Source organism: Danio rerio, chromosome 8 (assembly GCF_052040795.2).
Source record: "Danio rerio strain M-AB ecotype USA chromosome 8, GRCz13ab, whole genome shotgun sequence".
NCBI lineage: Eukaryota > Metazoa > Chordata > Actinopteri > Cypriniformes > Danionidae > Danio > Danio rerio.
This window is the reverse complement of record NC_141028.1, coordinates 45,417,752-45,664,189: the sequence shown is the minus strand read 5'-3', so window position 1 is coordinate 45,664,189 and position 246,438 is coordinate 45,417,752. Positions and strand designations below refer to the sequence as shown.

The 246,438-nt window shown below is 35.6% G+C and overlaps 13 protein-coding genes and 4 long non-coding RNA genes across 41 annotated transcripts; 8 read left to right on the top strand and 9 right to left on the bottom strand.

Annotated features, from left to right (window-relative positions):
- The first annotated feature begins 10,311 nt into the window (after window positions 1-10,311).
- On the top strand, window positions 10,312-66,283 carry cabp1a (calcium binding protein 1a). 4 transcript variants are annotated; one of them, XM_087263217.1, is made up of 8 exons: window positions 49,688-49,908; window positions 57,150-57,260; window positions 57,353-57,383; window positions 58,894-59,037; window positions 59,119-59,228; window positions 59,733-59,807; window positions 61,758-61,830; window positions 61,955-66,283. In XM_087263217.1, the coding sequence occupies exons 2-8, from the start codon at window positions 57,159-57,161 to the stop codon at window positions 61,978-61,980; spliced, it is 561 nt and encodes a 186-aa protein (XP_087119343.1). In that variant the 5' UTR covers window positions 49,688-49,908; window positions 57,150-57,158; the 3' UTR covers window positions 61,981-66,283.
- LOC141375898 (uncharacterized) lies at window positions 50,529-74,785 on the bottom strand. The gene is made up of 2 exons (XR_015498366.1): window positions 74,694-74,785; window positions 50,529-53,815 (listed from the first exon to the last, which is right to left on the bottom strand). It is a non-coding gene; the product is annotated as an uncharacterized LOC141375898 (long non-coding RNA).
- Window positions 68,033-82,660, top strand: mlec (malectin). Its single transcript, NM_001113618.1, is given in 6 exon segments — window positions 68,033-68,414; window positions 71,180-71,384; window positions 74,726-74,904; window positions 76,942-77,118; window positions 80,635-80,692; window positions 82,035-82,660. Coding segments are annotated over 5 exon segments (858 nt in total). The 5' UTR covers window positions 68,033-68,414; window positions 71,180-71,182; the 3' UTR covers window positions 82,277-82,660.
- A 3,622-nt stretch (window positions 82,661-86,282) lies between these two features.
- LOC147835764 (uncharacterized) lies at window positions 86,283-92,042 on the bottom strand. Its single transcript, XR_015498345.1, has 2 exons — window positions 88,120-92,042; window positions 86,283-86,989 (listed from the first exon to the last, which is right to left on the bottom strand). It is a non-coding gene; the product is annotated as an uncharacterized LOC147835764 (long non-coding RNA).
- On the top strand, window positions 91,375-104,888 carry unc119b (unc-119 lipid binding chaperone B). Of its 13 annotated transcripts, none has more exons than XR_015496877.1 (6): window positions 91,375-93,979; window positions 95,110-95,223; window positions 97,208-97,316; window positions 97,697-97,869; window positions 100,306-101,586; window positions 104,370-104,888. XR_015496877.1 is itself a non-coding variant. In NM_212787.1 (5 exon segments), coding segments are annotated over 5 exon segments (732 nt in total). In that variant the 5' UTR covers window positions 93,697-93,756; the 3' UTR covers window positions 100,419-101,288.
- A 660-nt stretch (window positions 104,889-105,548) lies between these two features.
- zgc:174931 lies at window positions 105,549-114,392 on the top strand. Of its 4 annotated transcripts, NM_001328104.1 has the most exon segments (9): window positions 105,549-105,637; window positions 105,795-105,852; window positions 105,941-106,001; window positions 106,003-106,004; window positions 107,963-108,079; window positions 108,163-108,252; window positions 109,083-109,151; window positions 110,417-110,945; window positions 112,418-113,857. In NM_001328104.1, coding segments are annotated over 8 exon segments (1,398 nt in total). In that variant the 5' UTR covers window positions 105,549-105,637; window positions 105,795-105,820; the 3' UTR covers window positions 112,916-113,857.
- Window positions 114,393-114,679: 287 nt separating this feature from the next.
- Window positions 114,680-129,176, top strand: LOC100000633 (uncharacterized). The gene is given in 9 exon segments (NM_001442687.1): window positions 114,680-114,776; window positions 114,945-114,992; window positions 115,118-115,216; window positions 115,313-115,429; window positions 118,005-118,112; window positions 118,269-118,340; window positions 121,690-121,809; window positions 122,494-123,010; window positions 128,189-129,176. Coding segments are annotated over 8 exon segments (1,521 nt in total). The 5' UTR covers window positions 114,680-114,776; window positions 114,945-114,966; the 3' UTR covers window positions 128,651-129,176.
- Window positions 129,177-132,617: 3,441 nt separating this feature from the next.
- On the top strand, window positions 132,618-139,332 carry zgc:162025. The gene is given in 6 exon segments (NM_001089426.2): window positions 132,618-132,958; window positions 133,600-133,624; window positions 133,728-133,826; window positions 133,952-134,019; window positions 136,032-136,122; window positions 138,742-139,332. Coding segments are annotated over 6 exon segments (711 nt in total). The 5' UTR covers window positions 132,618-132,864; the 3' UTR covers window positions 139,076-139,332.
- On the bottom strand, window positions 138,657-153,370 carry hnf1a (HNF1 homeobox a). 2 transcript variants are annotated; one of them, NM_170764.1, is given in 10 exon segments: window positions 138,657-139,792; window positions 141,881-141,965; window positions 142,395-142,510; window positions 143,652-143,840; window positions 143,928-144,060; window positions 144,560-144,708; window positions 145,255-145,457; window positions 146,900-147,080; window positions 149,815-150,014; window positions 152,802-153,370. In NM_170764.1, coding segments are annotated over 10 exon segments (1,683 nt in total). In that variant the 5' UTR covers window positions 153,095-153,370; the 3' UTR covers window positions 138,657-139,658.
- A 4,277-nt stretch (window positions 153,371-157,647) lies between these two features.
- Window positions 157,648-159,875, bottom strand: si:ch211-170d8.2. Its single transcript, NM_001113624.1, is given in 3 exon segments — window positions 157,648-158,328; window positions 158,408-158,549; window positions 159,309-159,875. Coding segments are annotated over 3 exon segments (894 nt in total). The 5' UTR covers window positions 159,718-159,875; the 3' UTR covers window positions 157,648-157,985.
- A 3,558-nt stretch (window positions 159,876-163,433) lies between these two features.
- On the bottom strand, window positions 163,434-185,609 carry hps4 (HPS4 biogenesis of lysosomal organelles complex 3 subunit 2). 2 transcript variants are annotated; one of them, NM_200326.1, is given in 13 exon segments: window positions 163,436-163,793; window positions 168,718-168,829; window positions 169,321-169,447; window positions 171,673-172,411; window positions 176,356-176,489; window positions 176,576-176,648; window positions 176,741-176,835; window positions 179,696-179,812; window positions 180,715-180,822; window positions 181,706-181,849; window positions 182,756-182,843; window positions 183,158-183,199; window positions 185,349-185,567. In NM_200326.1, coding segments are annotated over 12 exon segments (1,944 nt in total). In that variant the 5' UTR covers window positions 183,193-183,199; window positions 185,349-185,567; the 3' UTR covers window positions 163,436-163,621.
- A 49-nt stretch (window positions 185,610-185,658) lies between these two features.
- Window positions 185,659-214,911, top strand: si:ch211-170d8.8. 4 transcript variants are annotated; one of them, XM_087265282.1, is made up of 8 exons: window positions 185,659-185,704; window positions 199,843-199,984; window positions 200,125-200,253; window positions 203,118-203,195; window positions 203,590-203,676; window positions 207,686-207,825; window positions 208,125-208,237; window positions 214,382-214,911. In XM_087265282.1, the coding sequence occupies exons 3-8, from the start codon at window positions 200,184-200,186 to the stop codon at window positions 214,521-214,523; spliced, it is 630 nt and encodes a 209-aa protein (XP_087121408.1). In that variant the 5' UTR covers window positions 185,659-185,704; window positions 199,843-199,984; window positions 200,125-200,183; the 3' UTR covers window positions 214,524-214,911. The 4 variants fall into 4 exon arrangements, with proteins under 4 accessions (XP_087121408.1, XP_087121406.1, XP_087121407.1 ...); XM_087265280.1 differs by lacking the exon at window positions 185,659-185,704 and adding an exon at window positions 193,770-194,369; XM_087265281.1 differs by lacking the exon at window positions 185,659-185,704 and adding an exon at window positions 196,853-197,725.
- On the bottom strand, window positions 188,487-194,274 carry cox6a1 (cytochrome c oxidase subunit 6A1). Its single transcript, NM_001005592.2, is given in 3 exon segments — window positions 188,487-188,817; window positions 193,667-193,806; window positions 194,165-194,274. Coding segments are annotated over 3 exon segments (327 nt in total). The 5' UTR covers window positions 194,262-194,274; the 3' UTR covers window positions 188,487-188,727.
- Window positions 214,912-216,959: 2,048 nt separating the features above from the next.
- On the top strand, window positions 216,960-229,941 carry asgrl1 (asialoglycoprotein receptor-like 1). 2 transcript variants are annotated; one of them, XM_087262512.1, is made up of 8 exons: window positions 216,960-218,104; window positions 218,722-218,805; window positions 219,033-219,116; window positions 219,207-219,287; window positions 226,298-226,348; window positions 227,769-227,908; window positions 227,991-228,103; window positions 229,239-229,941. In XM_087262512.1, exons 1-8 carry the CDS (start codon window positions 218,035-218,037, stop codon window positions 229,402-229,404), a joined length of 789 nt encoding a protein of 262 aa, XP_087118638.1. In that variant the 5' UTR covers window positions 216,960-218,034; the 3' UTR covers window positions 229,405-229,941.
- Window positions 220,283-222,508, bottom strand: LOC147842811 (uncharacterized). The gene is made up of 4 exons (XR_015498327.1): window positions 222,196-222,508; window positions 221,785-221,899; window positions 221,409-221,520; window positions 220,283-220,521 (listed from the first exon to the last, which is right to left on the bottom strand). It is a non-coding gene; the product is annotated as an uncharacterized LOC147842811 (long non-coding RNA).
- Window positions 222,889-223,686, bottom strand: LOC147842810 (uncharacterized). The gene is made up of 3 exons (XR_015498332.1): window positions 223,595-223,686; window positions 223,233-223,288; window positions 222,889-222,966 (listed from the first exon to the last, which is right to left on the bottom strand). It is a non-coding gene; the product is annotated as an uncharacterized LOC147842810 (long non-coding RNA).
- A 1,317-nt stretch (window positions 229,942-231,258) lies between the features above and the next one.
- pla2g1b (phospholipase A2, group IB (pancreas)) lies at window positions 231,259-240,265 on the bottom strand. Its single transcript, NM_001113623.1, is given in 4 exon segments — window positions 231,259-231,504; window positions 231,629-231,762; window positions 236,543-236,693; window positions 240,203-240,265. Coding segments are annotated over 4 exon segments (456 nt in total). The 5' UTR covers window positions 240,252-240,265; the 3' UTR covers window positions 231,259-231,382.
- Window positions 240,266-246,438: the final 6,173 nt, after the last annotated feature.

The window sequence follows — 246,438 nt, the reverse complement described above, 5'->3', positions numbered from 1 at the left end:
AAAACTGCCTTAATTCTTCGTGGCATAGATTACTGGAAATATTCCTCAGAGATTTTAGTCCATATTGACATGATAGCATCACACATTTGCGGCAGATAAATGGATGGACTTGGTCAGCAACAATATTTAGGTTATCTCTGGTGATGACACCATGCTCAATTGATATTAATGGGCACTAAGTGTGCTAAAAAAATATCCCCCACACCAGTACACCACCACCACCAGCCAGAACTGTTGACACAAGACAGGACGGATCCATGCTTTCAAGTTGTTGACTCCAAATTCTGACCCTACCATCCGAATGTTGCGGCAGAAATGGAGACTCATCAGACCAGGCAACATTTTTCTAATCGTTTATAGTCCCATTTTGGTGAGTCTGTGCAAATTGTAGCCTCAGTTTCCTGTTCTTAGCTGACAGGAGTGGCACCCAGTGTGGTGATCTGCTGCTGTAGCCCATTCGCCTCAAGGTTAGATGTGTTTTACGTTTAGAGATGCTCTTCTGCCTACTTTGGTTGTAACGAGTGATTAATTGAGTTACTGTTGCCTTTCTATCAGCTCAAACCAGTCTGGCCATTCTCCTTTGACCTCTGGCATCAATAAAGGCATTTTTACCCACAGAACTGCCGCTCACTGGATATTTTCTCTTTTTCAGACCATTCTCTGTAAACTCTAGAGATGGTTGTGCATAAAAATCCCAGTAGATCAGCAGTTTCTGAAATACTCAGACCACCCTGTCTGGTACCAACAACCATGCCACTTTTAAAATCACTTAAATCACCTTTCTTCCCCATTCTGATACTCTGTTTGAACTGCAGCAGATTGTCTTAACCATGTCTACATGCCTAAATGCATTGAGTTGCTGCCATGTGATTGGCTAATAACAAATCTGCATTAATGAGCAGTTGGACAGGTGTGCCTAATAAAGTGGCCAGTGTGTGTACATAGGCAATTCATATAGAACAGGTTTTACAATGTAAATAGCCATTGAGCTCACATTTTTGCAGCATTAAATCTAAAAATGAAGAATTCGTATGCAAAAACCTCTAAAAGTGCCGTCTAAAATGTCTAAAATTGTCAGGCTCCTATGTTTATGTTCAGTTCTTTCACTTTAATAGCAATGAAAAGAACACATTAATCACAATAAAGGTAAAATCATTGAACCTACACACAAGAACAAGAGAAAATGTACAAGAACATTGCTAAACTTTTGAAATGCAGAGCACAATTTTAAACAGATTCAGTGTGAAGTGCCCATTACAAGTTTTAATTGCACATGGAACATAACAGTACATGGAACAGTGTGCACTGTGATTCTTTCCAATCAGAGGATATTAAACATCCTTAATCATTTAAGCCAGTTTGATAAAAATAAAGATCCTTGGTGGTGATTGGTCAATAGAAAGCTGCAGTAATGATGTCAAAAACACAGAAGAACAATTTGCTTATGGTCACTTGTTTATGAGTGTGTCTAATTTACATTGTAGAGCACATATAATCAAGTAATGTTCACCAAAGACCTTAATTTATTCATAAAAGAAGAAAACCAATAAGAATATTGAGGAAACAATGTCTAAATTTGCTGACTTCATATGAAATTTCCTACATACCACTTATTAAGTTCTGATTAGCTTGTCACATTGCTTGTTTTCATTTTTTTGTCTGAAAAGAATCAAATGTAGCTGCAGGTTGCTTGCAGGTGACTTTGAATTTTCAAAGAACATGCTAAGCAATATTATAGTAATATGGCCAGTCTAACTCAGAAACTCACGTATCAAAATTATCTTAAGGTTCCCAAGTAGTTAAAAAAAGACTTCAGTGGCTGTTTATGTCTAATTAGAAAACTGTTTAACATGTTTAAACTAGAAAACTTGTACAATATCTAATTGATATCTCAATGACATATCAAAATAGAAATGTTAACAGTAAAACTTGTGGGAAAACAGTAGTCTAATTAATAAGTAGTGTCTACGTAATTGGTACTATCTAGTTAGCGGGTGAGTAGACCCTCATGGAACCTGTGTGCGCAGATTTTTAGCCCAGCGTGGGTCTCAATAAACTGTTTAAATATGTGCATTTTTATTTATTTAGTTTTAAAATTAATTTCAGATCTATTTTTGACTAATATTAAAAAGGTTATTTTAGATGATATATTATATAAGAGACTTGCTTTGTTTGCCAAATAAGTGGATCTAATTGGATTTGCATTGTAAATATTAACTAGGTTTTTAATATTTTTAAATTTTTTTATGTATCCCATCTGTCCTAGTGGACCCAACCCGCTCTGAGCTGAGATCGAACCGGCAATTCTTTATATAGGAGTCCATTGTTTGTCTGTCGCTAGAGCACCTTTTGAGGTCAGAGGAGTGAGGTTTACCTGCACAGCACTTTGCTTGCTGAACTCTGTTACACTCACCTCCATCCCGGATGAGCCCCCTCGAATAACCCACTGGTCCTACAGCATCCAACCCGCACTGAGCTGGGTTCAAACAGGCCCGCTCAAAGTGCATGTGCAGGATTAATTTTTTGGAATAGCGGGGTGGGGGTGCGGGGAGGGGGGGGGGGGGTGGGGTGGATGGGGGGTTGTTGTCGTGCGCGTACTGAAGAGTGGTGTTCTCGTGCGCCTACTGAAGGGCAGGATGGAGGGTGTGTCGCGTCGCGGGGGCACTTTTGATCATTTTGGAAGGGCACTTTCTTTCTAAGACTAAAAAGGGCATGTACACTGCACAGGTTGAGCCCTATGTGTGCACGTGCCTGGGAGTCAGTTGCTCTAACAAGGAGGCTAAAGACTCTAACAAGGAGGCTAAAGACCAAGGCTTCAGCATCTATCGTTAGAGCACCTTTTGAGGTCAGAGGAGTGAGGTTTCCTGCACAGCACTTCGCTAGCTGCTCTCCGTTACATGTAATACGTCTTTAGTTACAATACTCCCAAAATCAATCCACATAAATCCATGGATTTTTCACATAAATTAGCAGAAATACTAAACAATTTTCACAGATTCTGTCTGGCCTTAGAGATGAGCCTACGAATATCTGATAGCCTAAGAATTAAATGAATATTTAATGGAAAAAATGCTAATATTACCAATTAATAAACACTATTAAATATTGAAACAGCTTGCCATATTACTACCAATGTCTCTTTAGGTATAAGTACTATAGAAAAGTATTAGCATCTAGAGAATTGTAGGCCTACTTAAGATGACATTTTTTAGTAGGATAGAAATCACTAAGTAAATAAGTAGCTAGTTGCATACAAATCATATTGCTGATTTCACATTAATCGTTATTCCAGCTCAATACTTTATAAAAAATACACTTTGAATGAGAACAGTTTGTTCAATTTTAGTTCTTTCAGATGAAGCATGTTTTCCTTTGCCACCATTACAAACTTGACACACAAATAGGCCTACATGGGAAACAGGTCGGTTCACCCAAAAATGAATACTCACTATTTACTCGGCCTCAAGTGGTTCCAAACCTCTATGGGTTTGTTTTTTTCTGTTAGAAGATTTTATTTAATTGAGCCGGTAACCAGGAAAAACAAAAACTGTGGAAGTTTGTCTTTGTGTTTGTGTTCAACTGAAAGATCGTCAAGTTTGGAACAAGTAAACGTGAGTAAATTATGAGAGAATTTTCAGTTGTCTGCGTGAACTATTGGTTTAAATCTATTCAGCTTGCTATGTATTCCAGCATTTTAAGCACATATACAGTACGTCGCAACCTATTGCGATGTAACATCATGGACGCAAGAGGGCGCTGCACAGTCATTTGTCGCTGGATGTGACGGGCTGTCTGTTCATGCGTTTAATGAATGTTTCTACTCATCTTCTAAAGGTGAAGGTTACGATTTTTAATTGGACGAGTAAAAGCATATATCAGCACAAAAGGCCACATTTTAGTAATAGCCGAGAGTCTGAGAGAGAAAACTGTGACAGCTGTTGGAGGTTTGCAATACAGTGGAGCGACATTCTGAAGCAGACAGACACTGCAGGGCACATTCACTCAACAATACAGCACTCACACACTCTCTCTCTGTCTCTCTTTCTCTCACACTCACATACACAAACGTTAGGTTTTCATGCTTTATTCCCCTAAATTAAACCCTTGTAGAAAACATTCTGAAGTTTAACATTTTAAAAATACTTTAGTCTATTTATCAGCCAACTTCTTTATAGGAGCCAAAAAAATAAGCCCAAAAGGCCACCATTTAGGCTACTGTTTTTATTATTCTTATGGGGACATTGAGTTTTTTAAGTTTTTGGAAGACTTCCCATTAATATAAGAATGCGAATACTGTACAGAGTGTGTATTTTGACATATTATACCTACATTCAACCTAAATTTTATTTTTTCAAAATACTTTGTTCTGTATGATTTATGATTCAATTTTCTTATGGAAGCTAAAACATACCCCCATAAGGCCAACAATTAGGCTACTGTTCTTATGGGGACGTTGAGTTTTTATGTTTTATGAAGGCTTCCCATTAATATAATTATTTTTATACTGTACAGTGTATATTTTGTCATCTTATACCTAAATTCAACTCAGAAAACTGCAGTTTTACACTTTCAAAATACTTTATTCTGTATGATTTATACTTCAATTTCCTTATGGGAGCCAAAACATAGCCCCATAAGCCTATTAGGCTGCTGTTGTTACTGTTCTTTTGGGGACATTGAGTTTTATGTTTTAGGAAGATTTCCTATTAATATAAGGATTCATTTTGTCATCTTATACCCAAAATCGGCTCAGAAAACTGCAGTTTTACACCTTCAAAATACTTTATTCTGTATGATTTATACTTAAATTTTCCTCATGTAAGCCAAAACATAGCCCCATAAGCCCAACAATTAGGCTGCCGTTGTTACTGTTCTTATGGGGACGTTGAGTTTTTATGTTTTGGGAAGATTTCTTATTAATATAAGGATTTTTAACTGTACAGAATGTGTACTTTGTCATACCCAATTTTAACTCAGAAAGCTGCAGATTTATTTTATGTAACACAACAGTTATGTTTATGTTACAAAATACTTTATTCTGGATGGATTATGCCATTTTCCTCATGGGGACTAAAATTACTAGTGTAACTATACTTAAAAACATTTGGTCCCCATAAAGTTACTTATAAATGATACACACACACACTTGTATAGCTATCTTTATGAGGACTTCCCATAGACATAATCATTTTTTATACTGTACAGACTGTATATTCGTTCCCCCACCCCAACCCCACCCCTCAAACCAACCCAAAAACATCATTCTATTTGATTTATGAGCAGTTTTTCATATGGGGACAAAAAAAGGTCCCAAAAATAATTGAATTAACTGATATTGCCACACTTGTGTGGCCATTTGGTCTTCACAACTTGAGGAATATAATGTTCACACAGATACACTTTTCTACCATTTTCATCCCAACAATCCTGAATCTAACAGACATTGTAAAGACAATGAGGAATAATGCTAAGTAATCTCAAATGAAGCATTTACATAAGAATGCATGCAGTTTGTCAAAACTCATTCATCATTCATTCATGCAAAACCTCTCCATCTGATTATATATTTACAGACTTAAAGGGCAGATATTACCACATCGCAGGCCTGTAATTTGCATCAGCGCCTGTTATTTAAAAACAAAATGCCTTCAGCTGAATAAACCTCAAACACTTTGTCCATATGATCAGATGTTTATTTAAATAAGGAAATCAATGGAGATTTTCAGAAGTGTTGAGATATACTGTAGTCTCATCTGAACAGAGCTAAATACAACTGGACAACATTTAGAGATGACTTTAGGGTTGTTACAGTATTTCTCTGGATTTCTCATTAATTGGTAAAGGTTTTGAGTTAAATTGCTCATTTGTGGTTAATTTTATGATCCTGATAACATGATGTCATCAGGTCATTGTTTTCAAAAATTTTCCTCCACATCTAAGAAAAATATGGTAATTTAAAGCATTTTTTTTTTCAAATTATCATTATTCAGAAAATGACGACCACTCAGAATAAAAGATGTTTGCTTTTGTTGTGATTAAAAATCTGGGGTAGTATTCCATCAATATGGATTTCTTAATTTAAACTTCAATAAAGGATTGTGTTGTTTAAAGTCTATTGCAATGTGGTCATGTCATTGGCCCATGATCATTTCCTGCTTGTTGTCAGACTATTTCATAACTATAACAAGAGGCGATTCAATCATAACATTATGTTAATACTTAGCAATACGTGGCTTTTTTTTTTTGGATTCTCGGTAGCTATACAACTGGAAAATGTAACAGGAAGTACATTACTTTTGTTTTTGTTTACATTACTTGTAATAACCCACACTTTAAGTCCTAAAAACAATTCAAAGTTAATTCACTAAAATAAAATTCACTGTTCAAGTTAACTTACTGTAATTCATTGTTTTTGTAACCTTCAATAAAATCTGATCATTTATAATGGCTCTAATGATGGCATGGGAAAAATATGCTTAGCCACACCTCTCCAGCCATTAGTTTGCTGACAGGTAAAGATGAGAGGAGGAGCACAAAAATTACTCCCCCTACTCAATATTCTGTTTCAGCTGGAAATGTCATCATACTGTCATATAAAATTGTAGTAACTTTAAAACTAATATGAACGTCTGTAAACCTGCTACTAAATAAAAAAATATATATATTACAATAAAAAAGATATAATTATATAAATTACTCAAATTATAAATCATAAACACAGAGCATTTTAGGTGGATTTTTAATTTTTTTTCCCCAATACTGTGCTACACAAAATAAAAAAAAATTTGGCTCAGAACTTCTCCCTATTAATGGCAAATCCAGAGAAACAAATATATGAATGAAATGGTTCCTTTTTTCAGAGTCATATAGGCACATTTTTGGCACCCTGGCTAAATTCCCCCCATTGGCCCTTTCTGATCATGGCCTCCCATACATCACCATCCACTGAATCGGCTGTATCACTGTCTCTCCACTCCACCAATAGCTGCAGTGTGGTGAGCGCACTGGCGGCTTTGTCCTGTGGCTGCTGTTGCATCATCCAAGTGTGGTGTGGAGAGACCCCTCTCATGATTGTAAAGCCATTTGGGTGTATGCCATACACGATAAATGCACTATATAAATACACATTTCAAACTGCACATTACATTACACATTTTGCTTTAGGATAATTATGATATTTTCTATTGTAGTCAGTACTTCATGCTATTAATGAACAACTGACAAAATAAAAATACATGTTTTAATACACTAAAACAGAGCAGTTCTTCTACTGTAACAAATAAAATGACAAAAAGTCAAGACAACAAATATTTTATGCTGCGTTAAGTTATTTTATCAAGTTGATCAGGTTTCGACTATTTTTCAAGTTATACAAACTTTAGTTGACTGTTTTTAGTTACTTAGATTGATCTGAGTTGAGATGACAAAATTTTAATTGGATTAAACAAAAAAATTAGGGCAGCAAGATTTTTTTTACATTATATATACACATTATAAGTCTTCCTGTGGAATTTTAATTGAGTTCTGTTTATTTTTCAAGACCGTTGCATTCACAGGTGTTTGTGTGTGTGTGTGTGTGTGTGTGTGTGTGTGTGTGTGTGTGTGTGTGTGTGTGTGTGTGTGTGTGTGTGTGTGTGTGTGTGTGTGTGTGTGTGTGTGTGTGTGTGTGTGTGTGTGTGTGTGTGTGTGTGTGTGTGTGTGTGTGTTTGTGTGTGTGTGTCTTTCTTTCTTTTCCGTTCCACAGGCCCCAATTATGAAGACGACATGCCCTGGGATTGGCTGGAGTGACCCAGTTCTCCAGGTTTGTGTGTTGTTTGGCATTTGATGTTATAGAAAAATATAGTTGCAAGTGATATTTTTGATTGTGTATTCCCGGCATTTGTATAAATTTAGACTTTTGTTTGTTCTTTAACCAACCGGAGTTTATTATTTTTCTGTGGGTCCACCCTGAGGTATTTGTCTCCACATTTTTGGGTGTTTAAAAAAAAGAAAACGAAAAATAAAGACAAATACATGAACCAGATTTCACTGGTTTTTATGTTACAATCTTGATGCCCTAGACCAGGGTTGTAACAAAGACACTAGTATTTAACCTAATGTGCTACTTGAAGGCCTAACTAGGTTAATTAAGTGGCAAGCTAGGTGCTCTAGACCACTGAGGAAAAAAGGATAGCCAGACTGCTATAGCTAAACCTTAAGGTCACTCATGTCTATGACAAATGTCAATTTCAATGGTGCCAGCAGCAAAAAGCTTGGGCTGAGAACAATGTGAAACATGTATCGTTCACTGATGAGTCCACCTTCACTGTCTTTCCCATATCCAGGAGAGTTAAAGTGTGGAGAAGCCCCAAGCACACCACCCAGACCTCCAACCGAAATAAAGGGGGCTAATAATATTGACCTCAAAAAATTGTGTTGACTCCAGCCAAACTAAAAGAAATTACTTTCTCCATAAGAAACACATGATACTGTAAAGATTTCTAGTTCTGTTAAACATTACTTGGAAAATCATCAAACAAGACTCAATCCTATAGTCTTAATATTAATTTTAAACTAATTCTCGTCTCGACACTTTTGTTGGTTTGATTTTGTTTTAAAACCATCTACTGAATGATTAAATACAAATTGTGTGTTTTTGTATCCGCCTTTTGCAAATAAGGCTTGTAGTGAGCAAGGCCAAGGTGGACTTTGGAGTCAGAATGTCATGTCTTATGCAGGTTCTCTCAGTTGTGGTTCATGAGGAATAAATGGACCGTGCAGTGGCCTAAGGCTGGGATGTCCTGCACACGCGGCGCAAAGGGACGCTGTGTTTAATCAAGTGTAAACCTGTGGGCGAGAGAAGAGAGAAGACTCCTCAACATGATGTGTTCTGAAAACTTCATTACTCCGGGACAGAGGACGCATTCAAGAGACTGAACCACGGGTTTTAGTTTTAGTGCAGCTCATGTAAATATAGTGCTTTCTTTATGCCAGTGATGTGAACAGACACTAATGACTATGGGAAGATGAATTTAAAAATCAGTTGAAATTTGAATTAATAATGAGTTAATCACTCGCTTTTATGAATCTCATATTGCATTGCTATGTTTTGTATTTTTGCTTGTCATTGTGAGTTGTGAATTTTATTCTGGATAATGTAGGCTGAATATAAACTCTTGTTAAATTGTTTAATTTATATTCACCTGTTACATTACATTACACATTATATATATATATATATATATATATATATATATATATATATATATATATATATATATATATATATATATATATATATATATATATATATATATTTTTTTTTTTTATTAATTAAGCGTGTATTGTAAACAAATGTATTTAATATGTTTGCATTTATATTATCTAATAAACATTGTCCTTATAATTTTACATAAACAAGGCATTAATGAATATTATAAACATGTATTTATGTGATAAACCAGGTTTTTTTTTATTGTAAGTTGTCAGACATTAGTTAAGTAAACATTATATATAATTACAGTTTAGATTTGTTTTCTCATTTAACATTTATCTGAATTTCTATATTTATCTAATTTCTCATTTTATCTAAAAAAAGAAAAGAAAAAAACAATGTTGGCTCAGACTTTTACATAACCTACAGGTCATTGAAATTTAAATACATGTTTTTTTTTTCCATTAAACATGTATTATAAAAGTATTTGATTGTTGTTTTTTATTAATAGGCTAAGCTGTCAGATCAGAGCTTTACCATATTAAATATTCATCACAGGTTTTGCATTAAACATACATCTTAATAAAAAGGCATCATTCCGTTTTAATTAAATTAAAAGTCTTACATTAGACATTTTATTATTTGTGTCATCTCAGAGGTTTATGACAGTATGTAATTAAATATTAAACACAGGTATTGAATTAAACATACATTATAAACTAATTTATTTATGTTTTATCAGATCAACCTGTTACCTCAGAAGTTTACACTGACAGGAAAAAAATAAATATTAAAGGGATAGTTCATTTACCCAAAACTGAAAATTCTGTCATCATCATTACTGAAATTTCACTTGTCACAAACCTCTTCGAGTTTCCTGGGGGGATGTGCCAATGGTTCTAACATTTTTCAAAGTAAATAAAACATTTTTATATTTAAATATTTTTTTCCCATTAAACATATGCCTATTATATTTCCCAGAGATGGGTTGCGGTTGGAAGGGCATCCACTGCGTAAAAACGTGCTGCATAAGTTGGTGGTTCATTCCGCTGTGGCAACCCAGGTTAATAAAGGGACTAAGCTAAAAAGAAAATGAATGAACGAATGACGTCCATTATAAAAACATTATTTTATTGACCTTTTTATAATATGATTTTGCATAATAAAAATGCACTTTGCTTTTATGTAGGCTGTAAAAAAAACTCATTTGATATGTGTAATGTCCAAATAACCATAAAACCATAAGGGATAAGGATTTTGCTCAACATAATAATTATAAAACTTTAAGTTTATTTAGCAGGATCACATTTTATAATTAGCCCACTTTGTTTATGAACGGAGTGAAAAATCCTTTCCATATGTTTCTGGTCCATACACTGTATGTTGTCTTGTCACCCACAGGCATCTGATGATGCACAACATACGTTCTCCTCGTGTCCTCTCTCTCTCTCCCTCTCTCTCTCTCTCTCTCTCTCTCTCTCTCTCTCTCTCTCTCTCTCTCTCTCTGAATCTTTTTTTGGTTTATTTCCTTGCCCATCTCCCCTTATACCTACGCGTCCTACCAGAATAGCGCTTACACCGCCTTACGGAGCAATCAGGTGGCACCAACTCCAACATCTCGACAGCATCATTTCAAGCCCAACATGCCATCGAGGAGGTACCGATGTACCCTCAGCTCTCTACATCGGGCTATTCTATTCAAGCCATAATAATGTGACACATCGGAGGTCAGCCTTTACCTTCAAGGGCATTTGAAAAGGCAGAGGATGAGTTTCACGCTCCCCAAAAGCGAATCGACGACCTCCTTGCTGAGATCCTCTGCACCGGCCAGGAGCGCGGTCCAGCCGCCCGATCATCGGCGACCGCAGCATCAGCGCTCCGCGGCGGCATCTGGAGCGGAGCCGGCGGACTGCGATGCGAGCTCGCGGAGACCCCTGTGTCACCCCTCACTGGTCGGTACCCGGAATAGCGCAGAGAAGAGCCACCCACAACCCTCCCACGGACACGCTCTCTCCGCGGCTCGCAGTCAGGAGGACCTGTCGGAGCTTCCAGGTGGAGAAGAGCGCAAGACAACCAGGCGACATCACCATCATCACCATCACCATCATCACCACCACAATCGTCATCATCACCATCACCGCCACCGCTCCACCCGGGACGACCTGCCCCAGGAGCCCCGACCCAAGCACTCTCACGCCGCTCGCATGCCCAGCAGAACTCAGTCTTTCTCCGAGTCTAGAGACGAGACGTCGCTCTTTTTTGAGTCTCCTCCGCCGGCTCGACCGGGCTCCTCCACGAGCAGAGAGGTGGGTCCAGCCTCCACCGCCTCATCTTCGCCGGTGCCCGCGTCCTCCAGCCGCTCCTCCCGGAGGTCAGCGAGGTCCAGCGCAGCATCTTCCGAAGCAGACTTCAACCTGCGACCCTTTCTCAGCTCAGTGTTTGGACAGGTAAGGCCCGAGCACACGCTTGGAAAATGACTTTCTTGATGGTTGTTAAATGAGTATAAACCATAAGCAGAACAAAAAGACAACTAAATAAACTTTTTGCTAATAGACATGATTTTAATAAATGTCGTCCTTATGCACATCAAGTTTCTGTCATCAAGTTATGTAGTCTGAACATGTGCTAATAACAGTTTTTGTCCTTTAATAGTTCCCATTTCATAGATTTACTATAATAAGCTGTGTTGTTTTTATGTTAATTAGCCTACCATAAGTTTAATCTCAGTTTTCTACAAGCTTACCATTGGTAGCAGATTGTTTTTTTTTTTTCTAATAAATATTTGATTAAAATATTACAAGATTGCTGTTACTAAAATGTTACTAAAAGTTTACTCTATGTTATATTTTTAAGGGTTTTTATGAATAAATAAAACATTATTAACATTATCTGTAATAAGTGGGTTAAAAAGTCCAAATACTGATAAATTCATCTTATGAATTGTTCAGCAGTGCATATTACTAATTTAAAAAAGTATTTATATATTAACAGTAGTAAATTTACAAAAAATCTGAATGCAAGATGGTATTTTACGTAAAAAAAAATGAAATCAAAAGTTATGACATACAAGAAAAATCAATTAATTAATTTAATTTATTAAAATTAATTTTGAACCATAACCATATTGTAAAAATTCAAACTATTAATGTGCAACAGTCAAGAGTTTTCATGTTGACTATGTTTTGGGTCTTCAATGATGTTTTTCAGTGTGTCAAGAAGAGTTTGATATAATGTACTGCATGAATAATTGAATAATTATCACACCCAAATGTGCTGAATCCTCAATGAAAGGTTTGGGGTGATTTAAAGGTTTTACATTCCAAGTGAGAAAACATACAGCTTCATTCTGTGTGTAGAAAAAATGATGTTATAAATATAGGTGTGTGTGTGTATATAGATGCCGCATTAAATTGCTTCAGACACATTGATGCATATGCCATTGAAAAAGTCATTTAGTTGTCATTCACAAGCAAAAAAAAAAAGATTTTAATGATGCCACAAGATGCATTGCACAGCCTGTTTTAAATTCCTTCCTGTTTTTTGAAAAATGGTAAAGCGAGTTGTGTCAGCTTGAGCCTATTAGATGGATGGATGGATGGATGGATGGATGGATGGATGGATGGATGGATGGATGGATGGATGGATGGATGGATGGATGGATAGATAGATAGATAGATAGATAGATAGATAGATAGATAGATAGATAGATAGATAGATAGATAGATAGATAGATAGATAGATAGATAGATAGATAGATAGATAGATAGATTTTAACGGGACTTAACTATTGTTGGAGATACAAAGTCAGCTTGCAAGTGTTTTCAGATCAGGCTTTGCAGTTTCAATCTGGCAGACAACTTACAGCCCAAAGAAATAGCAGAGGCATCTATGTATATTTATGGTTTTATCAATCCAATTAGAGGCGAGGCAGTGGCGCAGTAGGTAGTGCTGTCGTCGCACAGCAAGAAGGTCGCTGGGTCGCTGGTTCGAACCTCGTCTCAGTTTGCATGTTCTCCCTGTCTTTGCGTGGGTTTCCTCCGGGTGCTCCGGTTTCCCCCACAGTCCAAAGACATGCGGTAAAGGTGAATTGGGTAGGCTAAATTGTCTGTAGTGTATGAGTGTGTGTGTGAATGTGTGTGTGGATGTTTCCCAGAGATGGGTTGTGGCTGGAAGGGCATCCGCTGCGTAAAAAAAAACTTGCTAAATAAGTTGGCGGTTCATTCCGCTGTGGCGACTAAGCCGACAAGAAAATGAATGAATGAATCCAATTAGGGCGGCACGGAGGCACAGTGGGTAGTGCTATCGCCTCACAGCAAGAAGGTTGCTGGTTTGAGCCTCAGCTGGGTCAGTTGGCATTTCTGGGTGGAGTTTGCACGTTCTCCCTGTGTTGGCATGGGTTACCTCCGGGTGCTCCGGTTTCCCCCAAAATGAATAAGTGTGTGTGGATGTTTCCCAGTGATATGTTGCAGCTGGAAGGGCATCCTTTTCGTAAAACATGTACTGGATAAGTTAGCGGTTGATTCCGCCCTGGCGACTCCTGATTAATAAAGGGACTAAGATGAGAAGAAAATAAATGAATGAATTTATGAATCCAAATGGGACAGATTATGTTACAAAGCTTTTTAAAATTATATATATATATATATATAATCAAAATCATAATTTAAACTAAACTGTAAAAATATCTGTTAATGAACAGTTTCTGTATTTTGAGATTCACAAGTGTTTGTCATTTATTTAGTGTTGTGAATTTCATTATGGGACCTGATCTCTGCTTTGTCAACTTTTTAAAAACAACAGATGCTGACCTGCATACATAATCTATACTTAGATAAATCTATATATATATATATATATATATATATATATATATATATATATATATATATATATATATATATATATATATATATATAAATAAGCAAAACATATAAAACAGTTTAAAATTAATTATTTGCAATCAAAAAGCAAGAGACAGAAGGTGATATTTTAAATGAGACTTAAAAGCACCAAGGGAAGAACATCACCGAATATGTAAAGGCAGACCATTCCACAGACGGGAGGCTGTGACAGAATAAGCCCTGTCACCCCTTAATTTCAACCGTGTGTTGGGAACAACTAGCTAAAACTTGTTTTCCGACATGGCCTCAATGGTGCTAGTGAAGAAGCTCACCGATGTAAATAGGTGCCAGACCATTCAAACCTTTAAAAACAAGTAGACTGGGAGCCAGTGAAGAGATGATAAAACTGGTAAGAAACTAGAATTTTTTTCCCTCAGTTAATAGCCTAGCAGCTGCATTTTGAACCAGCTTGAAGTTGAAAATTAAACTCTACAGTTTAACAAAGGGACCCTTATTGACAATCTAGTAGTTTTAAATGATATAACATATAATAAATTATATAGAGAGAGACACAAGTCTGTAAAATAACATAAAAAGTGCTGGCAGTTCAAAAGTCCCATAATGCAATTTAAAAGCATGCATAAATGGGGGAAAGTAAAAACATGAATCACAAAATACGGAAAACTGCTCATTTACAGACATTATTTTACAATTTATGTTGTCTCTAGAGTTCCTCCATTTTTTTTTAAACTACTCTGAAATTCTTTGGGGCAAAACTATCCTTTGTCTATTGTCAATAAAGCAATGACTTAAAGATCGATTCTCGCAATGTCTTCTACAATAGAAACGTGAAGCCAAAAAGTCCCTGGTATGGCTGCTGTCATCTTTTGATGACACTGATGACACTGATGAAATAATTTGGAGCCAAGTTTGCACAGTAGTAATTGAGCCAGATATCAAAGTCCTTTCAAATTTCCCACTCACCCTTTCGTAAACACAATTCCATTTTAGATTAGATTTATAATTAGATTTTTAGTTTGGATGAATGTTCTATTTGTTTAAGCCCAATCCATACTTCTGCATGAAGTGATCGCCGTACATCCCCTGCACATAGTTTTAAGCAATTCTCTGTTGTTGTTGTTGTTGTTTTTTTTTTTTTTTTTTTTTTTTGCTGCTATAACACTGTTATTGACACATGTTCCAATGTGGTGTTTTATTTTTTGCTAGTGTTTTGAGTTTATGCTGGAAATTTGTGGGATGCTACAATTAAATTTACTCATTTAATAGACTCTTATATCCAAAGCAACTAACAAATGAGGATAAAAAAAAACACTTCAAATCACCAGAAAGTGGCAATAAATATATGGTTAAAAAATTATCTGTTAATTAACAGTTTCCATATTTTGTGATTCACAAGTGTTTTTCGTTTATTTGTGGTTGTGAATTGCATTATGGGACCTGATCTCTGCTCTGTCGATATTTGATGTTGAAAATTCAACTCTGCACTTAAACAAGTAAATTAGTCTGAAATAAAATAATGTATAATAAATAATGTATAGAGAAATAAGTCTGTAAAATAACAGAAAAAAATGTACTGGCAGTATATTACAAGGTTTTTGTTCTGTACAATACAACACCGACCCAGACAATATATCTTTTAAACTATTCAAAATGTTAATAAAAGTCACGTTTTGGAATTTTTTTAGGGTTAAACGTTGTTGGAAGAAAGATCAAGGTCCCATAATGCAAATAAATGGGAGAAATTACCCTTTTTAACAATTAAATACATACAAACACAAACACATCCACACACATATATACATGTAAACAGATAGGAAAGAGTGCATCTCCTACAGACAGTTTGTCAAGCCTACTCACCTGCATGAAGTACACTCAGAATTGCACCGTTTCCCAGAGATATACAGCGGTTATAAGAAAGTGTCTGGTACATATGGAATGGAAAATAATGTTTTTCCTACAGATGGTTTGACTGTAACTATTGTAATAGTAGTTCAAACTAGAGGTCTGCATGGGACTGTTTTTTTAGTCTTGCTCCTGCGAGGTTTTATTCCACACCCGAACACTCCTGCTTTACATTCAGCCTTTGTTCACCCACTGCCTGCTTAGTATAATTTTCTATATAAAACAACCATTTTTGCTGAATTTAAATTTGGTTTCCAAAATCTTACGTTTAAATTAAGTACAACCAAAAGAGAGAGAACTGTAGGTTGTGCTTGCATTGCAGGTTTAATGTCTGTTTTTTTCCCCTTTGTAAAGAGACATAAGTGCCATCTTAAACCTGAGGTTCCAGTCTTGTGACTGCTAAAGGGTAAAACTTTAAGGCATTATCACATCGCGCAAAAGGTGTTTTTTTTTCCATATGCATCTATGGCGCATGAAAAAGACTTGCATGATGTGGCTTTCCTAACAGTAAACTGACCATTTTCTAATGCAAGCTGACAGTGTGGGCCCTATCATACACCCGGCGCAATGCAGCGCAAGGCGTGACGCAAATGTTGTTTGCTAGCTTCAGCTTGGCACAAGGGTCATTTTGACGTTTAGCACCATGCTGTTTAAATAGCAAATGCATTTTTGCTCATATGTGCGCCCATAGGCATTCTGTTCTTAAATAAGAGGTGTGTTAAGGCACATTGCTGGCGCGTTACAATTTTAAGGATCTAAAATAGACTGGTCAATAGACCAGCTGAGAGGAGGTCTAAAACCCAGCGCAGAGTGCGTTAGTTGTGCACCTCGCTTACACATTGCTTAATACACACAGGATGTACAGCAAAACACAAATGTCTTTACCAATGAAAAAGAATGAAAGGATTTAAATATTACAAAAATGATTATTTCTACAGAAATATAAAAACCACTGCCTTCATGCCTTCTTCATCTCGGGGGTCTTTTTCAATTTATTCATGACAACTTGCTTTTGTATAATGTTATTATTAGTAGTAGTATTTATTATATGCATATTTATATTTGTTTTATTAAAAACAAGTTTGGATTTGCCCACCTGTCAGGTTTCAGACTAATGAGGCACAGCATGTGTATTAGGATATAACTCAGTTTTTTAAACACACTTTGTTATTATTGTAAATTAAAACTGAATTTAGAAATAGTTTTGAAACAAATCTTTGTGCTTAATAAACAAATTTAATTATGTATAGGCTAATGTATGTCTGTGCGTACAACACGTTTTCCTATCTATGAGAGTGAAAGTGAAAGTAAAGAATGAGGAGGTTCATCTATCATTCTTGCGCTGTTTAACTGTCTTCTCTCTAGTTAAGTGCTCAGTTTTTCCACTTACAAAGTCCGTCATGTAAATAGCAAATGCGCTATGGCGCGACACAACTGACTCTTAAAAGAAATGGGAGATGAGACTCTGATTGGTTTATTTTATTAAAACACACCTATAACTCATTAAGAGAATAAGCACAACACTGTTAAACCATGAGTCACGGAGCAAAGCGGATTTTTCCGTCTTTAAAATCGCAAAAGTGGATTCTGACACGCCCTTTATGCTTTTGTGCCCTGCGAGTGCTGGTAAACCTCACTCCTCTGACCTCTAAAGGTGCTCTAGCGACAGACACTAGAGGTCATGGTCTTTAGCCTCCTTGTTGGAGCAACCTACTCCCATGCGGAAGGTCGCCGGTTCGATCCCAGCTCGGAGCGGGTTGGGTGGTGTAGGACCGGCAGGGTTACATTGGTGCCGTGACCCGGATGGGTGTGAGGTTTAGGGGGGTGAGTGTAACGGAGGCCAGCTAGTGAGTGCTGTGCTGGTAAACCTCACTCCTCTGACCTCTAAAGGTGCTCTAGCGACAGACGCTGGAGGTCATGGTCTTTAGTCTCCTTGTTGGAGCAACCTACTCCCATGTGGAAGGTCGCCGGTTCGATCCCAGCTCGAAGCGGGTTGGGTGGTGTAGGACCGGCAGGGTTACATTTGCGCCAAGATCGTTAAAATAGAGCGCTGTATCTTCACTGTCCCATGCTGGTAAAGCCCGCTCTGAGGAAAGTTATGCTGATGATGCATACACAGACTGTGCAAAAACAGTTGTATGAGCACTGGCTGTAGTGGTGCTCAATAAGAATGAGGAAATCACAAAAATGCTGTTTCAAAATAACGTTTATACTCAGGAATGCTATATTGTTAAGCCACCCTCTCCCATTCAAATTATACCAGAGTTACTAACCGCTATACCACATTTTACTCAGAGATGTATTCGAGCACCACAAGAAATCTGATCACGTCCCGGTGTACAGCTTGGAAAGGCAGACCATTAGTTCAAACTCACACTTAATCAGAGAAGAAAGAGGTGGGAACTGGCAAAAATTCAACACATTTAATAAAAAAATAATGGGATGGGTGATCAGTGGAGGGTTGGGGTGATGTGGTATCTTGTGTTGTGTGCATATTAGGCGTATCAGTACTGTCTACGGGACTCTGGACTTGTTCAATTTAAAATATCCTAACTTGGGAAATTTCAGTTGAAATTACCATATTTCAACCATTAAACTTTACAGAAAAGTGAACATTTACAGCTATTTGTTTGTTCAAGAATCTATATACGCACTGCAGTCCTAGAAAATGCCATATTGCTGCATGATTTGTTTTAATGCTATTCTTGTTGAATTTTATTACTGATTTGAAATATGACATTGAAACAGTTCATTCTTTCCTTATTTTCTCATTCAAGTCTAAAAAAAAAAACATACATGTGGGTGTTTTAAATGTTGGCTGCTATGATTTAGCATTAAACTCAATATGACAACCACACAGGAAATGTTATGTACTGCCAGCGAAGTGCCCGTAACTCCACCACTCATTTAAGGACGAGCAAACAATACTAAAATGTACAAATGAGATTGTAAAAATTAGTATCAAAAATCAAACGTTTTTGAATTGCCATATGATTGCGTCGTTTGCCATCTCACACACCAAACAGTTTGGCTGCTACCATTTTATCTTTTAATATTTGCACCTGACTTTGAACATTTATTTGACTGAGGGCTCTTTTTAATCAAGGAATATGCGATAAGCAATATTACCAGAATGAACATTCATCTATTTTCATTAAGTGCCCCAGTGTTTTATTCCTGATCGAATGCTTCCCGACAGTAAACATCTGTTATCTGCCACTGATTAATTGTGCTGCTCAGGGAGAACTGGATGTCTCGAACGCTTGCCTTCAGTACACGTATCGCACAACTTTGAAAATCAATTGCATTAATAATAAAAGAGTCTTGGCTGGAAGTATGAGCTCAGGGCGAGAGGAAGCTCCTTTGTTGCTTCAGACGTTGAAAGGCTGAATGGATGAAATACACAACGCCCGTTTGTGAAATGCAAATACTTTTCAGGCATATCTAAAGGAGACTGTGTGTATAAATGATTAAAAGCTGTTGTGATGTCTAATGGCACCGCCACAATGACTTTGATGCTGCATTGCAGTTATAAAACAACACACACACATTTGTTTGCACCTTCACTAACGTGGGTCCAATTATTACGGGTATCCAGAAAGCTTTTAAAACTGACATATAGCCATATTTCAGAATCATGTTAATAAGATAAACCCCTGTTTTGCGGGTGGTAATGGATTGGAGGGTTAGTCATAAAACATACACCAGATCAGACCCCATTAATTATATATGGCTTCGAGGTCAGAGCTGTTTTTAATGTACAAATGGTAAAAAGAAACACTTGTTAGATTAAAGGGTAAAATTAACCGGCGGCTAGTTGGAATTCATGGGCAAACAGGACTAATTATGAATTTGCCTTCAAGGTCAGAGCATTTCTCAGTGTAAACCTCCATCTGTCGTTGTTTATATAGTCATGGTTCATCTGCTTTTCTCCTTGAAGCCCTTCTATGCAGTTATTGCACATTGGATTTTGTTGATTTCATAACCAGTCGATAGATAGAAATCGATAATGTTAAGGATTTAAAAAAATGTTGACCTTTAGTTCCACAAATTAAATTCAGGATTAAATGAATGTATTCAAACACTTACATTGTGCCATAGATTCAGAGTCTTCATTAGCATTCTTATGCCTAGAGATATTATTATAGAGATATTTTTACGCCTGTTGCTGAAGCAAAAATATATCCTCCATCTGTCATTGTTTATATTGTGATGGACCATTTACATTTGCCTCAGTGTTTGTCATCCTGCATGCAGTTATTACAGGGGTTTCTTTAAATAATTTGCTAGCCAAAGTGACACCTATTGACGTTATACTCAGGGCTTAACATTCACTTTTTGATCACCAGCCAGTACGGCTAGTAGTTTTCCAACAAGCCACTCGCCATTTTTACTAGCCACAATTTTATTGTTGGAAAAATATATTTTATATGAAATAAATTGACTTTGACATGCTAAAATGTTTTGATTTAAATGTTGGGTTATGTCCACATGCCTCATTGTTCATTTAACTTGCATTTGAGTGTTGTGGATGACCTTGCTCAATGAGCATGAGCAAATGAGTTGTGGTTTTACAGTGTCACAATGCAATTAGTTTTATTTGACATGACTTTTCTGGGCTCAACACTAAGCATTTACTTTTTTTTCTCTCTCTGGCCAGCACCAAACTAATTAATTCCTTGCCACAAAATTTAAATAATGTGTCAAAACAAGCAAGATATAGTTGTATACTAAAACTAAACATATGTTTTATACATAAAACTATACATTAACTAAAGTTCAATTGTTTAGTGATGAGCCAGCATTGGCAATTTAAAAATGATTTTTAAGCAGCCAAAGTGGCTAATCGGGGTGGCTGTCTAACCAGCCTCAGCTAAAATCTACCCGCATTTGGCAGGTTGCCAGGTGTTCATGTTAGGGTACCACTTTCAAAACAATATTTCAATACCACATCCCCAATAGCATGCCAGAGAGGAGAACATACTAATGAACCTAATTTTAAAGGGTGGTATTGATAACAGATTTTGGCTAAAATATTTGTCATTATTTGCAGTAACACCTATCCAAACATGGAAACAGCACATGCATAAACTAGCTACAAACATTTAAAAATATGGAAAGTTGCAATTTACTAGATTATTTTCTTTAAAAGGGCATCATGTTGTTTATTAATGTAATAAATGTAATGTTTCATGTAATAAATCAATGGTTATGTGCCTGACTTAACCTTAACAAACAAATCACAATATCACACTGGAATGTAAACCACTTACACTGTATTTACAGAATTTTTACTAAATTATAATTTGTGACCCAGTGTGTGAAAACCAGACCACATCTAATTCTGAGATAAAGTTTGACTGTAGCCATTTATTTCCCTGTGATTTCAGTTGTTGACATTGTTTTACTAAGTTATTATTAAATACATATTTATTTTTTATTATTTTCACAGACTGTTCTTCATGTAGAAAACAGTAAATTACAAACAAACAAAAATATAATCCAGCTTGATATTTACACTTACAGACATTTTTGCTGTGCTTTGATTTTTGTGAGCTCTTTCATTTTGGGAATGCTGCTCTCCGCAGGCATGTTGTCGCACATTTGACAGAACCACCGAACGCTCTCAGACACATCGTGCAGTTGGCAGTTGACAATTTCTAACACTCTGCAGCCAGATATTTGTTTCCTCCCACTCTCTGTGGTACTTTTGCAGTCGTCTGCATTTAAACTCTGAAACTTTAAGACACGGGGTTACCTGGAGAAGCATCTGCCATTACTCTCTGTTAAGACTTGGCAGACTCCACTTAAAAGACCCACCCTCACTGGACAGAGACCAATCAAACTAACGATGACATCAAGTATACAATCAAAAGTAGGAAATGAGGCATCTTCATAAAATGCGTGTGGGATGATTTGCAAGAAAAGCTACTTTAAAAAAAAACCCGTCCAGTATTTCTTTCTCAAATACGGGATGATTCCGTATTTTAGGGGCCGGGTGGCAACCCTAGTTAATGTTAAGCCCTGGTTACTATATAATCAAAAAAAAAAGTGATTTTGCTGCTTGTTCAAACTACTCATTTAAAATAAGCTGAAACAACAATATCCTTTTTTTTGGGACTACTTCGTCCAATCCACTTAAAGTTGTAAAAACTAATAAGTTGACTTAATTCCTTAATGTAGTCCCAACACAAATCAATTGTGTGGAACCCAGCATTATAATGTCATAAGTTAAAAAAGTAAGAAATCTGCCTTTTAATACCATAAATTCAGTATTTTATGAACATATGTTAAAACATTTAAATGGCAAAAGATTATTAAACTTTTATTGATTCTAAGTCTCTTTTTGAACTTTATTTTGTAAACTTCCTATTGTGTGTCATAAAAGATAGATTTGACTATTCACATTATTAAATGTTCATCTGTTTCGGTTGGACCTTTTGGAATAGGTGAAAACTTTTGAAATATAAAGGAAAATTAAAATAATTTAATAATTAAGCAACAAAATCAGATGTTCACAGTTCTCTGATAAAGGTTGATAGCTGTATTGATATGCAAGTAAACATGATATACAAAATAAATATTCCATTTTTATTGTTTCAGGTGTTTCATTTATTTGACATTTTATTAAATTACTTATTAGCTTTGTGTCAACTTTGTATCCCCATTATATAGTCAGTGTTTCCCAACCCTGTTCCTGGAGGCACACCACAAATACATATTTTGTATGTCTCCCTTATCTGCCCCATTAAGTTCAGGTTTTGGAGTCTCTTCTAATTTTCTGATGAGTTGATTCAGGTTTGTTTGATTGTGTTGAGGTTGAAAATGTGTACCATTGGTGTGCCTTCAGAAACAGGGTTGGGAAATACAGATATAGGTAATGTCAGGAGTGATGCATTTTAATGTTATATCAAACAATTATTTTGTGCATTAATCAGTTATTATGTATAAAATGAAACAATGAATCTAAAATGAATTTTAACGTCTTAATAAAGTTGGACATATTAACTAAAATTGGTAACTTAGAATATATTATTTTACTATCTACAGTTTTCTAATCAAATCTATTTATTTAATTTTATTTATTTATGTTTAATCAATTATATTTTTAATCAGTAATATAGTGCCATTCCAAGGGATAAACACAGCCTATAAAATTTACTAATTATTTAATCTAAGAAGACCCTTACTTCTACCTCCTTCACAATAGTTTTCATTTAGCACTAAAAAGCTCTCAATTCTATGAACTCAATATATTATGAATATTCTTTGCATATTGATGTTGTCAGTGTTATTTACAGTATGGCAATAGCAACACTTATGCAAGAAAACAAATGATTACAGTTAGGATCATGTTGCTAAGCAAAAAACTCTCCTCCATCTGTCATTGTTTGTACTGTAATGATCCATGTACAGTGTGAAAAGGGATTTGGTTTCTGTACTTAAAAAGTTGTTAAACCCCTTGCGTTAAAAGTCACAAGATGACTTTACTTTTTAAAAAGCCAGTAAACCCGTTGTAAATGTAAACGGTGAAGTTGATTGAGCTTTATTCAACTTAATTGAAGTTGTCAACTAACTTAAAGGGCACCTATGATGAAAATCAAGCTGTTTGGACAGAACTGTATGTAGGTGCACAGTGTCCACTGTCACACTAAAGTGAAATAAACCCAACAAGTCTCTTTTTTTTTAAATTTCCTGACATTAAAATATAACCCAATTCCCAGAGATTTTGAGGCCCATGCACCGCAAAGTGATGTAGGACTGTAACTGTAGTTTTCTTCGCCCACCGAATTGATTGACAATTTGTTTCTATAACAGCATTATTGTTTCTATAACAGCATTATTTTTTGAAAATAAACTGGGATTAAAACATATTACAACTCTCAGATTGTTATAAGTTTAAAACATTTTTTAAACAGAGCATGACAGTAAAGTCACTATGTAATTCTTAACCTCTATAATCACCAGGGTCACAGGGTGTCAGTAAATGCTAATATATTTATATGTGTACTGCAAACAGCATTTGTGTGTGACTCATCATTTCAGAAAGGCTTGAAAAATAAACTTACTTGGTATTTTTGACTAGTGAGCTCCGAGTCTGAGTCCGAATCTGTCACTGTGCTGTTTAGCTGACGTAACGCATGATGAGAAGCAAACACGCAGGTGGGAGCGGTGGGCAGGCAAAAGCAGTTCATTTTGATTTAAAGCCACAGACAACTAAAACACATACCTGTCAACCCTCCCGTCTTTCCCGAGATTCTCCCATATTTTACAGTTGTATCCCGCTATCATCCTGTAAAGGTATTTTACCGTATTTCTCCCAGATTTTCAGTCTTTTACTGAAGGGTGGCAAATAAACATTAAAGAGCCGAGCCTCCCTTTATTCAACCCATTCTGCCGAACCATCAGGGGTCGCTCCTTTCTCTTAAATGTGAGTCTGTTCTGTGCTTTCACTTTGTTTAGGCATAAAAACACTTTGAAATAAACATAAAAATGGTGTGATTCCCTTCCTTTTCATTACAAGTGCTGTATCCCTTTCATATGCAGTCCTCAAAACAGACATAAAGCGGTGCATGACTGTCAGCTGACGCGCTCCATAGTGATAAATAGACGCTGTTTCCTAAACGGATTCTGTACACCTGATTTGAAGCGGAGCAAAAGTCTGGGTTTTGAGTGTGTGTTTAAACAGATTTATACATAACTAATGATAATAATATCTAAAGATGTCGATTTTGGTGTTTTTTTTTCTTCAAACACAAGTAATTTCGGCCTAAATGAGCATAAAAAGTTAGGAAAGCAGTCGAATGCTTTCATTGTAACGTTATATGTGTGCATTTTTAAAGTGACGCCTCTTATTTAATGCAATCAAACGAAAAAAATCTAAATAAATCATTCGTTGCTCTTTGATCAGAATGTGTTATACAGTTATACAGTGAAGAAACGGCTAATGTGATTTGATAACTTGATTCTATTACATTATAATAGTTATTAATTTTAATAAGCTGTTTGCTAATTTATTTGCTGCTGATGTATACTATTTATTTTTCCTTTTGTTAATAATAAAACATATAACTGACCATTTAATTGTTTATTTACAACGAAACAGCTCAAAATGGGCATATTTAGTAATTTAGGGATTTTTTAAAGGGGGGGGAGGGGGGGGGGGAATCCCTTGATATGGTGGGCATATCTCTTATTTTCACATCCCAATGTTGACACAGGTATGCTAATACAGCTACAGTATACTCAGATGTTAAAATAGGCAAATTCTGGAGAATAATAAATAATTTGATGGGCATTTGGAGCTGAAACTTTACAGACACATTCTGAAGACATTAAAGGCTTATCTTACATCTTGTAAAAGGGGTGAAATAGGTACATACTTAATTATGGACAAAGTTTATTCTACTACATTTTTAAAATGACATTAAAAAACACATCAAAAATGTAAATCGATTTGATCTCAAAACCTTGACGTCCATTTGACTTCCACACATTAATGCACTTTTGATCATTAAAATAATGTCACAAAATTTATTATAATTTAAGAAAATTTAATCTGAAATCTTCCATTCCATATTTACACTGGATTTGTGTCCAATGCATATAAACTACCTTGGTCAAAATCACATCAAATTGACATCTAAAATTGGCATAAAAAACTATTTTTCCCCTCCATAATGACACTGATTAAAAAAAAAAAATCAACATTTCAAATACACAAATTTAGTCTGAATATACGGAAAAAAGCACACGGTATTTAGAGTTTTTCATTGTTTGCATTGGGATGTCCATTTAAATTTCCTCAGTTTTTTTGGCTGCTCGTTTAAAGGGATTTCTCCTGTGTGCTTAAATTAAATTGAAATTTTTTTTTGCCTGTTCTGCATCATTCACATCTAAAATATTGGAGCATTTTATTGGCATTCATGGACAAAATCTCACATTACTGGGAGAAACCTTCTGTTTGCAAGTATGTTGTTTAGGCTGTCAGCCTGAGACACTGCATGAATCAGCTTACAGTCTCTCACTGCGTGCGTGCGTGTATGTGTGTGTGTGTGTAAACACTATTTACCAGAAATGCCATGTAACGGGCTTCAGTTCATGGGGTGGCACATTCCCTAACAGTCTGTCTGAATTCTTGCATTGATGGGGCGTTGAAGTAAGACTGACAAAAATGTCCTTGAATGACAATGCAACTCCTTCCCTCCATAAATCTCTGAGATGTTAAACCAGATATGGTCTTGCACTCTCTTTACAGCTATTTTTAATCTCACATCCCTTTGTCCGTGTGTGTCATTCCTTCGATAAGTTTTTTTTTGTGTGTGGACTGTCAAACAGGCCCTCCCCTTTTTCTCTTCCGGATGTGTTTGTGAGGTTACAGCGACCTTGCCATGATCTTCAGTGAGATCAACAACCACAAAGTACAGTTTCCTTTAGTTTTTATTCTAGCCAGGGAATGATTGTGTATGGTGAATTGTCTCTCTTTCTTGCACCATTTTTGCTAACATTCTCGTTAGATTTTCTAATGTTAGGTGCTGATGGACTGAGAATCTACTCAGAGTGTGACCATGAATATGCTTTGACACTGAGACTCCTACAAATTCTTTCTTTGTTGGCATTAATAGTTCTATTAAGACTCTTTAACATCCCTGCAAAAGTTCCTATTACACAAGAGATTCTTTTGAATGAAAAAAGGTTCTTCAGATTGTTCAAATATTCTTTACACTAAGAAGAAAAGCTTTTACTCTAAAATATTCTGGGTTATATATTAATCCAATGTTGGGCCAAATATGGACAAACCTGAGATAAATGGACTAGAAACAAGACAAAGCCTCCATAAAACAAAAAATGTGTCATTTGACACAGGGGCTTCCAAACCTTTCAACCCGAGACCGCCAAAATAACAATACCTGTGACTCGCGAGCCCCTCTATTTTCAGAAGTGTTTGTAATCATACAATCATTGTATGCAACGGCTCACACACCAATAGACCTTTATAAACACAATACTGACAACACAAAAAAAGCAACAATCTAACAACCATATATATACAGTTATTAGCCCCCTTTGATTTTTTTCTTTTTAAAATATTTACTAAATGATGTTAAACAGAGCAAGGAAAGTTTCACAGTATGTTTGATAATACTTTTTCTTCTGGAGAAAGTCTTATTTGATTTATTTTAGCTTGAATTAAAGCAGGTAAAAAACATTTTAAGGTCAAAATTATTAGCCCCTTTCTATTTTTTTGATAGTCTACAGAACAAACCATCATTATTAGGCATCAACTTGCCTAATTACCTTGTCCCGCCTTGTTAACATAATTAACCTAGTTAAGCCTTTAAATGTCACTTTAAGCCGTATAGAAGTGTCTAGAAAAATATTTAGTCAAATATTATTTACTGTCATCATGGCAAAAATCAAATAAATCAGTTATTAGAGAGAAGTTATTAAAACTATTATGATTTGAAATGTTTTAAAAATATCTGCTCTCTGTTAAACAGATATTGGGAGAAAAAATCAGAAAGGCTGATGTTTTTTTTTTTTGCATGTTGTATTTTTATATAGCTATTTTTATCTTCTGTAGGTTATTGATGAATGGTAATTCTAATAGTTTATTGAAATTTATTCGATTTTTGGAAATCACCCCTCTAATTGTCCCAATCCCCACTTTGGGAACCACTGACTTAACCCATCATTTTTGTGTGCAATTCAGTGTAAGAACTGCCCACTAAAAGGTTTTTCTGGAATCAAAAAGTAGTTCTATTGCATTAGAGCACTCATGTGTAGTATAAATTATGATTATCTAATCATCAGGATCTCAGTTTTCCCACACAGTTGAGCTTTTTTGAAAATGCAGCTGCAGGAAAATCTCTAAAAAATGCTGGGATTCTTTGTAACCCAATTTTGGGTAAAATATGGTAAACCCAATGTGGGGCTAATTTTTTTTATTACATTTTTATGACACTTTTTAACCCAAAAGATTGGATTTGTCATTATAAGACACAAAGTTGTGTTACAACAACCAAGCATTTTAGTAGCAGGATGTGTTGTTGGGGCTTCTTTTGTTTCTTTTTTGCAAATATAATATGAAAAACGAATAATTTTTAATAAACATTGATAACATTACACAAACAGCATGGTGGCGCAGTGGGTAGTGCTCTCGCCTCACAGCAAGAAGGTCGCTGGTTCGAGCCTCAGCTTGGTCAGTTGGCATTTTTGTGTGGAGTTTGCATGTTTTCTCGTGTTTGCGTGGGTTTCCTCCGGGTGCTCCAGTTTCCCCCACAAGTCCAAAGACATGCGGTACAGGTGAATTGGGTAGGCTAAATTGTCCATAGTGAATGGAAGTGTATGGGTGTTTACCAGTTATGGGTTGTGGCTGAAAGGGCATCCGCTGTGTAAAACATATGCTAGATAAGTTGGCGGTTCATTCTGCTGTGGCGACCCCTAATTAATAAAGGGACTAAGCTGAAAAAAAAAGAATGAATGAATGAACAGATTATATACCTGATAACCCAGGTAAGACAGATCCAAATGAACAAATGAAACTGTCTGATAGCACATAACATATTACATTAGTTAAACTAGTTATATCCACAGAGAAAGGTACTTTATCACATACAGTATATTATATCTATGGCTGTACCCAAAATCACCCTCGATACCAGTGGTCTCAAACTCAATTTTCTGGAGGGCCGCAGCTCTGCATAGTTTAGCTCCAACCAGCGTCAACTCACACCTGTCTTGTTGGACAATAGTCTTGAACCACCTGATTAATTGGATCGCCTGTATTTCATTAGGGTTGAGGCAAAACTGTTCAGAGATGCGGCCCTCCAGGAATTGTGTTTGACACCTATGTTCTATACCCTATAAACATCTATTTGATGGACCAAAAAGTAGTGGTTGTAGTGGTGTCCAAATCCATAGTAGATGTTCTGTGTCTGAACACAAAATGGCATCCGTGTCAGAATCATACCAGTGTACATTCCAAAATAAATGATTATTTAATTGTTAAAATGACGTTTTTATATGTGACAGAAACCAAAATATTTTGTTTAATTAACTATTAGTTTAATATTTACACAAATAAAATGGAATCCTTTCCAGTGTGCTCAAACTCAATCACTCCTTTTCATTCACTCCGTTAACTGGACTATATTAGTGGACTAACATAGGGAATAGTGAATAAGAGTAGAGGGGGACAATTTTGGATATGTATCACAAAATATCATAGAAGATATGGTAAACCTTTCCTTTTGTGGGAATCCAGCAAGTTACCACGATTGAACAAGGAGAGTAAAATTGGGCTACTTTCATTCTTTTGGAGAGTGTTGCGTTATCATTGGGCTGGGGAATTTCTTTGGACTTGGCAACTCTGATTATGACAGACCATCAATTTAAGTCTAAATTTGGGCAACAGAATGGTAAACTATGAAAAACTCTGTAAAAATAAAACAAACTGACTGTATATAAATAATGTTATTGTTAGTCAAAAAAGAAATGTATGTCAGTTTATTCTTTTAGGATTAGAAGGAAACTGATTTGAGTAAAAACTTTACAGTGAATCCTAAGCAAGGGGTCAGGTTTAAGTAAATGATGACAGAATTGTATTTTTAATGCTAAACTATCCCTTTAAGAACAGCTCTTGTGTAATGATCATTATTGGTTAACATGCAGTAACAGATGAATTAGTCATACAGTAGCTTCTCTCAGTCAAGAAGTCTTTATAGGTTAATTAAACACCTTCATCTCTTCACACATTCACAGGTCTGTCTCGCTGGTTTCTTTCTCCTTTTTTTGTCCTCTATTACAGGCATGCCTTCTTTTCCAATGTTTATTTCTTATGTACATTACCAACCCAGGGCTCAAAATGAACCTTTTTGCTTGGTAGCTCTGGTCGATTGGCAACAATTTTATGCTCTCCCACAAATTCTCCCAAATATATTTTGAGGTCACATAGATAAGATTTCAGGTGCAACCAATAAGGTTGAACCAAGACTCAACCTTTGTTGTAGAAATGTTTAAAATCCTTTAGCATCAATAACATTAATGAAAAAATAAAATAATAAAAAATAACAATCAATATTCTCAATTATTTTTATATTGTACACAAATGAATCTCACAGCACTAAGGACAATTGCCATATAGTCAAATATGCGGATGACAGTTTTTTTTTTAACTTTTGTATCCATGTTAACAAATACAGATTTGTAATGCTCTGAGTGGGGATCGAACCCAGGTCTTGGATGTGGTTAGCAGTAGTTCTTACTACATGAGCTTAGTCAGCAACTGGTGGCCCAAGTGCAGAGGACGAACCAAATTATTCCAAAAATACAGTCTTTACTGAAGAGAATTTGACAAAAAGGAGAGACAATATCTCTCTACAACCAGGGTTGAAAAAGTACAACAAACATAGGAAAGCCAAGCTTTCCAAAATACATACAAAATAAAATAGACATAAGGGTCTCAGAACAATCAAATAAGAACATAGCAAGCAAAAAATCTTGAGAATAACTTAACTGGACACTGGACGAGGCAGCACGAGGTAGAGTTCAGGACGAGACACAGAGCAGGATACAAAGCTGTGTTGTTTAAAGCAAAGAACCGGTGGTGGTGATTAGGCTGTTTACAGGGGAGTTTGAGGGAAAATAATCACTACCACCATCTAATATTGAGGAGTATAGTGCAACATCGCTGTGCCCCCTGGGGGGGATAGAGGACGTGATAAAGTGCAGAGATATAACAAGATTTTAATGACAGTGATAATCATAATAAGTTTTTTTAAATGGTGCTTAGAAGCTGAACTACAGATGAGCATCACAAAAACAAAAGAGATGCTAATTGATTTTTTTGAAAAAATAAAAATAATTTTTAAAAAAAGCCTCAGAAGCGGTTGAAAGGGTACAGGAATATAAGGGTGCTTTCACATCTGTAGTTCGCTTCATTTGGTCCGGACCAAGCGCAATAAATGATACATTGTTGCATCTTCTGCCATCTTTGGGTCATTTTCACACCACACTGCTGGCTTTGGTCCGAACCAGTTAAAACGAACCAAAATGCAGTCATCTGACAAAATCCAAAATCCACATCTCTCATTGGCCAGATGTTGTTGAACATATTTCCTAAACTGCTTATTGATTGGTCACAATTCACGTGCGGGAAAATGCCAGTGAACTCCCGCAGGTAAACAAAAATTGCTGATTGTATCCCTGCTTTAGACAAACCATAGATATAAACACTAGATATCGCATAGGGACCCTGAGCATGCCTCAATAGCGCCGCCACATTGGTACAGTGCTCCCAGGACAAATGTCATTCAACCGCACTAGTCAAGACAGTGTTAATACGTGAAGATGCGGGACTTTAGCGCTGTCTACGGGTGTAGTAACGAGCAAACAAAGAAAACAAAGTGCAAAGGCAGAACATTTCATAGGTAATATTAAGTTTTTTTTCTATTTTTGTATGTTCTGAACTGTGCTAATCAGATAACGTTATTGATGATAACCGTCACTTACTGCATTCACCATACGGCAAAGCAGCTCCAACTCGCACTTAACACTCGGCGTATGCTAGTTTTGTTGAATAAAATCAGCAAACAATGCAAAAGAAATATGACGAGATGCTGCGCTGCCAAAAACTTGCATTATTGCCGGCTAACGTTAGTGAAAGAGTCGTTCGGGGAACTCATTCACAAACGAATCGCTCCCTCCATCAGTTTGAGGAGTGAAAGCAGGAGAGGAGGTGTGTTTTAGGACATGATTAGATCAAATTTAACAGGGAGGGTGAATAGTACATTTCTGTACACACAAACACAAGCTTTTTGTCAGGAATGCCCGTGCGTTCACTGATCCATCAATGTAGAAAAGTGATGTAAAATATTATTTTCGTAATTAGAAAAAAAAATTACATACTAACATCCAGGAAAACTCCCGATCATAGATATATGTGTATATGTGTAGATCTCTGGCTTTGGATGGCCACAGTGCTCCACTGTACCTTGGTCCCGCATTCATTTCAAAGGAGCACTACCCTGTAGCAAGATGGCGGCGCTGTTGACGCATACCGTCCAACAGACAACAATAGGCCAGGCGACATCTAATGTATATATCTATGTAGACAAACTATACATTACAAAAATGAAGCGCCGCCGTGGCTGGAAAACAGTGTAATGCATCGCTCGTCACTTCAGTAGGAGGCGTGAATTAATTTAGCTAAACTGCAACATGGTCATCTTGCGGAAATATTACCAACGATCCATCAGGTAATGTTTTCCCCTCTCTCTCTCTCTGTTGGTAAAGCGCTGTCAACAAATATTTTTCCTCCATATCCCATAATACACAGCGCATCGGCCTACGGCAGCTGAATTAGTTCCCATTGTCTTGGCACAATCTTTGATACTACACTAACGTTCCAGCAGAACTCAAAGTCCTTCAGATGTCCAATAACAACATCAAATTATGTTGATATTGGGTCGATTTTAGGTTGCTAGAAAAAGACCAAAATCTGATGTGGAGTAAACATCTTAAACCAACGTCATATTGATGTCAAATACTGACATTTACTCATCAGGTATGGCAACCAAAATCCACCTTCTAATTGACTTCATAGTGGTAACGTAATTTAAGTATTTGTTCCTTTACACCACTGGTTGTATCAAGAAATGCTACAGCCCTAATTTAAGTTCCCGTGGTGGGATTATTAAAGTTGTTAAACTTAACTTAAACTTACATAAATTGCGTGACAATTTAAACATTTTTTCAGTTATGTGAATCTTTCTTTGTTTTACAAGTTCAAAAACGCAATATCATAGAATATTCAATAGTCCAAAACTGCTGAAGTGTCCCATCAAGGTTTTAGGGTCTTATCCTGATACAGTAATGCACCAGGATTATGACCTCAGGAACTGCTTTTGCTGTTAAAATGTTTTGCTTATGCACATTTTTGTGTGTACAGGTGGAAACAGATGCACGTTTGAGGATTATGAAAGACATTGTGTGATTCTCTGTGTTGAATCGCAATGGGTGTGTATTTGCGTGTATATGTCGGGCTTGTGACTGTGCTGACGGGATCAAAAGTGACAGTTTAAAGTAGGTTGCACATTGAAATTCGCAGAGAGCTTGAAAAGGGGATGGAGGGATAGATAAAAACTAACATATCAGAGGAAAAGCGGCAGAGAAGGGCTTCTGCCCCTGAAACCGTTTCTCGGGATGAATCACCTCGTGGAGAAAAACGAGGGGAGAGCAGAGATGGATAGAGGGTGACAGATAAAAAAAGATGTGTGTGTGTTTGTGTGAGTGTGTGTGTGTGTGTGAGAGAGAGAGGGTGGGGGGGAGATTGTTAAATAACAAAATGTGTGCCAGAATTGAACATTTATCTGTGTGTCGCAGATAACCGAGCAACATGAACAAAAGCATCATTAATTGTCCTCTGTATCCACTCAATAAGCTTTGATGTTATGCTCTTGGCTTATATATAAAAGCATGGCTATGACATTTATAAAGGATTTATGAATACTGAATGAAGCTCACATTAAAGGACAAGGACGGTAACTCTACAGCAACCTGCAAACTGCAATAATCCAGTTTGTGTGTTCAGATGATGGTACTTTGATGGTATGTGTAACCCTTTTTGTCATTGAACTTGGAGGTGAGATTTACTGACGCTGCATGTACTAGATGACCTCCATCCAGGTCATGGCACCAACATAACCTGTGCGTTTAGCCAAAACTATTAAGAAGTGTCACTCAGATAGCTTTGAATGGGGAAAAGTGTAACGGTCAATATGGTGAATAAAGGTATATGGTGCAGGAGCCAGTCTGCAATCGCTCTAGACTGATGATTCTCTGAGGGGCTCAGACCAGATTTAAGTTGCTGCAGATTTTGTGTGATTCAAATGTTTAGAAATGTAACTAAAGCGATGATAGTTGTTTAATTGTATTAGAGATTCCTAATTAGAAATTAAATTGTAAGGTTGGCAAGCAATCTTGGAGAATTTGATGTTTCCCCATTTAAACAGAATGCTTGAGTAAGTTGCCCGAGGGGCGTTTCAAAGATGGCTGCGGTGTGAAATGACTTACCTTAAAGGGACTTTGGTTTTGCATCGCAACAAATTTGGTTTCTCCAAGTCATTCAAGTCAAGTCGAGCTTTGTCATTCTGCTACTTTGACCACAACACTACATAAACAAACGTAGACATAAAAATTAACACAAAACTGGACGTAAGAGCTATTTTCAACCTTTTAATAACTAACAAATCAGGGGTGTGTTTTCCAAACAATGACATATATCGCAGCAGAACTATCATAGTATGAAGCATAATTTGGAAAAAGAACGATGTAGCGAGGAGTGTTTCCCAAAACCATAGTTTGTCTGTTGCAGATCCATCCTTTAAGCCACGTTAGTTATAATGTAAAATGTCCATAATGATGCTCTAAACCAGTGGTGTTGCAAGAAGGGGGCTTTAAGGGCTTAAGTCCCTGATGTATTGTCAAAAGCACTTGATCTTTTGGAATATGTTGCACTTAAATAAAAATAGGTTGTATAACATTTATTTTGTTATCTAAGTACTTAAAATTACCACATCCATTACGCGCATTCCAGTAAACTCATCGTTTGTGTCAGGTAATTAAATAGTCAGCTGTTCAGCAGTACCTGTTTCTACCGGCAAGTGGGAGTGACACTGTTGTCACATGGTGTTAAAAAAATCCCGCCACTGCACTGTCATCATTCATTCATTATTTTGAGGAGCTGAAGCTGATGAGGTAATAATACAACTGTTTCACCAAACTGAATAGTTCTAACTACTGATGAAGCTTAATTTTTGTTTTTGCAGTATAAAATGTGTGTAGTTTTGGTTAAAAAAAAAAATCAATAAAATGTGCATCATATAAATGTAAATACATGTGAATTAGTCAGAAAACAGTAAATTGTACTAGCTTCTACAAATAATATAGATATCTAGAAAATATTTATCTAGATATAATATAGCCAGTCACATCTGTTTCTGTAAATCACAGTGAGTTCATGCATCTAGCATATTATTTTATAGCTATATTCTACTGTAACATGCTGTCAGTTAACATCAAGTTATAAATTGACTTTCTTATGAAAATACCTAAGACGGCTGGATAAACCATATAAGCCATTTATTGTCACAGTCGTGTAAATGATCAGTTAAAGCCTTTTGATGTTTATTTAGATCTTATTTTCATTCAACTACAGCAATAGCATGATGCCTTCATCCATATTAGAGGGGACTCCTTTTGGGCTAAGCCCCTTATCCCTTCCAACCCTAGAAACGCCTCTGCTCTAAAGGAGGTAGAGTAACAACTTCTTCAGCACAAATCCCCATAATTGTTTTGAGCAAGTTATATTGTTTTACACACACACAAAAAAAAATACAATATTAGTAACATCAGTAAACGGTGGTACCAGCTAACGAATCTGCAGCTGACCCAAAAGTGCACTGGAGGAGGTGCGGCAGCCAAGAATATCTAGCAGGTAGTTATTACTTGTACATCATAATTTAGTAAAAACATGCACTCATTTTCCATATTAATTGACAAATAAGTAAATGGCACATATAGAGCTTATGTTTCCATTACAAATATTATTGAGAACACTCTATATTCTATTCTAAAACATAAAACCACTTAGCTAACACATACTATAATCTCATATATAAATTGTTATTTATTGTAATTTACAGTAAGCTACTTATTAAGAAATGGTTAAAAAACTACTTTTTAACTACTTTATAATATTATTATTATTATTAATATTATTTATTCATTTATTTTCTTTTCAGCATAGTCCATTTATTAATCTGTTGTTGCCACAGTGGAATTTAAACCGCCAACTTTTCAAGCATATGTTTTACACAGCGGATGCCCTTCCTGCTGCAACCTATCACTGGTAAAACATCCATACACACTCATTCACACACATACACTACAGTCAATTTAGCTTTTCCTAATTCACCTGTACCACATGGTTTTGGACTTGTGGGGAAAACCGGAGCACCCAAATGAAACCGAAGCGAACACAGGGAGAACATGCAAACTCCACACAGTAATGCCAACTGACCTAGCCGGGGCTCAAACCAGTGACCTTCTTGCTGTGAGGGGATTGTGCTATTTTTTTAAAGTCTTCTTTTACAATTTGACCCACTTAAACCACTGCAGAAATGTTCTAACCAATAGGCCCATGTCACAGTACAGAAACTTAATAAATAACCCACTACAAATTAAAAACATTAACATATGCTTTATTTTTTTTGTTTTTTTTTTACAAGCTTTTGTAGCGATAGTATATAGTTTTAACCCAAAGAATGATCAGTCTGTCAAATGAAGAAGAGCCGGAGTCAGAGATTGAAATAAATAAATCCAACCATGAAGCTGTTTGTTTGCAAACAATCTGAAAATCTCAAATGCAAACTTTATCTCGATTCATTTTCTTTAAATCATTTATTTTCTTTATCTCAGCACCATCTTGAAAATGTCCTTTGCCACGCATAAGGACCTGTATCAGTAAAATATCATCTCAACTTCACATTCAGAAATTCATCACTTTTAAAAATCAGGCCTTATACTGTATATCCTGTGCTTTTAAAGCAGCTAATCACATTGATATTGGTAAAATTTTAAGAAACTTTACTGTCTCCAATAGTTCTTGAAAGCCCATTTCCACTAACATATAAAACAGAGTTGACATGTATTTTCAAAGTCAATGCTTTCAAACTGGTTTTACGGTCAAATGACAAATAAGAAAGATTTTCAAATAATCAAATAATTATATTTAATAAAAGTAATGAAAAACAGTATGATGAGAAAAGGAAAATTGTTCATCCATGCTGAGAAGGATTGGGAAGTATAAATCCGAATTCTTCAAATTCTTAAAACCAAATTCTTAATTTTTTTAAATAATAGGTCACCTATAGCTTTCGTCATGAGCCACAGCTGCATTCAAAATGGCATAATTGTTTTCAAAGTGCACTGCGAAGGAAACACAATTGTCAATATGTAACTAGAGGTGTAGTTGCAAGCACGCCGTTGGCAAATGCTCATTGGAACGTTAATCTAACTATACTAACTACTATAAATACTTAAATACACACAACTAGACAAACTATGCAAATACGTTTACATAATACAGAAAAATATTGTGCAAAAAATTGTGTAAAGAGATACTCAGAGGTTGAAGAAAAGAAGAAGTGCAACGTGATTTGTGGTACATTCACAGGTAAACATTGTTTTCCTTATTGAGTCCTTGAAAGATGGAGTTTAAGTAAAGTGTCTGCTGCATATAGAAGAGTGTTTCTACAGGTGGTTTGTCAAGCCCACTCACCTGTGTGAAACACACTTCAGTGATGCCCAATGCTTTTATAGAGATATGGAGTGATTATGAGAGAGTGACAGGGGCAAATGTGAGAACTGGTGCAAGTGTTGAAAGATAAAAGAGTGTGTTTTCTACAGGTGGTTTGTCAAGCCCACTCACCGGTGTGAGGCACGTTCAGAATTGCATAATGTTTTGTGTTTTTTCTGTAGTGTGGTGGGGAAGAGAGGAGAGGTGGTCCTGGTTTTTGGAGCTGGGATTGTGGATGATATTTCAGAGGGGGTTACGATGACTGGAGTCTAGCATAGGCAATGCTATCTCAAGGCAATTTGTAACTTTTTGATTTAGTAGCTCTTTCGTATGAAATCTATTGTATGAAATGTAGTACAATTTGTTTATTCTCCAATGACAATTGGGTGTAGGGGTGGGGTTGGATTCCACGCCTCCTTTTAAAATTCTTAAAGTTTTGTATGACCTAACATTCTAAATTTGTATAAATTAGCCACTAAACTGAAAAACCGTACTGTAAACTGTAAATGTAACGTAAATTGCAGCTGTCGATTGCTAATGCACCTTTTCATTTGTGAAAAGTGATGAATTAGAAATAATTAAATTACTGTAATTTAGTATTTTGTTTTTCATTAAACTTTACTAGTTTAAAAATGTGTACATGTTCTTTTACTTGAATACCTTTTTTAGTGTTGAATAAGTACGTTTACTGTTTTCCTTCAACCTGCAGTGACTTCATTCAATCATTTCCCTTTGGTTTAGTCTCTTCCCTGGCTGCAGGCACAGGACTTCAACATGACTTTATATTGACATTTTACCCCAACGTACCCCAACATTGTGGGGACGTTGTTTTTTTTTGGAATTGAATATCGGACTGATGTCAATTTTCAATGTCCAATTTAAAATTAACCTAAAATCAACCACATATCGTCTAATCATGGTACACCTTGACATTGTGTGGACGATATCACTATGACATTTATCAGACGTTGAATTTTGGTCACTTTCCAACACAACCTAAAATCAACCAAATATTAATGTAATTTGATGTCATTTAACGTTGTCCTTAGACGCTGGCTAGACATTGAATTTTGGTCATCTGACGTCATGATCTAAATTTAACTTAATATTTACGTCTTATGATGTTATGTGCCTGCTGGGTTTATTTATCAGTGGTCGCCACAGCGGAACAAATCGCCAACAATTCCAGCATATTTTTATACAGCGGATGCATTTCTAGCTGTAACCTATTACTGGGAAACACCCATACACACTCACATTTACACACACACTCCTACACTATGGGAAATTTAGTTCATCCAATTCACCTATAGTGCATGTCTTTGGATTGTGGGGGAAACCGGAGAAATCCCAAGCGAACATGGGGAGGACATGCAATCTCCACCCAGAAATGCCAACTACTAGAACCAGGACTTCAACTGGTGACCTTCTCGCTGTGAGGTGACAGTGCTAACCACTGAGCCACCGTGCCACCCTCATTACTTCATTCATTCATTCATTCATTTTCGGCTTAGTCCCTTTATTAATCCAGGGTCGCCACAGCGGAATGAACCGCCAACTTATCCAGCAAGTTTTTACGCAGTTCTTACCTTCCTCACAAAAACGCCAACTGAGCCGAGGCTATATCCAGCGACCTTCTTGCTGTGAGGCGACAGCACTACCTACTGCGCCACTGCTTCGCCTCACTAATTCATATGTAATTTTTTATTCTTGTCTGCATTAATTGCCTACTGTAGGTTGATTAATCAGTTTGAATTCCATTCAATCAAATCACACATGAAAAATCACATCAGACAGACCAACCTCAAGACATGGATGTTTTATAAATGTAACTAACATGTACATTGTAGAAGCAATAAACATATTCAAGGACATGCAAAATTGTATAATAAAGACTACAGCACAGCCTCTACTCTCAGTTAATTATTGCACCTGAAAGGTCTGGAAAGTGAGATTTAAAGTGAGACACAGCAAGTCCCAGCTGACCTCCATTGCACTTACTCCTAACCAGGTCACGGCAGCAACCGAACTCCTCCGGGTCTACTAGCATCACAGCAAGTATAATTAGAGCTGGTGTCTCTATCATGGGAAGCTGTAGCACACAAACAAGCACAATAAAGTCAGCAGGCTCTTCTGTAGGTTGCTGGTGCACCTCTTGAGCTCAAATGAGTGACATTCACTCATACAGCTCTATTACATTCTACCCCATAAACTTTGCTTCCATCCGGGTCACAGCACGAACAGCACTACTAGTTGTACTCACTTAAGCGGGAATCAAACCAGCATCTAGGTATATGGTAGGGATGCTAACAAAGACACTAAAGAGTAGGGCTGGACTTTACCTCAGTTTTGAACTTTGAATGATTCTTTTATTTTTAATCTAATTATATATTTACATATTTGCAAATAAAATAATAAATGCTAATTGACTGTTCCTACCCAATACTAAATAAACTGGTGACAAAGAATATGGCCACCAATTATCTGACATGTGAGAGACTTTTAAATATACAAGTCCTTCATCCAATAGATCTTACAGACCATACCAGATCTTCATCCAATAGAGGATGTGTTGCAATTGAAGATTTGAATCACGGACGAGCAGGTGACCAATCTGCTGAAACCTTGTACATTCGTGCCAGCATAGACCAAAATCTCAGAGGAGTATTTACAGCATCTGAATTTATATATCATGAAGAATTAAGGGAGTTCTGAAGACAATTAGTAGTACAACACAGTACTAATAAGGTGTACTTAATGACGTGGCTATGAGCATAAATCCTATCATAATTGTTTAATATTACAGATACTCTTTTGAACAACCATTAACACAGACACTGCACCCATTACATCTAACATGTTTTCTTATGGAAATACTTCAATTTGGAATATGAGCTTCAAATTTAAGCAAGTTTAAAATCAGTACCGTATATAACAGTCAGCTACTATATGAGCTGTATAAGCAAACCCCACTCCCCTGGCTGCATGAGGGCAAACTAACAGTTGATGCTAGCAGCTGTGGTCTCGAGTGTCCTTGTTAACGCGCCTGCCTCCCATGCCACAGATGCTGATTTGAATCTTGATCAAAGCAATGTGAGTAAATCTGGTGGTGACACTGGTGCCATGACCCGGATGGGAGTGGATGCACTAGCAACTGACAACATGCCAGATATGGGGATTTTGATCAAGCTTGATGTATACACTGTAAAAAAAAAGGCTTGGTTCCACACAATTGATTTTTGTTGGGACAACATTAAGGAATTCATTCATTCATTCATTCATTCATCCATTTTCTTTTCGGCTTAGTCCCTTTATTAACCTGGGGTCACCACAGCAGAATGAACGAAAAAGGTCTGGATGCAGACCTGGTGCAGTGCAATCTACTATATAACCGTCCACCTATCCAGCATATGTTTTACGCTGTGGATGCCCTTCCAGTTGCAACCCATCACTGGGAAACACCCATCCACACTCATTTACACACATTCACAATGGCCAATTTACCCAATTCACCTATACCACATGTCTTTGGGCTTGTGGGGGAAACTTCAGCACCAGGAGGAAACCCACGTGAACACGGGGAAAACATGCAAACTCCACACAGAAATGCCAACGGACCCAGCCGAGACTTGAATCAGTGACCTTCTAGCTGCGAGGGGTCTGCGTTACCCGCTGTGCCACAGCGTCGCCTATACATTAAGGTGTAACAAATTATAATGTAGATTAAATTGCACGCATATCTACATTAATAATCTGTAACAAATTATAATGTAATTTAAAGTGCTTGCATAACTACATCAATATTACTGTAACAAAATTAGCTCAAGGTTATTCTTTCCGCCCCTTTTCCACCGTTATAATGTAGTGAGTTATGATCTAGATTACAGTGTTTGCGTATCTTCTGCACCATTATCAGGGCTCGAAATTAACTTTTTGCTTGGTAGCACCGGTGCTCCTAACTTAAAAAATTTAGGCGCATCAGCCAAAATTTAGTCGCACTTATAAGCACCGTTACTACAAGTTTTATACAAACATATTTATTGCATTTGAAATCAACACTAATCAAACCAACAAGCAAAAAAAATATACGCAAGCGTGAGGAAAATATGTCTCAACGAAATCCTGTTAGCACAAGAAAATAGATTTTTATAACATAACTGAGTGACCAAAAGGTACACGGAGCGCTCACCGGCCCTGCATGCACTGCCGGACATGAATGAATCTGTTAACAATATAACTGTGCTGTTCTCACGGGTCGTGTCTAATATTGCACTGATGTTTTGACACATACTGTACTTTATTATATGCATCCGTCATGTTAATAGCAATACTTTTCAAGAGTAGCAATATTAGTTTATTCAGTGCAAGCCCGTTTGCGATGGTGTACGTGGTGTTAAATTTGACATATAGCTGCCACTTGCATGGTGGACAGCATATGGCAATTATAAGAAGGATTAAACAGAAGCTCTCGTGCTAGATGTGGCAAACAGTTACCTGAAAAATTCTCCTACAGACTTTTCATAGGGGACTTGAAGCCAGTGGAAGTCTTTTATCCACTCTTCGAAAAGTGTAGATGGTGGATTACCATTTAGCACATGCTCACTAGTAAGATGTGTCCTTATTTGTAACTTAAGATGCCATGGTTTCTAAAACAAAATCTGTCAGTGTAATGTCATTCTCATCTTTTGCGCTTTACAGTTTTTCACGGTAGTAGTTTTCTCTGTCATCCCAAGACAGAAGGCATTGACCGAGTGATTGATAGCTGATATTTCAGTGCTAGAGCAGTAGTGGGCCAATAAGAAGAGCGTGAAGCCGGGGCAAGCATTATGAACTTGGCTTTGTCTACTGCAGCAAGTTGACATGACAACTGTTTTAAATCATTCCTGAACGCTGCGTTCGTGTTTCAAGTGCAGAGATGCATTCTGCGTGAATGTCTCCCGAATCCGCGCATGTGGTGAACATTTTGCAAAAAAAACTGGTCGCACACAACAATTTTTTGCACTTGCACACATGCTCCCCAACATATTTTGAAGTCGTATAGATAAAATTTCGGGTGCATATGCGACCAAAAGAGTCGCAATTTCGAGCCCTGATTACATATAAAGCGGATTAGCTTAACGGTAGCAAGATTCATTTAAATGGGGCTTCAAATGAATCGACTCTTTAGATCCGAACAAACGAATCGCCTAGCGATCGTTCGAGTGGACAGTCGAGTTTATTATGGCTATTGCTATCAAAATAAAAACCCATTTATGTTTGAGCAGGGTAACAAGATTGAAGTTTAAGACAATAGACTCATAAATATACACAGGCACCTTTCTTTATACAAAATTAAACTTTATTGACTAATCTAACAGAAACTAACACCTAACACAAACACACATTCATACAAGTGTAGAGAAGAGTAAAGGAGGTAAAGTAAGAGGTCGAGAGGATGTAATGATGGGAAAACCTCGGATTTTGTAAGAGCATACCAAGGGAACCAAACATAATCAAATTCACCTTTCTATTGTCTCTTTAGGTTTACATTTAGTTCACACCTGTTCAGATGTATAGGCGGAAAGTGGCTACTTGCGTCTGTGTGATGTGAAGAAGCTCCCTTGGTTGAGTACGTGGCTCTGCTGGTTGTTCCTTGTCCTTGCGAGGTTTGAAGTGGGGTGGAGTCGGTGTTTCAAGTAAAGGCAGCAAAAGGGGTCAGTTGTGCTGACCACTGGTTTGTGACGCACTAACTTAACTAGACTCACGATGGAAAAAAAAAAGAAAAGAAGGTACCGGAGATGTCAATGTGCGAGCTGTGCGATTAACCCTTTCCGTCTGGGTCTCCGCCTGCTTTCTTGGAGGTTTCTCAGGTCTCGTGCTTAGGTCATTGAATTTGAAGAGGTTTAAGTGAAGAGAGTTGAGAGAAGAAGAGCTCTTTCTGAAGAAGTTGCAGATAGTTGTTGAAGTTGAAGAGCGGTTTTTAAGAGAGAATGGGCGTTGCTTTGAACACAAGCTCTATAGGGAGGGTTCGTATCCACCCTCCATGGAAAGTTGATTAATTAGAAACTAACCTCCCTGAATCATGGTTTATAACCCTTCATCCAAAGTAGAGGAATTTGCTTAGGCAAACTGAGGCAGAAATGTTTAAGTCTCCTGAAGCGTTAACATGTTGCACTCGTATTAACATAAAATGTCAACAATTGTTCAGTAAAGCAAATTAGCTTCAAAACAACTCTAAACATGAACGGTTTATGAGCTTGTTTAGCTTCAGTAGAGTTAAACATTGTATGCAGAAGTATTAAAACCATAATATTAATACAGGAGTAAGGGAAACGTTGCAAAACACATGATTACTCCTATAATTGGTATATATATAGAATCCTACTACATAAGAATGACTAAGGGCCCTATTATACACCCGGCGCAACGTGGCGCAAGGCGCGGCACAGTAGTCTTTTGGTAGTTTCAGCTTGGCGCAAGAGTCATTTTGAGACGTTGCGCTACGCTGTTTAAATAGCAAATGCATTTGCGCTCAGATGTGCGCCCATAGGCGTTCTGGTCTAAAAAGGAAGGCGTTCTGAGGTGCACTGCTGGCGCGTTGCTATTTTGAGAAACTATAATAGATTTTTCATTAGACCAAAACAAACCCGGTCTAAACATTATTGTATGATGATGGTTTGTTCTGTAGACTATCGAACAAATATGCATAGCTTAAAGGGGCTAATAGTTTTGACCCTAAAATGTTTTTAAAAAAACAGTATCAAACATACTGAAAAAAAATCCTTGTTCTGTTAAACATCATTTCACAAAAAAATTCAAAGGGGGCTAATAATTCTGACTTCAACTGTATATATACACATATAATATTTTATTATTTTAATAATATATATTCTACTTTTTTCCTAATTTTCCCCATTGCAAAATTGACAGAAGTAATGTTTGCTTAAAAAATTCTAAAGATTAGCAGACAGGCATTGGATTCATTAAATGATGAGCTACTTCATCATTAAAGCATTATATTCTGCTCAGTGACGCATCTCCTTGGTTTCCTTTTTCCCACATCCTGTTGTATTAACATTAGTCAGTTCAACATTTTTTTACACACAACTGTCAATCCAGTCTGATGTTCTGTTTATAAGACCAGCAACTGCCACAGATATAAAAACAAGTGTAAATTAATGTGTGCTGTCAAGGTAAGACTGAAATAAAGCATGTGAGCAATCTGAAGTTGTGTTGTGCTGTCTGTGTGTGTGTGTGTGCGTGTGCGTGTGCGTGTGCGTGTGCGTGTGTGTGTGTGTGAGTGTGTGTGTGTGTGTGTGTGTGTGTGTGTGTGTGTGTGGCATTTTTAGCTGTCTGTATAAATGATTGTTTGTATTAGAAACCAGGCCTCCAGCTGTGAGAATGGTAATATGCATGTCTGAATGAGAACTACTTTCCTCCTGTCCTCCAAACACACACACACACACACACACACACACACACACACATACACACACACACACACACACACACACACACACCGACGGTTTCTCATTTACACCTTCCTGACGCATATCTGCAGAGCTTTTTAGTATTACGTTATCGTATTATAATTCAACTCATCTGCACTTAATGAAACACCTCACATCGCCCTGATTCCCAGTGTACTGAGAAAGCTTTAACCTTATTTAATGATGACTTCACATAAAGATGAAAACTCAAGAATAAAAAGGCAAAGAGTGACGCTTCATAATGTTATCTACCAATATTTTTGTGATCAGAGCACATCGTGTGTCCCATTTTCCTGTTGCTATTTCGCTGCCTGACCTACTTTTAGCTTCAATTATCAGTTAAAAACCTCCACATTTTTGTACTATCTGGTCTTCGGATGAATTTAGGCTTTCAGGGCAAATCTTTAAATCATTTCTAAGCCTTTATGAATGCTGACTAATATGGCATAATGATTCGGGAAGCCTAGAAACCTCATTTAGCAAGTGAAACAAAAGATGTGAGTGAATTTACATTTTGAAAGGTGTCCCAGTTATTTTTCATTTGCATATGTCTTGGTTTCAATCAGTTTCCAGATGAAATGCTTGTTAGTTGTGCTATAGCTATGCTCATCTTCTTTAAAATTGATATTAGTGATCATACTTAGCATTTTAACTTAACAAATTTTAACTCTTGTGCACTGTTCAAATGTATGGCCTTTTGTTATGTCTGGGATGAAAACATCCACTGAATTAAACTGCTGTAAAAAATTATTGACAGATAAATATTGTTTTCAAATTTTATTTGCATAAACGTATTAATCAACTTCAGTCCTGATCAAAACTGCTAAATTGTTTAGAAAATGACAGGATTTTAACTCTTTAATACACAAATGTATAAATGACATCACTGATTTGGTGAAAAAACACACAAAAGGACATATTTTTAAAATAAAAAGTAATTGTGGAATGGATTTCTTTTTACCTTTTATCACAATCTTGGACATGTGAACGATTAGTAACATTGGCTTTGATGCATTGTTAGATTAAATTTTTTTCTCCCTAATTTACGTTGGTGGCTGTTTTTGCCCCATTGACTTTCATTGTAAGAAATTTTAATGGTGCAGAAATACTTTGTTTTTGTTTACTCCATGTAGTTCTGAGAGCTGAGATGCATATTTGATTTTCTTTAACACATCAAGGTAAGTGCATAAAGGTCATGCTCACACACTCACAGACACACACTTTAGTTTGCTGTAATACTCCATATAATATCCAGGAACTTTGCATTTTTTGCACAGGCCTAAAAGGGTTAATGGTGCCAACTGCTGATCAACAATAAAAATGACAAATTTGACCTCTTCCCAACAGGGAAAACCACCAATAATCATGTTGTCATGGTTTTGTATCGAACATTTTTTAGTTATAATTAAAGTCAATAGGGCAAAAACCGCTACCAACAGTAAATTAGGGAGGGAAAAAATGAAAATTAATTTAAAAAAATGCATCAAAGGCAATGTTGTTCACATGTCCAAGACTTTGATAAAAGATCAAAAATCCAGTTCACAATTACTCATATCATATTATTTTGAGTGTTCTTTTGCACCAAATCAGTGACATCAGTTATGAATTTGGCAATTAAAGAGTTAAAATCATGTAATTTTCTGGGATTGATTAACAGGTTTATGCAAAGAAAATTGAAACCAATATTTATCTGATGCATTTTTTCCCGAACATAAGAAAATGGTAGTAAAATTGCCCAGAGTGTGTCCTTGAGTGTGTGTGTATATATATATATATATATATATATATATATATATATATATATATATATATATATATATATATATATATATATATATATATATATATATATATATATATATTTATTTATTTTTATTTTTTTTTTTTAATCAAAGCATTTTCTCTAAATATGTGTCAAAATAATATTTTTTACCAAAAATCATTCTGCTTGATGGAACACAGAAAAGGTTATGGCCAAATTAAGACACAAAGAGTGGATGAAAACATCCTAAACAGTGCATAGGGGTTAAATTAAAAAAAGAAAACTTGAGCCATAGGGAGCTAACTATATTAGAGATTTGGAAGAAACATTTTGATTGATATAAATATACATAAATAAATATACTAAGTTGCCTCATTTAAGTGGTTCTATTATGATCTTTTACAAGTCTTGATTTTGTTTTGGTTTTGGTTATTTTAGTTTTCTGCAACTGACACATGGTCACCCACTGAACCTAAGCAGGTAGTGTTAGTGAGGCCAGCAGGGGGTGCTTAACCTGCGGTCTGTGTGGGTCCTAACACCCCAGTATATTGATGGGGACCCTATACTACTCAACAAGTGTCATCTTTCAACAGACATTATACTGAGGTCATTAAAAAATTCCAGGATGCCCTTCGAAAAAGAGTTGGGGTTTCAGCCCGGCATCCTAGCCAAATTTGCATCCTAGCCACTGACCTCTGAGCATTATGGTCTCCAAACCATCCCCATAATATAATTGGTTTCCTCTCCACCAATCAGCTGGTGTGTGATGTGCTGTATATGGCTGCCATCGAGTCACCCACGTGGATGCTGGACACTGGTGGTGATGAGGAGATTACCCAAAAAATGTGTAAAGTGCTTTGAGTCCATTTTATTTAATAATATTAATAATAATAATAATAATAATAATAATAATAATAATAATTATTATTATTATTATTATTATTATTATTATTATATTGTTGTTGTTATTAAATCAAATGTTTTGTTCATTTTTAGTTAACAGATCAACTATTGTTTACTAATGTAAAACTGCAAACTGTATTGTCTAAAATAAATTACAATTTATGGCATATTAGAAATACTTACATTTTAATCACAATGTTAGTGCTAAAGGATATTATTACCAACATAGACCCTCTCTCTTTGACCTGCAGTATGTGTTTTTCAAATATTTTATTTCATTATTTTTTATTTACTGGGGGGAAAAACATTTTGGACATACAGTATATTTCCCAAATTCAAATAACCCTGTTAACACATTAGTTGAATGATCTTGTTTGAAAGCAGACTTTTATGTGCTTTCGATGTCTTTGGTGTTTTTATTGTCTCTCTCTCTGTCTCTGTATCTATCTCACTCCCGCTTCCCTTCCTCTGTGTTTATAGTCGCGGTGAGAGTGTATAGATCTGAAGAGCCAGTCTACACAATGTGTTCAGTAAACTGTTATGATGAATGAATGGAAAACGTTGGCTGGATTGCATTATTTTTTATTAATGGGAATGCTTGCTTTCTCTATCCTTCTTTCTCTCACCTACAGATTCACACATAGACGCCCAGCACATATGGCTGTGTGTATAAATAATATAAGCGATGTTCTGTGAGTTCATGTGTTTGTGTTATGTGTTGAAATGGATATGCAGACCCGACTTGCTGTTCTTAACGGATGGTCTTGTGTATGAGTATTGAGGTCAGCTTGAATGGACTGTTGTTTGTTTGTTTTTTTAAAGAAATATTGCAGTGAACAAATCCAAAGCAATTTATGAATTCAAATTTGAATTTGTTTTGCGTGTGTGCCCTCATAATCTTTAAAGAAATAATCAGATTGGACCCTCTGGTTAGACTAAAAACACCAATTTAAGGTCACAATCATCAAAACTCATTTGAATTTTTTGAGCGAGATGCTAATGGTCTAATCCGATTTAATGATCTATGCTAAGCTAAGCTACAAGTTCTCTTGCCAGACCTGGAGATCATCTGAATGGGTTAAAAAAACTCTTTAACTCTAGGAGACATGTAAAAATGTTTATTTAAAAAAAAAAGTGGACCTGTGCATAATTTGAGCCGGATCTTGCTGGATCCTGTTCTATAAAATGTCAGACATTCGCGTTAGCATTCTGGTATTTATTTTAATGGATCCTGCATTAACTTGTGTGGTGAATACCTATGCACCCGTGTGTGTGTAAGAGAAAGAGAATGTAAACGAGAACAAGCGAAGGCTTTGTTGATTGACTGTAGTCACCATGCGCAAGTTAAAGCTAAAATTCCATTAAACTATTGGCCATCAACAATATTTTCAGCTTTCTTATATTTACAAGTACTCTCATTAGTTGGTCATTATTGTTTCGTGCACAGTGGGCAGCAAAAATAAATAATGACATAGTGCCCAACCTAAATAATATTTGTATTTTCAAATAGACAAAGAGGCAGTTACACATATTTTCATATTTTAAAACCACGAGTAAATCTGATAATGAGCCTGATCAAAAGAGATCTCTAAAAGATGAAACTGTGAGAATGGATCAGGATAGCGGGAGACAGAAGCAAAGCGAGTCACGTCAGCCAGAAAACATGAAAGAAGAGGTAACTGTGGGCTCTTCTTGAAGATTAGTTTTTTTTTTTTTTCACTTGGCACATGATCAGGGGCAATTTTAGGATTTTCATTTTAGCCCCCCTCAGCTCCTTATAAGGTAAAATGGTAAGATATATATATATATATATATATATATATATATATATATATATATATATATATATATATATATATATATATATATATATATATATATATATATATATAAAGCCTAATACTACATTTATAAGTTGTAATTTAATAGTAATACACTTAAAAAAAGTTTGTTTAATATGGGTTGTACACAATAGTATTCCACTGTAGTACATTGAAAGGTACAGCCATTTGAGTTCCGAATAAGCCAAATAGGCTCAAGCCACCTGTTTACTGTAGTAAAAACCACTTTCTATATTGAAGTGCATTTTTTGTTTCCATGTATTAAATAAATAAACTGCCACTTTTCTAATTAAATGACTTACATATGAATATATTTTTTTAAACTTACAGGCTAATTCACATATTTCACCATCTGAATTATAATCATAAATAATAAGTATTTTTAATACTAGACAACACTTGATGTTTTTATCTCTGTCAGTGACTCAGTGACAGTTTAAACAAGTTCATTCTCTAAGTGCTTCTGTCACTGTGTTTAATCCTTTCTGTGCAAGACTGTATGGTATAGTTAATGCCACACAAACTGTCAAGTGTTTTATTTTGGTAGTTCATTTTGAAATAAAAATAGCAAAATGAGTTACATTTTTCGCTGGAGGAAACAGTTTTGCTGATGAGGTGAATGATGGGAAAACTTGACTGATCCTCTGTGACATTGGGATATAGGTAATACAAGGTCATCTATATCAAAGAACTGCAAATAAGCAGAAGTTATAACAATTTATCAATAAACACACACCTTGTTCTCTCGCTGTCCACGGCTGTGGTTTGCTGATCAAATGAAAACAAAAGACGGGGAGGAGTCGAATTCTGTCTCCGTTTTCTTATCAAATTTAAATGGAACTGAGGCGAGAATTTAGTGTACAGTTTACGAGCTAATCGCAAAAGTTTTAGGTGGGCTGAGTAGATTACAGCCCCCTTAAAATAGGCCTAGCAACGCCATGCACATATTAGTAAATTGATCTGAAAATGGTTTTAGATTAATTTATTCGTAGATTCATAAATCAAATAGTCTGGATTTACTTTGTTTGGGAGGGTCATGAATTGACTTTCTCCCAGTGGGAGAAACTGGTCAACAAGCCACCACACAAGCTCTACTAGCACATCTCAGCATTGCCTGTCAAATTCCTGGTCGAGAATGGTTTATAATCAGGTATATGCACAGCTAATCTTTCCTTCCATTCCAATAAACATCCGGTGAAGGATTAATGTGACTTTTTTCAATTTTATACTATTCCTTTTACAGCATTGATGTTGTAATGTAATTCAAATTAATCAGTTAAGTAGACTTTGGCATTCATTTAGTTGTTCAAGCGTAAAACGAGTCATTTACACGTACACACCTGTCAGGATTAGCAGGCTAGCACAGAAACTCTATTGAAATTACTGGGGTAAAATAAATGTTTATATTTTAAAGATATGGAGTGGAAAAAAATTATTTAATACAGTGTTTTTTGTACATTTTAAGACCCCGTTTATATCATATATCAATCAGGCAGTGAAGATTGTTGATTTTTAAAGAAAACAGGGCTTAAAATCATCGATTTTGTAACAGCAAACAGTTCACGGAAAGAGTTTGAGCCAGGTTACTGAAAAATTTAATGTCCTTCTGCATATACCCTATTGTCACATACTATTGTCCCATAGAAGGTGATCACATGTTAATACAAGAGGAACTCTGAAACTTAATTTGAAACATTCATTATTTTACAAGTAGTCAATTTTACAACTAAGCAATTAGTTAAAAATATTGCTGGTGACAACTGAAGTATGATAATTTTCACGTATTGTGTATGAGAGCACATCACAGCTCCTGCATTCATTACTGACATCAGATCTCCGTTTGTTATGTGAGCTGATGCAAACTAGCCAATCAGAGCAATGACCCTTCCAAATAAGGTAAAATCAGACCATTTTATTCTAGTATCAAATCCTAGGGTTATCATATGCCTAATACATATGCCTACAGATGGATGCAAGCACCCAGATCTTGCTGGCTGTTTTATTTTTATTTCTCTTCTTTTAAGAGGTGATCAGACATGCTTTGCTTAAAACAAATTGAACCTTGACAGGTATGAATGACATTTCTATAGATTTTATCATTTTTGCGGGTCTCATGTGAGAGGGTTTGCATAGATTTTATCTTAAATGAAGTTTTACAAACTAATTTCGAGAGGAGCATGTGATATGATTGACTGCAGCTGGCCACTCATCTACACGCATTAGTTACCCACTCAGATTGTTCCAAACTCACTATAAGTAGCCTAGCTAGAACTACTCCCTTATCTTCGTTTTTCCCAAGAAACTCCCCATCCACCCCTTCTCCTTCTTTCCTCCTTCACTACGAGGAGCTCTCAAGAACCACCTGATCTCGTACTCCCCTCATATGCTATATGGACCAGGTGGGAGCCCTTAGGTCAAATATCTCCGAGCTCAGGGTTCTCTTCCGGGACAGCATGCCAAACCTGCTATCATTTGTCATACAATATTTAAGTTTGAACTCTTGAAAAGCATATACTAAAAAGTTTTCAGATGTCTAAACAGAATTTGTGCCTGAACATCCAGCAAAAAAACATCTTTTTATGTTGACTTTTACTGTTAAATACTGAGAAAATCCACTATCCAATACCTCCTGATCGACAATAATGTTTGCTATTTTCTGGTGTCATTCAGCTTCTGAGAGTCTGTCTGCTTAACACTACACAGTGTATCTGTCATCTTTACAGGCTATGTTTAGGAGTCTGAGGAGAAAAGAGTACAGATAAAAAAAAGTTTTTACACAGAAAGATGGCATTGAGAGGGAGGAGGGATATTTTTGAAGCGACAACCTAATAATTTATTTTAGAACTATACAAAGACAAGGCTTTCTGGGACATGGAATCAAAGCAGAGACATGTTGTATCTGAAATTAAACAACTAAAAATGTTTTGTAGATTTCTAAATAAAACACATGCTCATATACACACACATACTGTTCTTATGTGGAGGTGGGAAAACCTGCTTAGTCAGTATTTTGGGTGACCACCATTTGCCTCACGCAGTGGAACACGTCTTCGCACAGAGTTGATCAGGTTTTTGACTGTGGCTTGTGGAATGTTGGTCTACTCCTTTTCAATGGCTGTATGAAGTTGCTGGATATTGGCTGAAACTGGAACATGCTGTCGTATGTGTCAATCTAGAGCACCCCAAGCATGCCCAATGGGCAATATGTGAAGTGAATATGCTGGCCATGCAAGATCTGGGATGTTTTCAGCTTTTGGGAATTGTGTACAGATTCTTGCAGCATAGGGTTGTGCATTATTATGCTGCAACATGACGTGATATTGACGGATGAACAGCATAACAATGGGCCCCAAGATTTTGTCATAGTATTCCTGTGCATTCAAAATGCCATCATTAACATGCAGCAATGTTCATTGTTCATAGCATACACCTACTCATATCACGACCCCATCACCACCATGGGCAATTCACAATGTTAACATTAGCACACATCGCCAAACATGCTGTCTGCCATCTGAATGGGATTCATCCATGAAGAGAACATTTCCCCACTTTAGTTGGTTGCGATGATGAACTTTATTCAGGTGGAAAGCTCCATAAGGACGACGAGTATGCAGATGAGCTTTCCTGTGATGGCTTCTGACAGTTTGTGCAGAAATGCTTTGGTTATGGAAACCCATTGTTGCATCAGCTGTCTGGGTGGCTGGTCTAAGATGATCTTGGAGGTAGAGGTGCTGGATGTTTAGGTCGCTAGTATGAATACATGTGGTCTGCGATTGGATGCAGTGCCAAATTTTTGGAGATTGATGGTAAAGAACTGAGTATTCAATGAATGAGCAAGAGCTCTGATGGACATTCCTGCAGTCAGCATCTCAATTGCACACTCCCTCTAAACTTACATACGTTGCAAGACATGTGGCATATTGTGCTGTGTCAAAAAAAAAACCCATTTTAGAGTGGCCTTTTATTGTGGCCAGCCTAAGGCACACCTGTGTAGTAATCATGATGATAAATGCCACACCAGCGAGGTGAATAGATCTTGACAATGGTGAAGTGATCATTAATCCCAATTTTACACTATTGGATTTTGAACCCAATTTGAAAGTTAACAAGCTCACAGACAGATGAATTCTATGAAGACCCCTGTAAACTTCAAACCAAATTGAAAAAATAACTGACATTATGTAATTCTGAACAAAATCCAGCCAAAATTAAGTTTGTTTTGAGTTAGCTTCTGCAGTTCGAAACCTAAAGCATTTTTGAAGGGAATTAATTTTGGCTCCTAACACCTTTGAGCTACCATTGGTCCATGATAATTATGCAATCAGTAGATTTGTTCCAGAACTCTGCCGACGACTTTTGTTCCTTTTAGCGCTACCAGCTGACCACTTACCTCCGTATGGATGGCTTTTTCATTCATATAGATGGCTTTTACCAGTTTGCATAGTAGTTCGTCACGTATGCTGATTGACTTGGGATGCGGAGATGAGTTGACCATGATGACAGGGTTCCAATCCAGAAACTAGGTAAAACATAAGCAAATAAATAAATAAATAAACAACAGACTGAAAATATGGTGAAATCATGCGGCCATGATTGCTTTTCTTTTTCTAGATTGCTTTTGAAAACATTATCAGTTGGGTTTTATAGATGGAGGAGGGTGGGTCAGTCGACAGCAAGCTGGCCTAGACGCTTGAAGTGTATATTGCGCTGTCTGGTGGATTTATGCGAGAAAGGAACGTGCAAGAGAAATTGGCCTCTGGTGGATTTGCAAAAACAAAAACTGTGAGCAGACAAACCTCCAGTTACGTATTTTGCCTGGGTACATATCCGTAATGAGCCTGGGTTGTTGAATTCAGCTCAAGAAAATGGTGGGGAAAAAAGTGATGTGTTTATATTTTAGTACAAACCTTGACCAGTGTTAGCTTAGTTACTTTAAAAAAGTAATAGGTTACGAATAACTGACTACCACTGGAAAATTGTAAACTGATTACATTAATAATTACTTAATTTAAAAAGTTATCAGATTACTGATTACATTAGTTTGAAGCTACTTTTAAAACATGTCAAATATACCTATAAAAATTCAAACTAAACTGCAGCTCTTTCAGTATTTTAGTATTCACTAAAAAGCATTACAATGGGTTGATCACAACTGCTTACTATACTGACATGACATGTATAAAGATTTAAAGAGTTCGCTCAAAACTTAAAATTCTTTCATCATTCACTTGTTCCAAACTTATTTGTCATTTTTTAAACACAAAAAAAAAAAAAAAAAAACATGAAGAAAACTGGATACCTGTATTCATTGACATCCATAGTATTCTAAAAAGCACTGCAGTGTTTTGGTGTTCTGTGTTTGTCTGAGGTAATTATTCTACCGAATTGTATATATTTCATACAAAACAAGAAGTTGATTGGTCAGTTCTTGTCGCTTGACTTCTGGTTTTCAACTAGTGCGCCTGGAAAATGCGAGCACACACAATATGCGCTCTGAATATGTGTGTGCAAGCCGCATACCTTCATTGTAAATAAAGAACTTGCACACACAAAAGACGTGATATGTGAACAGCCCCATAAGTAGCTATGCTTTTCTTCACAATCAGAAGATACCTTCATTCCCGATCTTTCATTCATTCATTCATTTTCTTGTTGGCTTAGTCCCTTTATTAATCCGGGGTCGCCACAGCGGAATGAACCGCCAACTTATCCAGCAAGTTTTTACGCAGCCGTGCCCTTCCAGCCGCAACCCATCTCTGGGAAATCCCAATCTTTCAAAAAATTAAATTTAGCCTGTTTAGGTTGAGTTGGACTGCTGTATTTTTGAACACCAGGGTCCTCCTTGGTGGCAAGAATTGTCGTAAACCCCTTTCACGATACCGGTAAATATCTGGAAAATGTCTGGAATGACTTTTCAGGTAAGTTCAAAAAAGCACTGTTCAAACAGACAAGGACGTTAAGGAATTTTTTCGGAAAAGACAGTTCACACATCCATTCAAAAAAAACTGTAAATTCTGACACCATTAACCAGAAATGAGCTCTAAACAGCTGCACTTGTATTTGTGAACATTCGACTACAATACAAACTCTGTGGATGGATAAGTATCGTGAACAACTTTAGTGAAAACATATATAGGAACACTTTCACATGTCGAAATGTACATGTGTGTGTGCTGACCCTCACCGGCTGCTTCATGTGCACACGCGTTAGAGCTTGAAGGTAAACAAACAACGGTTTATCATAAGCATTTTATCTATAATTTATTTCACAATTGGCATTAAGAAGGAACATAGAAACAGTCATCTGACTAACAGCTAGCAGCTCAATGTGTCTGGAGAAATATTCAAAGGCTTGTCATAAACAATGCAGATGTAAATGCGTCTGAGTGTTCTGATTGGCTAAAGTAGACGCCTCATGTCAGTGCATTCTATACGTGAACGTGCTCTTTCTGGCAACCTTTCTTCTGCATTCACATAGAGCAGCTTTACGGCAAATTACCGGTAATGTTACAACTTCTCTTTCCAGAAAATTTTTGGAACAAATTTATTGTTTTTTTTTTTCAAAAAGGGGCTGTTCACACATACAGAGCTTTCTGCAAAACTGCTGGTAATTTTCCAGAAAAGTCTGTTTGTGTGAAAGGGGCTAAATAATGCCTTCAAGTGTTTGAACAAGTTGCTGGTCAAGTTAAAAGCAATCGATAGTTCTTTAGAGACTGGACATACAGTATTCCAAATTTCACAGCAATATTTTTGTTTTTACGCTCAATAAAATCTAAGTATTGTCTGTATTTCCACTTGAAGAAGGAAACATTCTAGTCAGCAGCTCTTTCAGCTCGCATTCTTCAGCAGTTTAAAAGTGCATGCTTATTAACTGACATTGCAGCAGAAAACTGGATTTAAAAGAAGCATTTTTTCTTTTAAAACTTTATTTGTAACGTAAGTAATGCAATTACACTGACTTTAACTGTAAACAAATTACACAAATTTTAAAATGTAATTCGTTACATTACTGCTGTCCTTAAAAAATTAATAAGAATACAATAACACATTAATTATTTTAATTTTCTTTTAATTAGCTATTACTAACAGTACATTTTAATGGCTATTAGAAACATGAATTTTGTTTAGCCATTTTCTTTATCACACTCCTATTAATAACTATTTTTTTAAATGTTTAAGAATAAAGGCTCTGAGGTAAATGAAACTGAAGTGTGAGAAATGTGTCCTCAGATGGAAATAGGAATTTACAGGTTATGCTTCCACAATACGAATGAATGAAAACTGACCTTGGAATTTAGACCTTAACAAATACTCGATCGCACGCATAGACCTACTGCAGTGTCAATGATGACTGTCAACAATGATGTGTTGCTATAAATACAGTCCACAAAAGACTTGCTTATGTGTGGCTTTGCCCTGGAATGTTTGATGCCACTTATATAAGCAACTGAGTTTTCTTATTCCTCATGCTGCCTCGTAGGCGTATGTATTTACGTCGCATAAATTGCTGCTCCTTTGTTTTGGTCTACAATTTAGGTCGCATGTTTTTGCATGTGTGTGTGCGTGAATGTCATGATCCTACGTCAGTAAAGACTGCATGTTTATACTCCTTTCTTACCCTGTGGTGAACGCAACAGCTTCTGTTCTCCATCTTTCTCCCTCTCCATCGCCTTTAAAGGTTGTCACTGTTAGGTGAAGACGCATTTTTTTCTGTCTTGGTTGAAGAGATTTGTTCACTCAGCTGTGACGCTGGACAAATGCCGTTGCCACATGACTAAGACCACCTCACCTTTTTGTAACGCACTATCGCTCCTTTAAACTCTATAAAACTAATTCTAAACACCTTTGTACAGATAGAAGCAATGGCTGCTTTGACTGGTCTGGACGCACCACTGGTTGAAGGTTTTTTGGTGGTAAAACCAACTTCAGAGGAACTTAATTTCCTCGACAGCCTGGATTTTATTGTGAGGTTTTGATTTTTGGACGCTGTGGCTTTAATATTTGACCTTCCTGTTGTTATTTTGACATTTTTTTCTGTTTTCTTGTGTTTTTGCAGAATCGAGAGTTGAGACCTGAGGAGATTGATGGTAAGATTTTACACTCTTTTCTAGTTATTTTAGCTTCTTCAAAGCTGTATAAACTCGCCTATAATCGTACAAATATTCGAAAATTAGGCACAAACGTTGTCTAATATGGAAAAATAGGTGCTTTTACACTTACTAATATGTCTGCTAATAAAAGTACAGGAGTATAAACACTTTATGTACACTTTATGTAATATTTATAATCAGTTAAACTTTTCTAGACTTCTCAATTGACATCAGTAAATTACTAAAACATATTAAGTTAAATTTTGTTTAAAAATTGTTGAAGCCTGGTTATTATTTAAAATATGTAATAAGTAAAAAATGTAAAGATGTAAAATAATAATAAAAAAAAACCATTGGACCAGTATTTCTGAAAATGTACTTGTACAGTAAATGTACTATATATACAGTCAAGCTTGAAATAATTTCCTGTTTTGTCTCATCTTGTCTTGTCGCCTCTTCAAGGAACAACAAATAATAACTTGACTTAGTTGATCATTTAGTATCAGAATTGGCGTATTTGAAAGGCAAAGGCCTCTAGATTATGCTTATTTTACAAAATAAAATATGATCATGCCTTGATTTTAAGTATTTAATTATGACAGTAAGGTCTGACTTTGCTTAAACAAAAGTCTTGTCACTAAACAGAAATAATGGACAGTACAGAATATAAAGTCATGGTGCAGTGGAAAAATAATTAATATTGTGCATGACTCCAATGAGCTCGGACAACGAAAGTCATCTGGAATGACAAGGAAATCGATTTTGCAGGGCTTCCAAGGTTCCATCAAGATTTTTTATATTCATCTTCAATGCCTCCTCCTTCATCTTACCCCCAGACATGCTCAATAATGTTCATATCTGGTGACTGGGCTGGCCAATCCTGGAGCACTTTGACCCTCTTTGCCTTCAGGAACTTTGATGTTAAGGCTGAAGTATGAGAAGGAGTGCTATCCTGCTGAAGAATTTGCCCTCTCCTGTGGTTTTTAATGTAATGGGCAGCACAAATGTCTTGATATCTCAGGCTGTTGGTGTTGCCATCCACGCTGCAGATCTCTTGCACACCCCTATACTGAATGTAACCCCAAACCATGATTTTTCCTTCACCAAACTTGACTGATTTTTGTGAGAATCTTGGGTCCATGTGGATTCCAATAGGTCTTCTGCAGTATTTGTGATGATTGGGATGAAGTTTAAAGGATGATTCATCAGAAAAATCTACCTTCTGCCACTTTTCCAAATAAGTCTAATTAATACTAAGTCAAGTTATTATTTGTTGCACTTACAAGTATTATTGACGACAAGGTAGTGTGTGTATGTGATTATGCTTTTGTGTTACTTTAATGTATGTAATAAGATATAATTGATAAGGCTTTTTAGGTTATGCAAATTTTAACTTAATGTTTTAAGTTAGTTTTATTGATGTAAGTTGAAATGATTTGTAAAGTTAATTGAATTGAACTTAATGTAACATACTATTTATAAGTTCTGTTTGTTTTGTCGAGTGAAGAGCTGCGAGACGCGTTTAAGGAGTTTGACAAAGATAAAGATGGCTTCATCAGCTGTAAAGACCTGGGAAACTGCATGAGGACTATGGGATACATGCCAACTGAGATGGAGCTAATAGAGCTGAGCCAACAGATCAATATGAACTGTAAGTTTCAGTGTCTGCACCAGTCTTATCTTATATCAGTCTCCTTATTATGAAATATTGACATCAGTGTGGTTTTCTTAGTAGGTGGCCATGTGGACTTCGAGGATTTTGTGGAGTTGATGGGACCTAAACTTCTTGCCGAGACAGCAGACATGATCGGCATAAAGGAGCTGAGAAATGCCTTCAAAGAGGTGAGTGGAAAGTTATCATTTAAAGGAAAACTACACCTTCTTTGGAAATAGGCTCATTTAACAAATCATCTAGTTAAACAGTTGAGTTTTACCATTTTTTGAAACGATTCAGCAATAATATTTGCAGTGCTTGAAAGTAGTCCCAATCTAGCTAACTATAATATCATTTTGCCTGCTGAAGCACAACAACTTTTCATTTTCCATCAGTCTTAGTACAGACTGTAATTACAGTTTTAAATAGTAAAAAATTTAAGTTTTAAATAGTTTTTTTTTAATTTGAGTGATATGGTCTAACCCAATTCAATAATATATGTTAAGCTCAGCTAAAAGTGTTTTAGCCAGACTCGGAGATCTACTGAATGGGTTCAAAAATGGTAAAACTCAGCTTTTTGATTCTATTGTACTTGTAAAATAAACTAAGTTTCCAAAAAAAGTGGAGTGTCCTTTTAAAATATATATATCATATTTGAAATCATTTTATTTGATATTATGATTTGTTTTCAGTTTGACACAAATGGAGATGGTGAAATAAGCACAGGAGAGCTGAGGGAAGCAATGAGGAAACTGCTGGGACAACAGGTTAGAGATTCTGAAATACATTTGTCCCTTGAAATGTAAAAATGTGAAATGAAAATCTAAGATTACTGAATGTATATTATGGATCTTACAGTCAAGTATTTACACACACATATCTTTCCTTTGTAATATGTTTGAATTGTAAGATTATAATGTTTTAACAAAAATAGAGAATGGTCTTTAATGTTTTTAAAATTAATTTCTGAATTAATCATGTCTAGAAAAATATCAGAGACGGACAATTTTTCACCATCCAAAATGATTTTCATCAAAATCTGACAAGTTTGCATCTCTGGCTGTCCCTCCATCCAATTAAATACATTTGAATTTCTTTTCTTTTTTTATTTCACTCAAATGTTTTATTATTTTTTATCTGATTAATTATATGCCCCCATGCTTTCCCAAGCATGTCCTCAATATACTTTATATTGGAAATAAAAAAGTTGGCCTGTCCATTCTGTTTTTGACTTGATTCTCAGTATATTGCGCCTAGATAGCATACAAATGTGTGCCACTTTAGGCAGTTATGCAGCACTGGTGGTCTTCCTTCGGCCCAGACAAAATGAATGTGAGCCTGAAGTGGCCCACTTGTACAATGGCAAAGGGGGCCAAAGATTCAAATTCCTATATATGGGCCATTTAAGGCAAAGGTTTGACACTTATGGCAAAATGTAATGAATGTGAGCCTAATGTGGCTCATGTGGAAAATAGTAAATTTGGCCCAAATGATAGAGGACAAATGTGGTCTACAGTTGGCAAAGATGTGGCATAGACATTTAGGGGTCATCTGGGTCTAAACCTAAAGTGTCTCACACGTGTAGATGCAAATGTGGCCCAGCTTTCTTAAGACATATGTGGGCCACTTTTGGCAATTATTTGGCACAGTTAGCTCTGGCTAATGTGGCTGTGAGCCTAAAGCAGCCCATAGAAGATATGGCAAATGTGGCCCAGTTGTTTTAAAACATATGTGGGCCACATTTGCCAAATAGTCGGCACAATAAACTCTGGCTAATGCAGCCATTAGCCTATAGTGGCCCAGAGAAGATATTGCAAATGTGGCCCAGTTATCTTAAAACCTATGTGGACCACAGAAACTAAAGTCTCCATCATGGGGAAAAGTGTTTGCTTTAGTTGGGCTCATAGCCCTGAACCTCTTGATATAAATTTTCTTTTGGGCTGCTGTAACATTTAAGAACTTTGCTTGAAAGGTTTATTCATTACAGCAATACGTGTGACAGCAAAAACAGTGTACGTGTAAAAACTGAGCATTTCATTAGCAAGAAAAGTTAAACAGAGCATCTACCGCGCGAGAATTAGAGATAAATTATTAACTTTCACTTTTGCTCTCGTGGATAAGAAAACCTTTTACGCACAAACATCAATTAGCCTATAAATAATTAATTTTGTTTGTTAAGCACAAAGATTTGTTTCAAAACTATTTCTAAATTCAGCTCTAATTTCCAGCTCTTTTTTGTCAGACGGCACACCAGTTTGATTTTCATTCACCATCATTCGTTTTAAAAAGCACTCAGTCCATTTTATTTGTATATGTTTTACTCGAACGCATAAACTCTACAGGTGCCTGATAGTTAGATGTGGAGCTAACATTAATCACATTCACTCTGGTGAACTGCATCCATGTTAGCACGTCACGTTTGATATGGTAATTTCACAGTAGGAATACACACAAGTTCGAAGACTTGCTCTCACCCCCTCCAGTACAATTCGGCCAGGTATACATTCGCAATAATATATTAAGGTGAAAGTCATCATAGCTTGCGTAAAACAGACCCAGCTCCCAATAGATCAGATAGAATAACGGCGATATTTTGCGGTTGTATGTATTACTTGCACCTTAATAATAATAACATAAATTAAACACTTTATTCTGTGTTCAAAAAGACAAAATAAACTTTTTGGGGTGATATTAAAAGAAATTCCTGTTTTTGTTAGGTCGGTCATCGAGACCTGGAGGACATACTGAGAGACATTGACTTGAATGGAGATGGGAGAGTGGATTTTGAAGGTAAGAAGTAGCACTAAGTAATAATAAATGATGAAAAGCCGTAGACAGTAAACAGTAGAACTAGAAAGTACTTTTTCTGTTCAAGTCTCTCTATATAATCTCTCTCTCTTTCACTCCTTTATAGAGTTTGTGCGAATGGTGTCCCGCTGAGAGGGCAGCATTTCTATAGTGTCTCCAGCAAAAGAAACTGAGATGCTGTACTGCTTCCTGCTGGTCAAAGCAGACAGAGTTTTAGACTACTGCAAGAAAAGCCTTGCTGAGCCACTGTTATATGGTAGAAAAACAGAAAACTGGACTTTTTCTGAAGAAAGAAAAAAAAAAACAAGTACACACACATACTTGCACACAAAAAGTACACACCTATACTGTAGCCAAGTGTCTTTGCACTTTTAATCATGCAAGACCAAACAATATATGTTTTTACATGTACATTTGAAGGGGAAACCATGCTTGATTATGGCAATATTACATTAAGTGTTGTCCCTGTTGTTCAGTTTGTGTGTCTATGTGTGATAAGCTAGGTTAAAAAAGGCATCTGAAGATGTCACACTTAAATATGTGATTTCTAAAATGTTTTTTTGTGAACACAGGTGGACTGATGTGGAATAATTCATGCTGTTGAATGCTTGGTTTTACTTAGCTGGTGAACATTTTAAGGCTTGTGCACACCAGGGCGATTTTTGCTCACGCCAATCGTTTTTTTTCTGCATTAATACCCAAACAATTTTCACTGGTGATAAGCAAAGTGAATGTGGAAATCACTTTAGATGGCACTTAATGAAAAACAGAGATACTCTGGTACAAAAGATGGCGCAGCTTTACAATTCATGACACTTACTTGTTGCATAGAAGAAGAGAGACAGTGACTGCGTAGGTACTGCATTTGAATTTAAACGCACTTCTTGGCCATTAGAAAAGTAAGTTCTATACAGTGCGAATGTGAGCAGTATAAATGAAATTAGAAAGTACTACATGATCATGTGACCTACCTGTGTGAGGTTGCTTTACTCCCATACATGAATTGTCTCGCATAGTGTAGCGTCCATCCGATGCGCACTTCAGAATCTCACCAGAAGTAGTACTGAAGATTATCCGGGTGTTTTTCGAAATCTATGAATTCTGACATATTACTTGGCTCGCATACTATCTTTTGCGTACTATGCAGTAAGGAAGTATGCGATTTCAGATTCAGCCAGTGTTTACGCGCTTATTAAAACCATTCACACGATATTTACTAACTGGCAAATAAAACCTGGATAGTTCAATAATAAAAATCACCATCAAATCCTATTTGATCTACAATTGCTTTACATTACAACTTCCTATTGTCAACATATTTGTAGTCGCTGTTGTGTTTATCATGCAGGTCCTTGTGCTCCTTCAGACCAATGAACTTTGGTGCATCCTTGTTGTTAGGAATGTGTGTTGAGCAATTTGAAATGCCACCAAGCGCCATTGGTCGACCATATATTTTTAACTTGACACATTAAACGGCAAACAAAATGACACCAAGACAATTCCTTTACAATTTTGTGGATGCTTTTTACATAAGCACGCTCACATCATAGTCATTTGTTTAGTCACAAGGTGATAAATGTAGTCAAATGAAGTTAAAGTACTTCCAGCTAGTTTTTAACCTCTTTAGAGTTTCATATCACTATGCTGAATGATTTCAGTTATTTCATGAGCTCAAGACATTTTTATTTTAATTTAAAAGATGCTTTTACAGTTTTTTTTTTTTTTTTTTGCATTGGTGTAGGCACTCACATTGGCACCATTTGCTTAGTCACGAGGTGTTAAGCTTCGGTCAAAATTCAACACGGTATGCACAGGCCTTAAGGTGTCCAATTATTTTTAGAGAAACTACACAGCTAATGTATTTCCAGGCAGGTTTTGACCTCATTATAGTTCTGTATCACTACAACTTTATGATTTCATAGCCTGAAACTGTCAAAACAAAACTGAAGTTTTTGGATGAGATGCGTAAGAAACTATTTCTACACACAGGAGGTTACATGAAGACAAAACTAAACAAACGTTTTGACATACAACATCTGAACAGTGTCTTCAGGTGTAGTAAATGTAGTAGAAGCCGAATAATGGACAATAACAGGCTGTTTAATTATTACAAAATAATGAACACCTCAAGTATGCATTATTTACTAACAATTCAATGGCCTGTTTTCAATTATCCCATACTTATCTTAGTCATTGACAATCAGGAGTCAATGTGACTCTTAATGATATTAATGCTCATTGTAACAGAAGCTAAACAATCTGATCAATATAAAAACTGTCATATAATAATAAGTCATATAATAATTGCAAAATGTGAAAAAATCTATATTTTAAAGATCAGGCAGTAAAGACTGTTGGGAACCAGACAGTTGATGGTAGCCATTGACTTTCATATCTAGTAGGACAAAAACTACTAAAGAAAGTCAGTGTCCACTATCAACTGTCTTGGTTTCCAACATTTTCCAAAATACACTCACCAGTCACTTCATTAGGTACACCTTACTAGTACCGGGCTGCACATCCATGATGCAAATTTCCCATTCCACCACATCCCAAAAGAGCTCTATTGGATTGAGTCTGGTGCTCATCATCATGTTCAAGAAACCAGTCTGAGATGATTTGTGCTTTATGACATGGCGCGTTATCCAGCTGGAAGTAGCCATAAGAAGATGGGTACATTGTGGTCATAAAGGGATGACCATGGTCAGCAACAATTCTCAGGAAGGTTGTGGCATTGACATAATGCTCAATGGATAATAATGGGCTCAAAGTGTTTTAAAAAAATATCCCCCACACCATTACACCACCAGCAGCAGCCTGAACCATTAATACAAGGCAGGATGGATCCATGCTTTCATGTTGTTGACGCCAAATTCTAACCCTACCATCTTAATGTCGCAGCACAAATCAAGACTCATCAGACCAGGCACGTTTTTACAATCTTCTATTGTCCAATTTTGGTGAGCCTGTGCAAATTGTAGCCTCAGTTTCCTGTTTTTAGCTGACAGGAGCGGCACCCGTTATTGTCTTCTGTTGCTGTAGCACATCCACCTCAAGGTTGGATGTGTTGTGCATTCAGAGATGCTCTTCTGCATACCTCGGTTGTAACGAGTGGTTATTTGAGTTACTGTTGCCTTTCTATAAGCTCGAATCAGTCTGGCTATTTTTCGCTGACCTCTGTCATCAATAAGGCATTTGTGCCCACAGAACTGCCGCTCACTGGTTATTTTCTCTTTTTCAAATCATTCTCTGTAAACTCTAGCAATGGTTGTGCGTTAAAATCTAAGTAGATCAGCAGTTTCTGAAATACTCAGACCAGCCCTTCTGGCACCAACAACCATGTCACTTTCAAAGTCACTTAAATCCCCTTTCTGCCCCATTCTGATGCTCGATTTGAAATGCAACAGATCGTCTTGACCATGTCTACATGCCTAAATGCATTGAGTTGCTGCCATGTGATGGGCTGATTAGATATTTGCATTAATGAGCAGTTAGACAGGGGTACCTAAGTGGCTGGTGAGTGTAAATTCTTTTGCTCTAAAATAAGGATTTCTTCTGCTTGTACTTCTTTTAAAATGAGCTGAAACAACACAATTGCTGATATTTTTTGGTTGAACACTTAATTGTTTTATGTTCAATCAACTTTAATTTGAAAGAACAATTAAGTTGTAACTTAGTCTATTTTTATTGGGACAACATAAAGGTATTTTGTGGTACCCAGCATTGTTTACAGTGTGTGTTCAGCAGAAGAAAGAAATTAACAAGGTTTGAAATAAGTGAGGAGTGAGTAAATGATGACAGAGTTTTCATTTTTGGATGAACTATTGCTTTAAGCATGAATTACTGCATATATATTTTTATATTTTGGTTTTCAGTAATGTAACAGTGTAAATGCGTTGACTTACTGATAATATGTTGTATAAGTCATCTATCATTTGTCCTCGTCAAACTATTTAACTGTTTTGTTTCTAAAAACCCACAGTGTGAGCCTGAAACAGACACCAATGTACAAGATAGAATTACATTTGGTAAAATTTTGCCTGTAAAATTAAAGTGAAAACATAAGTTTCCAAGATTAGACATGTTCCATTCACTATTTTTAGTTATCATGACATACTTGTCAGGCAATTTATTTCAAGAGCACAGTTTCACTCTATACAAATCAATGCACAATATCTGGATATGAGATGAATATTAATTTCCTGATCGATATAACTTTAAAAAGACAGTCCGCAAAGATTTATTTATTAGCAGAATTGTTGAGCCTCTTTATGTCTGTTTGTATGACAGTGTCAGACATTTGTAGTCTTGTTATCTGATCCGATAATTGCATGCCAAAAAAGCCCTTCATATGTAATATAGTGGTTTGTTTGAATACATTGTAACAGAATAAGCAAATAAAAGTGTGTCTAGTAATAGCATATATTTTTCATCAGCACATTTGTGTGAGCTTCTTTACTCTGTGAGTTTCTTCATTAGTTTGGGTTTGCCTATACACCTCCTCTAAAGCAAGTCTATTTATATCTACGAGGAGCAACAGTTTTTGCTGGTGTCTGTTCAGTTGTTCTCCAAATCATTCAGCAGCGAGCATCGCTTTCCCAGCGGCTGGAACAGACTGTTCGTGTTGTCATGGCAACGGGCTCTTTCCTCCGGACCAAAACGGGACAGAATTGTACCGCTTTCTCTTTATGAATGCTGACGGCAAGGCTTACAAAATAACGCCACCATGTGGTCAAAGTAAGAAGCGATCTTTTTATTATTATTTTTTTATTATTATTAATTTTTTTATTAACCATAAGTTCAACCACGACATATTCAACAATCCAATACATATAATGTTAGTGTTGATATAAAAGTACATGATAAACAATATATATATATATATATATATATATAATAGTGATTAATATTATCAATAAAAAGTTTATAAGTTAATTTTGTATCTTTAAGTTTCCCATTAAATAAAACAGTTCCGCCCTCTAGCTGCCTATGAACCAACCAATGAACAGAAGCTAGCTAATTTATGCGAGAAAGAGAGTGAAAGTTGATACACTTGATTTTTAAAACAATAATAATTTGTTAGTATTATGTTTTTTTTATGTTTTAAAATATGATAAACATGATTGCACATTATTTATTGATAAATGTATAAATTTAATATAACATATTGTTATCTAATTGTCATTATTTTTTCAATTCAGTTCAAACTGTAATATTGTGGTTTTGTTTATCCATTTATCTTAAAATGTTTGTTAATTTATTGATTACACTTTTATGTTAATAACGAAATTATTTATTAAGTATTTTTTTATTGATTTAAAGATTTTATTCAATCATTCGTTTTCTTTTCGGCTTGGTCCATTTATTTATCAGGGGTCGCCACAGCGGAATGAACCGCCAACTCATCCAGCAAATGTTTTATGCAGCGGATGCCATTCCAGCTGCAACCCATCCGTGGGAAACATCCAAACACACTTATTTACACACATACAGACATTTTTTAGCCTACCCAATTCATCTGCACCGCATATCTTTGAACTGTGGGGGAAAGCGGAGCACTCGGAGGAAACCCACGCGAACACAGTGAGAAAATGCAAACTCCACACAGAAATGCCAACTGACCCAGCAGAGGCTCGAATCAGCGACCTTCTTGCTGTGAGGCGACAGCACTACCTACTGCGACACCGCGTATTATAAAATAAATTAATTAATTGATTTTTCATAAATTTGTTGTGATATTATTATTGTTAATTTTTTGTAGTTTGTAACATATTTTAATACAATACTCTTTATTTAATAAATAATAGTGATAATTCTAATCAATAAAAGGTTAAAAAAAACTTTATTTTGTGTCTTTATGTTGCCCATTAAATAAAACAGTTCCGCTCTCTAGCTGCCTATGAACCAACCAATAAACAGAAGCCAGCTAATTTATGCGAGGAAGTGAGTGAAAGTTGATACACTTGATTCGCTAGTTCTGGACACTTCCATCGACCGTGATTGGTCAGAGCCCGCCGGACTTGACGAAGCCATTCTTCCTACAAACAAATCAAACGCAACAACCTGTCATTTGGCTTCTCGTGATTGGCTAATGTCGGAAAAGTCCCGTCTCCCCCGGAACCTGTCTATCAAGTTAGTCTGTCTCTCCTTTCTGTTCCATCCCTTCAACCTGCGCTGCTGACTGCACATACCCACAGTACTGACGCGGCCCTCCCGGTCAGAAATAGCCGTGATTTCAGTCGCAAAAAAAGCCCAAAACGCACGTATTGTGTGGTTTACAAGCGCAGAACAGCCACGGCGTGATCTTGTGTTAAAGGAGAGCGAGCACGCACCGCACACACGGGCGCAGATGTGAGGGAATATACCTGCAGACTCCAGCTGCCAGCCACACAGATGACAGAGCAAGAGGGAAGTCATTTAGCCAGCTAACGTTAACCACCCGCAGCTAAACCCGACTAACAGGCAGGTAAATGAGCGGCGATCTGGACGGCAAAACAACAACCTGCAACTGGAGAATCTGAACGAAGCCGGTCGTGCACCACTGAGAGTGTTTCGCTGACTGCACAGTAAGAGTCACACACACACACACACACACTCTCATATGGGTTTTCCACACGTCAAATTTGATAACCCAGGGCCATTATGGAAACCAGGTTATCATTTTGAAGCTGTCACACAATGTTGACTTTTTCTCACCTTCGGTTAATAAAGAGTAATCGAGGGTTTTCAAATTTCAGCTGCATATCCTGGGTTAACCTTATTTGCATATGTATGATGTCGGCAACTGATTGGACGCGTACACCTCTAGACGTGTCCAGCGTTCATTTGAGGAAAATGTCGCCACATAAATAATGAAAACGAATTATAGAGACAATTCCTTCTGTTTGTCGGTCATTTTCTCGTGTTTTTATTCTGATGCTAAAACAAACAATGCGTGAAAGTTTGTGCAACAGTATATGGTGTATGAATAATTAATTGGGTGAGCCGCGAGGCAGTATTTGGTTGGTTGCTTGTTGCTTAACAACGTGCTGTCAAATTCTAGTGCAGTGTCATTTTACCCCATATGGCCTTGATACTGTTAATCAGTGTATAAAAGTTAACCCAGGGTTTTATGTGATGTTTACTGTATTAAAATATACTCACTTTACAATAATATTCCATTAGTTAATTTTAATGTATTTTTTTTACTAAAATGAGCTAAGAATAAACAATACTTGTACAGCAAGAATGTCCAAACTCGGTCCTGGAGGGTCAGTGTCCTGCATAGTTTTGCTCCAACTTAAATCAACACACCTACCTGGAAGTTTTTAGTATACCTAGTTAGAGCTTGATTAACGGGTTCAGGTGTGTTTAATTATGGTTGAGGCTAAAATCTGCAGGACACCAGCCCTCCAGGACCGAGTTTGGGCTCCCCTGCTGTACAGCATTATTAATCATGGTTTAACATTTGCTATTGTTAGCATTAAATGATGTACAACTTTATATACTTGCGTTTATGTGCTGTGGGAACCATAGTATTTCAGGCCTGTAGTTAGGGGGGTTTGGGTTTTGCAAAAGACCCACCCTCCACTGACAAAAGTCCAGAATTTGTCCCATGTATGAGCTCAATTGTCCTATTTTGACTGCTATGCCATTATTAATTGTAAAAATAACTAACTGAAGAAGGCTTTAAGACTCCTGACCAACTGTATAAAGTTTATAAGTAACTTAAATTCTAAATCGTGGACCTTATTCTTGAACGGAAAATCATCAATGAAAAGGCAATTCTGAATTATGTTAAAGTTAATTATAATACTAATTAGGCTATTGTTGTTATCTACAGGGTATCCGCGGGGTCTTAAAAAGTTAAATTTCAAAACGTAAATTTCAGATCTTAAGTCTTAAATTCACTGAAATATTGCCTTGTAGGTCTTAAATCATTTTAAACAGGTCTTAAGTTTCTTTTGTTTGTGTAAAGCTATCCAATCAATTCAACATATATTCAATCACCAACAACACATCTCAATAAAACTTTTAGCAAAACTGTATTTGATTAATACCATAACAGTTTGCTGTGCATACATTTAGTTTTATTAATCCTTTATTTTGAAAGATTTTTTTAGTATCTATACAACAAATGTCTACTTGTTTTGACACATTATGTTTAATATATGGCTAAGAAACCTTAGAATTAGTTTTTTGATGGGTCAAGTAAAAAAATTCTAAAAAAAACCTGTATCTATAATTTTTCAAATGTATTATTTTACTAGAGAGACTAGAAATATAATTTCATTTCTCAATACGGTTAATATTTATGTTTAAATTTGGTTTTTATCATTCAAATGGCCAAATTCCCACTGATGAGAGTTGAATGTGCTGGTCAGTTTGTTATTTGCCTAATAAATGACAGCAGGTTCATAGTATTTAGTTTTAAACTTTAACAGATACATTTTTTCTAATGATCTATGTGATAAATTTGTGTACTAAAAATAATTAGTATAAATAAGGTTATATTTTTTAAGTATATTTCTTTATTCAAAGTATTTAGGAAATGTTTTTGGTGCATTAACATTGTGGTTATGATGACCACTCAACAAGCTTATCCAGAAAATACTAATAGTGCTTAATGTCACTAAAATGCAGTGTTTAAACCTGAAATGAAAAGGAAATGAAGCCAATATCTGCAAAAAATACATTTTTCAGAAAAAAGAACTACCCCTTTCACCAGGCTGCTTACTGGCCTGTATTTGGTATTGTGGTACTTTGATATTCAATAGCTGCTAATCTGATTTCCATCTTTAGAAATTGCAAAGAATACATTTCTGAAATTATACTATTAAGGAGAATGTCTGAATATGCGAACAACATGATTCATTATGTACTTTGAAATAATGTTTGTATTTTAAAATAATATAATGTTTAAAACCCAAAATGAAAAAAGAAAATGCTCCTTTTTTATTGATACTCCCTTACAATTGACATGAATCTTATTTAATGATTAATGCAATGATTGCTCGGTGAACAAAGCAGTCCAGTGCTGTCAGTCACATGGTAAAATTGTTGGTTGTTTTATATTTCTGTCATAGCAGTTATATATTTATCTACTTGTAGCTTACTTCACACTCTTTCATGCTTCAAAACGGTAGGGCTGGGATTTATTTTTGGTATCTGTTGCTCTGCCTATAATTTGATTGGCCAATTTTAGCATTGATGAGCTCTTTAAGACCAGTTACAGCACATTCTATCAACAAACAGCAGCCATTTCAAAAATAAAATGTCAGTTCTTGTTCACAGATTTACACTCACTTCCTTTTTTCTTGACTCTTTCTCGTTTCCTCTTGGATTTTTGTAGGCCATGAGGAGGGTGACATTGCACTGTGCTGCCCGGCTCGTAATCGCAGCGTTATGGCTGTTGGTGGAAGTGTGTCGGGCTGAAAGCGGGGCCCAGAGCCTGGCTGAACGGGTCATCTGGGCTGTAAACGCTGGTGGGGACACGCACACAGACGTGCACGGCATTCAGTTTAAAAAAGATCCACTGGAGGGAAAAGTAGGCAAAGGTGAGTCCTTGAGAATGTTTGGCATTGAAGAGGAAGTGTTTTTCATTAGCCTTCTGCCCAAGAATTGGCTATTGTTGAAGTTGTGAAGGAATGAATAAGTGTCTGTCGTGTACGGATGATGAACAAAATTCTTAGAGTCTTGTCTCCAACCCTGATCAAACTTGCCTACCTTTGATATTCTATTGATTGGTGTAATAAAAAAATTGTTATATATATTTGATACTGAAATACTGTAAACGAAACAATCTTGATTTAGAGACCAGCTTTGATCTATTGCTTGTCAATATGACTGTTGTCCCTTTTTCGCCCCCATTAAATCACTAAATTTAATATATAGTAGGTACTGTAATCTCCCTCAAAGTTATTGGAGGTTTAGCTGACAAGAAAAAAGGCCAAAACGGTCAAAAACACATTGACTTAGATACTGTAGTACTAAACATTAGTGTAATGCAGTATTGAAAATTCAGTAATTTACCTTCAATGTGTTGTTAGAGAGTGCTATGGTAAACTTTAATGTGTAGTAATAATTTATAAGTATAAGGGTGTAACGATGTTCAAACCGAACTGAAAAAAAAAAAGTGATGCACCGCCTACGTTTTGCACTGCAATATGCTTTTAACAAACAAAAGAGGTTTTTACTTTCCCATACCTCCACCAAGCTCCTCACTGAGCCCCCCCGAATCAAGATGTCCTCTGCAGTCTGTGGCCCCGTTTACACTAGTGCGTTTTAGTTTTAAAACGGCGTTTTAGAATGAAAACGATCCGCGTCCACACTCGCGTTTTACCCAGCGTTTCTGAACTGCTCTCCGTCCACACCAAAACGCTGAAAACGCACATCACGTGACCACATAGACACTCTCTGGCAAGCGCTGCAGCTCATCTACCCAGATGAGAGCTCTGCTAGTCGGACTTCTCATCAAGCATCTACCGCTGGATCTAATATCTCACTATATTTATTAAACGGGATATTTCATTCATCTTGTTGTCTTTATCTAACGACATATTCCCTGACTTTGGTCATTAGAATCTTACTTTTTCTTAGGTGTTTTGGCTGAGCGCAAAGATAAGTTAATGATTGATGAAACCACGTAGCCTATTATGTATATTGACTGATCGCTTGCCTTTTTTTTCTATAATGTAAAAACTTATTGTATGTTATACTTTTATAATGGCCATTATCGATTATTGAAACTGATATTCAGCAAAAGAGAGGGTGCGTTTCGTATTTTCCGTATACATTTTATTGTTGAGAAAGTGAAACAACGTATCCAGGGTGATGTGAATGAAGTTATAAAGTACACTGTTTCCTTTGAAGATTTACCCGTATCCTCGGTATAGTCTGTTTTCCATATCAAACTGAGAAGAAGAGACTGCAGCCTTGATCAAACATGCGAAGTCTGAACTTACACGGAGAAAATGCAGGACTGAACTGTGCGTGTTAGGCTACTTAATATTCAGGAAAAGCCCCAATCAGAGAGGCGAATGTCAGCAGCCCCGCCTCCGTTTTCAGATGTCTCCGTTTTCCATCATCCACACTGAGACGGAGCAGCAGCGTTTCAGAATGAAAACGGCCTCTCCAGCGTTTTCGAAACGCTCCGTTTTCGGCGCTCGAGAACTCCGGCGTAGTGTGGACGGTTGGCGTAACCGTAGCAAAACTTATGCGTTTTCAAACTAAAACGCATTAGTGTAAACGGGGCCTGTTGCACAATGATGTACTGGATCAGGTCTAATATGTAGTGGACATTGTAATGCCTATGCTACTGTGGTGGTTGAGTTTAAGGTTGGGGTAGGTGTAGATGTTAATAATTGTGAAGGTTTGGGTAGGTGTAAACGTTAATGGAACACAATGTAATCGGTAATTTAATAATCAATATAACATATTACAATATAATATGTTTAAGCAACTAATAACACAGTGAATTAGTGTTCATGTGAATGGTCCATGATCAGTCAACAACTCTAGCAGAGGAATAAAAAAAAAGCGTGTTCAGTGTAATTTAAATGACATGCATTGGAGGATTTTTGTCTTCCCTGTTAAATATAATGGTGACTGAATGCATGTCGTTCTAGGTTATTTAATGTGTTTTCTGTCACTTCCTGTTTAGTCTGCATTTATTCAGTCAGTCAATAGCTGCACAATTAATAATTAAAAAATCTGGATCTCCTATAAAGCACCCACACAGCCCAAATTATAATCATGATTTGAATATGATTATTAATTCTTTGCAGTGCGTTCAAATCCGTGTTTGACTGAGAAAGATATTCAATTTTCAACTAGTATAATTTCTGAGTTACAAATGAGCAAATAGCACTGAAGTACTGGGATAACAGTTTGTAGTTTAGATATAAACATTGATGGGTTCCGATAGCGCAGTGGTTACTGCGCCGACATATGTTGCGGCATCGCTCTGGGTGTTCTGAGTTCGAATCCTGGCTCATATTCCTTGTTGTACCGTTCTTGTTATAAATATAGAGCAAATTACATTTGTATCTTCCCCTTTTTTCTGATCCGAAAAATGGTCCAATCCGAGACTCAAAACCCGTAATGTGATCCCAACAGTAAGAACTGTGATCTGTTGCACCACCACAAGAAAGAGTATCCTAGAGAGTAGTTCTTTTTCATAAAGGTTTACTCGCCTTTGGGTCTTTTCAAATCTGTGTTGTTGTCTTTCATATGTGGAACACCAGAAATGGATATTTAGAAACCATATTGACTTTCACTACATTGAAGATGATACTAAAAGTAAATGTCATTGTGTTTCTTGAATATCATGTGGTTTTGGAAACTTGAGAGTGAGTAAATGGTAACAAAGGTCATTTGAGTGAACTATGCCTTTATAAATGAAATATTACTGTTATTTTGCTTACACTGCATTTGCCTGTATTTCAGTATGATCATTTGATTTTCTGTTATGAAGTAAAAGACTGATGATCAGCTCATTTGGCTTATTAGTAATCACTTATTAGAGCTGCCGATCATATCAGGAAGTTCATGTCACTTAAAATGTGATGACTGTCACTTCCTGAGTCGTATGAGAAGTAGAGCACATGTCTGGGCCTGTAGAGCACATTTAAAACTGTGTGAAGGCATTGCGTGTTTGGTCAGATTTCATATTCTTGCATCATCGGCACCAGAAAAAGATCGGTATTGTGAATGTGGTATTTAATTTTCCACCCGGCTCTTCATTGGCTATAAATAGATATTGGAACGCAGCCTGATTAAAACCTTGCTCTCATTTGACATTTTCCCCAAAAAAAATGTTATAAAAAAAGAGGCAAAATGGCATGAGTATCTGTACCCAAACTCACTTTTTGTTTGTTTGTTTGTTTTTCTCCTTCAGCATCAGACTATGGTGTGCGTCTGCCTATCCTGCGCTCCAGCCCGGAGGATCAGATTCTCTATCAGACAGAAAGATACAATGAGGACACATTCGGTTATGAAGTGCCCATCAGAGAAGAAGGAGACTACATACTGGTCATGAAATATGCTGAGGTTTACTTCGCTCAGTCTCAACAAAAGGTGTGGGTTTGTGAGAATTCTGCTGTGCATTGGTCAGAAATGATGAGGGATTTTTAAGGGAGAGAAATGAATTGTTCATCTTCCAGTTTGTTACAAACATGTTTGATTTTGTTTCTTCTGTTAAAAACAAAGCTGTCCTGAAGGATGTTGGGGAAAATCAGCCTTTGACGTTCATGGTATGTTTTTCTCCCACATTCTTCTGTGTACCTTCCTTTTGTGTTCAACAGAAGAAAGAAATTAAGTTTTAAATCACTTAAGTGTGAGGAAAGAGTGAGAATTACATTTTTTGGGTGAACTATCTCTTTAAGCATCTACACAATAAACGTATATAACAATTTGAATATTGTCAATAGATTTAACATGTCTTTTTCAGATTTCTTGTTATTAAAAAGCAACAAAACAGACTGTTATATATTACTGTGTTTTTTATGGAAAACACTTACTAAAATGCCATTAAGTGTAAAAATTAGAGTTGTGGCATTAAATTGATCTGGGAAATGATTCTGAGTTTTTCCACAAATAGTAAAAAAAAGTATAGAAACAAATAATGTTTTGGAAATTTAGCGAAATCTCTCATATGTGTATGTGTGTATATTATTGTAAATATATATTAGCTACTTCAGTCCAACATCCACATTAGCAGGATGATGAAGCTGAAACCAGGGTGGACATTTCAGCTAGACAGAAGCTACATTTCCATCAACCTATTTTGATGTGCATTTTGGATATGTGTATAAAAAATGGGTCAGGAAAAAAAACACCAGGATGCGCATGCATTTTAAAAATGCGCATAAAAAAGATATGCACATAACTGAGTAGGACAAATTTTTTATTTGATAAGAAAAGATTAGCATGAACTGCGACGAAAACACTTACTGATCAAATTCCAGTATTCGCATTAAAAAAGGTCATGTGAAAAATGCATGCGAATCGATAAACCAGCAGGCTGAACACCTTTTAAAACATCGGAAATGTTGTTTTGGTCATTCTAAAATGCCTCAACCATATCAGTATTAGTGTTATTATAGTATCAATTACCTCCAGAATCAAGTGCACCTGTGTTCCACAACTCACGCTTTCAAATGCCACCGTGCGTTCACTGCATGTCAGGATTGTTTTCTAAGCTGCAAGTCATTTATTAGATGAAGAAAAGATTCATGCAGCTTCTACCGCAGCAAATTCGGTTTTTACTGTCGATATTTCGCGCTAGTTAATCAGGAAGTGATGATTTTGTTTGCTTTAACTCATTGGATGGAAACGCTGCTTTATTCGCTCGTCTTTTAGGCTGCAATCCAGTTTTGAGCATAAAGTTAATTCGGATTTTTGGATGCAAACATAGCTAATGATCAAAAATATAGCCAAGAAAACTCTCAAATGGTTTCAGAGAAAAAAAATCAAGCTATAGAACGGCCCAGACAATTACCTGATTTAAATACAAGAAAAACAAAAAAGATCAGATTTGATAGACGAATCCCATAAAACCATCTGTGAAAAACTCACATCTGAGCAATGCATGTGACTTCAGTCTTCATATAAAAGGTGTCTTTAAGCTGCCATCACCAAAAAAGCCTTTTAAATAAAGTATTAAATACATTTTAGTAGTTCACTACTTTATCCTTTCCGTTATTACACATAACAATTTTTTTTTCTGTTTATATATGTGTATGTATGTTTGTATTGTTTGGGTTTTTCAACAGCTCCTTGTATTTGTATTTCCTTGTAGCTCCTTGTACTTCATGTATTTTCCCAGGAAAATACATGGTGTTAAATAAAATTATTTTCCCTGCTGTATGTGTATATATAGAGTAGAAAATGTTTTGACCCAGATTTGTTTTATTTTCACAAAATATATTTGAAACATTAAATCAGACTCGCTCATTTAATACAGTATGCTTTCTTTTGAATGTTTAATGTGGACAATAAATGGTTATCTCCATAAACAGTCACTCTTGTTCATTTTTAACACTTACATTTCAACATTCCATGGTTTTCCCCTCATTATATCTTTTCTTTCTCTCTTCGTCTTTTCGTTCCCAGGTTTTTGATGTGCGTTTAAACGGGCATGTTGTGGTGAAAGATCTGGACATCTTTGACCGCGTGGGTCACAGCACAGCTCATGATGAAATAGTGCCATTTTCCATAAAAAGAGGAAAACTGAGTGTGCACGGCGAAGTATCCACTTTTAATGGAAAGCTCACTGTAGAGTTTGTTAAGGTAAGAGTTGACCTATCAGGTTTCTGATGCCTTGGGGTGGGTGATATTGCAAAAAGATCTCAGTATTTTTGGGGTCTTTTTTTCTTAATTAAACAATCTTTTGTTCAGTGTATGAGCTGGCATGCTTAAGCCTGTCAGAAATTAATAAATGACACTAAAATCCCTTGTAGGTGGTGTCACGTCCCCATATTAATGAAGGATTCGTTGATTACTCATTGAAATGATTCATTTAAAATGGCTGATTAATTTAGAAAAGTATAAAGTAACTGATGTGTGTTTGCTCCGGCTTAGTGAAAAATGAGTCTTCAGTAATGCATCATCATTCAGTAATCATTCTAATATACCAATTTTCTAATTTGCTGACATTACTAATCAACAGCAGTGGAGGAAAAAAAAGGTTGCGTTGCTTCATATTTTAGTGAAACTGGCAAACATTTTGCTCAGTTCATTCAGTTTTACTCGTTTTGCTAACTGATCAATTGAATGGATCATACTGTAGTACAGTCTATACAGTAGTATAGATTTTACCAATTCAACAAGATGTTTTTTTTAAATGAACAAAATTAAGGCAGTGGTTTCCGCTTCAACACAGTAAAATCCCTAATAGCAAACACGAGTCTTTTTGTGATAGCCATGCAGTCATCTTTTATTGAATAAAGCAGACATTGATCAATCTAATAAAGCGTGCTATTTATGTTCCTCCTTGCTGAAGGAACATTGATTGGAAATGGTGATGTTGTTATCCAGTTACACACACACTCAAGCTCAGCATTTCCAAGAAGATGGATTCTGTCAAAACTAATTGTGGTGGCTTGGAGCATTTTATTTGTTCCCATAGTGCAATTTAATTGATTATTTCAAAGCTGCTCTGTTTTTTATGTAAACAGCAGACTTTTTTTGCTAGTGGGGTTTGTGTCTGTGTACATTGAGCATGATGGCAATCCAGAGGGAAGACGTCATTAATGGATATGAGGATGCAGCACAAGTTATTAATGTCTCTGTCAGTCATCGGATGCCTCACTCAATTAAACTCCACATGAAATTAAAATTGCATTTGTTTGATTTTCAAGCCAAATCCTGACATTTCTTTGATTTGGGCCAAATATATTCTTGAAAATGTATTGCTCGCTCAGCACCTCGCTACACTGCAGGCGCTTAGAAAACATGCCATTACTATTGACAACAAGCATTCAGTTCAAAAACGAAAACTCCAGTAGACACCCTGATTAAGGCCCCATTTACGCTAGTATGTTTTAGTCTCAAAATGCAGAAGTTTTATTATGGTGACGCCTTCTGTCTACACTACACCAGGGTTTTCAAGCCCTGAAAACGGAATGTTTTGGAAACGATAAAATGGACATTTTTTATTTTAAAACGCTACTGTGTGGGATGGGGGAAGACGGAAAAATCTGAAAACAGAGGCATGGCTGCTGACATTCAGGCTGCCTGATTGGGGCTTTTTCTCATCTAAAGTAGCGTAAACAGAGTTCAGACTTTCATCATTTCTTTGTAAGTTTAGACTTCGCAAGGTTATAATATACTCCTAAGGACACATCGGGTAAACTTTTGAATGTAATGGCAGTGTACTTTTATAACGTCATTCACCCTGACTACGGTCTTAACAATAAAATGAAAACATGACACAAAACATGACAGAGACCAAAAATGTTAAGGCATCATGTACCGTCATCTTCACTGTATGCAAGTTTATAACAAAACGAAGCCTACTAACTGCCCTGTTCATTTTCATTGAAAAATATGAAACTTTAGGCTTACTGTGTGGTTTTGGCAATATGTGCTTAATGTCAGGCTATATGCACACAATGAAGATTATCAGAGGAAATCAGTGGTGAAATACGAAATAGCCGTCACATTTGCTGAATATAATAATCAGTAAGCTATCATTTTAATAATCAAAAATAATTATAAAACTATAAAGTACAATAAATTTATACAATATGGGAAATAAAGGCAAGCAATTGATCAAATGTTGGGGAATTGTTGTACGTGGTTACATAAGTTAGTATATTAATTTATCTTTCCACTCAGCCAAAAACACATTACCTGAAAATAAGTAGGCTGATAGATTCATAAGACTGACATGTTAGATAGGTCTACACAAGATAAATTGAAGATTGTGTTATGACTACATGGAGATAAGATTCACTGGCAGATTCGGGATGGACTGGCGAATGTTCGGCTGCTCTTAGCTCAGCAGGTGTGCGCAGAGCTCCCGCTGATTGCCTGGAGCTTAAACGCGAGAATACGCTGAAACAGCTTTCAGGACATGCATTATGCTAAGCTACATCCCTCCAGCTGTTTGTTTTTCTGCTTGTGAAAGATGAGACGTCTTTAAAAAATGTATCATCTTTCATTTTATCATATCTTATAAAGGAAATTTGAAAAATACAAATGCTGACAGAACTTTGTTTTTTATGTTTTAAATTGGTTCTGTATTTATTTTGATCTTAATTGCTATAAAAACAGTAAAGTAAAAAAAAAAAACTATTGTTTTGAACCGTATGATGCATTTAAAAATATCACATATATTCCTAAAATGAATCTTTTAGGCTGATTTATACTTCTGCGCCAAGTGCACTTGTATGGTATGGTGCAGACTTCTCATGGCTGACACTAACGTGCACCTTTCAACTACGTGTTGCGCAAACTCTGTGATTGGTTGGCTTGGTAGCAGACGAGTGTGGGTTGTGCTGAGAGCCGTGAGCCCGATAAAGTGATTGAAGTGTTGAATCATGGGAAGAAGCTCCGGATAGAAACCTTTGTTTTGTCTTTACCTTATGAATAAGGTTGTTGCACATCCACCAGTTCCCGCCTCTGAATGAGCAAGTTTTAGCTACTCGTACATTAGAGTAGCATTCAGAGAAAAAAAAACACGTGAAGAAACTCAACACAGAGGAACATAACCTACTGCCAGTTAGCGTTTCTGAAATGTTATTGCAGAGCAACACAAACAGCAGCAGTATAAATGCACAGCTATGTGTAAGGCAGGCCCCATGAGTCATACCAATCACTCGATGCAGAAGTAAAAACCAGCCTTACTCATTATACTATTTGTTTTGCTGGTCAAGAAACATTTTTTTATTATCATTTAAATAAAAATTTTTTAAAGTGCCGCTTCATGTTTCAGTGGAACTATTCAGCGATACATTCAACTATATTGTTTGATCTTTAAGAAAAATAAACACTTTTTAAATATTTGTTAAATTAAATTTTATGTAATTAATTACTTATACTTTTTCGTTAATGCTGCTATGTTCAACATTTAAAATGAGAAATTAATGTTTGTTTGTATTTATTTATGTTTATAAAGCCAAAACCAAATGCCGCAGAGAGCCACTGACCTTGCTTGTGTCTTTTATTCACTGTTAGAAGCCCTTCAGGCCAAACACCACATGGAATATATTGGAATGGATTTGCATATTTTCTCCATGAGTTTGCATGCATTCATCCACTATAAACGATGAACCATAATCTATCCATCTCTTGTGTCCACAGGGTTACTATGACAACCCCAAGATATGTGCTCTATATGTGATGAAGGGCAAACTAGAGGGTAAGACGGATCACTGAGATTGATTGAGTTGCACATCGTTCCTCTTTTAAGACCCTATGGTTTCTGTGAAATGGAAAATGTAGACTGAATCTCCAAAAACAGTTATGAAATGAATTTTGCAGCATAATTTTGGATGAATGAAAAGTAGGACTGTATATTCATTTTAAACTATACAGACTAGTGTCTATAAATATACTTAATGCAATGTCTGTTGTGGTCTTTATTATTAAAATTGTACAGTTATTATATTTTTGAGTTGCACATGTTTAAAATAAATGTAACAGTAATTAAAAGTGAAATCATAGAATTTCAACAAACATTTGTACAGATTTTACTGAATTTTTTTGGAATAATTTTTAGTCTTTAATTATTTTTGAGCAATTGCAAATAAACCAGGACAAGAATTTCAAGAACACTCAAATTATTTTAGCGGTTTTCATTTTTTTTTTTTAAATGAACCGAATCAACACAATTGTAAAGTATTTTTTGAGAAAACTAAATGTCTTATGTTCAGTCCACTTAAATTTGTAAAAACAATGAAGTTTACTTAATCGATTTTTGTTGGGACAACAAGAACATATCGTGTGGAACCCAGCATTTTTTACAGGGAAATTTAAAAACGCAAAACATAGAACTTGGAAAAAATATAAACAATGTAGGATGTAGCATTCATTTATTTTATTAATAACATTTAATTAACATTTAATTTAATTAATTAATAAATTTTTTTTGTAATGTTTTTCAATGTCTGCAATTTAATTGAATCATTAAAGCAAACAAAGTAAGAGGAAAAACAAAACTATTAGAATTAGTGCCCTCAAAGCATTATTTTAGCAAATCACTTAGACATGCTTATCAATTATTACAGTTTTATTTAATCATGAATGAAAACTTCAGGAAAAAGAAATGAATCGGAGAGAATTTGGAGGAGAAAAAAACATGTATATAAAATAGGCAATTTTTGCTGAACAATTTAAATATATATCATTTAATCATACATGTTTATTAATTATTACAATATCGTTTAACCAGAAAAATGAATCTAGAAGAAAATTAAATAACAAAACTTTTAGTATTAGAATAAATAAACCTTATTTAAGGAAATGTAAAACGGATTTGTAGGGCCTTGAAAATGTAACAAATAAATTGTTTCATAGTTTAATAAAATTTTACTTGTGTTAATATGTGCCATGTTTATTACTAAAATTAAAACTATTAAAGCAAAATATAGAAAAAATTTTTTTTTTCTAATTTTCTTTGTAGGTCCACTAAGTGTCATCCTACTATTTTAACTTTTTTGATATTATTTTGTTTTCCTAACAAGCGTCATTTTGTTTCTTAGATGTGCCAAAACTGCAGCCCCATCCTGGCCTGGAAAAACGAGAGGAAGAGGAAGAAGAAGAAGAGGAGGGCGAGGGGCCAGAAGGTGAAAAGAAGAGTGCCTCAACCTCTCCAAAAAACCCAGTTCGGTCCGGCCCGCGAACCCCCAATCCTTACGCCACTGACAACAGCAGCCTGATGTTCCCTATACTAGTGGCTTTTGGAGTCTTCATCCCAACCCTCTTCTGCCTCTGCCGCCTGTGAGGGGGAACAAGTGAACGTGAGGGTGGAAGGAAGGACATCAGGCTGTGGAGGGGTGGGGGGTTTGACGCACAGCCGCGGGACAGGCACAAAAAACAGACTGACGTTATAACAGATAGAAGACAGACAGACAGACAGAGAGAAAGAGCAAAAGACGAGTGAGAGACCTGCAGAAACAAGGAGGTTTCAGGTATTGCTAGTTATTGAAAGAAGAGACCCAGAAAATGTAAGGATTTGGAGGGAGAGTTCATTTCGTGTGTGTGTTTAGTGATTGTGTTTGTACACATTTATTTAGTTTGAGGAGATCTGAGAGGTACCGATTGAAATGCGCGCGCGTAAACGCACACACAGGAATAACCGCTTTTTAAACCTGGTTTGTCTGGTCTGGCAGGTGATTCTGAGGTTGAAAAACTCTTAGATCACGTGATAAAGTTATTGGTTTGGAGCTTTTTATTTTTGATCAGCTGTGGTGTTGATCTGCTGTTGCTGTTTTGTTTTTTGATTGTTTTATAATTATTTTTGGCCTCCTTGTTGGAGGAATTGGTACGAGAGTATTCAGGAGTTGTTTTGATTTGATTTAATTTGGTTAATGCACCTCAGCAGCAGGACATAAAGCATTATTAAATTGATAGTTCTCCCAAAATATGAAAATCTGCTGGAAATTGATGGAATCGTGGTGATCTTTTTTTTTTCTTCTTAATTTTATAGTTCACTCAAAAATTCAAATTGTCATCATTTACTTACCCTTTGCTTGTTCCAAACCAGTCTGAGGCTTTTTTTGTTCTATTGAACATAAAAGAAGATATTTTGAAGAATGTTGGAAACCTGTAACCATTGACTCTTGTTTTTGTTTTCTATTATGGAAGTTAACGGTTACAGGTTCTAAAATCCTTCAAAACATCTTATTTTGTGTCCAATAGGAACGAGTAAAGGTTGAGTAGATGACAGAATTTTTATTTTGGGGCAAACAGTCCTATTAAGTAAAACATTAAAGAAGATTTTAAGCTTTATTAAAAGTACAAGTCAATAGCTATCCGCATTTTGAGAGTAAAATAGAACATCTCTGTTCTAGATGAAGCAAAAGTGAATCTTGAAGGATCATTTTGTACCTAATCTTATGTTACTTACAAAGACTGACACTTCATAAGGCGTCACACATAGAATCATTTAAAACCACAGGGATTCATTTTGTTTTCTCTCTATTTTGTTTAGTTTTTTGACTCTCAAAGTGCCAGCAGCAGTTGACTTCTTTTTTTATGAATCATCAAGAACCACCATTTTAGTTAAGTCATCTTTAATGTTCTGCTGAAAAAAAATGTCACCCTACATCTTTTAAATTAACAGCAAATCTTTATTTTTTGATGGTGAATATCCTTTGTTTCACTTTCATCATTTTTTATTTCTCTTACACTCATACAAGCATCTATCACACATTTTCTGCAGCAACGTTTGTTGTTATTATGATTTAAAGTGTTAGTTCAGTTCAAAATGTTGTCATTTACTCGCCCTGATTTTGTTCCAAAAGTCATCTTTTTTTAATTACATTTAAGAGATTTTGGTCGCAACACTGAAGTCTGTTCAACTAAAATAGACAGCAAAAAAAAGTCTTCTGACGAGATAAAATAGCTTTATATAATTTACAGATTTTATTTCTGTACATATTCAAAAATCTAGCAATGCTTATTCCTGTGTGTCAAGGTTGAGCTTCTCTTTATGTTCACTGATCAATGTTTTGACATCAAGTACAGAAATCTCTTAGATTTCATTAAATCTTAATTTGTGTTCCGAATATGATCAAAATCTTGTGTGTTTGGAATGACATGAGCGAGAAATGATGATGTTCATTTTAAGTTGAACTAACTCTTTTATTCAAATTTGTCTGGTGACCTGCTTTCTCATTCTTCGATCTTACTTTTTCAATATTTTCTATCTTCAGCTGCACAAAGGAGACATGAATTCTCCTTTTATATATATATATATATATATATATATATATATATATATATATATATATATGGAGGGGAAATTTGGTCTCTCAATAACGGCGTGCTTTCAGTATTTCTTTCTTTTGAAGAGAGTGTAATTGCTGCCCTTTTTTAGGTGGGAACATGAGATTGTAACATGGTCTTTTGGGTCCTGTATTGGACTAAAGTGCTTTTTATGGTGTCAAATTCCCTCAATTCCCCCAGTGCCATGATGTCTAGAATGGAAATTCGAGTACTGAAATCGTGACATCAAGACTGGGAATTGCTACTGGTTCCCTCAAGTTTGAAATGATGGGTGAGGTATGGTCTGTGGTTAACAACTTGACGATACCTGCATAGTTTGTTCTACAACTGAACTGCGGGTATTTTGATCTAGTTACATAGTAGACGCATATACTGTTTAAATAAACTACTGTTGTTTGTATTTGAGTGCGTGTAATTCACACATTCAAAGCATCAAGTATCGTCAAGCTCTTAAATTACTCATGCTTGTCCTATGAATTTTAAAGGATCACCCCACTTTTTTGGAAATCGACTCATTTTACAATTTTATAGACCAGAACAAAACTTAGTTGACCATTTTTTTTATTTAGAAGCTTGGTTGTTCTGTAGTTTCATCATGTACAAAGACCAATGGAAAATGAAAGTTGCCATTTTATAGGTCAATATGGCTAGGAACTACACTTATTCCAGCACCATTTCGGCCTAGAAAATAACTTTTTTCATATTCTGTCAGGCTCTTTACACGATGTAACTATAGAAGAGTAAAGCTTTTGAATATTATTAAGAGAGAGGCTAATGTTCTATCCTAATTCAATGATTTATGCTAAGCAAAAAAAAAAAAAAAAAAGGGATTCCAAAAAAGGTGAAGCGTTCCATTAATTACTTGGGAGCCAGTGGTCAATTTCTGGGGTTTGAGATCACAGCTACAACACCCTGTTGGTTAATGTGAATAATGGCATCTTAATTAACATCGCAAAAGGGCTCGCTGATTTATTACACAGTGTAGAGAAGTATAGATGCTAAAAGTCATTACATTTTGTCATTTTGACTGTTTTTTTCTTTTAGCCATTGTTAGTTGTCTCTTGATTTTTACCAGTGCCACCAAAGAAACATGGATTTGCGTCATTCTGAAAACCACCATCGTGTTGGTGGTGGGAGAATGAAAATGGTTGAGAAATAGTTGAACAGACACATGCCCGCCATACACTGTGAAGTATGGATGCAGAAGCCTGAATTTTGTATTCAAGATGGCAAATTTAATTCGCATTCTGCCTCATCCGTCTTTTCTCAGCATGTTTTGGTTTACATTTGTTGTCTTGCTATTGTTTTGCAGTACTTTTCCTCTGCATCCTCATGTCTTTCCCTTTTTCTTTGTTTTCTCAAGCAAGCCTGCCTTAAAATATGACTTGGCATCAAGAGACAATACTAAAACATCAGCTCAGAATCTTATACTCGTGCCACTGCACTGTTTGAAGTGCGAGTGCTGCAGTTTCACAGAGTTTCTTTCATGAAAACTTATAAACAATGCCGTCACCTTCTCAAAAGTTGGATGAAAGCACAGGCTTTGCCTTTATTTGCTTTTTGTTTGTGTTTTGAATGGAAAACAATCATAAAACATGAGGCACCTTTTTTATTTGTCGGAGTCGTGGAGTTTCTGTCGCCAAAGTCGTTTTCTTTTCTTAAAAATTTTCACGCGGTGCATGTGTATATAAGGTACTTGGTTTGTTGTGCCATACGGTTATTTTTCTTGCCGGAATATTATTATTATTATTATTGCTCCTTTTTTGTCCATATTGGCTATTGGGGTGTCTGGGTTTTTATATATGTTGCCTAGATTGAATGGCGGCCTTGAGTTGTTTTGGTTTTAGATGATTACAGATTTGACTTGATTTGCAGCCACATCGACACACTGACTATTGTCAGAAAGAGGTTAATTTACCGTGGGTTTTTTTATGTTGTGTAATTTAAGCAAATGGGTTGAATATTAAAAATATTAAAAGACTTTATTTTCCAGAAAGTAGTTGTTTTCATTTCCTCAGGATCTTTTTGATTGATTTATTTTTTTTTATAATGCGTGTTTTACTATTGCACTTCCTGGTGTTGTTTTAAAAGCGTTTGTTCGTGTGAGTTTTTGTTTTCCTTTTATTATTTTGCTATGCATTGTGTACTTTTGATTCCTTGTTGCCTTAAATTTGAATACATCCTCATGTGCTTTACCATTTTGTGCTTTCTGTTCTTATTTCTGTTGGTTGATTTGTTGCACGCTTTTTTTCATTGTTTTGCCATCTGAAAAACAGTAATGTTGTGTTTGATTTGTCCTGTACAAATGCGCAACATCTTGGACAGTAGCCAAAGACCACACGGAGGCCTTTCATTGTGCCCTCCTTCATAAACTTGTATTGCTTCATGCCACACAATCTGCTGCGTTTGCGAGGGATGCAGTTTTTCTCTGTTAATGTTAGTCATGTTAAACTACCTGTCCCCTCTTGACCCTCCTCCCTCACAACTGAAGAGAACATGGGACCTGAAATAGTATTGGATCAGTTTCCTCCACACTGTCTTAACTGAAGGCTTTTGAAGTGGGAACTGCAGATTAATGCTGTTTCTTTTTAATAAATGTGCTATTTTATCTAACTGGCGTCAAGTTTTTTTGTTTTTGTTTTTAATAAGGTCATTTTCATGCACTCATTTATAAGAGGTCATTTAAAATCAGATTGAGAACATAATACTAATAATTAGGGATGTAACGGTATCAGAATTTCACGGTACGGTAATACCTTGGTATGAATGTCACGGTACGGTATTTATTGAATCATTTACATGAAAAAACAAAACTTATGAAAATACTCCAAAAAAGTGCCAAAAGTGTCAATGACATACAAATTAGTCATCTATCTGTAAGCTTTGAAACAGGAACTTCAATTTTAATAACAAAAAAATATTAAACCATGTAAAAAAATTAAGTTTCAATTTAGTAGTGTTGAAAACTCATCACATTCAACATTTAATCACTCACTCACTTAGATAGAGATGGGTTTAAAGGAAAATTATCATACAAAATATAATCTGGTAAAAGCTGGTATCTCTGGGTATTTACAATGTCCCCTGCAACAGAAAAAAACCCTCTCATTTGGGACTGAGGTTTCTGGGACAAGAGAGATATGACTTGGCCCAGGTTGACAGCAGTGGGTAACGTTGTGCATTGTCTTTCCCCCACTTGAGAAGACAAACCATGAGTGAGATAGAGAGCTCATGTCTGCATCAATCTGAACAGTGTGCTGTGTTTCTGCAGTCTCCATGACGAATTAGTCGTATTCCCCAACTTGTAGGCACGTGCACACACAGTGCTCAACCTGTGCAGTGCACATGCCCTTTTTAGTCTTGGATAGAAAGTTCCCTTCCAAAATGATCAAAAGTGCCCCCGCGACGCGACATACCCTCCGTCCCGCTTTACAGTACGCGCACGACAACACAGCTGATAAGAACTCGAGCGACAACACAGCTGATAAGAACTCGCGCGACAACACCGCTATTCAGTACGCGCGCGACAACACCACTATTCAGTACGCGCGCGGCGACAACACCCGCTTTAGGGTTTTCCAGCTCTTTTTGATCCCCGCTTCTAGCAGCACACTCCATTTCCGCATTACTGGATCTGTAGCGACAACAGACCGCAAGGGATCATGGCCAAGCCTGGGCTGATGGGAATTGTAGTTTCCGGTACCTCCCATTCGCTTCATTCGCCTGAGCAAATTTTCTAAGAAGACCTATAGTTTTACCGAGTCATGCGACTACGGTAATATCGAAAAAAATTAATATTGCGGTATGACGGTATTTACAATACCGTTACATCCCTACTGATAATTATATGTATGCATGCATGTATAGATTTGCCTCATGCAGTGAAATACATCTTTCATAGAGTCGATCAGGTTGTTGATTGTGTCCTGTGGATTGTTGGTCTACGTTGCTGGATATTGGCAGGAACTGGAACACACTTAGCATCTTATATGCTGATCCAGAGGATTCCAAACATGCTCAGTGGATATGTCCTGTTACTGATGACCATGCAAAACCTGGAATCTTCAGCTTCCAGGAATTGTTTACAGATTCTTGCAACATGGTGCCATGCATTATCAAGCTGAAACATGAGTTTATGTTTGCAGCTTAATATCATCCTGCAGCCCAAGACCGGTTACTGACTGACACTAAGCAGGGCTAAGCCTGGTCAGTAGCTGGATGGGAGACCAGATGGGAAAGCTTGATCGCTGTTGAAAGTGGTGTAAGTGAGGCCAGCAGTGGGCTCTCAACTTGTGTTCTGTTTGAGTCCCAAAGCCCCAGAAATGTGAAGGGGATACTATACTGTCAGTGAGCGACATCTTTTGGATGAGATGTTAAGCTGAGGTTCTGACTCACTGTGGTCATTAAAAATTCCATGGCATTTCCCGTAAAGTGTAGGGGTGTAACCCTGGTGTCCTGGCTAAATTCTCTCCATTGGCGCTAACCCATCCACTGAATTGGCTCTATCGATATCTCTCCACTCCATCAAATAACTGGAGTGTGGTAAGCGCACTGGCGCTGTTGCCCTGTGGCTGCCATCACTTCAACAAAGTGGATACTGCTCACTGGTAGAGGTAGTGGTTGTATGGAGAGACCCCCCTCATGATTGTGATGTGCTTTGGGTGTATGGCCATTCACAATAAATGTGCTATATAAATACACATAAAATTACATAATGGCACAACGATGGGCTTCATGATTTCATTGAGGAATATATGAGCATTCAACTTCCTACCCACATGACGCCATATACACTGTCTGCCATCTGCCAAGTACAGTAAAAAACTGAATTTATCCAAGAAGAGAACACCTCTCCAAAGTGCCAGATGCCATCAAATGTGAGCATTTGCCCACTCGAGTCAGTTGCACTTACAAACTGCAGTCAGGTCAAGACCCAGATGAGGACAACGAGCATGCCGGTGAACTTTCCTGTGTTTCTTACAACAAATTCTTGTTGTAGCAGCTGTCTGGGTGGCTGTTCTCAGATGTTCTTCAAGGTGAAGATGCTGGGCAGTTGTATGTACTGTTGTATGTACTGCCAAATTGTAGGAAACTCCTTTGTAGATTGCTTATGGTGAATAAATTGACATTCTAATCACACAAAAAACCTCTGAAGGATATGCCTGCAGTCAGAATGCCAACTGCATCTTCCCTCAAAACTTGAGACATCTGTGGCATTGTGCTGTGTGATAAAGCCGCACATTTAAGTGTGGTCTTTTATAGTGGGCAGCCTAAGGCATCATTGTGCAATACTCAAGCTGTCTAATCAGCATCTTGATATGCCATGGCCATGAATATGCCATATGCCATGCCATTGATTGGATGGATATTCTGGGCAAAGGAGATGTGCTCACTAAAGGCTGATTTATACTTCAACGTCAAGCGCACGCGAATGCTACGGCACAGCCTACGGTTGGATGCATAGCCCTCGCCTTGGTCATCAACGTTGCTGACACGCACCTCTCAAAATATGTAACTACACATTGCAACGATGCGTAGCGCAAGCTCTGTGATTGGTCGGCTTGGTATCGCTGACGAGTGTGGACAGGATTCAGAGCTGTGCGAGTCTGTTGGAGCGAGTGTTTACAAGTGTCAAGTCCCATGAAGGAGCTCCAAATGAAAAGTTTTGTTTTGTTTTGTTACCGTATGGTTAAAGTTGTTGCACGTCCACTGGTTCCTGCTACAAAATAAGCGAGTTTGAGCTACTTTTACATTATTAAGAAAAAGCAAAACACCAGCGAAGAATCTCGACACAGGAACAAGAACACCTCACTGCCCGCTAGTGTTACGGAAGTGTTATTACAGAGGAACACAAACAGCCTGCAGAAGTATAAATGCACAGCATGCCTTGTGGTTCACGCCGATCACTTCACGCAGAAGTATAAACCAAGCTTAACACCGATTTAGACAAATGTCTGAACAATTTGGGAATAATAGGCCTTTTATCTACATAGAAAAAAAGTTTGAGATCTTTTGAGTTTATCCCATGCGCTACAGTTTCAGATAAAGATCTTTTAACAAGAAAAGTCACATATTGAAGGACATGAAGCAGAGCCAAATAAAATTTCTAGCTTCAGGTTTTTGGGGGTGAACCATCACTTTAAGTGTAACTCTTTTGTTAAGACACAAGTTTTTTAAAACATATGCTGTGAATAAAATCCCCTCTTTGAAGATCTTTAACTCTAATATGAAATTTAAATGTGATTATTGTATATTAAAAATGTATATAGTATTGCAAGCACAAATTAGTAATTAAAGTTAGTTGATATCTAAGCTATTATCTATTATTTTTACCCTGTTGTCCTGGGTGTTTTGTTATAATTATTTAATACACAGAAATGACAATAAATAAATGAAAAATAAAGGAACTGGGCTAAAGTTGTTCAGATCTTACCTCGAAGGTAGATCTTTCAAGGTGTAAGGTACCTACATTGCAGCATGTAGCTACTGCAGTCCTCAGATCTTGGACCACTTCCATTGTATTGTAATCTAGCATCACTGGGAACAGTAATTCAGAAACATATCATTCATCGTATTACTCTTTTCAGCTGATAAAACTCTAATCTACCTCTCATTGTGATCTAACTTTGACTGTAGCTGCTCTAATGTCTGTCACTCTTCTTTTTATCTATTTACTTTGGCTTCTAAATCCAATTACAGCTCAAATTAAAGGCAATTAAAGGCAGTGCATTAAATTCAATTCACTACTTTAGGCTTAACTATTTCAGGCAGCTTATGCCAACCCAAAAGAGCACAAAATTATTTTTAAAGACTTTTACCATTATTGCTTTCTGTCACCAGAATGACTTCATCAGCTCAACCTGAGCTGCAAAATCATACAGGCATAGTTTACACAAAATGCATATCCTGTCATCATTTACTCTTCCTTGACTTGTTTTATTGATTATTTATTTATTTATTTTTTTGGTAATGTACCATGCAGATATTTTAAAAGGATGGTCCAGAGTGTATTTTAAATTCTTGGTTGTGTTTATAAAAAAGCAATGTGATCATGCATCAAAAAAAAAAAAACATGTATTTTTTTTTCATATATTGTACTTTAATTATATACAGCTACTCAGTTTACTCTGGTAAATTCTAGATAGGATACATGGCTGGCCGGAAGAGCGATATGCACATCAATATAGCAGCATTTTTTATGACACTGGATAACAATAATTCATATTTTTACAGTACTGATTGTTGGGTTTAGGGTTGAGTAGGGTAGGGGTCAGAACTGGGAGAGATTCAGGAAGCTGTCCTTTGTTAAATGCTAGCTATACCTTTTTTTTTTTATAAATCTCAGGAACATAATTAAAATTATACTGTAGGTACTTCTTTCTTTGTGTCCTTTGGCCGCAACTTGCAAACTTGCAAAACGCATACTTCCATACTATATAGTACGCTAAAATCAGTATGCAAGCCGAGTATTTCTGAATTCATAAAATTCGAAAATCAGTATGCGAGAAGTACCCGGATGACTTATTACTTCCGGCGAGATTCTGAAGTGCGCATCCCATGCATGCTGCGCTATCCCATGATGCCCCGCAAGAAAATTCATGAATGGGTGTGAAGCAATGCAACTGACACAGGTAGGTCACCTCACCATGACAAAATGGCAGATGTAGTACGTCCGAATTCAATTCATACTTTTCACATTCATACTGTATAGAAGTACTTTTCTAATGGCCGAGTAATACGTTTAAATTCAAATGCAGTACCTACTAAGTAATACGTGGTTTCGGACGCAGCTGCGGTGTTTGGACAGCATTTTAGCATACTCTGCTATAACATTACAGCGCCTCTGGCCATGTCCCTTTGTTGCGTGGAATATATGCGCATGAAGAATGTGTGTGGAGTGGTCCCTCACTTTAATGCATTCGCTTTTCGCAGTCTCGCAGTTTCGCTGATTTTTTGTGCAATTTTACTGCTTTTTTTTTACAGCCCATTGTGTTCTGGATCCTAATTAGCTATTGACCAGGGATAACCAAACTTGTTCTTGGAGGGCCGGTGTCCTGCAGATTTTAGCTTCAACCCTAATCAAACAGAATTGAACAAGCTAATCAAGGTCTTACTAGGTATACTTGAGCCCATGCAGGTGTGTTGAGGCAAGTTGGAGCTAAACCCTGCTGAGCACCGGACCTCCAGGAACTAGATTGGTGACCCCTGCTATAGTCTATTGTCAGTCAATCTTCTATATGTCTTATACAGTACAGAATGCATTCAGTTTCAACCATCACCATTCACCAATATCGTAAAGGGATGCGTCACAGAATGCAGTGCCTTGGGTACACACTCAGGGTACACACACAGCCGCTGCTAGTCAGCAGCTGTCTGCGGTGCCCAGCTACGAATCGACACACTGTTCATATTTCTGCCGCACCACAGAGCGCCATCTGAATTATTTCATTTTAAATAACATGCAAATGTGCGCTTCTGCTGAGTGTTACTTCCAACTGTCATGTGTGTGACCCCCTTAAGAAGGAAGTTTGCTTTAGTTTTGTGGATCAGTGACTGCAGGAAAAAAGAAACTTTATGAAGTTTGAAACAAGAGAGAAAAGTGTGAAAATGTTAATGCCTGTTGGATTTTGCCTATCCCAGGCTATTTTTAAAACGTAACTCTCACGATAAACAAGGAACTACTGTAATCCAAAGCGGTTGTGATCTCAATAACCTGGATGTATTTTTTTTTGTAGTCCCCAAACTTTGTTCGCTGTAGGCTTTCCTAAGCTAACTCTGTAAAAGCCAATGTCTACCTTTCATTAAACTTTGAGTGTCTTACATTTAGAGATGTTATGTTCACACAGCTACAATACACATCAGCTAAAGTTTAAAATATGATTTCGTAGTGGACCACCGCTTTAAAAATGTTGGAACCAAGTAAACATACCAGTAACGTTAGTATTTGTTTACTTGTTTCCAACTTCAAAATATTTACTTTTAGTGCTCAACAGGATGAAAAACTCAAACTGGACAAGGGTGGGCAAATGATACATTTTCATATTTCTTTGGTCAAAACTTGACCTTTTAATAACAGTAACGTTAGCACCATTCTATTTGTTTTTCATCTACTTTTATTATTCTTGACTTGTGTCTGTTGTCCTCCTTTGTAAATAACTGGTAAAAAGCTTCTGTTAAATGAATTAATGTAAAGGCATAAACATAAATACTATATAAATTAAAACATTCAAACACAAAACCTTTTGACTAATTAAGAAAACAACCCTGACTAAACTCGCGGTGTGAGATTTGAGAAAGTAAACAGAAATGATGGTCACTATAGCAACTTTCAAACGCGTTCAGCCAATCAGAGCGCAGTCTTGGTGGCGTAGGTTCTCCATAGTGACGCGCTACGCCATCTTGCCATCTTGCGTCGAGCACCTCAACAGAGACGCGTTTCGCGCTCCGCAGCAACACAAGGGAAATTTCCGAGAGATGAACAGTCAGAGCTCTCGCAACGAGACGGCAGCCACCGCTGTTAACGGCTCCGATTCAGCGGCGGCGTCCAGAGACCGCAAATCAGGGGGCGGCGTCCTGAAACGGCTAAAATCCCGACGAAATCAAGTGGACCGTCGGCCTGTAACGGAGGAAGAGCTGCGGGCGCTGGGCAGAGACATCACTCCGGATGAAGTTTTGGGACTCCGCGCAGTCGCTCGCGGTAAGAGGTCTATTAAACCCGCATCATCTCACAATTCTTCAGAGGCTCTCCGTTTACATTTTCAGATTACAGCATCCACAGAGTTCATTTGTTTACTTAAGTAACGTTTACAGGCCCGCCCCAATCCATGTAACTGTTAAGTTTCCACAGAGTACTTTGGCTTGGCGTGTTTTATTAGTGAAATCCTTGAAATTGCTTGAATTTTAATATAGAGATTTCAAGGTTTGAAAAGTGCTTAAATTTTGGAGAAAGTGGTTGAAACTGTTTAAAAATTGAACTGTTGTTTTTGTAATAATTAAATTTTATTTAGGTAACTTAACAATAATCCAATATTTAAATAACATAATTGTTACTAGACAGTTAATAAGAGATATACCTCAGATACTATACTATACTATACTACGGAATAATATAACAAACAGCATCTAATATAAAGTATGTGTATGTATGTAAACGTAATTTGCCAAACTTTTAATGTGCTGGGAAAGTTTGAAAATGCATCAGGGAAGTGCTTAAATTTGATTTGATTAAATTTGATTAAATTAGAAAAGATATAAGACCTGTGAGTTTCTTGTCTGACTCATGATGTTAATAAGTCTAACTAATTGTAACTACATTCTCAGTGCATCGATTGCATTTTTACCCCCTTTCTGAGAGTTTACACGTGTTTACTGTCAGAGTTTAAATGGTAATGGAAACCCTGGATGAGTCCAGGAATTTTGACATGGCTTTTTCAAGGCCTGGAACAGTTTTGGAAAAACGGAAATGGAAATTTTTTATAAGTATACAGATTGTAAAATCTGTATACTTGAATGTATGTTAGTTGTCTTCTTTTCTGTGCTTGGCCAAGCACATACATTTTTACATTATTAGTGCTGTGGATTGTGGAAGTGTTATTTAAATACAATTAACATTTAAAATTAAATAGATTGCTGCATATTTTGCAATATAATGTAATAAATTTGATAGTGCATTGTTTTTCTAATTAATTGCCACAGATATGTAGACATTAAAATTTACTTAAAAGTCTTGAAAAAAAATCATGGAATTATAGTAGGAAAATGTGTATGAACCCTGACTGTGTTCATCTCTTGTAATATTAAAGTACATGATGCATTTCCCCTCCACAGACTATTTGTGTAAACTAGAGGACAACATCTACAATATTGACTTTACACGATTTAAGATCCGAGACCTGGAGACTGGGACAGTGCTTTTTGAGATTGCCAAACCACCACACTGTGGTATGTTATCTTTCTTTGTTTTCCAAGTTTCAGTTAAACCAATTGATGTAATCACACAGAGATTCTATCATCAACTTGACTTAATTTACACAAGATAAATTCAGGAGCCTTGAACAAATGTAAACCAAAATCTAAATGATTTGAAATTTTGTTACTTAACGCATGATGAATTATTGTGAATTTTCCATCTATGTATGTTTAAAAAATAACTTTAGTCAAAATGGCTTAACTGTTTTGTCTTAATTGTCTAGTAAAATGTCAGTCTAATGATGTGTCATCAGTGTTTCCTTTGCATTTCTGAAAATATTGTCATCCCATTCACATACAGTACATCTGAAAAAAAAACAGCCCAGTGTACACAGTCACATAAAATAACATTTCTTTACATAGCCTTGGAGGCCACCATTGTTGGTTTGTAAAAAATAATACAAACAAAAAAAAAGATTTTGTGAAAACAATGACATCATGTACACACATATTAGGTTTTGTGTGTTCAGTCTCAATGCTAAATTCACACATGAATGTAGACTGCACGCATAAGTACTAATACATCTGCATGATGTCACTGTACTGATTTTTTTTTTGATTTTTTATTCATTTACACCGATTATATTGCTCGTTTTTAAAAATGTGTGTTTTCAGGCCCGAAATTACTCATTCATATTACTCAAATGTTTATCAAAATTCAGAAGAAAAAAATCAATGTACAATTTGAACTTAATCCAGTAATCCTCAACAGCTACAAGAGGAGAGATGATCTGTCTAAAAAAAAGAGTGTATTTTGTTTGTTTTGTATGTTCATGTCCACTTGAAGTTGGTGTTGTAAATCATTGATACTAATGGGTTTGTGCCCCTTCATTATTCAGCAATTCTACTTCTGGAAGTATTTTTACCTTTAATGTTCTGAAAGGGATTTAAAAATCCTTGGTAAAGTGTTACAAGCCTTGAACAAAACCAACCTAGTGGAAAATCAAACTACAAAACTGGATTTCGAGATGTAAATGAAAATAAGACAAAAGTGAAGACTTTTTAAATGTGCTTAAGGATTTTAATAAGAGGGAATAACTAAATACCATTAATCACTGCCAATGACACAATCACACTTAAATGATAGTATACCCATAAATGAAAATTTACTCCTTATTTACTGGCCCTCAAGTGGTTCCAAACCCTTTGAGTTTCTTTATTCTCTTGGACGCTAAAGAGGATGTTATTGAAGAAAGCTGAAAACCTGGAACCTTTGACTTTCATAGGAAAAACAAATACTATAAAAGTCGATGGTTATTGTAGGTTTTCAACTTTCTTCAAAATAACTTCCTTTCTCTTCAAGGTAAAACAGAGAAACTCACACAGGTTTGGAACAAGTCAAGAGTGAGTAAATGACAGAATTTTCATTTTTGTACGAACTTTCTCTTTAAAAGCAAACTGTTCATTAAAGATTTTGATTATGTAAATAGAGACAATATATTTTAAGTTTGTTTTTTGCAAAATAAGTGTACATTTAAGCTAAAGGTCTTTTTTGGTGCACTTTGTTAAGTTAACATGTAAGATCAAAGGATAATTTAGTCAAATTCCGTTTTTAAATATGATCGTTTTAAGTTGATATTATAAAAAAATAATGCGAACGTTAGACATTGTAAATGTATGTTTTAAAACAAATGGTTCATTTAACTTTCAACACATCTGTAATTAAAAAGGTTTATGATTTCATGTTAAAAACTATTTCCTTAAGAATAAACTGCATGGAACTTCTGTTTAGAACTTTAGGTCTTTAGTTTTGTCAATAATTTGAGTTATACTTTTTCATTTGTATTTTTTTCTTTATAACCTAAAGTTTATTTATTTTTTTTGTCAGTGTAGTTTTTTTGTTTTTGCTTTAGCATATAAAGTTTTCAGCTATTTAAGTACATCAACTTAAACTAAAAAAAGTTGAGAAATGTTGCTTTGACAACTAGCTAAAGTAATTGTTTGTTTGTTCTTTCAGACCTTGATGAAGAGGACGATGAAAACCGAGACGCTGACACCAGTGCGGGACGATTCGTTCGCTATCAGTTCACACCAGCATTCCTTAAGTTACGCACAGTCGGAGCCACGTAAGTCTCTCTAATAAACACAGCCATGTGGATTCTGCAGTGTAAGCAAACCTCCGCGAGTCTGAAATTCACTTGACCAGCTTTCATGTTTAGAAACAAAGGCCCTTGTGTGTCATATCCTGCAACACTTGAGCAACGTCTCTAGCCCAATCCCACAGAAACCATGAATAAATCATGTTTTGACCTCAGTGATTTCTTCAGTTCTGTTGTAAACATAAGCAGACTTGTGTTAGTGTAGATGATTGTCAGATTGTCTGGTTTACTTTGGTGTTATTAAACCATTAAAGGCCTAATTAGTTACAGAAAACAAAACTGAATGGTCTTTTGGGATTGAATGGGTGATCATGAGCTGTTTTTTCCTTTACCTCACACTTCCTCAGGGTGGAGTTCACAGTTGGCGATCAACCGGTCACTAATTTCCGAATGATTGAGAGGCATTATTTTCAAGACCGCCTCCTGAAGAGTTTTGACTTCGACTTCGGCTTTTGCATCCCCAACAGTCGGAACACGTGTGAACATATTTACGAGTTTCCTCAGCTCCCAGAAGACCTCAGTGAGTGTTCTGAATGCATGTTTTGACTAATTGAAAACCCCTTCGATGAAAAGTGAAGATCTTTTAGTTAATATTGTTTTGTTTTAGGCTGCTTTTTTTGTGGTTTGGTTTGTTTTAGTTTGGGTTTGTTTGGTTTGGTTTTTAGAAATGCACCGATTATCCAGCCAACGACTTCCAGCTAGTCCTAATTTTAAATAATTCTCAAATTCTTATTATTATATTTAATTGAGTAAACCTATATTCTTGCTTGTATATGCTGTTAAGTAAAGTTATTAGCAAGAAAATAGGAATCAGCAAAAATTAGTATCGGCTTGTAAAAAATGTTAAATCAGCCTAGAAGTTGGCAATCTCCGCATCTTTGTTTGGTTTGCTTTTGTGTTTGTTTTTTTATTTTTGTTTTACTATATGCTTTTGCTTCATTTATTTAAAAACTAATACACTGCAATTAATGATTTTTTTGTATGTTCGTCATGATTTTCATTAGGGCTGCACAATATATCGCAATATATTGTTTCAGCATCAATATCTCAATGTCCGCATCCGCAATCACATCGCTGGATTTCAATGTCATGTATGGATTATTGTTGACCAGGAGCCTGTAGATTAATAGCAAAGTTTAACCATTTAAAGTGTATTAATAGTATTTTTTATTTTTTTTGCTGCTTAACACATTTAGTTTAAAGCATTCAGGCACAAAAAACAATAACATTTGTAGCTTTATCAAACACATTTTTTATAGTGAAGATTACACAGGGTCATTTCATGTTATATTTTTAATTATGTGTCCAACTGCTTACCAGACAAATATAATAACACTAATTTTTTTTCTCGCACTTCTATGATTACCACTAAAAATCTAGTTTAAAGTTAATTTTGTTAATAAAGACTAAATATTGACTGTCTTTTAAGTGGCAGAGCTACTGTAAACTCTGCACTCTCTTTGTTTCATTTGAGATTACGTCAAATAAAAAATGTTCATTATAGTAATTGTAATAATTTATGCAGATGCACTCCTCTATACAATAACCCTAATGATTCTGAAAAAAATAATTCTTCAAAAATATTATATTTTTGTAGTATATTTTTTAAAGTATACTTCATACCTCTGAAAAACAAAATATTGCAATGTCAGTTTTGTCCAATATCATGCAGCCCTAGTTTTCATATGGGTAACTTCTATAAATTATGATCTATAAATTGATTATGAAGAACTTTTTCCAAAACTCCACCCAACACAATAAAAATAACTTTAATTCTTTAAAAATACACATTTCTTTAAAAAGTTTCATTAGTTGCACTCTTATGTTATATATTGCAATATTATAAATTTTGATATATAATTTTAAAAAAAAGTTAATTCTTTTTTTTGTCATTTATTTTTAGTAAGCTTAATTATTTAAGCTAATTGATATTGAGAAATATGTCCTAGCCAGATTGCAGAATTATTTTTTATATGTTTTATTTTTAAATAATGTTTTTTGCTTTCATTTATTTAAAAACTAATACACTGCAATTCACAATATTTGTATGTTCATTCCCCGTGATTTTTATACAAATATAAATTCTAGAAATTTAGATAGATTTATTTTAGAAACTTTTTAAAGATGAAATGCAACCCATCATGATAATAAAAATAACATAATTTTTTAAATATAAATTTCTTTTAAATATTTTAGTTATTCTGGTGAATCTAATTGCTATATTATTTATTTTTTCTTTTTTTTTTTTTGGCTTAATCCGTTTATTAATCTGGGGTTACCACAGTGGAATGAACCACCAACTTATCCAGCGTATGTTTTATGCAGCAGATGCACTTCCAGCTGCAACCCATCACTGGGAAACATCTACACACTCATTTACACACATACACTATGGGCAATTTAGCTTACCAATTTCACCTATGGCGCATGTCTTTGGACTCTTGGGGAAACCGGGGCACCCGGAGCAAATCCACGCGAACACGGGGAGAACATGCAAACTTCACACAGAACTGACCCAGCCGAGGCTCGAACCAGCGACCTTCTTGCTGTGAGGCGATTGTGCTACACACTGCGCCACCGTGACAGTATTTCAGTTTGTATAGTGTATTCATATTCTCTTTATTTTTTTAGTACTGACGTACAAGACAAATTTCCTGTCCAACTAGCAGAATTTATTTTTATTGTTCACATTTTATTTTTAAGTGATGTTTGTTTTATTTACTAACTCTTTTTGATTGTTTTCTGCTTTAAAAACGTCACCTTAATTGTTAATAGTCGAGGAATTTGGCACTAAACAGTAACCGATTACTTCACAAGTAACATATTGATCCAACTTTGTCTAACACCTCACACGTTCCACTCAGGCTTGTCTCAAATTTCAGACCTCTCCAATAGCAAAGAGCACCTGTGTTGTTCATTTGCCCTGCGTAACACTAGATTTCTCTACCTCCCACAGTTCGACTAATGATTGAACACCCATATGAAACCAGATCAGACAGCTTCTACTTTGTGGATAACAAACTCATCATGCACAACAAGGCGGACTACGCTTACAACGGAGGCCAGTAGTGCTGCTTCAGCAGGAAACCTGACCATTGTTTGTTGGAGTGACTGTGTGGGGTTCACTTGGTTTGTGTTTGCGTGGAATGCAAATTCAACACAGACTCTTACTACCAACAAAAACAAAACTATACACGTTGACACCAGCACACCATCATGGCACCATCGACCCACCCAACTGGAAATAATGACCATTCCTCTATGATGAAGTTCCTGCATTCCACTCTACTTGTGGGTCTGGCCAAAAAAATGGAGCATTTCTCCTTCGACTAGTCGGAAGCAAAGAATTCTGTCATCCTGCTTTTAGGGTGACTACTATAGAGGAGTTTGGTTTTGTAACTTGCGTTGTCTTCTTGCACCATTAACCTTTTGTCTTGAATTGTTTTTTTGAAGTCGTGTTACCAAACATAATCTTGAACATCTGGATATTTTGGAATATTATTCAGATGTGCTAAGATAAAGCATTCCTGCCGTAGGTTTGGTCACTAATGTGAAGTTGCACAGATTTTGCTGTTTTATTATCAGTCATTAGAGGGAGAGAACAGCTTGATTGGTGCACATCCTCTCTTTGTCAAAGTAAACTCTTAAGATATTTTCAGATCGGTCAGCATGTCCGGTTCATGACGTGTTATTTTTGTCACTCTGACCCTAAAACTGATCAAGTTCACGGTGTTTTGTTCAATTACTGTACTGTTTAAAGGTTGGGGTCAGTAAAATGTCTAATGTAGACTCTACTGTTCATCAAGGCTACATTTGATCAAAAACACTGTCAAATATCACTTTTGTGAAATAGTGTTAGAACCTTTTTAAAAATCACAGTTTTTAATCTTTTTTCTGCCATGGGATCAAAAATAAATTCATTTTGACTGCTAATCTCAATGATGGAAATTATTCTACAATAGCAAGATTTTATATCACAATTTTGAGGTAAGTATGCCAAGTATGCAGTCTAAAATTGTGACTTCTTAATTTTAAAGTTTATATCTTGCAGTTGTGTCTTATATCAGAGTTGTGATATAGTAATGCAAAATCGAGAGATGCAGAGCTGCGTTTTCTAAAGAGGAGATCCTGAGGCTTAACTGGAATTCTATAGTATTAAGTTTAATATCTTAAAATATATCAGATTAAATTTGTAATTCTTTAGAGCTGTATTTCAGCATTATTACTCCATTTCTTAGTGTATCATGATCCCTCAAAAATCATTTCAATATGAAAAAAATTAAACCATAGTCTGACCTCATCAAAAAAGGATTTTTATTCATTTCTTTTCTGTACGTTAAGTCTCCATCTTGCTGGGGCAAAAAAAAAAATGTCCTAGTTTGAAGTCCTGCGGGGGTCTGGAAGGGGCATATAGCTGTATTTCCTATAGATTCCATCTGGTTTTGTCGTGTACGAGGGCTTTGGATGTTACTCTCAGCTGTTCATACAGAAACACTCGTGTCACACACAGAGAGAGGGATGTGATTCCCAACATGGTGTCCCTGTGCACCTTTCAAGCTGTTTAGCCCCTTTCAGAGCTTTGATGTTTACCTTTGATCTAATTCAACAGGATGTTTAACAGCGGATATGAGTTAGGCTAAGAAAGTGTTTTTTTTTTATCTAAAAAGCTGCTGGAAGCCCATCAGAGACCCCTTAACTTTACATATTTGAATATTCTGAACTTGATTTGATGAGCTTGTTATCAAAGCGAATCGTGCGCCGGTAGGAAAACGGCTCTTGTTATTCATTCAAAAGTCAGTTCTCAACTCCCAATCCATCCGCTTGTAAAGTTTTGATGTGTAGGATACTGTTTCTGGGTTCAAGCTTCTACACATTACAGAGAAAAATTGGCTGCGTTTCATATGGCAATATTTCGTTCACTTATAATCACGCTCCATATTAGTACAGCACACTGAAAAATTATTACTTGGGTTTACTCAATTTTTTAGGGTGAGTGGTTGCAAACAATTTAGATGGGCTGAATTTAAGCAAATTATTATTATTATTATTATTATTATTTAATTCAGCCCATAAAAATTGTTTGCAACATTAGCTTAAAAAAACTTTGTAAATCGAATATTTTTTTCAGTGCGTATATATTGGTATATGATTTGTTGTTAGTTTTTAGAATTTAGACCCAGCATTTGGACCCAGAAACATGATGTCAGATTTAACAAGCTTCTATACATGTCTGTTTTAAGTGTCCTTAAAAAAGAGAGATAACGAGGCTGAAGGAAGATTGTTTGTGTAGTATTTGTGGATGATTGCGTGTCTGTCCGATGCCTTACTCGTGCTGTTTACAGGTCCAGGTACCATCTATGGGATTTACCACACTGACTTGTCTGTATATCATGACAGACCAAACACAAGAAAAAAGCTGCGTTCATGTCATATTGTGATTTCCAACAAGTAAAAAGTGATCATGTCCTCGTACAACTTGTAAAGAGGGATTCTTTTTGAAAGCTTAAATCCCATGACTGCCATTGATTCATTTTAGGTGCTGAGTTTGAGATTTTATAGTGTTGCCATAGACCAAGCAAACACAGAATGTTCTCCTGTCGTTCCCATGGTTCACATCAAATTATATATATTTTTTTTAATAAATGCAAAAACTAACAACCCAGAATGTTGCAGGGAGGTGGTTTTACAACTTAAGGAGAAATTGAGGGTTCTAACCTAGAGGGAACATTCTATTTACATTAAGCGTTCCTGACTGAATGTACTGAAAACCGTACACTAATATTTGTAGAATGGGTTCTGGGAATTAGAACATAACTATAGAACATAGAACATAATTCAGAGTCCGAGGCTCTTGAGTTAAAACAACATGAAAAGTCATTTCAGATTGAACAATGTTAATTACGAGATTACATGAACGCATATATTTAGGTTTGAAGCTTGATAATGCTCACTTTTCAGATAGGGGTGTGTGATATTGCAAACAAATGTGTCATCTCAATACTTTCAAGGATTTTTAATAATCATTTTTAATCTTTTGCTGTGTGTTTTGATTTCTGGCTTGTTTAGGTTTGACAAATGTAAACGTAAAACTGCCAGTAGGTGTTGACAACTTAAAGAGGGATACATTCAAATGATTCAATCAAAATGGCTGATTCATTCAGAAATGTCGAAAGCCACCCTTTTTCTTGTTTGTTATTAATGTAACATATCTAGTGCATGAGGAAATAATTATACAATTAGAAGATCCCCACTTTTTAGTAAATGGGGGCCATGGTAAAGGTATGCATTTCCTTGTAGATTTCTACCTAAATTCTGTTAAAAACTAACATTGATATTTCAAAGATTGCACTAAGGAGTAGTCATTGACTTCCATAATAGGAAAAAAACACTCTGGATGTCTACTGTTTTCTTCAGCATTCTTTATAATATGGTCTCAACAGAAAATAACTTTAAGTTAATTAGTGAAATAATCACAAAAACGACAATTACAGTAATCGTACAGACAACAAATATTGCACACCTCTATTTTTGCTCTCCTAAAATATTTTTAACCCAAGTTAAGGCCTGGTCAATGATAACTATTTTAACGTCCACACAAACAAAGGATTTTTTTTTAATATTATGCAGCAGTTCTTTGCTCTTAAGACTTTAAACTCCTCAGCTCATTAAAGCAGGATGAATTCTGATAGGCTGTAAATATTTTATCATTCATCAGCTGGAAAAAAAAAGAAATATTGTTCCTCTTTGTTGTTATTTTTTTGTGCTGAAGTACATTTCTTTTTTTTTTTTTTTAATGTCCTAACTGTTACTGTTAATGTTTTTGATGTGTATGGGTCCTTCCATATGTTTCACTGAGAGAGGTGTTAAGTGTCTATTAGTTTCTAAACCATGGGTCTCAAAGCTTAATTCCTGGAGGGCCACAGCTCTGCACAGTTTTGCTCCAACCCTAATCAAACACAGATGATCCAACTAATCAAGGTGTTCAAGACTACTCAGAGCAGCAGACCTGCGGCCCTCCAGGAATTAAGTTTGAGACATATGTTATTAAGCATTTCAGTTGACACAACAAGGATGTGATCTGTTCACTTTTGGTGTTTTTTCTTCTTCTTTTTTTTGTCTTGCACTCTAATGTGTGGATTTGGAAATATCCGTTGCTTTAGGAATGCTGCTTGTGCTTTACATTTGTTGTGTATTATGGTGTCAACTGGAATACATTTGTCCTTTTATGTAGACTTTTATTATGTCAGATTTAATTACGCCTGTATCAGGACTTTTATTTTGACATATTTCGTTATACTACATTCTTTTACACTGACTGGTTTATACATTAACTGGTAAAACCAAGACTAGTAAACCGGGTCCATTAAAATGAATAGGTACATTCGACTTTCATTTTTATTACTGGCAAGTTTGAGTGACACTGAAGGCTGAATGTTATATTCTCAAGACGAGATCAAGTTTCCCATTTTGTTATGTATAGTGTTGATAACTTTTGAAAAATGAACCATTGTTTTATTATAATAAAAGTCTAGTAACCAATGATGTGTGGTCCATTGATAGATTTATACAACCACATATTTGCTCCAAAAATTATGGTTAAGCTGTAGTTTGTGTAGCAAAACTTTAGCTACAGAAACTGTTTTAGATATTAATTTTAGTAAAGCCAGTGTTGATTTTCATAAGGGAAAATTGATTAAAGGTATGTTATATTAATTTAATTCAATGCATTTTTCTAATCTCAACCTGTAGTCTATAATTCACATCCTGTCAATAATTTCCAAGGTCCACTTTTTTGTCAGGATTATAGGGGCATTGTATTATATTGTGTAAAATAGGACTTCTGTTAAGATGTGTAAGGGGTGTTTTGTTTTGTTCAGAAAGGGAAATAAATTCGTTTTATATTTTTGTCTTTTTGTGCTTTATCCTTTGCTTCACAGTAAACATCAATATTGTACCACAAGGTGGCAGCAAATGCCACTACGATTTGATCAAATGATTTCAGATAGCATGAACTGGACGATAAATGTTTTAAATGCTAATCTCTGTCCAATTACACGTTTTGTGCGATTGTTAATGTTTTTTGTTAATGTTTGTTTTTTAGTAATTCATTATGAGAAGATACATTATTTTATATATCCGAGATGTGATTGTTTTCTTGATTTGTTTTGATGTAGGCGAGCCCAGCCCACATCCTTCTGAAAGAATCTGTTTGGATCACGTGTTTACATAAATTTGATAGGGAGTGATCGACGCATCGTGAAAGCAGATTAAGTCTTTTCTTATTAGTAGTAAGTGTTTTGGCTAACATAAATTCACATGTATACTTTGTTTACATTTTTAGTCTCACTACAGCAGGTTTGCATTTGTGAAAACCAACAGGTTCGACTTCTGTCCAGTATCTAAATGAAAGTGATATCTGTTCACGACTGTGTTTCACTTTCTCAGGTCTCGGAAGTTTCTCCCGCACAATAATGAGTCTGAAAGGACCGCGTGAATTTAAAGGGTAAGGTTACAAGTTGTTTTTCAAGTATCCTAATGACATTTTTACAAATTGCATTAATTACATATTATGCTGTAATATGGGTTTCAAGCCCGTCAAAAAGGAGGAGATCTGAGACTGAACGCGCTGCAGAACGACCGGCTGAATGCACAAAGGTGGATTAATGTTTTTCTACTTCATGTACAAAGAACGACTTAGTGCTGGTTGACTCTAAACATGCTATAAAGCATTTGTTTGGAGTTCATTTATTACGTTTAAAGCATTGTCTTCAAATTTGCAGTTTATAAATACAACTCTATTTTTCACTTATAAACGCATGTATATTTGATAATGGTATACTTTTAAAAACACCATTCATTGTTGGTCTCTCTGAAAATGCTAATAAATGGTTTGCCCACTACTCCTCTTTAGGGTGCTATTTTGGGACTGTACTTCACCCATATTTGTCACTATAAAAATGATTCCTCTGGTTCTGTTTTATTTACTTTTTTGTATATAAATAATTTGTGCAGTAGTACATTCCAAACACCAAGTACCATGCAGATGAAACTTGTTTACTTCCGTGCTTCATCAGCTTTACAAGCAATGCAGTATTTCTAGTTTGCATTTATTATTGTTCAGTACTTCATCATGTTTATGTCAAACCAAGCTGGATTTGAACTGTCAAAACTGTTTTGTTAATATTTAAGTTGAAGCAATCAATTTTCCTAATATTACATACGCAGAAAATGGTTAGGAAAGAAGTCAATGTTATTCTTGCCCTGTAATCCAAATCTTTTGACTGTGAGGAACTCTAAAGAAAATATTCAAAGATGAGTCCTTAGATCTCTTAGATTTTTTTATTTAAGTGGTTGTAAACAATTTATTTGGGCTGAATTTAAACAAACTAAGTTGAACATCACAAAATGTATTAGTTTGTTTAAATTCAACACATATAAATTGTTTACAATAATTTTGCAGACATGATTAGTTTCAGTGAACAGCACTCTTTATCTGCCCTCCTCAGCACTATAGTGTCCATAATAGGCATCAAGTCATCAACTTTCAAACCCCACGTTCGTTATTATCATTATTAAATTCAAACCATCCTGCGTCAAGAGGCTTTATGATAGGTTTTACGGCAAGGAAAATCAAATGCTCATTGGCTCATGATTGGCTCTCATCTGCTTCGTCACAGTCAGGTTATGACATGTCATGATTTGGGTTGATGTGCATTGGAACCTGAAATGGCACCTTTAAGGAGATGTTTGTTAAGAGAGAGTGATCTGAGTAATATTTTTAGCGATTATCAACAAATTGAATCAAAAACTCTGTTTGTTTCTCACTAATCATCAACTACAACACATCGTCATTTGGTTTACTTTTGGTACCTCTTGACTTTTTTTGCCATAAACAAATTAGTAGGATTGCAGTTGTCTGTCCATCATGCTTTTCGTTCGTGATTAGTAACAAAAAAGTCATTATTTTGGTTGAGCTCACAAAATTAATTAAGATACAACTTATGAATTGTTTATAGGTGCTTGACTTAATAATAAAAAATAGTAGGAATGCGCTAATAATTATGTTTTAATTTATCTTATACACCATTGAAAACTCTTATACGTTTATATGAAATTTAATACCTAATTTAGAAATTATAAATTGATTATTAATAAATTATTAAAAATACATATATTAAGCAAATGCTAAGGACTTATAAGTGAAGGATAGAGCATTTATAGTTGTATTTATTAACCTTTTTCTAATTTATTTATAGGGCTAATACTTAATAAATAAATTAGTAGTTAACTTTATACTTATTTGCTATATCTAATAAACTATGCCTTACATTTACAATATTTGCTTACTTTTTTAGAAATGAAATCATAACATTGAATATCTTTTCTTTGATACTATTGATATTTTTAAGTTAAAGATTTTCACAGGATTTAACAAATCAAATTTTATTATTCACTCCATTAATTAGAAAATTCTGTCCATTGCTTTCAGTTTTCCTGTGTAAGTAGAAAAGTATATTAACCCATATATATTTATATATTATCTGGCTTCTTTAAAAATAAATTAATAAATCAAATGTTGTACTGTTGAGTTTGACATGAGCTTATCATTCTAGACTCAAGTCAACGAGAGCTTCTTCTCCAACACTCAGTTATATGTCAATGAGGACAGACTGGTCAATGGATCCACCTGCCAACTTCAAAGATAGAGAGACATTTCCTCGACATTTAAGGTGAATTTTAATGAATAACTTGCTACAAAAAACACATATTTGACTGTAATAAAGAGGTCATAAAGACACTGTTTTTCTCACAGAGTAAAAGCAGCTTCTCCTTCATCCTCTTTGAGGACTGACTGGTCAATGGATCCACCAGCCAACTTTAAATGTGGAGAGTCGAACGCAAGGTGATTTTGCCTTGAATGAGTTACATGCAGAAAATTTCACTTCCTTATGTTTCCTTTAATCTAGTTTTAATCTGAGAAAGTGTTTCTGAGCCTCTGAGACCAGGAAGGCTATTCCAGAGTTTAGATGCTAGATATGAAAATGCTCAACCTCATTTAGTGGGCTTTACTATTCTGGGTACTACCAGAGTTTTGAGATCTCAAAGAGTGGGTGGGATTCTAGTGAGACTGAAGGTTGGTTAGATAAACAGAAGATAGACTATTTAGATCCTTATAGGTACAAAGCAAGATTTAACAATCAATATGGAACTAAACAGGCAGTTAGTGTAACTGTGTGTTCACACCGAAGGCGGCGAGAGCTTCTGACCGCCCTGAAGACGATGCTGTCTGCCTTAACTGTATCAGCAAATCACTTACATTCCCACATAAAATACATGCTTTCAAGTGTGGAAATGTTGCAAGCCTTTTATCAAATTCACTTAACTATGGAAGATCAAGTTGTTGTGTGTGGTGTGGCTTTGCTCCACTTATCCAATATGTCCAACACAGGCTCATTCTAGAAAATGTACATTTCTGGAGATGGCAAATTATGTAGCTGGAGGTACGTGTGGCTGCATTTCGCTACAGGGCAATATGACGTCGTTCCTTTTTGCGCTTCTTAGCTTAGAGATATATGAAATGAATGAAAAATGTAAAGTATAATTGACAAATCACCATTTTACTCTAACCCTCACCGAAAATCAAATATGTAATGTTATTCATATGTCTATATGAAATTTTATACATTTTAAGTCAACCCCCCATATCCCATATCAATTATTGTTTTCTCACAGAGAAAAAGTGTCTTCAAAGGGACGACCAGCTAACTTCAAAGCTTCAGAAGACTTCCCATTGCATTCAAGGTGAATGTTAGCTCTAGAATGCGTAGTTCTGGTGTTCGGTGCTAATTATCGTGATAAATCACAAATCTAGAGTGCATTACAAATCTTTATAAAGTATTTTTAAAAATTGTGTATAAGGTATTAAAATAAGCCAGTAAATTAGCCAGTTATAATCACAACATTACTAACTTTGAAAAAGCAAATACAGGATCATAGGATTTCTAAAATATGGAATTTGAAAAGGTTTGTTCCAGATATTGAAAGTCATTGTATTTTATCTTTTTTTTTTTCATGGAATAACAGGCATTTTTGTTTGTCGCCATTTATCTAAATGTATTTTTTCTATAGCATGTTTTTATCATGTTGTTTCACACATTATGCATATTGTTATGGTTAGGCTATTTTCACTGACATTTTATTCCATTTTTACTTGGCAAACAGTCCCTCTCGGATTTTGTGAGAAAACTTTCTGATTGTTTCCGTTTACCTATTCATTATAGGTCATAGAAATTCAGATTTTAGTCTGAAAATTTGACATTTGGTTTAGAGTTAGAACCTTGAGTACAGCGTGCTCGTGACGTAAGTCGATCCTATCCCCTTTAATTTGCTACAGTGTTTCAGGGAGGGGGCTTAATGTTTTCCCCAGTCTGCATGTTACTGGATCACTCAGATATCAACACAAAATGGCTTGAGATCAATTTGGAGAACAGCTTGTACTTGGAGTCAATGCTTTTTTTGAGAGACAATAACTGTAAACACAGTGCTCTTTCAGATTTAAAACTCAAGTACAATACAATAAAGAGCTATATGCTGCATAAAAGGGAATTCCCACAAATCCATAATCCACTTGTTAAGTAGTGACGTATGAAAAACTGTTTCTGGGTCCAAGCCGCTACTCATTTGAACTGAGAAAATATCCGTTTATCACCCTTTTTTGTCACATCACACATTAAAATGAATTTTATATATAACCATGGTATTAGTCTCTGGACTTGCCGCATCACTGATGCCAATATTGTACTAATTTTTAAAATATGAATCACTTTCTGGCCACCGGATATTAGGCATGGACATATATATTGCAATCATGATTTTCAAAAGTATTACATTGCTTTGTAAGCGTTTATTATTACCATTTGTTGAGTCTTCCTATACAGTTTGATAGATCGCTTGGACCTGTAAGCCGCTTCACATAACGTTACACTTAACAAGTGTATAGGGGCCATTAAAGTAAATGAACTTAGTTTGAAGTTGAATATAAGGACTTTAATTGCTGTTGTTTTCAGAATGTGGACAGAGCATCACTTACAGTGTGCACTGTGTAAATCGATGTTAAAGGATCCAGCCTCCATCACATGTGGACATAATTTCTGCAGAGACTGTATTAATGCATTCTGGGACAATTGTGCAGGAGATTTTGTTTGTCCTCAGTGTGGTCAGGCATCAGAAACACGTCCAGTCCTGAACACAAATGTTGCTCTGGCTGAGGTGGTCAAAAACATGCAGCAAACCTTCAGTCCAGCTCTTCCTCCACGGTGTTATGCCGGACCAGAAGACGTGGCCTGTGATTTCTGCACAGAGAACCGATTGAAAGCTGTGAAGTCTTGTTCAACATGTGGTGTGTTTCTCTGTGAGACTCACATCAGGCAACATTACACAATACCAGCACTACAGAAACACACACTGCGTGACGTGACCGGAGAAGATCAGATGAAGATGAAACTGTTACTGGAGCAACAGAAAACTGTCAATATTTTCAGTAGTGTTACCAGTGGACAACAGTATCAGACAGACAAGACTCAAGACCCTATAAAGGTATGGCATCCAAATAATATTATATAATACATTAATTAAAGCAGCAGATATGGCATTTATTAACACTACAGCTGTGACCTGCTTGTCATTTTCTTTCAAAAACTGCTAAAAGTATTAATTCTCACATATTTAAAATAGTTTAGCTCAAGGCCAAGCGAAAGAAGTTGAGTATTATGGCAAATTGCATGTAAATACAGGGGAGTCGATCTGGGGTGCGTTTCCCAAACACCAACGTAACTCGCGGCTGAACTATCATAGTACAATGCATCGTTTGGAAAAAGAAATGGTAAAAAAAATGGAAAGGTGTTTCCCAAAACCATAGTTTCTCTGTCGCAGATCAATTGTTTGAACCACGTTAGTTATAACGTAAAACGTCTATAATGACGCACTAAACGGGGTGGAGTATCTACTTTAGAGAAAAACCCCATCATTTTTTGAGCAAATTATATTGTTTTATACGCACACGCATTTAAAAAAAATTAATATTAGTTTTGGTAAAAAATGCACCAATTTTCCATATTAACTTAAATATATGTAAACAAAACATATACTGTGGGACAAATAGATGTTTCCTTTACAAATGCCAATACATATTCTCATATATAAATCATATAAATTGTTAATGGTTGTAGGCCTAATTTACAGTGGGCTATTTACTAAGAAATGAAAAAAAAACTACTTGATAATAATAATTAATATTATTATAATGTAGGATATTGCTTTTTTAAAATTTAATTTATGTCAATTCATTTAATTAATGTAAAAGTCTATTTTTACCATTTTACACATGTAAACCACTGCAGAAATGTTCTAACCAACAGGTCCATGTCATATACAGTACAGATACATTTCTTAATAAATAATCTACTATAAATGAAAACCATTAACGTATACTATAAATTTTAGTTTTCACAAACTTTCGCTTTTAAATAACCAGTCAACTATAGCTTACGTCATGAGCCATGGCTGTGTTCAAAATGGCATAAATGTTTTCAAAGTGCACTATGAAGGGAGTGCAATTGTCAATATGAAGATCGCTAAAACTGAACTGTAAAGATACTTTGAAAGCAAAATACACCTAAGAGGGATGACTTTAATGTTTTTTTTTTTTGTTATATAATTCAAAGTTTAACCTTTGAAAGGAACAGGGCATAGGGGGAATAACTTTGAATAGAACACAGCCAGGAACTCTACTTCTAACTACAGCTCTAGAGGTGTAGTTGCAAGCGCATAAGTTTGTGATACAGTTTGCAAATGTTCGTTGTAACGATGGATTTAGAAAACGCAAAAATCAACAAACCATGTAACGACGCAACCTTAGTTGGATAACGATGATTTTCGGAAACGCACCCCTGATCTGCAACTAAGATCAGGTTAATCCCTCAGTTTAGCTTTTCTATTTTATTTTCGCACAGCAGATTAGTTAAACAAATACTGAATCAATTGTCTTGATGTTTCTCCTTGTTTTGTAGGATATTGCAGTCAAGAGCTTTTTTGAGTCATTGTTGAAAAATGCCACACTTCAGAAACGTCCAAAAAAATTCACCAAGCCCTCCAGACCTAATCCGAGAGATAATAAAGATGTTAGGCGTCTTACACACGTGTGCTCGACACTTCAGCAAGATATTTCTGGGCTTAAAAAGAGCATCTCGAAGTTTACAAAGGTAAAGCATACTAAAAAAGCAATCAATTATGAAGAGGATTCTGAACGTGATGATGATGATGATGATGATGAAGATTCAGATGAAAGGAGTGATGATGAAGAGAGCTATGAAGATTACTCTGACGAGGAGCAAGAAGGCTCTGAAAATAGTAGCTATGATGAGGAGGACGAGGATGAAGATAGTCGTGAGAATGAGGAAGACGGCTCTGAATACAGTGATGAGGGATCTGATGATGAGCATTCGGGAAGATCTGAGGATCGCAGTTCTGATGAATACAGCACTGAGGATGACGAGGAGGACTATTGATATGACAAATGTGTGAATCTGAGGTGGTGATTAATAATAGATAATGTATTGTTAACATAATGGGCCTTTCAGTACTGCATTTTAATTCAAAATGTTGCTGTGCATTGTTTACAGTGCATAAAACATGGGTTTTTACACTTGAAATACTGTAGAGGTACATTTAGTTCTTAAAACCTGGTGACAGAAATCCATGTTTGTTTGTTTTGTTTTTTTGGTTCATGCTGTTTATAATTTACGCAAGTTAAAGCTCATCACTGATTGTACCATCGAGTGTATAGCCAAATTTTCTTACTACAATGCAAAAAGTATCAAGCTGAATTTACTTGGCTGAATAGCTTGTGGAAACTGAATCCCTCAAATTTAATAAGCAAATTAGTTCCCCAACTTTGAGTAGATACAACTTACTTTTACTTTATGCAGGTAACTTGTTAACTTGTATTGGTTACGAGAGTGCTGGACATTGAATCCCATAAAACATGTGAATTCGCCTTTTGTCTGAACATGTGCTGATATACCTGCCAACCAAAGTGTGGTACTGCTGAAACAATACGAAAAAATCAAACAGCTCCAGCCTTTAGTCAAACGTTTTAAAAGTCAGTACAGCTAAATTCTTCCAGTTTAACTACTGGATCCCCCTTAAAGTTTGCATAACACAGTAAAATCAACCAAAACTAGTTACAAGCATTTTTTAAGATTGACTGTTTACTTTTTACTGTGTATTTGCCATTCAAGCCTTATAACTTAAACAGCTCCGTTACTGTACAAAGCAATATTGCTTAGCATCTAGTTGTATAAATCTTAACACAACTATAGGCTACTACTGCTATAATTGCTAACATAAATGCAAAGTGGTGCAAAACACAACTTATGATTCATTCATTTTCTTTTCAGCTTAGTCCCTCTATTAATCTGGGGGTCGCCACAGCAGAATGAACCACCAACTTATCCAGCATATATTTTATGCTGCGGCTTCCCTTCTAGCTGCAACCCATCTATGGGAATCCTCCATACACTCTTATTTATACACATTTACTACAGACAATTTAGTTTATTCAGTTCACTATACCACATCTTTTTGGACTTAGGGAAACCGGAGCACCCAGAGGAGACCCATGCAAACATGGGGAGAACATGCAAACTCCACACAGAAATGCCAACTAACCTAGCTGAGGCTCAAACCAGCTACCTTCTTGCTGTGCTACCCACTGCGACACTGTTCCGCCGGGATTTCATAACTATAAAATAAAATGATTCATTTCAGAACAATGACAGCCAGGGTTATGCGCAATGTTAAAGATAACTTAATTGTCTTTAACATTGTATTACTTGCTTTTGTTTTGATATTACAGTCATGATGAGGGCATTTGTTACATTTAAACTGTGGGGTATTAGAGGAGAAAAATGCTGTCTAGCTAAATTAACTAGAATGAGGTTTATTGTTATGGAATTATTCAATAAAACTCTGAGTTGACAAGAATTGGACTGGGTTTCTTTTACCTTTTTGTCATTAAAAATATATATACAAATATTCAGGGTAGGCTATTAACAGAATAATTTCTACATAATACTGTGCAATTTTTTATTGTTTATTACTTGAATGCCATTTGGATTCGCAGTTTAGATTTTTAAAAATATTTTCTTTATTTTTTTTTTAGGGTTTTAAATGTTTTATAATAATTATTAGTAGTAGTAGTATAGTCTACTATACCAGCATAGAACTCGTTTTTAGTTTGAGGAAAACAGGAAATACATTATTTAAAACGACTGGTCGTGGCTGAAGTTGATCAACCCACTTTCGTTTTTAAAGAAAGAATCTCTACAGGGTGAAAAACTTATATCGGCTCTCCGAAAGTTGACTCAGGTAGGCCTATGTTATTAATAACGTCCCTTAATTCACTGTATTAAGATCTTTTAATTCCATCATTTGGTTTCAGTTCGTGAAAATCGAGTAGGCTAAGATGCGTAGATGATATCGCATGTTGTGCAATAACAACCGTTTAGGTGTTTGTGTTTCCATTTTTGTACAAAGGTTTGTCTGCACATAAGACAACATGAGTCTGAAAGAAAAGAGTGAAAGGTGCCCATGTTTAACTGCTTTCTTATTTTTTTGACCTGCTTGAATGCTGTAAAATAAAACTATCTCCTTGAAAAAAGATACAGTATATAGACATTCAAATACTCATATCGTATATTATTTTGTAGCGAGTATAAAAGAAAGAGAGCAAAATCACCCGAGTTTATCAAAGGAAACACAGACCTCAGTAAAGAAGAAAGTGGTCATGATGAACACAAAAATAAAAGGTAGGCTAAATAATTATGTGTGAGTACACCTACATATCCATGTTCTGGGGACTTATTGTGAGTTTTGACAAAATCATTAACATTGTCTGTCCTTAGAGTCAAATACGAGAGGGCACTCTCTCCTACCCCCAGTTGTATGTCTTTGAGATCAGAATGTTCAATGGATCCACTTACCAACTTCAGGGGTGGAGAAAATTATCCTTTGGATTATAGGTAAGTTTCAGAATCATTTATTTTCTGTACTTTTAAGGCACGCTGTATGATTTTTTTTTCTCATTAAAGTATAAAAAACACTAGAAAGATGTTGTGTATTTTGATGACTTATGTATTATACATTATGCTAAATGTTTCGAATAATGTTCAATTTCAGAGAAATAACCAGTTTAACTGGTAGCACCAAGGGCATAGATTTGCTCTTGACATTGGTAGGGACCTATGAATTCCCCCATTAGGCATTGTGATATAAGATTCTGGTGGTATGATAACTTTGGATAAAAATATGATATATTCATGTATTGTGACTACTGCTCTAAAATATGCTCTTTTTATATGTCTAGGTAAAAACCAACAACTTTTTCCCCATTGAACACAATATATTTTATTTTAAGAGACATTTTAAACATTTTGGAACAGTAAACATGACGGCTAAATAAACTAAATCATTAACTTCTGCTGTCTTTGTTAGTTTCAAAAACATTGATTTCTTTACAACTTTAAAAGGTGTCTTTAGAGATCTTTCTATTGTGTGGATATAAAGTAAAGCCACTGCACTTTGCTAAATCATGGGCTGATTGAAGTAGCTTTGATGTGGTGGCTCATTTTCTGCTGGAGATACTGTTGCCCTAAAAAAATAATAAAATAGTCGTAAAAAAAAAACATGTACACATACCACAGGAACAATATAACAGAAAATATTATCGGTTTTAAAACTTTGACTTTTCCAATCAGTGGTAAACCTTGACGCTTTTACATCTGAACGCAGCTACAGCCTCTCACATGACAGCAGATAAAGGCACAACCAATCCTAATGTTTAAATGTGTTGGACTCAAGAAGAGAATGTGATTTAAGCCTTTCTACGTATTTAGGTTAATGTTGACTGTAACATTTGAAGTGAATTCAATTATTGGTGGGGACATTTCAGTAGTCAGTGGATTTTGGTGGGGACACAACCGCCTCCGTCCATGCTAATAGCATGCTAAAATGCTACGTTAATTCACACACCATGTCCTTTATCACCATGCTAATGATGCCACACATACTTGATTTTTGGTTTGGTTTTGGAGAAAACACGGAAGCGCGAAAGATGTTTTAATTATTAAATTGTTTGTTTTATTAGACTGCAGAATCTAAAAATGTAAATAATATGATAAAACATCTTATTCCCGATGTGATTATGACTGGAAGAACCAGAAACTGTGGCATAATAAAAGCTCTGCGGCCATGGGCTTTGTTAGGGCTATTTTAGGGGGGCTCAGCCCCCTTCAAACTTTTGCTATTAGCTCATAAACTGTACACTAAATAAATCTAAATAAATAAATAAATAAATCTCCTCAGTCCCCTTTAAATTTGATAAGAAACTGGCGGCAGAATCCAGCTCCTCCCCATTTTTTTGTTTTTCCTTTGATCAGCAAACCAGTCATGAACAGCGAAAGAACAAGGTGTGTGTTTATCGATAAATTGTTATGTTATATGCTTATTTGCAGTTCTTTAATATAGATAGCCTTGTTTTACCTGCATCCAATGTCACGAAGGAGCAGTCAGGTTTTCTCGGCATTCACCTCATTAGCAAAACTGTTTCCTCTAGTGAAAAAATTTAACTCTTAACGAACATTTCGCTATTTTTATTTCAAAATGAATAGTGGTATTCAGTGGAATACTATATACAACCATACAACCCTACCATATTAAACAAACATTTTTAAGTGGGTGTGTGTATAAATATTATATATATATATATATATATATATATATATATATATATATATATATATATATATATATATATATATATATATATATATATATATATATATATATATTATTTCAATTATTTTTACCTTATAAGAAGTTAAGCTCCTCCAAAATGAAAATCCTAAAATTGCCCCTGTCTGCTGCTTTTGGGTTTTGTCATGCTTGTCTCTCATCATCAGTTGTCTCATTCCACTTTGACAGCTTTTAGCCTTAATCTGCTTCATACTACAATAGTAATGTGTTTTGAATGTTTTAGCTCATCCGGCAACATGATTTTTTGCACAAATCTTGTAGGATGTAATGAAGACAACAACTCCCATGATTTCACACTCAGTCACAGCATTATTAAACTACACCCTTGTTGTAAATGTGCTCCCTCTTGCAGTAATAATTACATTCTGTGCCTTTAAATGTTGTATCTTCATCCGGTAACAATATTTTGCACAAGGGCAAGAGCAAGAGATTGTGTCAGAAGTGGCATCAAAAGAAACAAAAAAGCCCAACATATTCAAGATAAAGGGGCAAAAATTGTCCCTTGTAAACTAAAATGGTTAAGAATGTTACAATTCAAGTCAAATGTGAAAATCAATGAATGCCCACCATTACATTTAGACGTTCACATGAATCCTACGAAAGGTGTAGCCAATCAGATGCATTTAGAATAGTCACCAATAGTGGTGTTTTGTTGGTTGCGTATCCTTAACTCTTGAGTTCCCTTATCATAAACAATTTTGAACAGTTGCTAATAGCATTTTATTGGTATGAACCTGAAAACAGTTTCTAGCAGTGTGAGCTTAACTGGTTGTCTCTTTATAGAGTAAAGCCAGAAAGAGCAGCTTCTCCTACAATCAGCTACATGTCTTTAAGAACAGACTGGTCTATGGATCCACCAAGCAACTTAAGAGATGTTCCTTTGGATACAAGGTGCATTTCATATATTTATTTACAGTGTTTTTGAATTTCTTTTAATAATTCTTTGATTTGTTATGGATCAAATATATAAATACTATTTAATGGACCAATATATAGATTAGAATTAATCAATATATGATACAACATGTAAAAAGATGCATTTTTCAGGATTAAGGAAGAAAATGAGACAGCGACAGTCTCAACAAACAACAGCCAAATGGACAACACCTTCATGCTAAAGTAAGGGAATGTGTTACATGTGACCCTGAGACACAAAACCCAAAACTTTCTCACTCTCGACCCCACTTGACTTACTCTTGCTCACTGATATATTCTGATTAAAAAATAAGCTCCAGGTCATTAGCATGATGTGATTAGTCATGAGACCCAGAGGGAGCCAACTGCATTCGACAACAGAAGCTGACATAAAACGATTTTCCAGCAGCATTGAATTTGTCACAGAAAACATCTGAGCAGTGGAGATGCAGATCGCGTCAACTTCTAACAGAAATAGCAAATGCTGACTTGGAAGACTTGGAATAAACTGCAACTGTAGTTGTGTCTGTCTGCTATATCCTGTGTTTTTGTATATTTACCAGCGGTTGTGTTTAGTGCTAGTAGCTGGATTAAGTGCGTAAAAATGTGTTTGTAGTGTAATGAAAGTAAAATAGTTTTGATTATAAAAACTCCCACTCCAATAGTGGCAAAAATATTACCCAATATGTCAACAATGGATAACCCCACTCATCAAGAAGTGGTCCTGAAGGAACATCAATATGTGATGAGTCGAGAGTGAGATGGTGTTGACAAAACCAGTCATAAGTGTACATTTTTCAAGAATCTCCTGAAAACAGAGCAATTGTTTTGGCCAGCATTTGCAAATCTTTAATCTGAGTGTCAGGATTCTGTCTAGTTAATTTTTGTTTTGGTGGCAGAGTCCAGACACTAGTCCTGTCAGGTCTTGTATGTTGTGCTCGGCTCAAGTTTTCTTGGGTGGGGCCAGGGCCAGATAAACCAATGGGCATTATGGGCACAGGCATATGCGCACTTGGGGCCCCTGCGAGGGGGGGGGAATGCAGATTTTTGAGTGTCTATTTAGGCTAAATGCAAATAGTGCACCTCGTTGGAATAAGCTTGTTAAGCGATTCACGCCCATCACCGTTTAATTGACAGAAACAACCTAATTAATGAGCACAATAGATTACCGCGTAAGTAGCATAGCTCTTAAAGCGCATGGCAACATGTTTTGATGGAATTGATCATGATCCCGGTTCGAATCCAGATGAACACGTTTTTCTTTTTTCCCCACTACATATCAGTAGTGATGGGTCGTTCATGAACGATTCATTCATTTTGAACGAATCTTCAATATGACTTGGGAACTACGAGTCCTCTCAGGGAGTGATTCGTTCATCCGCGCGTGCGCACATTTGTGCAGGTAGTATCTTAAATTTTAAGTCTTCATCACATTGACAGAAGCCAATCATATGCGTTTAGAGCCGGAAAAAGAATTGATCCGCTCACCTCTCGAGTTCTCTGTCGGGTCTGAGTCACTCGGCTATCACGGGCCAATCATACGCATTTAGAGCCGGAAAATAATTGATCCGTTCATCTCTCGAGTCCTCTATCGGGTCTGAGTCATTCGTTCCTCAGGGGCCAATCATACGCGTTTAGAGCCGGAAAAAAAATTGAACCATTCATCTCTCGAGCCCTCGGGTTTTAGTCATTCTGTCACGTGATAAACGAACGATCATGGCCCCTATCGGCTTAGCCTGTGCATTGATTAAGATTATATGTGACTGTCAGTGTAACGTGAATGAACCTCTGACATTTGAAGATATGAAGAGGTGAGCTGAGCAAAGAGACAAAAATGCCTTCATAGACAAAAGAGCAGGTAAACATTGAATTATTATTTTCTCCCTCTTATATACTATTTATGATTTATTTGTCATGCAATCAACCTTTTGGGCTAGTTGTAGATGTGTTTGGAAGCAATTCATAACATTTTAATAATATTTTGCCAATGTAAACCAAATGAACGAAACGATTCGAAAAAAGATTTGTTCATCTTGATGATCCGAGTCAGAAAAATCATCTGAACTTCCCATCACTACATATCAGATTTTGCCTACTCTTCATCTCGAGAAAGACAAGTAGGAATTATTATTAAGTGTATGTATTATGGAGGACTGTATAGAACTGGATTGGAGAAGTGTTATATCCAAATCATATAAAATAAGTTTGTTGAAGTTATACATTAAAAACACTCTTAAATATATAGTACTGCTTCACTGAACTAGTAAAGTAAATGAACAAGGTAATTAATCCATTAATTTTCACTAGTTGTATTAGTTTTTTTTATCAAAGTGTGCTTTAAATGCTTTAAAAATAAGTTAACTCTTTGTAGACTAGAAATAAATGTACTGTATACCATTTTTTTTAATGCGGGCCATACATTGTAGATTACATTTTATTTAAACAATATTATATTAATCTTATTTTTTAACTCAACTATAGGGGTGCGGCTAGGTAGAGGGCCTACAAGACATTGTGCTTAGGGACCTCTGAATTCTTAATCCGGGCATGGGGAGCATTCATTTTCTGTTATTGTATGTCTTCGTCTTTGTACGAGTGCCGTCTTGGCAGTGCAGGCTCCTGCTTGATGCAGGTGCGTGAGGTCCAGGAGTGTTCTGGATGCGCGCTCTCGTCCTGGTGTGTTTGTTGTTTTGTTTGCAGCATGGTGTTTTTGTTCTCAGCGCTCCAGTCTAGTTGTTTTCAGTTGTCGCTGGGATCGGAACATGCATGTTGCATGTGTGAGTGCATGGTATAGTGTTTCACTTATCGTGTACTCGTGTCTTGCATTCAGTCTTCAGTTGGTGTTGTGTTCAGCAATGTTGTGTTTCATGTGAACGCGCATTTAATAAGTTCTCTCATTGGCTGCGTGTTCTAGTCCTGTTTTCTCGTGAGCACATGGCTTGTGTTGTCTTTGTGTCATGTGCTTTCCTGTCTATTGTCTTGTCCCACCATCCTTGGTAACCCATTATTAGTTTGCTCAGATTACTTGTTTATTTGTTAATTCTTTCTGCTTTAAGTCCCTTTTGTCTGCTGTCCTGTGCCAGTTCGTTGTCTTTTTTCCAATGTTTTTACATGTCCAGTCCTGTCCAGCCCTACTCTTCCCTTTTATTTTTATTATTAATAAACCCATTTGAGTTCCTGCACTTGAATCCTTGTCCTTCCTTTTCCTGTAAACTGACACTAAGGATTCAAACTAATCAAAATATTGAGAAAATTGGGATTAAAATCGTCTAAGTGCTTAGCAATGCGCATTACTAATAATAATAAAAAAAAAATTCTAAATATCTTCATGGAACATGAGCTTTAATTAATAAAAAAGACAACTTTGAACCATACAATGGATTTTCAGGTGTTGCAAAAATATACCCGTACAACATAAGACATAAAATAAAAGAGGTTTTGTGGTCCAGGGAAAAAGATTTGAATTTAAAACATTTCAAAATGCTCAACAATACTCAAATAAGTTATTAAAATAACATTTATCTTTGAAACATGTCGTTTTAAACCTTTACAGAGGAAGACTGGAAAGAGCCCCTTCTCCTGCACCCAGCTATATGTCTCAGATATATTCTGATTGGTTCGAAGGACCGCTGACCAGCTGCAAAGCTGAAGGCAATATCTCATTCAACCCAAGGTGAATTCGTTGTGCTGTTTAAAATCTTGTGTTCTGATTAGCTGGAAGGCCATTATGTGCTTCACCATTGAGCCAATAGAGATCAACCACCTAATATGCCCAAAAAATTATTTGCGAAGGTAGCTAACACGTTATTATGAGCTATTAGACATGCCTGTGTAATACACACACACAATCTCATTTTCATTCATGTGTGCTCTCTGGTTCTGTTTCTACCTGCAACTGATTCAAAGTGGGTAGATCTAACGTATCATAACTCATGAAAATATTTGGCCAGATATATGGAGCTATACTAGTTTTAACTTGTCTGTAACCTGGCAAATGACAATGGAATGAGCAGGCAAATCAACTGTTCACCGTGTGTCAAATGATTTTAAATGCACTTTTTGTTGGAGGTTCTTTGCCTCTGCATTGTTCTGAGTCCATTGATTATCCCTTATGTAATTAGTAATAAATAAATTATTCAATTTTACCAGTTTAAAGTCATAGGTGATGATTTGAGTCTGGTTTATCAGCTGTTTCTAATCTGTAATTACATATTCTAGATGTTAAATGTATAATTAAAGTCTTTGGAAATGTGTTGTTGTGCCCTGAGGAAGGATTTTAAGTCGAAACGCTTTGGCGTCTATATGTATAGATGTCCATTTCATTTTAGATATTGTCTTTTTGTTTTTTTGTTTTCAGGCTGATGACAGAGGATCACTTAAAGTGTGCACTGTGTAAATCGATGTTGAAGGATCCAGTCTCCATCACATGTGGACATAATTACTGCAGAGGCTGTATTAATGCATTCTGGGACAATTGTGCTGGAGATTTTGTTTGTCCACAGTGTGGTCGGGCATCAGAAACACGTCCAGTGCTAAACACAAATGTAGCTCTTGCTGAGGTGGTGAAAGACCTGCAGAAAACCTTCAGTCCAGCTCTTCCTCCACGGTGTTATGCCGGACCAGAAGATGTGGCCTGTGATTTCTGCACCGAGAACCGATTGAAAGCTGTGAAGTCTTGTTCAACATGTGGTGTTTTTCTCTGTGAGACTCACATCAGGCAACATTACACAATACCAGCACTACAGAAACACACACTGCATGACGTGACCGGAGAAGATCAGATGAAGATGAAACTCTTACTGGGACAACAGAAAACAGATAGCATTACCAGTGGACAACAGAATCAGACAGATGAAACTCAAGACCTTATGAAGGTTTGCTATTACATCACATTACTCACTGAAAATTGTATTTATCACCAACCGGGCCTGTGTGGAATTACTTGCCCCTTACTAAAACCAGGAGCATAATGTTCAATTTATAATAGTCTTTTGCAATTATTGCTGTACAAACATGATCCCCGCTATGATCAGTTTTCACCAATGCCAGACTGTAAGACAGTAAAGATCTGTTAAAAACAGAGACATACTAGAGCACAGGTGTCAAACTCAGTTCCAAAAGGGCCGCAGCTCTGCACAGTTTAGTTCCAACCCTAATTAAACACACCTGATCAAACTAATTGAGTCCTTCAGGTTTGTTGAAACCTACAGGTAAGTGTGTTGGAGAAGGGTTGGAACTAAACTGTGCACGGCTTCGCCCCTCCAGGAATTGAGTTTGACACCCCTGTACTAGAGGATCAATCTCTGACGTGTTCAGTATGACACTACAAAGCTGCAAACAAAATTATTTCAAACAAGACACTCCAAAGAAATAAAGCGAGAGCCAGTGTTACCAAATGGACAAAAACTGCTGACACAGTAGCAAACCTTTTCATTAATGACTGGACTATTCCACTGAGATCACACTAATAACTCATACAGGGAATAATAAAAGGACAACACTGAATAAACCACAGGCCTCCCTTTAATCAAAAAACAAAATGTCACTCTCTAAGATTCCACTATCGATAAGACTTAGCTAAGGCATGGCAAAACACAGGTGATCCTCAAATCTTTTGAGAAAATGTTTTGTGGATTAAAGAGTGAACACGGTCAATTATATTTAATGTTAACCAAAGACAGAGTCCCACCCAAAGAACATATACCTTCAGTCAAGCATTGAAGCAAAAATTTGTCCAGGGACACCCTCCATTACAACAACCAGTGGCGTAGCGGACGGGCCCGCAGGGCACGCACCGCGGGGGGGCCCCGCGTCGTCGCGATTTTCAATAAACTGTTGGGAACAACTGTGGTCGGAACCAAAGTTCACACGTCTGTGTTCTCTGAACACCTCTCAAGCGGTGGACTACTTCATTCTGATTGCTTGCCGCCAATGTTGCCAACTTAGCGACTTTGTCACTAGATTTAGCGACTTTTCAGACCCCCCTAGCGACAAATCTAGCGACTTTTTTGTGTGTTATTGGAGATTTTTTTAGACTGTCATTTGTCCATACTGTACCGTCCCTACCAAGTGTGCCGCAAGCCTACGTTTGAGTGAAGGTTTCGGCCGTTAGATCGCCCCCTGGGGGCTGGCTGCAGTACAAGTCATAAAGCCCGCCTCCTCCGTGTTAATGAAGGAGACTTGAGCCCAAACAAAAAAAAATATTACACTTGCAATAAAATGTCCCGAAAGATAGTTCTGGTCGATTAAGGCACTGTTTATTGTGCTGAAATAGGTGCAGATCTTCATTTTTGTAAACAATTTGTTTTTAGCAGTAATTTAATGCTGGGCGTGTCATCGTGATTGACAGCTGTGATTGACAGTTTCTCAAAGCGCGGCGTCTGAGCTTCGGCAGGAGACTGAAGTAGACTGAAATGTTATTATTCGATTTCTGTGTTATTTTACCATGACAAAATGAGTTCAGCAGTAAACTATAGTTTCTGACATACATGATCCTGGTGGAACACTGTTTATTCGCTAAGTTCAGGGCTTTTTTCGGGCTTTATTAGTTTGCTGATACACGCCTAGCCACCCAGATAGCAAAACACAGTTCCGGCTAGATTCTCGCCTGCCGGAGACTTATCTCTTAGAGCTCAGACTGACTAATGTTACCTCTGCTGGACCTACTCCGGATGCCTGGACTCACTGGCCGATTCCAGTCCGAGTCAATCGAGCCAGATGCAGTGGCCGAGCGAGCAGGCGCTGCCGCATGCGAGCCGGAATCAGCCCGTGACGCCGCGAGTAAGTTATGCGCTGTGGCCCGGAGCTGGCGCGATTGAATATATAAAACCCTCATATTTGTTAACGTTATTACATGAATTTGTGTTGATATGACAGCAAACGCATGCTAAGAAGTTCGGGGGGGGCGTAGTTGATTTTGCATAAACCGTTTGATTGGAAGCTCGACTCTGCTCATTTTCGCGGCTCCTCCTCTGGCTCCATCAGACAATCCTTCTGCGCATGTCTGGCTCCAATTTCAGCAGTCTTTTGCGACAGTTTGTGCCCGTCAAGCAGGCGTTTTGCCCTCAAGGCGTTCAATGGGAAAAAGGGCTGTCGCGTCGTCCATATTTTTTACAGTCATTGGTCCCTACTCTTCTCAACGAGCTGCGTGTGATGCCGCCGGCCCCTCCCCCGCCTCACAGCACTGACAGGCGGCCCAGTCAGTCCTCGTACAGCAGCCTCTCCCACCTGCAGCCCGAGAGCAGCTCACCCCTCTGCGTACCGACGACAAATGATTTAGCACAGGCAGTGTGAAGGTATTTCCCTTGTACAGTCAAACCGATCTACTTCTACTTTATTTTAACAATTTAATTGGACCGTTTATTCTTTTCTTGTTCAGAATCACAGATATTTTAGTGACAGTTTCTGAACTTGTCTGAGTTTATTTCATATGAGAGATTACTGCACATTCACTAACGTTACACATCTATAATGATATACTGTATTCAAACAGCAATAAATTTAGTTAAATAAACATGCTTATATGTAGTGCAATTATAAATACCCCTTTATTAACCATAGGCTGTTAAACAGAAACGGTAGAACGTGATGACGTCAGTGATATGCAAATTGACGTATGACGTATCCAACGCCCTTCCCCCCCCCTCTTCATCAGGGGCCCCCGTCAGCGATCCCTGCAGGGGGGCCTCCGCATTTTGCGCTACGCCACTGACTACAACTGGGTATTAATATCCACAACAGATGTCATCCTGGCGATATATTGCCCATTTGCTACATTATAAAACCCAAAATGTTAAGGTAACTCAAAACTAAACCGATGGCAACAAACCATTTAAGTTCAAAAAGTAATCCTAACGAGTACTGTGAACTTAATTCATTTGAGTAAATGAAGCAATTTGAGCACAGTAAAACCCAATAAATGCAGAGAACTCAAACCAGCTGAGTGCTGTAAAACCCAATAAGTTAAGTCAACTCAAACCGTTTGAGGAAACTAATTGCTACAAACCATTTAAGTTAAAAAAATGAATCTATATGAGTTCTGTGAACTTACTCTATTTAGGTTGAAGTAACAAATTATTTATTTAACTCATTACCTTCAACACTGAGTTCAAACCTCTTTTCAAATGAGTAGAATTAACTTTCAGTCAATTTTGAGTTAACTATACTCATTTCATTTGATAAAGTTAACTGTTGAGTTTCACAGTGTAGGTTTCTGTTGTTAAATTAGGGTATTTAAGCCGCTTTTATTAAAAAAAATATTTAGAAAAACATCTAGAGTGCATCTGCAGAAGCAACAATGGCACTGATAAACATTTTGTTTTAAAGATATCTCACTGCAAGTTATTTTCAATTAAGACAGCTCAGAAATGCAGTTTATTGACTATCCTTTTAAAGGGGACAGGGTTTAAAAAGCATTTCTGCGGTGAAGAGTGGGTAAAAATACTGTGAAGGACTATTCTGCAGATATCAGTTTATTTTCTGTGATTGCTGCAAAAGGTGGCTGACCAGATTTTTTGGCTTGGGAATGCATTTTAGGTGTTGTATATATAAAAAAATTCATTCATTCATTTTCCTTCAGCTTAGTCCTTTATTTATTAGGGCTCACCACAGCGGAAAGAACTGGCAACTATTTCCAGCTTATGTTTTATGCAGTGGATGCGCTTCCAGCCACAACCCAGAACTGTGAAACACCCATACACACTAATTCACACACACAGTCATACACTACAGACAATTTAGTTAATCCAATATACTCATAGCTCTTCACATTTGGACAGCATTGAAACTATCTATTTTACTTGCTTTTAACATCTTTATTAATAATTATTAATAACTAATACTGCTGTTGATCTGCACACCTCCTGGACTGATCATTAAAATAATACAATCTAATAGGAATTAAAAACAACATGTGAGTTACTGTCAGACGACATCTTCTGCCATTTAAATGGAGCATCGTCATCGCTAAAGTGATTGTTTTTTCTGTTTTGTTTTTTTTATAAAACTTGCTCAAAACAAATGTAATTCACCAAAATGTTTGACACACACACGTACTGTCCCACACTGATTGAAAGAGTGGCACAAAGTGAAAATAAATTGACATTTTTAAATGACACAAAAACAGATTCCATGGTAAATACTGCACAGCACAAACTAACTAAATGAAACATAAACTGCTCCTGATGTAAATCAGCCAGGAGAGTATCAGTCATGTACTTTAATTTTTTGGAAATTGCATAGCTTAACGTTACATACCTGTTAAGCTTTATGCCAGTATTGAGTGTGTCTGTGTGTGCATCGAAGAGCTAAGTACAGTACAACAGCTGAGTACAGTACAACAGCTGACAAGTCGGGTACACTGATGCTATTTCAGCATCTTTTCTGACGGTAGACACTGAATTAGGAGAGCGTTTTTCTCTCGTGCATAAACTGCATCTGACAGTAACAGCTTTAACACACACCTTTCAAAATCAAAGATGTGGATCACAAAAACACTCTGTAAGTCACTCAAAACGGTATTGACAAGCACTTTCAACATGCAAACTCCATACAGAAACGCCAACTGACTCAGCCAGGGCTCGAACCAGTGACCTTCTTGCTGAGTGGTGAAAGTGCTACCCACTGAGCGGCCGTACCACCCCACTAAATAGTTTAAAATATGAATTATTTTATAATTATTTGATAAACTGCTTCTTTTGCAGATGTGAAAGAAATCATAATTGGTCAAATACATTTTCTCAACAGTAATGTGTGCACATTTTAACGATATAGTAGTAAAAAACAAACACAAGATTATGACACATGAAATCAGTGATTACTAATTGAATACATTTATAATATATGCACCAGATCACAATTTTTACAAATATATTTGGTTTAAAAAAAAGGCATAAAGAAAGGGCATTAAGCTAATGTTGCACAGCTAAAAATATCATTCTCTCTTATGCATTCTTTTTCTGAATGTTTTGTGAATTTCTTGCTATGTTTTTAAGTGTATTATTTTATTATTGTTCTTTTCATTAATCATTATTTTTCTGTTTTATTTTTTGCAGGACGAAGTCAGGAGTATTTCAGAGTCTGTGTTGAATTCCTCAATGTCAGAGAAAAATTGTCTCAAGGAAGCTGCAGAAGTCTCTAGATCAGAGGCAGTTGTTAATAAAGATGATGCTGATGTTAGGAATCTTGCACATTTGTGCTCCAAACTTCAGAAAGAAGTTTCAGGACTCAAAAAAAGCTTTTCAAAGTTAAAGCGCAAGAAAACAGAGAAAGACAAATATTACGATGAAGAGGATGATTATGATGATGATGATGGAGAGGAGGAGAATGATGATGAAGAAGAGGACTATAGTGGGAACGATTCTAGTGCTGACACTTATGACATGTATGATGACGATTATGGTGGGGAAGAGTACACAGATGACTGGGGTGATGAAGAGGAAAACAAAGATGATTATGATGATGATGATGATGATGATGATGATGATAATGAAGAAGAAGATGATTATGGGATCTAGTTTACCCCAATATATAATGCTTAATTCAATTTCAATGTGAAATTAAAAATGCTATTTATTACTCATCCTCGTGCTGTTCCAAACCCCTGAGACCTTCATCTTCAGAACACAGTTGAAGACATTTTGGATGAAATCTAAAAGTTCTAAAATCTCATCCTCCATAGTAATCAATGAGCAATCTTGAGATTGTAAAAAATTGCTAAATATGCTGTCAAGAAATTCCACGTGACTGCAGTGGTTCAACTGAAATCACACAGAGCTCTCAGAACACTTTTGTGTGCTAAAAAAACTAAAAAAATAATTAAATTAAATGAACCAAAAAAAAATCAGCTTTAGATTTAATCTAAAATAACTTAATTTGTGTTCTGAAGATCAACGAAGGTCCCGGGTTTGTAACGATATGAAGGTGAGTAATTATTAACAGAATTAAAAAAGACCCACGGTTTTTGACATAGAATGCTGTAGATGTAAATCTGTGGCGAAAGAAATTACCTCAACTTTCTTAAATAAAAAAGTTTTTAAGCAACTTCTTGGTTGTTGTGTTTTATTTACACACTTGTGCTATCAAATAGTTGTATAAATTAAAAATTACAGGAGAAGAACTGCAATATCTCTGTATATTAACATTGCTGTGATTGCTTGCAGCCTTTCCCATGAGAGAGAGAAGCTGTGTCTCATTTCAGTGGCTGCATCCTCTAAAGGATGCATTCAAAGGGAACTGCGTCATTGCTCCACAAATACTGTCTGATTTCAAAATTTTCTATAGGTAATAAAGGATACAACTGCTGGATCCTTCGTGGCCTCCAACACCCCAAGATTCATTGCGCGCTTTTACTTGGATATCTAAGCGTGTTAAAAACAAAAAGAGTATGAAATTTCTTACTAATAAGTGATTTTATAGACAGTTTACATTTTTATGTGTACATCTGTGCAGGGTGCAAATTACACATTGACGATCAGGGCGGTCAACTTTTTCAGTAATATTATTTTGTATAATATGTACTTCAGTGAATCAAATGTATGGACTATTTAAATGACATGTTTTAATAATAAAACATTTTTTGTGTGTGTGTTTTGTGGAATATTTTTGTGTATTCTGACCTACAATATCCTCTGATTAGCTATTTCAGAGGGTACTGTAAGTCAAACTATACAACAGATGTAGAAACAAACACCTATTTTACTTGTAAACACCGTGTCTATCGGCATAAACTGATTGATGCATTTATGAATTCACAATGTTATAATCCATTATAGGAATCATCAAATGTATATTTATCATTCATTCATTCAATTTCAGTTTAGTCCCTTCATTAATCTAGGCTCCCCACAGCAGAATGAACCGCTAACTTATCCATCATATGTTTTTACGCAGTAGATGCCCTTCAACTGCAACCCATCACTGGGAAATACAAACTCTTTCACACTATGGACAATTAAGCTTACCCAATTCACCTGTAGTGCATGTTTTTGGACTGATAGGGGAAACCGGAACACCCTGAGGAAACCCAGGCAAACGGGGAGAACATGCAAACTCCATACAGAAACGCCAGCTGACCCTGCCGACGCTCGAACCAGCGACCTTCTTGCTGTGAAGCGATTGTACTACCCATTGCGCCACCGTGCTTCCTATGTATATCTATCTTTTCAAGATACAGATCAGAGTAAACTATTTCTTACTATTTAGAGGGCTGACCTCCCATACATGATGTTTTGATGTCCTTCAGAGGGATCAAGGGTTAATTGGAGGGTCAACCCCCCTAAACCCCCTTGTAATTCGCACCCTGCATGTATGGATCAAAGGAAATATATTTCCTGTTTTTGTCTGTTTGTTTGTTTGCTTTATTTATAGAGCACATTTAAAAACAACAGATGTTGACCAAAGTGATTTACAAAAAGACCAGCATACAAAATCTATACCTATATATAAAAATTAAGCAAAATATATAAAAACAAATTAAAATTAATTTGTGAACCTTGTTTTGGTCTTACATCATTTATTACTGTTTATTAAAGGCAGCTGTTACGGTTACTGATGAGATCTGTAATCTGTATAGGTGAGATTGTCTCATTTCAAAATGCTCAGTTCGGCTCAGTGTGGACTTCGAAGGACTTACCTTTGAAGTCTGCAATCTTCAAAGGATGCAAACTGGGAAACGAGACAGCTAAAAAGCAATACTGAGAGCTGAGCTTAGCTCATTAATATTTACGACCATTCCAAATATGGTCAATGAGGACCTTTTGATCCTTTTGGGACATTTCTTAAGAAGGGTATAAAGGAAGGTCGGAGCCAGCTCCAAGTGGATAGGTCTTAACACAGTGTCCAATACATAACACTCCCGTTTTTCCAGGGAGTCTCCCATATTTCAGACTCATCTCCTGTTTTGTTCAGTCTCCTTGAAAACTCCCGGAATTTCAACACCAACCCCCCACCCCCAACCTCACAATAACTTATTGTGTTTTAATAATGTCTACACCTACCCCAATCCTAAACCCAACCTCTCAATAACCTGATGTGCTTTATTAATACTTGCTCCTCCAACACCACCTAAACCCAATCTACTTGCGGTGTAATCCCTCCCACTTGGAGGGCTCTGGGCTGCAGCAATACCTACTTGATTTTATTGACCTGCAACGAGGAAGTGTGCTTTTTTATTGTTTTAGAACTTTCGATTCAGTTGCCTATGAGTGAAATTACTTGGAATGATAAATGGCATGAAAATGGTCAAACTGCATACTCTACAATAAAGATAAAAAGTACAAATAATAAAATAAGAAAATATCAGTTTGCAACATCAAGCAGCACAATGAGCTGTTTGTAACATACCGGTAATTAAAAATCAGTGGAAAGAAATAAGACCAAAACAGTATGGCACCTTTTACTGAAATCTTTTATTTTTTTATTATTATTTTTTTTTTTACCTTTTGTCAGTAGGTTAACATTACAATATAATAAAGTCAAATTTTGCTAAGAGAGGTGTCAGGATTCAGGAAGACAATATAACAACAACAAAAACCTGGCCAACAAAAAAAACATCTTAAAGTAAAAGGGTTAAATTAGAAAATGACGATAATTACAGTTACAGAACAAGTATGAACTTTCCAAAAGCACTAAAGTCATTGCAAATACTTTGCATCATTTTCCTTTTTTTTTTCTTTTTTTATTAACATATGTAACAGGGAATACATAAAACATTAATTTGTGCTAACATTGTGTGACCTGAATACAAATTATACATGTTTATTGGACATAGTAACAATGATTGAAAGGATAAGGGGAAAAAAATAATAATACATGAAAAAAAACTGACATTTTGGGAAAACAGAATAAAAATAAATAAATATGCATCAGGAGAAATAAAAACACAAATATCTCAAACTATAGCCTACCTAGATTATTAGGAATGTTACATATACAGCTCTTATTTTGCGATAGGCAGACATAATAGAGTTAAATTCTAAAATTAGGGAAACACTGATAACTCTACATTTGTGATGATGGAAAACGCCACAAAGAGTTAAACATTTTAACATATTGTCCATTTCCTTACAACCTGACTCCCAAATCAAAAACAATAAATTAATTGTCTTAAAATCAAAAAGGTTTTTGTAAGTTGAGAAGACAAGCCAAGATATTTCTGTCCAAAAAATGTCTACAAAAATTGTATGCTAAAAATAAATGTGTTATTGTTTCCAGGTTAGAATTACAGAATATATGTGCATTGCGAATAATTGTTTGTATTAAATTTAGACAGTAAGGAATTACAAGGTAGTAATTATGAAGGATTTTAAAATACAGTTCTTTCATCTTATTAGGCACTAAAAACTTATTGATATCAGGCCAAATTTGATTGTTAAACATAACCGGGTAATTTAATATCCATTTATAAAAAGCTGAATACTTTGCATCATGCCAATATTTCTTTGCCTAAGCAATATTTTTATCTCCATTACAGCAGAGGGCAGTAAAGCACCAAATGTTTGTAGGAACCTCTTCGATTCCTTTTCGTTTTGAGTGCATGTGTGCGAGTCGCTGAAACATGATGTGGACTTGTATTTGATTGTGTGAGTTTGAAGTGTAAAGGTATTGTAATAATCTTATTTCAAACCGCTAATAATCGTCACGTCAAACATCTAAATCAGTAACATAGCAGTTACTTCACCTTACCTGAGTAAGTTAAACCGATGTGTTTATTAAAAGTTGAACCTCAAATATGTCTGAAAGCAGCAGTGAAGATGAAAACACTGCAAGACTGAAAGAGGCTGTGTGGAGCTTTAAACCAGAGGATGTCAAAATCAATGGAAAAGGTATGTTGCCAGTTTGTTTTTAAAGGAACTTCTTGTCAAACAAATAGTGGCTCACAGTTTGTGACCCTGGACCATAAAACCAGCCATAACAAGTGTCATAATTTATGAATAAAAAAAATGATTAAACAAGCTTTATTTATTAGTTTTTATGGGATAAAATGTGGTACTAATTGTTAACTTACATGAAAATCTGAAATCTGACGGTGCAAAAAGCTCAAAATACTAATCATAAATTTAGTTTTGATATATTAACAGTATGAAAAAAAAAACTTGATCTTTACTTATTCTTATCGATTTCTGACAGACAAATTAATCATTTTGACCTATAGAATGTATTTCTGGCTATTGCTGTGTAATTGTACATAAATATTCCATTGCAGTAAAGCAGTTTTTCTTAATTGACACACATTCAGTCTTTCTCTTTAATAATATAATTTTCAAAAAGTAATCCCTGCAATAAACAGTCAATTTAATCATGTTAATCTTGCTTTTAAAGTCATATACATGCAATTTTAGACATAATGTTCAAGGTACCATGGTAAACAATATACGGACAGTGTTCAACTTTACCGCAGTCTAATATTTGTATAAATTGTATAAATATAAATTAACTCTGTTCTGCTTTTCTCCCACACAAATAGAAAACAATGGTAGACAAAGTCATAGGTGAGTTTACTTTTTAAATCTTTTTAGCTGTATGAAGAATGAACACTTTAAGGTCAAATGTTACTTAATATTTTGTGATATTTTGATTGTCTTTGTTACACAGAGCTGATGTTTCCAAGCATGAGCATGATGGGAATGAGCTCGGGACAACACCAGAGTTTAGATCCCATGTTGCGAAAAAGTTAGGAGCCTATTTGGATGGGTGAGACAAGCGTTAATAATCAATAACAAAATAAATCGAAAATAGTCTTAATCTGGGTATTTTATTTTAAGAGATTGTCAGTTCTTAAATCTCTCTCTCTCATTTACAAACACACTCAAATGTAGGTGTATTTCTGAAGTGTGCTCTGACACTGTTGAACCTGCTCAGTCTGAAAACAGAGAAGACGAAGAAGGTAAGAACATTTTCGAACTGATAATAGGGATTTGAAAACTAAGATAAACCATTTGCACACAAGCATTAATCCAAATTGATACTTTTGTCCATCCTTATTTTGTGATTAATTTATTTTTTGTAATTTTGTGTTAACTCAAATAGCATAAATTTAGCTAAAAGATTTTGTGCGTTGCTTTGAGTGAGTTTAAATGTTAATGATAAAAGGATTTACCTTAGACACTGTATATTTGCACTGTTTCTAATCATTGACTCATGCAAGAGTATAATAACAACAATAAAAAACTGCTTAGCTTTACTACAAAGATTTACTCTTGTGTTTTTCCCCACAAGCTACAGTGTCATGTAAACAAACTTCAATTTATAGGGTTAATATCATCAAATTAGTTATGATGCTGCTGTTAAATGCATCCATGTCAGTAAAAGTAGAAAAAATATATTAATAAAAAAAATGTATATACTTTTTGATACTTTTAAAATGATACTTTTATTATCTTTTTTTTGGCAAAACTTGTTTTAAGGACCTTTGTGTAACATTATTTTATTGTTATTGTAGAAATACAATTCACAACATCTGCTAGATGTATAAGTGAAAAGAGAAAAAAAAACTAAAGTTTCTTCATGGCAACAACAGATCAACATATCCTTTTACCTTCTCTTACCTCGTTTATACCAAAACTATTTACAGAAAAAAGGGGATGTGGAAGCATTATCTACAATAAATTACAGTGCTCAGCATATATAAGTACACTCCTCACAAATCTATCTTTTAAATTAATATTTTTAATAGAAGCTATATAATATTATATCAGTATTAGTCTGTACTGAAGCCAAATCTGGAGCTTATCTAACAAAATAACTTACGATAACAATTAACAACTATTAATACAAATAAAATAACTATTAATACAAATAAAAATAAAACAGGAAAAATCAAAAGACACAAAAAAGGACATTTAGTAGAAATTTTCTTTTTTTCTTTTTATTTTTTTGCAATATTTTGCTTTAATTTATTTGTATTATGCAGTAGGTAGTGCTGTCGCCTTACAGCAAGAAGGTCGCTGGTTCGAGCCTCGGCTCAGTTGGCGTTACTGTGTGGAGTTTACATGTTCTCCCTGCGTTCGCGTGGGTTTCCTCGGGGTGCTCCGGTTTTCCCCACAGTCCAAAGACATGCAGTACAGGTGAATTGGGTTGGCTAAATTGTGTGTGTGTGTGTGTGTGTGTGTGTGTGTGTGTGTGTGTGTGTGTGTGTGTGTGTATGCGTGCGTGCGTGCGAACGTGCGTGCGTGCGTGCGAGCGAGCGAGCGAGTGAGTGTGTGTGTGTGTGAGAGTGTGTGTGTTAATGATTGTGTGTTAATGATTGTGTGTGGATGTTTCCCAGAGATGGGTTGCGGCTGGAAGGGCATCCGCTGCGTCAAAACTTGCTGGATAAGTTGGCAGTTCATTCCACTGACGGCGACTCCTGATTAATAAAGTGACTAAGCCGAAAAGAAAATGAATTAATGAATGGACATCTGCATAACATTCTTAAACCAATTTAAAGAGATTAATTATTTTCTTCATTAATTCAGTTTCCTTCAATTTAGTCTTTGTCAGAGGTTGCCACAGCGGAACAAACCACCAACTATTTCAGCATATGTTTTTACACAGTGGATGCCCTTCCAGATGCAACCCAGTACTGGGAAACACCCATACACACACTCATTTACACACATACACCACAGCCAATTTAGTTCATCCAATTCACCTATAGTGCATGCCTTTGGTCTTGTGGGGGAAACTGAAGCACCCAGAGGAAACCCATGCGAATACAGAGAGAACATGCAAAATGCAAATTGGTCCAGCTGGGACTCGAACTAGCCACCTTCTTGCTGTGAGGCGACAGTGCTAACAACTGAGACACTGTGCCACCCCTAAAAAGATTGAATACACAAAATATTAATTATATCCACATATGCCTTTACTTATCATCTGGATTTAATAACGCTGCATGTTTTCCGTCATGTTTTAAAGGTTTCCGTCTTTTCTCCTCATCTACTCCTGGTAAATGGATGGAGCAATCACCTCCTCCACCTCCAAAAAGGAGGCCAGTTCCCAGCTCCAGGTGAGTCCTACACTTGCTTATTAACACATGCAAACACTCTTGCACACACTCATAATTCGTAGTAAAACGAGTAAGCACTAGTAATAGATTGTTCTTGAGTAATTTGAATAATTTTCGTAAATTAATAAATTAACAAAACTCAGGCTATGTCTACATATACATGGATATTTTTTTATAAATAGTTTTTCTCACTCTAAATTAAAAAAAAAATCTCCGTCCACATAAAAACACTCTATGCCACAGGTGTCAAACTCAGTTCCAAAAGGGCCGCAGCTCTGCACAGTTTAGTTCCAACCCTAATTAAACGCACCTGATCAAACTAATTGAGTCCTTCAGGCTTGTTTGAAACCTACAGGTAAGTGTGTTGGAGCAGGGTTGGAACTAAACTGTGCAGGGCTTCGGCCCTCCAAGGATTGAGTTTGACACCCCTGCTCTATGCCTTTGTTCATACTGCAGTCAAATGTGGCCCAAATCAGATTTTTTTGCCCACATGCGACTCAGGTAATGATAGTGTGAACAGCCCAAACCGCATGGAATCTGATCTTTTTTGGTCAGATCTGTGCCACTTTCATATGTAGTCTTAAATCAGACAGATCTGATGTTTTGCAATGCGACCGCAGTGTGAACAGTTATGTCTGATTTCATGTGACTTTTACATAATCTTTGAGCAGCATGCGCAAACATCCTCTACTCCTCAGCAGCACAGTAGAATAGCACACATGGCAATTACTTTAACACAGAAAGTTGGTTGTTCATTTTGAAAAAATATTGGAGGCAAAACTAATGCTTGTTAATAATTTGGGCACGGGTTATTCGCAAAGCCGAAGAGCTTCACGATCTTGCGTGTTGCGGATAGAGGATCCGTGTGCAAAGAATGCAGAACTTTCTCTCTGTGAGAAAAAAGGGCAGGTGCTTGAGCACCTAAACACCCTTCTGTACGTGTCTGCTGTTTATAACAAAGTAAAATGAAATAACTCTGCAAACAGAGATGAACCAACTCCGCCTTCACAGTTCAGTCTTCGACTGCTCATTAACCCTTTGAGTTCACTCGACTGGTGGTCAAACAAACGTGCTCTGCAGTTGTCATAAATCACAAATGATCAGTTTTTTGAATCACAAGGGACTTATTTTACATGTCAAATGCCGAAATACACATTAGTAGTTGCAGAACAAGTATTTACAGTTCATGAAATACACCACGGTTGTCTGTGGAAAGGGTAATAATCATATAAGCATGATCTGACAACGTGCTTACTTCATACAGTATCACGTTTGCATAATTAGATATTTTGCGCTGTCTGTATCTGTACTTTTGCACATGCGGGTCAGTTTAGGACTCTATCCTTTTACAGGACTCTGTATCTGTTTACAGTGCAAGTCTGATATTGGCCACATTTATAAGAGCAGTGTGAACAGCCATGCAAAAAAATCTGATTTGAGCACTAAGCCTGGCAGTGTGAACGAAGCCTATGATGCATGTAAAGGGCATGTCGAACCAACAGTCAACCATAATGAAACTTTTATGCTGGGTTCACATCAGACAGGGAATTAAGTATTTTTGCAAGTTCGTTGCATCAAAGTCAATGCAAACATGAGAACAGTTGGATTATCGTCCCGCGTTGCAAAGGACAAAGTATATATGTTTGCCGTGAACATTCAGTGTTTGAATGAATTGCATGATTTTGGATTTTACTGGGTTACACTGGTTCAGTTCACTTATGGGCTATTCTAAAGGGCACCTCTGATGAAAATCAACTTTTGTAAGCTGTTTAGACAGAGCTGTCTGTATATATAGTGTGTCCACTGTCATAATGTCAAAACCCAACAAGTCTCATTTCTTAAATTTCCTGAGGTTAAAATAGGACCCAAATCCCACCGCAACGTGACATATAAGTGTGATTTTCCTTACCAACCAAGCTGATTGACAGGCGCCATGTTTAAATAGCAAAAATAGTAAACAGACACACACTGCGTTGGATCCCTGCCCACACCCCTTCCCTACACTAAAAGTTTGATGAAAAGAAAATTCTCATATTATAGTCAAACTGTTTTTTTAAATAAAAGTGAAATATTCTTATTTTTGTCTGTATGATCAAAAATTATTGAGTAGCACAGTCTTCGCTGTTAATGACAGAATCAATCATTGTACATTTTAGTTCCATTTTGATTGTTTAATCAAATGGTTATACTTCAATAAGCCTGGACAGGCTTTCTAAACTATTCTCAGTGCAATGGTCAGATGGTCGTTTCAGACATTGTGAAATTTCTAAATAAAAATGCTTAAAGAGATATACATTATGGACATTTTTAGCTGAAATGCCCATTGAATTCTTACACAAGCTTATTAGTAGTTAAATGTAAAATTATTGTGAAAAAATTTATTCGTTTTCTCATTATTAAAAAAAAAAACAATCTGTCACTCACATGAGTTCACAAAGTAGCAGCAGGATTGAAATTCAGTCTAAAGATCACATTTTTTTCTTGTTAACGAAGCCTTTTTGCTCTGATAAAGTTCCAATGATAGATGAAAAAAGTTTAGTGCAACTCCTGTTTATTTACATTTTGCATAACAGAGCATCTGTTTTCTGTTAAAATCATCTGTTTTTTGTGTTTCTGCAGTGACAGTGACAGTGAGATGGAGATGAGGTTTCGAGAAGCTGCTGTGTCTCTATCTGACATTCTCGGACCTGTAGCCCAAAACCTCTCAGAGAAAACAGAGGAGAAGAGCACAAAAGAAGAGACCGAGGACACAGTGACAAAGATGAAGAAAAAGAAGAAAAGAAAAACCTCCAGTGAGGAAAGTCAGGACAAAGTGAATCATCAGACAGAGAAACAGTCTAACGTAGAAGGAAACCAAGAGCAAACAACTGCTGGAGAGAGATTGAAAAAGAAGAAGAAGAAGAAGAAAAAGAAAAGGAAAAAGTTGGAGGAGGACATCAAAAAAGATGAATGAAAAACTTCATTTTTATAATAATTAGTTAATCTGTTAATGCCGTTCTGGATGTTTGTATTTTAGGTTTGTAATGTATGTTATAGAATAACAGAAACCTGATCTGTTTTCATTCAATGCCACTTTAAACAGTATTTACTCCTAAAAGGTGCATAGTAATACCCAGTATGTTTTTGCACCAAAGGTTTTTTCTTGTGTTTCAGTCTTGCAGAATTTCCTTAAAATCATCAATAAAGTTTATTTTTCCATTTTACCAGAAATTACTTTCTAGACTTATTTTTTAGCATTATAGAAGCCTAATGGGTAAAAACACTACTCTGTATTACAGCCAGGCATTTTAAAACATTACCTATTTACATGTTACACAGAGAAAAACAAACAATTTAAAATTTAAACTTGTCTTTCTGTGAAATATATTAAAAACAACTCATTATTAGCATAGCTAGGCAGCAGGTAGCAATGTTTGTTTCTGTGTTTAAGTATGATATTTTTTTGCACATATTGTTGCTTTGAAAATTGTATTTTTGAAATGTTTTCTTCTGCATATCTCCACAGCTTTTGGAGGAGTTTTTGTTTTTTATTGAGTCTATTGTGCAGTGGAGACCATCTGTGCAGGAATGTAAGGATCAATGTCTCCTGCTGGAGAGGAGAGCTGGAGATGTGAAGAATGGGTTTCACTTGTCTGGCTCTGAGGATAAAGATCCAAACTGCCTGAAGACCCTAGAGGTTTGAGGAAAATCAGAGATAGGTTGCAGTTTTATATAGAAACATCTGAAATTTGCAGTTAATTTACTCCCCTTTATATTATCTAAGATGAAGGTGATTTTTTCTTCAGTAGAACATTAAAGGAGATTTCTAGTGGAAACTGTGGTAGGTGGGGATCCCTAAAATGCAAGTCAATGGCTGCTGGCACTTTGAGATAAAAAAAAAAATCAGGCAAAACAAAATCAATGTCTGGATTAGGTGAACATTGAGTCTGTTATTAAAAAAACAAAAGAGGTTGGAGCAGTTGTGCTGTCTTGGAAATATAGTTTAGCATGATGACACTTTCAAGTAAAACTGAATATTAAATAGGGGGAAGGGCTTTTGATTTTGCACTCTCATTTTTCATGCACAGCAAGCGTGTGACTATATGGTTGTGGCTAACCACTTAAGGTGAAGTGTGTAATTTTTACCACTAGAGATCATGTATTCACAACAAACATGATAATGCGGTCATTGTGCAATACTGGCAGTTGTCTTCATTAATTGATCCTACAGGACTCTGCTGAAGTAATTTTTGTGGATGAGCAAAGTTATTCAGAACTTCTTATCGTGGTAGTATGAAGCACATTTATAAATTACAAGCATGATGCTCCACGAAAGCAGTAAAGGTTTTATTATGCTACAGTTGACCACTTCTGGTTTTTCCCGATTGTGATTGCATATAGAAGCAGCAGTGCTGTTTTGTCATAATAAATACATACGGTTCTGTTATAATGCTGCTCTGCACATCTATCGAGGATGTGTGATGTCATTAGCATGGCAACACAGGACACAGTCCATGTCACTAGTTCTCTTGATTTGAACATTTTTTAAAATATCTGGGATAATGCAAGTACATGGGTCAGGAAATTCTATCGATTTCAAAGTCAGCTTTATTGTCAATTCAACCACATGTACAGGACATAGTGAATCGAAATTACGCTACTCTCAGACCCTAAGTGCCTTACATATAATATTAATACAAAAAGTAGGAGTTTTAGAAAAAATTTACAATAGTTACAATTATACATAATATGTTATCTAAAAAAATAAACAAAGAATAAAAATAAAAATTTGTAACAATAAAATTATACATTAAGGGCATATGACAATGAGTGCAAGCCAGAGTTGTGCAGATTTAGAACAGTATATAGTGCAAATAGGCTTGTAAACATGATAATTATGATAAAGTGACAGTGTCATAATATACAGTATAGGGAGGTAAATCGATGTTTCTTATTGGTAGTCCAATGTTACATAAAGCACTGTTCTAGTGGTTTTTGGATGTTTTAACAAAATCATTTACACATTGTTCCTTTATAACACTTAATGTGTGCTAGCAAACTGAAAAAAAAAAACAAAAAAAAAAACATGGACTTTTTGAACTCTTGAGGATTTAAATACAAGAGTTCACACTTAGCTGATGCTTGATAAGATAAATGCAGATTTGGCATGATGTCCTGGGAGACAGCCCTAAGCTTGGAGGAGCCTGGGGCTCCCCCCTTAATCAGGAGAGAAAAGAGTTCGAGCTTAGGTCGAGTTCCCTGTCTTAGCTAGGAAGTAAGAGGGGATGGAGGAGGGATTCTTCAAAATCAAAGAAGACTAAAGTAAGGCAATTTAGAATATTTGTGTGAGTCGGAATTCCAGCAGATTGGTTGATCATGTGATTGTTAATGCAAGACCAGTCATGATCAATCCCCTGCATGTGCTACTCTCAAAATAAGTTTATAAAACATCACTTAATAATGTAAATGCAATGCAATAATGTCTAATAATGTACTTTAAATGTTCAGTTTCTTTCACAGTCTGATAGTTTGGTAGATTGAGTACTATACAGGTACTCATGGTATTTTCAGGATCCGCAGGCATTCATTTAGTTTTGTTTATTTAACGTAGCACCTGACTTTTGCATTTTATGAATCACAAATGACCTTAATTTGCCTAAAATCTGCTTTATGTTCTACTGAAGAAGAAAAGTCAACAACATAGATTGAGGTTGAGTAAATGACCAGAAAATGTTTCTTCTTAGGGTGAGCTATCCCTGTATTAGGACAGCATGTATACCTGGTTCAGGTGAAGTGGACTGCAGATGTAATGACTCCTCTTCAATGGCAGATTCTGTGTGACCCTCAGGATCTGTGGTGAGAATCTGATAATGAAAGAATAATAATAGAGAAGTCAGAAGAATCATTCAAGAGTCATGCATATTTTTGCAATGGTGATTAAAGGCAGTGTTGCTTACTGATTATTCATTAATGTTGTCTTATGTTATTTTTCCATACCGAGACAACTGTACAAGTTTACAGTAAAGTTTTATTAGTTCAGCTACTAACATGAACAATCAAAAACAATACATGTATTAAAGTATTTATTACTGATGTTTAATGAAAACAAAATTGTTCGTTGTTTATTTTGTTCTAAGTAAAAAAAAAAATGATTCAGTGTCAGTTGTACTAAGGATATAAAATAAAAACTCCAGTGTCTGAGCATGTAAAACACTGTGATTAAAGGCCAGTGTAAAGAGCTCAGCCTGTGCATGAAAACAGGGTGTTTGTGATGAGTTGTGATTGGCTCATGCCTGTCGAACAGCTGTGAGGTTGGTCAGTGTCCCGATGCTACTGCTGTCTGCGATCACCATAGCCTGAGACAGGAGACTGGAGGAAGGGTAAGAGCTCAAATCTGCCTTGCTGTACACTAAAACACAAAGTTTTAATCAGAATTAAAGCTAAGTCCACTTCTTTAGAAGTATTCCTATTTTTATATTTGTACACAAACAAATTTTACACCTGCCCCAAATCTAAACCTTCACTTCACAGTTATTAATGTCAACGCTTATCCCCCTAAACCTAACCATCACAGTGAGCATGCACATGACAATGTCCACTACTTAATGGACGTCTTTTTTTGCGAATGTGTGGCTTAAACACGTGCTCTATGTGAAATTGCCACTAAACACCTTCACTAATATAGTCCACTTGAAGGGGTGAATGAAACAAGTGAGTGAAAAGCCATTTTGTTTGTGGTTCATTTGTTAAATCGTTAAGACATAGATTTTAGATTTCTTGGTCAAACCCTGTGATAGTTATTTATTTAACACTTCTACTTAGTAGTAAAAAAACAGACTTTAGATTTCTGTCCTGTATACCTTTAACTAAATACTGTTTTTTTTTTTTAAACTATACACCAGGCATGTCCAAACTCCATCCTGGAGGGCCGGTGTCCTGCAAAGTTTGGTTGCAACCCCAATCAGACACACCTGTGCTAGCTAATCAAGCTCTTTCTAGGCTTGCTAAACATCCTTGCAGGTGTGCTGAGGCATGTTGGAGCTAAAATCTACAGGACACCGGCCTGTTTTACAGCCCTGCTATACACAGATAGGGTTGTGTTTTAGATGCAAACTTGTGGTCATATTCGTAAACTAATTCATTCATTCAACTCACTGTGCGTTGTGGGGATTTTTCAGCTGTTGAGTGTACATGGGTTGTAGAATTGTTATTGCTGTGCATTGTGGGATTGAGTGCACTTCATAATATCCACCGTTTTCAGACCCCTTTAAAATGGCTGCTCGCACAAATATCACAATTGAGGGTATAAGGGGCGATATCAGATACAGCCATGCTGTATGTGCACGACATAGTGCATTGATAACATCACTGCACTAGAAGCTGCAGTCAGGGATATTTGTGAAACAATTTTTAATGGATGGACAGAAATCTAAGGTTTTAATAAAAATGTCTAATATGTAAAGACAAACAAAAGTTTGGAATGACATGAGCGTGAGTAAGTGATGACAGACTTTTCATTTTGTAGTAAATTATCCCTTATAATTACTTACTGTGACATGGTAACTGTGCCATTGTGGCCATAAAGGAGCTTGGGGCAATGTGACTCTGAAGCTGCTGTGCTATTGGCTGCTGAGGTGAGGCATGAAGTGGCTGCTGAAAGGAGATTGGCTGAAGGGTGGTAAACCCTCCCCCTACATTATTGATGATAGGGACAGTCTGGGGTTGAGAGGATGTCAAGCCTGCAGCAAAAAAAAAAAAAAATGTATAAGTATTCTAATTAATCCAATGTCTTCTGCTAATCCAGAATATCTGTGTATGTATTTCACCAATGAGAAGTGAGGAATCTCCCAGGCTCATGACACTTGGTATGAAGAGCCCTGGAGCACCAGCAGAGGATCCGGACATGCCATGCAGGGAAGTCAGAGTGCTGACAGGAGGTAAAGAGCCTCCTACAGATGCCTGAGAGAAGAAAAACACAAAAGAAACTTTTTTAAATTAATAATTACTTTATAACTACAAACAAAATACATTCTATTTAAGTATTAATGTGTGTAGTTTGTATGTTATCTGGATGTACCCACCATGATGTTATCCTGGTATAAAATATATATATTTGTCTTAGAATTTAGGCATCATTTTTTTTGCCACACACGGTTTTAATCTACAACATGGTGAAATGGATGCAGTGACAGGCTTTATGAATGGGTCATTGCATTGTTCACTCAACTTAATCTTGATGTGGATTCATTCAGGAAGCAAACAGTATTGTTCAGAGATAGCAATGATTCTTACCATGGTGATTTTAGTAAGTGAAGACTAAAACTATTTGTCAAAAACCATTTCATTAACTGATATAAAATAAAAGAATTCACAATAAATCAAGAGTGAAAACTAAATAAAACTAATGATAATCACTGAAAAAGTAAATGAAATAAAATAATAGTTAGCACAATCTCACTGGTTTGTGATGGTGTGTCTCCAGGAGTGTGTGACTGGGTTCAAGCTGGACTGGACTTGCTAAACGAACACTGGCACCTCTATCTTCACCACCAGAGCTTCTCACGGTGCCCAAACTCTCACACACCACCGTCTGACTGTACTTCAGACCTTCAGTTTATAAAGAAAAGAAAAAATTAGTTATAGGATGAAAGAAGAATTCTTTAAATCTAAAAGTCAACTTCAAAAAAGTAAATAATTTTGTCTGCAACTGACAAATCATCTGTCACCAGATCCCTGTATTGACAGTTTTCTATATTTAGTGATTCATTTTTTTTGTGTATGTGTTTATGCTTTTGAATTGCATTATGGGACCTTGACTTTTCCTTCGAAAACTTTTGATGCTGAAAAGTTCAATAAAGTCTTTTTTAATAGTTTGAAGTGTCATATTGTCTGAAATGGTGTTGTAAATTGATTCAGAAACGAATCAGTAAATAAACTGTCGGTACTTTTTCTGTTATGTCCTATACAGTATATTGTTTCAAACTACTAAAACGATAGTAAAAGTAACTTTGAGTTTTCAACATCAAAAGTCGATGGATCTGAGATCAGAGATCCCATAATGCAATTCATAACTTTAAATAAATGAAAAACATCTGTTTATTATTAATATTTTTTTTCTTTTTATAGTGTATGGATGGGTATGAGCTTGAATACCTGGTGAAGGACTGGATGGCAGTGTCTGGCATGTGGAGGCAGCTGATTGGCTGCTGTAGGGCACATCTAGTGCCAGTTTGTGGCGAAATGCCTCCTCTTTACGCCGATTTGCAAACCAGTTGTAAACCCGAACCTCTGTGACCAGATTAGAGCCTAGGCCAGCCAGCTGAGAAGGAGAAACTCCCCTCTGAAGACACTCCGCTCTGAAACACATACATCCAGGCAGGGTAAGATGGGGAAATTGCCCTGCTTAAGTATCTTTCATTTAATATTGTAACGTATTTTAGTGTGCACACACTGATTTCTTCATGCAATATCACCAAATGTTAATTTATCCAAATAGGTCTCCCACTAATGGGGCAAGTCTTAATGAGGAAAGTTTTACTTAATGTATAAATATCTTTTGATGTGATTTGAATTCATATTTAAATATTCTGTATGTAAATATCATTGATATCAAATGCTAAATCTACTATAAAATAATTCTTATTCTATTTAAAGACGTGACAAAATGAGAAATCATTTTGATGTATAGTGAAGTTAAACACTTGGCATTCAAGTCCTGACTGACTTGGTTTGGCGTAGTTAAGCTCCACTTCCAAAAGCACAAATATGAGATAATACTCAAAAGTTACAGTAAACTTTAAAGTAAATACAGTATAAGTATTTTTTTTATTTTAAGATTTTTATTTTATTTTGTTTTTATATTCTTTGATTCAAGTTATTTTTTCTGGTTTTTAAAGGTGATTCATTGTTCATTTGTTCCTACAATACTTGGTTTATCGATTTTAAAAAATCTGACATACAAAATCATTGTCATTTTAAAATTCCCAAATGATAACAATTATGATTTCAATCATATTTTAATAGTTAAACTTAAAAAAAAAACATCCCTGGTTTCCAATTCAGAATTCTGGCCACCTTATAATCAAAGGTAGCTTAAATGATTTCATAGAGGCTAGCAGTTACTAAGGCTAAAGATATGGCCCACACTGGATAATCACTGTCCTAAAGCTACTCCTCCAAAACACTTGCATGTACGGGGTTTCAGATCTGAGACCAGAAGTTACAAAAGAAGAGAAATTACCTCACACCTCATTCATCTAATTACTTTATATATTCATTCATACCATGTTTTTGGACTTGTGTGGGAAACCGGAGCACCCAGATGAAAACCCGCGAGAACACGGGGAGAACATGCAAACTCCACACAGAGACACCAAATGCTGTGAGGCGAACGTGCTACCCACTGCGCCACCGTGCAGCCCTTATTTAAATATTATAATATATTATTTTTATATATTTCATATATTGCTAAGCTAAAAAGCATGTTACCTGTCTCAGATGCGAAAAAAGCTAGATCATGCTTTAATGTTCTCTTGGCTGGATTACTGTAATACTCTCTTTGCTGTTTGTAATGCATCCACAATAAATAAATGTTAGTTTTAAAAAACACTGGTGCGGAAAGTTAATGGTGATATTGGTAATAACAAACTTTCATCCACCATAACAACTTTTTTATAGTTCACCTATAGCCTGGGTTTGTTGGGGTTCTTTTTCTTGGACTGTTTCACTCCATTATCCCTGTCCAAACCTCAGAGGCACTTTAGGTTATGGTACCCATTCAACACTTGTGTTGACTTACCTGTTGCACTCCTCCACCAGTCCCTCCCTTTCCTCCTTACTGGGGTTTTTCTGTCGTTCATAAGCCTGGAACAGGATCTGCAGGGAGGCGGGACCCCATTTAAATCTGTTTCTCCGTCCTTTTCTCACATCTTCCCCGGGTTCCTCACCCGACATGACTCCTCGACTGGCATTTGTGAATTCTGTAATGATCAGTTAGAGAAAACCATTCATTCTAATATAAAGGTGGAATAGAGGCACCGCTGGTATGACAGACTATTTAATACTGCTCTGAGGTGGCGTAAATGCATTTTACCTTACACATCAGATATTTGAACTGCATACTGATAATCTAGGGGCAAAATTAGGTCATGCACACATTTACTCAGGATTTTTTGCTGATTTTCATCTTTTGGAAGAATTCTATGCAGACGCCAAGTAGCCTTAACTTATGTATAGCAATTTTAAAAAATGTTATAGTAAAATGTTTCAGTGGCTTTTGGAGGCAAGAGACCACTCTCTTTGGAAGCTCAGCAACTCCAAACAGTTCATTACCAAAACACATTGGACATTAGCTGAGGGATTTTAGAATGGCCGAAACAACTTTAGATAAACAACAAAATCATAAATCCGAAAAGTAAAACGGAAAAATGTTAAAGTCTTCATTAACATGGCTATTATTTTTAAAATTGCACTATTGTGCACCGCACCCATGCATTTTGGGAAACTTGCTTTCCTTCATCTGCATCTGGAGTTCATTTGAACACTTAGTGGTTACATGGCTCGAATATCTGTACAATACAGAAAATTATACATCCAACACAATTAAGTCATTATCAGTACAGTAAATAATCAACATTTAAGATATTTTCCAATATTGTCAGTCCACTTTTTGACCATTAATTCTCTCCCATTGCACACATCCTAAATTTGCATTGCTAGACCAAGTGTGCCGCAAGCCTGCGTTTGAGTGAAGGTCTCGGCCGTTAGATCGCCCCCTGGGGGCTGGCTTCAGTACAAGTCATAAAGCCCGCCTCCTCCGTGTTAATGAAGGAGACTTGAGCCCAAATAAAAAAATTTATTACTCTTGCAATAAAATGTCCCGAAAGATGGTTCAGGTCAATTAAGGCACTGGTTATTGTGCTGATTAGGTGCAGATCTTCATTTTTGTAAACAGTTTGTTTTTAGCAGTAATTTAATGCTGGGCGTGTCATCGTGATTGACAGCTGTGATTGACAGTTTCTCAAAGCAGACCGTCTGAGCTTCGGCAGGAGACTGAAGTGTTATAATTCGATTTCTTTGTTATTTTACCATGACAAAATGAGTTCAGCAGTAAACTATAGTTTCTGACATACATGATCCTCGTGGAACACTGTTTATTCGCTAAGGTCAGGGCTTTTTTCGGGCTTTATTAGTTTGCTGATACACGCCTAACCACCCAGATAGCAAAATATACTCGGGCCAGTTCCGGCTAGATTCTCGCCTGCCGGAGACTTACCCCTCAGAGCTCAGACTGACTACCTCTGCTGGACCTACTCCGGATGCCTGGACTCACTGCCCGATTCCAGCCCGAGTCAATCGAGCCAGATGTGGCGGCCAACTGAGCCAGCGCTGCCGCATGCGAGCCGGAATCAGCCCGGGACGCCACGAGTAGGTTATGCGCTGCGGCCCGGAGCTGGCGCGATTGAATATATAAAACCCTCATATTTGTTAACATTATTACATCCATTTGTGTGATATGACAGCAAACGCATGCTGAGCAGTTCGGGGGGCGTGGTTGATTTTACATAAAGTGGTTGGAAGCTCGACTCTGCTCATTTTCGTGGCTCCTCCTCTGGCTCCATCAGACAGTCCTTCTGCGCATGTCAAGACTCCAATTTCAGCAGTCTTTTGCGACAGTTTGTGCCCGTCAAGCAGGCGTTTTGCCCTCAAGGCGTTCAATGGGAAAAGGGGCTGTCGCGTCGTCCATATTTTTTACAGTCATTGTGCTAGACATGTCACTGGGTCATTTCTTGATCCCGGAACGTCATTCCACAGATATTTGCAGACCTTAGCATTTTCATTAAGCATTTTATTGCGATATTCCAAAATGTCCATAAAAATAAATGGATGGAAACATGGCTCATGGTAACCAAGGTGAAAGCCACAGTAAGTCATGGCATCCCACCCACTTTAAACAGTAATGTAATGTTTGTGTTTATATAGCGCATTTATAGTGTATGGCTATACACCTAAAGTGTACCTTCACAATCTCGAGGGGGGTCTCTCCAAACCACAACCAGTGGGGTTGCATCCACTTGGATGGTGCAACGGCTGCCACAGGACAACGGTGCCAGTGCTCTCACCACACACCAGCTATAGGTGGAGTGGAGAGACAGTGATACAGCCAACTCGGTTGATAGGGATAATTGGGAGGCCATGATGGTTAAGGGTCGATTTGACCAGGACACCAGGGTTACACCCCTCTCTTTGAGGTCAAGACCTCGATTTAACCCCTCATCCAAGAGACAACACTCAATGACAGTATGGTGTCTCCTTCACTTTACTCGGGCATTAGGACTCATGCAGACCACAGGTAGAGCGCCCCCTGCTGGCCTCACTAATACCACTTCCAACAGCAACCTAGTGTTCCCATGTGGAAACCCATCCAGGTATTGACCAGGATCAGCCCTGCTTAGCTTCAGTGAGTAACAGGTCTTGGGGTGCAGGGTGATATGGCTGTGGCCATATAATACTAGGCTGCAAAGGAAATGCAAACTGAGCCAGGCCATGCCAACTTGTACTGTACCACACAGTGGAAAAGCAGCTTCTGTCAGTGAAAACACTGTAAATATTTCCTTTGTCAATTATATAAATGTTAAATGTTTATTTCATTGAATTTTACTGTCGTCAGTATTGGTGTTGAGTATAAGAGAAATGGGGTATGGTTATACTCACGCTGACTGATCTCTGCCTGCTTCTTGGTGTACCAGCTGTAGAGAGCGGCACGTTTCTGGTTCTTCATGGGTGTGCCTTTGTTGAGGTGCTGCGACAGATGCGATTGGTTGAGACCAGTGGACTCCACCACCTCTCTCTGGGGAAGGTTGTGCTGCTGCATGTAGCTCTTCACCATTTTAGCCACGTGCCAAGGATCCTCTCTAACACACATTAATACACCATAATATGCTTGAATATTTGCAATCAATTGTTTATAAAAAAATGCATAATGGTTATTACTGGGAACATTTCAAGTGTTTGAGTTTTAAATGTGTATTATGTACTTGTGAAGCATGCTATATTTATTTTAGCCGTATATTGGATATGTGAATTCCACATGTGACTGCTCCCAACATGTTGACGCATCCGTCATCTTGAAACAGTAAAAACCAATGAACATTACATAACATTGCAAAGCTCTGTTGAATAAATTGTAGATATTGAAATTATTGACATCAATAAAATGTTATTGATGATAACTATGGTTGCAAATACACAATTGAACAACTTTTACAGTTCCAAAAAAGTGGGACACAATGTTTAAATGATAAATTAAACTGTAATATTATTATTAAAAAATAATCATAATAATAATCATATTAATAATAAAATAAAATTTACAATACATATTAATTCTTTATTCATGGTTCAAATGTTTGAGGTTAGGTCATTTACTTAATAGCTTTTATTCAGCAAGGATGGCTTAAATGGTAGAAATATTAAGCAGCACAACTATTTCCAACTTTTTTAATAATAATAATAATAAGAAAAAATGTTTCATAAGCAAAAAATTAGATATGAAATAACTATAAAGGGATTAGGTGACTGAATAACAGCCTTTGAAAGTTCAACTTAGCCATAACAGTGATAAATAATTTTTTATATATCTTCAAAAACAGTTATTTTGAATTGGAATAATATTTCACTATATTATTACAGAATAAATAAAAAAATAAATACAGCTTTGGTGAGCATTAATAGATATATTATATAATATACAACAGTCTGTAAATACATGAAAAGTATAAGAAACAATTAATATTGATACAGACTGCAAAGTAAAAGATTTGACCGTGTATGACCAGTTTATAACTTAATCAATAGACTAGCTGGGTGACGTTTCACATTATAGATAATGAATGGCATTTCTCCAGAATATTAAAAATTTTAAAATTCATATTTTATTTTTAGTGCAAAATAGGGCATTTTTAATACACAAACCCTTTAAATGTAATGTGAAAATGGTTGCATACTCATTTAAGTGGCTAAATACACGACCTGACAAAAGTCTTGTCATCGATCCCACTTATTAGAGCAACAAATAATAACTTGATTTCTAGTTGATTATTTAGAAAAGTGTTAGAAGGTAGATTTTTCTGATGAATCATTTGTTGAACTGCATCCTAATCATTACAAATACTGCAGAAGACCTATTGGAACCCGAATGGACCCAAAAATCTCACAGAAGTCAGTCAAGTTTGGTGAAGGATAAATCGTAGTTTGGGGTTACTTTCAGTATAGGGGCGTGTGAGAGATCTGCAGAGTGGTTGGCAACATCAACAGCCTGAGGTATCAAGACATTTGTTCTGCCCATTACATTACAAAGCACAGGAGAGGGCAAATTCTTCAGCAGGATATCACTCCTTCTTATACTTCAGTCTCAAGTCAAAGTTTGTGAAAGCAAAGAAAGTCAAGGTGCTCAAGGATTGGCCAACCCAGTCACCAGACATGAGCATTATGAAGCATGTCTGAGGTAAAATGGAGTAGGCATTGATGATAATTCTAAGAATCTTGATGAACTCAGGGAGTCCTGCAGGAACGCTTTCTTTGCCATTCCAGAAGACTTTATTAATAAGGTGTTTAAGTCATTGCAGAGATGTATGGATGAAGTCCTCCTAGCTCATGTGAGTCAAACACAATATTAATTCTTTTTCCACTGCACCATGACTTTTGCCTTTTTTATAAGCCACTTCTGATACCAAATGATCAACTAAAAGTTATTATTTGTTGTTTCTAATACTTGGTGACAAGACTTTTTGTCAGGTAGTGTACATAAATACATAAAAATTCTTAGAAAAATATGAGAGGTTAAAATTGTTATATAGGTATAAATAACAACAACATATATTCTAAAATTTAATATAACTTTAATTTGAATCTTTAATTATTTTAATTTATTTTAGTTTAATCTATATATATAAAACTACTAATATATATATACTTTGTGTGTGTGAGGGAAAAAGGGGTGGGGGAGTGTATGGTAGCATAATAAAGATGGAGTGAGAGCAGTGCAGTGTTTACACTGTAAGATAAGGCAAGAGACAAGGGACCAAAGTCCAGTAAAAAGGATTCCAAACAACCCTTGTAAATGCAATACAAACCTGCAAAGCTTTGAAAAATGCACAAACACATCCAACAACAATACATTTCACCAATACAAATCCCTCTTAATGTTAACATAAGCTACATTACACATTTGTATCAATTCGAAGAGCCACACAGTTAATTAAAATCTAAGCAAACCTTCCCTCACAACAGCACTATCTTTACAATATCACCACCGTCATGTGTACACAAACACACACACGCACACACTCTGTGCCATGGACACTGTGTCACTCTGTTAATTTTAACCAGTCGATGTAGCTCATTTATTAAAAAGATAGAAATGGCCAGAGAATAATGAATAGGGTAGGTAATTAGTAACTAAAAAAGGTGGAACCTCCTTTATATTCACCCCATCAGTAGGAAAGCTGAGCACAAGACAGAAGAGGAAGCCAATGAAAAGAACACCTAAGGTTTATCCAGGAACTTGTATAACCTTGGATGAGACCATAATGGATTTTGAGGATGTTTATTTTATGGAGGAGCAACATCAGAGCCACTAGATTGTAAGTTTTAGATGAAGCTTAGAGTGAAAGTCTATCAGATGAAGGCTGAGGACTTACTGTAGCAGCTGGTCCACTTGAGCTCTCTGTCTTGCGGCCTCTTCAGGCGGCAGTTTCTCCAGCTCTCGATAGATCGGAGGTGGATTGTCCATCTCTCCTTCCTCTGAGCTCTCACAGTCGGCCCGGTCTGCCCTCTCGCCACCAGATGAAGCCCGTTCTCGTTCTAGATCTCCCATGGCCTGGATGAGTAACTCTTTTGACAGTCCTGAACCCAGTAGAGACCACACCAGCTGCTCCTGTAGGGCTGACAGCCGACCGCTACCTTCTGATCTCCTCGACTCTCCTCCGTCCATCCTTCTAGATTCGGAGGTGCCTCAGCAGATGTTTTTGTTTTGCTACTAGAATTGACACACTTTGTCCAACGGTTTTGCTTGAGTAATAACTAACACGCTTAAACAGACGTTCGCAGAAGGCAAACAAACGTCCAAGGTGTTCGCCTGTGTCTCAGTCGATAGTCTTCATCGTTTTTTCTGTCTTTCAGGTTTCTTCAATTTCTGCTGCTCTTTTAGCTCTATAAAACTGTTGTCCTTTTGCTTTGAAATGCGATTTTTTTGCTACTTGCTTTTCCCTCATCCCCTCCTCCTTCACTCTGTTGCTCGCTCTCTCTCTCTTTTTTCCTCTGTGAACTTTGGCCTCAGCCTGTTTTAAGGGCAAAGTGTAGAGTCTGAGCATTCAGTGAAAATGAACATTACAAACACATTCAACACTGTACACTGAAAACAAAGCCAATAGTGTAAATGACTTCAGCTTGTTGCATCTAAACCAATTCAGTTTTTTTATAGTAAACTGTAATGAATTGAGCTGAAAAACTTTTGTTCAAGTGTAACAAAGTTGTTGACAAAAAGTCAAGGCAACAAATATTTGTATGCTGCTTCAGGTTATTTTAATAAGGTAATAAGGTGGCAACTAAATTGTTTATACAAAGTTTAACTTCATATTTTTAGTCAGTTTGATTCAGTTCATTTCATTTATTTTCCTTTGGCTTAATCCCTGATTATCAGGGGTTGCCACAGCCGAAGGAACTACCAACTATTCTGGCATATGTTTTACGCAGTGGATGCCCTTCCAGCTGCAACCCAGTACTGGGAAACACCCATACACACTCTGATTCACACACACTCATACACTACAGATAATTTTGTTTACCCAATTCACTTATAGCGCATGTCTTTTCCTATTTTTGGTTTATTCACATGTCCTGATAGATTTTCTGTTGCCCATGTAGTCAAACTGCATTGGTTTGATTCCCTTCAAGGGACAGTTCATTCAAACCTGAAAATGTACTTGCCCTCAAGTGATTCCAAACCTGTATGAGTATTCTACTTCTGTTGAACACAAAATAAGATATTTTAAGAAATGTTAGAAATCTGTAAACACTGAATTCCATAGTAAGAAAAATAAACACTATCGAAGGCTACTTATTTAAATAAAAAAATCTAAATTCCTTTTTACGTATTCAGTGTAAAAAATGCAGGGTAATAATCTCAGACAACTATCTGACAAAAGAAGGGTGAGTACACTTTAAAAATCGATTACTTTAAAAAAGTGAGAAAACACATTGCCTTTAAAGCAACAAGTTGACATTACTTAAAACACCAGTAAACCATTGACCTAATAATTATGCACAAAGTTTGTTTACTTTATAATTATAATCAATGGGTTGACTTCCTTGGATTTCATTCATTCATTTTCTTTTTGGCTTAGTCCCTTTATTAATCAGGGTCGCCACTGCGGAACTTACTGCCAATTTATCCAGCATATATGTTTTTCCAGCCGCAACCCAACACCCGGAAATACCCATTCACTCTTATTACATTTACACACATACAATATGGCCAATTTAGCCTATTTAATTCATTAATAGCTAGGCCCACACGGAATCTGTGCGTGCAGAATTCTGCAGATTTTTAGCCCATCATTGATTCTGTTTATTGTGTAAATTTATATTTATTCAGCTTATAAATTAATTTTAGTACAGGGAGTGCAAAATTATTAGGCAAGTTGTATTTTTGAGGAATCGTTTTATTATTGAACAACAACCATGTTCTCAATAAACCCAAAAACTCATTAATATCAAAGCTGAATATTTTTGGAAGTAGTTTTTAATTTGTTTTTAGTTTTAGCTATTTTAGGGGGATATCTGTGTGTGCAGGTGACTTACTGTGCATAATTATTAGGCAACTTAACAAAAAACAAATATATACCCATTTCAATTATTTATTTTTACCAGTGAAACCAATATAACATCTCCACATTCACAAATATACATTTTTGACATTCAAAAACAAAACAAAAACTAATCAGTGACCAATATAGCCACCTTTCTTTGCAAGGACACTCAAAAGCCTTTCATCCATGGATTCTGTCAGTGTTCTGATCTGTTCACCATCAACATTGCGTGCAGCAGCAACCACAGCCTCCCAGACACTGTTCAGAGAGGTGTACTGTTTTCCCTCTTTGTAAATCTCACATTTGATGATGGACCACAGGTTCTCAATAGGGATCAGATCAGGTGAACAAGGAGGCCATGTCATTAGTTTTTCTTCTTTTATACCCTTTCTCGGCAGCCACGCTGTGGAGTACTTGGACGCGTGTGATGGAGTATTGTCCTGCATGAAAATCATGTTTTTCTTGAAGGATGCAGACTTCTTTCTGTACCACTGCTTGAAGAAGGTGTCTTCCAGAAACTGGCAGTAGGACTGGGAGTTGAGCTTGACTCCATCCTCAACCCGAAAAGGCCCCACAAGGCCATCTTTGATGAAACCAGATCAAACCAGTACTCCACCTCCATCTTGCTGGTGTCTGAGTCGGACTGGAGCTTTCTGCCCTTTACCAATCCAGCCACGGGCCCATCCATCTGGCCCATCAAGACTCACTCTCATATCATCAGTCCATAAAACCTTAGAAAAATCAGTCTTGAGATATTTCTTGGCCCAGTCTTGACGTTTCAGCTTGTGTGTCTTGTTCAGTGGTGGTCGTCTTTCAGCCTTTCTAACCTTGGCCATGTCTCTGAGTATTGCACACCTTGTGCTTTTGGGCACTCCAGTGATGTTGCAGCTCTGAAATATGGCCAAATTGGTGGCAAGTGGCATCTGGCCGCTGCACGCTTGACTTTTCTCAGTTCATGGGCAGTTATTTTGCGCCTTGGTTTTTCCACACGCTTTTTGCGACCCTGTTGACTATTTTGAATGAAACGCTTGATTGTTCGATGATCACGATTCAGAAGCTTTGCAGTTTTAAGAGTACTGCATCCCTCTGCAAGATATCTCAATATTTTTTTAATTTTCTGAGCCTGTCAAGTCCTTCTTTTGACCTATTTTGCCAAAGGAAAGGAAATTGCCTAATAATTATTCACACCTGATATAGGGTTTTAATGTCATTAGACCACACCCCTTCTCATTACAGAGATGCACATCACCTAATATTCTTAATTGGTAGTAGGCTTTCAAGCCTATACAGCTTGGAGTAAGACAACATGCATAAAGAGGATGATGTGGTCAAAATACTCATTTGCCTAATAATTCTGCACTCCCTGTATTATTATTGACTAATATGAAAATATTTATATGATTTATTTACTATGTAGTTTATAAAGTAATATTTTCTGTTTTTAGTAGAGATATTATATGAGAAACTTGCTTTGTTTACCAAATAAAGTGGATCTAATTGGATTTGCATGGTAAACATATAATACAAGATAAAAATGTATTACTTTTTATTTCATATATTTAGGTTTTCAGTTATGGTACTCCCAAAAGTCATTCCGCATAATCCCAAAGGTTTTTAACAAAATTCTGCCAGAAATAGCAAAAAATGTCCACAAATTCCATCTGGCCCTACCTATAGCGCATGTCATTGGACGTGTAGGGGAAACCGGAGCACCCTGAGGAAACCCACGCCAACATGGGGAGAACATGCAAACTCCACACAGAAATGCCAACTGTCCCAGTCAGGGCTCGAACCAGTGACCTTCTTACTGTGAGGCAATCGTACTATCCACTGCACCACCGTGACGTCTCTTTTTTGGATTTTTTACAATGTAAAAGGCAATATTTTTCATTTTATGGGTGATCTATCCCTTTCATAGTATTTACCAACTGACAAAATACTACTTGGCACAAATTCTGACTTTTAAAATAAGCAGGAAGCATTAAATAAAAAGACTGCATGCAAGTCTTATGTGTTTGGGCTGTTTTGATTGTTGCTCATGAATAGACTGCCTGAGTTTTACATGTTTTTTTTTTTCACGTTTTCCATTGTTGGGTTGCAGCTGGAGGGGCATCTGCTGTGTAAAACCTTAACTGGATGAGTTGGCGGTTTATTCTTCTATGGCGACCCCTGATGAATAAAGGGACTAAAGCGAAGGAAATGAATGAATTACTGCATTACTTCATTAAACAAAATATTGCATTTAAACAAAACAAAGTATCATTAAACAAAATATCATTAAACTAAATATCATTAAACAAAATATTGCATTTATTACCATGCAAAGCTCTAGAATAAAAAATGAAGAGACTGCTTAAAAGTTAAAACCCCAATTCTGAAGAATCTACTACATTTTGTAAAACTAAAAAAAAATCTAAATGTAATAAAATCAAATATATATAATTTAAGTAATGGATAACACCACATCTAGCTGTTTGTTCTCACAGAATAAAGTCTGTCAGAAAAATCAGCACCTTGATGTGAAATGGAGTTCACTACTCTTCAACTCTTATGAAATTCTATAAAAGGAACAAATAAAGTACATTCAGGGCCCTATAAATTGTTTTTAAAACTTAGACATGCTACAAAAACCGAGACAAAACAACACGCTGCAAGAAATCATCAAATTCCACACACCTTCAATGACAAAGAAAGGTTTTAATATATAAAACTGTAATAATACACTATTTACATTTATCTCACAAATAACAGCCATAAATAGATTCAATTTACATGGCGAAGTGCATAGTGTTCCAATATAACGTAGGCCTCTCTGAATCACAGTAAGCTTCTAGAACTGAGGCGCCATTGTCTGAAAACAATGGCGATCATTAGCAATTCTTAAAAAAAAACAAAAAACACACCAGGTGTTAGTGGACTGAATGGACTGTGATTTTATGGCCACAAAGAACTCATGAAGGGGGAGCGCATTTAGCTGGACAAAAAAAGCTATTTCCAAAAAGCTAAAAAGACTTGCTATCTGTAGGTCAGAGCTATAAAGGGTGTGTGTTTTAAATGTACACCATGATTTTCACAGGCGATATTGATTTTGTCCGCTAGACTGCAGTGTAATGCCAGTCCTAGCTGTAAAGTGGGCTGCAGGGGGGCTTCGTTCACCTCCCCCCACAATGTGTCATGAAGAGACGGAGGGCTTTGCTTTTGGACAACGACCCCTGGTCTGGTCAGGCCCCTCACCCGATGCATTTCCATGATGCTTGGCCCTCGTCCGGCTCCTCCGAGGAGCAGCTGAAGGGCCTGGAAGAGGGTGAAAAGATCCACTCGCAGCTCCATGACACCGTCTTTCAACCAGACACTGTACCTGCAGGGTAAAACGATTAAGATTAATAATTGTCTTGGACAAACTGTACGTGCAACATTTTTGCTTTATATTGTCTCACCTAGTAGGAAACCCACGTTTCTCCAGGGATGGCAGGACGGGTTGGATGTTCAAGTGTTGGGGGTTTGAAAAATGGAAATGAACTTCTGCTTTCTCAAGTGGCGCTGCCAGGACGTCCTTGCCCAAGAGAAACTCGATGCTGTCTTGACATTCAGATAGAGATTTGTTAGGTTTGTCACAAAATATATATGGACTGTAAGAGAATAAAGGCTAAAGTGATACCTAGATTAATAAAGAAGTCAGTACTAAACATAACTGTTTCTGGGCTGATTGTATGAAGAAAATGATACAAAGATATTGGCTAGGTGATTGTTTTAGAACTATTTTGTCTTCCCTTGGGAGTCTTGGGTTCTTAACAGAAAAGAAAACATGTAAAAATTGCAAATTTGGAAAATGTGATCACAGGAAAATGTTCCAAAAGCAAAGGTTTCATGTGACTTTATTGTGACACTCATGTGATCCTTCACTACAAAAGTTCAAAGGAACCTTTTTTTTCCACTTTAAGGAATGTTTTGGAAAATGTGGAAATCTTTTGGAGTCATGCCAATAAGGAACTCTTTTCTTTAAGGGTGTACTGTAAAATTTGGAATTATATTTAAAACTGGAATGAAAGACCTGGAATAAAAATCATGGCAAGACTGGTCAATGCTGGATTGGTTTTAGTTATGTTAGGAGTCTTTTGGTGACTTTTAGGATAACTTTTGACAGAATATTTTGAGGTACAATCCCTTGAACAAGTAAAATGAGAACACGTTTTTAATGAGATTCAATCGTAACTAGCCAACCAAAGATGCAGTCCCATATTGAGAACCAATTTGTTAAAAATGTATTATTTTTTATATAGGCCTACTTAAATTGAACGTCATTTTTTCAACTGGGTTATCATATTAAGAGGTACTTACTGCCAACTTTTCCTCCCTGTATTCCTTTAACACTTCCACAGTGGTACCCGGCTTGACAACAGCGATAAACGCGTCTTACAAATTTGAAGAGAGGCTGTTCTGGGAAAACGGCTCGACGCGGACCGTCATTGATCGTCGACAGTATCTTCAGATGATACATCTGGCTCCAGTCCTCCAGTTGACCACTGCTCTCCTTCCACGGTGCGCTCAGGAGGCCGCATTGGTCCGGCTCGGTGCCCGTTGCGCGGGGGCTCCGTCTCGGGACGTGCCCGATACGTATTTTACGCTCTCCTTGGAAAGATGTCACCTTGCGGAGCTGCGTACGAAGCGACCGACACTGTACTCCCATAATAGTCACCATGAATGCAAAAACCAGCAGTAAAACCCGTGTGCGCGTAACCGCGGCCATTTCAAGTATCCACTTATTTGCGCTCCTTCTCACTGCTTCTCCACGATTCAACTGAGAAAGTAAATCCTCCTGCTCTGACAATAAGCTCAGTTTCTTCAGTGGAATTTGAATTTTGGCTTCTTCTGACTCTCCTCCCCCTGGTTTTGTTTGGGACCCTTTAAACAGCCCATTCGCACCCCCATCGACCTTTTAAATGTGTGCATAATGAGGCGCACGGAGTCCTGCCAGTGGCCTCCATTCTTATTCCCGCTCCTAATGACCCTCATTACAGAACATCTGCACCTTCACCAACGAGCTGCTCATTTGCAAGAGAAACAACTTAAAGCATAAAACTTTCCTAAAGTGCCCTACCGTCACAATAGCTCCACAGCCAACAGAGAGGTAATCCGCGGTTCCTCTTGACGGTATACAGGAACCATTCAACCATTCTTCTGCGTGCATACACACACGCCCCAAGTAGGATTCTGGACACTTAAGCTACACTTTGTAAGCCATATTAATACTAATGTATGAATTTAATCGTTGAGATAATAAACAATCAATCATAATGGTTTTAATTAACTTCACTTTTGAAGCTGCATTAAACCATGTATGGTAACAGTTTTTTCTTTAAACTCATACTCTAAAAGATAACGATTCTTAATCTGCATTTATGACTTCATTAAGAGCATTTTGGAACTGGTTCATCTTGGATTAGTGGAAAAGGGTAGTTTTATTTAGCCAATTATCAATTTGACACTTCTAAGAACTTCTCACTAAAAGGTCTTTCTTAGAAGAACCAAAAAAGGTTCATCTCTAGTACTGTGAAAACTCTTTTTGTTTTTAAAGTGTGCAGGTGTAAATCATCACAACAACAATCTAACATTTGGCATTAACCAATAATGCCAACTTTCTTTGTTTAGTGGGACATGTGATGTTTTATAATTTTAATATTAATCAATCAGATTTACTTATATAGCATCTTATTACGGCCAGGAGGCTGCCCAGAGTGCTTTACAGTATAAAAAACAAAATGAAACCTAAAACACTAAAGATAGTAAGAACACAAGCGTCAATAAAACAGCATTTTGTTCCAAACAATATCAACAGCAAGTCTAAATAAATAGGTTTTATGTTTTGTCCTGAACTGGGCCACATTTGTGATGATGAGTTCTAAAGGGAGGGTATTCCACAGTTTTGGACCTGTGAAAGAGCACCCCATTGTTTTATACCTGAAATTGATGACCTCTAGCAGCCGATTTGGATGTTATTTAGCATATAGTTCTGTAAGTTTAGTTCACTCAGGAAAGTTGCATTCATTTAATTAATAACACAGTGACATTTTAAATTATTGAGTTTGAAAAATATGTTTAAATTTACTTTTAAAATAAAATTGATTTCTGTCATTTAAAGGTGCAGTATGTAAATGATATCAGGTGGTTGAATTAGGTATTACATTCCTGGATCAAAACAAACGCAAGCGCAGGTTGCCAGATTGAGGAGCGAGTCTTACTTAAATTGTGTTCTAGCGACGGCATGCGATAGAGGGAATATTTTACATATTGAAAAGGAGTTCTTGTCAAACTCCTCGAATTGATATATTCAGTGGCTTCTATTTCCCATAGGTGAACAACAGGATAAACTGTAATCAGTTTAGGTTAATCTCAGGTGAGTTTAAATACCATTTCACATGACATTTATTGACATACCACTGAAAGCAGCAGCTGATAGTACACCTCAGAGAAAATAAATAAAATAAACCATTTGAAATTGAACTTTTAGAAATGTAAAATAATGCAAACCAACAAATATTAGCCATTCAGCATCTACAGTTAATAATGTTAAAGAGGTTTAATGTGTATAAATTAGGTTATTAACCTTACCATTTCATGAGTGAGTGCATATTCTGTGCTTCTGAATGGCTGTATTTACATTTCTGTCGTGTTTCGTCTAGTACAAACAGCCAAATTGCTTATCACTGCAGATTTAGTCACGTAGCGTGTTATTAGGACACGCAGTTACAGTGTAACTCACCTAATGTTTACATTCGTAATATGTATATTATTTGCTAATTAATAACCTCATGTGGAACTCTGAATCTGTGTCTCATTTTGCAGTCTGATACTGTCCACCAGAGGTCGCATTTCGGTTATGGACACATGTTTTCATAGCCTCCCTGAATGAATCCAATACACTGTTTTCCACCAAGGTAATCCGGGTGCTGAAATAGAATTGGCTAAAGTGGCATTTGGCAGGTTAAAATAACCAAAACAAAAACAGCATTCCAGCACGTAGCGCACATTTGCAAAGCAGAATATCTGACTTCAGCATTGTTTTCAAGATAAACAAGAATGTTTACTTAGCATGTTTCTTAAATATCTGTGCATAGTGATGGAATGGGTAGAGCTGTCGCCTCACAGCAGTAAGGTCGCTGGTTCGAGCCCCAGCTGAGTAAGTTGGCATGTTCTATGCTGATCGTGTGTTTGCGTGGGTTTCCTCTGGGTGCTCCGGTTTCCCTCACAGTCCAAACACATGTGCTGTAGGTAAATTGGGTAAACTAAATTGTCCTTGGTGTATGTGTGTGTGTCCTGGGGCCTCATGTACAAAGACTTGCAATGAATTTATACTAAAACATTGTGTACGGATAAAGCTGTAAATGTGCGTATGCAGTTAAAAATTCAGATGTATGAAACACTGTGTACACGGAATCCCACGCAAATTCTCTTTGCACATCCGAATGAACGTGAAACTGAGCGCAGGAGCGCAAAGCCCCTCCCTGCCTCCTCCCCTGTATAAATATGGTAATGACTCCACTGTGGCAAAACCAAATGAAAAACAAATGGCAAAAGCAAGCTAAAAGAGAAACTTCACAGAATGTGAATTGGAGGTGCTCCTATAGAAGGTAGACTGGAGAAAAACTGTCTGATTTGCAAGTTTGTCCTCTGGAATTAATACCAGCATCACACATTTATTGAATGGAAATGTTTTCAATTTACAATGCAAATACCTTCAGATGGGGCCTTTTTAGCAATGTGCATGCACTCGATCACTCCGATTCGATTGGGAAAACTGGCGACTGCTGCAAATTGCGCTTAAATGTTTGGCTGGTCAACTGCATGGTATGTAAACCTTGTATACCTGCTAGATATGCGGATGATCCCGCCCCTTACAGCTGGCATTGCACGGCTCAAAGATAGTTTGTAGTGTGCAAGTTAACACAACTGCCTCTGGGAGTCACCAATGGAAATAAAACAAACACACACAAGAAATGCACGTACGCCAGACATGGAGTTGGTGTGCAACAACTTATATTCTCACTTTAATTTCATCGTTAGTAAATCCAAACGTGAGCGTAAAATCTGGCGTACGCAAAGTTTTGATTGATACATGAGGCCCCTGATCCTCCAGATCGGGGGTTGAGTGTTGGGGCCAACAACTCTCCTCATAACCTTAGATGTTACGAAACACCAATATGGTGCGGCTAAATATCAACTTTGATATAAAATGGCTCTGGGAGTAAGTGATAATTCTTTTTATCCTAACCATCCCATTATGTTTAGTAAAATATAATTATTAACACTCAAGGATCATTTAGTGCCGTTATAATAAGTGTCGGCTATAAAACTGTACGCGTCTAGATTTAACTGTAACTGAATGATTCCCAGCCAATTTTTAACCCTGCCTCAGCTCACTATACCATATTAAAAGTGAAGGATTACAGCAGAGACTCATGAGGGTGACACTTCCTCCATATTTTATTCTTAAATGTGGAGTACTACTATGATAACAGTATATTATATAAAATAGCAGCCTATGATATAAACAAGAAGCAGTAATGTACATTTTGAGTTATTTAAGGCACATTTATAATATAAATATGGTAAAACAGATACAAGAACTGTTAGAATCTTTTTAAAAAATAGATTTAAAGCAGGTTAACTCCATGTTTAAGGAGCCGCTGACGGGCTTTTCTGGGTAATGAGAATGCGCTGTCCTGCGGATCTGGACTTCCAGAGTTTCTGACAGGCGTTCCCTGCTGGAGAAAGTATGTTTCCTGGGCTGTGCTGCGGGTCGCATACACTGCTGAACCAGAATTCCTGAATGACAGAGCACAAACAGTGTATATTCAGTATAACTGATGTGGTTAAAGGTTTAGTTAATCCAAAAAAAGAACATTAAGTCATCATTTGTTCACCTGATTTTTTTTTTAGTAGTTTACGTTTTTCTTTAATTCATACTCTGTAAAAGTATTTAGTTACTTGAAGTGAGTAAATCTGTTCTAACTCTTAAGTTCACTTGAATTTTTGTAATTATGTATTTATTTACTTAATTTTAAGGCCACATTTTACTCATTTTTTAAAATAGTCAACTAATCCTTTTACTTAAAGCTGCTAAACCTGTTGCTTTTAAATTCAATTAATTGCTTTAAAATCAATCAGTTTACTTACCTTTTAAGTCAACAGATCACTTTAAAAGCGCCAAGTTTACTTACTTTCTTAAAGTAGTCAACTAATTGCCTTAAAAGCAAGCTCAGCTTTTAAAGTAAAGTCTTTACTTTTAAAGCAACAGGTTTACTCACTTTTTAAGTCAACAAATCACTTTACTTGAAAAAACGCATAAATGTTTTGCTTGTAAAGTCAATAGGTTGTTTTCACATGAAATCATTGATGACGCGCGGAATTCAAATGGAGGGCAGAAAGCGTTTCTTCTGCATAGGGATCTCTATCAGAACATCAAAATGTTTCTGTTTTATGTTGTTTATAATGGTTTAAATCAATCAACATAAGAAATGTTGAACAGCTTTTATAGACTTCCAAAAGTTGCTGCTCATAAAGGGGGGGAAGTTCAAGAAACTGGCTGAAGAATGGAAGACGGCATGTAATAAACATTTATTCAATATATCCATGTGTACAAACCTTTTTTGAATGCGATAATTCGTTTGCCAAAACTAATAAACATGACTGTATATACAGGCCAAGCTATGTGTAGGGTTCATACACATTTTTACTACTAAAATTCCATGACTTTTCCATGATTTTCAGGTAAATTTTCATGACCTAATGTTTTATGCAATGTCTACAGATGCGTGGTAAAAGAAAAACAAATGTTCAAATTTACTTTATTTATTAAACACGCAACAAACTACTTAGTTTCAATATATATTTGTATCTATGTAAAATTGATTTAGATAATGCTTACACAGCACTAATAATGTGAGAGAATGTGACTGGCCAAGGACAGAAAAGAAGTAAATAATCTACATTCAAGTAGACAGATATCAGTTTTCCATGACTTTTATAAAATTTTGTGGGTTTTTCGGTTTTTCCAAAACTTTTCCAGGCCTGGAAAATGCCATGTCAAAATTCCATGACTTTTCCAGGTTTTCTATGACCGTATGAACCCTGTATGTGTATGAATATGTTAATGTGTTATTTAAAAATCAGATACAAAAACCACCTCACTTATACAAAATCCAGGAGAATAAATAACGTAATCACTGCAATGAAATCTCCGTCTCATTTTGCAATAATGCAAGTCTTTACTGCCGTTTCAGCAGAATGAACAACTGTAATGTAAATGTCTATATGCGCAGTAGCTGTGAAAGTTTGTTGATAGTAAGTTAATCGACTGAACATAACAGAAATGCAACCCTTGCGACAAAACTAGATGGTTATTATTGTGGAGCACTTCTTCCCCTTTACAAAAATAAATAAATAATAATATAGACAATGTGTCCACGCTTTTGTATGCTTTCATCTGTTATTTCGTGATTTCTAGAAGATATCCGCATGGCGAAAAAATCTATAGTAATTTATAATAAACATGTTTTTGAAAAGTGTATAATGTGTACAACTCTTTGTTAATGAATGCTACCGAATACTGTAGCATACTGATAAACTGTTAAAAATACTGTAACGCTAGTGTAACTGGTGCATCGTGATTGTAGCATAGAATACTGAAGCCTCTTGAATAATTGTTTATTACTACAGTTGTGTTGTACCACAGACACAATATAATTACTACGACAGTTTAATTCAAGTAATTATCTATAGTATGCCTCCAAACACTATAGTATTTACTATGGTATTTTTTCCTGAAACAAAATAGCTTATTCAGTATATAACGCATCGATGACAGGCAAAGGTTAAACAATTTTAGTTCAGTAAAAAACTCAACCCTCTTCATTATGTGAGGATCATGCATGTGGCTATTTTCTATTTATAAGTCAGAAATATTAGCCCCCCTTTGCAATTTTTTCCTTTTTTTTTTTTTTTTTTTTATATTTCCCAAATCATGTTTAACAGAGCAAGGAAATTTTCACAGTATGTCTGATAATATTTTTTCTTTTGAAGAAAGTCTTAAGAAACATTTTATCTTTAAAAACATTTTAAGGACAAAATTATTAGCCCCTTTAAGCTAACTTTTTTTTAATAGTCTACAGAACAAACCATCATTATACAATAACTTGCCTAATTACACTAACATGCCTAGTTAACCTAATTAACCTAGTTAAGCATTTAAATGTCACTTTAAGCTGTACAGAAGTGTCTTGAAAAAATCTAGTCAAATATTATTTACTGTCATCATGGCAAAGATAAAATAAATCCGTCATTAGAAATGTGTTATTACAACTATTATATTTAGAAATGTGTAGAAAAAGATCTTCTCTCCGTTAAACAGAAATTGGGGGAAAAAATAAACAGGGGGCGAATAATCCAGGGGAGCTAATAATTCTGACTGTAACTGTATCTCCTTTGAAATATGGTATAAATCAGAAAAATACAGACTTTCCTATATGTCTTCCTGCCCTCCATCTAAAATTTGCACATCATCAAAACCAAGTGATTGAAAACAACCTATTAATTGCTTAATAAAGTGTTCCGCAAAAAAAGAAAAATCTCCTGCTCTCACATAATACAAGTGAACGGAGTCCAACTAAATTAAAGTAGCCAAAATTGTCATGCAACATCCCATTTAATATTTGTTATGGCAGTTTACTATGTAGTTTAATTTAAAAATATATAGTCTATATAAAATATATTGTAAATGACTTTGTGTGAATGAAACCCTATTAGCATGACAGTTGACTAGAAAAAAAAGTGCACCATTTTTATAAATGAAGACTAATAACAAATGAAACTGATTTCCTCCAATGAGAATGACAGCTAAATGTGGCAACTTAATGTGATAAACACAAAAGATATTTAAACATACCTCAAAGAAGACTATCTGGATTGTATTTTGTATTTATCCTGATTTTTCGCAACATATTTGTTTTTTTGGGTGTTATGGTTGAGTAGGGTTGAGAAGAGTTGGTGCACGTTTAAACACTTGTGTTTTTTTTATTTCAAAGGTTAAAAGTTTGATATATCACATCACTTATGTTTATATGATTCTATTGAAATATTTTAATTCTTCAAAAATCTATATTCTACCAATGGTAAAAACTAGGGATGCACTGAAAAGAAAATTCTAGACTGAAAGCACCTTCAAATAATTATTTATTAACTTATTTAATAATATTAAGCCATTTTGTACGACTTTAGAAAAAAAAAAAAATTCTTTTCGGAAATGCAGTAAATCTCTACAAAAAAAACTGGGCTAGGATGATAAAACAAAGCACACTTTTGGCACTCTAAATGAGAGACATATCAATGATTTAAAAATGTATTTTACAAATATAAGCGGCAGATTTTGTTTTATACTACAGCTCTGTCTAGTTCTTGAATCTGATTGGCTGATACCCATGAGATTTTCTGCAATAACAGAACTCAAACAGCCTCCTTACTCTTGTGTATTACTCCGCCCACATAGAGTGCCAGCAGATCAATAAACTCACTTCAGTTTGACAAATATTGCAGCTGTTCGACAACATTATGTACTTTTGAGTCTTTTTTAAGCAACAATGTATTTATACCATAGTAATAATATTGAGTGTGAGATGGGACTCGCATATCAGGAATGTATGTATTTTGTATCGGCCACTCCTTGTATAACCCTGAGTTACTTTTTGGTTGGCCATCTGTATATTTCTAATGCATTTCCTGTTTTCTTTAGAAGAAATGCCCGTATGCGTTTAACGTTTTTCCTTTTTGCAAACACAACAGAATTCTGCTAGTGTTTGCACTGCTTTGGCTTTTTCAGGTTTAATTATTGTGATATCCCGATTGCAACAGAGAAATACTGGGAAATCTCTGTAGACTGATGGCATTTCATACTGTTCAGTCTTATATTCTTAAAAGAGAGCAAAATCACCTGTTTTGTTATCACTTTAGACATTATGCTAGAGAATCATTCAAATACTAGCTCTAAAGTGACGTTGGTAATGTAGTAATGGTTTCTGCTGTTCTGACGTCTGATGTGAATGAATGGCGGAAGAAAGTAGTTCCTCATACAAAAGGATTTTTAGACTCTCAGCGATTTTCTTTTTTATATACATGATTATGGCATCGAATTGTTGTATAAACACAATTTCACACTCGTAGCAGTGCGATATGGCTGTATATTGTCACTGGTGGGATACCAAATGCACGCCTCCCTCCAGTGTCAATATACTGCCATATCGCACTGCTACTCATGTGATATTGCTCATTTGTATTATTATTGGGCTAGTTTTATTGAAAAAACCTGCCAACCCTGTGGGTGATCCGTTGTGAAAAAACTGTGCCAATAATCTCATGAATGTGCAGTTGTGTCAATGGTCAAGGTAGGTATTTTTATTATATTCAAAATATTTTTTTATTTTTTTCCACCAAACCCTTTAATATATCTGATGAACACAGCAGTGTTTTTTAGCATAATTTAAAGTTTAATCCTGGTTGCTTTTAACTGTAATTATATCGAGTGCTTTTTATATTTTTCTTTTGTGACCCAAAAAATGAAGGCATTAGAACAACACTACAGTGAGTAAATAATTGTGGGCCGACTGTCTCTTAAAAACAAACACTTATTAATTTAACACCTTTCTTATTAAGAGATAAATTCACCAGTTATACACAGCACACAAACATATACACTAACCTGACAATGGCCTCCTGTAGTGTGTCTAAGTGTGAAAAATGTGAATGGAGCAGTGCTGTGGCCCTCAGAAAGGCACGATCCTGGGGTCCGACAGAGCGTCCACACACATTAGCTACAGAACACACAAAAGTCATTAACTATTTTAGTAATATACACAAACCTATACACTGATTTAGTGCAGAACCTCAGTCATTTTGTCATAATCATAAGCCAGGTTAGCATCATAACATGAAACAAATCTTTTCAAAAGTTTAAAAATCCCAAATTAGGTCTATTTTCATCAAGTTAGAGCAGTCAAATGTAGTATTGGTAACCTAGTAACCAACAGTAAACACGGCAAGCATAACAGAGACAGCTAATTGGTCGTGTGTGTGTAATGTTCGGTACATCAAGTTTATTCAACAAATGTGCTTCTATTTCCAATTATTTGCACAAACCGCCCAGAGTCCAAAACCACCTCAAGCAAGCATTAAAACCTTTTTTTTAGTGAAATCAGGGATTTTTATTTGAAATTTGGCACTTCCATCACTTGTCATGCACTACTTCAAAGAGCATTAGGGTGATGGACACCTAGCCAAAGTTGATTCATCAGAAGGGACTTACTGGTGAGAGTATTTTGAATGCAGTCATAGTGGGCAAATGTGTAGGGCCCCGGTGGGCCAGGAGTTCCTTGTGAGGTGTTCCTCAAGTGAGCCTCAAGCCCATTCAGAGATGCCAAGCTGCTGTGTTGCTGCAACAACAGCAGAAAAAAACAGACTTTTATATCAGGAGATCATGTATGATTAAGATTCTCATATACTGATTTGGAGCTCAACAAAAATGTAATATTATCATTAGTGGTTTTTTTTTCCTTTTCTTTAATAAACAGAAAAATGAAAAGAGCAGATAATATGGCCGTGAGATTACACATTGGATATGGGTTATTTACTAGCAATACAACAGCCTGACTCAATTGTTCTGCTCACTCTATACCACATACAAAGACATTGTTCAGATGTTGTATTTCAAGATATATTCAGGTTTTTTATGGATGCAATAGGCTAATTCCAAAACACAATTTTACAGCTAGTAATGTAGACTTGAGTGACTGACAGCAGACTAATGTAGTTAATAGTATAGTTATGTGAGAGAAATGAATCTGTCATCCCAACCTAAAGATGTGAAACGAGAGGGGGAAAAAGAGAAATACAATTCAAACAGACAAGATCATTTTTATATAGTGATGCATCAAGCGGTCACTGATTTCATTTTAGTGGTCGTGTGTGTGTGTGTGTGTGTATTGGGGGTTTGGGGTGGGGGGGTTTCGCCTGGTGATTTCCAAAAATCGATTTTTTTAATTAAACCATAAGAATTACCATATTTTATCCAAAACCTGCTGAAGGGAAAAAATAGTCGTTTATAGTTACTATATAGTTACAAGAGTAGCTTATAGTTACTAGTTCTATTGGATTGCGACCCCTGGGGTAATTACATTAGATTAAAGACACAACAAAAGCGTCAGATGCAGCAGATTGCTTTCATAACACCAGGTTAAACTTTCTGCCCCATTTACAGCACTGAAATACATTAAAGAAATTAAACGAAAAATAAACTTGGGTTGGTGTGTGTGTGCACCATTGCATGCAAGGTTTCTGTATTTATAACCACTTCAGAGGATATTGAGGGTCGCGAGTCACTGGCATTGTCACTTTGGGGGTCACGGGCTGAAAAGTTTGGGAACCGCTGCACTAGAGAAAGAGTAAATGGCGAGTAAATTAATTGCATATTTTCAAAACTCTAAAATTCATTAAAAAAATAGTTTGACTTGGAAAGACCATGCTTCCTAAGATACAGAAAAGTACTGGTATTGCAAGACATCAGGCAAAACACTATGACACTAAAACTGCGCTTGTAGAGGTATGACTTACTCTGCTCCCTTTCTGTACCTTTGTTACTCGTATGTATGTTACTCGTATCGTATTACCTTTGTTATTTGTATGCTGATTACTTTCTGTAGGGATGCTTTTATACATGAAAAAAAAAATTGGTTAATATTTTTTTTAAATTAAAGATCGTTAGTTTGGACCTTCTCACTCACACTTCTTAGATCATCTAGTATTGTTAAAATACAGGTATTATCTAAAAATTTTGCTCTGCTGTTTCATCAATGTGTTAATTGATTAGTGTTTCATTATACTACAGGCTTTGATTTTGATTGGCTGATGAACATTCTAATGTGAGCAGTTATTCATTAGATCAACACAGTTTAAGTAGTTCCAGGCAGGTCTGGACTGCATTACAGTTCCATGTCACTATGCTAAATGATTTTAGTTATTTTTTCACTTCCTAAAAGTATAAAAAAAAAAATAATCTAAGGAAAATAAACAAAAGGATTTAAATGAAATGTATAAGAGACCAGTTCTACACACAGGAGTATTTTAGGACAAAAAACGGACAAATATCTTAAAATACAAAATCTCAACAGTGTCTTCAGGTAGTATAAGTGGAATTATTCACTCCAGTCTATTGAGTTATTATACAATAATACACACCCTATGTGGTGATGTGGCTTTTTCTAAAACTTTGATAGTCCATCGTCAATTATTCCTATTAAAAACTATTACCCATGCAAATAGAATGTCAAGATCCATGCCAACAGAATGTCCAGCTCAAAGCTGCCAGGTCTAGCACAAAATACAAGTTCAAGATTCACTAACTCTGTTAAACCGCCCAAAAGTCTAACAAATGTTGTTCATTAATAAAAACATTCAATTCTAGGCTAAAATATATACTGTCCAATTACTGTAAATCAATATTTATGTAGATTTTAACAGTAATGAATGTATCATTAGCTTACGTGTGGACTAATACCAGATTATTAAGTTCTTTTATTTAAATTAAAAAAATTAAACTAAATAGATTTCTCTTACTGACTCCAAACCCATCCACGTCAAGTATAACCGATTTACTTCTCACCACTTCTTCTCTGGCTGCTGGGTCCGTGTTGAATTCAGGCTCTACCAGGAGAGCCAGAACCAGGCCTCGGACCCTATGCTGGTATAATATCGAGGGGACTAGCGAGGGGTCTTTCTTGGCTTCATTTGGTGAGAGCGTACTTGTGGGCTTGTATTTATCCTGATGTCTTCTGTCAGCCTGCTTGCTCAATGTTCTTGCCTCCATTTCCCCTCGCAGTTTGCCATTTTTACTGGTCACATGACTGTCAGATTCCAGTTTATCTGCGGTACTTTGAAACTGCTCATCATTGTCTGAAGCATGGTTTTCATGAGAGTTCAACTCTTGAAAGCCATTAGTGAGGGCTTTGATTTCTTCACTCTGGACGTCCTGGTCTGAATTCAAACCTTCGCTTTTGGATTCGGACTCAGAGTTTGTGTCGGTGTCCTGTTTTCTGTTAAGACTTTCTGTCAGACTTTGCTCTTTTAATGCAGTTTGGTGGTCATGTGACTCAGAATTGAAGTACTCTGATTGGTTGAGGAGGTTGGAGTGAAGGGGAGTGTTCCCCCGTGAAGGAGATGGACTGAAGTATGGTTCATCAGAGAGTGAAGAGCGAGGAGACGACGGCATTGTTTGATAGGACACTGGAGGACACTGAAGAGCGTCTAAGCTTGAGGAGTCCGTATCTGAGGTTGGGGTGTCAGATAAAGTCCGGGACAGGCGAGACTTGCGAGGTTGGCAGGGAGGTGGATTGCAGTGAGACCTGAAAATATAAATATATCTGTAACAATATTTACAAAATTGTTGTTGTGAAAAAATTAAAGATATTTAGTTATCTTAGTTTAGTTATCCAAGTTATGTGGGATTGACATAAATATATTAAATTAAATAGATGTGACAGTATAGAGGTTTATAATGTTACAGAAGATTTCTGTTTTAAAAATATGATTAGTACTTTGGTGTCAGTAACAATAATATAATGTAATAACTGCAAATAAATGCAAAGATAATAATAATAATAATAATAATTTCATATATATATATATATATATATATATATATATATATATATATATATATATATATATATATATATATATATATATATTAGTGCTGTCAATCAATTAAAAAAATATTAATCGCGATTAATCACATTTAAAAGACTGAAACTTGTAATTTTGGCTATTCAAATGTAAAATTAATGTAAACGCAAATTTAAATTCAAAATATAATTGTTTATTAGAATTTTTGTTTAACTTGTAACACAGATTTCTTCATGTAAACAACATACCCACAATAAACCATCAAGATCCTGGCTTGACAGCCATATTTATTACAGAAATTAAAACAGGCATGTTCATGCCATTTGAATTTCAAAACAATCAATACCAATAAAGAAAAAAAAGATTTCCATGTTGGATTCTTAGTGGACTGCAAAAAAATGCCAAAATACAGGCGTTGCAGATTTGGAAAATGGAAAGTTATAATAATACTAATAAAGTATTGAATACAAACAGTTGCACTTATTGTAAAGTTGTATTGCTGTGAGGTGAGAACATAATTATGAAGTAGAAACAATTTTGCTCAGTCCCTTACATTCATCCAGTTGCTAAGACTGGGAGTAAACCCGCAAATGCACTCTCCACCGCATCCCTCCTAGCTCTTCAGGTATATCGCGCGCGCACACACCCCTACCCAGATACGTCGCTCACCTCACTCAACCCCTGACACGCCTCAACGGGCCTGACACAGACAGACACACACACAACGCGCTGGAGTGACTCCCTTTAGATTGAACTCGCATGATCGCGTTCATGAAATTTGCGTTCTTAAGTATGGCTGTATTTCACAAGGATTCTGATACAACAGCACGAAGCAAACGCTTTCATTGCGTTTAATGAGGAAACACGTTAAACTCAATGAAACATTGGAGGGCTCATGCTGAAAGGCAGACTCTTTGACAGCTCGTGACTTCACCAGAGACTTTCTGAGTACATTTACATAGGACACCAATTCTCCGATTTTAATATGATTAATACTCTTATTTAGAGACTACCGTGTAAGCAGCAATTTGATCCCCTCAAAGGAACACCGAGTACCGAAATGCGTAAGCTTTTCTTTACGTTTGCCATGAAACACCCGAAATTGCAGGAAACTCTGGAGAGCCTGGTGATGCGACATTAATTGTTTTAAACTGAAACTTACCTTCAAAAAGTGCTTCCTTGATCTTATCCATATTTCTTTGCATGGTAAACACACGTCCACCACAACAGGAAGTAAAAAAAAATAAAAACTTGCAACTGCGTTAATTGCGTGAATTTTTTTCAACGCGTTAATTATTTCATTTTGACAGTACTAATATATATATATATATAATATAGTTGAAGTCAGAATTATTAATCCCCCTGAATTATTAGCCCCCCTGTTTATCTACTTTATCGAAATTAAATATAGCTTAAAGGGGCTAATAATTTTGACCTGGTTTAAAAAAAATTAAAAACTGCTTTTATTCTAGCCGAAATAAAACAAATAAGACTTTCTCCAGAATAAACAATATTATCAGACATAATGTGAAAATTACCTTGCTCTATTAAACATGATTTGTGAAATATTAAAAAAATAAAGAAAAAAATTCAAAAGGGGGCAATATTTCTGATTTTAACATATATACACATTCGCACACACACAATCAATTTTTTTCACACAAAAAACCCCGGAGCAACTGTTTTCATTTATTTTATGCCACACTGAAGACTGAAGTATGCTAAAAATTCTATAATAATTACATAATATTATAATTAAATTTTAAAGCATCTGAAAGCAGTATATGTGTAAGTTTAATTATCAAAATACTTTAGACGATGAGGTATATCCCTTATTTTTTGTGTGCAAAATACTTTCTTTATTGTTTGATTGTAATTTTAAACAGTAGTGAATGCGCAGTCACCAAAACTATTTGGAAATTCTCTGCATTAATGTTTTATAGATATATTTTTGAGTATGATTTAATTTTTGCTTATCAAAAAATAAGATCTCATGTTACCAGACATGTTTATATTTATTTTTAGACAACACAATACCATTGTTGTAACTTATAACTGTATGAAATACATATTAGGTGGAATAACCCAGATTTTTAATCATGAAAGAAAAAATTTTCTGACTAATTATCATTGTCTTCCAAAAAAGCTGTAAAAATATAAAAGTAATTAAAATTCAGAAGAAATGATATCAGAGCTTCATTTTACTCAACCTCATATTTTAAAGTCCCCAAGAAATCTAAACTAACCATGATTTTGTTAGGTCACTTTGCTAGATTTGTGGTGAACAATTTAGCTGTGCATGTCATTAAGATAAATTGTTTTGCTCCTCTAATCTTTAATCAAAATCTGAAAATGCACTTCCTGTTTGTTTTCAGTTAAATGATCAGATTAGGTCATTCTAAGGTAATGGGTGTGGCTAACATACTTAACCAAGCTGCTTCAACTGTCAGTTTTGACAACAAACAGAAATGGTAAGCAGTAGGAGTCTGTTAGGTTGTAATAACTGTTCTACAACCCCATTCCCGATCTTTCTAAATGAAATGTCTACTTTACTACATCAATTCAGCCAACGGTAGAAAAAACAAGCCACGCCCACTATTTGCTCATTTATTATTTTGTTTCTCTAGAAACTGCGTCACAATATGGGAAAAAAAAGAACGATCACAGCTTCCGGTTCATTGGGATTAGACATTGTGCTTCCTCTCTGTTCTCTGAGTTTCCCTCCCTGCCTACAAAGTCACTATAGGAAGAGGTATTTAAACTAAATGGTCATATGAGTGGAATAATTTCTAAAATATACGCAATTATTTTTTCAAAGGATAATTCTTATAACATTAAAGCTATCAGGGCCTGGGAAGAGGAACTTGACTGTTTAAAGATGACTACTGGAGTGCAGTATTGGACAATTGGAGTATTGCACCTCCACTTCATGCGCTAGATCTCTCAAAGGCCAAACTTTCCAAAATGTATCCCAATGTTTCAGATTTGTGTGTTAAATGTAAACTTTCACCATGTAACCTTAGTCATATGCTTGTATTTTGTCCCAAGTTGCAAAATTATTGAATTTTTTTTTTTTTAAATTGTTTCTGATGTTCTGGGGATGAAGATAGCTGTTTGCCCTTTAATCGCGATCTTTGGTGTACCCTCTCAGTGTCAAACTTTAAACCGGAGACACGCTGACATAGTGGCTTTAGCATCTCTTCTCGCTAGGCACAGAATACTGAAGTCTTGGACCTCCCCACAACCCCTCTCTATTTCATTGTGGCTCAAACATTTGGTCTTCTTTTTAAAACTTGAGAAAATTAAATACAATATTAGAGGTAGGGGAGAACAGTTTTTTGAAAAATAGCAACAATTTTTTGCATTCTTTAATTAATTAAAAAACCTTAGATATGGATTGAGTGAAGGTACATGTGTGTGTATATGTATGTATGTATGCATGTATATGGTTTGTTATTATTTTTCTTTCTCTGTATTTTTATTTATTTTATTAACTATTATTTTGTTTATTTTATTTATTTACTTCTTCATTTGCAGATATTGATTGTTTTATTTGGGGATTGTTTTGTGGGTCGTTATAAAATGTAAATTGCTATTTGTAAAAACAAAAATTCCATGACAAAAAAGGTCGTTTCTAGTAGTTTCAAGTTGAATCTATTTGTACCTGCATGCTCTTTCAACTGGTGGAGAACGGATCATGTTCAGCTCAGAGGGCGTCAGATACACCTGTGTGGTCACTGTGACGGATGCCGCCGATCCCACAGATGAGCTCAGACCATTGACTGACACACGGTTATCCTGCAGAACCAAACACAAGACGAAACACACAACAGTATAAGACTGTGTCAAGTTTCATCAAGAATCTTTATGAATGTGATTTGCACCTGGCTGTATGTTTGCGTCTCATACACCATCACCTTCACTGTGAGCGCAGGAGGCATCTGAGTACTCACAACCCTGAATAACAGCGACATGTCACTATACTTATAGCTATCAATATTTAGTGTAAATATGAATTATAGAAAACAAATTGCAGCAAGAAGGCTCACCTGCCTCGGTAGAGAATACAACCTGCCAGAACGAGAGGACATCGCTGACAAGCCTGAAGTATGAGCGCCGCCTTCAGCAATAACAGAGGATCAATCTGAAAAGACAAGTGACAATTGAAGAATTTATATTTATGGTGTGTTTACATGCATTATACACAATTAACAAGAAAAAAACAAATCCAGTTTTTCGGGTATAATTTTGATTTCCTCCATGTTCCAATGAAAAAAAAACACCTCGGGAGAAGAGTAGGTTACTCTGGTGGCTTGAAGATATCTCCACTCACTCCTCCTAGCTAAAATAAACCACTTGTCTACATCTTTAGTTAAAAAGATTGGATCTACTCAGGTTTAAATATGTTTTGACACCTGACGTTTGATTACTTTGCATGCGAGTATTTCAGAATGCATCATTAAATGACCGGGATCTCAATTTAAACCCATGTGACCTAAATTAGCCTGTAAATGATGATGATTTGCATATGTTTATTAATCCTTCAATGTGCTGCATTCAAATCTGTGAACGAGAGAGTTTCTTTTTTTTTTTTTTTTACTTTTTTGTTAGTTAGCTTACATTATCTTTCAAAAATGACTCATATCCAATTGTCTACATTTACAAGGCATAAGGCAAAAGGCGTAATGAGCAGGAAAAACAAAGAGGGGGCGCTGACTGTCAGCTGATAATAAAAGAGCTCTATTTTCTCCACTCCTGTATTCAGGGCTTGACATTAACATTTTTGATCACCAGCTGCTGTGGCTAGTAATTTTTTAGCGATACTAGCCACAACTTTATTGTTGGGAAAATATTTTTATATGCATAAATATGACTTTGACGTGCTAAAATTACTTGATTTAGATTTTGTGTTGTCCGCATGCCTCCTTATTCATTTCACGTTTTGTGTGTGTCATGTATGAGCAAAAAGGTCATGGTTTCATAGTGTTTTATTGCAAATAGTTTTTATTTCACATGACTTTTCAGAACTCAAAATTAAGGATTTACCAAATTAATCCCTAACCACACCAATCAATAATTATTTCTTAGCTACAAAATTTAAATGTGTCAAAACAAGCTAAATATATCTGTATCCTATACTTTATATTTAACAAAACATTTCTTTAAAAAACTAAGAAAAACAATTATTGTCATGTAACAAAAATATGCACAGTAATCTGTCCTGGCTAAAGATCTCTCAGATCACCAGTTAACTACACATAAAGGGAGAGTTAATCTTATATTAAAGCAATGCTATTGTAATAATAATAATAAAAAAAAAGATAATTAACCATATTGACAAGAACAACTGTAAGCAAAAGAAAGCATGTGAAAAACCATACTGTGTGTGATAATGAAAGGATGACCACATGCACACGGTTAAGGCCAATTAATAATCTGTTCAAAGTGAAAACAACCGGTGCTACTTACAAAAATACAAATTTGGAGCTCTTAAAAGCAGCAAATCTGTTGGTTCATGAGCATAAGTTTTTGTCTAGTCTATTTGAAAGAAAACCGATCATAGTTGCCTTCCAGGCATGGTTGCTTCATGCAAGGAAACAGGAGCGTGCATGTGTTTTATACATTTGCGCATATCACATCAGCTGTTAGCATGAGTGATTATCCTCTCATTCAGAATTCATCTGCTTTCTTTTGCTCGTGCGAACACAATTATTTTTGTTAGTCGTGCTGTTTCTCGATTCTAATATCACATTAGCATGCATATTGGGTCATATTTAAAGTCAAACCCAGCTTTTAAGAAAACTATATTTCAAAAATTATTTTCAACCAGCCAAAGTGGCTAGTGTGAGCGTCTGTCTGTTCCGCCACAGCTGAAATCTACCTGCATTTGGCGGGTATTAATGTCAAGCCCTGCCTTATTTAATCTGTTTGTAGGGTTTCATTTTTTTATTTTCACATTTTTTATTTTCACTTTGACTGAATTGATTTGAGTAAATTGGACTCCATGTGATTTTTTTCCTGATTACATGTACGTGGGACATATCTGATCTGTGCCACATGGGAGAAAAAAAAAAATCGGAATTGGGTCACTTCAACCATGCAGTGTAAATGGAGCCACAAACAATCAAAAACACGGAAGTACTAAGATAACAGTATATAGTTCAAATATAAACACTGATGTTTGTATTAAAGATTCAAATCATCGTTTAATGCAAATTACATTATTTAAGCTATAGGGGGAGGACAACCAACCATCAAAAATGTGTCTAAATCTTCAAAAATGACACATCTAACAATAAAACAAAAGTTCATGTGTGAATTATTGAATCCTTATTTTAAAAAAAAGACTAAAAAATAAATGTGTTGTACAAGATTATAATGCTAGATTTATACATTTTGTATAATCAAGAACAGCAGCAAAGACCATTTTTCACGTTACTGAATATTTTACTTTTTTTATTCAGGTGTTCTTCTTGATTTTTATTTTACTAAAATGACAGTTTCTAAGTTCTGTTTGTTAAAACTAAAAGTTTCTTGCAGTACTGTTTTAATATTATTGTAATAAATGGAAAGCAAAAGACTTTTGTCTTCTCCCTTTTTTGCTGATCCAAAAAATGGTTCGATCTGTGACTCAAAACCAAAGTGTGATCTGAACCGTGAGATTTGTGATCGTTAAACCTAAAACTACGTATATATCAAAGAACAATTTAACATTGAGTCAATGACCACTATGGCATCTTTAAATTAACTCATTTTGTAATTGCGTTTGATTGCAAAGAATTTGGACACAAAATTATTATTTTTTATTCTCGTTTTCCATATGGTCTCAACTTTTTCCGATTTGGGGTTATATTGCAAAATGGTAAACATACTCATTATCATAGAGTGGTTTTGGCAATTTTTTTTGCTGCAGTACTGACTGAAAGATTTATTTAAACTTGTTTTGTGGCACATTGCTAATATAATACGTACAGCCGCCTAACTATAATTCCACTCTTGCTTACATTAGTGGAGTCGATGGTCCTCAGGCAGCTGAAGATACTATGGAGCTCAGTGGAGCCACCCTGCAGGTGATGGAGATATCTGGCCCATCGCAGAGCCAGCTCCTCCTGACTGTACAACTGTGTTCAGGCAGAAAGACAACATAACAAATTCAATAAGAAATCAATGTTGAAAAGAGCTGTCCTGCTAATGTTTGTGTGGAAACACATTTTTTTTTCAAATATATGTAAAGTACAAAAAAAAGCATTTGTTTATTATAAACGCTTTAAAGTCAATTTGACCAATTTAATGGATTCTTGCTGAATACAAACATTATTTTTTTTATTTTTAGATGTCAATGTTTTTTACATGTCAAGTTATGAAGTTTCAAATCAAATTTTAGATGTCAATAACTTTTTTAATGCCAATCTCAAGTTTTAAAAGGGAACGGAAAGTTTCTCAGAGGAAAAACATGCTACATTTGCGCAAAGTCTTTGAGAATGAGCATAAGGTTTCTAAACAGGAAAAATATCTGAGAACGCAAAATTTCTCGGGTATATTTAAAACATTTTGGAGAGAATGCATAATTAACTGAAACACAAAGGTTTCATGAATCACCCCGAAGCTCAGGGATTATAAGACTTCAGCAAATACAATGTTTCTTATGAAAACATAAAGGTTTGCTAGCAAGCAGTTACTCAGGGAGTGCAAAAGATTAGAGAGAGAACGCAAAATTAAATGGGGAAAGTAAAAGAGATTGACTTTCATAGTATTATTTGTATTTGTTCCTACTATTTATGTCAATGGCTTCCTTTATTTCCAGCATTCTTCACAATATCTTGTTTTGTGTTCAACAGAAGAATGAAATTCATAAACGTTTAAAACCACTTGAGTGTGAGTAAATGATGAGGAAAACTTCATTTTTGGGTGAACTATCCCTTTAAACATTTTTACTACAATCATTTTTTTCCCCCATCAAAAATATGCAATCATGCAAAAATCATAACCAGGGAGTAGAATACTGTAGACTGTGATGCTGCACCTGGTAGCTCTGCCGCACTGGCCCATTGTAGAAACAGAAGAGGGCAATCAGCTGGTCGAGGACATCACATATACTCACATCCGGAATTTCCACTGAACAGCTCAATGCCTGAAAACCAGAGAAAACACCTAAAGGTGTTGTACAACCACTAAAATAGCAGACAAACTCCTTGCCTGCAGCGAAAACAATCCATTTCACAACCTTGTCTGGAGGTAGCATTAGGTTTTGTAACAGAGCTCATGCCCTTACATAAGTAGGACTCTAGAACTGCAGGTACATTTTGTTTACAAAATCATTATTAAATGGTAATTTTGTAATATTTTTATAGAATTGTCTCTCATTGTTATGTATCACATGATGTTAATAAGCATATTAATATATCTACTGCAAAAAAGAGTCTTCGATAGCTGAAATCATTATTTTTTGAATTCCAAATTATTCTGTTTATTTTTATGCATAATAAAATTAGTCTATTTAACATTTTGTAGTACTTCATGAACTGAATAGTTTTTTTTTTTTGTAATTTAGCAACATTAAATAGTTTAAAGATAAGTCAAATATCTCCCAAAACGATGTAAAATACAGAAGATATTTTGCTTAAAAGATCAGATCTGAAACACTGAAAGGTATGTTTCTCTTGCTGATTCTGAATATATAACGGAGTGTTATTTCGGAAAAACCCCCAAACAAACACAAAACAAACAGAAATGCTCCTAGCATTTATGGTAACAAGTGGGATTTGTGACCAAAAAGTTTTAAATTGTTACCATCAAACTCGTTTAACCAACATCATAGAGTTGACCATACTAGAAAGAAATCTTTTTTTTTTTGTTAAACTTGTAAAAGGTCATCAAGTCACTTGTGTTTGGCAATCTGTGATTTATTAACATCCAAAATATTTCCAATAAAAAAACTAAAAGAATTTATTATAGCAAACTGCAAAATGCATCACCAATTACAGAACAATTCATGAAGCCCAAATGTCTCTCACCCAAAGAAAGTTATCCTTCATTCGCACGGCATATTTGCTTTTGCGCAGACGGAGCAGACGAACAGGAGATGAGGACAGTTCAGACACACAGCGACACACACCGGCCAACTGTCCACAAAGCAGCTCTTGCTGGTCTATCGGTGTCTGTAACAACACACACTGTGGTCATCTTCTAAAATAACCATGACTAAATAGCATATTTTAAAGAAACACCCCACTTTTTCAAGAAATAGGATAATTTATTTTTTAAGAAATAAGAATAAGACTCCTAGGGTTGTCTCCAACAATAAGAATAAGTTTCCAACAGTTGTGTTGTACCTTTTTTAATACATTCAGCCATCTCAAAGTGTGGCGGGAGCATATTTAGCTTAGCATAAATCATACAATCGGATTAGACCATTAGGATCTCTCAAAAAAGGTAATTTTTTGGGTTTTGGTATTTTTCCTGGTTAAAGCTTGACTCTTCAGTAGTTACATCATGTACTAAGACCAAAAAGGAAATGAAAAGCTGCTATTTTCTAGGCTTATATGGCGAATAAATATTTGTAATATCAATGCGCCTGCAGCAGCCATGTCAGCAAAGTTCCTTTATAAATATGCCAGAAAGAAAGCATAATTGCTAGCCACATTGATCAAAATAGCAACTTTTAATTTTCCATCAGTCTTAGTAAACAATGTAACTACAGAAGAGTCAAACAGTTTTTTTTTAATTAACTCTTATTTAAAGTTATTAGCAAGATGCTAATGCTCTAATAGTCAATATTTAAGTGGATCAAAACCATTCATCAAAGTTGTCCTAAAACTATTGAACACCCATTCTTGTCTTATGACAATTTTGAAAACCATTTTAATCCACTTCAAATGTTATTTAGTGTAATCTAATTAAATTATCTATGCTAAACTAAGCTAAGCTAAAAAAAATGCTCCCACCAGACCCAAAGATCAGGTGAATAAACTGCTTAAAATCAAACTATTCCTAATGAAGTGGAGTGCTCATTTAAGGTACTTTTAGAAATAATGATTTAATATAAACAGTATTGCAAGGCTTACATCTTCAGGATAGAAGTAATAAATGCCATCTCTAGTCAGGTCACCTTCCTCCTGCACTTTTGAACTGTCATACAGAAAGAAACAGCATCTGGAAATATGCCCAAACAGAAACAGTTAGTTTTTTTTTAACCAACCTCTTTGCCTACCAGACATACTGATTGAAAATGAAGAAACTGATGCGTTAATCTTGAGGATGATTTTATCTGCAAGCATATAACATGCTGGACAATGAGCCTTCTGTTCTCTGTGACGGCAATGATGGGTCACATCGTAAGAATGCATTTCTAAAGAAAGGTTAAGAAGCTGCATGCATGCTGGATTAAGACCACAGACTATCACTTTGTTTGAAGAAAGGCAAAAAAGATTTGCACACTAATATAATAAGCTGAATATTACGCTCACCGTCTGGAATCGGCCAAAACAGCACTTTCAGCCATTGGTGATCTGTTGATGGAGATGTTTTTAGAGTCTCAATTGAATTACTTTTACAAATGTGATTTACATCCGGTTAAAGACAAAACTAATGTGAAATGTTTACTCTTTTTCAAATATTATTGATGTAATTTTCCCAGTATATGTCATTCTTAACTTTTCTGAAAACAGTCAAAATATGGGTATAATTATATGTCATTCAGTGTAACATTTATGTCAAAAATAACTATAATATGATATAAAAAAAATATATATATATAAATATAAATATATATATATATATATATATATATATATATATATATATATATATATATATATATATATATATATAAATATATATATAAATATATATATATATATATATATATATATATATATATATATATATATATATATATATATATATATATATATATATATGATGGTAAATTTTGTTTCTTACTGCTGTCGCCATTTGATTGATTTGTAACTTGTGGAGCTGCACATCGATGGATTTGCTCTTCAGTGTTTGGACTTTTAGCGGTGAAAATTAAACCACACTGAACTGAACTTAAACTGAAAACTGGACTTACACTTTCAATTTACTATAATCTTTTATGCTAAGCTGCTTTGACACAACTTACATAGTAAATGCGCTAAACTATATATATATATATATATATATATATATATATATATATATATATATATATATATATAGTTGAAGTCAGAATTATTAGCCCCCTTTTGATTTTGATTTTCTTTTTTTAAATATTTCCCAAATGATTTTTAACATTGCAATGAAAATTTCCCAGTGTGTCTGATAATATTTTTTCTTCTGGAGAAAGTCTTATTTGTTTTATTTCGGCTAGAATAAAAACAGTTATTAATTTTTTTAAAAACATTTTTTGGGACAAAATTATGAGCCCCTTTAAGCTAATTTTTCTTTCGATAATCTACAGAACAAACCATCGTTATACAATAACTTGACTAATTACCCTAACCTGCCTAGTTCACCTTATTAACCTAGTTAAGCCTTTTAATGTCACTTTAAGCTGTATAGAAGTGTCTTGAAAAATATCTAGTAAAATATAATTTACTGTCATCATGGAAAAGATAAAATACATTAGTTATTAGAAACAAGTTTTTAAAACTATTATGCTTAGAAATGTGCTGAAACAATCTTCCTAGAACAGAACAGAAATTGAAAAAAAAAAAAAAAAAACTGGTTGAAAAAAAAGGGCTGAAAAATATACAATTTGAGAATCAATATCACAATGTTTGTATCCACAAGTCACATAACTAGAGATTAATCTAGCTAAAATAGATTATTTATTAAATATTAAAATATGAAGATATTATTTTTACATTATTGGTTTACATTATTTTTACATTATTATTCCAATATTGTGCAGAAACTTTTTAAATGATCAACTCTGTTACCTTCAAACTCTTGTTACTAACATATCAGAGTTGACCATATAAAACCATTTTTTTTTTTTGATTAATCTATAGTAGGAAGTGGCTTCCATTTGTCAGTCAGTAAAATATTAAAATTGTTAAAACATCATTATTAAATTAGTTAATTTTTAATAAAATACTTTAAATTAATTTGAATTAATTTAACATTTTAACATTCATATATTAAGTTAACATTAATTTGCACATTTGTAAATAAATGTTTTCATTATGAAATGCCAATCACTTGTTACAAAATAATTATAATATATATCATCAAATAATGTTCTAAATATGTCTGACAATATTTTATATAAATAGTTGCACTGATCGACAACATTAAATGCTGCAATAAATACGAGTTTACTGTGCTTATTAGAAACTAAAATAATTTAGAAAACTAAATAATCGGAATTAGAAATAACAGTTATTTAGATATTCAACTCGTGTTAGATAACATTTGGGAGGTCTAGCATCTCGAGCGTTGTTGTCAAGACAAATAAAAAAATCGAATCTAACTTTTGTGCTGCAAAACGCAGGAAAACTTATTCATTTCCTAAAAACATTGAGCATCGACAGTTGCTGCAGATTTGTTGTTTGTTCACATCAAATGCACGACAATTTTAGTGTGCACTGAGCTAAACACGCAGCTTTACAAACCAAACGGTACATGGTGTTCCACATCCAAACAAGAACCGATACGAGGATAGTTTTGACTCACCGTCAGAGATTTGAATGGACAGCAGATAAACTTAACTGGTGTCACAATCTTCAGCTTCAGAGTTCATGAATTCACTCACACCGCCTTAAACACTCTTACAGCCCGCTAGGAACATCTCACAGTTAGCCAAACATTTGCTCGACACTACTAATAAATATAAAATGACGTTTCATGATGTTTCATTTAGCCACAATATTTGGGTTTTGTGGAATGTGTGTCACAAGAGTGAAGTCATGTGAGTGTGTCTTGACAGTACGGCACGCCTTGAGGGACAACCGCTCTCTATTTCAGTCTTGCGTTCTCAGTGAATCGTGGTGTGGGTGTAGATTAAGTACACTGCAGCCCAAAATGTTAAGGTAACTCAAACGATTTGAGGAAACCGATTGCAACAAGCCATTCAGGTTAAAAAAAATCCTAATGAGTAGTGGTGGGCAAAGCGAGGCTTCGTGAAACATTGAAACAGTCGAAGCAAATGTGTCGAAGCTTCGAAACGTTTCGAAACCTCACTCTACAGTGACATCTAGTGGTCATTTTTTATATATATTGCACTGAAACAGCTTCAGCAAAGAACGATTGAACAAATTGAGGGATTAAATCCCACTTTGTGAAAGTGGAATCCTTCAAGTAACATAGTACAGTGGTTAAGGTGTCAGACATCCATGCAGGAGTAGTAGGTTTTGAAGCCAGTCAGTAGCAGTTGTTTTAAAATGCTTTAATACCAGTTGGTAATGCTTTGCTCTTGTATCGTTTTGTTTCAACATTGGTCTGATATCCGAATAAACAATTTGTGAATAAATATGTCTTGTGTTTGTCTTAAAACAGGGTTGTTGCTAGATCAAAAACGGTGGCCTGAAGTTATCAAGAATTATTTATATTATTCATTAAATTTCCCATTTATTGTATTTTATTAATGTCTACCCAAACCCTAAACCCAACCATACTGTAAAAATATTTATTATTGTTTTACAGTGTTACAAAAATAATGCTAAATTGATGGCGTAACTGTAGCTGTATCCTATTTAGGCTACACAAAACAGAAACATGATTAAAATACATAAAACCATGATTTCGAAGTCGGGATTCGAACCCAAAACATCATGCTAAGCATAGAATCAATAAGCAAACCCACAGTGCTCTAAGCCATTTGAGACAGAGATAATTTGGAGACCTTGGCAGTCAAGTTAGGATTCACCAGGTCTCGAAACGTTTCTAAGCTGATCGATGCTTTTAATCGCTTTAGTCACGTGACTAGGTGTTTCGAAACACTTTAGTCACGTGACTTGGGTGCTTCGGATCATGCTTCGGTGCAGTGATTCGAAACACTTGCGCTTCGGGATCTCGACACTGTCAAAACATCAGTTTCACGTCAGCCATCCCTACTAATGAGTACCGTGAACTTAATCAATTTGAGCTACGAAGCAAATTGAGCACAGTAACTCAAACAAGTTAAATCCAATAAATGAAGAGAACTCAAACTGTTTGAGGAAATCGATTGCTACAAACATTTGAGTTAAAAAAATTACTGTATTTGAGTACTGTGAACTTACTCCAAAGTTGAAGTAACGAAGTATTTAATTAACTCATTACCTGCAACACCGAGTTCAAATCTCTTTTCAAATGAGTAGAATTAACTTTATAGAGTTAACTATACTCATTTCATTTAATAAAGTTGACTATTGGGTTTTTCAGAGTATTAATGTGTAACACTGGTGCTGGCAAAAATATGCCTTTTATATTTAAATGTAATTATTTTAGGAATTTATACATTTTTATTTTAGCTGGTTTTAAAAAGTAGCAAATAATCTTAAAGCAGTGCTTATGAACGATTTGTGAATTCAACCACTCTTCTGAGCATAGAAAATTAGTTATGTTGTTAATTTGAGGTTAGCATCTCAAAATGCAGTTTTCAGTAAGACTTTTGCTTGGGCACAGTACTAAACATAATTTCTACTGGTTTATGCTGACAATAGAGATGCTGCGATCACGACTTTTGCAGCGGATTCTAAGTACCAATTCCTTGTCTCAGCCGATTCCAAGTCTCGATCCTGATGCTTCAAGCTTTACATAACTTTGCTATTGCATAAGCACATTTTCCTCCATGTATGAGATCTGGCCTTACCTAAGAGAATAAATTAAGGATGTTGCATACATGAATGGTCAGAACATAGGTCTCAAACTCAATTCCTGGAGGGCCAAGCTCTGCACAGTTTTGCTGCAACCCTAAAGCTGCAATCACAACACTTTTCTGCCCTTAGACTTTCATTCATACATACACAAATGCGTCAGAGCGGAAACGCAAGCTTGTGTGACATGTTTTCGCAGTTTGCTGCGTTGGAAAGTTTAAGCTTGGTGAACTCTGACCTGCGAAATCACATTACATGATTGCGTGAGACCAATTGAAGATCAAAACATGACCACTCTGAACAGAAATTTATAACATGAACCAATCGCTCGCTTTTTTTAATGTCTAATCATCTTGTTTAATCCCGCCCTTTTTTGCAGCACCATACGACAGAATTTTGCACTCACAAACTCTAGTGTGACTGCAGCATAATCCAACATAGCCAGTCTAGTAGTACTGAAACATCCCTAGTTGACAATTAGGTTATTTTTGAAAGCAAACTAAAAAAGTAACCTTTTCAATTGGTTAGATATTTTTTGCGCTTGTATGGCAAGTGGCAAAACCTTTACAGTATTGTACCATTCAAATGACACTCACACAAAATGTAAAAAATAAATAAAAAAAATCCTCCCAAACCTTTACAATTAAAACAACGGTCGGGTTAACACTTCATATTTGCAAAAAAAAAAAAAAAAAAAAAAAAAAAAAAAAAAACACTGCAATATTTTCGAAATAATAATAAAAAAAAGTCCATTAAACACGATTATGTAATTTGCAAACACCAAGTGACCTATGAATGTGAAAAAATTTCTATTGTAGCTGTCAAACATTGCCTTTTGAATTGCCTAAAAAATCACGCCTTGAGTGAAAAAAAAAAAAAGTGTAATATATTGTGTGTAATATTTGCTAAATTTACTCATTTTTAATGCTTAAAAACAGCAATTTAAGTGGAATGGAAACCCAGCTAAAAATATTAAGTGGTCAGATAATTCGTTGAAAAATCAGACTTCAGACAGTTTATAATTTAACTAATAGATGTTTATTTATCAGTTTAAGCAGACAGTGTGATACAATGGTCCATGAATAAATGTAACTGTTTCCTTAAGGTGCCTCTCCGAGGTGTGGATAGCACAGAGGTAAGATCGACAAACTGGACAGGCGTCATGTAAACTGAAAGAACGTGAGTAGTGGTCCAGGCCAGCAGACTGAGGGCCTTGTGGTCCCTGTAGGGGGGATCTGGAGAGCTCCTGACACCCTTTACTCGTCATGGTGCTCGTAGCCGTCGGGCAGGGCGTTTACATGTGGGTTGTGGAAGAGCGTCTTGTTGCCATCACCCCATGGGAAACGCTGATGTTAGAGAGAGAGAGAGAGAGAGAGAGAGAGAGAGAGAGAGAGAGAGAGAGAGAGAGAGAGAGAGAGAGAGAGAGAGAGAGGGGGGGGGGGGGGAAATAGGGCACAGATGAGAAATGTCCTTGATTAACTAAAATTATAAGTGAAAAATAAAATGAACAAGAGTCTGTGTGACACTTTATGCATTTAGCAAATGTTTGGTTAATTGTAAAAAGACACTATTGCTATTAATATCAGGCATCCGATCAGCTTTCCACCAATATGACCTGAGAATAATATTTTGTCCTTTTTTTTTAAACGGAGTGAAACTGCAGTGCACCACTTCATTAAAATTATTTTTTATTTTATAACTTAAAAAAAAAAACAAAATACTGTAATACTATGAAAATGTAATACAATAATAATTTAGATTCATTAAACAAAACTAAAATCAGTATCAAGGAAAAATTAACAACAGTAAAATGACAAAACTATTATTTGTGTGTTTTATTTAGGTGTTTTAAAATGTTTAACAAATCAGAGAATATATTTTGGTGGAAAACACGGAAATTTCTCTTTTGACAAGAGATTTACTGTTATTACAACCCCTCATCATTGGGAAGATGTTTGATGCGTCTTCAAAAGCATATTATATCAGATTTAGACTTACAGCACTTAAAGTTGGATTTTGTGTGAATCAAAGTGCAAACAGTTGCTCTGACAAGCTGAAACCACTATCAAAAGCTCACGTTAAAATGTTTGTGCTGTGTAATAGAATACATATTTATGCAATTCCATTTCCAATAGTCTTTGGGTCTTGATAAGCCATATTACTGCATTACTGGAAAAAAACAACAACCTCATAGTGTAAACATAGTAAATGCACAGATTATTCATACTGATATTTATTTATTTATTAGATATTATTTGATTATTATTATTAATAATAATAATATTAATAATAAAATAATAGTAAAAAATAATTATAATTCTTTAAATGTATTTAATGTTAATTCATATTATTACTGTAACAATAACAACGGATTATAAACTAGAAACGTGTATTTAATAATAGACAACTAATGTAACATGTTTCTGTACAGTAATAAAAAGATAGTAGGCAAGCATTCAGTTTTTAAATGCACAATATTAGTGAAGTAAAACAAGCAACAAGATCTGCTCTGGGATGCTCATGACATTCGATCATGAGCTGCTTGTGCAGATTTATTTTCAAGCAATGTGGGTGTTTACACATCACATGAAGACTGAATAAATAAGTTTTCTATTGATGCATAATTCAGGATAAAACATGATTTGGCAGAGATTCTGATAAAAATAACTTCAAATCTGTCTAAATAAAGTGCTTAGCAATGCTCATTACTACTCAAAAGCATCTTTTTAATATATTGACAGTAGAAAATGTATATATTATCTCTATGGAACCCATTTAATATTCCAATATTCTAATTAGTTTTTTGCATCAATTAAAAATCTATGGTTGACACATTCGACTCTGGTATATTTTTGGCAATATCTAAAAAATACAATGTAAGATAAGACTTGTTTTAGTGGTGCAGAGTCATGCATTAAATGCTTTGAATCTGCATTAACTATTATACTATAACTATTAAATTATTAAAGAGTGGTCCAAAATACCTTTTTATAAGTGCCTTTCAAAGCACTCAAGGACATCTTACAATATGTCACTGGCACATGATAAAATACAAGACAGAAAAATAATAAACCCAACTTTTATTTTCCCAATTTTAATGTTAAGTATTCCCAATTTTGTCTATATAGAGATGCATGAGACTACATTGAACTAACACTCATTCCATTATAGACCTGGGCACCTAATTAAAGCTACGGTGGCCTTTATCCTCATTTTCTTGCAAGTGATTATGGCATTTCAAAATACTGGCTTTCAATTTGGAAAATTCTCATTCAAATGAGCTGAAATCACTTCAGATGACAAGACTCTGCTTAAAACTAACTATATGAACAACTAAAGGAATGTTTTTTTTTTCATTATTTTCATATCTATATCCATCCATTATAGCCAAAGCTTTTCAGAGATCAATAGAGGTGTAAGTAACATATCACAAAATTCATAGTTTGGTTTGATACAACATGGTGTCAACTTGGAATGTTTTAGATACAGCAAATCAAAAAATCTTGCTCTTTAAATTTTTTGTTTATTATAACCAAGACCACAAAGCATTATCTTTTCTCTAATTTGGAGAGGAAGTAAAATCTCTCCGTGGCAGGGGTAGCCGCCACTAAAACTGCCAAAGCTAAGTGTGCCTGCCATTCTAGCAGTCAATGCTAGAGGCAGCTGCCTCTAAACTTGCCACTGCTAAGCGCGCCTGCCAAGGCACCCGCCACAAATACCTGCCACTGTTTTGTAAGCCTGCCACAGCACCCGCCATGGTTATGCGGGGCTGATACGGCGCCCACTATGGTTATACAGATCTGCCACAGCACCCGCCACGGTTATGCGCAGCTGATAAGGCACCCACCACAGAAAACGGGTCTGTCACAGCACCTGCCACGGTTATGCGTGGGTGATACAGAATCCGCCAGTGTAATGTGTGCCTGCTACAGCACCCGCCTCTTTTAGGGCCTACTCACACTGCCATCCGTACCGTGCCCAGGCCCGTTTCCCGGATCGTTTGAGAAGTGCGAGTGCGCTGAATTGGACTCAAGCACAGTTCACTTGGCCGGCCCTGGCCCGGTTGGAAGAGGTGGGCCTGAGCGCGGTTCACTTGGGCTTTGGCGCGGTACGCTTGTGTGTGAGTGCAAAACGTGCCAAAGCCCGAAACTGAAAGCGAGACGTGACTGTTTCATATGGATTTATTAATCATTCTTACTGTTCAGTGAATGCAAGCTGCCGTAGTTTATTAAAGATGTTTATTAAGGGTTCTTTGGCCCGGTTCGAGGCAACTGTACCTAGTGTGAGTACGGCCTTATACACAGCTACTACAGAAAACACGTAATGGTTAGTGGCTGCACAGCTATGCGTTTCTGAATTTATAGCTTACACCATGAGTGAAAGACATTTGTGCAACCAGGAAAAACTGGAATTATCAGGGAATTTTAATATCCTGATTTCAGGCCATGAAAAATCCTGTAAATAAGCCACTAAACTTAAAAAAAAAAATGAAAATATTTTGTTCATCCTTGTGTTGTGTTCAGCTCTGAATGATTTCTTGTGATAATTATTTTGGAGCACATGTTCTAAACATTTGTTTGTGTATATCATGTTTGAGGGCATCCACAATAAAAAAAGAGGTTTAGGCTTACAGCAAAATACCTTGAGGTAAGGGATAAGGTTTAAGGACAAATGTAGCCTAAAAAGACAATCCAATGTTAATGATTTCAAAGCGCAAATGGACACATTTGTCTTGTGTAGTGGACTGTAGTCTGTGCAAACTTTCAAATCTGGCTATCATCGGTATGCCTAGCAAATCTGTGTTGGCAACAAATGCCTTACAAGGACAAAAGTCTTCATAACAGTTCAAATTGTGGTTCGCCTTTGGAAAATTATTTGGCATATCGACTGTTCCAAGTCACCATTTTTCAGCTGCAGAGCATACATTTAGAGCGTGCTTTTTCGGCATTAAGTTGTTTTATGTCCAAGCGGTAGGGTGAGGGTGTGAGAAAATGATTTTTAATAAAACACAATCTGGACTTCAGCAAATTACCGTGGTGGGTTTCATAGGAGACCCGTTTAACCGTGTCAGTTTCATATCACATCTGTATTCAGTGCACATTACAGGGCAAACTTTCTTCTGCAACAGAGCTAACCAACTGCTGTGCTGAGGCTGAGCGCTGGCAGCGTGTCTGTGATGTCACTTGCGTGATGACGTACATCACGCTCTTTCTGACGACTGAGCACTGACCGTCACTCAGTGACAAATGATACAATGTAAAAGACCTTGTGATCATAATTTTAAATATAAATATATATATATATATATATATATATATATATATATATATATATATATATATATATATATATATATATGTGTGTGTAAATTTATATCGAAAATATAAAACTTATATCACCATTATTGAAAAAAATTATATCGTATTGTCCAGCCCTAGGAGGACTATATTATAAAGGGACTCGATGTAAACATTTAATGAAAACACTGTTTTTTTTATGGAAAGCATGACAAGGTGCTTTTCAAGTGAAGCACGAACATGCATTTTGTTTCATTTTTTTAATGCACCGACGGTTTAAGAGTGAGCTAAATGCAGAAGTGCAGAAGCATTGTCAGGTGCTCATGGAAGAGCATTTTCACACACACCAAGCATGTTCTGGTGAATTCACCTTTATTATAATACCATTATAGCAACAAGCTCATCCAGCATACGCCTGACTGGAGCAGTGCATTTTTCTTTGACAGTTAAAATAGAAGACCACTTGTTGACTGTCACATTATGTCATTTGGGCTGCTTTAAGCGTGCTGGCACTGAGAATATTACATTTTACACTTTCACAGGTTTAAAGCTTTTTGTTCAGTTTCTTCACTTAATTGTTCGCTTGTAATGCATACTGTACAGGCACAAAGCGAATATGACTCCCGTTACACCTGTTCACTGTTTTGTTCCTCTTAATCACTTCAGTATCAGTGTACTATTCAACATGTCAATGTTGTTGTGGAAAGACTCATTGAGTATTTTTTAATAGGTCACTCTTAGTCTGCTCAAAGTTATTTGTTAACACCAAAATGTTTCCAAAAACGAAACTTAAGAAGAAAATTTATAGTACTCCTTTCTAAACATTATTTATCGTTTAAATTATTCGTAATTGGTAATAGGAAAGAGGTGATGTTATTGGGTAAAGTGTGTGTTTTACCTTGGAGCGGATGCGCAGGTGGCTGTAGGGTACGAACTCGGGCTGCTCATGGTGGTGCTGAGAGCGCAGATACATGTTCAACATGCACACAGCTACTCCAGGCAGAGCCACAACAAACGTCAGGATCTTCCAGGTCTTGGCTACATGACACACACATAACAAAGTCGTATTATAAATAAATGTGTATGGCACGTGTTAAATAATTCCTTAATAATGAAGTCAGTCGAACCGTCTAACTGGCTAACGTTAGTTAGCAGTTTAATGTTAACGTTAGCTCGCTTCGCTGTGTTTCTTATTATACTATTCATATGTAGAAAACTTATTTTATTATACAAAACACTTATTCATTGATATTTTGCAACAATGTCAGCGACAGGACAACACTAGACAGCCATTCGCGTCACATCCGCAAGGTCAAATGTAGAGTTGCGGCTATTTAAAATGGTTGATCTTCTTAGTACAGTGACTGTTTTAACCCTTTTAGCGTTGAAAACTCACCTGCATTTTCACCATGAGCTGCAGCCGAAAGCTGACGGCTTTGGGTCAGGGCAGCGGACTTGAAGAGCTTCTGGGACAAGCGTCCGATCGCAGCCATTTTTGCGGAGACTGGAGGCAGAGCGGCGGAGGAAGCTTTAAAGCGGTTTTGCTGTGGGAAATGGACGCGCCCGCCGCCTACCGGCGAGGTGGACCACCGACACGAGCTGTGAGTGACCCGTCTGGATTCTGAAGGCCTGCACATATACTCACACATGCTGTTGTCCACTTGCTTCTTCTCTACTTATTTCCTTGTATTTGGTCCAAGAGTTGTATTGGGCGCGTGAAGGTCGCAAGTGTGCATGACTGGAAGACCTCGATGATCACCAAAGTCCCCTAATCTTTAATCGCAAGAAGGAGGGAGGAGAAATGCATCAAATAAATAAAAAATAATCTGGGTTTGACAGACAGTTTCTCTGTATGACTAGTATGCCTATAATTTACAATGATATTTTGAAGAATTAAACCCTGTCACAATGACTTACATTGACCAGCCACTTATAAGGGACTCCTTACTTGTACCGGGTTGGACCCACTTTTGCCATTCGAACTGCATTAATCCTTCGTGGCATAGATTCAACGTGATACTGTAAAATTCTTCCAGGATTTTGGTCCATATTGATAGCATTTCATGCAGTTGCTGCAGTTTTGTCGGCTGCACATCCATAATGCAAATCTCCATCACATCCCAAAAGGGCTCTAATGGATTGTGGTGTGGAGGCCATTTGAGTACAGTGAACTCATTGTCATGTTCAAGAAACCAGTCCTAGATGATTCGCGCTTTATGACATGGCGCGTTATCCTGCTGGAAGGAGCCATAAGAAGATGGCTACACTGTGGTCACAAAGGGATGGACATGGTCAGCAACAATATGGTCAGAAGATGCTCTTCTGCATACCTCAGTTGTAACGAGTGGTTATTCGACTTACTTTTGCCTTTATCTCAGCTCGAACCAGTCTTACCTTTCTGCCCTGACCTTTGGCATCAACAAGGCATTTGCGTCCACAGAACTCACTAATATTTTCTCTTTTTCAGACAATTCTCTGTAAACCCTAGAGCAGCAGTTTCTGAAATACTCAGACCAGCCTGTCTGGCACCAACAACCATACCACGTTTACTTAAATCACCTTTCTTCCCCATTCTGATGCCGAGCTTGAACTGCAGCAGATCGTCTTGACCATGTCTACATGATTAAATGCATTGGGTTTGCTCCTATGTGATTGCCAAATTAGAAATTTGCATTAACAAGCAGTTGGACAGGTGTTCCCAATAAAGTGGACATTGAGTGTATAACAGTATATATATATAATCTTTAAAAAAAAAAAAAAAAATATATATATATATATATATATATATATATATATATATATATATATATATATATTTATTTATTTATTTTTTTAGGTTAATGTCCTCGAGGTAATTATGGAAGTAACCCTTGCAAAATTATAAATGAAAGTTTCTGACTTTTATTTTTGTTTTAACATCATCTGACTTTGTATTTTAGGAAATGGTGTTTCAACAAAAGTATCTTGGATGTGCACTTACACAGTGCATGAAAAGTGAAAGAATAAATGTAGGACACCACTACAGAATGACCATGCACTCCGTAGTGTATTGAGTAACTTCAGACAAAGGGAGAGAGCTGCAACTTGTACAATCTGACTGCAAAATATTTTGTTTTATATAGTCATTAATCATGTTGCCATAGAAAAGCAGATTTCTAAAAAAACAGAACATTATGTATGTTGAAATTACTGTATTTCTGATATTGCATGTACTCAGAGGAGTTACAGCAGACGGCACAATCAACCAAATGTTCATTTTTAGATTAACTATCCCTTTAAGAAGAGGGTCTTTGAATCACCAAACAGGTGTGTGCACAGTATGTATCACAGTGACTATAGTACATTATTGTGATATACTAATAATTGTTTATTAGATTTGAGTATTCATCATTAGGTAATCAAAAGAGATATAGTATTAAACAGATAGTTTTAATTTATTTGTCTTTATTTATTTGATACTTATTTACTATATACTAATACTCATTAATTAGGCAGTTGTGCCAAATAAGTAGATTCTAGTACTTACTGGTTAGCTAGTACCTTTTAAACAGATACTTGATGTTATTACATGTTTATTAAACACTAGTATGTTTTAAAAATGTCACTAGTAATGTTTCTAAATATGCCCAACCATTTTTTTTATGTCTAGTCATAACAGCAAAAGTAAAGTTTGGTTAAAAATCTTGCTAATAAAAAAACCCATTTTACTGGTGTCATATGAATTAAGAATAACTAATCAACCAGAAAATTACTAATTTGTAATGAATAGGCCAATGAATGGCGCGGTGGTAGCACAATTGCACAATTGCTTCACAGTAAGAAGTTCCCCATGTCCAAAGACACTCATAGACTCATAGGTGAATTGGGTAAGCTAAATTGTCCATAGTGTATGTGTGTGAATGAGTGTGCATGGATGTTTCCCAGTGATGGGTTGCAGCTGGAAGGGCATCTGCTGTGTAAAACAAATAAGTTGGCAGGTTTATTCCGCTGTGGTGATTCCAGTTTAATAAAGGTACTAAGCTGAAAGGAAAATTAATGGATGAATCACATTACACCACATCAAAATGCTGGTAGGCACAAGATTTCATTGTTGTTAGATATTTAACAATGCAATAACAATGTCACAACAGCAGCTTTCATTCACACTGCATTTTAGGTTTTATAGGGCTTATGGTGTTCCATTTAAACCCATTTTGAATGTTCTGCCAGCCAATATTGGGCACATGTGTAATCTAATCAATGCCATACATCCATTTCAAGTTAACAAAATGAATGAAACCAAGCTTCAATAGTATCTGGCTGCAAAACTGCACATGCAGGCTGAGACATGCAGTGTCAGACACATGCAATAATTATAGTTAGTGATGTCATTGTGAGGGGGTGGGGTTAGGGGCGGGTGAGGTGTGTGCATTAACAATCTGTAAGCAATCTCAGCTTACATGTGCAACTTTTTTGCAGCCAAAACCTTCTCGCTAGTAAGGGAAGGGCATAAAAAATATATTGGAACACAGTATATGTTTAATACTTCTTCAGAGCAGTATTCAAGATGCATCATGCATCTTTTTATGTGTTTTACATGGTATTTCATCGTGAAGTAGTTTTGATGTTATAAAAATTATGGATTGCATATGTAAAAATTTTTTATTTTGCATTGTATTACTAAGCATGTTTTATGCTATATTATGTGCAAATTTACTTGCATAAGTATAGGTAACTGTTTTCTTGAATCATTGAAATGTCCCTGTTTACCAGAGATTAAATTAGGACTTATTGTCAGGAGTCTGCAACTTCGGCCTTGTCAATTCATGTTTTGGTGGCAGAGTCCAGACACTAGTCCTGTCTTGTCTTTTATATTGTGCTCGGCATGAGTTTTCTCTGGTCAAGCACTTTTATGCTGTTCTTCTCTGTCTTTGTCTTTTGTATGAGTACCATCCTGATGCGGACGTGTGGGGTCCGGGTGTGTAGAATGCGCACTCTCGTCCTGGTGTGTGTTTTGTTCGTGGCATGTATGGCATTATTTCACTGACAAATGTCGTGAATGCAGTATTACAAGTCAAGAGTGCATTCATGTAATACGAGCGAGCTAAACTCTTTGCTCGCGGGCCGATTTCCTCTGTTCATGGACAAAACTGCTCGCTCTCAAATATACGCTGCTCGTGCGCAAAACTTCTCATGCACACTCAAGTATACACTGCTTGTGCACAAAACTTCTTGCGCACACTCAAAACACTGGCTGCTCAAGTACATATGATCTGCTCTCCCTCAGTCAGATGATACGGATTCACAATTTGTGTAGTATTAAGAATAGTGAACTGATAAAATGAAATACAAAGTGTAGCTTTACTACAGTAAAGTATGGTTAATTGCAAAATATTCATTCATTTTCTTTTTGGCTTAGTCCCTTTATTAATCTGAGGTCGCCACAGCGGAATGAACCATAATTAACTTATCCAGCATATGTTTTACGCAGCGGATGCCATTCCAGCTGCAACCCAACACTGGGAAACACCCACACAATTCTGCACACACATACACTTTGGCCAATTTAGCTTACCCAATTCACCTATACCGCATGTCTTTGCACTTGTGGGGTAAACCAGAGCACTCGGAGGAAACCCACGCGAACACGGGGAGAACATGCAAACTCTGCACAGAATGCCAACTGACCCAGCTGGGGATCGAACCATCTACGCACTGCGCCACCGTGCTGCCCAATTGTAGTATAATATACCCTATATTGTAAAAAACTACAGTTTTTTCTCATTTGTTTATATTACAGTTATTGCGATAGTTTTACCACAACAGGTGAATTGAAGTTCTTTACAATAGTACTGTTCAAAACACTGCACATGCCAATAGACGTGATCAGAGGCACTGTGGAACAGCTTTTCCTCAAAATGAAAAAGATGACAAGGAAAATGCCCTCCAAAATCACATCAACAATGTGAAAGACAGCAGAGACTAGTTCACTTGTTCATTAGATTTAAAATTTTATATGTAGATCTATTTGTTTTAGAATTTTAGTTATTGTTAATAAATAGTGACACGAAATGTTTTTAAAAACAGGGAAAAATGTTTTTTAAATAAAACATGAAAGGAAGAAGTAACACAAGACACAAATTGTGAGTGTGCATATCATCTCACTGAGCGAGCAGTGTACTGAGAACATGCAAGAAAATTTGTGCGTGAGCAGCGCATATTTGGGACCTCGCAAGAAAATCTGTGTAGAGCACATGGCTCTATGTCTACATCTTGGCTTTAGTGTTATGTTTCATGTGAACACGCAAGTAATGAGCTCTCTCATTGGCTGCATGTTTCAGTCCCACCCTCCTTGTTAACCTATAGTTTATTATGTTCACCTGTTTGCCAGTTATTTCTCCTTTATAGTCTCCTCATGTCTGCTGTCCTGTGCCAGTTCGTTGTTGTTCATATAACATTTCCATTCTTTCCTTGTTGTGTCTCGCCCTTTCCAGCCCTGATCCCTGCCTAGTCAAGTTTGTTTGTTTATTTATGTGTGTTTTAGTTATGTTTTCCTCCTTGGGGTAGTTTTTGTTGCTTTTTGTTTTATTTTATAATTATAAACCCATTTTTAGTCTGCATTTTAGTCCTTGCTCCTTTCATCACCCACTGATCGTGACAAATCCATATTTTATAAAATGCTGTAAAATTCTTGCTGCCTTAATTTTTGTTGAATCAAATGAACTTTTCTAGTCATCTCAACTTACATTGACCAAACTGACCAAAAATATTAAGTTAAACTTTGTATAACTTTAAAAAAGTGTAGTTGAAACCTTCTTAAAAGTATTTTAAAGCAACATAAAAAATGGACTTTTTGTCCTTACATTTTTTTCAGTAGTATTGCTGCAATTAGCTGTACTTAAATAGCAGTCCCTTAATGAGTAGTATGATTAAATGTGATAACAACATTGAACATGACAGGTAATTTTAGGTTTAAACTGACAGATTGAACTTCAAAAGGCCAGTGGGTATGCAAAGAGCTCATGCGCAGTTGTTTTTCTAACTTCCACTTAGATATTTATATTTTATAACTACTTTGTCATGCTTTTCTGGCAGCTGCAATGTTCTTGGCAGAAAACCCAGAGCTTTGGTTTGGCTGGGTGGAGGAGACCAGCCCCTCTGGCGTCATCCAGCCATTCCTCACAAGTCTTCACTTTCCATGCTATGCCATGGAAAACGTAAGGAAACAAGCTCATCAGTAAGTTGAAGTTTTCTTAAAAGACTATTTGTGCTTTGTTGATTAGATTACTCTAAATGAGTATGTTGATGCTCATTGTTTTTAGGAGATGTGTTGTCTCAGTGAATGTTTTAAAGAGGTGTTTTCTTTTACATTTGCAGATGAACACTTGATTTATATTGTACCGCCACGAATCAGGCTTATAGGCTGACCTCAAGGAATGCAGACCGACAAACTCGCAGAAGATGTGGAGGGAAATCCTGACAGGGTGGATCCCTACCACCAGCAAGGCAAGTAATGTAGTCTCACTCACGCTTATTATAGCTGAGACAGTGGCTGTATGGGTGTTGGCTTGCTCATACGGTGGGTAAAAGTTAGATGTACTGGTATCTATGAAAGGAAAAAGACATGTTATGCCATCAGTGCTCGTTAGGCATTTGCAGTTATTGCACTGTAAAAAGTATGTATTCATTTACAGGTTTCGAATTTCGTAAATTACATTTTTTCTGTATATTTATGGCTGTTAATTGCATTACGGGACCTTATCTCTGCTCTGTTGACTCTTGATGTTAAAAATTCAATTGTGTCGTTTAACAAAGTGGCTTTTATTGACATTGCAGTAGTTTGAAACATTATATTGTATAAAAAATATCATATAGAGAATTATGTAAAAAAACTGAAAAATTACTGCCAGTTTAGTTTTTGTATTGTTTGTAGTGTAATTTACAAATCAAATTTAGCCAATATATAACTTCAGACTATTGAAAAGTCTCAACATCAAAAGTTGTTGGAGGGAAGATCAAGGACCATAAGAAGCTTAAATAAACAGACAAACAAATAAAACATAAATCACGGAATAGACTAATGTTAATTCATGGCTTTATTAGTGTATATGATGCGTAAATAAAATGTCAGCTACACAGATTTAAAGTAAGGTATTGTGAAATCTGGACCTATTTATTATTATTATTATTATTATTATTATTATCATCATTATTATTGATTATATTCTGCAAGTAATATATAAAAAGCTCTACTGTGCATGAAGAACATGTCTCTTTTGTGAAATTACTTTGAACTGAGTAAAAATTAAGACAAAATTGCAGTTTGTAAACACTTTTTAAAATTTGGCTAAAACTTTTGGTTACATTTTAAGTACCAACTCATTACCTGCCTATTATTAAAGGGTCACGAAACACCAACACACATTTTTTGAGCTGTTGACAGTCATATATGTGTCCCATGCTGCTAAAAACCCTATTAGGACACATTTCACTGATAGTTTATTTGCACTCATAAAGTTCATAATCTGCATGATCTTATTCTACAATTTTTTCCTACTGAAATATCTAAACCCAGTGGTGCTCAACCCTGCTAAAAATGTACTTTAAGATAAAGAGTGACCGTCTGATTACAAAAAGTAGTATATGTTTATGGTTTTTATAATTCAATTAATGTTAATATTTTATCTTTATTGAGTTAAAGGAATGGTTCACTCAAAATATTTAAAACTTTGAGTTTTTTTATTTGATTAAAAACAAAAAAAGATATTTTGAAGAATGCTGAAAACGTAACCACTGATGTTAGTGGTTACGTTTTCAGCAGTAGCAAAAGTAGCAAAAACAAAGACTATGGAAAGTTACTGGTTTTCATCCTTCTTCAAAATGTCTTTCTGAGTTGTTTAAACAGGTTTGGAATGATTGGCGAGTGATTATATGATAACATTTTCAGTTTTAGTTGAACTGTCCCTTTAAAAACATTAATTTGAGGACTAAGACCAGTTACTCTGAAGTGGCTGGGACTCGAACCAGCGTTCTTCTTGCAGTGCGGTGTCAGTGATACCCACTGAGCTTCTGTTGTGTTCCTGCTTTATTTGCATTTATTTCAATAATTGTAGAATAGTTGTTTTAAAAGAAGGTCAAAGTCAGCATCGATTATAGCTGATTTCACTCTGAATAATTTCACCTGACAAATTTAGTATCCAACTCAGGCTCATTGGAGATATGTGCCCAGGGCTACATTTTTAGGAACCATGAAATATGTGCCCAGTGCTACGATTGCTTGCATTTTTTATTTTTTTTTTACAAATCCTCTAGAGGCAGCTGTGTGCATGTTTGACAACCTCCAATATGCCCCATTCACACTACAAGCATCACATAGCGACAAAGCAACAAGTGACTCGTTTCAACGGAGAACGAGCAACTTCCAGCAACCTCTGGCTACGTGAGCAACAGCAACTGTTGGCGACTGGATCTGTTCATGTCAAGTGATGCAACAAAGTGTCGAGTGAAGGACAAAGAGAATCCTTCAACTGCAAGCGACAGCCAATAGGATGTTTAGTACAGTTCATATGATCCTCTCAGCTCCTGCTGCAGCCAGTTGTATTCTCTGTGCTGTAGACCTAAACAGACCGGTGTCTGCAGCAGATCAATAGCCGCAATGACAGAGAACACACTTTTTTTTTGGTTCATCTTTGTAATTAAGCAGTTTATGTACTGATTCCATTAATATTTTGTGCTTTTCCAGAACAGTGTTCACTTTCGTGAAACGTAAATGCATTTTCTCTTGGTGAATATCATCATAAATGTTTCCTAAACAACCCCAAAATGGAACGCACAGTAACGGCTTCAATCACCAGACGGAGCAACACAAAGCTACAAAGTTGCTGCTTATGTGAATGAGACATTACTTGGCCATGTTTTCTCATACCAAATTTTCTTGTGCTTTCTTGTACTTTTCATAAATCAACCAGTTGTCGCGCATAATATTCTGTATGTTTTATCCTTTTCAAAAGCAAAGTACTAGAGAAATGCACATCGTGGCCATTTGCATTTACCATGATTTTACACAGCTTTTTTTTACACCTGGTTCCTGGAACTGTCCTTCGGCAGACTCCAAACCTGATCCGCTCTGCATCCCAAGTCCGCCCATACAGAAGTAAGAGGTCAGAAAAAGAACAGGGGGCGAAAAGGTATCAGAGTTGTCTGCGTCGGTATACTGCCCAGCATTCGTTTCACACACAAAATTCAGCCAGACATACACATATTCTGTGGTTTCCAAAATTGTATCCCTTGGCACATGTTGCCAATTTCTTTTTAAATTGTTGACATTTAGCAAATCTATTTAATGAAATTTCCTTGATTTCTTTTTTCAGGCAAAGTGGCTTGTGCCATGTTCACAGTTCTCCTCCTCTTTTCATTCTTGGTAATAGGAATCGTAACGGGTCTCAACTGTAAGTTTCATTTAAAATATTATTAAAGGGACACCAAAAAAGTTCTGTCATTATTTACAAACCCTTTACTTGTTGCAAACCTCTTTGAGTTTCTTTCATCTGCTGAACGCAAAAACAGATGTTTTGAAGAAAGCTGGAAAGCTGTACCCATTGACTTTCATAGTACAGTACATATTTCCTACTATCTATGGTTTTCAGCATTCTTCAAAATATTTTCTCAAGTGATAAACAACAACAACAACAAAAAAAAAAAAATCCATAAAGGTTTGGAACCATTTAGGGGTCAGTAAATTGTGATTTTATTTGGGGGTGAACTATCCCTGTAATTGTCTCTCAACAAATTGTATGGGTTAATGGATGTGAAATTTTTTTTATATACTTCACCACCCATCAGTCAAGAAGAGTCCACAAGAGGATCAGAACAGAGGTCTTCTTTCTGATGACATCACGCCAATCCCATTCCAGTATAAAAGTGATAAAGGTACAAAGTGTTTTATATTCATTTATGAAAATTGAACGCAATGGCGATTCAACTAAGATATGAAAGGATTTTAGTGAAATGATGAACCTTATATTAATATTAAAAGTGTTTTATATTATAACCAAGATTTTGTCTGGGTTAGACTAAATTTAAAAGTGATTTAGTGAGTAAAGTATAATGTTTACAACAGATTATCAAATTATTTGTGACATAATGTTCCATTGTCTATGAGCATAACAGTTATATTTATTTGGAAATGAAACACTTATCTTGACCTGTACCTATTGAGATATATAAAACATATTAAAGCTTTTTGTTGACAAATAGTTAAAACGTATAGTAGTTTGAAGGAAAGTGACAAAGATTTAAATCCTTATAGAGTATAAAGATTTCAAAATGCATAGTTAATTAGTATGTTGGGCTTTACTTTGATCCTTAAAGGGATCCCACAAAACACAATTGTGTTCAAATGACTTTTTTTAGATGTTTCTTTTGGATAATTAGACGTTGAAATTGCATCCTCTAAAGGTACAGAATGAAAGTTTTTATGACTTACTTTTTGAACTTAGACACAGCCTTGAAATTGACTAAATTTCAATGAAATGAACTAAAGTCTTTCAAAATCTCAGCACAGGCTCAATAAACTCCTTTACAAACAGCATCAGCAGCTTCACTTATAATTAATCTGTTTGGCTGTCAGTTGTCTACCCAATCAGAATCAGAATCAGAAAGAGCTTTATTGTTCACACATACGAGGAATTTGTTTTTGTGACAGAGCTTCTACAGTGCAACAGAATTACAGAGACAGGACAAAAAAACAATAATAAATCTACTTTAAATAAAAAAGAAGTGAGTATCCAAATATACAAATGAACAAGCGTTCTTGTTCCAAGTGCACAGTTCCAATTATTGAGAACATAAAGTTTCAGATGTTTTCTTAAAAACAAATGACCACGACAGTGAAAAGTGTTTGCTTTACTTTGAGTGTTTCATGTTAACTTCTCTTTGTTTGTTAAAGCAATGTGTTATGTCAAAACATTCTGCGGGACAACATTTTCTTTTAAAAGATTGATTCACTGGTTTGTCAGTGATTTTTATCATGTACAAAAATGATAACATGGTGTTGATTTTACTGAGCTGTTAATAGAAATTATGTGGTTCTGCAAATTGAAAGACAGCAGTGCATTGGTCAGGTTTTAAAAACACCTTGAACATCTGAGTAACTGAATTAAAAAAAGAGAGACATCAAGAATCATCATATACTTCTAAATCATGGTGACATGCACATTTCATGCTGCAGTGCATGCTGGGAGAATCATACAAAATTTATCTATGGACATGTTTCATCATCTTTGAGATGCATATGCTGATTCCTGATATGTGAGTATTTTAGTGCCTCAGATATCCACTGTGCTTTTAAAACCAGATCAATGCACTGCTGGCTCTGATTGTGTTATCAGTGAAATTAACAGCACTGTGCCATTGTTATACAACATTAAAAGTCACTGACTAAATGAGATTAGCAAATCAAATTTTTAAATAACCCAGCAGTATTAACAAACTGCTTCTAGGTTTTCTTGCCATAGCAACAATCACACGATTTAGCTATCCTTAAAACAATGACCCCAAGTTAAGGACCCATGCTTCACTGCAAAGGTGATTCTGAAAACTTACTGTCAATAAAACAAGTAAAGAATTTCATTCTTAATAAATGTGATGAAGGGCTTTTCAAGACATCTGACAGTAATAATACAAGCAGATTAGTAGTAAGTGAAGCTACTAATGCTATTTGCAAAGATTATTGATCCTCTGCTGAGATTTTAAAAGATATAGGGCTCTATTTTGACGGTCCATGCGCAAAACGCAAACGCTGTCAGGGCGTGTCTGAATCCATATTTGCAAATTTAAGGACGGGAAAATCCACTTTGCGCCATGGCGCATGGTCTAAAAGGGTTGAGTTTATTTTCTTTATGAGTTAGAGGTGTGTTTTGAGAATAAACCAATGAGAGTCTCATCTCCCATTACCTTTAAGAGCCAGCTGTGTCATGTCATAAGCGCATTTGCTATTTGCAGAACGTAAAGTAAGTTCACTTTCGCTTTTGCTCTCGTGGATAGGAAAACCTTTACGCACAGACATCAATTAGCCTATAAATATTTAATTTCGTTTGTTAAGTGCAAAGATTTGTTTCAAAACTATTTCTAAATTCAGTTCTAATTTCCAGCAAACAAATAAATAAACAATATTAATATTAAGTATAGTGAAAATACTGAGTTATTTCCAAATACACATGCTATGCCCCATATGGTCTAAAACCTGACAGGTGGACAAATCTAAGCTTGTTTTTAATAAAAAAAATATAAATATGGATATAATAAGTAATACTGCTAATAATAATAACATTATACTAAGGCAAATTGAATGAACTGAAAAAGCCTCCCGAGATGAAGAAAGTATAAAGGCAGTGGTTTTTAAATTCATGTAGGCTAGAAATTAATATGTTTTGTAGTATTTTAATCATTTATATTTATATCCTATATATATCTCTCTATTATATATATATATCCTTAATATATTATATCTTTTTCATATGTAAAGATATTTACGTATTGCTCTACATCTTGTGTGTAGTGTGTAAGCCAGGCGCACTTTGCGCCAGACAATAGACCGACTTTGTTCTGGTCTAAGGAACAGACTATTTACAGTTTCTCAAAATAGCAATGCGCCAAAACACGCCTGCTTTTTTAGACCAGAATGCCTGTGGGTGCACATATGCATTTGCTATTTAAATAGTGTGGCACAATGCCTCAAAATGACCCTTGCGCCGAGGTGAAAGTAGCAAATAGCAATTGCGTTGCGGCCTGCGCCACATTGCGCCGGGTGGATGATAGGGCCCTTAATGTTTTAGTTGATTTAATCCGTGTCTAAGTCCAAAAAGACATCGTAAAACTTCATTCTTCATGCATTAAAGGATGCCATTTCAATGTCTAATTGTCCAAAAGAAACATCTTAAAGATATAAATTGAACACAGTTGTGTTTAGTGGGATATATGCCCCCTCAAATGAAAAACCTGTCTTCATTTACTCACCCTTCACTTGTTCCAAACCAGTTTTTTGGAAATCTGTGATCATTGACTTCCATATTTGTTTTTCAATACTCTGTAATTACAGGTTTTCAACAAGTCGGGGGGAGTAAATGATGACAGAGTTTTAATATTTGGGTGAACTATCCTTTTAAATGTATTCTTTTTGTGTCATCTAATGATTCCTGCTATGAATATGCCTGACAAGATTTATGTAAACATATCGAATGAGGGTTTTCAGTGGATGTTTTCTGTGAATTACGTTTGACTTTGAGACCTTAACCGAGCATTCACATGGGGCTTCAGCGTCAACACTTTGACCGAGGGCTTGTCCGAAGTTGGTGCTGACGCAATTGTCATAGCAGCATCAGCCAATAAAATAAGTTCGCAATCGGCTACTGTCTGAGCTGGGGTATTTGCATGAAACGTTCTAATTGGCTGACGGTTCTGTTGGCGCTTGAAAAGTTGAGAATTTCCCAACTTCTGTAGTGAGCAACGCTCTGAAGCGGCGCAGACGGATCCACAATGCAGTTCGGCAATGGCTGACGTCACTCATATGAAGTGAATAGGAAGCGTTGCCGCTGACGCCCAGTGTGAATGGGGCAGGAGTTGCTGTCTTTGCTTACAAGCATGTGAGCCTGATAAAGGTCTTTGACCTGAAATGTTGCTAGTTTAAATGTTTTACGAATGAAATATTCACAGTGTGGTGCAGATATTTTGGTCTGTTTTTTGATAAATGTTTTTAATTGTCTTTTTAAATATTATGAAAAATGTATGACAGAAATAATTTTGGGTTGAGAAATACAAATGAAAGAGGACACATCCTAATGTAAACTTGATAGTCCGTTTTCATTTCAACTGAGGCACATTTAAGGTTGATTATAAAAAGCTGTGTCAATAGTGCTGTGTTTTGTTCTGTTAAATACAGGTCTCTGCTCAGATGGTTGGCTTTTATATAAGAACACCTGTTATTTGTTAGAGAATGTTTATGGGACATGGAAATCCTCAAAGTCTTTATGCCTTAGCCGTGGGGCACATCTGATGGTTGTGGACAGCGAGGAGGAGCTGGTAAGAACAAATAATTTTAGGAAAAATACACTTAAAGTGACAGGACAGCCCTGCATAACGTTATAAAGCATTTTTGTTTCAAATAACTGCTGTTTTTTAACTGTTCTTTCAAGAATTCAGCACATTTTAAACTATAAACTAAAACAGAAAACGGTTATTTTAGATCCTTTTTCTAAAGAGTTTTTGTCGATTGTATAATATTACTGTATTTACTTCAATCAAATACATAACCACAGCTGTAAAATATAACCAAATAACCAGCTGTAGTATTAAAGCACATTTGTACCTCTTTGTTTTAGGAGTTTATTTCAAGAGTTGTTCAGAAATGGACTGACTACTGGATAGGTCTCAAGAGGGACAAAATGGGCAAATGGTTCTGGGTTAATGGAGATGATTATCATTCAAATCTACAGTAAGACATCATTGCCTTCTATAAATGTATTTATACAGCAGTTCTGTCTGGTTCTTGAATCTGATTGGCTGAGAGCTGTGCATACTGCACTCCACCCACATACAGCGACAAGCTGAGGACACTACAGTTTGACAAATATTGCTGCTGTTGAACAACATAATGAACTTTTGAGGCTTTTTAGTCGAGTATGTCGTTGTTTAGATTGCAACTATGCAATTTATTTATATTGACAGTGCCTATTTTAAAGTATTTATAATTTTGAAGAGACAGCACGCCATCGGCCAATAACCTGTGATGAGATGGTTGGCATTGTTCATTTACAAGATAGTGACAGAGACCACATAATAAGCTCTTAGAGGATAAAAACAGCGTAAATTCTAACTACAGCTGATCAATGCATGATTAAAGAGGTAAATGACATTCTAAGTTGATCTCTCTCTTTTGTCTGTTGTAGTTCTATATTTATACCATAGTAATTGCAGTGTGTTGGATGGGAAATGAGACTCACATTCTAGGAATGTATGTATTATGTTGGCCACTCTTTGTATAACCCTGAATTACTTTTTGGTTGACCTTCTGTTTCTAATGGGCTTTTTCTTTCATTACTGACTAGATCCGTAAACAGAAAAAAAAAAAAAGTAACACCCACATGTGTTTAGTGTTTTTCCTTATCGAAAACACAACAGTAATCTGATGGGGTTTGCGTTGCTTTGGCTTTTTGCGGGGTTAATTATTGTGATCTCCCAATATAAATACTGGCAAATCTCTGTAGACTGATGGCATGAAATGCCGTTCAGCCTTATCATCCTTAAATGTAAGCAAAATCACATGCTTTGTCATGAATTTAGACATTATGCTAGAGAATCATTCAAATACTAGCTCTAAAGTGACATTTGTGAAGTATTAACAGTTTTGGCTGTTCTGACGTCAGCTGCAGATGTTAAGGAATGTCGGCAAAAAGTAGTTCCTCATACAAAAAAGTTTTTAGACTCTCTGTGTTTAATTTTCTTTTTTATACACATGATTATGCCGTTAAACTGTTGTATAATCGCAATATCACACATGCATGATATGGCAGTATATTGTCACTGGTGGGACACTAAGGCAACACACACCTCCCACCAGTGACCCCATATACAGTTAAGCCTGGAATTATTCATACCCCTGGCAAATTACGACTTATAGTTACTTATTCAACCAGCAAGATTTTATTGACTGGAAACGACATAGGCTTTACCCAAAAGATAATGAAACAATGTACAAAAGGCATCATTGTAAAAACAAAAAAATATTTCTCAGCTTTCATTTACATATGACCAAAAAAGTGGGACGTCCAAAATTATTCATACCATCTTAATAATTAATAGAAAAGCCTTCAATGGCTATTAGAGCAATAAAAGGCTTCCTATAATAGCTGACCAGCTTTTTGCATGTCTCCCCTGTTGCTTTTGCCCATTCATCTTTAGCAATGAGCTACAATTCTTTCAGGTAGGAAAGTCTCTTTGTCATTACTCTGATCTTTAGCTCCCTTCACAAATTCTCAATTAGTTTTAGGTCAGGACTATGGTTGGGCCACTGCTAAATTTTAAAGTTTTTGTCTGCTAACTATTTCTTCAACAGTGTGTTTTGGGTTGTTGTCCTGCTCTCAATTTCTCTGCAGTCTTTTGTGGTTGAGAATTTTGATCTATTGCTCCTTTTTCATGGTGCTGTTTACTGTGATTAGGTTCCCTAGTCCATTATGTTTGACAGTGGGATGGTGTTCCTAGGGTTAAAGGCTTCTCCTTTTTTATTCCAAATAAAGGTTTCATTATTGTGGTCAAACAATTACATTTTTGTTTCATGTGACCATACAACTGGTGGCGTGGTGACGCAGTTGGTAGCGATTTTGCCTCACAGCACGAAAGTTGCTGGTTTGAGCCTCGGCTGGGTCAGCTGGCATTTCTGTGTGGAGTTTGCTTATTCTCCCTGTGTTCACGTGGGTTTTCTCCAGGTGCTCCCGTTTCCCCTACAGTCCCTCAAGATATGCACTCTAGATGAATTGAATAAGCTAAATTGTCCATAATGTATGTGTGTGAATGAGAGTGTATGGGTGACTCCCAGTGATGGGTTGCAGCTGGAAGGGAATAAAACATATGCTTTAAGTTGGCGGTTCATTCCGCTGTGGCAAACTCTAATTAATAAAGGGACTAAGCCGAAAAGAAAATGAATGAACAATGAATGACCATACAACTGAAGACCAGAAGTCTTCTTCTACCAGATGAGTATTTGCAAAGGCCAAGTGTTTTTTTTTGTGCCTTCTCTGGAGAAGTAGCGAATCGTTACAGTACTGCCTTTAAGAAAATTTTTTTTTAGCAAACTTTTATGTTGTCTGGGATTGCTTTTGAAAATCTATAAGGAAGGGCAGCCTTATTAATATTACACTGTTAGACCTTACCAGGCTTTTTTACAGAAGAACACTGGCAACACTGTTGCCAGCTACTCACTGTAAAAGTTTGGTTACAGTAAGTAACTGGCAACAGTGTTGCCAGTTAATTACTGAAACTGAACCATTACAGTGAGTGGCTGGCAACAGTGTTGCCAGTTGTTTACTGTAACTGTACCATTGCAGTGAGTAGCTGGCAACAGTGTTGCCAGTTAATTACTGTAATAGAGCAGTAGTGGTAACTAACTGGAAACTGTGTACAGTTAATTACTGTACTGTAGTGTTACAACTCACAGCATTATACTGCATACACAATAGTATGTCAAGGTGTTACTAAAATTAATTAGTATTTTTACCTGTTATTAATTCTTTAAATTAATTAAGTTGTAAATTCTGACAAATTTATTTTATTGTTTTGGCAGCGAACAAATATAAAACAGAAAATGTATAAAAAAATTAAGAAATCAGCAGATATAAATATCATCTTGCATATTACTGAGAGCCCCAGGTCTGCACAGCAAGGCTGCAGTCAAACTAACGTTTAAGCATGCAAAATTCTGTCATATGGCACTGCGAAAAGGAGTGGGATTAAACAAAATATTTAGAGATTGAAAAAGCAAGCAACTGGTCCATAATTTTTGTTCAGAGAGGTCATGGTTTAATCTTTGATTAGTCTCAAGCAATCACATGATGTGATTTCGCAGTTCAGAATTCTCCAAGCTTGAACTTTCCAATGCTGCAAACTGTAAAATTTGTCGCATGAGCATGCATTCCAGGTCTGCAGCATTCACATGCGTATGAATGGAAGTCTAAAGGGAGAAAAGTGCAGTGTGACTGGGACTTTAAGCTGTAACTCTAATTAAACACACCTGATAAAACTAATTAAGGCTCATTAGAAATCTACAGGTAATGTTGAAGAAGGGTGGGAACTAAACTCTGCTGCCCTGCAGTTCTCCAGTAACTTGGAGTTTGACCCCCATGGTATATAGCAGGGGTGCTTAATCCTGTTCCTGGAGATCTACGTTCCTGCAGATTTCAGTTGCTACCCATATCAAACACACCTGCCTGTAATTATCACGTGGTGTTCAAGTCCTAATTAATTGGTTTAGGTGTGTTTGATATGGATAGCAACTGAAATCTGCAGGAAGGTAGATCTCCAGGAACAGGATTAAGCACGCCTGGTATATAGCATACTTTTAAAGCAACTGCTAACATTTATCACAATCACATATCCAATAAACACACAAACACACACACAAAGTGCTGCAGTGAAATGTGTTACTCTCTCCTCAATGCTGACCATGCAAAAATAAAAAATAAAAAAAAAATAACTGAACAGCAAAAAACTAAATAAATATTTTAAATTTTAAAGTTTTAAATAATTAAAAGCTGTGTCAAATCTCAAAAAGTTTAAAATAATTATAGAAAACAAATAAAGTTGGCAACACCGAAAAACCAAAGGATCCAATCTTTTATTGTTATAATTATCTCATGACAACAAACTTTTTTATTGTTTCAAATATAAATTCATAGGTGGAAACACAGCTCTGAAAAATACTTAGCAACAAACTCACAACCTGGGAACGGACAGGGGAGCTTTTGTGTGTGGATGGCTATGTGTATCATGTTTTTGTGATTCCCTGTGATGATGTGCACATGTTACCTTACTGAGATGATGGAATTTAATTTTGGCTTAGTTGCCAGAAAGATACATACAACTTTTAGCATCTGTATATTATGGCAGTATGCAATATCCAATAAATACATATACTTAAACAAAAGAAATGTAAAAAGTTATATGAGGAGAGGCTAACTAGCTAACAATGTAGCTTTCAAGTACACAGCCTTATTTTATAAACCCTCAAAAACATTTGAACACATTTTACTTACTCATTTAAGATTCTTATTTAAAGCCTAAATCATATCAGACTCAACATCTGAATTGATGGACAGAGAATAGAGCACACTCAGCAGTAAACAAATCAAGCACCTGGCTCTCTTAAAGGGCCAGCATTTTCTGAAAACTCTTTCTAACACCTTTGTGTTTAGAATAAGACGGACAGCCTGTGGGAGTGTGGTGATGCCTAAATCATTGTTTTTTTACAGTTATTTACTGCACAATCTACAGAGTAACAGTGCAGTTATACTAATTAAACACACCTGATCAAACTAAATCTAAAGGTAGTGTGTTGAAGCAGGGCTGGAACTAAATTCTACTAGGCTGTGGCCTTCCAGGAGTTTGACACCCCTGGTACATAGCATATTTTCAAAGCAACTGCCTACATTTATCACAGTTATGCACATATCGTTTAATAAAAACAATAAAAATATACTATAATATAAACTTCATCCATAGAAATAAATAAATAAATAAATAATCTGATTCTCATGTCGTTCCAAATCTGTAGTAAAAATAATAAAAAACACAACAAATATCATGATTTATACATTTATTTAGGAAAGCCTTTATACTGTTAATGGCACTTTTACTTGCCAGTTTTCCAGACAAATTCATTGAGTCTCTGCAAAAATGTATGTGCGTGTTGTTTAAGATATATATATATATATATATATATATATATATATATATATATATATATATATATATATATATATATATATATATATATATATATATTTAATAACACATTTTTACTAGTTATTTAGCAAAATACTAATATTCAGTTGAAAGTGCAATTTAAAATCTTAACTATAGGTCAAACTAGGCAATTAAATTAGATTAATTATAGAAAAAGTAAACAAAGTTATAAAAATTATTGTGACAATTTCTTTGCTCTGTGAATATTTTTGCCTTTAAATGCATTTCGTCCATATCTTACACTTACCTTTTAATAAGCTCTGTGGCATTGGTTGACTCCCGATACTCAATGTTAAAAACATAAAAGGAACCAAAGAAAACACAGAGATAAAATAAATATAAAATAGCAACATAAAGCATCAGAGTAGATGGGGCAGTAATGGTTGAACAGTAATTTACCATTTATTATCACAGTAAATATCTGTAATGGTACATGGAGTAAATTACTGTAATTTATTCTTTGCACTACAGAATTTCATACAAATCCTGCTCCTTTTACAGTAAAATACTGTTTATTTTCATTACAGCTAAACACTGGCTATTTTACAGTTATTTACTGCATAATCTACAGTAAGGGTTAACAGTGTATGATGTATCTGTGGTGGTGTAAACACTCGATAAAAACAAGACAGCTATTTAAAACAAAAGGTTTTTTTTCACAAATCTAACTTGGACATGGAACACATAGGACTGCAGGAATAATTATAGAAAACAAAATTGACTGAAAGCTTAAACAGAGAGAAAAATATACAAATATGTGTGTAAATGGCCTAAAAATGTTGTATGTCTGGCCAGTATTTTGTGATGTTGATTAATATATTTAGTAGCACAAATCTAGAACTGCTCCGCATCCAAACAATCCTACTTCAATTCTAGATTACAGCAAGATTTGTAAGTGCACAATGTCCAAACTCATAAGAAAGATTTCCCTTTTAGTTGAAAACGTTGCTGCGTAAACATTGCAAAACCGAGTTGAGAAACACCAGCAAATAAAACACAAAAACAACTGAATGTCAAAGTATGAGTCCACAAAAACATCTTAAACCAGACCACAAGCAGATGACATACCAAAAAAAGCTTACACATTGTCTTCTAAATTGATTGTGTTTTGTGTACTTTTCAGTTTCTGGGATGAAAATCAGCCTGCTCATGGTGGTATGGAGTCCTGTGTCTACTTAAAAGGATCTGACACAGTGAATCGGAAGCTGTTTCATGATTCTGACTGCAGCAGTCAGCGTTTTCACATTTGTGAACACCGAATATAAACTGCGTAGAAGGAAACGTTTCCTAGTTACCTGTTTTCCAAAAATCCTGCTCTGGATAAACCCCTTCTGATTTTTTGTTAAATCTTTATACGTGTCTGCTTTTGGGATTTAAGCTGTACATGCTTGATTGGTGCACCTGTACTTGAGCTTTTTACATTTGTTTGAGTTTCAAGACCTGTTATATGAACATAACCTGTTGAGTAAAATATTTACTAAAATTCTTATTTTGTTCATCTTATCTTTAAAGCAATTGTCTGTTACATAATTATTATATTATTATAATTTTATAAGTTTATGTACAAACACTTGAGTACAGTAGCAGAAATATAATTTCAGTTTACAATTGTTGTAATAAAATGAAGTGTGATCTTAATAAAAAAAAAAAGAAAAGGATTTGACAAACACATTCAGAAGTGTTCATTGATAGTGCATAGTGACCAAAATATATACTGTCAATCTGAAAAAGCTTTGATTCTGTTACCATTCACTCACACCCCACAAACCTGTCTGATATTATTTCTTCTGTTGAACACAAAGAATGAATAATGTTGAATAAAATGGCTATTGACTTCCATAGTATTTTTTGTTCTTACTGTGGATATCAACGGCTAATTTTCCCAACATTCTTCTAAATATCTTGTCTTGTGTTTAGAGCATTCAGAACCACTTGAAACTTTCATAATTTGGGTGAAATGTGCCTCTAACAGACAAGCCTTATTTTGAACTTTGGCAATAAAATTGAGAAGGATATAGACAGAAGTCAGAACCATCTCCAAGTAGGTGGGACTTGAGCTCCAAATGCTGTACAAAACTGGAGTTTTTATTTATTTAATGTCTTGTACATGACACGAAGCCCACTATTGTGCTTTGTGAATGTCTACACATGCCCCAATAAGTTAAAAATGTGTGTCACCAAACAATTTCCTTACTCACAGGACCATGGCCCGAATTGTCCATCACATCCTTTAAAATCTGACATTCCAAAGGGCTCTTTGAAATGGCCAGATTCGAGCACTTTGGCTTTGGAACGACTTCAGTTTGGCAGCCATAACTTTTGTCACTCCTAAGTGACCTTCATAGGGCAATATGTATCCTTTTTAGAATGCATCGCCAATTAGTAGAAGTACTCTACATAAAGATATAGGAACCCTATAAGTGTTAAAGAAGCTGAACATGCAGCTTTGGTATAAACATGGTCTGAGTGTCTCATAAACTGCAGTAGTGTTGGGAGAAACAAAGCCTCAAAACAATTTAACCAATTGATTTGCAAAATTACTCTGAAAAATTACTACTGTTTTTGCAAAGCATTCAAAAATTTTAGACTTGTAAATGTAACAAAAACTCAGACAAAACAGGCATTAGAATGGACCTTTTCAAACACATTGCAAACTTTAAATTGACAGTTTAATCTAGACTATAAAACCCAACAGTCAACTTTGTCAAATGAAATGAGTATTTAACTCAAAATTGACTGAAAGTTAATTCTACTCATTTGAAAAGAGTTTTGAACTCAGTGTTGAAGGTAATAAGTTATTTAAATACCTCATTACTTCATCTCAGATGGAGTAAGTTCACAGAACTCATGTAGATTTTATTTTTAATCAAATGGTTTGTGGCAATCGGTTTTCTCAAATGGTTTGAGTTGCCTTATTAGGTTTTACAGTATTCAGTTTGTTTGAGTTCTTTTTCATTTATTTGGGTTTTACTGTGCTCAGATTGCTTTGTTTACTCAAATGGATTAAGTTCACAGAACTCATTAGGATTAGTTTTGGAACTTAAATGGTTATTTGCAATCGGTTTTCTCAGTTTTCAATCAGTTTGAGCTACCTTGACTTTTTGGGTTTTACAGTGTATAAATGCACTTATCAACTATCATTATCATTAAATATTAAGTGTATGCATAATTTGCATTTTTTAAATAAATTTTATGAATATGGCTTATTGTTTGTTCCCAGCTGGACTATTCAGGTAAAAAAGAGACACTGTAAAACCGGATAAGTTAGGTTCTCAAACAGTTTGAGGAAACTGATTGCGGAAAAGTTGCAATTTAAATTGCTATTTAAGTTTTGAAACAGAATGTTTTGAGTACTGTAAACATATATATTGTGTTACATGCACACATATATCAATTGTCTTGATATCATCAAGCTTTAAGAGTATTTGTAACTTAAACACTTTAGTACTTCAATTAACTTAAACAGGTCAATTAACTTCAGGGAAGTCCAAACATCTATAAAGAAACTACAATGGTTTGCTATTCCTTCTAGCATTAGAGTTAACACAAATATAGAATTAACTAATTCATAACTCATTCAATTAGTGTTCTAATTAACATAATCAGTTTATGAGTTATCATAACTCTTTTTCATTAAATCAAAGTAACTTTTTTATTCTAAGTTAAACTACCTTATTTTATTAAGTGATTTTCACTGTAATGTTTTGCAGTGTAGCTATAAATATTCCTTTTAATTTCATCAACAAACTTGTAAAACTGATCTGAGATCAGTTAAAAACCATAAATCTGTTCAATGATTCACCACTTGCAGGCACGCTGTGAGAACCTGTGTGGATTTTATGGTATTACACAGATCTCTCCTCAGTGGAGAAACGTACAGTTTTCAAAACACGTATGACATTAGGAAGCTCTGTTTACTGAGATCATGTAATCCTGCCAATTAAAAAAAAAGCTGCTATTCATTGCAAGTTGTCACAATTTGCAATATGGTTAATGCGGTAAGGAACTGTAACATCAGCAACATTGAGTAAAAAGATTTGTACCATGCAAAATCATAAAAAAAGTAATCATACCTATATCTGAAATGTTATGCCTTTAAGCTTGGTTTTCTTTGTTCACTGATTATTAGACCCGTACAATGCGCAAAAGCGCCTTTGGTCATTACTAAGAGCAGTTAACTACTTTTGTCTTGGGAACCCAGTACCAATATGGCAGCGGTATTGACTCATTTTCAGGGCTGGGACGCGATATTTATAGTGTATTTACAGTATGTAGCATCTCTACCACTCTTCTACTTACGCCCAAACCCCTCCTCCTGCCCCTTTTAAACTTCAGACTCATCACCAGTACAAGTTTAAATTGATATCCGATACAATAGGTGGTGATAATACTTGTAAGGATTTAGATACAACAAAAACAACAACATCAAAATTAAATTGATTGCTTGAGTAAAGTGCTTCAACAAAGTATTGAGAAATGACAGTGAATCCTTATATAAATTTGAAATAAATTTGCAAAGAATTCACTCAAATGTCTTTCATGTTGTCAATATTTTGTATGATTTGTTAAGTGCAGAGGGAAAGCAATGCATTTTATCCATTTGGAATAACAGGGTGTAAAACAAAATGTGGATGTGTAGCCCATTTCTTAACTGAAAATTTTGTGATATTTCACACTTGTGCAATCATGATTTTTATAAATAAGTCCAGTTGACATTAGGATGGTCGATTTCCCTCTCGGAAATGAATAGGAGTTGTTGCGTAAGTGCAGACTGCCATGAAAACAGCCATCAGGACACTGACCGCAGCAGACGAGCAGAAGAGTCCACACAAACTCACTTTATACAGTAAGATTGACTGCACTCCACTGTTTGATTTTCTGTATTTTTGCATAATAATTTTCTTTTATAAGAACTTTAATGATAAAATCCTTATTTCAGGTAAAATGCTGTTTTTTTATCCAAATGTGGGTTAAATTAGGGGAAACACAACCATGATCTTAAAATATGTCATTTGAAATGAAACTTTTAACAGAGTTATTTGGTTTGTCAGTGTTTTATTTAGTTTGTTTTAAAATTAGAATGTAATGAGAATGTTTTAAGTGCTTCTTAATGTAGTAAGAATGCTTTCAGCTTTACAATAAATTTCTTTAACTAAAATATATTGTGTAATAAATCTCTAATATACAAAAGTGCCTTCATTCTGCTCTTTTTTATATAACAAACAGTATGTGGACAGACATTATCATTTGCTCTTCTCCATGTTTGTGATGGATGAAGTTCAGATAAAGTTAATATTCAACTGCCTGTTACATGGCCTTGAAACTCTTGCGTTTTGTACATTCATGCTTTTTATTTACACCTCAGTATTACTCTTGGCATTTGTTTAAAGGAAAAAAATATGCACATTTCAATCTATTTTTAATCATTTATTCTGAATACGTCCTCCGTCTTGCTTTTCTCAGACATGGAAACTGTATCATATGATCGATTTACATCAGCTGAGACAGAAATTAATCACAGTGGACAAAAATTCATTATGCAATCAGGTGAGGAAGACGATTTTTTTTTCTTTCTTGTAGAGAATGTTTAATTTAATTAAGGATGATAATAATAAAAAGGTATTCTAAAAACTGAAAACAGAATAAATTTTCCACATCACTAACAAAGTCTGACTTTTAAAAACAACATGATGATGAAATACTATTATTGTTTGTTAAATGACATTGAATTGAGAGGTTTGTTTTTTCAGATTGTTTCTTGTTTCCATCTACAGGAAGAAGGAACAGAATAATTTATATAATATATGCCATTCTTGCCCTCTATGTGTTTATTCTGACACTGGCTGTTGGAATTAAAAGTATGTTTAAGCATTTTTCTGCCACCTATTATGTTTTTGATATTGTAGTTTGTCTTTTTGGAGTTTGATTTTGGCTATGATTCTTTAAAGTCTCTCAGATCAGCCAAGAGGTTGCAGATGTTAGACTTTATATGAAGACCTTTGTTGATGCCCCCAAAACTCCACAATTTGGTAAGGACCTGTTTCTCAGTAAAATGTTATATACAGGGTATCCGCAGGGTCTTAAAAAGTGTTAAAATGTTTTGGAACTCCAAAGCAAAATTGTAGGCCTTGAAAAGTCTTAAACCTACAGAAATATAGAATTGTAGGTCTTAAATCTTTTTTAACGGGTCGTAATTTTCCTTTGTTCATGTATCCCAATCTGGCCATTAACACACATACACTCATCAACAATCCCAATCTCAATAAAACTTTTAACTTTTTATTTACAAATAGAATCGTTTCTTTCCTTACAACAGTGGTTCCCAAACTCGGTCCTGGAGGGTTAGTGTCCTGCAGATTTTAGCTCTAACTTGCCTCAACACACCTGCACAGATGTTTCTAGAAAGCCCAGTAAGAGCTTGATTAGCTAGCCCATGTGCATCTCATTAGGGTTGAAACTAAACTTTGCAGGACATAGGTCCTCCAGGACAGAGAGTTTAAGAACCCCTGCCTAACAGTAAAATTTGTTTAAAAGTTCTCCATTTATTTACTACTGAGAATACTGACACCTGACTATATATATATATATATATATATATATATATATATATACACTGTAAACGATTTCTTGTTAAATTAACAGTAAGTTACTGGCAACAATTATCCAGTAGCTGCTGTATTTCATAAAACAGTAACATTACTGTAATACTAATTACATTAGTATTACATTAACTGTAAAATGTAATACATCATTTTACTGTTGTTGATTTTTACTGTAACACTAATTACAGTAGTGGTGCACATACTGCAAAACTGAAAACAGTATTTTATTGTACATTTTTACCATGAAGAACTACGGTATTTTAACGTTACTCTCATTATTACTGTATAGTATTTTACAGTTATTAAATGTTATTTTATTTTATTTAATAGTGCTACTTTATAATGGGTAAAAAAATTTCAAAAATTGCACAAGTGTTATTTTAACTGTTCAAGACGTACAAGAAAAATAAAGAAACTGAAACTTTAACTTCACAATAAAGGTTTATTGTGTAAACCATGCTTAAACAGTAGCAATAATTCAATATAACAGAGCAACAGAACACTTATAAACAATTGATCATTAGAACCAGTCAACAATTAATGCATCAAAATTTATTACAATTTTAAAAACAGGTAAAAATACTGCTACAAGACAGGAAATGATGAAGGCCAAATGATGTGGAAAGGGACAGTGAAAAAGGGCAGCAGCATGATGATGATCCTGCAAAAATGACAAGCAAAATCAATCACTGAAGTAAAAACTAATCATGCCTCAAATTATTTAATTAATTCAGAAACGAAACACTGCACTGCTGTTCACTGCACTGCTAGTCAAGTGTCCACACAGGTGTGTAAAAAAATAAAGTCTCATCTTAACTTAATGTCCGACTCTGTATAGCTCGAATATCTGATTCCATGATCACACTACTAGTGCTTCCACGGATTTAAGAGGGGTGAACACAGTTCATTCTCACTTTAAGAGGCTACATAATTAAAATTAAATAAATAAAATAATCTAATTTAACGTGACTAATGTTAATTAAATACTTTTAGGCTTTTAACAAGTATAAATCCACTTCTAACTTACAGACAAGATTATGTTAGAGAACATGAAAGCTGTGGGTGATTTTTTTTAAATAATGCTAATGATAAGTTACTGATATATGGTCTGCATAAAACAAAGTAATCACTAAGCATTCATTTTTGGCAAAATCTGCAGAGAGGCTCAGCGACACGAGGAAATGTGTTAAAGTTGAATAGAGAACTAAACAGCAGTCTAGCCTACTTAATGAAATATTTGTGGTAATATTCTGCTGTCAATTCGTATTACTGTATTTCAATATGCAGCAGTGATGGCATGTCAGCGAGACAAATAAACATTTTATCGAGTTATTTCATACAAATTGTTTTTTTTTTTATACGAACACCTCTCCAATGACATTTCCTCAAACTAAATCATCATAACGTTACTGTGCACAGCATCAGTAAAACGTTGAGAATAATTTAAATACTTAATTTTTAAAACAGTCACTGCTGATTACAAACTAACATTAAAGCTAAGCTTACAGATATCCTGTATGCATGACAATATAAAGATGTATTACTCACTGATGTCGAAGCACTTCCAGGTCATCAGAGATGTAGACAGGACAGAATATGTGCTATCAAATGAGCTCTGGTGCAGCCTTTGTTGGACATCCAGGTAGTATGTTCACCCACACTGTAAGAAACAAAAACAGAAACAATTTATTAAAATGTGAGGGATAGTAAACATGTTTGGTCTACAGAGAGAAGAAAATGTTTACTTTAAGCATTGATCCTAATGAATCTATTTCTAAACTACATTTAACCTTATCACGGAAACAGCATTTTTGAGCTTTTAGACCAGGGGTGCTCAACCTTGTTTGCTTTAAATTAGAATTAAAACAATAAATCTCTATGTTAAATAAAATACTTCAGATCTAAATAAAGCAGGTGATTTTACCTAAAGGTTCCTTCCCTCCAGTTATTTTTTCTTCAAATCCCTCCACATCTGTGCTTTATTCGGTTCTTGTCTTAAGAGTAACTGGTGTCGCATTCCAGGTCCATCACAATCTGGGCTAGAAGGACAATATGACAAAAGACAAGACACATATAAATAAGTCTCAGAACAAAATATTTAAAGGAATAGTTTATTCCAATAGAATCTATTGACATCCATATTTGAACCAAATTTCTTTAAAAAATACGAGTTTGTGTTCAACGGAACAAAATAAATATATAACTATTTTGAAACAAGTGGAGGATGCCAAAGATGCTATTATTTTCATTTTTGGGTGAACTGTCCCTTCAATTCAAGTGTCAAGCAATAGTCATAAAAACTGATGTGTCGCTTGAGGAAAACTAAATCAAGTACCTTCTGTGAACAAGCAGAATCATTATGCCATTGTATTCAGCGATTCTCTTTTACATTTTCCCACTATAAAACGATAGCTTCAACATGCAATCCATGTTAAGACAAAAATGAATAGCATAAAATAACATATTGAACTAAACTTACAGTTTCCAGGCTGTTTGAAAAAAAAAACACATATGCCCAGTAAAATTGCTAATAAACACAAAGACAACAGTTATAGAAAAAAATGTTTGTCTAATATTTACTCAGCACTTGGTAGGCAAATAGCATAGCCGTGGCTGTTTTAACACCAGATTTTTTTTTATCTTAGGAACTGCTGGAAGAAGAAAAATAGGTTGTACATGAAACTTCTCACAACAAATCTGTGAACAACTTGACATTTAAAAATCTAATCAAAATGAGGAAGACATCAACATTACCTTGAACAATCAAGTGAGGAGCGATTGGTAGCATCAGTTTTTCAACATCAATTATTGTAGCTGAAAAAGAGATAAATATAATAAGAGTAAAATAAGACTTAACATTAATTAATCTAAATCTATGGTACAACCATACCAATCTGTATGGGGTTAAAATACATTTGTACACAAATCATTCCCTGACCCCATCAATTTATCTTAGAATAGGATGGATATATATATATATATATATATATATATATATATATATATATATATATATATATATATATATATATATATATATATATATAGGGATAATGACTTTGTCTTACATCTGTGTACTCAGAACGTACACTCACCTCAGGTACACCTGAACACCAAAAATTAAATGTACAATTAATGACACACTATACATCAAGCTCATTAACATTATTGAGAAATATACAATTAATATGTATTTTGTTAATATCAACGTTAGCTTAAAATAATTCAACTGCATTTAATTTTCAGCTCCATTTAATAAAACAGTTAAGACTCATTTCATTATGAGTTTAGTTTAAATAACTAACTTACAGTTGAAAAATTTTACCATAATGAAAGCTTAGTCATAATGACTATGTGAAGACCAGAGCTTACCTTAACGGTAAACGTTTAACTTTTCATGGTGACTTCGCCTTCATCTCAGTGTTGTGCTGAAATAGAGAATTCATTAATGCAGTTACAATAAGTTAAAGTTATGTTTTTTCAGGTAACTTAACGTATGGTCAAAAACTCACTCAAGATAAACTCACTGTATCTAATACCTCGCAAACACTACAATGACCGCCTGGCGTCTGTTATTTCTTGTTTAAAATACCATTTGTTAACGGATAGCGTGACATAACATAAGAACCTACAATAATGTCACTTGGTTAATTCTTTTAAATTACACACACAATACACAGAAATACATACAAAACAATCCTTTAACGGACAGAATTTGACTTTAAAACACTTACCGAGGATGAATTCGCTGGATGAAAGACGACAGGTGAATTTCAAATTAGGAGAGCCGTTGCCTGCATGTCGAGTCGTGTCCGTTCGGTTCTATAAATCGGCTCCTTAGTGAACAGTAAAGAATCGAATTAAAACCGATTCCTTTTTGTATATGATTCATTACTATTTCGTTATACTGCTCGGCCACACGCATTTATACACTAATTATACACTAATTGCATATTGCTGAATGTGCTTGTGAACACGTGTGATCAAATAATTCCTGAGCAAATGGTTCAATTCGGTTCAATACGATTCAGAGTTGCTCGAGTGCTGAACCGAACCAGTGCAAACGTGATATTGATTACAATATAGTAACATTGTTTTTTATTCACTTTACCAGCGAAATTATTACATATATTTGACCTTGACAATAAGAATAAAGTTTGTTTGAAGTGTTTTGAGAATTAATATTTTTATTTTTATTTTCTCCCAGAATTCATTTCACATCAACAAGCAAATGGTAATGGCGGATGAGAAAGCCCAGCTAATATTATAAATATTGCGTTTAATATGTCACGAAATGAAATTTTAACAGTGTTTCATGCGAGAATGTAGTTCTTACAAACTCAAATCTGTGGTTTATTTATAGATATCATGTGTACATTTTAAGCGTGCTTTGCCGATAGCGGAGATTCTGACCTCCAGGGTGTCCATCATCACTCATGTATCCGGCGAAACGAGGTTATAATCGGCTAGACATGTGAGACTTGCCTCGGTCTTAGATGGCTCTATAATGAATGTGTTATGAAATTTAGTTTTAGCCGTTTTTCATGCGGGAATGTAGTTGTTTTAAACTCAAGTCTGTGGTTTATTTATAGAGATGGTGCGTATTTGAAAATATTGTTTTGAAAATGCGGAGATGTGACCTCCATGGTGATGAGGGGTGCCCTAACCTCATGAATCCGTCTAAAGCAGGCTGGTCATTCTGACATTTAAGCTGACTTTGGTTTCATGAATCAATTACTTTTGTTCCAGTTTACGTTTTGGTTAAGCACAAAGTTATGTTGATTAAAAATGATTTAATATTTTCATGTTAACCTTATAAAATTAAGGTGCAGCACACTCAAAAATGGAAAACCAGGGGACAGTTTTATGCACTGAACAGTCTGAAGAAACTGGTTAGTTTATTTTTCTTCACAAAATACTTTGTCAAAAAATAAAATAAACATAATAATAATAATATAAAGTGTGTGTAGAGTTTTTCATGGTCATTTGCAGTACTGTATTTAGATGCACAGTAACTGATTTTTTCCCAAAATTCATAGTAAAATCTGCAGTAGCATACTGTTAATCATGTTCACAGTATGGAAATGTTGAGAATACATTATCATGCTGTGAAAACAGCAATATATACAGTAACACACTGTGCACAGCTTATACAGTAAACAACTGTTGAGAAATGCAGTATAATACCGTGAAAACAACAGAAATCGTTTACAGTGTATATATATATATATATATATATATATACACACACGCACACACACACACACACACACACACACACACACACACACAGTTGAAGTCAGAATTATTAGCCCCTCTGTTTATTTTTTCCCCCAATTTCTGTTTAACGAACAGAAGATTTTTTTTAACCCATTTATAAACATAATAGTTTTAATAACTCATTTCCAACAACTGATTTATTTTATCTTTGTCATGATGACTAAATAATATTTGACTAGATATTTTTAAAGACACTTCTATACAGCTTAAAGTGACATTTAAAGGCTTAACTAGGTTAATAAGGTTAATTAGGCAGATTACAGTAATTAGGCATGTCACTGTATAACGATAGTTTGTTCTGGAGAATATCAAAAAATAAAGCTAAAAATTCTACCCTTAAAATGTTTTTTGAAAAATTAAAAACAGCTTTCATTCTAGCTGAAATAAAACAAATACAACTTTTTTCTAGAAGAACAAATATTATCAAACATGCTGTGAAAATGTCCTTGCTCTGTTAAACACCATTAGGGAAATATTTAAAAAAGAAAAAAGAACCAAAGGGGGCCAATAATTCTGACTTCAACTGTATATATTAAATTATTAATTAATTAATTTATTTTCTTTTGGGCTTAGACCCTTTATTAATCTGGGGTTGCCACAGCGGAATGAACCGCCAACTTATCCAGCTTATGTTTTACGCAGCGGATGCCTTTACAGCAGCAAACCATTACTGGGAAACACCCACACACTCCCATTTACACACATACACTAAGAACAATTTAGCCTACACAAATTCACCAATACACTTTGGACTGTAGGGGAAACCGACACACTATTAAATTAATATTATTATTATTGTATCATTAACTGTATTAAATTATAATAGTTTTTATTTGGGCAAGTGAAAAATCTTGGATATTCTGGGATATTCACCAAAAATCCTTAACAATTAACCCTGTATAGGTCATTTCATTCATAATGGTCTTAAAAATCACTTAAAAAGTCTTAAATTTAACTTGGTGAAACATGCAGAAACCCTGTATATACACTATGTAAACATATATAAACAAATGATCCATCAATGCAATTCAAAAGTGTAATTACAGGAAAACACTTATGAATCATATATTACAAACAACTGGTAAATGTGGTTCATTCATATTAACTATCTAATTTGTTGTGTAAAAATAAATTTATTCATGTTTTTTTTCTTACAGAGAATGGTCATTTCTCTGAACTTGTGATGCAGGTGCCAGTGGCAGAGCAAGGTTTGTTATTACCAATAAAATAAATAAATTAATTAATTAATAATAGCATTAGCAATTTAACAATTTTATTTGGAAATCAAAATGTAAAAATATTTTTAAATGATGTAGCCTATGCTATGTGGCCCAGTTTTTTTTTCTTTTATACACTGAGTTGCAATTTATGAGAGACCAAGGACCACGGTTTCATCTAAAAATCCTCTTTAATATTTTACTTAAGAAAAAAATCACCTTCATCTCAGATGCCCTATAGTCAATTAAGAAAGTTTTCAAAGTTTGGTGAACTGTTCTTTAAAGTTCATTTCTATTTACAATCCCAAATCAGAAAAAGTTGGAACAGTATAGAAAACACAAATTAAAAAAAAGGAAAATAGTGATTTCCAAATATGCTTTGACTTGTAATTTATTACAGACAATATGAACACAAAATATTTCATTTAATTTAATTAGTAAATATACATCCTTTCCTGCTATTCAGACCTGCAACACATTCCAAATAAGTTGGGACAGGAGCAATTTAGGGCTAGTAAGCAGATAAATTGAGTAAATAATGATGTGATTTAAAACAGATGTCAACAGGTGATTGTAATTATGATTTGATACAAAAACAGCATCCAAGAAAAGTTTAGTCATTTAGCAAGCAAACATTGCCAAAGGATGGCCAGTTTGCAAACAAATATGTGATAAAATTATTGAAATGTTTAAAAACAATGTTTCTCAAAGAAAGATGGGAAGACATTTGGATATTTCAACTTCAACAGTGCATAATATCATTAAAAGATTCAAAGAATCTGGAAAACTTTCTATGTGTAAATGAGAAGGGCACAAGACTAAGCTGAACAACCGTGATCTCTGATGCCTCAGGCGATGCTGCATCAAGAATCGTCATTCATCTATAAACGATAACACCACATGGCTCAGGACTACTTTGGCAAATCTTTGTCAAGTACCACAATACACAGTTATGCCAGTACACAATACACAAATGCCAGTGAAAACTGTACTGTGCCAAAAGAAAGCCCCATGTTACCAGTGTCCAGAAGTGTCATTGACTTCTCTGGGCTTGGCGGCATCTGGTATCGACCCTATCACTTGGTGTTTTCACTCCCTAAACATCTTTTAAGTGTTGTGAAAATGAATTGCAGCAGTACAAAGTGGTAAATGCTGGACTGTTCCAACTTTTAAATTGTGTTGCAAGAACCAAAATTGGAATACGAGTTTATTTGGAAAAATTATGTAAATAAATAAATAAATATAATTCTTGAGGAACACATTAAATAATGTTTGTTGTATTGTCTGCAATGAAATACAAGTCAAAGTACATTTAGAAATAACTACTTATTTTTTATGTGCATTTTTCATGTAGTCCCAACATTTTCTGATTTGAGGTAGATTATATATGTGTAACTGAATGTTCGTACAGGACCCTGTCAGGAAAACTGGGTGTTTTATAAAGGCTCGTGCTACTTTCAGTCTACAATAAAGAGGAACTGGAAAACTGCAGAAAGCAATTGTATCCAGAAAGGATCACACTTAGTGGTAGTCAATGACTTGGCTGAACTGGTAAGACAAGAACACACCTTACAGATATCTGTTGAAGTCTGAACATTAAGTTCAATTGGAGTTTGGTTTCTTTTTAAACCAGGACTTTCTGTCTTCAATCGTAAAGCTGTCTGACAGCTACTGGATCGGGCTTGTTGAGAAAGAAGAGGGACAATGGTCCTGGGTGGATGGAACAGAGTTTAGTGCTACTGAACAGTAAGAACAATTGTTTATTCAAATGGATTAAGTTAACAGTACTCATAGGTTTGGGACTACTGCCCTAGTGTGTGTATGTGAAACTTTAGCTCAAAATATCCCACAAACAATGTTTTATGACTCTTTGAAACTGACTGTGGCTTTGATTTTAAATGAGTTTGTGCTCCTAGTCCGCTTTTCAAAAGAGGACAGGACTACAAATGTGTCAGCATAGTGGCAAATTCAGAAACAAGACTAGCGTTCTTTGCAAATGAGGGAAAGATCTTCACTAATGGGTGGGGCTTTTGTCCTCTGATGAAACGTACAATGGGAGAATGTCAATCGAAGGGTTTCTGCAGTTTTTCAAAAGTGTGATTATTAAAAAATAAAATTAATATTTTTTACCATTAGAAGCTGCATATATTCATTTATTGTTGCCACTCAACTGTGTTTAAGTTAAAACCCTTTATAAAAGTGATTTTTACATAATAGGTACCCTTTTAAGACTGTTTTTTGTAATAATAGCACATTTAGTAACAATATTTGTGTGTGGCTCATTTGTTGTTACACAAAGGCTGAACAAACTCTACAACAACTACATCAAATAACCATTTGGAAGCTATCGGATTTAGTCCTAACCTTTGGTATTTGTGACTGCAGGTCTCTTTCATCAGTTGCTGTCTGTCATTTTGCTTTGTTTATTTGTTTGATGCTGGGTGGGCGGGGTAAACCAGTTCATTTGCATTTAAAGGCACAGGTGCAAAACAGCTACAATTTCCTCTTAAGCAAAAAAAAGAAAAAGAAAAAAAGAAAAAAAAGACATTTTCACCAGGGTACAATTAACAAAGCCCTTCTGGAGACACCAAAGACTTATTTTACATCCTGTAAAAAGGTGCACAATTTAATGCAATTGGTTTTCAAAATGGCTTGAGTTCTCTTAACTTGAGTTTTACAGTATGGGTAAATTTGACCTTCTGGGTGCTTATAGGTATAAATTACAATGTTTAAAAAAATGTAGTTTCATCTAATTCGTTATTGATTAAAGCTGTGGGACTGTAAGAAAACACAATTTGACTAGGACATTTGGATATTTTTGAGCTTTGGCTATTGACCACATGGTGCTTAGTGTTAATATAATTACAAATGTTTGTTTCAGCCACTGGGATGTCGGTCAGCCAGATGACTGGGATGTCCGTGTGAATGGTGAGGATTGTGGGCAGCTTCATTCTAGGGAGATAGTGAACAGACGGAGGATGTGGAACGATGCAGACTGCACACTTTCTTACCCTTACATCTGTGAGGGCAACCCCAAGAGCCACTGACAATCAACAGCTAATCTCCAACACTAATTCACTTAAACTTTAATTTGCTCTCTTCTGTTCCAGTAGAAATAGCTAAACATCCTTAAAACAAGATATATTTATTTGACAGTAAACTGATGATCATAGTTTTATCAGAAGACATATCTGGAATTTGTAGCTGAATTTTATGTTTATACAACATCATTTTACACAACTATAAATGTTTTTTTTTTTTTAACATTAATTGACACACAAAAAAAAAATGCAGGAGCCTGAAAAGCGTTCAAAGTACAAGTTTTTGAATACTGAACTAATTATTTTAGTGTAAAACAAAACAAAAATGCATTTGTGAAAATGAGAACATCATTAACATGCATATTATTTGAATTGGTGAACAATTGACTATACTAGATTGATTTGCTCTTCAGTGTTTGGACTTTCAGCAGTGACATTTAAACCACACTGAGCTGAACTTCAACTCTGAAATCTTATGTTAAGCCGCTTTGACACAATCTACATTGTAAAATCGCTATAGAAATAAACATGAATTAAACTAAATTGCTAGCCTGACTTGCATAATTCTGTATTTTTAGACATTTCCATGAATCAGTGTAAATTTTGACAGGGTTGTTGTCAAAAATGACAACAAAATGGTTAGTTATTATGTAAAACATAAAGTTGAATTAAATTTGTGCTTAAATGCTTTAAGAAAAAGAATTGTTACTGTTGATAAGGATGTTTAGATGTTAGAAAATTAGATTTCAAATTCATGTTATAATTATTACATTTTATTTTTTATTGCGAAAAATTGTTTGTAGAGTTACTGAAGTTTGTCCTGCGCGCTTGCGGTTTTTTTAGTTACTTCTTTGGTTTGGTGCGTTAATCTGATCGTTACTATTATTGTGACACACTGAGGAAGGCTTTGTGCCGAAACGTCTGTTTGTCTGTTATCACCCGTAAAATGTAAGAAAAAGTAAAAATAAAAACAGTATGAAGCAATTGAGTGCGAATCATTACCTTCTTTTGAAAAATAGTTTGTGACAGAATAGTATCCAGAATTACAACTTTTTTTATTTTTAAGTATATATGCAACATTTTAAAAGGTTATGATTTTCAGAAAAGGTGTGTGTTCAATATGCTTAAACTACAAATTAATGTATCATTTTCTTTCTATTTTTCCAAGGTAAATTTAATTGAGAGAAATCAGCAAAAAATAACCTGAATTAAATTAGTAAAGAATTATAAAATGATTCAGAAATTATTTATTAACAATTGCTCAATTCCCTAATTCATCAGTGACATTTAAAATAATGCTCAATTAGTTAATGTTAGTTATTATATTTACTAACATGAACTAAGTATGAACAATCTTGTTCAGCATTCAAGATTTTCTAATGAAATATTAAAATCCATAGTTGTGCTTATTAGTGCACACTGAGTTAACATTCATTCATTCATTCATTTTTGGCTTAGCCCCTTTATTAATTAGGGGTCACCACAGCAGAATGAACCTCCAACTTATCCAGCATATGTTTTAAGTAGCGGATGCCATTCCAGCTACAACCCAACACTGGGTTAACAACCCAACTCAGTTAACTAAATTATTTTATTAGCATTAACAAACCTAAATAAATACAAATATAATTCTGACGTTATTAAACACATTAATTGACATTAACTAATTGACCATTTTTTAAAGTGTTAACAACCATTCGAATCTATTTCAAACATAATTTTCATAAAACAAGAAAAAACAGTTTACCAATGAGAAATAAAATAATATTCAGTCTTATAATAAAGCTATATTCTCTGAGAACTCAATGTTCTGTACCTAACTTAAATGTTTATAGTGAAAAATAAAATACAAAACTTAAAGACGTGTATAATAAATAATTTTAATCTGTCTGCTTTAAATTAAAAACCAGCTGGAATGAACAAATAGACCATTTGCTCTGTTTAATACAACTTTGAGAACACTTTTCAAGCATTCTCACTTTCTTCATTTGCAGTTTTTGCTAGGATAGTGCTCATACTCTGGGTTGTAACCTGCTTGTGCAAAGCAATGGGCTGCTATTCTGTCACATTCACAGATGAACATCTCACAGGGGCGATTCTTGTCAGCTGCAAGAAACAGAAAGAAAAAGAAAAACGTTCCAGCCATGTTGCCACAATGCAGACGCATATCAAATAATAGTTAGTGTTTGCTTGTTTAGCACAGTCTGTTTCATTTAGTAATGTGCCTTACCATTGCAGGAGACTATCTTTGCTGGTTTATCACATGCAAATGAATAGATTTCAGTGTAGGGGTTGTCCAAGATTCCCCAACAGTCGTCATGTTGCCACGAGTCAGAATAGCACTGATCGTGTACCTGGCAGCATCTACAGATATAAAGAAGCAGGAATATGGTTATAAACATTTTTTACATTCACTTTTTGATCAATAACACATTCCTGCACCTTGGAAAAAAACCACTGCAGTAAAATTAGCTAAATTTAATGAATAGGCAAGGTAAGTTTATTTATATAGCACATTTCATACACAGTGGCAATTCAAAGTGCTTTACATAAACAGGAATAAAAGAGAGAAGTATAAATAAAATCAAAGCAAATAGTAACAACAGATGAAAACAGCGTAAAGCGTTTTTCCATGTTCCAAAACACCGGTGTATCATATTTTCTTATTTCACTCTGGGACTTCCCCACTCTGGTGATCTGCTGTAAGATAGTTTAGAGTGACAACTCTGCAGGCACAGGATATTAACATGACGTAACATTGACATTGTAACCCAACGTCATAGGGATGTTTGATTTTGTTTGGAAGTGAAAATCGGGTTGACGTCAGAACCTAACGTCTGACCGACGTCAATGTCCAATGTCCAACCTAAAATCAACCAAATATCAATGTCTAATCATATTACACCTTGATGTTGTGTGGACGTTATCACTATAACATCTATCAGACGTTGGATTTTGGTCACTTTCCAACACAACCTAAAATCAACCAAATATTAATGTATTTTGACATTATTTAACATTCTTCTTAGACGCTGGCTAGACAATGAATTTTGATCACCTGATGTCCTAAATCTATAAAACGCATCCTTGATCATTGTGAGTTTCTCCATCAAATGATGTCCCTGCCAAGTCATAACCTTAAAGGTGTATTGCATGCATTTTATGTTAAATTGATTGCAAATGTGACAGAACTGACAGAAACCGGGGACAATTGTAAGTTTATTTGTATTTTATATTTGTAGTATTTATAATTTATATATTTTAAATTAATTGATATGAATGATAACAACTTAAACTTGCTATTTCTGAAGTTTTTCCCCCCAAATAATAGTTTTTAGCATACCATAACTATTAAAGCTGTAGGTTCAAGAGGCTGAGGACAATGACATGTTGGTTTACAGTGAACAGGGTTTGTACATTTGTAAAGTGTTTTTAATAAGTAACAAAAATCTGAGAACCAAGTAAATGACATATTTCTTTGAGAACAACTCACAGAAATCAACTATCTCTACATTTTAGACATTTCTGGGATTAAATACTTTTTATTCACTGTATTTGTGTTTTTATTTCAGGGACAGATAATGTACGTTTCCGGTAGAATGTCTCATTTCCAAAAAAAAAAAAAAGTGGAGTGTTCCTTTAAGAATAATAAAGGGGTGCTTACATGCTTGCCTGATCGGCTGACTCAAACTCAACTTTGATTAATCCACCCTTGCCTTGGTTTTTGGCTCCAAACCACAGTATATTTTATCATCAAAGCACTGGTTGTTTGCCCCTGCATGCTCACGTTATTTTTGTACTTCAAGGTTGTGTCGTGTGGTTTGATTTTAAAGTGCTGCCAGAAAAGCACATGCATCTTTTTATCCCCAGTGTGATGGAAAGGTTTAAAAGGACACAGAAGTCCATTTCTATAAGCAGAAATTAAATATAAAAAATAGGATCTCCTTGCAGAGGAAATGAGACCTGCTTGCAGCATGTTGGTCACACTCTTCAAAAAAAAGCACATAGATAGACAAAACTCATGTAAACATTACACTGTTTCTGTGATTTGTTTTGCTTTCATGTAACAGGCTTGCTGCACAAACTGAGTTGAACAAACTGTAGGTTGTGGATTAAGTTTCAGGTAAAAGAATTCTTACATCATTTACTCACCTTTTACTTGTTCCAAAGCTTTATGAGTTTTTTTCTGCTGTTATATTTTTGCAATAGATATTTAGAAGAAAGTTACTATTGACGTCCATAGTATTTGTTTGAAAAGAGGAAAGAATCTTATAAAAGTTTAAAGCCACATGAGGATTAGTAAATCTTGAATAAATGTAACATTTTTGGGGGAACTGTGCAGTTAAACTGTTTAACAATGCTTGATGTAAATTTTCTCTGTTAACTGTGGATTTAGCTCAGATTTTGTGTTTAACTATGGATTAGACCAGTGCTTAAGTTGAGCCGGATCCTGTTCCGGGAAATGTCAGATATTCATGTTGTGCATTCCGGTATTTATTTCAATTGATCCAGCAATAACTTCCATGGTAAACTCCTTCATGTAAATTCCTACGTGTGTGTGTGTGTGTGTGTGTGTGTGTGTGTGTGTGTGAGAGAGAGAGAGAGAGAGAGAGAGAGAGAGAGAGAGAGAGAGAGAGAGAGAGAGAGAAAGAGAATTTGATTGAGTCTGAGTGTAAAACAGCGAGCAAAGATGTGTTGATTGTGTGCATGCACACACACATAAAGGAAGTCACTCTAGACCAATCAGCTTTCTTACGTTTACAATCACTCTCATTGGTTAGTGATTGTTGTTTCGCACGCAGTGAGCAGCGGTAATAAATAATGGACCCTTTTCACAAGACTTATGACATGTTAAGCAGTAATCATAATCTTAAATCCTTTGAAAGTTTTTATTATTTTAATATTTGTAATATTTATATGCATTTATGAATGTATTTTATAATTTTTGTTTCAAATTACAAAAAACTAATTACCGCTTATGCGAGATGTTTCCAATGCAGCGTCTATGGGGCTGAGAGTAAATTTGACATTTTTCTCTCGTCAGGTTGCCATCATCAGTCTCACACATTTTTTCCCTTTTTCTGAAAGTCTTGATAACACCATCAAGGAGTGTTTCCTTCTATAATTTCAGCAAATATTGTAAAACAATGATTTGTTGTATTCTCACATTCACTGCGATCTAAGTTTACCCAACCATGATGCCTTATACTGAGAAACCCAGAAATATGACAAGGGTCTATGCCATAGTGGCCTACCTAAATAGTGTTTGCCTTTTCAAAATGCCAGAAGCAGTCATGCATATACCACTTTTTAAAAACCATGAGTAAACCTGATTATTAGCCTGATCAAGAGAAGAAGAAACTGCGCTCCTGAATAAGGAAAGCAGGAGACAGAAGCAAAGCGATCTTTAGTCAGCCAGAAAACATGACGGAAGAGGTAACCATGGGCTCTTCAAGATTAGACTGAGTGAGTCATTTTTTATGTCAGTAGTGTTAATAAACTGAATGGTAATGTTGTTTCATATGATTTATGTTTATAGCTACATGTTTGTTTGTTTGTTTTTTATCCATGGTTGTCCCATATTGTTACATTGCACAAAATAATTAAAGACTGTTCAGAAATTTAATGTTTTTTTTTCGCTATGACCACTTCAGTACCATGTTCCAGGAAAACTGAAATTGTGTGTCAGACATCGGTCACAGTAACTTTTATTTGCTGATTTTGTTCCAGACATTTTTCATTTACAAACTAAGCACTGGATTGGATGCAGCTAAAAGTGTGACAAAGGCAGCAAACAGCCAGTCAGACAACACATGAAAGGGTCAGTTCATTTCTCACAAGAGAATTAGGAGAAAAACAATGAATTCACTTTTCTGTTGAACATTAAGAGATATCTTTATCATTTACATGACTGAAATCAACACCGCTGGTGCAACAAAGGTTTAGGATTCAATAACACAAAAATTTATATCAAGAAACCTCTTAGCGGTGGTAAATAATATCACAGCATGCAAAAAAGTATGCTAAGTAAGAAACATTAAATTTATTTAAAGGCAAAATTTTTATTATCTAATTATTATTACTTAGACAAACTCATATGTGCAAAAACAGAATAGTCAAAACTTTCCGAGCTTAATGTTTAAAATTGCTTGGATGCAATACATTAAAGTTGACCTATTTTACCCCTTTTTCAAGATTTAAGTTTAAAAAAAAATATTTGTCTCCAGAATGTGTTTGTAAAGTTTCAGCTCAATATAACCCATCATATTTTTTTTATCTTAGCTTTCAGAATATTGGAATTTTCTGCCCCAAACACTCTGTATCTGTTTTTGTGGCCTGTATATTTAATGCTAGTTCTCCCTGCCCCATTCCCATGTGCCTGTCAGAGTGTGTTCTGCAACGATGAGTCACACACAATGTCGTTACAAAGTTCACATACATGCAAAGCAGACACACACACACACACAGCAGACACACACACACACACACACACACACACACACACACACACACACACACACACACACACACACACACACACACACACACACACACACACACACACACACACACAGCATGACTTTTTGCACAACAAATGTGACAAGATACACATTACCATCAAGAGCTGTATGGATTTCCATTATGTTACAAAATAAACCTGATTTAATACGATTCCACGCTTCCTTTGTAATCACACAGACAAGTGGCTCTGGTGATAAAGACAGTAAAATTGCAATAATTCATTATAAACAAGCATTGTTTTAAAAATGTTTTACACTTGTAAAACTCATTCTTGATCACATTTGATGATGATTGATGATCACAGTGAGCTCAACAGATCTTTTAATTCCAGTAACTTTGCTCACATCCTGTCATGTTGATATGAATAAATGAGTTACTATGGAGACATGTTCATACATTGCTGTCAATTAATTCGGCGGGCGGAGAAACCATGCTCTTACGTTAAATTGCAGTGGGCCTCAAAATGGAAGGGATTTGGATCCTTTTTTAACATAAGGTAATTAAAAAAAAGAGACTTATCTGTAATCTATACAATTTATGGAGTATTCTGCATGCTATATTAAACTGTCTAATAAACTGTGATTGAACAAACTGATTGAAATGGCTGATGTTGAAATCTGACCTGTCCAGTTCATCCACCGGGGTGCCCGAGCCTCCCTTGCCGCAGTAGCACCCGTAGTCTGCGTAATCCAGTGCGGGCCAGCTGTCAGGGATGGTACAGAGGATCATGGCCCTGAACTGCCACAGTGCACGATAGTCTAGAGTCGCCAACACTGTTGAACAGTGACATTGATTATTGCTTTATGTGATACAATGCTGCAAAAATCTTAATCTTAAAATAATCTTAATATTTAGTAAATAACTGGCTTTTCAAACTAACAACCAGCCTAATCTCATGAGAAAAAAAAAGTATTTTACATTTTGTTCAGTCGTATGAAAATGTACGATTTAAAAAGGAGGCATGACACCCAACCCTGTCCCTAAACCCAACCATCATTGTGTGATAGGCAAATCGTACTAAATTGTGCAAAAAATTATATCATAAGAATTCATATGAATTAGCCACTAAATCAAAAAGTTACGAATTGTCATGAAATTGCATTGTAACAACAGCAAAAATAAAATACAATAAATTAAATTTCCATATTTTCTAAAATATAAGCTATCAAGCTATCCCAATACTTTAGAAGTCGTAAGGGTGCAGTCATCTCACATTTAAATCTTGCTCTGTATTTATATGGGAACCACCAGCAGTGTTAAAAATAACACAGAATTGAGTTTAATGAGATAATTAAAACTTCAACTACTACAATTCTGTGACTCCTAGAATGGCCATAGCCGTCATGCTGAACACTTTTGTAAGACTGTACTGAATACAATTTTTGATAGGCCATATATAGGCTACATTAAAAGATTCAATTAGGATATTAGAATTATACCTATTTATGAAGTCACTGCCCCAAAAAGAGGATATTGTGTTTAAATTTCTTCACCGCGCTCGAATGTGTGCATCTTACTGTCACAAAGTATTTTCACCGCAGTGAAAATGTTATTCTGATAGTTTGAAAGCAATGTCTGACAAAAACAATTTTTTTGCTATCAGAAAGTTGCTTTTGTTATCAAAAAGTTGTCAACATAGACCCATGGTTTGTTTTTGCTTTGCTTGCATGTACAGCGAGTGCCAAATTTCAGGTTCGACACACACTTTGGTCCCACTTTATATTAAGTGGCCTTAACTAATATGCACTTACATAGGAATTAATAGTTTGTTACAATGTACTTATTGTGTAAATACATGCATTTACTGTATACTTAAGCTTGATTAAATACATGTATGTAATTACATCTGTAGTTAACTTTTGTAATTACATTTGTAAAAACACTGTTGACCATCCCTTACACCTTGACCCTCCCTTAAACCAACCCATGCCACCAAACCTGTCCATAACCCAACCTCTATCCCAACTCAAAAGCACCACAAGTGTTCTCAAATACATTATAAACACAGGTAGTACATTGTATTTATTTTTTTGATGTAAGTAAAAAGTAGTTAAGGACACTTAATATAAAGTGGGACCCACACTTTTAATAAATGTTTTCTTAAATTTCTAATCATAATTGTTTTTAACCCTTTAACTGCCTGCTCTGCCAAATGACTGACTATATTTCGACTGTTTTAATGCACTACTACTACACTTGATTTTGGCTTTATTGTAAATTTTAAATGAGAATCTGAAATATTTTAACTTAAAAAAATAAAGATGATTTAGTATTCAGAAATGTTTTATTTTGATAATATTTTAAGTAAATTAGACTTACACTTCATATTTTCAGATTTTTCATAGCATATGTTATCATTTCAGTACTTATAACATAACTGACAACCAAATTTTGTAGAGGTTGATGTTTAAGAAACTATGGGATGTGCATTAAGAAAATGCATTGAGTGTGTTAACTAGCGACATATGAGTTAAGAAGTGCAATCAATTTTTTTTTCTTGGTGGGGCAGTTGAAGGGTTAAGAAATGACCGCATTACACAATTCAAATTGCTGTATTAATTTTCACATGGCACTGTAATTTTAAAAAAGAACTGCAGTCGGTGGCAGATGAATATGTGGATATCATATCAAAATAAAAAAGTTAAATAGTCAAAAATATAGACATTGCAACAAAATGTCTACCAAATTTCACACAATGATCTTTTAGCCAGTTGCCTGCCTTGTGGTGTTGTATAAAGAGATACATCATCCAAATATTAAAACATTATCATCTTTTACTCTATCATGTGGTCACAAAATTTTATTTGTTTGTTTGTTTTTTTATTAATTGATTAATTAATTAATTTATATTTTAAATTGCATCATAAAAGATAATTCAGTGAACTCCAGGAACTAAACAACATTAACCATTTGCCTTTTACTGTGTAGACCAGGGTAGTCCAAACTCGGTCCTGGAGATCCTGGAGAGTTTAGCACCAACCCTAATCAAACACTCCTAAACCAGCTAATCAAGCTCTCTAGATATTCTAGAAACTTTAGGCAAGTTTCAGCTAAGCTCTCACATAATTTTCAATTCAGGATGGTTCGCATTCTTTCAATTCAAAACAGTTTTAATAAATAAACAATAAAATGTGCAATTGTTGAACATATTAATAAACAGTTGATTTGCATATTTACAGGGTCACTAGGTTACTAGAAGTCACTTGGGATTACTGTTTCTTTTAAAACAATAAAAAATTAGTTACTAGCCTTAATCTGTTAAGAAATGCAACAGATTTGTAATTAATTCAGAGACTTGTGTTTGTATACTATTATAATGAACAATAATATATGATAATAATTATTTTCTTTTCAGCTAAAGAAGGTACAATTTTTCAGGGTTATTGCATATGCTTAGGAAAAAATTAATTGAGTCAGAAATTAGTTCATAATTTAAGAAAAGCAATTGAGCAATTTTTGGTTGCTTTTCAGATGTGTTGCAGCATAATTTTATTTTCAACTGAATGTCATATTTGTCAGACAATTGCACATACTTAGAAAACATTAAGAAATTAGTTAATGACAATATGTGGTATTACATATACTGTCATTGCTTGTTTATCATAATGTCATAAATATAATGTTAAACATCTGAGTAATTCTGTCAGCTAACTAGAGAATGTTATGTTTGTCATTAAAGTACTTAAGTATCATTTTTTTTGATGGATCTGTTTTACTTAATAATTTTAGAAAATTATTCTGCTCATCAAGGCGGCATTTATTTAATGAAAAAAAAATCTTAAATATTAAAATTTTAAGATTTAAACTGCTTTCTTATTGTATGTAGTTTCAAATGAAACTATTACTCCAGTCATTACTGCTTTTATTACTATTATTATTATAAATAATAATAATAATAATAATAATAATAATAATTTTTATTACTGTGATTTCTGAAGGATTGTGTGACTCTGAAGACTGAAGTAATGAAGCTGAAAATTCAACATTAGAATCCCAAGAATAAATTATTAAATTAAATTCTAAACTACTTTTGAACAGTTATTGTATAGTGCAGTAACTATTTACAGTTTGTACTGTATTTTTGATGAAGTAAATGCAGCTTTGGTGACCATGATAAGCTTATTTTATAACATTTAAAAATCATACAGGCCCCAAACTTTTTACCGGTAGAGTATATTTTTAAGTAGCTTACCCAACACTGCTAATAAGTAAAGACTTGAAATATTACAGAAAATGTTCAACAAAATGTTCCCGTACAGTAAAACTCATCTGATGTACTTACAGGTAGGCAAACTGATGCTCAAAACCACGAGAGACAGGAATGTGTTCATGGTGAAGACTAACTGAACAGCTGTCAACGGACAATTATTTATATCATTTTTACAACCTTATGGGCGGGGCTAATTGATAAACCATTTCTGTGTATATTAGGAACATGTGATATATACAGTGAAAGTCAAAGTTATTAGCCCTCCTGTGAATTTTTTATTTCTTTTTCAAATACTTCACAAATAATGTTTAACAGAACAAGGAATTTTACACAGTGTTTCCTATAATATTTTTTCTTCTAATTTGTTTTATTTCAGATAGAATAAAAGTAGTTTTAATAAAAACTAATTTTTAGTTTTAATTTAAAACTTTAATTTTAAATTAAGGTCAATATTATAGCTCCCTTAAGCTATATTTATTTCCATTGTCAACAGAACCATTGTTATACAGTAATTTGCTTAATTACCATAACTTGTCTAACTAACCTAGTTAAGCCTTTAAATGTCATGAAGCTGAAGCTGAATACTAATCTCAACAAAAATATCTACTAAAAATTATTTACTGTCATCATGGCAAAGATACAATAAATCAGTTATTAGAAAATGACTTATTAAAACTATTATGTTTAGAAATGTGTCGAAAAAAATCTTCTCTCTGTTAAACAGAAATTGGAGAAAAAATATGGGGGGCAAATAATTCTGACCTCAGCAATATTTTATGCACACACAAGGGTAGGCTAATATTTCAGGCATGGATCAAGAGTGTAATTGTAAACCTATTTTCAGATGTAATTACATGCAGAACATTTTTAAAACATAAGTACTGTTAAACTTTGTAAACAATAATTGTATTGTACCAAACGATTAATTCAAATGTAAGTGCGTAGTTAAAGACACCTAATATATTGTGTTAGATGTAGAGCTATTTACAGTACAAGCTGAGTGTTTATGTCCACTTGTTTGTGTGTGTATGTGTGTGTGTGTGTGTGTGTGTGTGTGTGTGTGTGTGTGTGTGTGTGTGTGTGTGTGTGTGTGTGTGTGTGTGCGTGTGTGTGTGTGTGTGTGTGCGTGTTTCACTCTTTGGGAACATCAGCATATGTTGGCAATTTGCACAGCTGGGATGAGAATTCAATTTCTCGAAAAAGGCAAAAACGTCATTAGGCCTTGAAAAAGTTACTAAGCGTCCATTACAAGAGTACATGCAAAACAGCTGTCACCACAGGACATTTTCTAATGTTTTTTGACCAATACAGTAATGTTCATTGTATACATATTTCACTGACGGTTGTGGGTGAACAGGGAGATTATGAGAGTGAATGTGAATGCAGTAAGAAGCTGCTGATGTCTGGATGCTGCACTGCAAACACTCGTGTTACACTTGCAGATAAACATTTCACAGGCATCATTATTGGCTGAAAGAGAGACACAGAGAGAAAATCATTGTCCAAAAGAAATTAACTCACTGTTTTGAATGTGAACTTCCAGTATACTTCATATCTTAAAAGGAACCCAGGCTCATTCTAAAAATGTACCGCTACACTATATATACATTTCTGGAGAGCGCCAAATACGTGCGAAGAGCGGCGTTTTTTAAAGTTTTTGTTTTTGCTAATCCACCAGAGGCCGCTGTGTACACTTTTTGAGATCTCAAATTTTGCTTGCAAGTGTCGTTTGCGCCTGCTGTTCTCACTTAAATCCACCAGAGGCTGCTGTCGACTGACTAAATGACCGATCGACTCCTCCTTTCCTAAACCCAACCAATAGTGTTTTCAAAAGCACCGATTGAGCCGCCCACCCACTTCCCTAAACTCAACCGACAGTTTTAAAAAGCAATCCAGAAAAAGAAAAGCCCTTGCCTGATTTTTACAATGCTTTAAAATTTTACCACTTTCTCACCCTGTTGTTTATTTTATTTTTTGATTTCTTGTCTTATCCAATTTCTGGAACCATTATTCACCAGACTTGAACCCTTAGTTGTGGTCAACTCCTCTCTGTGTCTCAAGTCTGCCGATGTACATGGTGAGCTAACTGGACAAAATGGTAACAGCGGAAAACTGTCCACATGGAGGTAAGCGGTCAGCTGGTAAGTGCGAAAAGGGAACACCATCATACTGCCCCGTAGCATTCGTTTTAAAGACAAAAAACAGCCATACATACTTCTGCTACTTAATCTGCGATCTCCAGAAATGTAGGTTTTTAGAATGAGCCTGTCTTGCTTTAAAGTGTAGTTACAAAAATGTATTTGAAGATTTTATAATAAAGAATTAAAGCCCCCTAAAAGCTGTCGGCGTTATTCTGCGAGACCAAGATCCATTTATTAATGTGAAATTTTATAACAGTTATTTCTGAGACTTTTTTTATTGTTATAATCAGTTTGATTGTTTGCTTGTCTGTTGACTTTGTATTAGTGTTGATGATTTTAACTAAATCTTTCTGTAGTTATATGTTTCAGCAGTAGGTGTGGTATCTTTACAAATGAGCCACTGAATTAGCTGATTCTTTCACTAACCAGCCAGCAGTACAATCCAAACAGGATATAACACCATACTTACCAACACTCCCGTTTTTCTCTGGAGTCTCCTATATTTTAGAATCATCTCTCGACAGAGATGTTTTGTTATTTCTCTGTCCTTGCTGCAGTCTGTAACACGATGATCTACTAGACCAGGTACATTACGTAGTGGACAATGTAACACTCACTAAGGTAAAGTGGAAGGGAAGTGGGAAAGTGTAGACATTAATAACACAATTTAATGTGTAATTTAACAATTAAAATAAATAATTTGTATCTACAACAAAATCTGCTCTCGCCCACATCCACTACGTATTGGACTGTGTCCCTGGTTGTCAATTTTAATATAATATTGCCGCCGCCCGGAACTCAGTCCATGGTAGTTTCTAACACCCATTTTTATCAAGTTGTTATAGTACTGTTTCTGTCAACATTGGGACATAAAAATAAGAGATTACAATGAGAAACTTTCAATTCCATTCCCGTCTTTATGCTCATTCAAGGAACAATTGATTTTGTTTTAAATAAAACACACCAAGATGGACGTTTACATGTTATTATGTGCAATTGTCTGTTTAAACACACACCCGAATTACAAAGTGTCCACTTTCACTCCTGTTCAAATTGCGTGTAGAGAAGTCACCGAGAACACCAACTATTTACATTTAGAAAGCAAAGCTGCTCCCTAGGGCTTCAGCGGATCAACTCTGTGTTGATTTTACTGACACTTTTCATAGAAAGGATGAATTACGGGAGAAATATGGGAAAATATATTAACGGGATGATATCGGGATAGAATGTTAAATGACGATGGTGTGTTGTTACAGTGTCTGACTGTAATATTGGTAACCTAGTAACCAACAGTTATCAAAGGCAAGCATATCAGAGACAGTTGAATAGTATTCATTATGTCAGAGTTTATTCAGCAAAAGCATTTCCACCTCCCATTATTTACATTAACCCAGCTGCGAATTAAGGGATATTTTATTCAAAATCACCATTTCCATCACTTGTTTCTCATGCAATACTTTAAAATGCACATTAACAAAGGGTGATGCATTAAGAGAACTTCTGTGTGTTAAGTAAGTGACTGAATAATTCACTCAACTACTTTGTTCAGCTACAGTACATTCACAACCAACCAACCAAGCCCAAACAACCAACATAGTATTGTCTGGTTATTTATTGTGTCCGAAGCTTTGGTTAATATTTAGATTACAGCACTCTCTCTTTTGTGATATTGCTTATAATGTGGCATTTTATTTTCTTCCAGTGTTGTTATCTATGTGACCATTCATCTTTTTCAATTTTAAAAAAAGGATGTCTCTTAGAGTCACTGATATGTGATGGAATCATGGGTTTTATTTTTACTCACCCAAACACGTGAAGGTTCTTGTAATCTTATCGCAATTGTAGTCATATGTGTTTGTGTGGGGACCGTCAAACAGCAAGCAGGACTCAAGGTTTTTTGCTTGAGCATAGCAGGAATCTTAAAACAACACCTTCCAGGTAAGAAGAAAGAACATTTATTTTATAAACATCACAAAGATAAAAAAAATTATTAAAAACAAACATTGTTAGGGGATGTACAACATTAAATATTATCACTGGATAATATGAACTGCTGGGTATTGTACACTCAATCAAGTTCTTAAACTACAGCAAGTTTTTCATAAAAGATAGATGTGCTAAAGGGGATATTTTAATGTTAGAGTTAAGATAACAGCATGGGATGACCCTTAAAATTGGAAAAATTGGTAGAAATTTCACGACGCAGTGGCGCAGTAGGTAGTGCTGTCGCCTCAAAGCAAGAAGGTCACTGGTCAGTTTGCCGTTTCTGTGTGGAGCTTGCATGTTCTCCCTGTGTTTGCATGGGTTTCCTGCGGGTGATATGGTTTCCCCCACAGTCCAAAAACATGTGGTACAGGTGAATTGGGTAGGCTAAATTGTCTGTAGTGTATGAATGTAAATGAGTGTGTGTGGATGTTTCCCAGAGGTGGGCTGCAGCTGGAAGGGCATCCGCTGCATAAAAAATCGTGCTGAATAAGCTGGCGTTTCATTCCGCAGTGGCCACCCCGGATTAATAAAGGAACTAAGCCGAAAAGAAAATAAATGAATGAATAATTAGTGTTGGTATATGGAAATAGCTATACCGTGACCCTCAGACACCATTGTTTCCTTGTTCTCATGTAAATCCGCTTGTTAAGTCGTGACGTATGAAATACTGTTTCCGGGTCCAAGCCGCTACTCATTTGAATTGAGAAAATATTCGTTTATGACCACTCTTTATTCATATCACACATTAAAGTGAATTTTATATGAAATCATGGTGCACACATCAGTCTTCATACTTGCTGCATCACAGACACCAAAATTTTAACAATTTATAAAAAATTATCACTTTCTGGAAATCGGATATTAGCCATGGATATATATTGCGATTGTAACTTTCAAAAATATTACATTGCTTTGTAAACGTTTATAATTACCATTTGTTGAGTCTTCCCAGATCAACCTGGTTACCAAAAGGCCAATCAGAAAACAAAACAGACTGTTGCATGACTCATCATTTGCAAGCATTTTAGGTCACTTCTTCGTCATCTGTACCTGACAAATAGCCACGTTATTAGAAAAAAAAACTCTGACTAAAATGTTGCCAACAAGATCATTAATATGCATGCCTCAAGCTATGCTTACTTGTCTATTATGTAGATATTAGAGAGCAATTCAACTTATTGAACTGATGCAATAAATAGGACCTTCAAAGAAACAATCAGTTTTCTTTTATGCTGCATATGTTGGATGCAGGGGAATGTTTGAGGGACTTTGATGAGGACCCGACTCTTATGGGAAGGTGACTGGGTCAGTATATCTCTGAAAGACCAAGGCTTGTGGTTCAGTGCCAGCCAACAGTGGTGAGAATTTACCAAATGTGTCCTGAGGAAGGACAAACTACAAACCAGCTCATTGGCCGCATTTCCACTTTTGGGCCTAAATTGGGCATGTTATGTGTACCATGGCCAGTCTCGTTTACACTATCACTTTTGAGGCCTTGTCTGAGCTCTCTTGGGGCCAATTGGTGGAGAATATTTTACCCAGATGCCTCTGCACATTTACAATGTTTTCAGATAAGTGAGTGTCTGAAATGCAGTTACAGTGCACTGATCTTCGCTACACTGCTGCAGACAAACTAGTGTACCATAAAGGGATTTTGCAAAAGATGATCATTTGTATAATTCCTAAAAGGTACGGTTGGTGGATCACACTTTAGGAACTGGGGACTATTTTAAGTACAGCATACCATTTGGGAAGTAAATGATCTCTTACTGCAAAGTAAGGTCTAACCTAGTTGCTTTTATGCTGTTTAGGGAGAACTTCAGTAGTGTCGAACATGACAAACAAATCAAAGGCATACACTGTACAATTGGCATACAATTTTAAAAAGCTATACATAGTATGATTAGCCATGATGTTAATGGTAAAAACAATTATTTAAATGTATTTAAATACACTTTTTAAAACAATCTGTAAATAACATATATGGCAACATATAGAAGGCGCTCAGTATCATTTACACGACTACTAAACACAATCATGGTAACAAACTTGAAATAAAAATAATGGAATAAATATTATTTATCAACATGTAACATAAAGCTTTAATGTACATAACTTATGGGTAAAAAAAAATAACTAAAAAGAACCACAGTAACGTCAGCAAAAAGCATAAAAAGTGCA

Excerpts from the sequence above, each read along its gene's own strand:
- cabp1a (XM_087263217.1), top strand. The coding sequence starts at position 57,159 with ATGGCTGCTTTGACTGGTCTGGACGCACCACTGGTTGAAGGTTTTTTG. Across the intron at positions 57,261-57,352 it reads TCGACAGCCTGGATTTTATT|AATCGAGAGTTGAGACCTGA; the intron begins GTGAGGTTTTGA and ends GTGTTTTTGCAG. Across the intron at positions 61,831-61,954 it reads TGGGAGAGTGGATTTTGAAG|AGTTTGTGCGAATGGTGTCC; the intron begins GTAAGAAGTAGC and ends ACTCCTTTATAG.
- unc119b (XM_087262885.1), top strand. The coding sequence starts at position 93,589 with ATGATGGTCACTATAGCAACTTTCAAACGCGTTCAGCCAATCAGAGCG. Across the intron at positions 93,980-97,207 it reads ACTCCGCGCAGTCGCTCGCG|ACCTTGATGAAGAGGACGAT; the intron begins GTAAGAGGTCTA and ends TTGTTCTTTCAG. Across the intron at positions 97,870-100,305 it reads TCAGCTCCCAGAAGACCTCA|TTCGACTAATGATTGAACAC; the intron begins GTGAGTGTTCTG and ends TACCTCCCACAG.
- zgc:174931 (XM_087263742.1), top strand. The coding sequence starts at position 108,003 with ATGTCAATGAGGACAGACTGGTCAATGGATCCACCTGCCAACTTCAAA. Across the intron at positions 108,080-108,162 it reads ACATTTCCTCGACATTTAAG|AGTAAAAGCAGCTTCTCCTT; the intron begins GTGAATTTTAAT and ends TTTTTCTCACAG. Across the intron at positions 110,946-112,417 it reads AGACTCAAGACCCTATAAAG|GATATTGCAGTCAAGAGCTT; the intron begins GTATGGCATCCA and ends CTTGTTTTGTAG.
- hnf1a (XM_087262730.1), bottom strand. Across the intron at positions 143,841-143,927 it reads AGATTCCTCACTTCTCATTG|GCTTGACATCCTCTCAACCC; the intron begins GTGAAATACATA and ends TTTTTGCTGCAG. Across the intron at positions 141,966-142,394 it reads ACCTCACAGCTGTTCGACAG|ATTCTCACCACAGATCCTGA; the intron begins GCATGAGCCAAT and ends TTTCATTATCAG.
- hps4 (XM_087262933.1), bottom strand. The coding sequence starts at position 181,726 with ATGAAGGATAACTTTCTTTGG. Across the intron at positions 179,813-180,714 it reads CAGTGCGGCAGAGCTACCAG|TTGTACAGTCAGGAGGAGCT; the intron begins GTGCAGCATCAC and ends GCCTGAACACAG. Across the intron at positions 176,836-179,695 it reads GGACCATCGACTCCACTAAT|ATTGATCCTCTGTTATTGCT; the intron begins GTAAGCAAGAGT and ends TTGTCTTTTCAG.
- si:ch211-170d8.8 (XM_087265282.1), top strand. The coding sequence starts at position 200,184 with ATGCAGACCGACAAACTCGCAGAAGATGTGGAGGGAAATCCTGACAGG. Across the intron at positions 200,254-203,117 it reads GGATCCCTACCACCAGCAAG|GCAAAGTGGCTTGTGCCATG; the intron begins GCAAGTAATGTA and ends TTCTTTTTTCAG. Across the intron at positions 207,826-208,124 it reads TGGACAGCGAGGAGGAGCTG|GAGTTTATTTCAAGAGTTGT; the intron begins GTAAGAACAAAT and ends TCTTTGTTTTAG.
- asgrl1 (XM_087262512.1), top strand. The coding sequence starts at position 218,035 with ATGAAAACAGCCATCAGGACACTGACCGCAGCAGACGAGCAGAAGAGT. Across the intron at positions 227,909-227,990 it reads TCAATGACTTGGCTGAACTG|GACTTTCTGTCTTCAATCGT; the intron begins GTAAGACAAGAA and ends TTTTTAAACCAG. Across the intron at positions 228,104-229,238 it reads GAGTTTAGTGCTACTGAACA|CCACTGGGATGTCGGTCAGC; the intron begins GTAAGAACAATT and ends TGTTTGTTTCAG.